Source organism: Hypanus sabinus, chromosome 7 (genome assembly GCF_030144855.1).
Source record: "Hypanus sabinus isolate sHypSab1 chromosome 7, sHypSab1.hap1, whole genome shotgun sequence".
In the NCBI taxonomy this organism is placed as follows: domain Eukaryota; kingdom Metazoa; phylum Chordata; class Chondrichthyes; order Myliobatiformes; family Dasyatidae; genus Hypanus; species Hypanus sabinus.
In genome coordinates, this window is record NC_082712.1 from 129,736,644 (window position 1) to 130,001,168 (window position 264,525).

The 264,525-nt window shown below is 38.9% G+C and overlaps 3 protein-coding genes and 1 pseudogene across 3 annotated transcripts; 2 read left to right on the top strand and 2 right to left on the bottom strand.

Annotated features, from left to right (window-relative positions):
- Positions 1–2,914: 2,914 nt before the first annotated feature.
- LOC132397545 (low-affinity Na(+)/H(+) antiporter NhaS1-like) lies at positions 2,915–125,203 on the bottom strand. Its single transcript, XM_059976371.1, has 19 exons — positions 125,131–125,203; positions 120,737–120,837; positions 118,956–119,084; positions 113,593–113,758; positions 101,346–101,462; positions 98,633–98,794; positions 94,615–94,714; positions 92,128–92,271; positions 90,463–90,634; positions 83,680–83,761; positions 62,847–62,952; positions 61,061–61,188; positions 56,646–56,827; positions 44,251–44,391; positions 43,457–43,551; positions 18,855–19,050; positions 5,874–6,053; positions 4,280–4,429; positions 2,915–2,932 (listed from the first exon to the last, which is right to left on the bottom strand). The coding sequence occupies exons 1-19, from the start codon at positions 125,201–125,203 to the stop codon at positions 2,915–2,917; spliced, it is 2,442 nt and encodes an 813-aa protein (XP_059832354.1).
- A 17,408-nt stretch (positions 125,204–142,611) lies between these two features.
- On the top strand, positions 142,612–151,656 carry LOC132396402 (galanin peptides-like). Its single transcript, XM_059973938.1, has 5 exons — positions 142,612–142,744; positions 142,842–142,922; positions 144,012–144,069; positions 147,883–147,969; positions 151,440–151,656. Exons 1-5 carry the CDS (start codon positions 142,739–142,741, stop codon positions 151,496–151,498), a joined length of 291 nt encoding a protein of 96 aa, XP_059829921.1. The 5' UTR covers positions 142,612–142,738; the 3' UTR covers positions 151,499–151,656.
- A 32,775-nt stretch (positions 151,657–184,431) lies between these two features.
- On the bottom strand, positions 184,432–191,175 carry LOC132397546 (uncharacterized; annotated as a pseudogene).
- A 32,477-nt stretch (positions 191,176–223,652) lies between these two features.
- Positions 223,653–238,215, top strand: LOC132396403 (galanin peptides-like). The gene is made up of 6 exons (XM_059973939.1): positions 223,653–223,785; positions 223,898–223,978; positions 225,063–225,117; positions 228,931–229,017; positions 229,960–230,037; positions 238,157–238,215. The coding sequence occupies exons 1-6, from the start codon at positions 223,780–223,782 to the stop codon at positions 238,213–238,215; spliced, it is 366 nt and encodes a 121-aa protein (XP_059829922.1). The 5' UTR covers positions 223,653–223,779.
- The last annotated feature ends 26,310 nt before the right edge of the window (positions 238,216–264,525 follow it).

A 264,525-nucleotide genomic window follows, 5' to 3' on the forward strand; every position in this document is an offset into this window, starting at 1 on the left:
TCTCCATCCTTACCTCCAATGTTCTCACTTCTTGATCAGTTTAGCCAGTTTTCTGGCTATAAACTTAATTTATATAAGAGTGAACTTTTCCCAATTAATAAAGAAGCCTTAGAATTCACATTTTGTGACCTCCCTTTTAAAGTAGTTCATAATCAATTTACTTATCTTGGGATTACAGTTACAAGGAAGTTTAAAGATCGTTTTCGTGAAAATTTTGCCAATCTTTTATATACTACAAAACAGAGTCTGTCACAATGGTCACCTCTATCTATGTCTTTGGTAGGTCGTATTAATGTTATTAAAATGTATGTTCTCCCTAAATTTTTATATTTATTTCAATCAATCCCAATTTTTATTCCTAGAACTTTTTTTGATTCCTTAGACTCTATTATTTTGTCATATCTGTGGAAGAATAAGCATTCCAGAATTAATAAAGTTTATCTCCAAAAATCTAAAAAAGAGGGTGGCATGGCCTTACCCAACTTTCATTTATATTATTGGGCAGCCAATATACGTTGTGCTACCTTTTGGTCTTTTTTCCATAGCCAACCCAAGTGCCCTAATTGGGTGGCAATGGAGTTGAGTTCCACTAAAGATTTATCTATTTCTGCACTTCTTGGCTCTGTACTCCCTAGTAGTTTGTCTAGATTAATTGTTAATCCTCTTGTTAGACGCACTTTGCAAATATGGGCTCAGCTTAGGAAATTTTATGGTTTCTATGGTTTTTCCTCGTCTAGTCCTATCTTACATAATCACCTTTTTTTACCTACTATGTATGATTCAACATTCCATGATTGATATAGGAAGAGCATTAGACATTTTGAAGATCTTTTTATTAATAATCGCTTCGCATCTTTTCAACAGCTCTCTGCTAAGTTCAATCTGCCTAATGCCCATTTTTTTTAGATATCTCCGAATTAGACACTTTATTAATCCTTTAATTCCTAACTTCCCTGAAATGCCTGAGAAAAATGTTATGGATTTATTTCTCTCTATTAATCCACTGGCTAAAGGTTTAATATCATTTATTCATGTTAAATTAGCATTCTTACGGCGTGCTCCTGTGGATAAAATTAGAATGGCTTGGGAGCATGATTTAAATATCTCTTTATCTGATGAAACTTGGGACTCGATTCTCAAATCGGTTAATTCAACCTCTCTTTGTGCTCGCCATTGCCTTTTACAGTTTAAGATTGTTCATAGAGCCCGTATGTCTAAATCTAAATTATCTTGATTTTACCCTAATATTAGTCCTCTTTGTGATAAATGCAAATGGGGCGAGGCCTCTCTTATTCAAATGTACTGGTCCTGTCCTAGCTTAGAGAAATTTTGGAAATATGTCTTCATAACTTTATCCTATATTCTGAATCACCACTTAGAACCTAACCCTTTAATTGCTTTGTTTGGTTTTTTGGGTGAGACAGATATACGTTTGAGTTCGACTAAGTGTCTTTTGCTTCTTTCCTGGCTAGACGTTTAATCCTCCTTGGAGAAATGTTGCCCCACCCACACATGCTCAATGGCTTAATGATATTATGTCAGGCTTAGACCTTGAAAAAATTCATTATTCAGTTCTTAATTCGGATATAAAGTTCCATAAGGTCTGGGGACCTTTTATTGAGTACTTTCATAACCTTCCTCTTAATTAAGGTTTTTTTTCAGTCCCTTGCTTTCAGCTCTTTTTTTTTGGTAATAGGCATTATTATCTTCTGTTTTCAAGTGTATTTACAGTTTTGGGGGTTTGAATGTCCTGATTTATATTCTCTATATTGTGTTGTGGTTGGTCTGGAGTTTTTTTTGTTGCGGGGCTTGGGGCGGATACTAACTTTACATGACTTCAATTTGGGTGCTTTCTCAATTATCTTTTTTGTATTATATTATTATTGTATGTTTATTTTTGCACTGTATTAATTTTCTTCATTTTGGTTTGGGGTTTTTTCCTATCTGTAGTGATGTAGAAAATGCATAAAAAAACCAATTAAAAAAAATACTCATGAAGGATCACTGCACCTACAGCTCCTGAGTGGTATAATGTTAACCCCAAAGAATGCCGTGGATTCATGGTACGATACTCCTTGGCCTTTAAGTTACAGCCATCTAAGCACCTATTGGAATACAGTAAGATAGCCTATATCATCTTGCTCCTTACTAGAAAACCCCTTGCCTTGGCCACCACACTCAGGCAGAAGGGCTCATCCATCTGTGCCACTGCAGACCTTTCTTTCAGAGACTTTAAGGAGGATGTTCTATCATGGATTGTGGTCGAGGTAAAATAATATCATATTAGGAGCTATGGTGTAGAAGATATCATTGTCAAAATCCTCACAGTGACCTCTATCATTTCATCTCAAATATTCCAAAAAGCAGTGTAAACTTGAGGAAGATTATCTCAAATCCTGATTACTACATTGCAGCCTCTATACTGAATTCAAAAAATTCAAATAACTTACATGCTGTATGGAAACATCAATGTTCCGGAACTAAAAAGTCTACAGAAAGTGGTGAATAGAGCCCAGTGCACCACAGGCAAAGCCCTCCCAACATTGAGCATATTTACATGGTGTGCTGCCACAAGAAAGCAGCATCCATCATCAAGGACCCCCCATCATCCAGGCAATGTTCTCTTCTTACCACTACAATCGGGGAGGAAGTGCAGGAGCCTTGGGTCCCACATTATCTGGTTCAGGAAGAGCTATTATCCTACAACCATCGGGCTTCCGAAGTGACATGGATAACCTCATTCACCAAAACTCTGAGCTAATTTGACAACCAACAGACTGACTTGCAAGGACTCTACAGCTCATGTTCTCGGTATTATTTAATTATTTTATTTGCACAGTACATCTTCTTTTGCACATTGGTAGTTTGTCAGTATTTGTTATGTATAGTTTTTCATGAATTCTATTGTATTTCTTTATTTTCCTGTAAATGCCTGCAAGGTAGTGCAAATAAAAGTCAAGGTAGTATACGATAATGTACACATACAAGGAGATATTGATAAGTTCATAGCCTAAGGTAGAAGGAGTCAATTTTAGAAAACTTAGCACATTTATTTTTCAACATAGTCCCTTCCTACATTTACACACTTAGTCCAGCAGTCGTGAAGCATACGGTTCTTGTACCTCCAGGAAGTGTCCACAGCAGGGGTGAGTGATAATTTTGTGGCCTAAGGTAGAAGGAGATGAGTCATACAGCTCTCGTTACATGCACACGCAGTTCAACTCTTTTAGTGATTATGCAGAAAGTTTGAAGTTAATAACTCATCAGGGGTGATTGATACATTTGTGGTCTAAGGTAGAAGGAGATGAGCTATTAACTTCAAACTTTCTGCATAATCACTCAAAGAGTTGACCTGCATGTGCATGCAAGGAGAGCTGTATAATTCAACTCTTTCTACCCTAGGCCATGAACTTATCAATCACCCATCTGTGGACACTTTCTGGAGGACCAAGAACAGTATGGTCCAAAACCACTGAACTAAGTGTGTAAATATAGGAGGGGACTATGTTGAAAAATAAATGTGCTAGGTTTTCTAAAATTGACTTCTTTTAACTTGGGCCATGAACTTTTCAATCCCCCCTCGTACTTTGATAATAAATTTACTTCAACTTTGTATCACATATTATTTTTTTCTTGCTTCTGGTACTTCAGATTTCAGAATCTTAGTCACATCCCCTCGGAATGAACAATTTGTTATTGAGTAACCTTAACCTTCCTCTTTCAGTTGGCAGTATCATTACTAGCTGAGAGTCATTCACTCTTTCCTAATTCTTGCCCATAGCTACTACCTCTTGGTCTGCAACTTTTAATGTGTTTCATTTTTAACTTTACCCCATTCTGATGAAAGTCAGCAATCTGAAACACTAATTCTATTTCTCTTCTCACAAATTCCGACTCCTGATGAATATTTCCAGTGGTTTCCTTTCTTTCCAGAATTCTAGCATCTATAGCATTTTCATTTTGTTTTATAAGCACAAACCACCTCTAAGAATCTATCAGTTCTTTATCATAATACTACAGTGTGTAGCATAATACTAAATCATGAAGTCAAGACCCTAGTTTCATGTTGATTTCTAAATGCAAAATAACCTCAATATTTTCAGTGTCTTGTCCATTTCATTTCCCCACTTAATCTTCCAATAAGAGGCACTATTCATTCAGAAAATCTTAGTTATATAGGATAATAAATCACAGATTGAAACTGAAAAATTACTTCACTCTGATTATTAATCTATCCAACCAGTCTCAAATTCTCACAATCTTTTCCCTATTGTATTACCTGAGAGATCACTTTTTGGTCTGAAATGTGATCAATAAGATTACTAACATCTTCTTCTCCTACAACATATCCTTTTCCAATGTCATATCCAAAGCAGAGTTGTTTGATGATCTTTTTGTTGAGAAGATGTATGAAGGATGGTAACATAATCTGAAAAATGACACATGATATGCGGGATTAATGGATTGTTGGACTAATAATATTAATTTCACAGTCCAATGAGGAATGAGTTGATTTTTCTCTCCCACTGCCCATATCAGCTTGATAGAAATGTGTAGGCAGAATTCCACAAATGTTCAGTGAAATCTGGTAAAGCTGGAGCTTTTATCAAATCTGTCAAAGTAACTAACAAGTCAATACATAAAAGTATTTAAAAACTATTAAAATTGATATAAACAAGTAAAATCCTGATACTATTTTTGACAATCTAGAGTTTCTGCATCTCACTGAAAAACTAAATTCCTACCTATAGTTCATACATAGCATATCCCTGCATGCTGAAATGGGGCTTTCCCCTCATGTCTCACTCCTCAAACCCTATTAGTTAGCGCTTTCACCAGGAGCAAGCAAATGTTAAATATATTTAAATTCCATTTTGCAGGGGTGGAAGAAAATTGTGCTATTTTATGGATAGATGGGAAAACAAGAACATCAAGTTTCATATTTGGATATCTGCTACTCATGTTAAGAGTACAGTTGAGGCTCTTATCTGAGTTGGGATTTATCTTCCTCATAAATGATTCACCTCTTAAGAAAACTTTTCATGTATAGAAAGAAAAAAAATAAGAATCCACCAATGATCATCAAGAAATATATTCAAATTCAGAGAATGGTGAAAGTCTTAAGCACAAATAGTGGCTGAGCAAACTGCACTATATACTTCTAACTTGAAGCTAAATAAATCTTCATGAACAGAATAGTGATTAGTACTGGATATTGAGAGTGTCAAATCAAACATTAATACCATCTTGACCTCATTTGCCCAAATGACCAAATTTGTGAAGTTTGTTTGCTGTATTCCTATGCAAGTATGCTTTACCTGTAAAGGAAGTGTTTATTCATGTTGTTAGGTAGTCCATGTTAATATCCCCACCTTAAAGCATTCAGAGAAAACTCAAAATAATCAAGTTGACACTTCAACAAATCAGTAAAGTCTTACAAACCTATAAAGAGATTAATTGTGTTTCTTTAATGTAGAACAAGCATGACTGATTGCAGTTCAAATTTTGTTGCATGTCAACTAATTCTTACTACAAGCTCTGTGTCATTGGTTAGTATGTATTACTTACAGATAAAAGTAGCCTGTAATTAAAGCTTCTAATCTGCATGTTTTTAAATCAGTGGGGATTTCCCCTGAATGTCTTTAGAGCAGTAAACTTTAGTCCAATGATAAAACTAAATCATTGTATCCTAATAAATAAGTCCCCAAATGAGGCTTCTTGGGCTACTTAAACAAAAAACATTTTACCTTATTTATAACTATTCCAAAGTTATCAAATGTCAAATCCAAAATCATACTCCTTTGACATTCATAGCCTCTAACTGTAGTATCTAATCTTGCAAAATCTGTGATCATCTTTACAACAGAACTCACCTTTAAAAGCCGAAGAATCCTGGCAAGGCGTATCAATCTGAAAATTCGAACTATACGAACCTTGTACTCACTACGATCAAAGACCTGATCAACTATGATATCAGCTGCTGCTAATGTGATGATGAATAAGTCAAACTGATTCCAATGACCAAGGAAATAGGATTTACGCACAGCGAGAATCTGAAATACATTCAAATACTTATTATTATCCAGATGTCCACAATCTGCTTGCATGAGAACCACAGTGATACTCAACTTACTTTTTCCCCCCAGGATGAAATGTGATTGCAAATATATCAGTAGAATTATACCACTCCAGAAACAATGAGGCACGTCCATAAATAACTGTCATAAATAACTCTTTGACCGACGATGCAATTTCTGTATCAACCGCACACTGAATAATGTCTCCTTTGCAATGGTACCAGAGGAACCAAGTTACACTGTAGTGGCACCTATCTGCAAGAAACTCCTAGAAACTGGAATGCTATTCAACTATGTTACTTAAAGGGTGTGTTCTGGAGTAGGTCACATACTGGTCAAGGTCCATCCGTTTCAAATCAGTCCTTTTTTTGGGCCTCCTGCTTACCTCTTCTTTATTGTGCCAGCCTTAGCCCCCAAAATCCCACTGACCATGATTCTGATTCTGACTGATTTTGTCATCCACACCTACTTCCTATCTACCAAGGTCGGGATATTACATTTAACTTCTCATAGGGCACTATCAACAGGCATCACAAATCCGTGCCATGATCTCTGGGCAACCTCCCTGATCCAATTAAAAGTTACCATCCTACCCACACGCCCCAAAGACATAGTGGTCAGTAGGTTCATAGGTCATTGCTGTAATTAGGCTAGTATTAACTTGGGAGATAACTGGGCAGCATGGCCTATTCTGTGCTGCATCTCAATAAATAAAAAAATTGTCAATTTATTTCACAATCTAATAGGGCGTCAGTATTCTAAAAGAGGAGGGTGAGCAGCCAGGAGTCATGCACACATTGGTACCAACAATATGCGTAGGAAAAGGGATGACGTCCTGAAGAGACAATATAGTGAGTTAGGTAGAAACCTGAAAAGTAGGACCTCAAGGGCAGTAATCTCTCGACTGCTGCCTGAGCAACACACTAGTGAGGGTAAGAGTCAGATGATTTGGTAGACAGAGGCATAGCTGAGGAACTGGTGCAGGGAGATGGTTTCAGATATCTATATCATTGAGATTTGTTCTGGGGAAGGTATGACCTGTACAAAATGGATGGGTTACACTTGAACTTGAAGGTGACTGATGTCTTTGCAGGCAGGTTTGCTTGAGCTGTTGGCGAGGGTTCAAACTACTTTGGAAGGGGTACGGGAACTGGAGTAATAGGGCAGAAGATGGGCCACTTGGTATAAAGTAGATGCAGCATGTAGTCTAGAAATGGATAAGAATTTAATTTCCGGTAACACGCGGGTGAAGATTGAAAAGAGTGACAAATGCAGAACTAAAGTTGATATATTGGGGTGCACAGAGTATATGGAATAAGGTAGATGATCTTGTAGCGCAATTGGTAAGTATAATGTTATAGACATATGAGTCATGGCTGAAAAAGATCATAGTTGGGAGTTTAACATCCATGTATACATATTAACTTAAAAAGACAAGAAGGTAGGAAGAGGTGGTGGGGTAGCCCTTTTGGTAAAAAAAAATGAAATCAAATCCAAAGAGTGACATTGGATGGGAAAATAGAGTGCTTGTGAGTAGAGTAAAAGACCCTGATGGGAGATATATACAGACCTCCCTTCGAACAGTAATCAGGATGTGAGGTACAAATTACAACAGGTGATGGAAAGGCATGTTAAAAGAGAAATGTTACAATAGTCATAGGGGATTTCAATGTACAGGTCAAAATCAGGTTGCTGCTGGATCCCAAGAGAGGGGATTCTATAAATCTATAAACGTATATATATATATATATATATATATATAATAAAGAGATGGCTTTTTAGAACAGATTGTGCTTGAGCCCATGGGGGAAAGGCAATTCTGGATTGGATGTTGTGTAATGAACCAGATTTGATGGGGGAGCTTGAAATGAAGGAATTTTTAGGAGGCAATAATAATAAATAATAATAATAATAATATGCTAGAATTCACCCTGCAGTTTAAGAGGGGGAACTAAAATCTGATGTTTCAGTATTACAGTGGAGTAAAGAGAATTATAGAGGCATGAGAGAGAGCAGCTGGCCAGAGCTGATTGGAAGAAACTAGCAGCGATGATGGCAGAACAGCAATGGCTTGAGTTTCTGGGAGCAATTTGTAAGGTGCAGGATAGATACATCCCAAAGAGAAAAAAAATACTCAACCAGATGGATGAGGCAAAAATGGCTGACAAACGATATCAAAGACAGCATAAAAACAAAACAGAAGGCATACAATATAGCAAAGGTTAGTGGGGGGTTAAAGAATTGGGAACCTTTTAAAAGGTAAGAAGACAACTTTAAAACAGAAGACAACTAAAAAGCAGTCAGGAGAGAAAAGATGAAAATGAAGGTAAGCTAGATAATATAAAAGTTGACACAAAAAGATTTTTCGTATATAATGAGTGAAAGAGAGGTGAGGAAGTTTCGGACCACTGGAAAATAATGTTGGCGAGGTAGTAATGGAGGACACAGAAATGGCAGATGAACTCAATAAGTGTTTTGCATCAGTCTTTACTGTGGAAAACTGCAGCAGCATATCAGAAATACAACAGTGTTGGGGCCGAAGTAAGTGTAGTTGCTATTACTAGGGGAAGGTGCGTGGGAAGCACAAAGGTTCTGAAGGTAGATAAATCACCTGGATTCAATAGACTGCACCCCAGGGTTCTGAAAGAGGTAGCTAAAGGCAATAGTAACAATCCTTTAAGAATCACAAAATTCCGGAATGATTCCAGAGTACCGGAAAATTACAAGTGTCACTCCACTCTTTAAAGAAAAGGGATGGATGGAGGCAGAAACAAGGAAATTGTAGGCCAGTTAGCCTTACCTCTGTGTTTGAGAAGATGTTGCAGTCCAATTTCAAGGATGAGACTTTGAGGCACTTAGAAGCATCAGATAAAATAGGCCAAAATCACCATAGCTTTCTTAATAGCTTGCCAAAGCTTTATAAGGCATTAGTCAGAGCGCACATGAGGTATAGTGATCAATGTTTTTATTGATTTTTTTTACAGAGAGAGACACGGAGAGAGACAGAGAAAGAGACAGAGAGAGTCAGACTACACACATATAGATATGGAAGAGCAAAAAGAGGGAAAAATAATGAGGTAGTGTTCATGGGTTCATCATCTATTCAGAAATCTGATGGTGGATGGGAAGAAGCTGTTGCTGAAATATTGAGCGCATGTATCTCCTCCTTGATGGTAGCAATGAGATCAGTGCATGTAACAGGGGTTGTTAATGAAGGATGCCACTTTCTTGATGCATCGCCTTTTGAAGGTATATTGGTTGCTAGGGAGGCTCGTGACAATGACTGAGCTGGCACAGTTTACAACTTCCTGCCGCTTTTTCTTACCTTATGCAGTGATCCATCCATACCAGATGGTGATATATACCAGTTTGAATGCTCTCCGCAGTAAATAAGTAGAAATTTGCCAGTATCATTGATGATGAACCAATTCTTCTCAAACTCCGAATGAAATATAGCTGATGTCGTGTCACCTTTGTAATTGCATCAGCACATTGAGCCCAGGATAGGTCTTCAGAGATGTTGACACTCAGTAACTTGAAACTACTCACACTTTCCACTGGTGATCCGTCAATGAGGACTGGTGTCTGTTCCCTCAATTTCCCCTTCCTGAAGTCCACAATCAATTTCTTAGTCTTACTGACATTGATACAAGGGTGTTCTTGTGACACCACTCAACCAGCTGCTTAATCTTGCTCCTGTACGCTTCCTCATCATCATCTGAAATTCTGCCAGCAATATTGAGTCACTGGCAAATTTATAGATGCTGCTTACCTGTGCCTAACTACACAGTCGTGAGTGTAGAGAGAGTAGAGCAGTGGGCTAAGCATGCATCCTTGAGGTGTGGTAGTTTTGATTGCCATTGAGGAGGAGATTTTAATTCTGGTCCACATTGACTGTGGCCTTCTCATGAGGAAGTCAAGGATCCAGTTGTAGAGGGAGGAACAGAGGCCCAGGTTTTGGAGCTTAATAGTGTTGAATGCTGAGTTGTAATCAATAAAAAGTACCCTGACATAGGTATTACTTTTGTCTAGATAATCCAAGGCCAAGTAGAGAACCAGTGAGTTTGCATCCGCTGTAGATGCATGTGGCAATTAGGCAAATTTCAGCAGACCCAGATTCTTGCTTGGGCAGGTGTTGAGGCCATGACCAACCACTCAAAGCACTTCATCACAGCAGATGTGAGTGCCTCTAGGTAACAGTCACTGAGGCAGTTCACCCTTCTCATCTTGGGCACTGCCAGGACTGTTGCCCTTTTGAAGTAGGTGGGAACCTCTGACTGCAGCATTGAAAGACAGATGTTCTTAAATACTCCTGCCAGTTGGTTGGCACAGGTTTTCAGAGCCAGCCAGTGTCTGACACCTTGCAAAGGTTCACCCTCTTGAAAGATGTTTTCTGACGTTGGCCTCTGAGACAGTGATCACAAGATCACCAGATCTGCAGCGATTCACACAGCTATAGTTTTATTCTCCATTTCAAAGTGTGCATAAAAGGCACTGAGTTCATGTGGGATTGAAGCAACCCAGCCATCGTGATGTTATGTTTCACTTTGTAGGAAGTAATAGCCTGTAAACCTTGCTAGAGCTGATGTGCATCCAATTCCGTATATAACCTTAATCAGAATTGCTTTTTTGCTCTTAAAATAACATTCTATAGGTCCTATCTGGACTTCTTGTATATTTCTGGATCACAAGCCTTGAATGCCAGACCTAGCCCTCAGCAGACTATGAATCTCCTTGTCTATCCATGGCTTTTGTTTTAGGTATGTCTGGTATGTTCTGAGGCAAATATTCATCCACACTGCTCTTCACGAATTCGGTGACAACTGTGGCATAATCATTTAAATTTGAAGATGATTTCCTGAATATTGAGTAGTCCACTGATAGTTATGTAAGCACAAGTATCCCTCCCTTGAACATAGCTGCTTGTCCTCACCACTGGTGCTGCAGTCATTAGTCTCAGCCTATACCTGTGCCAAAACCAAACTACTGGAGGAAATGAGCAGTTCAAGTAGAATAAGTGGGCTAAGGAACTGTCACCATTTTGTGTGAAGACCCTGCATCAGGTCTAAGTGGAGAGGGATGGGTTGAGAGGTATCACACCGTGATTGGTGGACTGAGGTGGGGTGATGGATAATGGGCAGAAGGAGCCAAATGAGGAAGGGATGTGGAGTTGGAGGAGGAAGCAGGTGAATGATAGAAAGAAGTTGGCAGATTGAGCCAGGTTGTGGAAGGTAAGGGTATAGGGGGACATGTGGCTAGAAGGAGTTAAGTGAGATGAATTGACTAGTTTGAAGGGATGGGTGAAAGTTGGACAAGCCTGAGCAGTCAGGATTAGAGGACAGGATATAGAGTTAAATTGTATATACTGTTAATGAATTCAAGACAATATAAAAACTGAGATTATCCTTCTTTGTGTGTTTCTAATTTCCCACTTCTATCATTGAAAGCTTTGTTCTTAAAATTAAAGATATACTATCTTTAGCTATGAAAATTAACAGGATTGCTTGTTTCAGCAAATATTGATGCACTTTACTTATCTAATATCAGGTCATTGCTGGTCTGATCACAAATATATACTGCATATTATACTGAGATTATATCCATCTATCAATTATGTCCATATCAAACCCAATATATCAGTCACAGAAAAGTACAGCACAGAAACAGGCCCTTAGGTCCATCTAGTCTGTGCTAAACCATTTAAACTGCCTAATCCCATCGACCTGCACTGGGACCATAGCCACCCATACTATTCATGTACCTGTCCAAATTTCTCAAACGTTGAAATCAATCTCACATGCACCACTTGCACTGGCAGCTCATTCCACACTTTCACATCGCTCTGAGTGATGAAGTTTCCCCTCATGTCCCCCTAAAACATTTCATCTTTCACCCTTAACCCATGATCACTAGTTTTAATCCCACCCAACCTCAGTGGAAAAATCCTGCTTACATTTACCCTATCTATTCCTTCATAGATTTGTATACCACTCAAATCTCACCTTAATCTTCTACATTCCAAGGAATAAAATTTTAACTTATTCAATCTTTCCTTATAACTCAAGTCCTCCAGTACAAGCTATTTACAGCTTTCCTGTAGGCAGGTGACAAAAACTGCACACAATCCTCACCAACATCTTATACAACTTGAACGTAACATCCCATCTCTTTCATTGAATACCTTGATTTATGAAGGCCAATGTGCCAAAGGATTTTTTACGATCCTGTTTACTGGTGATGCCTCTTTCAATGTATTATGGACCTGCATTCCTAGATCCTTTTATTCTACCTCCTTACTGCCTTACCATTATTCTACAGTCCTTACTGCCCTACCATTCACTGTGTAAGAGCAACCCTGGTTCATCCTACTGAAGGCACTTGTCTGCATAAAATTCTGTCATTTTTCCAGCTGGTCCAGATTCCCCTTGAAGTTCTGAAAGTCTTCCTTGCTGTCCACCACACCCGCAAATCTGCTGATCCAGTTAACCACATTATCATCCATTGATATAGATGAGAAGCTCTAACAGACCCAGCACTGATCCCTGCGGCACTCCACTAGTCAAGGGTCTCCAGTCAGAAAGGCAACCATCTATTACCGCTTTCTGGCTTATCCCACAAAGCCAATGTATAAAACACTTCACTACCTCATCTTGAATGCCAAATGACAGAACCTTCTCAACCAACCTTCCATGTGGGATGTTGTCAAATGCCTTGCTGACTGTCCAAACACACTTAAATCCAGTCCCTTAAAATTCCTTCAAATAACTTTCACAAATCTGATGCAGCCTATAATTTCCTGGTTTATTCTTAAAGACTTTCTTAAACAGCGGAATAACATTAACTGACTTCCAAACATCTAGTACCTCACCTGTCACTGAAGGTGATTTAAATATCTCTGTTAGGGCCCCTGCAATTAATTGGACCATAGGTTCTGAGGGAACAAATTATCAGGTCCTGGGAATTTAATCACCCTAATTTGCTTCAAGACAGCAAACACCTCCTCCTCTAATCTGTATAAGGTCCTTGAACTCTGTTGTTTTGCCTCACTTCTACTGACTGTGTCCATCACCCAAGTAAATACAGATGCAAAAAAATCATTTTAAGATCTCCCCCATCTCTTTTGGCTCCACACATAGATTACCATTTTCATCTTCCAGAGGACCAATTTTATCCCTTTCAATCCTTTGGCTCTTAACACATCTGTCAAATCCTTAGGGGCAACCTCATGTCTTCTTTTAGCCCTCCTGATTTCTTTCTTAGGTATTCTCTTGCATTTCTTATACTCAGGTCCTTCATTTGCTCCTTACATGCCTATATGTGCTATGCACCTTTTATTCCCTCAATATCTCTTCAAAACCTAGGTTCCCTCAACCTGTTATCTTTCCCTATTATCCTGACAGTCACATTCAGGCTTTGTACTCTCAAAATTTCATTTTTGAGGAGTGCCCACTTACTAAGTACACCGTTGCCAGAAAACAGCCTGTCTAAATCCACACTTGTAGATGCTTTCCAATACCATCAAAATTGGCCTTTCTCCAATTTAGAATCTCAATCTACCGACCAGGTCTATCTTTTTCCATACTTACTGTAAAACTAATGGAATTATGATCTCTAATTGTGAGATGTTCCCCTTCACAAACTTCTGTCACCTGTCATCTCATTCTCTAATAGGAGATCAAATACTGCACACTCTCTCATTGGGACTTCTACATACTGATTAAAGAAACATTCCTGAACACATTTAACAAACTCTATCCTAACAAGTCCCAGTCATAGATTAAAAGTCAGCGACTATAACAACCTTATGTTTCCTGCAACAGTCTGCGATCTCTCCACAGATTTGTTCCTCTAAAACCCATGGACTGTTGGGTGGTCTCTAACAGAACCCCATTAACATCATCACATATTTCGCCCTCCTCCAGTTCACCCATAAAACCTCACTGGATGAGTTCTTCAGTCTGTCCTGACTGAGCACTGCTGTGACGCCACCTGAATAGTAACGCCACCCCCTTTAATCTCTGCCAAGTTTAAAATTTTGGAACCCCGGAATATCGAGCTGCCTGACCTGCTCCTCTTGCAACCAAGATGATCTATGGCCACAATATCATAATTCTGTATATTGATCAATGCGATGAGCTCATCTACCTTTCCTACAATACTCCTTGCATGGAAATATAAACAGCTCAGAACATTAGCCCACCATGCTCAAATTTTTGATTCCTGACTTTGGGTAGGGTCTTAACATCTGTCTCTATAACCTCTTCACTATCTGCTATCTGTTCAGGCACTCTGGTTCCTATCACTCTGCAATTCTAGATTAAACCATTCCTCTCCCCACCCCCAACATCCCCCACCCTGGCAGCATCAGCAAACTTCCCACTTGGATATTAGTTGTCCTCCAGTTCAGGTGCAAACAGTCTCTTCTGTATAGGTCCCACCTTCCCTGGACGAGAGCCCAATGATCCAAAAAAATCTGACACCCTCCCTCCTACACCAACTCCTTGACCACATGTTAAAAGCACTAGCAGTAGGCATAGGCAGCAATCCTGAGATCACAACCCTGGTGGTCTTGACCTTTAACTTAGTACCTAACTCCCTGAACTCACTTTGCAGAACCTCATCATTCTTCCTATCTGTGGTACCTACATGGACAATGACCACTAGCTGCTCACCCTCCCATTTCAGAATATTCAGGGCTCAATCCGAAACGTCCTGGATCTCACCACCCAGGATGCAACATACCACTCTTGAATCTCATTCGCATCAACAGAACCTCCACTCTATCCGCAACTTAATGAATCCCCTATCACCAAGAATCACCTCTTCTGAGTCAAAGGTACACTCAGTGCCAGAGACCTGCCACTATGACTTTTCTCTGCTAGGTCACCCCTCCCTCCTAACAGTATGCAAAGTGGTATACTTATAGCTGAGGGGGAAGGATCACAGAGGTACTCTGCACTGGCTTTTTAACCCCCGTCTCCTTCTTGTTACCCAGACTCCTGTGTCCTGAACCTTGGTGTAATTATCTCTCTATAGGTCCTATTCGGGAACCTTTCAGCCCCACAAATGATTGGGAGTTCAATAGGTACATTTAATGTCAGAGAAATGTATACAATATACATCCTAAACTTCTTTTTCATCTAGTTCCAGCTCCAATCCCTAAACACAGAGAATTAGAAGCTGCAGCTAGATGCATGTCTTACAGGTGAAGTTGTCAGAGATACTGAAGGTCTCCTTGCCTTCCCACATCCTGCACAAGAAGCATTGAATTATCCTGCCTGGCATCCCTACTGTAATAACTGTGCAAAGATATAAAAGCAAACAATAAACCTACAGCTTTTTTTTACTTTCTCTCACACGTGTCTCCCCGGTGAAGCCTCAAATAATCACTCTGACACTGTCCACTCCAATGTATTGAACAGCCAAGAACCCAAAGTACAATGTTGTGTTATTTTCCATGAAGCTTTGAGTATGTTCTTTCATCTTATGCTCTGCCTGATCATCTCTTGTGACAGAGATAAAAATAGATTTCCTGCCGCTGTCTCTAAGGAGTTTGTACATTCTCCCTGTGGCTGTGTGGGTTTCCTCTGGGTGCTCTGGTTTCCTCCCACGTTCCAAAATATTACAGGTTAAGGCATTAATTGGTCAAATGGGGGTAACTGGGCAGCGCGGGCTCATTGGGTCAAAAGAGCTATATCTCTTTAATGTTAATCATGCTATATCTCAAAATAAATAAATAAAAATAAAATGCCTGTTTCAGGAATCTGGTCTCAGTCATGTGTGAGCTATGGCCAGCCCATCATAACCATCTGAGTGCAATAAGGTCCTCAGTACTGGTGATGTTAGTCTGGCTTCATTTATCTTTGAAATGAATTTAGAGAAGTTTTCACACTTAACATTGGTACTATTTTTCCCTGACTTATGATATGATTCTCACTGAAACTGGTCAGAATCACTGCAGGAATCTCTCATTTATGGTCAGGTCATGACAATGAACAGCTAATCTGCACTTGAGCTGCAAGATTTGAACCAAAAAGGGCACCTCTTCATGAAACAACTGCGATGCTGGAAGTGGATTTCCAGCAGAGCCAAACCTCCATGACGATTTTCTACACTGTGTGATGAACTGAGGCTGAAACTGTGGCCATGCTTCAGCTGCTCCAGGCTTCATGTCCATGAACTCACTTTTGTTCTGAGTGTTGAAACTCACTTTTATTGTTTGCATAATTTGTGTTTTTTTAATCTCTGTGCATTGGGTGATTGTTTTTTTTTTAAATAGGTTCTTTCAGGTTTCTTGTAAGGAGACAAATCTCAAGGTTGTATAATTTACACATGCTTTTATAATTAATATGCTTTGAACTTAAGTTGTTCTCCACTATTTACCAATAGACAGTTCCAGGAAAGAGTATGCACTATGATTTATATCATGTTTTATGCTCCAGATTCCAGCATCTCTTAACTTTTTTGTGTTTATGCTTTGTACTAGCTTTGGATTAGAACCTGAACAACTCAAACATTCTCAAGGATTACGTTCACAAAAGACAATGTTTTAAATTCACAGAATTCATCATGCATCCATACAGTCATTGATAAAATTACAGAACTCATTTATGCACACTGGGGGGGGGGGGTAATGAACAAGATTACTTGATCTCAAAGTAATTATTTGAGGAACAAAAACTGAAAGAAATGTTAACTAGAAATTGCATCACTCCTAAATATGAGTTTTAAAAACTATGAACGTCCTCCCACCCATGCTGTCTTGTGTTGGTGCAGATTGGCAATTTTGTAAAAATTTACAGACAATGTTTAGCTGAAGTAAAAGTAGAAAATGCTGAAGAGGAAGAAAAAGAGTAATTGTTTCAAGTCATTAATATTTTAATCAGAACTTATTTATTTGTAAATACTTTAAGGATGTTTATATGCTACAATTTCTTTCCCTTGTTAATGTTCAATCTATGATGCTTAGAACCCTACCTATGTATTTGCTGACCCAACTATGCATTAGCTTTCAGAATTCCAAACTTAAAGGGACAACCCTGCAGGAAATGGATTTTATTTCCTGTCTGGAAGTAGAAAGTGCTTGCCTCTCCTGACTTTTCATATATGGACCTCATGTACTTGCAGATGAGGTTGTAAAAACAGAGGCTTGACCTCAGCAACTCTGGTTTCGGTAAGGCCTCAGAACAGATGTAAAGAGGAAATGGGAGGAAATAACTGCTGAAATCACTGCCAGGTGTGATTTACCTCAGATCTGGGAACAATGCAGGTAGCTTCAAAATCGTTGCACCTGCATTTTCACTTAGATCTGTATCCACAAATATTTCACCATGGAAACAAGTTTGCTGGCTGTTTGTGTATCCTCCTCAATGCCTTAGCCATACTCAACAACTTACACAGCTCAAAGTACACATCACATGCACAGTCTTAACAATGAATTATGACATCATAGTATTTTGATATTAATTTGTTCTTTTCAAATACAGAACTGGTGCCAATTCAAGCAAAGCAAATAGGGACCTTCTGGACCTAATGAGTTAGGACAAAAAAGGCAACATTCCTTTAAAAACTGGATTAATAGAGACCATCAACTGTCCTGAAGCCAAAAGTCACAGATTTAGAAAGTACAATAGTTCAGTAACTTCACTACCTTAAACATGACTCAAAACCTGACACAAAAGTCTATCAGTTTAACTTCGCTTAACTCCATATATGCACAGAACTTGTGCATATGTGTATTCACTATCAATGTTTCAAGAATAGCTTCTTTCCCTACACCTTCAGATTTCTGAATGGATAATGAACCCATAAAGTGAGTGTGCGTGTGCGTGTGTGTGTGTATTTTTATATATATTCTCTTTTTCTGCACTACTTATTTAATGTAATTTTTATATATACTGTTATGAATGTACCACAGCTCTGAGGGGCCGAAGGGTGCAGGGTAGCCCCCTCCTTTGTGAGAATCGCAAGAGCATTATTGGGTTGGGTCAGAGGACCCAGGAAATGAGAGAGAGACATGGCCATTGTCTCCTGGAGACAACGTTTGTGGATTGGGGACTATGCTATGTGCAAGCCCTCAGGCAAAGTGGGCTGGTTGGGAGAGAGATTGCATCACCCCAACCTGATTGACATCTACTACCCTGCGAGTTAAGATAAAAGAGGGGCTGTAGGAACAACCCCTCAGACGCACCAGAGGAAACGCTAGCGATCCCGTAATAGCGGGAAGCCATTTGAAGGAAGCCACGTGCGTTCGGTTCCCTTGCCTGGGGGCTGGTGGCTGGTACCACGGAAAATGACTTGGAACTAACAACAGGGAACCAACTCCCCCAACTCACCAGATTGGCCTCATAAAAGATCCGGGCAAGTTTAAAACTGTCTCTCTTAAACCCAAAGAGCTGCAGCATGAAAGGACAGTGACTTTTATCTTTCCATCGGACAATACAATATCCCCTAGACAAACGATAGAGCTATTGCTTAATTGATTATTATTATTATTATACCCGCATTTTTAGATTGAGTATTGACGACGTATATTATCTGAATGTCTGTATTAATCTTTATAAATAAAGACTTTTAAAAATAGTACCATCAGGCTTCGAGCTTTGCTGGTAAGTGACCCAGTTACGGGGTTCGTAACAATACATATTGTAAGTTATAGTTTTCATTATGTATTGCATTGTGCTGCTGCAAAACAACAAATTTCATGATGTCCCAATGATATCAAAACCAGATTCTGATTCTAATTAATCACTGTAGGTAAAGCATAGTTTAACTAACCTTCATAAGTGCTTCTGTTACATATATTATGAAGAAAACATAATTGACTATTTGTAGTTCCATATCGTATTGTATATTCATTATGGGTATGCATTCCAGGATTATTGGGAAGATATTAATTAGGATTACCAGGTAAATGAAACATTCAAATGCACTGTTGTATACCATACGATGACAATATTTTGAAATTCTGCCTCTGTAAAAAACAATACATATACACTTTCAGAATTGGGAAATGTTCAGGTTAAAACTACAATTAAGTACATTTTTGTAATGAAATTCTTTCTGAGCAATTGCACAAACCAAGTCTGTAACATTCCCAACAATTTCAATAGATGAAAATCATAGTTTGGCTGTACAATTTCCATACATGAATTTGTATTGGCAGCAATCAAAATACTTACGTAATATATATGGGTGATTGATGAAATATTTAAAAACCCTATTATTATTGGCATTCATGAAAATAAGTGACTGAAATTTTTCAGATCAAATCACAACACTCTAAGGGAACAATTTTGTGTGAAAAAAACTCATGAGTAATGCTTTTACTATCCCTTCTAAATTAGGCCTTCAGTTCGAAAGTGGCTATAATTTCTATCATGTTAGCATTAGATATTGTAATAATAATCACAATACAGCAACTATAAAGAATCTAAATTTTAATATGTAAAGGAGATTCACATAATGTATGGTGGTAGCTTTACACATTGTAAAATTACATTGTTACAAAGAAACTTGAGGAGTCAGTGGTTATGAATAGAAAACTGGGGGGTGGAGTTTCAAGATGGCGACGTAAGCATCTGCCTTTTAGGCGCTCTTTATTTTTTTAACTATAATCACCCTTTAATTAGACCTTTTCGAACTTAATCATATGAGTTGCTACCTTTGATTGACCCTTTTTTCCTAAAATAATAGTTGATCTAATCTTGTCAAACCTAAAATGGCTACAAGTAAGAAATCGGCTAAGGATCCTTTATCCATCGACGCAATTGTTGGTCTTTTGGACACTAAACTGGATGTTAAATTTGCGGTTATGGAAAGTAAATTGGACAATAAACTGGATGCTAAATTTGCGGCTCTGGAAGGCAGACTAGAAGGTAAATTGGACAGTAAACTGTTAAGTTTGGAAAGGAGGATTACTTCGAAAATATCCGATCTTGAAGGAGTTGTTAAATCGCTTGAAACTAAGTTTCAGTCGCAGGCGTTAGAGGTTCAACAGCATGGAAATAAGATCACGACTCTTGAACAATCAATTTGTGAAAAAGCACGTACAATTGAAGTGTTAGAGAAGAAGATAGAGTCGACTGCTAAAACTTTAGATCAGTACAAGTTTAAAATTACTGATCTTGAAAATCGTTCTCGCAGACAGAATTTGCGCATCATCGGAATTCCCGAAAAAGTTGAGTCCGGTGATTTAACTGAATTTTTCTCTAAATTACTGTGGGAAATTTTCGGTGGTGAAGGTTTGAAAAATGAACCTGTTATTGACCGCGCTCATAGAGTTGCGAGGCTTTCGCCTGTGTCTGATAAACCACGAGCGGTGATTGTTCGCCTTCATTATCCTCGTGAGAAAGAGCTTCTAATTCGATTAGCTCGTAAAAAAGGTATGATCTCCTACAGAAATTATTCATTTCGAATAGTTGAAGACTATTCGTATGAAGTTATGAAAGCCAGGATCGCTTTTAAACCAGTGATGGCAGAGATTCATTCGTTTGGTTTTAAACAAGCCTTAATGTATCCAGCGAAGCTTAGAATGGTGCTGCCCGACAACAGTCTACACTTTTTTATCACTCCTGAAGAAGCGAAGAAATTTGTTGAAGAATATCGATCCTCTAGTGCAACTTGAACTATGAGTTACATTGAAGATTTTTTTTTGGAGAGAGGATGTTATTTCATTTTAAGTTTTAACCCTGGAAGTTGGGTTATAACTTCTTATTTTGAACTATGGGTCTGGGTCTTTTTTTTACTATTATTATTGCTTATAGATGCTGTTTTAATCTTTATAATATCCTTTTTTTATATACGTTTGTATTTTGTAATAATGAATTATTTTTTTCAAAATGTCGTTTCTTCTTCCCATAAGTCTTTACTTTTTATAAGCGTTTATTTGCTTGCCTGTATTTAGAAATGGAACAAAGGTTTTGAATTCTTTTTCTTTAGTTTTTTTTTAAATATGTTGTAGTGTCTATTAAATCTTTTTTTTTTATAAAAATATTCTATTTTGATAACTTTTTTTTTACTATATTTTCTCATTAGATTGCTGAATTTATATTCATATTTTGTAATATGGCTTTCTCAAAATGTCGTTTCTTCTTTCCATAAGTCTTGGCTTGTGAAACGTCATCTTTGTATCTGAATATGGAATTTCTTTTTTAAAGGTGTATCACATTTTTAAACTTTAATGTGCATTTTTTTTTATTAATGATCTTTCTGGTTTTACTATTTTAGTTTTTTTTTTTGATTTGTCTGATATGGGTGTGTATGTGTATGTGTATGTATATATATATATATATGTAGGTATATATATATATATATATATTTTTTTTTGCAACTCTATATTTTAATTGGGGTGTTATATAGTTTTTTCTTAAAAAATTTTCTTATGGAGCTGCCATCTTGAAATGGGGGTAATATTAGTATTAGTTTATGCGCCTGCCGCTTGGCTTTCTTTCAAAGGGTGGGGGGAGGGGGGAGGGATCTTTTTTCATGCTTTTGCTTTTTATTTTTTTGCTTTTAGTTTATGGGCTGACTTTAAATTGTTAATATTGTTGAGGTGTCAGGATCTCCGGTTGCTCCTGAATCAATTTTCCTTCTTCCTAAATTGTGGGTTATGTGTCTTTTTAACCTTTTATGATACACACAATTAATATTGGTATGATGGATAAATCTATTAACTTTATCTCGTGGAATACTAATGGTTTAAATCATCCGATTAAACGTAAAAAAATATTTAAAGTATTCCATAGATTGAACGCTAATATTATTTTTGCACAGGAGACCCACATTAGGAGGGAGGATAATCAACGTTTTTTTAGGTTCTGGAAAGGTCAACAATTTCACTCAAATTGTACCGCTAAAATTAGGGGTGTGTCTATTTTTATAGACGCCTCAATTTCGTTTACACATTATGAAATTATTTCTGATCCACAGGGTAGATTTTTGTTGATAACTGGTTCACTTTTTAATCGGAAAGTTGTTTTAGTTAATATTTATGCTCCAAACTTTGATTGTCCTGAATTTTTTAAACGTTTATTTACTTCTCTTCCTAATTTGAATGAATATATGTTGATTATGGGTGGAGACTTTAATTGTTGTTTGAATCCTTCGATGGATAGATCTAAACCTATTCGAACTCTTCCGAATAGATCAGCTTTACTTATTAATTCTTTTATGGTTGATTCTGGAATTACTGAAATATGGCGGTTTTTGAACCCTAAAGGTAAAGAATTTTCATTTTTTTCACATGTATATCATAGTTATTCTAGAATTGATTACTTTCTTATTGATCATCGTTTATTAACAGATGTTATTGATTGTAAATACGATTCTATTGCTATTTCGGATCATGCGCCTTTGAAGTTATCTATCAAGATTTCGGATTCTTCTATCAATACTAGATCTTGGAGACTTAATGCTACTTTACTTCAAGATCCAGAATTTATTACCTTCATAAAACAACAAATTGACTTATTTTTTTCAACAAACTATAATGAAGAGATTGATAAAGGAATACTTTGGGACTCTTTCAAGGCTTTTATTCGTGGACAAATTATTTCATATTCCGCTGGTAAAAGAAAACAAAGATATTCAGATATAGCTTTATTGGTGGATAAAATTAAAGAAATTGATAAGATTTATTCCGTTACTCCTACCAAAGAACTTTATAAGAAGAGAGTTGAGCTTCAAATGGAACATAGTTTATTATTATCTTCTTCAATTGAGAATCAATTAATTAAGACTAGGGCTCAATTTTATATTCATAGTGATCGAACTGGTAAATTGTTAGCTAATCAATTAAAAGCTATTTCGACTAAGCGACAAATTATTAAAATTCGTAAACAAGACGGTAATTTAACTACTGATTATAAAGAAATCAATAACACTTTTCAAGATTTTTATAAATCTTTATATCAATCAGAATTTGACGGTGACCGGTTTACGATGGATAATTTTTTTAATAATTTGAATATTTCTAAACTGATAGATGAAGATTGTAGCTTGCTTGATGCTCCTATTTCTATGGATGAAATAAGAGAGGCTATCTCATCAATGAATTCAGGGAAAGCTCCTGGTCCTGATGGTTTTATTGTAGAATTTTTTAAAACTTTTTCTTTATTGCTTTCTCCTTGGCTATGTGAAATCTTTAATGATGCGTTTGTTAAGAAGAGATTACCTCAATCGTTTTATGAAGCTACTATCTCTTTAATTCTTAAAAAAGATAAAGATCCTACCTTATGTGCATCTTATCGCCCTATATCATTATTAAATGTAGACTCTAAGATTCTTACAAAAATTTTAGCCATTAGATTAGAAAAGGTATTACCACAGATTATTTCAGAAGATCAAACTGGTTTTATTAGGAATCGATATTCCTTTTTTAATATTAGAAAATTGATTAACATAATTTATACTTCATCACCTACAACCCCAGAATGTGTTATCTCATTAGATGCTGAAAAAGCCTTTGATAGAGTTGAATGGACATATTTATTTAATGCATTGAGAAACTTTAATTTTAGTCCTAATTTTATATCATGGATTAAATTAATATATTATAAACCTGTTGCTTCTGTTCTTACAAATAATTATAGATCCTCTTTTTTTCAATTATCTCGTGGTACGAGACAAGGTTGTCCTTTAAGTCCTTTATTATTTAATATTGCATTAGAACCTTTAGCTATTGCTATTCGTGAGTCTCCTAATATTTTTGGTATTACCCGTAATGAGAAGTTATACAAATTATCGCTTTATGCTGATGATTTGTTGTTATATATTTCTAATCCTAGTAGGTCTATTCCTGCTATTTTATCCTTGTTGGCTCAATTTGGTAGTTTTTCTGGTTATAAGTTAAACTTAGATAAGAGTGAGTTATTCCCTTTAAACGCGCAAACTTTATTGAGTGATAGGATGCCATTTAAAGTTGTTACTGATAACTTTATCTATTTAGGTATAAAAATCACCAAGAAATATAAAGATTTATTTGGACTGAATTTTTTACCTATGCTTCATCAAATTCAGCAACTTACTACTAGATGGTCTCCCTTATTTTTATCATTAGTTGGTCGGATTAATGCTATTAAAATGATGATTTTACCGAAATTTTTATATTTATTCCAAGCTTTACCAATTTTTATTCCTAAATCTTTTTTTGATAATATTGATTCAAAGATTTCCTCATTTGTTTGGCAAAATAAAAATCCTAGGTTAAGCAAAAGGCAATTACAAAAGTCTAAAAAAGATGGTGGTCTAGCTTTACCTAACTTTAGATTTTATTATTGGGCGAATAATATTCGTAACCTAATGTACTGGAAACTAGATTTGGATTCACCTGTGTGCCCACAGTGGGTAAATTTGGAATGTAGTGAGGTTAAGGGATATTCTATATTTTCCGTTCTTGGTTCTTTTCTTCCTATTGATTTAGCCAAATTCAATAAACAGATATCTAACCCTGTTGTTAAACATACACTACGAATTTGGTTTCAATTTCGCAAATTCTTTAATCTGAAAAACTTTGCTTTGGACAGCCCTATTTTATGTAATTTTTTTTTTAAACCTTCATTGACAGATCAAGCTTTTAGTATATGGAAAAGGAAAGGTATAAAATGTTTTCGTGATCTTTTTTTTGAAGGTACTTTGATGTCTTTTGATCAACTATCCAACAAATTTGAATTACCTAAATCTAATTTTTTTAGATACTTACAAATTAGAAATTTCTTATATAAAATTCTTCCATCTTTTCCTAATTCAACTCCATCGGATTTTTCAGATTTGATTTTTACTTTTAATCCTTGTCAGAAGGGATTAGTAGCTTTTATTTATAACATGATTATGAAGATACAGCCAGAAATATCGGATAGAATTAGACAAGAATGGGAAAAAGAACTTCGATGTAATATATCAACAGATAAATGGGAAAAAATTTTACAAATGGTTAATTCCTCCTCTATTTGTGCTAAACATGCTTTAATACAATTTAAAATTGTACATAGAGCTTATATGTCTAAAGATAAACTTGCCCGATTTTATTCGCATATCAATCCTCAATGTGACAGATGTCACTTAGAAGTGGCTTCATTGACTCACATGTTTTGGACATGTCCCACTTTACATAACTATTGGAAGGACATTTTTGATGTCATTTCCTCAGTATGGAATATCGATTTACAACCCCATTTTATTACTGCAATTTTCGGTATACCAAATGAAGATGGCAATCAACTTTCCCCTTCAATCAGACGAATGATTGCCTTTGTAACATTAATTGCCAGAAGGTCTATATTACAAAACTGGAAAGAAGTAAATCCTCCTACTACATTTCAGTGGTTCTCCCAAACTATTTCTTATTTGAGTTTGGAAAAAATCAGAAGCACTATCTTTGATTCTTCAATTAAATTTGAAGAAACCTGGGGACCATTTATTCGACACTTTCATATGAATTAATTTGGCTTATTTCAGATCCTTTTCTCTACTTATACTTGTTCAGGTATGGAGTTCTGGAGTTCTTTTCTTGACACCTTTATATATTTATAAAGTGTTATTATTGCCCATGTTAGTGTTAGTTTAGTATTTTTTTTCATTATATATTTTTTCTCATATATAATTTCAATTTTTTTTTTCTTTTTTCGACGATTATTTTTGTTTTTCATATATATTTACATAGACTTGATTGATTTATGCACCTTTTGTTGATGGATGTTTTAATAGGATATTATTATCCTATTACTAATGTAATCTCAAGTTTATTGAATCTGTAATCTATTCATTATTTTGTGTTGTTTTTTTTTTATATATGAAATTTAATAAAAAGATTGAAAAAGAAAGAAAGAAAGAAAGAAGAAAACTGATGTGAGTATGACTGAAATTTTGAAGAGTTGTCAGATGAGCCTACATTTATATACAGTAGCATATTTAACACCACGTGTTGAAATAAAGAAAAACGGCAGCAAATCTCTGCAAAGTAAGATCCCAAAATATAGCTGAGATAAGGCCTGACCACTTTAATTTAAGAGATAATGTTTGACCATTAAGTATTGTAGTGGGTTTTCGGTATACCTCCCCTGCTCTTCTTTGAAATAGAATGAGATTTTTTGCATCCAGCTGAGATGAGAATTAGGACTTCAGTTAACCATATAACCAGGGAGGGTGTAGCACTCCCAAAGAACACCAGAAGAATGTTAACTTGATTTTCTTGTTCAAGTTTCTATGATCTGACTGATATCCAGACAAAAATAAAATAACAAAATCAGCGAAGCATTGAGCATAGAAACAGGGCCTTCAGTGCAACTTGTCCACTCTTACTGTCAAATACCTATCTATGCTACTCCCCTTTATCAACAATTATGTCTTCAAGGCCTTGGCATTCAAGTGTTCATCTAGATCAGGGTTTCCCCACCTGAGGTTCACAGACCCCTCTGTTCATGGAAGGGTTCGAAGGCATAAAAAGAGTGGGAACCCCTGATCTAGATACCTAAATGTTTTAAGACTCTCTGCTTCCAACACCTTTTCAAACAATCCATTCCAAACTCCAATTGCCCTGTGGATGAAATAAAACATCCTTACAGCCCACTAAAACCCTTCCTCCCTACTTTAAAACTATACCCTCTGGTTACAGACATCTGTGCCAGTGATTTAATTCTCAACCTCTTATAATTTTGTATTTCTTCACCTGACCCCCTCCTTGCTACTAAATGATTTATGATTGATAATTAAATCACAAAGCTACAAAATAATATGGAGTGAAGTCTGGACCTGACCATTAGTTAAGTACTCACAGAAGTTACAAATATTAACCACTTTATTGAAACTGAACAAAATCACCAAATCCACTTGCTAATCTCAGGAGTATGGATCAAGGAGAAACTACTGTAAATTGGTTTATTAATAAAAAATACAAAGAAATAAGAGCAGCAGTAGACCATCTGCCCCCTTCCCAGATTGTCCATGATTATATTGAATGATAGACAATCTACACTCTTCTCAATTCCTCTTTGAGCACAATTTCCTGATTTTTCAAGAATGTATCTACACCCCATCTAAATACTTCTAAAATGATCTAGCCTCCACAATCCCCTGGAGTATTGAATTTCAGAGATTCACCACTCTCTGCATCTGCTTCAAATGAATAGCCTCTTACCTTGTAACTGTACACCCTCTTTCAAGGTTTCCCCCAATAAAAATATTTCAACATTCATTTTAATACATATTGTGTTACTCAAACAGCAGTTTGTCTTTTTTTAAGTACTTTAAAAAAACTATTTCCATGAAACAATGGATAATAGGGCAGCTGCTTCATTGAGCCAAAAATGTACTGGTCCCAATATGTCTTAATTAATCAAAATCTACTATATTGAATAGAATCAGAAAGTCACGTAAGCACTCAGCATGTCGGGCAGTATCTGTGAAGACACTAACAAAAGCTAACATTTCAGGTCAATGATCTTTGATAGTAAATTGATTAAAAGTTGTTGAACAGAAAAATCTTCCCCCACCCCCCTTCAAACCCACTGCCTAACCGGCTGAGTAGTTCTAGCAATCTTCTGTTATTATTTCAGATTTCTAACATGTTATTTAGCTATTGTATTATGGTTAGAAAGTGGAATTTGCTATTACAAGGAGTGGTTGAAATTAACCATAAAGTTAGATTTAAGGAACTGTGAAGTAGTAAGTAGAAGAAAAAAGCTATCGGATTAGATAAATAGGTACGGGCAATGTAATATAAATATAAGAATGGAATAGATGGGCTCAGTTGCTTGCTTCTATGCAATTAATTTATTACAGTATTTGGAAAACATCCAAAGTACCAGCTATACTCAAATATTCATGTTGTGTGGAAATATAGCTTACACTGAAGATCATGGCAATTCTAAAAGCAAAAAGGTCCAGAGATGCTTCAAAATGAAATGAATGCATTATTTTTCTTAATATATTAAAAGTTCTAAACTTCTCTAAAGATTACAGAGCTGGCTCCAAACAACAGCACTGTAGCATGGTTTCCCAGTTCAAAAGATGAACCAAATTGCAGCTAGCACCGTTTCAAATAAATGCAGTCATATTTAAATTTAGCTATTGCCACTTTGCTGCTCAGCATTCGAAAAAAGGCAATGATCCTCAAACAGTCAGCTAGCTTCAATACACATTATGATAGCCAGTAAGGATAAAGGCAAGAGAGATTACTTTACTGAGAACCATATACTGTTGGAGTTTACTGAAATACATGCCAGGGGTCCAGAGTCAACTAAGAAAAAATTGACAGCAATGGGCTGAGATCATATACACAAGGTTATCATGCTCTTCTACCCATTCCCCTACACCAACATCTTCTCCAATATCTAGCAATACCAATCAATCCAATAAATATTTACCTCCCACAACACTTTGCAAGTTGATAAGCCTTTGATAATGGAAATATTATTCATCCTACACCTCTTCTTGTCCATAATGATAAAAATAAGAGAGATCACCTGCACAAGAGGAAGGCTGTCTCAGAATGCCTCACTGGGTTCTCCTCTTCCTTGTGATAAAGAGACAATTAAGACGCAAATGCAATCAAGAGATTGGCAGGCAATAAACGCAAACTACTGGAGGAACTCAGCAAATCAGGCATCATATACCAAGAGGAATAACAGTCAATGCTTCAGACCTAGACTCTTCATCAAATATGGAAAGGGAGCAGAAGCCATAAGACAATGGCAATATTTAAATCCGTTCTCATATACCATCCTGCAATAGCAAATCGCATTCGTATATCAGCTTTTAATCCTAGTGCGTACACTGCAATTCCACACCTAGAAAGATAGCTAATCACACGTCATTTTACTCTGCCAGAGCTTTGTTTGTATGGAAAGCACATTTTTTGTTTGGCACATCACAGTTGACCCTATCAATTTTTATTGACACACCATGAAAAGTGACCTATCTGGGTGCATAATAGCTTGGCACAGCAACTGCTCTGTACATGACTGCAAAAGAACTACAGAGATCAGCACATCATGGAAACCAGCCTCCCCTGTACTGACTCTGTCAGTACTTCTCGCTGCCTCTATAAAGCAGCCAACATAATCAAAGACGCCCCCCCACCTCAAACATTCTATTCTCTCTTTGATCAGGCAAGAAGATACACATGGTTGAAAGCATTTACAACTAGGGTCAAGAACAGCTTTAAAAAGCTACTGATAGTTCACTTGCATGTTAAGATGATCTATTGACTTCATAATCTACCATCATAATCTGCTTCCTTATAGTTTACCTGTGTTGCACTTTCCCTGTAACTGTTATAAGCCATTCTGCATTCTGTTATTATTCTACCTCAATGCATTGTATAATATTGTATAAGGCCTTGGTGAGACTGCACCTAGAATATTGTGTGCAGTTTTGGTCCCCTAATCTGAGGAAAGACATTCTTGCCATAGAGGGAGTACAGAGAAGGTTCACCAGATTGATTCCTGGGATGGCAGGACTTTCATATGAAGAAAGACTGGATCGACTAGGCTTATACTCACTGGAATTTAGAAGATTGAGGGGGGATCTTATTGAAACGTATAAAATTCTAAGGAGATTGGACAGGCTAGATGCAGGAAGATTGTTTCCGATGTTGGGGAAGTCCAGAACGAGGGGTCACAGTTTAAGGATAAAGGGGAAGCCTTTTAGGACCGAGATGAGGAAAAACTTCTTCACACAGAGAGTGGTGAATCTGTGGAATTCTCTGCCACAGGAAACAGCTGAGGCCAGTTCATTGGCTATATTTAAGAGGAAGTTAGATATGGCCCTTGTGGCTAAAGGGATCAGGGGGTATGGAGAGAAAGCAGGTAGAGGGTTCTGAGTTGGATATCAGCCATGATCATACTGAATGGCGGTGCAGGCTCGAAGGGCCGAATGGTCTACTCCTGCACCTATTTTCTATGTTTCTATGTGATCTGTATGAACAGTATGCTCAACAAACTTTTCATTGTACTGTATGTGACAATAAACCAATTCCAATTTTCAGTACATGTGACAGTATAGATAAATAGTCTGAGAGATATAAACAAAGTCACATGGTGAAATTATACTATGTTATAGAAATATTAAAATTGACATGTAGAAAGGTTATTGATCTTCCATTGGAACTACAAAAAGTTAGAAAACAAGCATATTATCAGTTGTGAAAAAGGGACAGGGTGGAAAGAATAAAGCAAATGTCTCTTCGGTGAAGTCAAAGGGAAACTAGCAGTATATGAGTGAGGCAATGGTGCCTGCTAAAAGGTGGTGGCAAAAGTTCATTACTCACAACTAATTAGAAGAGAGAACTGACACTGCAGCCCTTTGAAATCTGATGCAGATATTAATAGAAATGCTCAGCGATCAGCCAGCCTCCGAGGGGGGAGAAAAACTGAATTAACATTACAGATTGATTAACTATTTTTAAAAATCAGAACTGGCCAGTTCCAACACAAAATGGAAAAGCTAAATTCAACTACTTCAGATAACCACTGTCATATCCTGACAGCTATAATGCATTTAATCAGACAATGAGTGATCTTGGGCTTCCTTTGGAACAGTGTAACAGGTCAAAAACATATCAGAGTGAACGTTGGATGGAGATTTAAAGTAACTGGCAACTGGAAGCACTATTTTTAATATGGTGCATTGATTTGAACTGCACACTTAACCAAGTGACTTAACCCGTGTTTGATTTCTCTATTTGTGAGAACCAAACACCATATATTACAAGTGGCACAAATGAATCTTTTATAACACTTGTAATTTAATATATGGCATTCAGCTGAAAGACTATCTGTTAAGAAGTAGTAAAATAGCAGGTGATGCAATGCCAGTAATTACATCGGAGAGTACTACGAGAGGTGGATAATGATGGAGATGATAGAGTAAGTCAGGGAAAAAATAGCGCAATCAACAGGGCTGAAAGGGAAGCGTCTCCATCTGTTGGGAGCATCACAATGAAAGCGATGCAAATTATAGAAGTTTATTTAAAGGTTAATGCAGTAAAAGCTAAGGACAAGGAAATACTATCATAACTCTTTGTGGGAGGAGATGTGAGATAGAAGAAATGAGAAATGAGGAGATATAATAGATCCATCAAAGATGATGGAGGGAAAATGAAAGACATCTTGAAAGCACTACTGTGGAAGTTGTCATCATCAGAACAAATATGGAGCCAGAGAAATTAGAATAGCAGAATGCAATTGTCACAGGAACCAGAGTGGGAGGAGTTGTAATCAAAATAGCTATATAAGTCTGCAGTGGATATAGTACTGATTTGGAGAACATCCTCTAAAATTTTGAGCGAAGGATGAGAGAGACAGACAACAGGAAAGTGAGAACAGGGTGGATACATGCAATATTTTCAGATAACCTACTTTCCAGTTTTGATGGAAGGTCAATCCGTGTCCAAGAGCAGGGTGAGCTTCCTCAATGACCATCACCCTGTAGCAGTCACATTTAATGTGATAAAGTGTTTTGAGAGATTGGTGATGTTCAGAATTATCTCCTATCTGAGCAAGGAAATGGATCCACTGTAATACCACCACAACAGATCTACCGTGGATGCAATTTCACTGGCTCTCCAATGAATCTGATGTTGCAGCAATCCACTTAAATAACTGGCAAATTGATAAATTGGTTTATTATTGTCATACTTACTGAGGTAAGGTGGAAAAACTTGTCACGCATATCATCCATATAGATCAGTTTGTCACAAAATTGCTTTGAGATAGAACAATAAAAGTGCAGAATAATGTATTACAGTATAAAGTGCAGACAGGCTGTAAGGTACAAGGTCAAAGGTAGATTGTGAGGTTGATATTCAACCTTATCATATTAGGAAAACATTCAATAGTCTTACGACAGTGGGATAGAACCTGTCCTTGAACCTGGTGTCACACACTTTCAGGTTTTTGTATCTTCTGCCCCATGGAAGGAGGGAGAAGAGAGGATGTCTATTGTGGATGGGATCTTCAACTGTGCTAGCTGCCTTATATATAAAGTCCATATAAAGTCATGGACATGTAAAGTCCATGGTGGGAAGACTGCTATGCCCACAAATCTATAGTGTCTTCTGAACACGCGCAGAGCAGTTGCCTTACCAAGTTGTGATGCATCCAGAGAGGATGCTTTCTATGGTGCATCAATTAAAAAAAAATGCAGGGAGCCAAAGGGGACATGACAAATGTCTTTAGCCTTCCAAGGAAGTAGAGATGCAAGTGAACTCTCTGGGCTCACTCATGTTTTTACCAGCAAGTCAAGAATGCTTGTACCAGAAAAGGCTATTTGGGCTGTTCTCTCCTAGGAAGTTGAAATTCTCAACCCTCATGACCTCAGCACTATTGATGTGAAAAGGAGCACTGTCCCACTTCCCAAAGTCAATGACCAAGCTCTTTTATTTAGCTGACATCAAGGGAAAGGCTATTGTCATAACACCATGCCACTAGGCTCTCTAGCTCCTTCCTGTACTCCAAATAATCATCTTTAAGATACAGCACACTCTGGTGATATCATCTGTAAACCTGTGTAGATGGTGTCAAGGCAGAATCTGGCCATGCAGTCATTAGTCCATAGGCAGTAGAGGTCAGAGGATGCAGCCTTGTGGAGCATTAATTTTGAGAATAACCCAGCGCACATGATGCTGCCTATCTTTACTGTTAGTGGTCTGTTTCAGGAAATCAAGGATTCAGTTACAGATCTAAGTGTTGAGTTCCAGGTTTAGGAGTTTGGAGATAAATTTGCATGGAATTCTAGGATTAAAGGTGGAGCTCTAGTCAATAAACCTTTGTCTAACATAGGTGTCATTACTGTCCAGATGCTACAGAGATTACTGTAGAGCCATAGAGATAGCGTCTAACATAGACCAGTCTTGGGGGTAGGCATATTGCAGTAGGTTGAGATTGCCTGGGAGGCTGGAGTTGATCCATGCCATAGCCAGCCTGTTGGAGAACTTCATGATACCGGATCTCAGAGCCACTGGGCAGGAGATATGAAAGTACATTACCTTGTTTTTCTTCACTGCTAGGATGATAATAATCATCTTAAAGCAATAGGGAATCTTAGACTGAAGCAGGGAGAGGTTAAAAATTGGGGGTCGGGGTTTCATTCATTGATGTGTTATACAGTGCAGATAGACCTTCAAAGCAAGGCATGGGAGACATGTCTGTCTTTTAAAGATAGTCCCTAATAGGAAATAAAGATGTTAATGTTAGGCAGGAATTTCATCTTCCTACTCATTTTGTTCTTGCTGGCTTTAATGCCTTCCTCAATGACTCAGGAACAGCTTCTCCCCTCTGCCATCCAATCTCTGGATGGACATTGAACCCATGAATACTACCTCACTACTTTTTAAATTTTTATTTTTGCATTATTTATTTAATTGTACATTGTTGTTGAGTGCTGTCAAGTCATCTCCAGCTCATGGCGATCCTATGGATAGTGTGGCTTTCGTGGCAAGATATGGAAGTAGATTGCCAGGTCTTTCTTCCAGATAGATACTGCTGCTGCCCAGGTTGGGACCAGCCCGGAATCAATTTCAGGGCCATCTGCCTCAAAGTCCAGAGCTAATGCCAATGCACCACTGGCCAGCCCAATATGTATTACTGTGGCGACCCATTTCCTGGCGCATCTGAACCGACTCACAATTAGATAGCCTACGGGGGTTTGCGAGCACAGAGCTTTGGAGCCTCTGCGCCATGGGGAGGCGGTTGAGGGAGGCTTAAAAGTGAGGCTGAAGTTTTCGAATAAAGTTTTTTCCTTCGACTGCAGTTACCGACTCCGTGTCGTAATTTTAGCGCTGCGTGTAGCACACTGCTACAATTGGTGACCCCGACGGTCCAAACGATTTTTGGACCAGAAATGACCGACGCCGCCTCTGTTCATGCGGTTTCGTTGAAACTGCCGGGTTTCTGGACACAGCGCCCGGACCTATGGTTCCAGCAAGCCGAAGCCCAATTCCACGTTCGCCAGATCACCTCAGAAGACACCCGCTACTACTACGTGGTGAGCTCCCTCGACCAGGACACAGCGGCCCAGGTCGCGGAGTTCGTACAGTCGCCCCCGGCAGACGGCAAGTACACGGAATTCAAAACCCTGCTCCTCAGGACTTTCGGACTCTCACGGCGCGAGCGGGCTGCCCGTTTACTGCACCTGGATGGCTTGGGCGACAGACCTCCATCGGCTTTAATGAATGAGATGTTGTCTCTCGCCGACGGACACACATGCCTCATGTTTGAGCAGGCATTCCTGGAGCAGCTGCCCGAGGACATACGCCTGCTGCTATCGGACGCGGATTTCAGTGACCCCCGGAAGGTGGCAGCCCGGGCGGACTTGCTGTGGAACGCCAAAAAGGTGAGCGGGGCGTCCATCGCACAGATCTCCCAGCCACGCTCCCGGCAGCAAACCAGTCCAGGACCGGCCGCAGAGCCCGCCAACCCTCGGCCCAATGAACACTGGTGCTTCTACCACCAGCGGTGGGGCGCAGAAGCCCGCCATTGTCGCCCGCCCTGCAAGTTCCCGGGAAACGCCAGGGCCAGCCGCCGCTAATGGCTACGGCGGCTGGCCATCGGGAGAGCCTCCTGTATGTGTGGGATAGAAGGTCGGGATGCCGGTTTTTGGTCGATACTGGTGCCGAGATCAGCGTTTTACCTCCGACGAGTTACGACACCCGCAGCAGGGCACCGGGTCCCCCCCTGAGGGCCGTGAATGGCAGCACAGTAAGGTCCTATGGCACCCGTCAGGTGCAGCTACAGTTCGGCTCCAGCCAGTTCACGTGGGACTTCACACTGGCCGCCGTAGCCCAACCGCTTCTGGGTGCGGATTTTTTGCGGGCTCACAGCCTACTGGTCGACCTGCCCAGGAAGAGACTGGTACACGGCAAGACCTTTCAGATGTTCTCCCTGGGTGCAGCCCAGTTGCCAGCCCCTCACCTCGGCTCCATCACGCTGTCCGACAACGACTTCACCGGGGTCCTGGCGGAGTTCCCATCGGTTCTGGCACCGCAGTTCACAGCGGCCATGCCCAGGCACGGCGTACAGCACCACATCCCGACCCAGGGACCACCCCTCCACGCTCGGCGGCTTCCCCCGGACAAGCTCCGACTGGCGAAGGAGGAGTTCCAGAGGATGGAGGAATTGGGGATCATCCGGCGGTCCGACAGCCCATGGGCCTCCCCCCTGCACATGGTGCCCAAAGCGACAGGAGGCTGGAGACCGTGCGGCGAATACCGCAGGCTGAACGAGGCTACCACACCGGACCGCTACCCTGTGCCGCACATTCAGGACTTTGCAGCAAACCTGCTCGGCGCACGGATCTTCTCCAAGGTAGACCTCGTCCGAGGGTACCATCAAATCCCGATGCATCCTGACGACGTCCCCAAAACGGCTCTCATCACCCCTTTCGGCCTTTTCGAGTTCCTCCACATGCCGTTCGGCCTGAAGAATGCCGCACAGACGTTCCAGCGGTTAATGGACGCGGTGGGACGGGACCTGGACTTCGCATTCATCTATTTGGATGACATCCTCATAGCCAGCAGCAGTCGTCAGGAGCATCTGTCCCACCTCCGTCAACTCTGCGCCCGACTGAGTGAGTACGGTCTTACAATCAACCCTGCCAAATGCCAGTTCGGACTCGATACCATTGACTTCCTGGGCCACAGGATTACTAAAGACAGGGCAACCCCTCTGCCCGCTAAGGTAGATGCGGTCCGCCTCTTTCCCTGACCCACCACGATCAAAGGCCTTCAGGAATTCGTAGGTATGGTCAATTTCTACCGCCGCTTCCTCCCTTCAGCTGCTCGGATCATGCGCCCCCTGTTCGCCCTGATGTCGGGTCCGAGCAAGGACATTACCTGGGACGAGGAGTCCGCCGCCGCTTTCGTTCAAACGAAGGAAGCTTTGGCGGACGCCGCAATGCTAGTACATCCCAGAATGGACGCCCCTACCGCCCTCACAGTGGACGCATCAAACATGGCAGTCGGTGGGGTGCTGGAGCAACTCATCGCAGGTCGCTGGCAACCCCTGGCGTTTTTCAGCAAACACCTGCGACCACCCGAGCTCAAATACAGTGCTTTCGACCGGGAACTGTTGGCGCTCTACCTGGCAATCTGGCATTTCAGGTACTTCCTAGAGGGTCGGCCCTTCACCGCGTTCACGGACCACAAACCGCTTACCTTTGCGTTTACGAAAGCGTCCGACCCCTGGTCGTCCTGCCAGCAACGCCACCTGTCCTACATCTCTGAATACACGACGGATGTCCGGCACGTCTCCGGTAAGGACAATGTCGTGGCGGATGCGCTCTCTCGCCCTACCGTTCATGCCCTTTCCCAAGGGGTAGACTTTGAGGCACTGGCAGAGGCGCAGCAGGTGGATGAGGAGATTCCGAGTTACAGAACCGCAGTCTCCGGTTTGCAGCTCCAGGACTTCCCCGTAGGCCCAGGTGAGAGGACCCTACTCTGTGACGTCGCCACCGGCCAGCCTCGTCCAGTCCTCCCGACAGCATGGCGGCGCCGCGTTTTCGACTCCATTCATAACTTGGCGCATCCCTCCATCCGGACAACTGTCCGGATGGTTTCCAGCAGGTTCGTTTGGCACGGACTCCGCAAACAGGTCACTGAATGGGCCAAAACGTGCATGCACTGCCAGACGGCCAAGGTGCAGCGGCACACCAAAGCCCCACCGCAGCAGTTCCATCCCGCCCACCGGCGTTTCAACCACATTCATGTGGATATCGTGGGCCCCCTGCCAGTGTCGCGCGGAGCGCGGCACCTCCTATCGTGGACCGGTTCACAAGATGGCCAGAGGCGTCCCGCTCACCGACACCACCTCCGAATCTTGCGCCCGAGCCCTGATCGCCACCTGGATATCTCGCTTTGGTGTACCAGCCCACATTACCTCCGACAGAGGCGCCCAGTTCACCTCCAGCCTGTGGTCAGCTATGGCTAGCCTTTTGGGGACTCAGCTGCACCACACAACTGCCTACCACCCACAGTCGAACGGGCTAGTGGAGCGTTTCCACCGTCACCTGAAGTCGGCCCTCATGGCCCGCCTGCGAGGAGCCAACTGGGCGGACAAGCTTCCCTGGGTCCTACTCGGCATCCACACAGCGCCCAAGGACGACCTGCACGCCTCGTCGGCCGAGTTGGTATACGGCGCGCCCCTGGTCGTCCCCGGGGAGTTCCTACCAGCCCCAAGGGGGCAAGAGGAAGAACCCGCAGCAGTCCTGGGCAGACTACGCGAGAGGCTCGGTAACCTGGCCCCCATACCCACTTCACAGCACGGGCGGCACCCGACCTGCGTACCCAAAGACCTACAGAACTGTAAGTTTGTGTTTGTACGAAGGGGCGGGCATCGGCCGCCGCTGCAGCGGCCATACGAGGGGCTGTTTATGGTGCTCCGGAATAACGGGTCCACGTTCGTGCTGGACGTTGGGGGGAAAGAGGAGGTTTTCACGGTGGACCGACTCAAACCGGCCCATGTGGACCTGGCGCAACCGGCCGAGTTTCCGGCGCCTCGGCGCAGAGGCCGACCTCCCAAGCAGGTTCTGGCCCAGACTGTGGACATTGGGGGGTGTATCGCCGGTTCTGGGGGGGGAGTTATGTGGCAACCCATTTCCTGGCGCATCCGAACCGACTCACAATTAGATAGCCTACGGGGGTTTGCGAGCACAGAGCTTTGGAGCCTCTGCACCATGGGGGGCCGGTTGAGGGAGGCTTAAAAGTGAGGCTGAAGTTTTCAAATAAAGTTTTTTCCTTCGACTGCAGTTACCGACTCCGTGTCGTAATTTTAGCGCTGCGTGTAGCACACCGCTACATTACTGTAATTCATGTTTTCCCTTATTATTATATATTCCATTGTATTGCTACTGCAAAGACAACAAATTTCACAACAAAAACCAGTGATATTAAACCTGATTCTAATAAATAGTTTTCATGTCTCCTTGCTTCTTTTCCTCTGACACAGTCTACTATCTAAATTTTCCAAGTTTGTGTAGCAGGCAGCAATTACAATGAAGTCATTGCACCTTATTGGCATAGACCACAAGGGTCCATCCAATTAATTGTTGCTTACAATAAAGTCTCAACTCATCCACTGGCACTTTCCACTCCAATCCTTATCTTGCTGGTTCTTACTACATTTGCTGATTAACTAATATGGCTGACATGTAATCTAATGTGATCAGCGACTGGAATAATAAGTATCCCATATTCCCCCCAGGAGGTTTTCCTCAAGATGAAGACATTTCAGGAGCTGCTATAAAGCATGATATTATCTCTCAAGAAATTCTTCTCATAATCTGCACTTAAGGAGTGGACTGCCTCTGTTCACAAACACTGGAACAGAAGCATAGTAAATTGTTATCTATCCATACCCAAAATATCACAAAAAAGCAGATCTCCGATCAGTCTGAATTGGCATTAGTGGGAGGCCAAGGTCAACTGTAAGAGAAGTGAAGCTTTGCTCTTCAGCAACTGGCCCAGACATTTCTACATGCACTTCATCATCATGTCTGACCATCTGAAGATGCTTGAGAGCTGGTTCGGAGGGACCAAGTCATGCAACAAGATTTACCTGAATGGAAAGGCAAGAATAAGCAAAAATTGGCACTGCAGGATGGACCCTCAGAAATATTGCTCATACTACCAATGGAGAGAATCAACAATACTAAATATACAGACTGAATGACATCACAAGTGTAAAGAACCATAAACTTCTTTCTTTTGTACAATGTATACTTACTATGTTGAATAAACTTTAAGTATTAAGGAAAATACTTCATGAGCAGTTCCTGATGCTGCAGTGAACAAATCGAGAAAAATAGCACAGATCTGCAGTGAGTCATTATGCCATTTTTCAGGATATTCCAAAGAGACTTGATAACTGACAGTCGCCATAACTTGGATTTTAGGGACATAATATCAAGGAATGAGAATAAGATCATAGGTCCCCAAAGAATTTCACATATCTCTGGTTAGCGATGTTGAAAACCTAAGCCTAAGTTTAAGCTTGACCTGCCTACTCATCAAACATCAAGAATGGAAGAAGGTGTAGGAGCAGTTTCTTTGTAAACAGGCATGCCCTGAGGTCTAGAATTTACCCAAGTGGCCTATCACACCCATCCCAAAGCACCCAGGTCAGGGAATGCACTCAGTGGTGCCACCACTGCGGTACCCATGAATGAGCAGCACAGCAGCTAAAGGCTGGGGAGAGAAAAAAAAATCCTTCAAGCCACAGCACACCCTGTAGACTCTGAACAATGTTCATTCATTTCTGAAGTTGTCCAGATCTCTTGAGGTCACTAAATAGCAAGGGAAGAACACAGCACTCAATTCTCTTGGTTTAAATAAGAGTGTTCCACTATATTTCTCTGAGATGCTTCCATAATGACTGCTGTGGACCTTTGAGCTGCAAGTCTTATGCAGGTAGAAATATATATTGTGAAAGGTTTAATGTCAATGAGTACTTGCCTGATGCCAGGAAAATGTGAAATTATACCCAGAATTGCCTGGTTCAATTTCACAATTACCTTGATTTAAGTTGAACAATTGCATTGGCAGCATCACTGAGGCCAATTTTACTTTTAATTTATTCAAAGGATATATGCTCTGCAGGTTTAGCCAGTATTTAATTGCCCAACACTAACTGCCCTTGAAAAGTTGACGGTGAGTCGCCTTGTTCAGTTGTTGCAGTCTTTAAGAAGAGGTATACCTATAATTCTGTAAGGAATTAGAATCAGATTTATTATCACTGACATATGTTGTGAAATTTGTAGTTTTGTGGCAGCAGTACAGTGAGTGCAAAGCAAAGAAAATATTATAACAAGAAATACAAAAAGTGAGGTACTACTCATAGGTTCATGGTCCAAAGATAAATCTGATGATGCAGAGGAAGAAATTGTTCCTAAAACGTTGAGTGTGTTTTCAGGCTCCTGTACCCCCTCCCTGGTGTTAGTTATGAGAAGAGGGGGCACATCCTGTGTGGTGAAGGTCCTTCATGATAGATGCCACATTTTTTGAAGCATTCTCTTCTGAAGATATCCTCAATAGTGGGGAGGCAAATGACTGAGTTTACAGCCCTCTGCAGCTTTCTCAGATCCTGTCCCCTCCATAACAGATGATGATGCGACCAGTTAAAATGATCTCTACGGCACATCTATAGAAATTTGCAAGAGTCTTTGATGACGTACCAAATTTCCTCAAACTCCTAATGAAATATAGCCACTGGTGTGTCTTCTTTGCAATTGCATCAATATGTTGGCCTGAGCATCGATCTTCAGAGTCCTGATACCCAGGAACCCTTTCCACTGAGGAACCTTCAACAAGGACTGGTGTGTGTTCCCTCAACTTTCCCTTCCTGATGTCCACAATTAATTCCTTGGTCTAAATGATGCTGAGTGCAAGGTTGCTGTTGTGATACCACTCAACCAGCTGATCTACATATCTCACTCCTGTTCTTACGACAATAGCTGTGTCACTGGCAAATGCTTAAACGATGTTTGCGCTATGACTGGCCCACAGTCATGAGTGTAGAGAGTAGAGCAGCAGGCTAAGATGTATCCTTGAGAGCACCTGTGTTAATTGTCAGTGAGGAGGAGATGTTATTTTCAATCCACACTTATTGTGGTTTCCTGGTAAGGAAGATGAGGATCCAAATCCAGGCACAGTTAAAATCAGCAATATACAGTACTTCCAAGTCAGAATGGTGTAATCCCATGCTTTTGCTGTCCTTATCCTTCCAGATAGTAAATACTGTGGATTGGACGGTGCCATTCTGGAGTTGCTGAGTTGTTGTAGTGCAACCTCTCTATGATACAAACCCCTGCTACTGTGAATTGGTGATGAAGCAACTAAATGGTTATGAATAGGGTGCCTATAAAGTGGGCTACTAGATGGTTCTGACTTTCTGGAATGCTGTTGAAGCTGCACTCTTCCAAGCAAGTAAAGAGGACTCAAACACATTCCTGACTTCAGGCTTGTGAACTTAATAGTCAGTTACTGGGATACTTCAGTTTAATTTCTGGTTAATGGTAATCCCTGAATATTAATTTTTAAAAAAGGATTCAGTTACATTTCATCTTTGCTGATTTTGAACATAAGTGTGTCAATGTTTACTACTTATAGTTGGTCAATAGGCTAAGTAGGCAACTATTATCATTAATAAAAAGACCATGCCCATGATATATAACAAGGTTAAATATTGACTACTCGTTAAAGAAAGCACATTATTTTAAAATATTCTACTTGCTTGTATGGCTTATATTTGTCCCCTTTGACATTATATATCCAGTCTTCCAGCTTTTTCCTGATGGTAATATAAATTCCTTTGAGTTCCCAATGTTTCTTCACATCTATTACTGTCATAAATCTAAAACAAAGACAGAACTATCAAAATCAAACAAGAACCAGTCTTCAGTTCTTAATGGAAATTGCAAACAGTAATCAATCTGAAATTTAAAGAACAGCTTTTCAAACAATCAGCACTGTCTACTGAGCATGGCTGGCTCACAGCACGGGGATGGCTGCTAGGAGAAATGCTTTGGAAAGTGAAGTAACTATGAGATGCTCTTGTATGCTTCAGCAAACATAAAACAATGCCATCACGTTAATTGACCTGATCAAATTAGGCAGCTATGGGCTAAGTTATTTGCACCACTGTAATAGGATTCAAGGAGAGGGCAGACTATCTTGCTTTCCTAATATTTTATCACAGAAACCAGCAAGTTTGAGTAAGTGCAAATGTAGGTGTTAGATGCATAGACAGAAATCTTTCTCAATTTTGCCAACATGACCAATGGGTCAAATAGTTTCAACTTGAAAAAAAAAACAAGTTTACTGAACCCATCTTTGTAGCCAATATGTAATCTGACATGGTCAATATTCATGATTTCCACTGCAAATTCCAATCAGTTGTGCCAGGGCATCAGTGGAAACTCTCATATTAGAGAATTTTCACTCCTAGTGCATTTTAACTTGATAGCCACTGTTCACTTGAGTGTTCAATAGGTCTCTTGTCAGAGAATTAGCAAGAAACTGGTAGAACTCACGAAAGTAAAACTAGTCAAGAATTACAGAGTTCATTAAAATGAGACATCCCAATCAGTGGTAAATTTCACTTACAGCTCAATGGAACAGGAGATCAAACAGTTTGAGATGATTCTTAATTTATCATTTTCTCCCTCTAATCAAAACTCTTTGGATTTTATTGAATCCAATAAAGACATGGAAAGCTTTAACAAGTACACTTTTTACAAAGTTGTGGAGGGCCTTATTTGCAAGACCTTTTTCAAGAAACTTTTTAATAATATTTGGAAAAGGCAGTAACTAGGAATTCATGAGATTTTGATACCAGCAATACTTATCACTGAACTAATCATTAAGAAATCTGACATCTAGTTATACAAATCCAAGGTTATTCTGTAAAACTGTGCACCCTTCAAACAAGTACAAAATCAAATCATCCAAACTTAAAACCTCCATATACACAAGAACCTTAAATATTTCCATATATTATTTTGACTTATGGTCTCCATAGCCATTCACAGAACAACCCATCGTCCACAAATTTCCTCTGTAACCTATTGCCCCCAAATTCCCATCAACTTATGCCCCTTCCCACATTCTACCACTCAGCAAATAACCTAGCAATTCACACATCCTAGGGATGTGGAAAGAAACTAGAGTACTCAGGGTAAACCCGTACTGTCACAAGAAGAGCATGCAAGTATTTCCAAAATTTTCCTGTTTCCAATCTCCAGCATTTGCAGCACTTTGTTTTTGTATTATTTATTAACATATTTCAGATTTCATTAATCTGAAAATTTCAAGTTTCTTCACAGATACTACCCAACTTGCCAAGTATTTTCAGTATATATTTAATTTTTAACATCTAAAGGACCTTGCTTTATTGCCTGGCTGGAGTTACACTGGTTTGCCATGGACACCTAAATGACCCAGTGGGATAAAAGATGACTGTAGTCCATGTACTGGAAATCACAGTTCTGAATATCAGCACCTTTTATTATGAAAAGGAAAAATAGCATGAAATGAAAGAAATATAACAAATACCAGAAGGATTCCCATAATGTTTCCCACCTGCATGAATAACAAAGATGTTTCTGGAGTCTCTAGTCTCAAATATTCCATACTTCTACCCGTTTTACTTGATTCTGGCCAGTCATATTTCTTAATTATAGCATCTTATGTCTCTAAAATTATAAGATCCCAATATCGATGGATTCCATCTGAATTATTGGTATTGCAAATCTTTGACAGAAAAACTGAAAACAGTAAAATAGTTTTTCCCTGGTCATTTTGTATTTATGCAATCAAACTTGTGTATTAATTCATGGTGCAAAGTCGAAAAGGTATAAACTAGTACCTAGAATTTTGAGTACTATGTTCCTACCTTCCGGAATCGATCATGTTCTCAGTGATGCTAATCAGTGTACGTGCAGCTTGACGGTTTAGCATACCAGTACTATATTGCCGCCAGTAACTTGTCTAAATGCAATTGCAAAAGAATAGAAAATAGTGTTAAAGTATTTAAAATAATATTGGTAACAGAAAATCAGATATTCAATGGCCACTTTATTAGGTACCACCTGTGGCCACCTAATAAAGTGGCAACTGAATGTATGTGGTCTTCTGCTGCTGCAGCTGATCTACTTCAAGGTTCGACATTTTGCGCATTCTGAGAATCTCTTCAGTACACCACTGTTGTAACACATGGATATTTGAGTTACTGTCACCTACCTGTCAGGTTCAACCAGTCTAGCCATTCCCCTCTGAACTTTTTCATTAACAAGGCATTTTTGCCCACAGAACTGCCGCTCAATAGATTTTTTTTTTTTGTTTTTCCACACCATTTTCTGTAAACTTTAGAAACTGTTGTGCAAATCCCAGGAGGTGAGCAGTTTCTGAGATACTCAAACTACCCCATCTGCATCAACGGCAATCATTCTGTGGTCAGTCACTTGGATCACATTTCTTCCCCATTTGAAATTTGGTCTGAACAAAGGAACCTCGTGACCATGTCTGCATGCTTTTATGTATTGTGTTGCTGCTATATGATTGGCTGATTAGTCATTTGCATTAATGAACAGGTGTACAGGTATACCTAATAAAGTGGCCAGTGAGTGTATTTCCAGGTAGACAATCACAAGAAAGATCTAAGTAATGTGATGATCTGTATAATTTAACCTTTTGAGCCTTTAAAAGGCGTACTCTGGCTTCTTCCATCATGTCATCTATCTCACGAGGGGAAGGTTCCCATGGAATATTTTTTTCACAGTCAGGGCAACGAAATGCTTTAGCACTTGGCAAAATTTCATCAACATGAACCTGTAAGACAAAAAGAGCACATTAATTTTGATAATATCTAACTGTGGATTATATACTACATTTTGAATGATAATTATGAAAGTGTTTGAATCAGTATGCAATGGAAAGAGGAATCCCTTCATCTCCACTTTCAAACACTTCGGCAATATCATCCAATAGAGAAAGTTTTGAAATGTTGTTTTAATACACTATGTATGATTGAGCTCACCTTCTCTACAATGCATCAAATTTGTTCGCACTGAAGGTACTTCGTGCACACATGACATAAGGGGCTGGGCCTGTATTGTTACCTTACAGATAACATTTTTTGTACCTGCAGCTTTTAAGTAAGAGGAATCGTATTCCATAATTGAAAATGACCATGAAAACTACTGTAATTATTAATCAGATATGAATGTCCAGTTCCACCAATGAAGGGTGACTCCGAGTGGAGTACAACAAGTAAAAAATGAAAAGAACTATCACCAGAGAAGCACAATGGATATTTAAGTGGGAGGAGGAGGATTCAGCTGTCATGATTCACATGGGTATCAAGAACATAGGAAGAATGAGGAAAGAGGTTCTGCTGACAGAATTTGGGAGCTAGGGAATAAATTGAAGAGCAGAACCAAAAAAGTAATAATCTCTGGATTGATTGCTGAGGTTAATAACATCAGATATGTAAGTAAATACACGACTCAAAGATTGTTGTGGGAGAAGAGGGTTTGAAATTGTGGAAAATTGGCACCAGATTTAGCTGTTCCAATGAGTAATTCCACTTGAATTACGCTGCGACCAAGGTCGTGGTATACTAGGGATGTGGATAGGTCTTTAAACTAAATAGTAGGGAGAGCAGAGGGGTTCAAAGCCTGTAAAAGTATGGATAAAGTAAAAGGGAAGGAGAGTGCAGAAGTTACAGAAATCTCCAGAATAAAGAATAAGATAAAAAAGTTCAGAATGGGATAAGAATTTAACTTCAGGCAGCCTGGAAACAAAATTGAATAATTGGGTGGTCAATACAGGACTAAACATCTTATATTTGAATGCATGCAGTTTATAAAATAAGGCAGATGATATTGTGGCACAGTTAGAAACTGGCAGGAATGAAATTCAGGGCATCACAGGCTGATTTAAAGAAAATGACAGCTAGGAGCTTAACATCCAAAGATGCACATCGTATCAAAAGAAAAGGCAGGTGGGTGGTTATGTTGATTAAAAAAAGATGTGAAAACTGTCACGGACCCTGTGACCAGGTAAAGAACCAGCAGAAAATTGAAAACACTTTGGAGTCTGGTATTGCTAATAACTAATAGTGTTTATTAGTAAAATATGTAATACAGTACTATAAATGCAAATATATCAATCAGGTTAGCAATGATATATACACACATAAGTGTGGAAATAGGAACAAAACTAGGCTGTTTCAAACCTAGGGGTAAATGGGTAGAGTCTTACGATGATGAAGAGAGTTCAGTTCAGTTCGAGATAGTTAGTTGAGGAGGAGGAGGGGAGGGGGAGGGAGAGACGTTGATCTTCCCGCTGTCTTCCGAAGTCCTGTTGTGGTCACCGACTACATGATACCTACAACCGTTCTTCAGTGGTGGAATTATCACCCAGGCAAGGATGGACACACAAATAGTTCCTCACCAGTCACACCTTTTCACACTGTGAACCACAGATCAATTTTCCCGAATTGATCCTCCAAAACCCCACCTTCTTGTGGGTGCAACAAAGCTTGGTCAGGTGTCTGAACTGTGTTTCTCATGGTGTGTCTCCGGGTCCAGCAGCTGACCTGGTATTTATTTCAGCATGCTGAACACCAGCTGTCCATCAAACTGCTCCACCCTCCTCTCTCTGTAAGACTGTTTTTTACAAGCAGGCAAGTGTCCTTGTGGAAAGGTAAACAAACTGCTGAGAAACCATAACATATATCCCTCTCTCTCCCTCTCTAACAGCTCAAACAGTGTCAAAAGCCAGTCTCATTCTCCCGACATTGTAAAGTGATTGTCTACAGAGAATATGAACCCAAGGGGTACATAACAAAACAAATCCTTAGAAAGAAGTTACTCAAGATCAAAAGAAACCTTGTGGCTGAGGTAAAAAGACCCTTACAGAAGTTATAGGTACGCTGCCAAACAGTGGTCAGGATGTGGGATACAAGTAACATTGGAAGATAGAAAAGACATGTAAAAGGAACGATGTTACAATGGTCACAAGGATTACAATATGCAGGTGGATTGGGAAAATCAAGTTGGTGCTGGAATTAGTAGAATGCTTATGAGATAACTTTTTGGATCAGCTTGTGGCTGACCCACTAGGGAAAAGGCAATTCTGGATTGGATGTTGTATAATGAAGCAGATGAGATTAGGGAGATTAATGTAAAGGAACCCTTAGGAGATGGTGATCATAATATGATAGCATTAACCATGCAGTTTGAGAGGGAGAAGCTAAAATCATATGCATCAGTACTTCAGATGAGTAAAGGTAATTAGAGGCACTAGAAAGAAACTGGCCAAAGCAGACTACAGGGGAGACTGGCAGGGCTGACAGCAGATCAACAATGGCTGGAATTTCCGAGATTAATTCGAAAGACACATGATTGCTTCGTCCTAAAGGAGAAGCAGCATTCTAAAGGGAGGAGAAGCAACTGTGGATGACGTGAAGCTGAAAACAGCATAAAAGCCAAAGAGAGGGGAAATAAAAGCTATGAGAGAAAAGATGAAATACAAAATTTCATATTTCAATAATCTAAAACATAGCTAGCCAATTGTATATAAGTGGGTGCCAGAGGCTTTTTCAGCTATATAAAGAGTAAAATAGAGGAAAGTGTGGATACCGGACCACTGGAAAATGACACAGGAAAGGAAGCAATAGGGAACAGAGAATGGTGGGTTAACTCAGTAAATATTTTGTGTCTCTCTCTATACTGTGGAAGACACCAGTAGCATTACAGAAATTTGACTGTGCCAGGGCAGAAGTATGGTGTTATTTTTAAGGAGAATGTGCCTAGGAAGCTGAAAATTTAGAGGTAGATAAATCACCTGGACCAGATGGACTACATTCCAGTATTCTGAAAAATGTAGCTGAAATGATTGTAGAGGCAAGAATCAGTTGATTCTGGGATGGTTTTAGAGGAATAAAAAGCTGCAAATGTCCAGTGAGTACTGGCCCAGAGTCATCAAACACTCCTCATATGATAAGCCTTTCATTCCTGGAATAATTCTCATAAACTCCCTCTGGAATCTCTCCAATGCCAGGGCACCTCTTCTCAGATAAGGGTGCCAAAACTGCTCACAGTACTTCAAGAACAGTCTGATCAATACCTTACAAACCTTCAGTATTGCTTCTTTGCTCTTATATTCTAAGGCTCTAGAAATGAATGCAAACATTTCATTTGCCTTCCTTACGACCAACTCAACCTACAAGTTCTGCACAAGAACTCCCAAGCTCTTTGCACATCTGATTTTTGAATTCTCTCCCCTTTAGAAAATAGTCTATGCCTTTATTCCTTCTGGCAAAATGCATGACCATATACTTCCCTGCACTATATTCCATCTGCCACTTCTTCACCCATTCTCCCTATCTGTCCAAGTCCTTCTACAGACTCCCTTCTTCCTCAGTATTACCTGCCCCTCCACCTATCTTGGTAACATCCACAAACTTGACCATAAAGGTATTAATTCCATCATCCAAATCATTCATATGTAACATAAAAAGTAGTACCAACATCAACCCCTGCAAGAGCACCACTAGACTCCAGCAGCCAACTAAAGAGAGTCCCCATTACTGCTATCTTTGCCTCCTGTCAGTCAGCCAAATCTGCTATCTATGCTGTATCTTTCTTATAATACCATGGGCTCTTATCTTGTTTAGTAGCCTTGTGCATGGCACCTTGTCAGAGGCCTTCTGAAAATCCAAGTAAACATCATCTGGCACTGCTTTGTTTATCCTGCCTGTTATTTCCTAAAAGGATTCTAACAGATTTGTCAGACAAGGTTTCCCCTTAAGAAAACGATGCTGACTTTGGCATATTTTGTTGCATACTGTATCTAACTAAGTACCTTGAAACCTCATCCCTGACAACTGAAAACGTCTTCCCAACCATTAAGGCCTATAATTTCTTTTATCCTGCCTTTCTCCTTTCTTGAAGAGTGGAGTGACATTTGCAATTTCCCAGTTCTCCAGAACCATTCTAGAATCTAGTGATCCTTGAAAAATCACTACCAATGCTTCCACAATCTCTTCAGCTGTGTCTTTCAGGACCCCAGGGTGTAGTCCATTTGGTCCAGGTGACTTACTCACCTTCAGACCTTCCAGTTTCCCAAGCACCTTCTTTTTACTGATAGCCACTGCATTCACTCCTCCCCTGATACTATTGAACTTCCAGCATACTGCTCGTATCTTCCACGGTGAAGACTGACACAAAATACTTAAGTTCATTTGCCATTTCCTTGTTCTCATTATAACCTCTCCAGCATCATTTTCCAGCAGTCTGATATCCAGTCTTTTACTCTTTATATATTGGAAAAAACTTTTAGCATCTTCTTTTGCCTAACTTTACTTCATATTTCAAATATAGATACACAAATTAGAGGAGGGGCGGGTAATATTTATAAAGCAGGGAGTCTGCAGAAAGACCTGAAGAATGGCAAAAGAAGAAGTGCACAGTCATGCACTTTGGTAGAAGGCATAAAGGCGTAGACTATTTTTTAAACCAGGGAGTGAATTCAAAAATTGGAAATGCAAAACAAGAATTCATGCTGAAACTTTATAAGGCATTATTTTTTACATATCAGGACTGATTCCAGATATGTGGCAGGTGCACATGCAGCAGTCTGATAGCTAAGTGAAGCTATTGGGCTTCCTATGCACAAAGAGTTCCCTCTTTTTACACAGGCTTTCAAGTGCACATTTTCATCTCGGCAGGCCTGTTTTGTCGGATCCACACAGTAAAGTTGTGTTACTAACTTGACTCACTTCAAAGTAAATTTATTATCAAAGCACATATATCACCATATACAACCTTGAGATTAATTTACTTGCAGGCATACTCAATAAACCCATTATAGAATAATAACCATAATAGAATAAATGAAAGACCGTCTAACTTGGGTGTTCAACCAGTGTGCAGAGAACAACAAACTGTACAAATATAAAAAGAAATGATAATGATTAATTAATAAGCAACAAATACTGAGAACATGAGATGAAGCATCCTTGAAAGCGAGTCTATAGGTTGAGGAACATTTCAATGATGGGGTAAGAGAAATTAAGTGAAGTTATCCCCTCTAGTTCAAGTGCCTGATGGTTGAAGGGTAATAACTGTTCCTGAACCTGATGGCAAGAGTTATGAGGCTCTTATATCTTCTTCCTGATGGCAGCAGTAAGCAGAGACCATGTACTGGATGGTGGGGGTCATGACGATTGATGTTGTTTTCCTGCTAGAACATTTCATGTAGATGTGCTCAATGGTGGGGACAGCTTTCCCCATGACGGACTGGGCCACAGCCATTCCTTTTTGTAGGATTTTCCATTAAAGAGTTTTGGTGTTTCCATACCAGGCTGTGACGCAGCCAGTCAATATACTCTCCACTACAAATTTATATAAGTTCTGTAAGTTTTAGATGACATGCCGAATCTTACCCTTTTCTTCCACGTAATTGGTATTGTTCCTCTCCATGCCTTGTGCCACATCAGGTGGCAACATGTCTGTTTCTTCAGTATTTGCCTGTTATTGGTGGGTTTTTTTTAAACAAGGCCAAGTCGATAGCTCAATGCTCAACCCAGCACAGATGGAAATTATGCAAGGAGCCACCAGATTCAAATCCGGGACCACTTGACTCAAAGTCTAGTGCGGATGCCACTACACCAACTGGCCAGTCCGCACACTTGGAGGACCTTACCTTTACTTCCCTACTCTCAAAGTAAATGAGATATTTCAGAAGATAGTTTTACATCAATTTTATTCCCATTTTTACAGTGTTGCAAGAGTTGCAGAGACTAAAAAAGTTACTGCAGCTTTAGAAAGGGTAAGCAACGACACAGCTACTACCTTGGGAAAAGTAACAAAAGAAATGACATGAGTAAAATAGTTCTACAAAATTGCATGGCATTAGATCTTCTCCTTGCAGCTGGGGGTGGGAGGGTGCAGCAACGCACAGTTATAGGTAAGGAGTTTTATATTCACGTACCTGGGTCTGAAGGCACAGTTAGTTCTGCTGATCATATTTATAAAGAAGCAGCTAAAATACATCAATCTGATGGATGGAATTGCTTTGACTGGATTCACTTCAGTCTCAGAAGCTGTGTTATTTAATATTACAAATCATATTATTCATACTAATATGCCTTGTCATAACTTACTTGCTTAAAGTCAATTATTAATAGAATTTCAAACCTGCATAAGCATGCCTACTAATCTGCCTAAACATGACATGATTCTATGAATATTTTGAAGAATATATACCCTTTCATATTTCATAAATTTAGTGTTTTGATTATTTTATATTTAACATAGATGTCACAAGATTTTCTGCCTCCGAATTTTCAGATGTCATGCCTCTAAATATGTGATTTAGAATCAAAGGGGGAAATTGTTGGAAATGACTTTAATTTTTAGATTGAACTATTTATTTTCTTTTCAGTTTAACAACTAATGCTCTGTTTGTATTTTAAGTAATTCTTATATGTATGTAACACTTTGATATGCTTCCTAGTGGTCACAATATGTATATGCAATTGTTCAATGTGTCCCCTAGTGGCTATATTGGTATAACACAGGTATGATTCTGGAAGCTTCTCATGGTGCTGCATTATTTGATTAAGAGTTTTCTCATTGGTTGACTCTTATCTAAAAACTTGAATGGAATTTCCCTTATCTGTAGGAATAAAAAATCTGCACTACAATTGACTGCTATCTTAGCTTTTTGGATCTTTGTCTCTCCCTTCACTTAGGAGGCCTCTATAGTCATTTGCTTTCAATTTTCCTTTGTTTTATCAACGCTTAATAAAAAGGATAATAAAGCAACACGTTTTGTGCATTTTTCCTGACTTCTGAAAGAACCTTGGAGTAAAACTCCAGATTCCAACACATTAATACAAATGAGTAGCAGTCTTGAGGAAAAGATATTCTAAGGTACTAAGGTCATTTCTTCAGCAGTTTGAACGGGGCACGACTGCGCAAGCATGTGAAAGTCAGCACGTGAGGCAGCGGGAGAATTTTAAAAAGTGAGCAGATTAATGGAGTGGGCAACGTAGTAGAGGGAGACAGAGTAGGAAGGCTTTGGCTTGAGGGGCTTCAGTGAGCAGACGCTGAGGATGAGCTTGCTCCCAGTGAGGTAAGGACAGGTAAGCTCCTTACTTGATCTAATTAGCTTAGGAGTAGGTAATGGAGGCAGCAGTTAGGGCAGTCGAGTGTTCCATCTGCAGTATGTGGGAAGTCAGCGTGAGCACAATTGTCCCTGATGACTACACCTGCAAAAGGTGCATCCAGCTGCAGCTCCTGACAAACCATGTTAGGGAACTGGAGCTGGAGCTGGATGAACTGCGGATCATTCGGGAGGCAGAGGCAGAAATAGACAGGAGTTTCAGGGAGATAGTCACCCCTAGGAGTCAGGAGACAGGTAGCTGGGTGAGTGTCAGGAGAGGGAAGGGGAATAGACAGGAAGAGCAGAGCACCCCTGTGGCCATTCCCACCAATAATAAGTATATCATTTTGGACACTGTTGATGGGGATGACCTACCAGGGACAAGTTGCAGTGGTTGCACCTCTGGCACCAAGACTGGACCCTCAGCTCAGAAGGGAAGGAGAGAAAAGAGGAGAGCAGTAGCGATAGGGGATTCAATAGTTACGGGGACAGATAAGCGGTTCTGTGGAAGAGATCGAGAATCCCAGATGGACTGTTGACTCCCTGGTGCCAGGGTCCGAGATATCTCGGATCGAGTTCTCAGTATTCTCAGGAGGGAGGGTGAGCAGCCGGATATCGTGGTCCATGTAGGGACCAATGACGTGGGTAGGAAGAGTGAGGAGGTCCTGAAAGGTGAATTTAGGGAGTTAGGCGCCAAGTTAAAAGGTCAGAACCTCCAGGATAGCAATCTCAATCCAGGATTGCTACCAGTGCCATGTGCAGGCAGGTTTAGAAATAGTAAGAAAGCACAGATCAACATGTGGCTGAAGACATGGTGCAGGAGGGAGGGCTTCAGATTTATAGATAATTGGGCAGTTTTCCAGGGAAGGTGGGACTGTTCCAGGACGGTTTACATCTGAACTGGAGGGGGACAAATATTCTTGCAGGTAGGTTTGCTAGACATGCTCCGGTGGATTTAAACTAGATACAAGGGGGGGAGGAGAACCAGTGTGTAGGAACAGATGTATGGAAGAAGGAAGAAACAGAAGATAGTAAAGTTGTTGGCACCGTCAGTGATAAACAGAGAGTAAGAGGTGGAGAATTACTTAATGCATTTATTTTAATACTAGGAGCATTATAAGAAAGGTGGATGAGATTAGGGCATGGATTAATACCTGGAAATATGTTGTAGCTATTAGTGAAACATGGTTGCAGGACGGGTATGATTGGCAACTAAATATTCCTGGATTTCGTTGCTTCAAGTGTGATAGAATCAGAGGGACAAGAGGGGTGGTGTTGCATTGCTTGTCAGAGAAAATATTACAGTGGTGCTCTGGCAGGTTAGATTAGAAGGTTCATCTAGGGAGGCTATTTGGATGGAATTGAGGAATAGGCAAGGTGTAGTAACACTTATAGACCACCTAATGGGGAGTGAGAATTGGAGGAGCAAATTTGTAAGAAGATAGCAGATATTTGTGGTAAGCACAGGGTTGTGATTGTGGGAGATTTTAATTTTCCCACACATAGACTGGGAAGCCCATACTGTAAAAGGGTCAGATGGTTTGAAGTTTGTAATGTGTGTAGGATAGTTTTTTTGCAGCAATACATAGAGGTACCAACTAGATCTCCTGTTAGGGAATGAGATAGGTTAGGTGATGGAGGTATGTGTTGGGGAGCACTTTGGGTCCAGTGATCACAATGCCATTAGTTTCAATATAATTATGGAGAAGGATAGGACTGGACCCAGGGTTGAGATTTTTGATTGGAGAAAGGCTAACTTTGAGGAGGTGTGAAAGAATTTAGAAGGACTGGATTGGGACAACTTGTTTTATGGGAAGGATATAATAGAGAAATGGAGGTGATTTAAAGGTGAAATTTTGAGGGGACAGAATTTTTATGTTCCTGTTAGCTTGAAAGGAAAGGTTAAAAGTTTGAGAGAGCCATGGTTTTCAAGGGATATTGGAAACTTGGTTAGGAAAAAGAGAGATATCTACAATAAATATAGGCAGCATGGAGTAAATGAGGTGCTAGAGAAATATAAAGAATGTAAAAAGAATCTTAAGAAAGAAATTAGAAAAGCTAAAAGAAGATACAAGGTTGCTTTGGGAAATAAGGTGAAAATAAATCCGAAGGGTTTCTACAGTTATATTAATAGCAAAAAGATAGTGAGGGATAAAATTGGTCCCTTAGAGAACCAGAGTGGACAGCTATGTGTGGAGCCAAAAAAGATGGGGGAGATTTTCTTCAGTATTCGCTAAGGAGAAGGATATTGAATTGTGTAAGGTAAGGGAAACAAGTAGGGAAGTTATGGAAACTATGATGATTAAAGAAAAGGAAGTCCTGGCACTTTTAAGGAATACAAAAGTAGATTAGTCTCCAGGTCCTGACAGGATATTCCCTAGGACCTTGAGGGAAGTTAGTGTGGAAATAGCAGGGGCTCTGACAGAAATATTTCAAATGTCATTAGAAACCAGGATGGTGCCGGAGGATTGGCTTATTGCTGATATGGTTCCATCGTTTATAAAGGGTTCTAAGAGTAAACCTAGCAATTATCGGCCTGTAAGTTTGACATCAATGGTGGGTAAATTAATAGAAAGTATTCTTAGAGATGGTATATATAATTATCTGGATAGACAGGGTCTGATTAGGAACAGTCAACATGGATTTGTGCGTGGAAGGTCATGTTTGTCAAATCTTATTGAATTTTTTGAAGAGATTACTAGGAAAGTTGACAAGGGTAAAGCAGTCTATATGGACTTCAGTAAGGCTTTTGACAAAGTTCCATATGGAAGGTTAGTTAGGAAGGTTCAATCGTTAGGTATTAATATTGAAGTAGTAAAATGGATTCAACAGTGGCTGGATGGGAGATACCAGAGAGTAGTGGTGGATAACCGTTTATCAAGTTGGAGGCCGGTGACTAGTGATGTGCCTCAGGGATCTGTACTGGGTCCAATGTTGTTTGTCATATGCATTAATGATCTGGATGATGGGATGATACTAAGATAGGTGGCGGTGTGGATAATGAAGTAGGTTTTCAAAGCTTGCAGACAGATTTAGGCCAGTTAGAAGAGTGGGCTGAAAGATGGCAGATGAAGTTTAATGCTGATAAGTCTGAGGTGCTACGTTTTGGTAGGACTAATCAAAATAAGACGTACATGCTAAATGGTAGGGCATTGAAGAATGCAGTAGAACAAAGTGATCTAGGAATAATGGTGCATAGTTCCCTGAAGGTGGAATCTCATGAGATAGGGTGGTGAAGAAAGATTTTGGTATGCTGGCCTTTATAAATCAGAGCATTGAGTATAGGAGTTGGGATGTAATGTTGAAATTGTACAAGGCATTGGTGAGGCCAAATTTGAAGTATTGTGTACAGTTCTGGTCACCGAATTATAGGAAAGATATCAACAAAATAGAGAGAGAACAGATAAGATTTACTAGAATGTTACCTGTGTTTCAGCACCTAAGTTACAGAGAAAGGTTGAACAAGTTAGGCCTTTATTCTTTGGAGCATAGAAGGTTGAGGGGGGACTTGATAGAGGGATTTAAAATTATGAGGGGGTTAGTTAGAGTTGACATTGATAGGCTTTTCCCATTGAGAGGAGGGGAGATTCAGACAAGAGAACATGAGTTGAGAGCTAAGGGGCAAAAGTAACATGAGGGGGAACATGAGGGGGAATTTCTTTACTCAGAGAGTGAGTGTGTGGAACGAGCTTCCAGTAGAAGTGGTAGAGGCAGGTTTGATATTGTCATTTAAAGTAAAATTGGACAGAAATATAGACAGGAAAAGAATGGAGGGTTATGAGCTGAGTGCAGATCGTGGGACTAGGTGAGAGTAAGCGTTCAGAATGGACTAGAAGGGCTGAGATGGCCTCTTTCCATGCTGTAGCTGTTGTATGGTTATAACATTTCAAGTAGTAATCAGTTTGAAATTAAAATGACAACTTTATTAATAAATGGTGCTATCTGCAGACCATTGGCCCACACAACAGGAGGCTGCCCAAAAGATATGGTTTGTATGGTCAACTAAACACAAGACAATGGGACTATGTTAATTGGCCTACGTCAAACCATCACAGCACACAAAGCATAGATGCTACCTGACTTTCTGAGCACCTCCACAATTTTGTGTTTGTTACACCAAACATGATCTTAAGCACATTTATTCTGATACAAATAATTGGGATATTTGTGTATTCCAAATGGGCCTCACAAACTGAGTTTGGGTAGCTGAGTAAGCTTTCAGACAATGCACACAAATACCTTTTGAGCTGGTTGCTAATGGTATGAACAAAATGTGAAATGAGGTCATCTGTTTGGAATTTGAAATTTTGGTACCTTCCCTAGTGTAGCACTGAACTGCAAACAGAGATAAAAAGTGACAGCAGCAGATTGGAATGATTCTGAGACTAGCAAATGACTGCAACTTTGACCTTAACCACTAGAATAGCCATGGAAAGCACTGTCATGGAGATAAAAGTAGGTCACAGATCAAATAAGCATAAAGAATACAACCTAAGGGTTCGCATGTTTACAAAATTGTTCGTCAAATCTAGCTGTTCTGCAAACAAATGTAAACTGAATTTTAAAACCATTCCAGAGATGAATTTTCAATGTTAAGCAACTAACATACTTGGGGGAATTTCATGTCATAAAAAGATTTGTGCAAAGAGGAGAATTTTGAACAAATTTCTTAGCTGACTTAGCCAAGGCATTCAGGACTGGGCACAACATTGCTCCACTCTAGATTCATACCAACTTTCATTTGTACAGCACTGCTTTTTGGAGTTCAAAGGAATTTCTAAGCCAGTTAGCAAACACTCATCAAAATGTAGTGATGTTTACAAGATTTCAATCACATTATGCAGTTAGCCGTGCTGATGTTATAACAAAAACCTTAAAGGATTTTTATTCATTTAAAACATACTCACATTTTTGTTGTGACTTTTGTAGGGGTCATCAATTTGCACTAATTTTTCTGCCATTACCCAGTTTGCATCTGCCAGGAATCTATCCATTTTCAATAAAGAAAACGTGTTGGCCTGACTTTCTCTGATACGCTGAATTGCACCGTACATAGCCATCCGTTTAGGGGCTGGAATATCTCGAAGGCCTTAAAAATACACAAACACAATACAAATCATTTCAAATCACAGAAACTTGCAGCACACCCTAATACCATGGGCTTGCCATGCTAGTGTTAGGTCTTTGAATTACTAACTAGCCGTAATAAAATTCCTGCTGCTCTTAACTAATCAAATAACTCCACAATTAACCATGAATAAATCCTAATCAAATATTTCATTTAGTTGAGTACAAATGGAATAAATCAGCACAGAAAACAAAGTAACAAAGTTGCTCTGTGAGTTTTAACTAGTATAGTATGATTCTCACTTCATTCAACCACCAAAACTGATTCCAAGACTTTGGAAGGCTGCACTGCAACACACACCTAAACCACTGTTTTTAAAATATTAAGAAGATGCTTTATAATCAATCTGATGACACATTTAAGATAACTTTATTTTAATATGTACATAACAAACTCTACAAAAAAAGGGGGGAATATCTGATTTGTCTTGAGGAATAATGTTAGACAAATGGAAAAAGAATCAACTGAACAGCAATCACAACTCAGTTCAGTTTAGTATTGCCTAAAGCATAAAGATGACTGAATAAAAACTCTTATTTGGAGAAAAGACAACTTTATTAAGTCAAATGCAGGAAGCTTTTGCTGGGAAAGAATTTTTTGGGGCAAAACTTGTGGAAGATACTGAAGAAGGAATTCATGAAGATTTGTGGCGATATGTTAATATGATTAAAAATGAAAAACTACTAACTAAATCTAGAGTTCATGGATATTAAGGTAGTAGGATAAGACAAAACAAATTGTATGTTAAATACTGAGTTCAAGAAAACATATCCCAGAGTACAAAAGATGCCTGGGCGAAAATAAACAGGAAATAAGGGAAGCAAATATGATCAGAAAATTATAGCTAAGGTTCTGGGCTTGTCATAAACCTAAAAAACAAAGTTTATGTGGAGGCTATTAACTATATTTCTTAGATGAATATTTTAAAATGGGGCACATTGCAGAAATACTTGAGGAAGATAGAATTTTTTGAAAATCATAAATAGCGCAAAAGAGGAAGGGATTTAGCATCTTTGAAATAAAGAATAGAAATAGAAGCAGGAACAAGTCTTATAGCTCTCCTGCCAATAAATCAATTAAAGCCAAGAAATGAAACCAGAACAACAAAACCAGAAATGCCTTGCAGATCAGGAAGTGTCTGCGGAGAAGCTGAATTAATCTTACAGAAGGATAAGAGCAGAACCAGTCAGTTCTGATTTAAACATGAAATGCACATGATATGAAGCTACTTAATTCAATAGTCTCAGTGGTTTCAACGTACCTAGGTGGATGATAATATGTACTTTGCCTGCCTGCATTCTCTAAATTGCACTCATTAATTTATTAACTAGTTACTTCCAAAATAAAAACATGGGGTTTACCTGAGCAACCCTATTAGGGGACTATCCTTCATCCTTTCAATCTCTCCTCTACCATTTTTATCCCTCATTTTCCCAGTTCTGATGAAAAGTCATCAATTAGAAACATCACCACGTTTCTCTTTCCATATATATATTGCTTAACTTGCAAAGCATCTCCAGCATTTTCTGTTTTTATTTTAGATTTCCTAAATCTCCTTAAGGTGTGACCAATGAATCACTTTTTCTTATTACAAACACAAGAAAATCTGCAGATGCTGGAAATCCAAGCAACACACACAAAATGCTGGAGGAACTCAGCAGGCTAGGCAACATCCATGGAAAAGACTAAACAGTTGACATTTCAGGCTGAGACCCTCCATCAGGACTCAGAGTATGCGGATCCTGCACAAGCTTGTGAGAAACTCCAAATGACAAAATCCTGCAAACAGAATCAGCTGATCACCAAAGGGACTCCAAAACAGACTAATGGTGTTCAAACTGTAGCGACAAAAAATTGATCCAAAAACCAAAACAAAACAATTGCCACCAGCCTGAAACCTCAGATGGAGTTATTATACTTGCATGTCTCACCCTCAGCTCTAATAAAATGGTTGTTCCAAAGAGTCAAATTTTTAATTCCAATCCTTTATAAGGAATTAGCAAACATATAAGCTTGAAGTAATAGTAAATGATATTGTGGACAGCAAAGACATGACCTCTGTGGTCACAAGCTACAAATTGCCATGAAATAACATGAAACTTTTTCCCTCTATTCCCTATTGACATGGCTAGTTACCAGAATAAACATGCAACACAGAATATAAAGCAAATAGAGAACAGATACATGGCTTCTAAAGCCCCTTGATTATTATAATATTACACCTACATGCTACTAAGACACAGGAGACATGAAATCTCAATGTTACTCAAATGTACTGTTTTGGTAAGCAGTCTATCCTGGATTATGACCTTCTCCTGCTAAACCAGGTTGTCTCTCTTGACTGCATTCAGGAAAATATGTCTTGAAAGGCTGCTACCAAAGCTCATCCAAGTGCAAAACTGCAGTCCCATTAACTGTCGGCTCTGGCTGAGTGTAGTCTCTTCTACCATCACAGTGTCCTTTTAATGGTCCATTAACAGTCCAACCCAGCATTCTTCTGGTTGCACAAGGTCCATCATTAACAGTGAATCACTTGCAACAGCTCAAATGTCTTGGGTACATTCATCCTATCAACAGCTCAATTTCTAAATTACTTTCAAGCAAACAAATATGGTTCAAATAAGACTATTCTTGAATTATCCCTTTGTAGATAGGCATACATTCCTGTGTACAGATGTCAGACAGTTCACAATAATTTTCACTATCCAAGCCAGCCACATTCAATCCTGAAGCAAGATAGCTACTCACAATGTTCTCTTGATCCATGTGTTACGTTGGTATCTTCAAAACATTAAATTAATTCAAAGAAAGACACAAGAACTTGGGAATGCAGGCCCAGTTTTGACTTTACCTTCTAATAGAGGTGCACATCTCTCATTGGTACCATAATGATGTATTCAATTAAAATATTTTAACCTATAACCCAACTAAACAATAACGCTTAATCAAACAATATGTATACGAGATTACTCAAATATTACAGAATTATTAAATACACAGCACTGCTCCCTGCTCAGCTATAAACACCAACTCAATAGAGAATGCATCTCAACTATATACACCATATACTATATAACAGAACTACTATTTGCAGACATCCACAGCATAGTATTTTTTTTAATTGTCCCATTCAGTCTTAAAGATTTAATCACTGCAGAGGATTCCTTACTCTGGTCGGATAACATCTTTCCTGACAAGGGAGAGCACTGTGCTTGGCAGGTGAAACTTGTGGCTGTGAGACAATCTCAGTTTCTGGAACCTCCTCCATGGTTGTTGCAGGAGTTGATTGAGACTGCAGGAAGTGGATCCCTTTCTTTTTCTTTCTCATGTTCCTTCTCTCGCTCACACACCGTTTTTTCTCTCCATCTCGTCCCTCCTGTTTCTTCTTCTAGTTTGTGCACCTTGATCTTGGGAATATCCATTTAGTTCACTGGAGTATCCTCTTATTAGTCCTTCTATTGCTCCCTTTACAATTTAATCTCTCCTCTTGGTTGCCTCATCCACAACATCATGTGACAAATCCTCTGTTTTCACATCTCCATTGACTCCTTTTGTTTTGGTTTTCCATTCATCCAGCTGGGCTTTCATCTTTGCATCTACTTTTACAAGCAGCCATTTGTCTGCCACTTGAAGTTCATGCAATAACCTTAATGCATGCATATTCTGGGCCTTCGTACTCAAAAAAAGCTGAATGCTTGAAACTTTCCCCAAGTTCCTTGAATTCTTGCAGCTTAAAAACCAAGCTACATTTCACAAGTAACTGCCTGATTAATATACCTGAAGCTTTCTGATATGTTGCCTACAAAAATCATTGCTGTTGGACCACTGCTTTCCTCACTTTCATGCTTCCTCTGAGCAGCATGGTCATTCCTTGGTCCAATATGCTTTCCAACCAGAGCCACAGAGATTGGTATCAATGTATGTTTTTATACTGTAAATCTCAAGGCAACACAATCCTGTGTCACTCTTGAAATGAAATATCTTTATTGTCATTGCATAGTACAATTAAAGTATTATTTAAAGTAGCAATATAACAAATTTATGGATGATGCTTGATCGATTGGTTCAAAGCAATTATAGCTCTGGGGAAAAAGCTATTTTTCAGTTTGGAAGTGCAAGCATAGAAAATCTTATAACGTCTGCCAGATGGAAGAAGTTCAAACAGATGATTGCATGGGTGTGTATTGTCCTTACAGACGCTTGTAGCTTTCCTTAGGCAGCGTGAGCTGTAGGTGTTCTCCAGGGCTGGGAGCTGTGTCCTGATGATCTTCTGTGCGCTAGAGACGACCCGCTGAAGTGCTTTCTTATCAGCTGCTGTACAACTGAGATACCACACAGAGATACAATATGTTAAAATACAAAAATACAACTGCAGATGCTGTGGATCAAAGAATACGTACACAACGCTGGAAGAACTCAGCAGGTCAGGCAGCATCCGTGAGAAAAGTGTAGCCAACATTTCGGGCCAAGACACTTCATCATGAATGGGGGGGGGGGGGGGGGGGAGGGAGGGCTGAAGCCTTATAGTGGATAGTGACTTTAATGTGGGAGAGGACCAATCTCTCAAAGCACTTCATTATTGTTAGTGTGAGGGCAACCAGACGGTAGTCATTCAAATTGTTGATGTTTGTTTTCTTCGAGACAAGCACAATGATGGCTGACTTCAGGCACTTGGGGACAGTTGCCCGAGATAGAGACGGATTGAAAATTCTCGGAAATGCATCAGCCAGTTGTTCAGCACAGTCTTTAAGTACCCATCCTGGAACACCATCTGGGCCTGCAGCTTTTTGTGGATTGACAAACTGCAGCGCGCGCTGTACATCATGTGTGCTCAGTGTAAGATCCTGTTCATCCTCTATAGTCTAGATTCTTGCACTCCACACATTGTTGTCAATTTCAAACCGGCCAAAGAAGGTATTGAGTTCATTGGCTAGTGTGACATCACTGTGGGGGCAGACAGGGTTACTCTTGTGGTCAGTAATAGCCCTGATGCCTTGCCACATCCTCCGATTGTTAGCATTGTTTCAGTGGTCCTCTACCTGTTGCCTGTGGATGTCTTTGACTTTTTTTATGCCTTCTTTCAGGTTTGACCTGGCAACACTATATGCTGAGGCATCACCAGATTTAAAAGCATTATTGTGTGCTTTTAAAAGATTTTGTACCTCTTTATTCATCCACAGTTTCTGGTCTGGAAATATCCTTATTTTCTTGTCTTCTGTTACACTGTCTACACAACTGTTTGTGTAAAAACGCACAGTGGATGTGTACTCCTCCAAATTCACCTCTGTGCCGTGGGTAGCCTGTTGTGCAAACAGGCCCTAGTGGATTTTTTTTTATCAACAGCATGCAGATTAGTGCACTTTTTGAAACTGCAACTTGACATTTTCGTATACTTTTATGCTTGTCTATTTGATATGCTCTTTGTACCTACATTGTTGTATTTTCTGCCATTGTCAGTTTTAAACATGCAATGATCTTGTGTACATAAGCTCTGCCACAGCAGTAACACAATTTGTTCAGCCAGGCTGGTTTCTGTTTGGATGCTGCAACTTTGCTCATGCTTTTATTGTTAACTACAACTCTGTGGCATCTGTCTGCTGTTTCCATTGAAACAGCGATTTCCATGGCTCGTTTGAACGCAAACAGTGTTTCAGTTAGAAGCTATTTTTGAATGCTTTCTTTTAAGATTCCACAAGCTAAACAATCTCTTAAATTTATCAACAAGCCCATTACCAAACTGACAACACTCAGACAATCTCTTCAATTCAGCCACATACACTGAAAGCGACTCCCCTTCTTTTTGATTCTGCTTATGAAACAAAAAATTTTCTGAAATCAACAATGGCTTTGGTTCTAAGTGTTCCTGCATTACCTGTGCAATAGCAACAAAGCTCATTTCTGATGGTTTGGTTGGAGCAGTCAAACTCTGAAGCAAATTGTATGCCTTTAAACTAATGAACTCAGCAAAATTGGCACTCACTTCTCATTGGCTAGTTCATTTGCATCAAAATACTTCTCCAATAGTTCAGTATACATGAGCCAATTATCCATTGTGCAAACAAACTCAATCTTTCCAAGGTATCCAGCTATTTCAGATTTTTTTTAATGATTAGTATCATCCAGTACTCACACTTTATGAACCCTGAATTCTTCTGTTTACTGACTTTTTAAAAAAAGTTGATCATGTCTTAAATACACAACATGGTGTGCAATGCGTTCCTTTCCTATCGGCTTGAGCTTGTTCATGAGGCGCTGTGCAAAACACTGCTGTACTTTTTTGATCTAGAAAAGCACAAGTAACCACTATTTTGTTATCCTTCTGAGACTTCACATGAATTGGAATTACAGGAAGTTTACAATAATGATCACCAACCCCAGCAAGACCAATAGATACTAGGGCAGTACTTGCAACTGTGTTTGTTTCTTTCATGGTTTATTTTGAATCTGCACCCTTTTCATCAGCTCCAGGCTCAGTTTCAGTTTCACTGTCCATAGTAGCCACAGTAGTAGCAAAGCTGCTTCCTTTAGCTTGAGAACAAAATTGTGATGCAGTTTTGTTCACACTTTTTTTTACTGTTGGTAATGTACCATTGTATTTCTTTCTAAACACTAGATGTGCAGCAGTCTCCTCTTGCATTTCAATAAAGTCAATATCAGTAAAAAAAACCTTAAGATCATGCCTTTCTTACAGTTCATACACCACTGATCTGCATTCTTTCAAATTTTCATCGAGCAATTTATTTACGACACATTAGCAGGCATCTTCAACTCATTCATGTCCTAATATGAAGACTGCCGTAAATAATTTACCCGATGAAAATTGGAAAGAATGCAGATCGGCAAATTCCATAGCACTACAACAACTTCTAAGAAAAAGATTGTGATCTTGAAGATCTTTTACGTCTTATAATTTGATACACTGTCAAGAAAGAGCCTTTCCAATGTAGGCCGCAGCAATTACATATTTGTCATTAAAGCATTTCTATAGTAAAGCTTTGGCCCTCAGATATCTTCCTCCAGGACAGCTTGAATACAATTTTTGACAAGCTCAAAGGTAACTTCCAGTGTACTCTGAGAAAATAGAGATGGTCACCACAATCTTCAGTCTTGCCTTCAATGCTATTCTTGAAAGCCCTCATAAATGAATGATACAGCAATGGATCACCATCAAAGATTTGAATCTCTTAGGGCAGAAATGTAATGCATTGTTGTTGCAACACCGTGCTTATTATTTCTTTTCGTGTCCTTATGGTCTCCAGTGCAGCATTTAGAACTCTGTCATCTGAAACACGAGTGCCATCATACGATAAATCAATGATTTCAGAAGTATCTTGTGCCAATGGATATGCTCTAGGTTCAGAATACCTCCCTCGTGCAGGCTGAGAGTGAACTACACCTTAGGGTTCAAACTCGTGGCTCATAGACCTTTGATTGCCAAATGTATCCACCTAGACATCAAGTATGCTGGGTTTCCTATGTCCATGCGAACACAGGAACTCTCACCAGAGAACTGCTCTGCTGGAGCACATTTAGTACCCATAACATTTGCAGCCCTTTGCACTTTGACTCTGGCCATCTTGGCTACAATTTTTTCCTGTAACTTAAACTCCTCCATTTTCCTTCAAAACTGTTCAACCTTTTCCTCCAAGACAGGCTTATCCCACAATATTTGTTGTCTTGCATATAACTCAGCTAAATCAGCCTCCATTCCACTGCATACCAATGCGCTATTAGACAAACAGGGCATTTTGCTAACAAGAGAACTTGCTTCGTGCATATTAGATACACTCTCTTCAATGTGTACACCATCCTGTAATTCATCACCTTTATTAGTAGTCACAGCTTGCTTGACTTTGTAAATATTTTCATTTGCCCCAGGAAACTGACCTTCAATATTGCAAGCAACACACACAAAATGCTGGGTCAGCTGGAGATGCTCATGGAGTGAGTACTGTTTTGGATTCACTCCATAACCTTTACTTTTTTTTAACCTTTGATCACCCTTATTCAGCTTATTTTTACCTATACCGAAAGTTACTTTGTTAATTTTTTTTTGAACTTACTGCCAAGAGTTTGTTGTGAACTTTTGAAGATATGCAAACAGAAATGTCTCTCAGGTCTAAGGGATGAGAACCCGGACGCAATCCGAACGGTAACGGAAAGAAGCAGGCTCCGCCACAACAAACTCAATTAACTTGTTTATGGAGGTTTTGGATAAAAAATTTGATGAACTACAACAATTTTTTAAATAAGATATAAAGGCTTTTCAAGAGTACATGGTTAAGACGGGTTCAGTAATTAAACAGCAACAAGCTCTTATCGCGTCTCTGCAAGAAGATGCTCGGAAGCGAGATTTGACTATTGAAAAATTGCAACAGGATTTAACTTCGACCATTAAGCTGATGGAAGCCCTTAAAGCCAAGAGTGACGATTTTGAGAATCGGTCCAGAAGACAGAACCTACGTATACTTGGTCTTCCAGACGGCATAGAAAAAGATGACCCTTCGAAATATTTTGCTCAACTATTAAAAGAAGCGTTTCCAACGATTTTCCCGAATAACCCTCCTTTATTGGATCGGGTACATAGAATTCGGCGCCGATCACCGAGTGCTACAGACAAACCTTCGGTGGTAATTGTCCGGTTCCATTATGTACATGACAAAGAACAACTTATACGTGCAGCTCGTCGGGCAGGAATGATTAAATTCAAAGAATACTGCTTCCGCCTGGTCGAAGACTTTAGCCCTGACCTTTTAAAAAGAAGGCTTCTTTTTAAACCGTTGATGGCTGAATGTTATGAGAAAAATCTGAAACCTGCGCTTCTATACCCTGCGAAGCTTCGAATATCTCCGTCGAATGCTCCACGACAGGTTTTACTTTCAACTTCAGAAGTGAGAAAATATCTGGAGGAGAACTTCCCTACTGCTACAGACACCAGTCTCTAATAAATGAACGATTCTGATCATGTAAGATGGTTCTCGATCTCTTAAACCAGAATTAACATCTGGTTATTGGTGTAGGTTCATCCTATACTTTATACTTAAGTTAAAGCATGTTTTTGTCATATTAATTGTTCTGCCTTATACACTTTAACCATTATACTACATTCTTGTCCATTAACTTTGTTCCTTCGAAGGTATATTTTTAATTCTTTGAAGGTGAATTTTTCTTTGATTAAGATGGTGGTTTTTTGAAAAAGATTTTTAGTTTTGCTTAAGATGGCGTTTTTTTTTTCTTTCTTTTATCTTCTTCCTACAATGCATCGCTTATCATAGCTTAAATATTTTTTGTTTTGTCTGGGCTAGAGCCCGATTTATAATTTTTTTTAGTGACTATATTCTTTTTTTTTACAACTAACTATACTTAGAAATATGTTTTTTATTATAGCGATTTTAATTTTTAAAGTTGGGGTGATTCTTTTATATATATCCTTTATATATGGAGTGTTCTTCAGCTGACATGGGGGTAGAATTAGTCTTACTTTTTCCTTTTTTAAGTCATATTTTGGCTTTTTCTCTTTTTCTTGGGGGTGGGGGGGATGGTCTGTTTTCTAATTCTATTTTTTTTGCATCAGTTTGTGTTAGTTTTTTTTATTTGGGCTGTTTTTGAACTTCAAATATGTCTGTGTTGTCATCACTTCTGGGTCTTCTCTTTACTTTTGTTCCTCTTCTGGGTGCATGAGTTTATAAGTTGGTTAACCCTTTCTATACCAAAGGGTTGATTTTAGAATTATGGCTCAGACCATCAATTTTGTGTCTTGGAATACTAATGGTTGAATCATCCAATTAAACGAAAGAAGATTTTCAAAGTATTCCAAAGACTTAATGCTCATATCATTTTTGTACAAGAAACTCATGTGAGGAAGGAGGACAAATTTCGTTTTTTTAGATTTTGGCGAGGTCAACAGTATCATGCAAATTCGAATGCTAAAGTAAAAGGAGTTTCAATTTTTATTGACTCCTCTATTCCATTTGTTCAACATGATATTTTTTCGGATCCGAATGGTAGATTTTTGTTAATTATGGGTTTACTTTGTAATAAAAAGGCTGCTTTGGTTAATGTTTATGCTCCAAATGTGGATTGTCCTGACTTTTTTAAGTCCTTATTTACCTCTTTACCCAATCTAAATGAATATAAGTTAATAATGGGTGGTGACTTTAATTGCTGTTTAAATCCTTTGATGGATAAATCTTTATCTATTCAGACTTTACCTAATAAGTCGGCCACTTGTATTAACTCTTTTTTGACTGACAATGGAGTTTTTGATATTTGGAGATTTCAGCATCCTAAAGACAAACAGTTTTCTTTTTTCTCACATGTTTATCACTCTTATTCGAGAATTGTTTATTTTTTTGTAGACTCTTGTTTTATTCCATTGGTAATCGGTTGTAACTATGATATTACAGCTATCTCTGATCATGCTCCATTATTACTTTCTATGAAATTTACGGATACAGCTTCTAATGCCAGACAATGGCGATTTGACTCTACCTTATTGCAAGACTCTGACTTTATAAAATTTATGGAGGAGCAGATCGACTTCTTCTTCTCAACTAATTCTACAGATGATATCTCTTGCGGAACACTTTGGGACACTTTTAAAGCGTATATACGTGGACAGATTATTTCTTATTCTGTTGGTTTGAGGAAACGTACTAAGATGGAAACTCTTTTATTGGTTGATAAAATTAAAGAGATTGATAAGAAATATTCGATTGCTCCTAGTAAGGAGCTTTACAAACAAAGGGTTGAACTTCAATTGGAACATAGTTTATTACTTACATCCTCGATTGAAAATCAATTAATGAAAACTAGATCTGATTTTTATATACATAGTGATAAATCTGGTAAACTGTTAGCTAGTCAATTGAAGAATGCTTTGGTTAAACGTCAAATCACTAAGATTTGTCAGCAGAATGGGAATCTGACAGTTAACCATGATGAGATAAATAAGGCATTTCAAGACTTCTATACCTCCCTGTATCAATCTGAATTTCCTCAAGATCATAATACCATGTCTGATTTTCTTGGGAAATTAAATTTTCCAAGATTATCATCTGATGATCTTTTAATATTGGATACTCCTATTACGGATGTAGAAATTAAAGGGGCTATTTCCTCAATGAATTCTGGGAAAGCACCAGGTCCAGATGGTTATACAGTTGAATTTTTAAAAATTTTTTCCGCTACTCTTTCCCCTTGGTTAGGTAAGGTTTTTGAGGAAGCCATTAGATTGGGGAATTTGCCACAATCTTTTTATAGAGCTTCCATTTCTCTAATATTGAAGAAAGATAAAGACCCTACTAACTGTGCTTCCTATAGACCAATATCTTTATTGAATGTAGACTCCAAGATTTTTTCCAAGTTACTAGCATCTAGATTGGAGAAGGTATTACCCAAAATTATTTCAGATGATCAAACTGGTTTTATTAAAAATCGCTATTCTTTTTTTAACATTAGGAGATTGTTGAATATTGTTTATACTCCCTCACATGACACTTCAGAATGCGTGATTTCATTAGACGCGGAGAAAGCATTTGATAGAGTTGAATGGCCTTATTTATTTAATGTGTTGGAGAAGTTTAATTTTAGTCCGATATTTATATCATGGATTAAATTGATTTATCATACTCCAGTAGCCTCAGTGTTTACCAATAATCAAAGAAATCCCTCTTATCGCCTATTTCGGGGCACTAGACAAGGATGTCCTCTTAGTCCATTACTATTTAACATTGCCTTAGAACCTTTGGCAATTGCCATCAGACAATCACAGGATATTTTGGGTATTAATCGTGGGACAGACATTCATAAGTTATCTTTGTATGCAGATGATTTATTACTATTCATTTCTAACCCGGAGAAATCCATCCCAGCAGTTTTATCATTATTGGCTCAATTTAGTGAGTTTTCTGGGTATAATTTAAATCTTAATAAAAGTGAATTGTTTCCTTTGAATAAACAGGTCCCAATTTATGGAAATTTACCTTTTAAATTAGTTAATGATTCTTTTACTTATTTAGGGATCAAAATCACAAAAAACCATAAAGATTTATTTAGATTTAATTTTTTACCCTTAATTGATCAGATTAAAGGTTTGTTCACCATTATCTTTATCCCTAATAGGTAGGATTAATGCTATTAAGATGGTTATTTTACCTGTTTTTATATATTTTTCAAGCGATACCAATTTTTGTCCCGAAATCTTTTTTTACTAATGTTGACTCAAAAATTTCTTCATATATATGGCAGAATAAAAATCCCAGGTTAGGTAAAATATATTTACAGAAGACAAAAAAGGAAGGCGGTTTAGCATTACCTAATTTCAGATTTTATTATTGGGCAGTTAATATTAGATACTTGTTATGCTGGTTGAAAGATGGGGGTGGATCTTTCGGCCCTTGTTGGGTGAGTTTAGAAATTAAATCTGTATCAGCTTATGCTCTGGATTCTATTTTAGGGACTTCTCTCCCTTTTGCTCTTTCTAAATTGCCAAAACGAATTGACAACCCGATAGTTAAACATACTTTGCGTATATGGTTTCAATTTCGGAGATTTTTTGGGTTGACTCAATTCGTTTTAAATAGTCCTATTGTATCTAATTGTTTTTTCCACCCTTCCATTATAGATCAAGCTTATTCGGCTTGGAAAACTAAGGGATTACTAAGATTTTCTGATTTATTTTTGGACAATTGTTTCATGTCTTTTGAGCAATTATCCAACAAATATAACTTGCCTAGATTTCATTTTTTTAGATATTTACAGATTAGACATTTTTTAAGTTCTGTACTCCCTACGTTTCCAAATTTTGTGCCTTCAGATATTTTGGAGAGTTTATTTGAATTAGACCCTTTTCAAAAAGGGCTTATTTCAAAACTTTATAATATAATTATGAAGATACGTTCAGAGCCTCTTTATAAGACTAAAAAGGATTGGGAAAGAGAGCTTAGCCTTATTATTTCTAGTGAGAATTGGGATAGAATTCTTCAATTAGTTAATACATCATCGTTATGTGCCAAACATTCATTAATACAATTTAAGGTCGTACATAGGGCCCATATGTCCAAGGATAAATTAGCTCATTTTTACTCTCATATTAGTCCTATTTGTGATAGATGTCAATCTGAAATTGCGTCTTTAACTCATATGTTTTGGTCTTGTTCATTTCTGGAGAAATATTGGAAAGATATTTTTGATATTATTTCTGCGGTTTTGAATATTGATTTACAACCTCATCCTATTACCGCAATTTTTGGTTTACCAATGTTAGACTGACTGCATTTATCTTCTTCTGCCCGTCGAATGATTGCATTTCTAACTCTGATGGCTAGAAGATCTATATTGTTGAATTGGAAAGAAATTAATCCTCCCACTGTATTTAATTGGTTCTCTTAAACTATGTTATGTTTAAATTTAGAAAAAATTAGAAGTGGTGTTTTTGAGACTTCTATTAAATTTGAAAAGTTATGGAGACCATTTATTCAACAATTTCATATGATGTAATATGACCCTGTGCCAAGTTCATTTGATTTCCCAGCTTTTAGCTTATGTATGTTGAGAGGATCGGAAGTGACGGCATTGATGAATACTTATTCTTGTGAGATATTATAAACAGCCCCCTTTTTTTCTCTCTCTTTTTTTTGCTTCTTTTTTCTTCTATATTAGTTATTAGTTATTAGATTAGTAGATTAGCTAGTTTTGCATTATATATATATTTTTTTTTCTTTTTTCTGTTTTTTTATATCATATATTATGAAATATTTAGACTTACCATGTTCATACATATATTTTATGACTTATGTCTTGGTAAACTCATTTATATTGTAACTATTATGTATGTTTTTTTTCATATGTAATGGAATTTGTATGTTTGTAATTTCTTTATCAATATATCATTTGTATTCTGTCCATATTACTAATAATAATAAAAAAATTTAGAAAGAAAAGAAAGACAAAATGCTGGTGGAATGCAGCAGGCTAGGCAGCATCTACAGGAAGAAGTACAGACGATGTTTCGGGTCGAGACCCTTTGTCAGGACTAACAGAAAAAAGAGGTAGTAAGAGATTTGAAAGTGGGAGGGGGAGGGGGAGGCCCAAAATAATAGGAAAAGACAGAGGGGGAGGGGTGAAGCTAAGAGCTGGAAAGTTGATTGGCAAAAGGGATACAAGGCTGGTGAAGGGGGAGTATCATAGGACAGAAGGCCTTGGAAGAAAGAAAGGGGGAAGGGAACACCAGAGAAAGAAGGAGAACAGGCAAGGAGTTATTGTGAGAGGGAAAGAGAGAAAAAAAATTAAAAATTAGGGATGGGGTAAGAAGGGGAGGAGGGGCATTAACAGAAATTAGAGAAATTGATGTTCATGCCACCAGGTTGGAGGCTACCCAGACAGAATATAAGGTGTTGTTCCTCCAACCTGAGTGTGACTTCACCTCGACAGTAGAGGAGGCCACGGATTGACATATATATACACACACACACACACACAATGCTGGTGGAACACAGCAGGCCAAGCAGCATGGTCATTTAATCATTCTCTCAGCTTCAAGGTCACTGTTTCTAGCTGAACTGATTTTGTCTTCCAAGTGTGGAAATGAGACAAAACAATGGAAGTTTTAGCTCAGCTTTTCAACCGATAGAAGCAATTATTTCAGGTCTTCAGCATTTCAACAGAACCAACTTTAGGTAAACGCCACTATACAACTTTTCAGTTCAACTCAGTTGGACACAGTAATGGTTGACCACTTCAGAATTGTTTTAAATCCAAGCACAGCATGATCATACTTGCCACAAGCTGCTCCAGGCTGATGCTTTCAATTTCTCAGACACATCCTAGTGGTGATATGTCCGAGAAATTGGTTTCACTGTCAAAATTTTTGCTGACAAAATGTAGTGGCAAAAAATTGATCCAACATCAAAACAGTTACCACCAGCCTGCAACTTCAGAAGGCATTGTTATACTTGAGTGACTCACCCTCAGCTTCAATGAATTGATTGTTATAGAAAAGAATTTTTTATTCCAATCCTTTATCGGCAATTAGCACACATACAATTTTAAAGCAATATTAAATATTAAGTGGTCAGCAAAGATACAACCCCTGCCGTCATAAGCTACACACTGCCGTAAACCCCCACTAATGCAAATGGTTACCACAATAAATGCGCAACACTACAAATAGAAAACAGATACATGGATCCTACACAAGCTTATACTTGGAATTGGCCTTGTACTTACACCAAATTCCCAATGGCCACAAATGTGAAAGGAGAATGGGGATTGTAATTTATTTTTAAAGAGTGCATTAAGTAAAATTAACTATTTCCTACTGATTTTGTATTTTATGCATTTGATCATTTTAAGAGGTCTTAAATCTTAGATAGTTCTAACAACCAGTGAACATTGCTATTGGTGGAGTTTGCTATTTACAATCAGAAGTTGCTGAAGTTAGAGACAGCTACCTTGAAGTTCTTGTAAGGGGGATTTGCTCTCCATAGGAACAGGATAATTGCTTAGATGATCCAATCTGAATAGATGCTGGATGTTCTGTACTTCAACTGCTTTTACTCACCTTGGAAGTATATTCCTTTGGAAACAGAAGAATCACCATCTCTAATTACCTAAGTACATTAAAAGCAAGCAACCTCCAGCAGCATATTATTGTTGCAAACAACACACACAAAATGCTGGTGGAACACAACAGGCCAGGCAGCATCTATAAGGAGAAGCACTGTCGACATTTCGGGCAGAGACCCTTCGTCAGGACTAACTGAAAGAAGAGATACTAAGAGATTTGAAAGTAGTGGGGGGAGGGGGAAATGCGAAATGATAGGAGAAGACCGGAGGGGGTGGAATGAAGCAAAGGGCTGGAAAGGTGATTGGCAAAAGTGATACAGAGCTGGAGAAGGGATCATGGGACAGGAGGCCTCGGGAGAAAGAAAGGGGAAGGGGGGAGCACTAGAGGAAGATGGAGAACAGGCAGGGTGATGGGCAGAGAGAGAGAAAAAAAAACAACTAAATATGACAGGGATGGGGTAAGGGGAGAAGGGGCATTAATGTAAGTTAGAGAAGTCAATGTTCATGCCATCAGGTTGGAGGCTACCCAGCCGGTATATAAGGTATTGTTCCTCCAACCTGAGTTTGGATTCATTTTGACAGTAGAGGAGACCATGGATAGACATATCAGAATGGGAATGGGACGTGGAATTAAAATGTGTGGCTACTGGGAGATCCTGCTTTCTCTGGCGGACCGAGCGTAGGTGTTCAACAAAACGGTCTCCCAGTCTGCGTCGGGTCTCACCAATATATAAAAGGCCATACTGGGAGCACCAGATGCAGTATACCACACCAGCCAACTCACAGGTAAAGCGTCGCCTCACAGGTGAAGAATTAATTCTCCATAACTTCTGCCACCTCCAACAGGATCCCACAACCAAGCACATCTTTCCCTCCCCCCCCCCCCACTTTCTGCATTCCACAGTGATCGTTCCCTACGCATCTCCCTTGTCCACTCATCCCCCCCATCCCTTCCCACCGATCTCCCTCCTGGCACTTATCCTTGTAAGCAGAACAAGTGCTACACCTGCCCTTACACTTCCTCCCTCACCACCATTCAGGGCCCCAGACAGTCCTTCCAGGTGAGGTGACACTTCACCTGTGAGTCGGCTGGTGTGGTATACTGCGTCCGGTGCTCCGGGTGCAGCCTTTTATATATTGGTGAGACCCGACGCAGACTGGGAGACCGTTTCGCTGAACACCTACGCTCGGTCCGCCAGAGAAAGCAGGAACTCCCAGTGGCCACACATTTTAATTCCACGTCCCATTCCCATATGTCTATCCATGGCCTCCTCTACTGTCAAAATGAATCCAAACTCAGGTTGAAGGGACAACACCTTATATACCAGCTGGGTAGCCTCCAACCTGATGGCATGAACATTGACTTCTCTAACTTCCGTCAATGCCCCTCCTCCTCTTCTTACCCCATCCGACATATTTAGTTGTTTGTTTTTTTTCTCTCTCTCTGCCCATCACCCTGCCTGTTCTCCATCTCCCTCTGGTGCTCCCCCCTCCCACTTTCTTTCTCCCGAGGCCTCCTGTCCCATGATCCTTTCCCTTCTCCAGCTCTGTATCACTTTTGCCAATCACCTTTCCAGCTCTTTGCTTCATTCCACCCCCTCCGGTCTTCTCCTATCATTTCGCATTTCCCCCTCCCCCCACTACTTTCAAATCTCTTAGTATCTCTCCTTTCAGTTAGTCCTGACGAAGGGGCTCGGCCCGAAACGTCGACAGTGCTTCTCCTTATAGATGCTGCCTGGCCTGCTGTGTTCCACCAGCATTTTGTGTGTTTTGTTTGAATTTCCAACATTTGCAGATTTCCTCGTGTTTGCATATTATTGTTGGTCTGGATAAACCTGCTTTCACCTCTGCAATCTGCAAAAAGCATAACAAGCAACAACCACACCATGTGGGAGTCATACCTCAGAAGATGGTTGTAGTTGCAAGTTAATCATTCTACCCCTGGATATTAATGCAGGAGTACATCATACATCTCTTTGGTACAATCATCCTCATCCATGACTTTCCTTCCATCTTAAGATCTGAATTGGGTATGATCATTGAACATTACGCAATATTGAATTCTATTTACAGCTCAGTGAATGAAGCATGCAGCAAGCCCAAGAGCAAGTCATGAGCTGCTAAGAGGCAAGTAGCAAAAGTATCAAGCAATACCGGTCGGCCGTACAAAAGTACAAAGGGTGAGAACCCAAGGATGCTTGAGATACTTCCCGATATGGAAAAAAAAAAGTAATGGTAGCCACTTGTCCTAATCTTTCCCCACATCAGACACAAATTTTATTAATAAGCACTCCAACATTTGATTGATTTTCTCAACCAGACCGTTCATCTCTAGTTGGTTTGGAGTGGTCTTCAAGGCTATGGTCCCCCAGCTTCTTATGCAGACAAGCCATCAGTCATAAGGGGACATTTGTTCTTTGGTCAATAAGGAACTCCTCAGGAATACTCACATAGAAACATAGAAAACCTACAGCACAATACAGGCCCTTCAGCCCACAATGCTGTGCCAAATATGTACTTACTTTAGAAATTACCTAGGGTTACCCATAGGCCTTTATTTTTTCTAAACTCCATGTACCTATCCAAAAGTCTCTTTCCACCTCCAACACTGTCACTGGCAGCCCATTCCACACACTCACCACTCTGTGTAAAATGCTTACCCCTGACATTTCCTCTGTACCTATTTCCAAGCACCTTAAAATTGTGCCTTCTCATGCTAGCCATTTCAGCCCTAGGAAAAAAGCCTCTGACTATCCACACGATCAATTCCTCTCATCATGTTATACACCTCTATCAGGTCACCTCTCATCCTCCCTCTCTCCAAGGAGAAAAGGCCAAGTTCACTCAACCTATTCTCATAAGGCATGCTCCCCAATCCAGGCAACATCCTTGTAAATCTCCTCTGCACCCTTTCTACAGTTTCCATATCATTCCTGTAGTGAGGTGACCAGAACTGACCACAGTACTCCAAGTGGGGTCTGACCGGGTCCTATATAGCTGTAATATTACTTCTAGAGTCTTAAATTCAATCCCACAGTTGATGAAGGCCAAAGCACCATTTGCTTTCTTAACCACAGAGTCAACCTGCACAGCAGCTTTGAGCATCCTATGGACTCGGACCCCAAGATCCCTCTGATTCTCCACACTGCCAAGAGTCTTACCATTAATACTATATTCTGCCATCATATTTGACCTACCAAAATGAAGCACCTCACACTTTTGAGTTAAACTCCATCTGCCACTTCTCAGCCCAGTTTTGCATCCTATCGATACCTGCTGTAACCTCTGACAGCCCTCCACACTATTCATAACCCAAAATCTCTGAAGCCATCTCTGAAGCCATCTCTGAATGCTAAAATGAATACCATCAAGTTCAGAGGACAATTCAACTTTAGCCATCTGTTACAACAGTTTGTCTTGTAATATTTTAAGTTATATTAATTGTTTAAAGTTCCTCACCTATCCGCATGAATTTAAACTACTACTTCTCAAAATTCCATATTCCAGACTAATCAATAAAGAAAAATTCTTTGCAATCCAAGACAAAGTGACGAGATAAATCAGTGATTGGCCGAGTGGAAGAAAGTAGAGAGCAAATGTCAACATAGATTTTAAGAGGCTGAAGAGTTCTGTGTATTCCTTCTGCACAATTGGTAGGTCACTTACTTTTCAGTATATACTTTAGTGATAAAACTGTAGAGATCATAACTAAGAGGTTTTCAAATAAAACCAAAACTGACAATGTAATTTATAGTGAGGAAGAATAGTCAATGTTGCAGGAAAATATCAATGGACCTATTGGAAGAGCAAAGTAACGGATGACTTCAATCCAGGGATGTATTATTTTATGTATGTCAAGCAAAAAATGGAAAGATTGTTATCAAGAAATGTAGATAGACACAGAAATCTTAGAATATCTACCTATCTCCAAAGGCAGCAGCTTATGAAGAACGGTGGTTAAGTTGAGCTTAAAGATGAGCTCTTTGCTTCCTAATCTGTAGCAAAGTTCATGTTGCTGTGCAATTAGAAAAATGTATATAGTTTTGGTTACCATCTAACTGGAAGAATGCAGTAGCACCAGAGAAAATGGAAAAAAATTATAAGTACATTTCCAGAGAAAACATTTGGCACAGCACTGTGGGCCAAAGGGCCTGTATTGTGCTGTAGGTTTATGTTTCTACATTTCCAGAGATAGAGGATAATAATTGTAAGGATAGGTTTTCTGGGGAAGAACAAATTCTTTGAATCAAATGAGATTGTGGGGAAATTTAAATACATTGTGCAAAATTGTAAGTGTTGTAAATAAATGAAAAGAGCACCTGCTTCCTTTGGGGGAGTAATGGTTTTCTAGGGGACATAAGTTTTCTGGAGGTCACATTAAGGCCATTTAACAAACTGTTTCAAGATTAAGAAAGGAGTACAACAGGCTGCATTGGGTTACCCTACTTATTTAATCTACATTTAATCATCATGAGGAATGCTGGTATAGAGGACTCAAATGTTAGAATCAAAATTGCTGGATGAAATATTAACAACCTTAGATATGCAGATGATACTACTCTAATGACTCAGAGCGAGGAGGATCTGAGGAAGCTTCCGATCAAAATGCAAAAGTTGACTTCTTGCTCAATATTAGGAAAACCAAGATAATGTCATCTAGCACTGACGGATTTCGTCTTCCTGGGCTCAAAGGTTTCTACAGATGATAACTGCAGCCACAAAATTTAATAACGCTTTTTTCTGGGGAGGGCAGCAATAGCAAATTTAGATAAAATACTGAAGAGCAGAGACATAACATTGTCTACCAATATCCCTATAGTCAAGTCTATGGTATTTCTAGTTGTGATGTATAGCTGTGAGAGCTTGACTATTAGTAAAGGCTGATTTATACTTGTGCATACAGGCTATGCCGTAACCCTGAATTTCATTTCTGCATTGCTCTACTCCATAGCGAGCATGCGTTGGTGTGCGCCAAAACACTAGTTGGCTGTGGGGTTTCAATGCCACTGTGTTGCGTTTCTTCATGGAAGAGGAAATGCATTTCAAATATTTTCACATGTCGACAGGCAGATTTGACGATTTGGTTCATCTACTTTGCATTGGCATACAGACATGGCAGAGAAGCAGCAACCAGAAATGCGATGCTACCAAGCAGACAGTTGTTGCAGTCTGCGTCGCTGCAACATGTGAGTAACTTTTCTGGGGACATGCACGTCACCCTATGGCACAAGTATAAATCAGCCTTAAGGCTGAATACAAAAGAATTAACGCCCTTGAACTTGGATGCTGGAGGAAAGTGCTAAAAGTTCAATGGACAGCAAGAAGATCCAACAAGTCAATACTTGAAGAAAGCCAGGCTGTTTACTAGGAGGATTATGAGAGAAAAGCTCAAATATTTTGGCCACATCATGAGAAGACAGGATTCCTTGGAGAAGACTCTCATGTTAGGTAAAACAGAAGGTAAAGGAAGGAAAGGATGACAAAGGCTATGATGGAAAAGATAATATTACTCAGACATTGACCTTGGGGGATCTTAGAGACAGCTTCCAACAAGAAGGCTTACTGTGCAGGAGTGCATGAGGTCACAAAGAGTCAGACTCGACTTAACGACTGAACAACAAACTATTTAACTATGATCCCATTTTGGTATAATTTTAGAGGCGCCTTTTGTGAATCTGGTCTCAAACATCTGTTTTGTATCTCCACCAGTTACTTATTTTCCTAGCAACACACACAAAATCCTGGAGAAACTCAGCAGGCCTGGCAGCATCTATGGGAAAAAGTACAGTCGATGTTTTGGGCCGAGGCCCTTCGGCAGGACTGAAGAAAAAAAAGTTGAGTAGGTTTAAAAGGTGGGGGAGGGGAGAGAGAAACACAACACAAGAGGGAGAAACCAGGAAGGGGAGGGATGAAGTAAAGAGCTGGGAAGTTGATGAAAGATATACAGGGCTGGAGAAGGGGGAATCCGAAAGGAGAGAAAAGACCATAGAAGAAAGAAAAGGGGTAGGAACACAAAAAGCAGCAATGGGCAGGCAAGGAGAAAAGGTTAGAGAGGGAAAAGGGGATGTGCAAGCATTACTGGAAGTAATAGCCATTATTTTCCTATCTCATCTTCCAAAGAATATTTACACTTGTACTACCTTCAAATGTACAAGGAGAAACATGTAAAACCTTTCCACTCTGCCAACTGACTAAAAAAAAATCAGGTTTTGCTGCTTTGTAAAATTCTCTCAACACTCAGGATTACAGCTAATCTTCAAAGTTGATAAGCCTTTACTTTCAATTTTGTACCCTTCTTAACTTCATTTGTTGGCCGCAAATAAATAATTTCCACAATTACTTAACGGAATACATTTTTGCTGAGACTATTAGAAATTTCTTGAAATTTGACAGCAGCTACAATTAACTCTCATACCTTTTTGATCTCGTTTTCCAATCTACAATACTATGCTTTCTGATCATTCATTTGCCATAGTCGTTAATAAAAATTTAAGATTCACTTCTATAAAAAAAATTGCAGATGCTGGAAATTTAAATGAAGAACAATGGTGAAAACACTCGACAGATCAGACAGCATCTGTGCAGAAACAGTAGGTATTTTAATTTCAAATATTGTCTGTCTCTCTTTTCACAGACAGTACCTGATCTAATTGTTTTCAGTGTTTTCTACTTTCAGTTTGAACAAATTTGTCACTCTCAAAATGAATGCAAATCTGCTTTACACAAGAAATAACAGCAAAAGTTGATCATCAGGCCCATCCAGCCTGTTCTGGATTCAAATAGATCATGGCTGATCTGACTGTGGACTCAACTCCATCTACTTGCCTTTTCCCTGTAACCCTTAATTCCTATGCCGAACTCCTGATCTCCATCCTAAATCTATTCCCCCAAACCAAGGGGGCTTTGTATCCTAGTTCTAGTTTCACTCAACAATAGAAACAACATACCTTCCTCTGTATTACTGCCTCTTTCATAATTTTATGTTTCTACAAGATCCCCTCTTATTTTTATCAATTTCATCAAGTACATTTCCAGGCATTTCAATCGCTCTTCTAATATTTAACCCTCTCAACTCCAGAATCAACCTGGCAAACTTCCATTGCACTGTTTCCAAAGCCGGTCTAACTTTCCTCAGGTAAGGAGGCGAGAATGTGCACACTGGCCTCCCCAGCACCCTGTACAATTACAGTATAAACTCCCTGTACTTAAATTCAATCCCTTTAGCAATGAAGGCTAACATTCCATTTGTCCTCTTGATTATCTGTTGCACACGCAAATCAAGCTGTTGTAAATTATGCAGAAGGTATTCCCAAGTCCCACTGCACTTCAGTTTGCTGCAATCTTTCATCATTTAAATATCTATTATTCTATTTTATCTTCTATTTTTCCTTCCAAACTGGATAACCTTGCATTTGCCAATATTGTATGCCATCTGCCAGACACATGTTCTCTCACTTAACCTATCTATATCTCACTTAAGACCTCTCCAGATTCTCTGCGCAACTGGCTACTTGACTCAATTTATTGTCATCAGCAAACTTATATGTTACTGCATTAGTTGTGTGCCCAGCATCAACCCCTTCACCATTCTGCTCACTGCTAACCACCAACTAGAAAAACATTCACTTATCCCAACTCTCAGCTTTCTATTGGTTAACCAATCCTCTATTATACCAATTCATTACCCCCAATGCATCCTTATCTTATGAATAAGCCTTTTATGCAGCAACTTATTGAACATCCTCTGAAAACCAAAGTTTACCTGTTCCCCTCCATACACTGGGCTCATTACACCCTCAAAGAGCTCCAGCAAGTTTGTTAAACAGAACCTGCCTTTCATGAATCTAAGCCATGTCTGCCTGATGGATGCACATCTATCCAGATTTCTCACTATGTTTTCCTTAATGATAGCATCAAATATTTTTTCCAGCTGAAGACTTCTGCTTTTAAAACCCATTCTTGGTTGGTCCAACAGAATATTGGAGTCATAGAGTCATATAGCACAGAAACAGAATCCTCAACTCAACTGCTGCATCCTGACCAAGACAATCATCCGTGCTAATCCCATTTGCCTATATTTAACTGTCCTTCTGAATCTTTCCTATCTATAGACCCACCCAACTATCATACCCAAATCAAATACTTCATCTACCAGCACATTGCATATACATTCATGCTCTAGCCTTTTCTATCACACTCTGCTCATCAAGCACACATGCTCAGGGCCACCATCAAATTGTTGAATGAGAATGTTTCCAGAAAGCACTTCTCCAGAATTTTCAAACATTAAGGTTCTTTGTACTGATTCAGTTTGCAAAGTGCCAGTTTTTGTGTCCCTTCCCATTAGTTACTCTATATTCAGATTTATATTTTAAAAAAAGAAAATTTAATATAAATAATTAAGCTAAAATATAATCTTAAAATTGCTCATCAACTAGAACTTCCTTTGTGTCAGAACTTAGATGGGGCAGAAGTTGTTAAGTCAATCCAGAAGCATTTCTTGACACAGTACGTATATAATTCAAACAGGAAAAGGGCAATACTTGACCTTGAATTCGGAAATTAGCCTGGCAGGGTGACCATGGTTTTAGTAGAAGTGCATTTTGGGAACAGTGATCATAACTGCAAGTTTTCAGATAGTTACAGATGAGGATAAGACTTGAATTCAGGGCATAATGCTAAAATGGGAAAATACTAATTACAGCAGGAGCTGGTGAGAGTAAATAATATGAAGGTAGGCTGGCTAATAATATAAAAGAGGATACCAGAAGTTCTTTTCAGATATATAAAGAACAAAAGAGAGGTGAGAGTGGATATCATATTGCTGGAAAATGACACAGGAGAGGTAGTACTGTAATTGGGGAATAAAGAAATGGACGATGAACTTAATAAGTATTTTGCCATAACTTAATAAGTATTTTGAAACTAAAATTAGCGATACAACTAAATAAACAGTCTTAGCATACTTATGCCAAGGATTCTTAAATGTAGTCAAGAAAAGTCAACTGCATTTAAGCAATTTTAAGCATATTTAAGCTGTCTTAAATGTTTACCAAAATGATACAATTCCTGGTTGCCTCTCTCTAGCTCAACCCAAGCTGACTAAAGGCAAAATATGAAGATGTAACAACACTCTTTGCATCTACCACACCCCAACCCACATGACTAACTAGCCATAATCAACACACACAAAATACAATACAGATAGAAAACAGATATATGGGTCCTACAGCAAATGTCACTCCACCCTTTAAGTGGGTGGAGGGGGCAGAAAAAAGGAAATTATAGACCAGTAGGTCTAAATACAGCGGTTGGGAAGATGTTGTAGTCCATTATTAAGGATGAGGTTTTAGGGTTCTCGGAGGCACATGATAAAATAAGCCAAAGTCAGCATGGCTTCCTTAATTGTTTGGAATTCTTTGAGGAAGTAACAGGTAGGACAGACAAAGTAGAGTCAGTAGATGTTGTTTATTTGGATTTTCAGAAGGTTTTTGACAAGGTACCACACAGGAGGCTCCTCAGCAAGGTAAGAGTCTATGGTATTACTTGGAAAATACTAGCATGGATAGAAGATTGGCTGATTGGCAGGAACCAAAGAGTGGGAATAAAGTTGCTAGCTGCCGGTGATTGGTGGTGTTCAGCAGCAGATGGTTTTGGGACTGCTTCTTTTCACATTATAGGTCAATGATTTGATGATGGCGTTGATGGTTTTGTGTTCAAGTTCTCAGACGATACGAAGATAGGTGGAGGGCCAGGTAGTACTGAAGAAGAAGAAGGGAGTCTGCAGAAGAACATAGATAGATGGGAAGAATGAGCAAAGAAGTGGCAGATGGAATATGATGTAGGGAGGTTTATAGTCAAAGCACATTGGTAGAAGGAGTAAAGGCATAAACTATTTTCTAAACATGGAGAAAATTCAAAAATCAAGTTGCAAAGAGACTTGGGAGTTCTCAAGCAGGATTCCCTAAAGGTCAGCTTGCAGGTTGAGTCTGTAGTGAGGAAGTCAAATACAAAGCAAGGATGTAACGTTGAGACTTTATAAAGCAGTGGTGATGCCTCACTTTAAGTATTGAGAGCAGTTTTGGACCCCTTTTCTAAGAAAGGATGTGTTGACATTGGAGAGGGTTCAAAGGGGGGTGGGTCACAAAAATGATTCCGGGTTTGAAAGGTTTATCATATGAAGAGTGTTTGATGGCTCTGGGCCTGTACTCACTGGACTTTAGAAGTATGAGGGGAGACCTCAATGAAACCTATTGAATGTTTAAAGACCTCAATAGAGTGGATGTGGAGAGGATGCTTCCTATGATGGGAGAACCTAAGACCAGAGGACACAGCCTCAGAATAGAGGGGTGTCCTTTTAGAACGGAGATATTTCTTTAGCCAATGGTGAATCTGTGGAATTCGATGCCTCAGGCGGCTGTGGAAGCAAAGTCATTGGGTATATTTAAGACAGAGGTTTCCAGATTCTTGATTACTCAAGGCATGAAGGTAGGAGATTGGGGTTACAAGCAAAAAAGAAAATCAATCATCCATGATGAAATAATGGAGCAGACTGACTGGGCCAAATGGCCTAATTCTGCTCCTATATTTTATGGTCTTATGAAAAAGTTAATGTATGAGGAGCTTTTGATGGTTCTGAGCCTGTACTCGCTAGTGTCTAGAAAAATTATGTTTCCTCTCATGAACTTCAATGAGATTTTTTGAACAGATGCCAAAGGTGATTTATTGAGGTAGAGTGGGGTGTGCTGTGTACTGGATTTTAATAAAGCATTTAACAAGGTCACTCATGGGAGGTTCATACAGGGGGTTATGCATGGTATCCAAGGTGATTTGGACATTTGGATTCGGAATTGGCTGTCTAAAGAAGACAGAAGGTAGTGGTTGATGGGACTTATTTGTGACCAGCGGTGTTCTGCAGGGATTTATATTGATACATACAGATAGATTTTTATTATACATTGGTAGTGTTGTGAATAGCATTGAAAACTGGCAAAGGATAGAGAGCAGATGCAAATATGGACAGAGAAATGGTAAATGGTGTTTAACCCAGTCAAATTGAAGTGTTGCAATTTGAATAATCAAATGTAGAGGGACAGTAAACCATTAACAACAATACTGTTAGTATTGACGTGCAGAAGGATCCTGTGGTCCAAGTCCATTGCTCCCTAAAAGTGGCTGGTATAAGTTCAATTTTTATCTGTACTCTGTAGATTACCATGCCAAAACTTAATACACAGTTTGTTTACCCAAGGTATCGATGATCCATTCCATTGTGGTACCATTGATTAGCAGTGTCAATAATACAGTCCCCGTTACATGCAGCAATATCTGAAAACAGAAATGACATTTAACAAGTGCAATAAAATTAAAAACACTTTATAACTTTTCCAATATAAGGGACCATTACTTTTCCAGTAAGAGCAGAATGAGGCCGCAGGATCAAGGAACATGAAAGGTTACAGCCATCAAATGTTCCCAACAAGAGCTTAAATTATAGCTCATTTTGAAGCTCTTCACCTAAACTATCACTTATACCCCTAATGCAAAATCCCACATTTATTATTATTTCAGGTCATGTAGTCCCACTGCCTACCTTGTCTCTCCACGGGTGAGCTAGAATGAACTAAATTAAATAACTATTAGATTCTAGCTCCAAGTCACAACTAAACAGACCTGCTAGAAGTATCTAGGTACAATTCATTGAAAAGTCTAAATATGTTGGTGATTGGTCTTGCTCATGGCACTCATATTTGGAATGGGGTACAACCTGAAAAAAATATCCTTGTTGAAGTCTCCACAGGGTCCTTATGCAATGTGCACCTTTTGTAGTAAACCCCACTTACGTCCAACTGTGCTGGCTATTTTAAGTATTCAAATTTCCTTAGGTGACACTACTTTAGTTTACTTTAGAAAAAATTAGTGTTACTCCAGTTCTTTCACCTTTTTAATAGGAAGGGTCTTGAGAATAAGAATTGGGGTGAAGATTTGTATTGTACAAGTAGCTCTGATAGAGATTTTGACATTTTAACCATCTTAAAATATTAGATTGAGAGCTTAAATGTTTATCTATAAAGAAAGTATATTTTAAGTTGCCTTTAAAACTTAAGGTTAGTGCAACTACTTCCATTACAAGAAGAGAAATTATGATTACTTATCTCACTGGGGGAATCTATCTTCTATACAGTGCAACAAGGAATTTATGTTTAATACCTTTTTGTAAACACTATGACAAGTATCCCCATCTGTTAATTAGTGTTAAGTGTGCTAGGTCCAAAGGATCAAGCAATATCACATGCATATGGAACAAGCATCATACATATCATAATGAAACAGCATACATGGAGGAGGTAGTGCAACTTGAGGTCTGTTGTAAGCAGAATAACTTGGGTCTCAACATGGACAAGACTATACGGATGATTGTGGACTTAAGAAAGATGCAGGCTAACCACTCCCTTCTGCACATCAACTGCTTCTCCATGGAGAGAGTCAGGAGCACTAAGATTCTTGACATGCACATTACTGAAATCTCTTCTGGTCCCTCATCGCCAACTCTTTAACCAGGACAGCTCAGCAGCGCTGCCACTTCCTGAGAAGACTAAAGAAAGTGAGGCTCCCCTCTCCCCATCATTCTCACACATTCTATGACAGCACAATCATGAGTGTCCTGATCAGTTGCATCACCCTCTAGTATGGGAACTACAATGCATCAGACCACAAGACTCTGCAACGGATAGCGAGGACTGCTGAAAATATCATCAGGGCCTCTCTCATCCCCATTCAGGACATACATTAGAAGTGCTGCATACTCAGTGCTTCCAGCATTGTCAAAGATCCTTCCCATAATCTCTCTGATCTCCTGCCATGGGGCAGAAGGTATTGCTGCACAAAAACCAGAACAAACAGCTTCTTCCCCAAGGCTATTAGACTTCTTAGCACCCTGCCACCACATAGCACACATGTGCCCCCTGCCTGAATTCCTTGCTGCACAGTCCCCTCCTCAAGTCACAGACACAGTCTCATCCTGCACTAGTCACTTTTCATCTTTTATTGCTGCTTTTTCACACATTTATACCACTGCTTGGTTTATTATAATAGTGCCAATAGCATTATACTGCCCTACGTAAATATTCTCCTCATACTTTATGTCAACCTGTCAATCTTCAGGCTGTGCTACTCAAGGACTTGTGCTAATATTATTTTGTGACTGTATATGCTGGACCATAATTATTGATGCTATGTGTGACTATATTACTGTGTTTTGCACCTTGGCCCTATTCAGCTATAAACATGTATATGGTTGAATGATAATAAACTTGAACAGGAAAGAGCCAGGTCTCTCCATCATTTTAAGACGATAAAATATAGGAGCACAATTAGGCCATTTGGCCCATCAAGTCTGCTTCACTATTTCATCATGGCTGATCCATTTTGCTCTCAGCCCCAACCTCCTACCTTATCCTTGTAACCCTTCATGCCCTAATCTTTTACCACATCAACAACCAGTTTACATCACATACTTTATAATTGTTTATTGCTTATTGAGATACAGCGTGGAATAAGCCCCTCCGACCCCTCGAGCTGAGCCGCCCAGCAATCCCCAGCCCAATCACGGGACAATCCACAATAACCAACCAACTGTTCCTTGTGTGGCATGAATATTTCCTTAATTTGTTTAGGCCAGCACAAGTGGTACAGACACCCACATACACACAAATCTACATGACTTAGCAGAGTTATTGGCAGCCTTAAAGCACATTAAAGTGGATAAATCCTAAGGCTTGAGCAAGTGCAACTTCAGACCATATAGGAAGCTGGGAAGGCAACTACAGAGGCCATAGCAGAAATATTTGTTTTGACTTTATTCACAGATGAAGTTCTGGATGACAAGGTAGTGACAAATGTATTATTATTTAAGAAGGGCAATAAAGACAAGCCAGCAAACTACAGTTTGGTGAGCCTTATATCAGTAGTAGGCAAGTTACTTGGGTGGATTCTGAGAGCCAGGATCAACTTTTGGATAGACAATGTCCAATTAGGGAGAGTCAGCTCAGCTTTTTGCAAAAGAAATCACATCTGACTAATCTGTTGGTGTATTTCAGAGAGGTAACATAATAGGATAGATGGCACCAGAGTGATGCACATTGTCTACAGGAAATTTAGCAAAACCTTTGACAAAGGTTCAATTGCATGGTATCCAGGGAGAGCAAGCTAACTGGATCCATGACTGGCTTGATGGTAGAAAGCAGAGGGTGATGGTGGTGTACCATCAGGATCTGTGCTGGGAATTTTATTTTTTATTTATAAAAATGATATGAAAGAGTGTACTGTTATGAGTGTACCACAGCTCTGAGGGGCCGAAGGGTGCAGGGTAGCCTCCTCCTTTGTGAGAATCGCAAGATCACTATTGCGTCAGTTCAGGGGGCCCAGGAAATGAGAAAGAGACGTGCGGAATGTCTTGTTTCCCCGGCGATGTAAAGCTACAGGACATGGCCATTGTCTCCGGAAGGCGAATTTGTGGATTGGAGACTATGCCACGTGAACGCCCTCAGGCAAAGTGGGGTGGTTGAGGGAGAGATTGCATCACCCCCAACCTGATTGACATCTATGACCCTGCGAGTCAGGATAAAAGAGGGTCTGTAGGAACAGCCCCTCAGGCGCACCAGAAGAAACGTTAAACGGCCAAGTAATAGCAGGAAGTCATCTGAAGGAGGCCACGTGCGTTCAGTTCCGTTGCTGGAACTGGTGGCTGGAACCACGGAAAACGGCTTTTACCTAACAACGGGGAAACCCACTCCCCTGACTCAACGGATTGGCATCATAAAAGACCTGGGCAAGTTTAAACCACCTCTCTCCTAAACCCAAAACACTGCAGCTTGAACAAACTTACAGTGACTGTTATATTTCCATCGGACAATACATTATCCCCTAGACAATGACAGAGCTATTTCTTATTGGTTATTATTATACCCGCGCTTTAGATTTAGTATTGACGACGTATATTATCTGTATGTTTGCATTAATCTTATTTTTGTGCCCCTTTATCAATAAATACTTTTAAAAATAGTACCATCAGACTTCAACGGACCTCTCTATCTTTGCTGGTAAGTGACCCAGTTACAGGGTTTCGTAACAGTACAAACCATAGCTACAGGTGATACTAAAATAGTTGATCTCATGGACAGTGGGGAAAGTTATAAAAAATTTACAGGGATCTTGACCAGCTCCAAAAGTGAGCCTAGAACTGGCAAATGGATTTCAATTCAGCTTAGTCTGAAATATTGCATTTTGGCAAGTTAAGCCAGTGTAGGTCTTGTATAGCGAATGGTAGGGCTTTGTGAAATGTGGAACACAGAGACATGTTATGAAGGATGAACAACTCTGATGGGCAGAAGGGTACAGAGCTGCCTATGTTCCCCCGCCCCCCCCCCCCAGGAGAATCACAAACTGTTACTGTTACCACACTGCTAAACAGAGACAAAGGGAAAACATACTGGGACTGGAACATCTGCTTCAGATAAGGGAGAGATAACACCAAGAGAGAGAGACTTGTTGACCCACCATATTATGACTCCTGAAAGACTTATGGCTCCAGAGAGGGCTGTTTACCTGGTACCATTCTGTTCATTAAAATTCCTCAGAGGACAGCCGGAGTGGGCTGGTTTGATGGACTAAGCCATTCAAAACTGATTGACACCTGAGACCCTGTAAGTGGGGATAAAAGTGAGGCCTGGGGAGACACCCCTCAGACACACCAGTGAGCACTGCTTGAGTGTTGGAACCCACGAGAAGGTGTGGGGCATCGGAGACCGAACAAAGGATCGGTCAGTTTAACTCACAGTGTTATTAGCAGGGCCGGTGGGTGTTTTTTCTCTCTCTCTCTCTCTCTCTCTCTCTCTCTCTCTCTCTCTCTCTGAACCAACAACTACCTCAGCACGTATGAACTGAACTGAACTTTATATTCACATATGACAATTCATTAACCCCTAGACATCGATAGAGCTTGTTTATTTTTGATTATTATACCCACACTTTTAGGTTTAGTATTGTTAATGTGTATTATCTATATATTTGCATTGTTGATATTGATTTGTATATTTTACTAATAAACACTATTTAAAAATAGTACCACCAGACTCTTCTATCTTTGCTGGTAAGACACCCAGTTACGGGGTACGTAACAGACATAAGAGTACAGGTACAGAGCTGGCTGAAAATGGCATTACAGCTAGGTAGTGTGGGTGAAGAATGTATTTGATACGCTAGCCTTTATCAGTCAGGACACTGAGAAGAGGAATTAGGATGTTGCACTGCAGTTGTACAAGATGTCAGTGAGACCACATTTGGAATAATGTGTACCATTTTGGTCAAAGGAGCTTTAAGTTCCCAGGAGTGAACATCAGTTAGACTGTCCTGGTTCGACCAGGAAGACACTATAGTCAAGAAAGTACACCAGTGCTTCTACTTCCTCCATAGGCTAAAGAAATTTGATATGTCTGCATTGACCCTCAGTAGTTTTTTATCAAGATACTATTGAAAACATCATATCCAGATGCAAATGACCTACTCCAGCTCCTAATTTATATACTCATATGCAGAGGTTAATGAATAATGTTTAGAGAAATCTGCATGTCCATACAATATTACTGCACAGTACAGGTCCTTCAGCCCATGATGTTGTACCAACCTTTTAATATTGAGGAAACAGTTTCTATAGATGGCAAAAATACATTTTTGTTTGTTTTTTTAAATTGGTTGATCATTTGTTATAAGAGTCACAGATTTGGAATCAGATGTACTTAGATGAAGACACTGATTGGTATGGCTCCTAAACCTGATGACACAAACTAAGGACAAAAAGAAGCTGCAAAGATATACAGGTTGGGTAAGAGAACTGCAAACATCTGACAAATGGAGACTAAAGCAGAAAAATGTGAAATTGATATTTCGACAGAAAAAATAGACAAGAATATAATCTAATTGCAGAGAGACTGCAAAGTTCTGAGATACAGGAATCTGGGTGTCCTAGTACGTATTTTGAAACAAGACTAATGTCCAGGATTAGGAAAGTAATTTGGAAAATGAACAATAATATGTTTTAGTTAGAAGTGAATGCAAAAGTTGGAGATAATATTTTGATTATATGGAACACTGCTGAGACCTTACCTGCATTACAATATACATTATTGGTCACTTTCTTAAGTGTGTTAATGAATTGGAAGGACTAACCAGACTAATATCTAGAATATGTGCCTGTTTCATTGCCCAGGTTTATATCCAGTGAAGTTTAGAAGAGTAAGAGGGGATTTGATTGAAGCATACAAGATTATGGAGTCTAACAGTTTTGATATAGCAGCACATTTCCTCTTGAGAGAAAACTTGAAATTGAAACAAGGAGAGGGCACTGCTTAAAATAAGGGGTAACAAAATTAAAAAAGATGGAGGTGAAATATTGTCTTCAATGATGGATTCACTTTGGAATTCGCTTTCATAAAGAATAAAATAAGCAGAGACATTGAATACCTTTAAGGCATAGGGAGATGGATTCTTGATAAGGGTATGAAAATTTACTGGATAGGCAGAACTGCAGTTACAGTGAAATCAGGCTCAACCTCACTAATAGTGGAGCACACTTGTCTGCTTGAGTAGCCCATCCTAATTTATATAACTCTATGTTTTCTATGGAACTAGGCTCTGTAGAACTTCCGGGACAAGCACAACAATCCTGGTGCACTTTGCTTATTTAGTATCTGGGTCCGGAATAGAAAGCAAGTTCAAAACATAAGCAAATTTACACATTATCAAGCTTTGATAAAGTAAACAATTTCTTATAGTTTTCAACAACTTGCATTTTTTTTTGCTCATGTCCATTAGAGGTCTAAGGAAACATTTCTAGCAACTATACAAGTGTTCTGCTGCTCCATATTGTATCACCACATCAGTTAAATTTACTACCACCCAGCAGGTGCATAAAAACTAAAACATTTAATCATTAACAAAAAATATTCACTGTTTCATAACTATCCCCTTACCTTGTTTCTGACATTCACTTCATCAAGTCCTTCCAAATGATATGCCGTAAGAGCTAAACTTAGAGTGAAAGCACCTTTTGTACCACTCCAGATGCAAACAGCTCCCCAACGCCAATTGAAACCATAGCCCAAACGTTTTAACAATGGTGCCAAACCCATGATAATCATCAAGCTACAAAAACAAAGTCAAAATATTAATCACTCTACATTTCTGATTAACTATAAAAAAAAATCAGTGTTTAATATCAAACCAAACACTTAAATAACCCATATTGAACAAGATTATTTCTCAATGGAACTCTATAAACACTCAATAGAAAGACATCTATTTATACATTTTATTCTGTACAGTAAAACTGATGATCAAGCAGTCTCAAACTGGCACATTATCAAACTGGCATTTTTTGCATTAATAAATAAAATACTGTTTATATTAATAACACATTTAACTCAATTTTAACATGTTATCCAGTAATAAAATTCCTCCCAGAAAGGCTTAAGGGAACACAGAAAACAGAACCATGAGCCAGGTGCCAAAACATCAGGATTTTTGAATATAAAAGTTGATTATCAGAGTTTTATTATACTAACAATAAACCTCATCTAATCAAAATCAGCAAGCTTTCTTCCAAATACTTGACTAATAGAAATGTAGAAAACCCTTAAATGTTTTATAGTAATTGTAACCCCACATTAAAGGTCAATGTCACTTTATTCAGTTTGGATATAAAATTAAATATTACAATTCAGTATTCAAAGTTCCTGTGAAAAAGAAATATATTTGTGCAGATATTAGCTTGTCACCCATAATATTGGCTGAATTAGCAAGGAATCTTTGACTTATCCCCCTCCATTGAAAAACTGACATCAGCTTTTACTCAAAAAAATTAAGAGGTGGAGGTGCAAATTGTCACCAAAAAAGATTTCACTAAATCCAACTCTGCTGGTGAAATACCAAATTACATCTTAAGTTAGTTCTAGGCAACAACAGAAAATGAATACTGCGATCTGACCCATCTTCAGGACTGTCACTATTTAGGCCTAGCATTGACAGAGTCAAGTTGCAGAATACACTAAGTAGCACTGGGGTAATAGCCATTATAAAACTGACAGAAATGCTCTCAGCATTGAATGATGACAGAACTGTAATTAAGGCTATCTTTTTTGCACAATGTGTGAACAAATTGAATGAACACATAATAAAAAATGCTGAAAATATCAACTAGCACCAGAATAGAGTTCTGAAGGGTCATCAATGCAAAAGAATTAACTTCAGGCTGATGATCCTTCAATTTTTTTCCCTAATATTGATGCTGCCAAGTACACTGATCTGAAACATCTGCAGTTTATCCATTTTTATATTGGTTAGACCTTGGATATCAAAACATTTTAAAGCTGAAAGCATTTTTTATGTTTCCCAATGCTAAACTACATCAGATGATCATGAAAAAGAAAATAATGATGAAAATAAAAGCTCAGATGAATGTGCTCCAATGGCAGCAATTTCATTGATTTTACTGCATGAATAAGGACATGAAGAAAATAAAACCATGAAAGAGCTGTAGTTGGACAGTTTGTGATGAATGACATGAAACTTTATAGTGACAATCCCTTGATTCAAAGTCATATCTCTTATTTATTTAAAAGGCAGGAATACAAGCTCACCGTACAGTATTTATTCCAAAGTAAAGTACAATGACGAAAAAGCCATCAGTGATGGACATATGTTTCAATGCTTTTTGTGATATGACAACTCCAACAATCATGAAGATGAGAGAATTTCCTAGATATGTTAGCATTTCCCAAAAGCTGTAAAAAGATTTTAAAATCAGTGTTTACATTATAATCACAAAGCTAAAGAAATTACTTAAAGGCAGGATCTAGAAGTCTAAACAAGTTTCTGCTGTTTTAGAAATATTTAATTTAATGGTAGGTGTGAATCATATTGATTAAAAACCACTGACATACCAAGCTGAGCAAATGTATTTAATATACTAATTTCAACTTCTGAATTAGCTTTGTATTCTTAGAGGAAACAATAGTTCAAGTGCTTGTGACAGAATAATGCAAAGCAAAACTTGGAATCTTGAATGCAGATTCTTTGACCCTTGCTTCCAAGAAATGCACAATGATGAATACTATTGCCTCTTATACTATCAAAATATTCAGATACTTAATAGAAATGAATGAAACTTTGTAAATAAATAATTAAGTAACAACTAAACCTACATAACCAAATAAATTCTAGTAGAATCACAAACATGAGAAAATCTGCAGATACTGAAAATCCAAAGCAACACACACAAAATGCTGAGGAACTCAACAGGTCAGGCAGTATCTATGGAAGAGAGTATACTGTCAATGTTTCAAGTTGAGACCCTTCATCAGGACTGGGGGGAAAAGTCATCAGAGGAAGAAGATGGGGGAAAGGGGAGAAAGATGATGGGTGAAACCAGGAGAGGGGGAGCGGTGAAGTAAAGAGCTGGGAAGTTAATTGGTCAAAGAGAAAAGGCTGGAGGAGGGGGGGATCTGATAACATAGGGTAAAAAGATCATGGAAGAAAGAAGAGGTGGTGGTCAGGTGAGGAGAAAAAGGAGAGACAGGGAAACAGGAATGGAGAATGGTGAGGGGGTGGGGGGTAAGAGGCAATCACCAGAAACCTAGAAATCATGCCATCGGTTGGAGGAACAAATTCTAGGTAAAGTTGTTCAGAGAAGCATAGTTTTGGCATACCAAAGTGCTATCACCAAGTACATTAATATTCTAGGAATTAGGATTTCCATTAGAGTGCCTACCACATCAGACCATAAACTGCAGTATCTCATCACCTCACTCTCAAAAGTGAAAAGTACAAGATAATGTTCTTCCACTGCTTGATGGAATACAGTTGCAACAAGCTGTCAAGAGACTGGCAGTTCTCCAGCAGTACCCCCTACATTAAATACATATTCTCTCCACTACCATCATACTTGAATGCTTTGTCTAATAAAGATACACTTCAACAATCTATTGTTTTCTTTGACTTGTATCCCAAACTTCTAGGTTCAGGTTTATTTATATATCACATATACATTGAAACAGAGTGAAGTGTATCATTTTCTTTAACAACCAACACAACCTATGGATGTGCTGAGGGCAGCACAATCAAAGGACGTGCTCGCCGGTCTCCAGACCTCGGCCTGACTCCAGACGTTGACTTACAAGTACAGGAACACAGCTTTACTTTCAAGCCACACAGTACCCTCACAGGAGCCTATTGCTGAATCAAATTTTAAAATCCTGTCTTGCAGCATCATTACAGAATCTCTGTTATAATAGAGGTTCATGGTCATTTTTAATCCAAGAAAGGATTTACAAATAGTTGATTTTTAGAGTGCAGAATAATTTCCAAAATGTATTTATTCAAAATATACCGAAATTTATCACTTGTCTTTTGCATTGTGTCAGCATTCTATTCCTAGATCAGATAAACGATGTCCTCAACTTCCCTCTTTCAATACAACTTGTTGTTTTAAGAAAAATGATTCAATATCTTTTCCTCAGTAAAGCACTATGTAGAAAAACTGTTTTCTTAAGAATGCATCAATGGCAGTCTCTTGTGTCTCTCTAATATCTGAAATAAAGTGATCAGTGGAAAATTAAGATAATCAAAGTTGCATTTCTAGTATAAGATATCTTCATTTTGGAATACACAAACAACAAAAAGCTCAAAAATGTGGACACAGAAATTAGCCTAATTTAGTTAATGGAGCACAAATCGTGGTAAGGCTAGAGTTCCACTCATCAATTTTAAGTAACTTCTAAAAATCTAAATCTCTACACAACCAAATGTAAACTGCCAGCAGATTTTAATTTTAAATCTCTAAAATTAATTCTCCAATAGAACCAATATACTATACCCTGCTATATATACTACACTGTTGCTAATAAACAACGGAAAAATGTTTTATTATCCCAAACATGAATAAATAAAAAGTAAGCTCTCCAAGACTCATACCCATTTCCTTATTTGCCCATTTCTATTATAATTTACAAGTGCGTTCAGTAACCACCCCCCCAAAAAAGATAGATACTTCACAAAATTATAAAATGTGACTAATTTAATAAAAGGAATCAATGTGCAAAGTAAACCAAATTAGTGCCAATACTCACCGCAATAAGAACACCTCAATCTCTGGACTGAAGCTCACTGTATCCATAAAGAGCCCCATAAATGTAACAGATATTACACCCGATATACCAACCCATTCACCTGAAAATGTAATTAAAAACATACAGTAAAAAAATGACATTTTTAGAAGCAGTCAGCACCTTACAAAGTTCATGGTGACTTTGCATGCAAAATTTATCACTTACAAAGTAAACACAAGGTAAGGAAATAGCTGAATCTCATCTATATGATATCAGAAACTAACAAAAACTTCCCAAGACTGGATATCCTTTGTAAGAATGCAACTCATCTATAAATTTTCCAGACTAGATATGGTGATTCAGAGGATACGGAAATATGGGAAGAATATAAGATGACATCATTAAAAATGAATGGGACAGACAATTTGGAGATACATGCTGTCTCCTTCTATTTGTATTATGTGTGCACCAAGATAGAATTTATAATCAGGTTCAAATCACATGGTTGTCCAGAAAAAAGCAATATGGAAACCTTCGCATCACAATCTTAGAAAATCAACTTAATTCACTGTGGGCCATCAAATACAGGACATATCTGTAGGAGTTAAAAGACTGCATATACCACTGAGCAAAAGTTCAATACAGTACTCTGCTGACTATTCAGAAATCCCAGTGGTTTAGTATCTGGTTCAATGGGTGGCAATTTATGTGATTCCTAGACTGCACCTGAGCTCTGGTTCCCACGCTCCCTTTTAGCTCCCTAACACCTTGTTTCATGTGCTCCCCTTAAGATATATCAAGTTACTTGTAAACTTTATTATTCTACTTTATAACACACAAAACAAAAAAGGACATTAATACTCAAAACACTTTTCTTTTTTTCTTTTTCAATCTTTTTATTGATTTTCACATATACACAAAAAAATAACATAGTAATAAGTAAATTATAAATACAATAGACTTGAAATCACATTGATAATAAGATAATAATATCCTACTAAACATCAACAAAAGAAAATACCTTAATCAAGTCCACATGAATATATGAAAAAAAAAAACAAAAATAACCATTAAAAAAGAAAAAAAATATTAAAAAATATGAGAGAAAAAAAATATATATATTAAAAAAAAATAAAACACTAAACTAAACTAACATAGGCAATAATAACAGTTTACAAGTATAAGATAGTGTCAAAGAACTCCGGAACTCCATACCTGAACATGAATAAGCAGAAAGGTCTGGAAAAGGCCAAATTAATTCATATGAAAATGTCGAATAAATGGTCTCCAAGTTTCTTCAAATTTAATTGATGAGTCAAAAATAGTGCTTCTAATTTTTTCCAAACTCAGATAAGAAATAGTTTGAGAAAGCCATTGAAATGTAGTAGGAGGATTTACTTCTTTCCAATTTTGTAGTATAGACCTTCTGGCCATTAATGTTACAAAAGCAATCATTCGTCTGATTGAGGGGGAAAACTGATTACCATCTTCATTTGGTATGCCAAAAATTGCAGTAATAAAATGAGGTTGTAAATCTATATTCCAAATTGAGGAAATAGTAGTAAATATATCCTTCCAATAATTATGTAAAGTGGGACATGACCAAAACATATGGGTCAATGAGGCCACTTCTGAATGACATCTGTCACATAGAGGGTTAATATGAGAATAGAATCGAGCAAGTTTATCTTTAGACATATGAGCTCTATGTACAATTTTAAATTGTATTAAAGCATGTTTAGCACATATAGAAGAAGAATTAACCATTTGCAAAATTTTTTCCCATTTATCTGTTGATATGTTGTATTGAAGTTCTTTTTCCCATTCTTGTTTAATTCTAACTGATATTTCTGGTTGTATCTTCATAATCATATTATAAATAAAAGCTACTAATCCCTTCTGACAAGGATTTAAGGTAAAAATCAAATCTGTAGTGTCCACCAAAGTTGAATTAGGAAAAGATGGTAAAACTTTATGTAAAAAATTTCTAATTTGTAAATATCTGAAAAAATTAGATTTAGGTAATTCAAATTTATTAGAAAGTTGATCAAATGACATCAAAGTATCTTCAAAAAAGAGATCACGAAAACATTTTATACCTTTCCTTTTCCATATGTTAAAAGCTTGATCTGTCCAGGAGGGTTTGAAAAAGAAATTAAATAAGATAGGGCTATCAAGAACAAAGTTTTTCAAAATAAAAAACTTAAGAAATTGAAACCAATCAAAACACTTTTAATAGATGTAATATCCAAGAATCCAGAAAATCTGTTCACCCACTATCTGACATCTTCTAGATTGATGGAGTTTTATTCTTCAACTCATTCAGATTAACATCAGAGATAGTGGAACTAGCATGACCTCCTTCATTTGACAACAAAAGGAAACATGACACAATCAACGATTTTCTCAGTCCCAAAGTTATCCAAGTTTGACTGGCAAAATAAGCTAAGAGATTGATCAGTAGGTGAAGTGCGGCAGATAATCAAAAAACTGAACCATTACTCTCAGTAGGAATTTATCCCAATTAGAATAAGGTAAAATCTACCGTTAATAAAGGAGGTCAAGAATAACATGGAATTGAAAAGTGAGGCATATGAACAAAAGGTGAGGAGCGGAGAAGAACTTCTTCCCAGCTATTTTTGTTTTAATTCTTATTTTCTTCCCTTGTCTTTCATTCCCCACTTGGCCTCTTGCCTTTTCCCCTCTGCTGCCCATCACCTCCCCCTAGAACCACTCTTCTTTCCTTTCACTAATGGTTCACTGTCCTCTCCTATCAGATTCCTTCTTCTCCAGCCCTTTACCTTTCCCACCCACTTGACTTCACCTATCACATTCTAGCTTGTCCCTGACCCACTGAATTCCTCCAGCATTTTGAGTGTTTCATATGAACAACAATTGCTAGCCTTTTCAATGGCATTTACAAAACACAAAATGATAAAGAAGATTCTCAGAACATAATACAGATTTAAAAGATTTTGTGGGTATCAGTAATCCAACATATACTGTGTGTGTAGTCAAAGTTCTCTAGGAGTAAAAATAATTTAACAAATAACATAGTAAAAATTGCAAGACACAGAAAATGCTGGAGGAACTCAGCAGCCCAGGCAGCATCTATGGAAAAGAATAACCTGTCTACATTTTGGGCCGAGACCCTTAATCAGAACTGGAGAAATAGAGATGAGAAATCAGAATAAAAGGTGTGGGGTGGGGGCAGAAAGAGAGGAGAAAGAACTACAAAGTATAGGCAAGGTATAAGTGATAGATGAAACCAGTAGAGGGGGAGGGTTGAAGTAAAGAGCTGGGAAGTCAATTGGTGAAAGATACAAAGGACTGAAGGTGGTGAAATCTGATAGGATTGGACAAAACACCATGGGGGAGAAAAGGGAAGGAGGAGGAGCACCAGAGGGAGGTGGTGGGCAGGTAAAGATATAAGGTGAGAGGGGGAAATGGGAATGGGGAATGTTGAAGTGGGGAGCAATTACCGTAAGTTTGAGAAATCAATGTTTTGCCTAACCTACGAACATCGATTTCTCAAACTCCCAGTAATTCTTCCCCTGCCCCCACCACTGCCCTTCACCATTCCCATCACGTCGTTGGTGCTCCTCCCCTTCCCCTTCTTCCACTGTCTTCTGTCCTCTCCTATCAGATTACTTATTCTTCACCCCTTTATCTCTTTCACCAATTGATTTCCCAACTCTTTACTTCCCCTTCTCCCGGTTTAACCTATCACCTGCTACCTTGAACTTCTTCCTCCCCTCTTTCCTCCTCCCCCCCACCCCACCTTCTTACTCCGTTTTCTCATCTCTTTTTTCTAGTCCTAATGAAGGGTCTCAGCCTGAAACATTGACTGTTTACTCTTTTCCATAGATGCTGCCTGGTTCGCTGAGTTCCTCCAGCATTTTATGTACATTACTTTGATTTCCAGCATCTGCAGATTTTCTCATTTGTAATAAAAAATGCAAATTTCTCAACAAGTATTTTAATAAATGATACAAAAAAGATCAAGAAACTTTATTTAAATAAGTCAAAACATCCTTACCGACATAGAATGCTATGTAAGTATTTGCCAAACTGATCGTTATCTCCGTTACCCCATCATTAAAGACATATGTTAGGCAAAACATGGTGATTTTGGCCATTATATATCCAAATACTGGGCTTACAAACACCTTTAGCATCAATCTTACAGCAAGTTCAACAACTGTACAAAAACAGAAAACATTTGTTTAAACAATTCTTGGTCTGAACATCATTTTCCCTCCATTTTCCCCATAATCTTAATATATTCAACAAATCTACCTCCACAGCGTTAGGAAAGCAAATTCCAAAAGATTTATGATCTCAAAATTAATTTCTCCTTATCTAAATCTTATTCTCAAATATACACTGGAGCTCTAGATTTCTCTCTGTGTTCACCCTGTCAATTCCTCTCAAATGTATATGTTTCAGTATAATAATTTTTTACTCTTTTGAACACCATCTGTTCAATCTCAGGATGGAGCCTGGCTGAACCTTCCTTGTGCTTTCAGTGCAAATGTATCTTTCTTTAAATATGGAAAGCAAAAATCCAGAATTTTTCCAGAGACAAACTCACCAGCACGCTGATAAACTGCAACAAAAAAAAACTTGCCAGGTTGTATACTCCAAACCTCTTGCAATAAAAGGGTCAACATTCTCTCAGTCTTCCAAGTTACTTGCTGTACTAGCATACAAATCTTTCATATTGCATGTATTAAGATTCCACATCCATTTATACAACAATTTATAGTTTCATTACTTAAATTCACAATTTGGTTTTTCATCCTACTTACCACAGTGGATAATCTCATATTTTTCAACATTAAACAGCAGCTGCCAACATCCTGCACAATTGTTTAAACTAACTACATCTCTTAACTGGCTCTTTGTGCCCTCCTTGCTAATCCAAGTTAAGGCATTGGTCTAGTGATCTGAAGGTCGCTAATTCAGCCTCAGCTAAGGCAGCATGTTGTATACTTGAGCAAGGCACTTAACCGCACATTGCTCTGTGACAACACTGGTGCCAAGCTGTATCGGCCCTTGCCCTTCCCTTGGACAACGTCGGTGGCATGGAGAGGAGAGACTTGCAGCATGGGCAACTGCCAGTCTCTCATACAACCCTGCCCAGGCCTGCACCCTGGAAACTTTCCAAGGCGCAAATCCATGGTCTTCAAGACTAACGGATGCCTATTATTTATTTCTAATTCAGCAATTTTTATTATCAGTTCATTCATCAAACTTATAATAAGTTGATTAAGGTCCCAGCACCGACCACTGTGGTACACCGCAAGTTGCTGATGGCCTAAAATGATCCACGTAATCAAATTTTCTGTATCTGAGATATTCTATCCATACCAATCTATTTCCCCCAACTTTATGTCCTCTTTTCTTATGCAAATACACTGTAGCACATAAAATTCAAAGTAACTTTATTACCTCAGTACATATGTCACCATATACAACCCCAATTCATTTTCTTGCAGGTATTCTCAATAAATCCATAATAGAATAATAACCATAATAGAATCAATAAAAGACCACATTCAACCAGTATGCAAAAATCAAAAAATTGGGCAGATATAAAAAGGAAAATAATAATAAATAAACAAACAAGCAATAAATAGAGAACATGAGATGAAGAGTCCTTGGAAGTGAGTCCATAGGTTGTGGAAACATTTCGATGATGGGGGAAGTGAAGTTGAGTGAAGTTATCCACTTTGGTTTAAGAGCATGATGGTTGAAAGGTAATAACTGTTCCTGAACCTGGAATACACTAATTAAACTTCCTCTGTTTTCTGACATTAAAAAATAGGGATTGAAACTTGCTAAGCAACAACTGAAAATCAATAATGTGTATGAAGTGAAATCTACAACACTTGATGAAAGAAAAAAACTAAGGGGGTCAGTGTTCCTGTTCAGGGGAGTTATGTTCATTTTTTGTTTCATGACTACCTGGAGAAACCAAGTTTCAGAGTCATATAGGGAAACGTGCTTTGATAATAAATGAATCTTTGAGCATTTGAAACAAATTCAGCATTCAAAATATCTAGCATTATTCTTTGAATACAATACTGCTCGACAATTCTGGAAACTGAATCACTAATGAAGCTCTAAATTCACCATCAGGACCATTATTCTTCCATTCCCCACCAACCCCACTCTAAATACTAGTTTATTACTTGCAACAGGCACTATGGGAGAAAGTACAGAAACTGGACTGCAGGGAAATGGAAATTAGACTGTTTTTCAAAAGAATCACAGAAGTTCTTGGTCCACAAGATTTCACATTCCATACTGAATCATTTAATTTTATGCAAGATTTTTGCCTTTAAAATGTAAATATGTTGTTATCAAGGAAGGGTCACTTGGAAATTACCCAAATTTGGCACAATATGAAGGGGTTAGAATATTGAGAAACAATATTTTTAAATCAATTTCGGCATACCATGCTGATCTGCTCCAATAGGTAAGCGTGTTAAACACAGAGTAGCAGGTGGCAAAAATTGAATATTAATTTCAAAGAGGTCTATATTTCCATATTCTGTAATTGTTTGACAAGCTCATTCACCACTTCCTAAGACTGCTCCTTTACAAAATGTTGCAGACAAGTCCTCAACTGATACACATCCAACTACAACATACAAAAGAGTAAAATTAAAGCTGAATTACAGACATAAGCTGACTCCTCTGGTAAAATTAACACACAAGACATTTGTTTTAAAAATAATTTTTACCTTCAACATCATGTGGTTTAAGAGCAAGTTCTCGAAAGACTTCAAACATGACAATAGCAGTCCCATCATTCAGCAATGATTCCCCTTCAATCAATAGAGTAAGCGCTTTGGATGCACCTATATTGAATGTAAATTACCAAATTTTCAGTATAGAATGTATCAGTACATTTTAAAATCCACTTTAATATAGGATGTGGCTTTCTTTTCCAAAACATCGGAGGTGTGCTCCTCCTTCAAAGAACGGGGTTTCCCTTCCTCCACCATTGATACTGCCCTCCCCCCGTATCTCCTCCATTTTCTAAACATCTTCACTCACCCCATCTTCCTGTCAAATTCACGGTGAGAGCTCCACTTGTCTTTACCCACCACCCAATGAACCTCCGCATCATTCTCTGCAACTTCTGCCATCTGCAAAGAGATCCTAATACCAAATACATCTTAACCTTCACCCAACCTGCTTTCCACAGGGAAAGGGGGGCATTTCTCTTGCCCTTTAATAGGGAGAGAAAGAACCAGTGGTATGTCAAATTGTCAAGCAAAGGATCAGTTTTTGTTATACTGCAGATCATGGTCTTTCTTGGGGTTTTGCTATTGTTTCCTTAGTGGGTGATGGGTGGACATTTTTACCGTCATTCACTCCTTGGGGCACTCTTCTGATTTCGTAGAGGACTGTGAAAAACAATTTCAGGATGTATATTTCATATATTCTTCTGATATTAAATGTAACTACTGAATCACTCTATCTGTGATTTCCTTGTCCATTCATCTCCCTCCCAGCAGTTACCCCTGCAAGCAGCCAACCTGACCATTCACCTCTTCCCTCACCCCCATTCAAGGCCCCAAACACTGCTTCCAGGTGAGGCAGCACTTCGTCTACAAATCTGCCAAGTTTGTTTACTGTGTCCAGTGCTCCCGATGTGGCCTTCTCTACATTAGTGAGACCATCATAAATTGGATGACCGCTTTGAGAGCATCTCTGCTCCATCTGCCAAAAGTGGAACTTCAGAGTGACTAAATATTTTAATTCCAATTCCCATTCTGACATGTCAGTCCATGGCCTCCTCTTGTGCAATGATGAGGTGGAGGAGCAACAGCTTACATATATTAGACCATAAGGCATAGGAGCAGAATTAAGCCATTTGGCCCATCAAGTCTGCTTCGCCATTCAATCATGGCTGATCCTTTTTTGTTCCTCCTCCTCAACCCCATTTCCCGGCCTTCTCCCCATAACCTTTGATGCCATATCCAATCAAAAATCTGTCAATCTCTGTCTTAAATACACCCAACGACCTGGCCTCCACAGCTGCATGTGGCCACAAATTCACCACCCTCTGGCAAAAGACATTTGTCCACATCTTTGTTTTGAATGGAGGCCCATCTATCCTGAGGCTATGTCCTCTTGTCCTAGACTGTCCCACCATGGGAAATATCTTTTCCATGTCTAATCTGTCTAGGCCTTTCAACATTCGAAATTCCATCTGTGTAGCCTCCAAGCTGATGGTATGGATATCAATTTTTCCTTCTGGTGAAAAAAATGTCTCCCTCCCCCCTCCCTTCTCCTATTCCCCATTCTGGCCTCTTACCTCTTCTTATTGACTTATCACTTCCCCATGGGTGCCCTCCTCCTTCCCTTTCTCCTATGGTCCACTCTCCTCGCCCATCAGATTCCTTCCTCTCCAGCTCTTTACCTCTCCTACACACCAGTGTCATCTATCACCTTTTAACTATCTTCCCTCTCTTCTGCCCACCTTTTTATTCTGATGTCTTGCCCCTTCTTTTCAAGTCCTGAAGGAGGATCTTGGCCCAAAACCTTAGATAATATTGGTGGGCTGGGGGGCGACAGAGGAATAGAGATGAGGTTCCTGGATGGTATGCTGCCTCCCAGGTGCCAGAATCAGGGAGGTCTTTGTTCAGCACGGACTAGGAGGGCCAAGATGGCCTGTTTCCATGCTGTAATTGTTATATGGTTATATGGTCTTGGATCTGATCCATAGCATTCTCAAGGGTGAGGATGAGCAGCCAGAAGTCTTGGAGCATATTGGCACCAATGACATAGGTAAACAAGATAAAGAGGTCCTGAAGAAAGATGTTAGGAAGCTAGTTAGAAAGCTCAGTAACAGACTTCCAGGGTTGTAATCTCTGAATTGCTGCCTGTGCCAGATGCCAGTGAGGGTAAGAATAGGATGATTTGGCAGGTGAATGCATAGCTGAGGAACAGGAGGCAGGGATTTAGATTTATGGATCATTGGGATCTCTTCTAGGGAAGGTGCAACCTGTACAGAAGGAACACGTTACACCTGATCAAGAGGGTTCCAATATCCTTACGGGCAGGTTAGCTAGAGTTGTTCGGGAGGTTTAAACTATTTTGGCACGGGATGGGAACCAGAATGATATTGCTGAAGATGAGGTAGCTGGTTTACAAACAAAGGCAATGTGTAGTGAAGAGAGGTTGTTGATAGGGGAAAATTGTAGTCAACAGGACTGTAGAATACAGGACTGAAGGCATTATATTTGAATGCATGAAGTGTACCAAATAAGGTTGATGAACTTGTAGCACAGTTACAGATTGGCAAGTATGATGTTGTAGGTGTCAGTGGATCATCGCTGAAGGATTATAGTTCTGACCTTAATATCCAAGGATACACATTGTATTGAAAGGACAAGCAGGTAAGTAGAGTGGGTGGGATGGCTCTATTAGTAAAAAAAAAATTACATTAGAAAGAGGTGACATAGGATCGGAAGATGTACAGTCCTTGGGAGTAGAGTTAAGAAACTGCAAAGGTAAAAAGACCCTGATGGAATTAAATACAGGCCCCAAATCAGTAGACAGCGTAGGAACTACAAATTACAACTGGAATAGAAAAGGCATGCAAAAAGAGCAATGTTGCGATAATCGGGGGGATTTCAATGTACATCCAGATTGGGAAAATCAGGTTGATGCTGGATCCCAAGAGAGGGAATTTGTAGAATGCCTAAAAGATGGTTTTCTAGAGCAGCTTGTGGTTGAGCCCACTAGGGGAATGGCTACTCTGGATTGGGTGTTATATAAAGGCCCAGGTTTGATTAGGGAGCTCAAAGTAAAAGAACCCCTAGGAGGCAGTGTCATAATATGACATAATTCACCCTGCAGCTTGAGAAGGAGAAGCAAAAAAATCAGAAGTACCAGTAGTACAGTGCAGTAAAGGGAATTACAGAGGCATGAGAGAGGACTTGGCCAGAATTGATTCGAAAAGAACACTGGCAGGAATGATAGCAGAGCAGCAATGGCTGGAATTTCAGGAAGCAATTCAGAAGACAGAATATATACATCCCAAACAGAAAGAAGTATTCTAAAGGAAGTATGACACAACCATGGCTAACAAGGGAAGTCAAAACCAACATAAAAGCTAAAGATGGGGCATATAATAGAGCAAAGCTTAGTGGGAATTTGGAGGATTGGGAAGCTTTAAAAAAAAGCAACAGAATGCAACTAAAAAGTCATTAAGGTAAAGATGGAATACAAAAGTAAGCTAGCCAATACTATTAAAGAGGACACCAAAAGTTTCTTCAGATACATAAAGTGTAAAAGAGAGATTAATGTGGATATTGGACTGCTGGAGAGGTAGTAATAAGGGACTACAAAATGGTGGTAAACTGAATAAGTATTTTGAATCAGTCTTCACTGTGGAAGACAGTAACAGTATGGTGGAAGTTCCAGGTGTCAGAAAATGTGTGAAGTTACCATAACTAGATAGAAGGTACTTGGGAAACTGAAAAATCTGAAGGTAGATAAGTCACATGGACCAGATAGTGTACACCCTAAGGTTCTGAAAGAGTTGGCTGAAGAGATTGTGGAGGCATTAGTAATAATCTTTCTAGAATTACTAGATTCTGAAATGGCTCCAGAAGACTGGAAAACTGTAAATGTCACTCCATTCTTCAAAAAGGGGAGAGCAGAAAGTAAATTATATGCCAGTTAGTCTGACCTCAGTGGTTGGGAAAATGTTGGAATCAATCATTAAGGATAAAACCTCAAGGTACTTAGAGGCACATGACAAAATAGGCCACAGGGGTCTGTGCTGGGACTGATTCTTTTACATTATATGATTTGGATGATGAAATTGATAGCTTTATTGCAAAGTTTGAAAACGATATGAAGATAGGTGGAGGGAGGTAGTTTTGAGGAAGTAGAGAGGCTACAGAAAGACTTGGATTGGGAGAATGGGCAAAGTGTCAGGAAGTTGCATGGCCATGCACTTTGGTAGAAGAAATGAAGGGGTTGACTATTTTCTAAATGGAGAGAAAATACAAAAATCTGAGGCACAAAGGGACTTGGGAGTCCTTGAGCAGGACTCCCTAAAGACCCTCTGAGATATTGACAATGAAGAATTTAAAGTTGCTGACCCTCTCTATCTCTGATCCTCCAATGAATACTGGCTCATGGATCCCTGGTTTCCCTCTCCTGAAGTCTACAATCAGTTCCTTGTTGACATTGAGTGAGAGGTTGTTGTTCAGACACCACTCCACCAAATTTTCAATCTCCCTCAATCTGATTTATCGCCACAGTTGATATGGCCCACAACAGTGGTGCCATCATCAATTGACAAAGAGCATCCTGATGTATGCATCTTTGCTGTCCAGATATTCCAGGGTTGTGTGAAGAGTCAATCAGATGGCATCTGCTGTGGATTTGTTGGACTGATAGGCAAGCTGCAGCAGATACAAGTCATAACTCAAACAGGAGCCTCTCAAAACACTTCATCACTGTGGATGCGAGAGCCACTGGGTGATAGTCATTGAGGCAGGTTACCATGTTCTTCTCAGGCACCAGTATGATTGAAGCCTGCTTGAAGCAGGTAGGTACCACACATGGCTGAAGTGAGAGTTTGAAGATATTCGTGAGTACACCAGCTACTGGCACAGGTCTTTGATACTCAGCCATGTACTCTATCCAGACCAGATGCTTTCCTAGGATTCACCTTCCTGAAGGCACCCCACACATCACCTTCAGGTAGTGAGATCCTGAAATCTCCTCAAATTCTTAATGAAGCATCATGCCTTCTTTGTAATTGCACCAATATGTTGGGTCCAGGATAGATCCTCAAATGTTGACACCCAAAAACTTGAAATTGATCACTCTTTCCACTTCTGATCTCTCTAAGAGGACTGGTTTGTGTTCCCTTGTCTTACCCTTTCTGAAGTCCACAATCAGTTTTTTGGTCTTACTGATACTGACTGCAAGGTTGTTGCTGCAACACCACTCAACTAACTGATTTATCTCTCTCTCCTGTATGCCTTCTTGTCACCATCTGAAATTCTGCCAGCAATAGTTGTGTTGTCAGAAAATTTATAGATGACATTTGAACTGTCCCTAGCCACACACTCATAAGTGTAGAGAAAGTAGAGCAGTGAGCTAAGCACACATCATTGAGGTTGATTGTCAGTGAAGTGGAGATGCTTTTTCTGATCCGCACATGTCTTCCAGTGAGGAAGTAAAGGATCCAGTTGCAGAAGGAAATACAAAGGCCCAGGTTTTGGAGCTTTTCAATCAGAACCATCAGATTGATTGTGTTCAATGATGAGCTGTAGTCAATAGACAACATCTTGATATAAACATTGGTATTGTCCAGGTGATACAAATCCACATTAAGAGCCAATGAGATCGCTCCACTGTAGACCTATTATGGTGATAGGCAAGTTTCAGTAGGTCCAGATCTTTACTGAGAGAGGAGTTGATTCTAGCCATAACCAATCTCTCAAAGCACTATCATCGTAGATGAGAGTGCTACTAGATGACAGTTGTTAAGGCAGCTCATTCTACTCTTCTTGGGTACTGGTATGATTGTTGCCTTTTTGAAGAAGGTGGGAACTTCTGACTGTAGAGATTAAAAACATCTTTGAACACACCCATCAGTTGGTTGGCACCCTACCAGATATTCCATTGAGGCCTGTTGCCTTGCGAGGGTTCACCCTCTTGAAAGAGGATCTGACATTGGCCTCTGAGATAGAGATCACAAGGCCATCTGATTCTGCAGGGATCCTTACAGCTGTAGCTTTATTCTCCCTTTCAAAATATTCATAAAAAGCATTAAGCTCATCCGGGAGTGAAGCATCACAGCCATTCATGATGTTAGGTTTCAATTTGTAGGATACAATGGCCTGAAAACCCTGCCTGAGTTGATGTGCATCCAATTTGACCACTAACCTCATTCGGAATAGTTCCTTTGCTCGAGATAGCCCTTTGTATGTTGTACCTGGTCTTCTTGTATAGTCCTAGGTCACCAGACTGAAAGCCACAGATCGAGCACTCAGCAGACTATGAACCTTCAGGATCATTCACAGTTTTTGATTTGGATATGTACAGTGTGTACCCATAAGCACACACTCATTCACTCAGATTTTAATGAAGTGACAATGGGATACTATGGGATACTGATTCAGATTTGAAGATGAATCCCTGAATACAGTCCAGTCCATTGACTCAAAGCAATCCTGTAAGCACACCTGTGCCTCCCTTGTCCATACCTTCTTGGGCCTCACCGCCTGTGCTGCAGTTTTCAGTCTCTGCCTACACTTAGAGCAGAAGTACAGCCAGGTGATCAGACTTTCCAAAGTGTGGCAGCGGGATGGCACAGTAAGCGCTCTTGATGGAAGAATAAGAATTATCCAGCACATTGGCTCCTCTGGTTCCACAAGTGATATGGGAGGAATGCTGGCTGATCTGCTGAGCACCTTCACCCCATTGTGAGTATTTTGGTAATAATTAGAGTGGAGTGTTGCACCCTGGGAGGTCAAATGCAAAGAGACAATACACTTTAAGATAAAGCCCTTAACAGTATTAATGAACAGGGGGATCTTGAGGTCCAAATTCATAGCCCCCTGAAAGTGGTTATGCAGTTTGGAAGGGTGGTTAAGTTGGCATAAGTCACGCTTGCCTTTATTAGCTGAGGCATTGAGTTCAAAAGTCAGAAAGTTATGTTACAGCTCTAGTTAGGCCACAAGTGGAATATTACACACAGTTCTGGTCACCTCAATATTAGAAGGATGTCGAGGCTTTGGACAGGGCGTAGAAGAGGTTTACCAGGATGCTGCCTGGGTTAGAGTCATATGATATAACGAGAGGTTAGACAAATTTAGGTTGTTTTCTCTGGAGTGGCAGAGGCTGAGGGTAAATCTTACAGAGGTTTATAAGATTATGAGATTTATAAATAGAGAAGATAGACAGTATTTTTTTCTCCACTGTTCAAGTGTCTAACTAGAGAACATGCATTTAAGATGAGAGGGGGTAGGTGATGTTAAAGGAGATGTTAGAGGCAAGTTATTTTTTTAAAGTAAAGAGAGTGGTGGATGCCTGGAATGTGCTTCCTCGGCCTGGTAGTAGAGGGAGATACATTAGGGACTCTTAGATTGGTGCATGAATGAGGAAAACGGAGGGATATGGACATTGTGTAGGCATAAGGGATTAGATTAGGTGCCCATTTGATTACTAATTAATCTGGTCCAGCACACCACTGTGGTTTGAAAGACGTGTTTCTGTACTGTTCTATTTATTTTTTTACATTCTGTGTTTTATGGTCTACTCATTTGTTCCTTGGCGTCTATACCTGTTATCCACCTACTTTTCTTAAAATCTTTCAAAAACCATGGTTCCCTCAACCTGTTGGCCTTGCGTTTTACAGACAGACATACTTTATTGATCCTGAGTGAAATTGGGTTTTGTTACAGTCGCACCAACCAAGAATAGTGAAGAAATATAGCAATGTAAAACCATAAATAATTAAATAATAATAAGTAAATTATGCCACGTGGAAATTAGTCCAGGACCAGCCTATTGGCTCAGGGTGTCTGACACTCCGAGGGAGGAGTTGTAAAGTTTGATGGCCACAGGCAGGAATGACTTCCTATGACACTCAGTGTTGCATCTCGGTGGAATGAGTCTCTGGCTGAATGTACTGCTGTGCCTCACCAGTACATTATGGAGTGGATGGGAGACATTGTCCAAGGTGGCATGCAACTTGGACAGCATCCTCTTTTCAGACACCACCATCAGAGAGTCCAGTTCCACCCCCACAACATCAGTGGCCTTACAAATGAGTTTATTGATTCTGTTAGTGTCTGCTACCCTCAGCCTGCTGCCCCAGCACACAACAGCAAACATGATAGCACTGGCCACAACCGACTCGTAGAACATCCTCAGCATTGTCCGGCATATGTTGAAGGACCTCAGTCCTATTCTGACACATTCAAACATTCAAACTCTGTACTCTCAAAATGTCATGTTTAAAGGCCCCCCAATATCCAAGCACACTTTTTGTTAGAATACAACCTGTCCCAATCCACACTTGCCATATCCTTTCTGATGCTATCAACATTGATAGCAACCATCCACCCATTGCCTTTCAGCTCCTGCTTCGCCCCTCCCCCCTCACCTCTTTATGTTAGAAATCTCACTTCTACACTCTCAGTCTTGATACAGGGTCTCAAATCAAAACATCAACTATCCCCCTGCAATTAAATTTTTAATGGAAATTAATGAGAGTACTCTAGTTTACTAAGACTTCCAGCAAAATATTAGGGTACATGGGATCCAGGGAAAATTGGATTCAAAGGTGATTTCACAATAGGGGACAAAGGAGGATGGTAAAGAGTTGTCCTGGCAAATGGAATTGGTTTACTACTGTCACCTGTACAGAGGTACAGTGAAAATAGTGTCTTGCATACTGTTCATATAGATCAAATCATTACACCATGCATTTGAGGTAATAAAACAATATTGAGTCATCCAAGATGGCACTGGTGAATCATGGCGACATGTTGCAGGCTACTTACAAACATTCTAAATATACTTCTGCATTACTCTCACTGCAATCTACAGTCTATAATTTCCTTTAAGTTTCATATTTTTGAACCACCTTAATTCCCCATCATTAAGCACATCTACTCAGAGTGCTGTTGCAGGAAAGCAGCATGCATTATCGAGTACCCCCATCATCCAGGCCATACTCTTTTCTTACTGTAGAAGCCTCAGGACCCACACCACCGGTTTCAGGAGCAGTTATTATCCCTACCCATCAGGTTCTTGAACCAGAGGGGAGGATAACTTCACACACCCCATCAACCAACTGTTCCCACTGAACTGGACTCACTTTCGATGACTCTTCATCTCATGTTCTTGATATTTTTCCTCCTTGCATTTTAACAGTTTACCGTTTTTGGCTTGCACGTTGGTTGTTGTCCACCCTGTTGAGCATGGTGTTTCATTTATTCTATTGTGTTTCTTGTAATTACTGTGATTGCTCGAAAGAAACTGAATCTCAGGGCAGTATATGATGACATACATGTACTTGGATAATAAATTAACTTTAAACAATAATAGAATACAGGATAAAGTGCAACAGGTACAGAAAAAGTGCAGTGCATGTAGACAATAAAGCACAAGGTCAATACAAGGTAGATTGTGAAGGTAATAGTTTATCTTATCATGCTAAGAACCATTCATTAACATTGGGGTAGAAGCTATTCTTGAGCCTGGTGTACATAGTATCAGGTTTTTGTATCTTCTGCCCATTTGAAGACAGGAGAAGAATATCCAGGGTGTGGATAATAAAAGTATACAGGGAGTAAAGTAGGGTGAGGACGCAACCTTGTGGCACATCAGTATTGAGAATGACAGTGGAGAAGGTGTTGCTGCTGATCCTTATTGATTGCAGATGGCCTGTGACTACTTGCATTCCTCAAGAATTGGTGCTGGGACCCTTGCTGATTTAGATGTGGATGTAGGAAACAATCAGTAAGGCCATGGATAACAACTAAATTGGTGGAATCATTAACAGTGCATCTTGGGATATAGGGTGACATTTGTGTGTTGGTGAAATTTATGGAGAAATTGCAGACAAATTTTATTCTGATAAATATGAAATGATGATTTTTGGGAGTACTAGTGAGACTAGATCATAAATATGAATGGTTACATTCTAGGAACACTAAGGAACTTACTGTGCAAGTTCAAAGATCCTGGATGGTGACAACGTAGGTAGATAATGTGATCGGCATACGAGATACTGGCCTTCATTAGTAGGACATTGAATACAAGAGCATGGAGGTTTGTTCCAACTTTAGACAACATTGGTCAGACCTCAGCTGGCATTCTGCGTGCATTCTGGTCATCACACTATAGGAAAAATGTGTTGATGATGGAGAGGGTGCTGAGGACATTCATCAGGATGTTGCCTTGATGGGACAGTTCACTAATGAGGAGAGACTGAAGGGACTAAATCTGTTATTCCTGGAGCAGAAGTTAAGAGGAGATATGATTGCAGAATGCAAAATTAGACAGGGAAAAGTGCAGGAATCTTTTTGCATTAACAGAGGTGAATAAAGATAGATGAACTAGATTTAGGGCAAGGGATAAAAGATCTTTGGGGAACAGAGGGAACCTTGTTCACCCCAAGAGTTTAGAATCTACACAGCACTGCCAGAGAATAATGAAAGCAGAGGCAATAAACAAGTACTGGACGATGGGATTAATATGGATGGACGCCATTAACCAGAATGGACACGGAGGGCCAAATGGCAGACGGTAGTTTAATGACCTTTTATTATGTGCACACCTCTGCAGATTCACTCCAACTATCATCTATTTCTATAATCTCTACCCACAAAACTTAATTGCATTGCCAGTTTCATACCATCCTGTGAATAGAAAGTTCTTTTACATTGCTTCCAGTGGCTTGTCCGTCCATTCTGAACATTCAACACATCTGAGAAGATGTTGACATTGTTGTTCAAAACATCACTTGCCACTCCCCTGATTTAAACTGCAAAACCAAATCTCCTGCCATAATGGATTCAACAGTGGCTAGATGGGAGATGCCAGAGAGTAGTGGTGGAGAATTGTTTATCAGGATGGAGGCCGGTGACTAGCGGGGTGCCTCAGGGATCTGTTTTGGGCCCAATGTTGTTTGTAATATACATAAATGATCTGGATGATGGGGTGGTAAATTGGATTAGTAAGTATGCCGATGATACTAAGGTAGGAGGTGTTGTGGATAATGAGGTGGATTTTCAAAGCTTGCAGGGAGATTTATGGCGGTTAGAAGAATGGGCTGAACGTTGGCAGATGGAGTTTAATGCTGAGAAGTGTGAGGTTCTACATTTTGGCAGGAATAATTGAAATAGAACATACAGAGTAAATGGTAGGGCATTGAGGAATGCAGAGGAACAGAGAGATCTAGGAATAACTGTGCATAGTTCCCTGAAAGTGGAGTCTCATGTAGATAGGGTGGTGAAGAGGGCTTTTGGAACGCTGGCCTTTATAAATCAAAGCATTGAGTACAGAAGTTGGGATGTAATGCTAAAGTTGTACAAGGCATTGGTAAGGCCAAATTTGGAATATTGTGTGCAGTTCTGGTCACCGAATTATAGGAAAGATATCAATAAATTAGAGAGAGTGCAGAGACGATTTACTAGGATGTTACCTGGGTTTCAGCAATTAAGTTACAGAGAAAGGTTGAACAAGTTAGGTCTCTTTTCATTGGAGTGTAGAAGGTTGAGGGGGGATTTGATCGAGGTATTTAAAATTTTGAGAGGGATAGATAGAGTTGACGTGAACAGGCTGTTTCCATTGAGAGAAGGGGAGATACAAACTAGAGGACATGATTTGAGAGTTAGGGAGCAGAAGTTTAAGGGAAACACGAGGGGGTATTTCTTGACTCAAAGAGTGATAGCTGTGTGGAATGAGCTTCCTGTAGAAGTAGTAGAGGCCAGTTCAGCTGTGTCATTTAAGGTAAAATTGGATAGGTATATGGACAGGAAAGGAGTGGAGGGTTATGGGCTGAGTGCGGGTAGGTGGGACTAGGTGAGATTAAGGGTTCAGCACGGACTAGGAGGGCCAAGATGGCCTGTTTCCGTGCTGTGATTGTTATATGGTTATATGGTTAAGAAGGTAATTTTATAGATGAGTAAAGGACAATGGAAAAACAGGAAACTGTTTGATATCCCATTTAAAGGGTTCTCATAGCTACAAAGCAATCACTTTCTTTCATACTGTACGAGTCTGTAATCACTACTCCCCTTTGGAAAAGCCCTCTCATGCAAGTGTAATCTTCATTTTTAAATACCCTGCATTTTGCAGCTATGCATTGTTGCAATGGGATAATAAAATTCAGCAGCAGCCTGTATTCCAGCAATTTTACCAGAAACTAAAAATAAAGTAGTAAGTAGTTCTTATCTCAAACAGATTCAAAACTAATGAAATTCTTAACCATACCTAGGTTTCTAAGCAGAGCGACAGTTGTAATTGGGTCAGTGCAGGCAAGAATTGACCCAAACATCACGCCAACATACCAATCCCAGTTGAATGAGTAAACCTTGACAGCCAAAACAGCAATCATTGCAGCGCTCAGGACCAAACCGGGACCAGCCAAAAGCACCACCTGTCAGAAATTCAGCCAGTAGGAGATTAAACATTAGAGACTATTTTGAAACACATTTTCGATCTCAAAATATTGCAACTCTTTATTTTAAATTAAATACAGTGAAATCCAATTTATTCCGGTACCAGTACATTTTGGCCCAATTAAGCACCTGTCTCAATTAACTGAAGTTTCAAAGAAATTTAAAAAGGTATTAAAAAAGACAAATTACCATTTAACTTAGTAACAAATTACGTATTTAAATGAAATACAGAACAAATTGGAACATTATCAATACTATGACAGTCCTATAAATCTGTGTATTAGTTCCTAATTGTTGTCGATGGAGGAATTCATCCAGGGTACACTGACATGCTCTTTTGATTGATTGTAAATGAACAAAATCTGTGCAGCCACCTAGAATAGACAATGGATTGTCTCCATACAATGCTGTTGACAATTGCATTCTCCAAATCTTTATTTTATTTAAACATTCAGGATGATTGCCATTATCTTCAAATTCCATGTGGTTCTTATAACTTGAAGTAGTGAAATCACTCATGGTTATTCCTGGCATCTCCAAGCTTGAATGCTTGAAAAACAGTCAGCAAAACAGTTCTGAATTGTCTTGCTGCTTATTTCTCACCAGTTATCAGTGGCAAAAACCATTCTTTTTTTAAAAAAAACACACAAACACACACATCTGATGCTATTTAAAATCTGTTCAATCTAAGCATGGTGTAGTATCTAAAATCCACACATAAGTTCACGCGACTGAGAGTAGGTAGAAACTGTTTAGCAACAGTCTCCTGTCACAATTAAGTTGCATAGTGTCCCAAATAAATGAAGGGAATCCTGGTTAATTTCTCGATTGACAGTTTAGATAATGAAGATCACCAAGCCCTAAAATTCCTCCATTGATTCTTACTCCAATTAACCATCCTCTTTACTGAATCAGATAATGGAGAACATCTCCTTCCCTGATAAACCAGGAACTTAGCAAGATAACTGATATAAATACATTTCAAATTCGTAACTTCTTAATTTATTTACACTATTACAATCACAGTCTAGAGTAAATATAATCCTTCATTAACACGACTCTATACTTCTTACTTAGCAAATTTCTTGTCTATGTAATCGAACAGCTTCTTCAGCTGTATGTATATAATACGAGCTTGAGTTAGAGGACACCAGTATTGCAAGAAGTGAATACTTCAGTGAGTGGAATGCCAGTCAAATTGCATTGATCTAGGAATCAATGGCACTCAATGAACATTTTCATCAATTTTAATTGTCATATACCCAGGGGCAAAAATAATAGGCACATAATAGATAATGTTGCAGAAATAGAATACTACAATTAGAAAACATATAGCAGAGCTGAATATGATATGCAAAGTTATCAACTTCTGCACTGGGGACAAATAAACTTTATTATTTCCTTATATAATGAGAATTTAAGAGCTTTTGCAAAGAAATAAAAGTTATTCAAAATGAATAAACAAATGGGATGTTGGGAGCACTAAGTTTATTGGCCATGCAAGGGGTTCGGATCCTACTCAATGGAATTATCCTAGGACTTAAAAGGCGTCAATTAAAGTTGTACTTCATTAAATTAGGTCATGTGGGAATCTAAGCAACATGCAGTCTTGAGTCAATATCCCATCCGTAAAAGTATTTGCAGAGGTATACAAAATAAAAATTGGCTCTTCATTCCAAATGATTTAGAAATTAGATATTTTATAACAAAAGTTATCAAGACTATGTGACGGGAAATAACAGTTTTGCAGAGCTCTCCAAAAAAATTCAATCTAAAATATATTTCAAATAACAACCATTACTTTTCACAAGCATTAACTGATCCCTAATACAGCAGACCAGAATCACATTCACCACAAAATCCAGTCTGCCATTTGCCTGCTGACCAAAATATCAATACGCACTATCCCGACATGAAGCAGGTATTTAGCACTGACAAAAAGATGACTGGCAGAAGGATCTGCAAACAAAATTTATTGATTATGCATTGTGATATCAATATTAAGTAATAATTGTTAAGCAGGTTATGATGTAGACAACCAAACGCTGGCAAGTGCTAAGCTATGAAGCATAATCTGAGAGCCTGATCATTCAGACTGTGAAAGTAAATTGGACATTTCAATTATACATTTGGCAAAAAGGACCTTTAGTGCTTTAACAATCTAACAGTCAAAAGTCTAAAAAAAAGCTTACTAAATATTTTAATGATAATTGTAAGGCAAGGTCTAAGGAATGTCTCAGATGAATAGAACCATGACTGTACTTATGAATGGTAGCCAGAAGAGGACTTGCACAGAATGAGTGAACTACAAGTAGTGTCAAGAAATCAACCATATATCTAATGTGATGACATGTAAAGGAACTGCTCAGGAATGAATCTCTGTGAACAAGTAGTGACAAAACCAACTGAGAGCACAGAAGGTAGCATAAGTCTATCATGTAACCATGAACCCAGCTTAACCCTGTGCTCTCTCACCCTTGTTCACTCGATTAGAAAGTGATGCAAGATTCCTTGCTTTATAATAATTCACCATTGAACAGGCCTTCTGCCCAACCAGTCAATGCTGACCACAGCATCCTTCCTGCTAGTTCTAGTTACCCATTAGCCTCCAAGCCCTTCCCCTCCATTTAACTATCCAAATACCCCTTACATGTTGCAATTGTACTCACCCCACCTCTCTAACAGCTCATTTCAGGTACTCACTACCTTATGTGTAAAGAAGTTAGCTCTCACATTTCCTAAATCTCTCCGCTTCTCATCTTGTATCTGTGCCATCTAGTTTTAGACTATGACTATCACCTTATCCATAACCTTAATGATCTTATAAACTTTTGTAGGATCACCCCTCATTCTCCTACACTCTAGGGAATAAAGATCTAGTGTGGCCAATCTCTCCCTAAACTACTGGCTCTCTGGTCCAGGCAGTATATTTATAAATCTTTTCTGCACCCTCTCCAGCTTAGCTTTTTTTCCTATGGCAGGATGATCAAAGCTGTACACAATACTCCAAATGCAGCCTCATCAACAACTTACACTCAGTGGCCACTTTATTGCGTACACCAGTACACCTACTCATTAATCCCAGTTACACCTCCTCTAGTCAGTCAATCACGTGGCAGCAACACACACAACAGTCCTTAGGGTTTACAGAGAATGGTGCAAAAAACAAAACTACATCCAATGTATGGTAGATCTGTGGGCGAAAACACCTTGTTAGTGAAAGAGGTCAGAAGAGAATGGCCAGGCTGGTCAAGCTAACGGGAAGGTGGCATTAACTTAAATAACCATGTGTTGCAACAGTGGTATGCAGAAGAGCATCTCAGAACACACAATACATCAAACCTTTAAGTGAATGGGCTACAGCAGCAGAAAACCATGGGTATGCACTCAGGGCCACTTTATTCGGTACAGGAGACAACTTTGTGCCCCTATTCCTAACCTGATACCTTGACTGATGAAAGCCAAATACTTTCTTTACCACTCTGTCTACTTGCAATAATCTGAACTTGTACTCCCGGGTTCCTCTATTCTACAACACTTACAACACTTGATATTTACTACTTTGGGTTGATTGCCCACATGCACTAGCTTACACTTATCCAAGTTGAAATCCATTTGCCATTACTCAGCCCGTGTCCCTAACTGAACAAGATCTCTTTGCAATTCTTTGTAGCCTGCTTCACTATCGATAGGATCCCCCAATTTAGTATCAGCAGCAAACTTGTTAATCATGCCTTGTATTTCACATCTAAATCATTTACATTAAAAAATCTGCACTATCAAGACTACCACAGTCTACAACAATTGGGAGGTTCTGCTAATATCTGCTGTAGTCAGAATGAAGAACACTGCAAAACGTTTAATTGCCATGGTGACCTTGACAACTCCAGAAAGTACAATTGACATCTTAATTTAAGATCCTAGTTGTGGTTATAGCAAGTGATATAGCTCTATGACAGCCTCCTTGATATGCAATTCAAGGAAACTTGTCATACTCTTAAAAGGAAGAGTAGCTAAGATTTATTGAACATTCTTTAAATATTTTGTGCCAGCATCCCTGCAGGTCAGGCATAGCAATCCAGGCAGTTTTAGTAAAGACTGTGTTACATGGTGCCCTGCATATTAGCATGGTAGCATAGAGGTTAATGTAACACTCTTATAGCACCAGCAACCCAGGTTCAGCTTTGCTGCTGTCTCTAAGGAGTTTGTACTTTCTCCCCATGATTGTATGGGTTTCCTCCAGGTGCTCTGGTTTCATTCCACATTCCAAGGGTATGCAGGTTAGTAGGTTAATTGATCACATGGAGGTAACTGGGCAGCACAGGCTCATTGGGCCAGAAAGACCAGTTACCATGCTGCACCTCTGAACAAAAATAAAACATTTATCTATAGGCCACCAATTTACATTGTAAATCAGTGAAAGCACAATTAAACTCCAGGCACAAATTCCATGATCATTCCCTGAAAACTTAAAACACAAGAATGTTTTTTTGTTATTTATATTCCTTTGGAGCCAAGATGGTGGGCTCTGTATAGTATGGCTGTTTCGCTTCACTGGGGCCATCCTTGGTTCAGTGACTGTATCCTTAACACTGAATTAGAACATATGGGGTTTCCAAGGCCAAATCCTGAGGCCAATATGATATGATAATATAAATCCCAGAGAGATCATTGAAGTACTTTGAGAGCTTGGTCATGGTTATAATTAACTCCTGCCATGGTCATTATTTCCTATATTAGTTTTTATTTAAGTTCAAGTTTAATTGCTTAATTTGAATCCCACAACTGCCACCAATGTTATCGAATTCTAATCCTTTTTTTTTAAAAACACAGTTTGAGTTCTCCTTCACACCAGCGTCACTTGGATCCTTCCAATTTATTCCCAGCACTGTGAAGTGGATATTAGAGTAGAGCTGATGATCACATGTTAAGTATCCCAAAGTGAGGTCATCCAGTTGTTTAAAGCCAATAGTATTCTAATATCCCGAACAAATTAATAGAAAGTTAAAAAAAAATCTATTCAAATATAGATCAATACTCAATTTCAAATCTGCAATATCTATAAATACATAAATACTTGTAATTTCTATGCAGTTTTAATTTCAACAAATTAAAGAGGAACTACAACATTTATACCTAAGGTGTGAGAAAATAAAAGGAAGTTTAAAAACAGACCTGGGAAAGTGACTTCAAAAATACGTGAGATTCAATTTCAAATGCACTGCTGAATATCAAAACTGGCATAAAGGTATGAATAAGCAGCAATGGATCAATTTTTGCAATGGTTTCACTGTACATTTGGACCTATAAAAATACAGATTGAAGAATTATATTTCTATAACAATATATATTAAATGGAATTGCATGACATACACAACCTCATATACTCATTCTATGCTAAAATTATAATATTTTAGGTCATGTTTTGAAGTCCGTCTACTTACCTAATTTATCCTTTAAAATCACCAATTTTTTTTTCTATACAACAATTCCCTGATAATCGTTACCCCCTTCTTAAATTGGAAATTCATTCAGACCTTATGGAAATCTATCACGATTTTCTGATTTACTACACTATTAATAATCAACTGAATAATTTTATAGTATATGATGAAACAAAGTAGTTTAAATTTACTATTTTCCTTTATCTCTATTAACGTAATTACATCACTCAATTCTCAAATCTTATCCCTCGCCTTTCTACCTAAACACAAATCATTCACATTATTTACAGTATTTGAACAACTTTTTGAACTGCATTATGACTATACAGCACACCTTCAAAACACAGTTCTATCTTAACCAATACCCAAATCCTCTAATAATTTTTATCCATTGCTGGTAATATCTACTACCTCTCCTCATCTGTAAGTGTTAAGTTCAAAAAGTATTATGCTTGCATATCAAGTTTTTCTCTGGTTTCACAATACCCTTCCCTCTGCAAACCCACAACAACTTCTTCCTCTAATATATGTTGCACATCAGCTCCTAGTTCTCCCATCCTAACACAACCGTCTGGTACTGATAACATGAATACCATGCTTTCAATGCATCATTAAAATAATTGAACTCGCCAATCACATCTGGAGACTGCTATTAAGCGACAATGATCAATTTTAATAAGAAAAATGTTCTTCTCAAATTGCATTTCGCTATATTAGTATCAGTTTGCATTTTGTGGGAAGCCTCCATTCAATTCAATTGCTGTTGTAATGTTCCTGTTGTTCCAATTGTCAGATACAAGGCTACTATGGTTTATAGCTTCTGTTTAAGATGTATGCCATACTCTGCTGCACCGAGATAGTTTAAGCAGATGTATTGTCAAAAAGATTTTGTTCTCAAACAAAAAAACTGCCGGAGGGAAATAGGCTGTCAACGTTTTGGATTGAGACCCTTCAACAGGACTTATCCATTTTTTTGCTTCAGGTTCTATCTACAGTCTCTTGTATCTCAATCTGTTCTCACATACAACTTGCTGCATCATAATCCCAATGCTTACAGGAGTACTCAACTAACAAATGCATAAATTGTAATCCAAAAATTCCCCAGACTACTACATTACTCCACCGTTTAAAAAGCAGCTTGGTGTTTAAATTAATGCTACTTAAAAAAAACAGCAATTGTCAAAACATCTAATGTTAACTGTATTGTAATTCTTATTCATGTTTGATAACATGAAGATGTTATCAGTGTCCTTGTCAAGAACCTTTACACATTTTGTTCAGACAAAAGGCCATGTTGAAGTATACTACCATATCGCTGATTCTGTAAGGGGATTGGTTTCTGATTCTCAGATTTTATTCAGTGAAGGGATATACAAGATGCCAAAGTTCCAGAATCTTAGATTAGCAAAATGTCAAAATACAACTGAGTGATACTCAAACAACCACATTACCTTTAATAATTTTTAAGATTAAAAAATAGATATTACATTACAAAAAGAATAAGATTCATACCAATGTATACTTAGTACTTAATGTTCCAAAACCAATACCGATTATGCAGACAATTACAGTGTACGGAATTTTTACTCCCTTTAGCAGAGTTCTGATCACAGCTGAAAAACAGACCATATCAAATATTTATAAGCTACATGGAAATACTTTACATTGATACAAAATCAACACAACTTCAAAGGATTTCAAGTTTAAGTTCAGTTTATTGTCTTCCAACCGTACACATGGACATGGCCAAAAGAAACAACATTCCTCCAGGCCAAGTTGCACAACACAGCATACAAAACACACACACACACACACACTCCACAAATAAATTAATAATAAGATGCATATACTATACAAGTTAAAAAGTAAACAGTACAACTATAAAACATTTTATATATTATAAATATTGCAGTCATTTCATTTTGCCTAAGAATATTTTGATTAGCTCCATTCAAGAGACAATGCTAAAATATTAAGTATACCAATGTATTAATCCATAATAAAAATAAAATAAATATATCATTGTTTCTCACAAAAACATGAGACAAAAAGCAAACATACTGCATATGATTACCAAAATTTTAGAAAATGAAAAAATGTAAAGGCCACAAAAACAACTTAATGCATAATATTCAATATAATGTTTGAAATTATAAAATTTATATTAAATGTTGGATTCAGGCACTCATGCAACAACTCCTACGTAACAAAAGCTTTCACAATTGCAGTCTGAAATTGGGAAATGGAAATACAGAAAACGAGATACAGAGCTTAGTAACATGGTGTCACAACAACAATCTTTCCCTCAGTGCCAACAAAATAAAAGGGCTGGTCATTGACTTCAGGAAGAGGGGCTGTGTACATGCTGCTCTCTACATCAAAAGTGTGTGAGGGGAGGTGTGATGAGAGCTTCATTTTCCTAGGAGTAAACATCACTAATAATCTGTTCTGGTCAACCACATAGATATTATGATCAGGAAAGCTCATCAATGCCTCTACCACTTCAGAACACTAAACAAATTTGGCATTTTCCCATCAACCCTCACCAATTGTTATCTATGCACATAGAAAACATTCTCTCTGGGTGCATAACAGCTCGGCATGGCAACTGCTCGGCACATGATTGCAAGAAACTGCATGGAGTTAATTGGGAGGCAGCTCAACACATCATGGAAACCAACCTCTCCTCTACTGACTATATATACTTCTTGCTGCCTCAATAAAGCAGCCAGAAGAATAAAAAATCCCATCCCCACCCCCAGACATTCGTTCTTTCCCCTCTTCTATTGAGGAGAAGATATAAAGGCTTAAAGACACCCATCACCAGGCTCAAGGACAGCTTCTACCTCACTGATATAAGAATATTAATGGTTCCTTAGTACAATAAGATGGAGACTTGGCCTTATCTTCTACCCTGTTATGAATTTGCACTGAACCTTCTCTGTAGATGTTACACTTTATTCTGCATTGATATTTTATCTTGTTCTATCTCACTCTGTAAGGTAGTAAGTTTCTACTGGTGCTGTAATCATTTGATCTATATGAACAATCTGCAAGACCAGCTTTTCACTACATCTCAGTACATGTGACAACAATAAACCAATTCCAATGTAGAAAGAAAATTCTGCACCAAGAGGCCAAAGCAGACCAGTGGTGTTGGGAGAGGGCAATAGCCAAGGATTAGTGGAGGAAAATCCAGAATTAAGTGACTGAAATGAAATCCTAATACTAGAATTATTTCAGCACACTGAATTGCCTTTTGTGCCTTTAAATTTGTTCAATGTGCCTCATCCGAAATCCTTGACATGGATTTTTTTTTAGCCAGAGCTATTATAGTGGGCTAATTTTGTGCTGAACAGTTTAGGTGCATCTAATCCTAAGCAAGTACTTTTCCACCATTTATTTGAGAAGAACCGCTGAAAAGGCCAACTTCTGAAAAAGCAAAATAACAAATTTTAAAAGAATAAAGAGGTATCCTTAAGAGAAATTACATTGTTTGATTATACACTAATGCTTTAGAAAAACTTCAGAAAAGATATTAAGCTCATTGAGATTTTCCAAGTTTCAAGAAAGAAATAATTAATTTTATAAAGGAAGATAAATATTGAAGCCACCTGCATTCCACTTATTGTACCATCAAAAATGCAGACAGCTATAGCATCCAGAAATAGAAAGGCAATGGCCTACTTATTTATTAACTACTTCCTTGCCCTCTAATTCTGAAAACATGCACTTAACAGTATGGTAGCAAATATAATTAAGACTATCAATATCCTTTGCCACATTCCAGTTGTCTACCTCATTTCTCAATGCCCTTCATTTCTTCCAAGACCATCACCAAAAGTCCCATCCCTTTGTCTGTACTTCTTTAATCCTCCCATTTCATCTTGTCAAAAAATGTCAGGGACATCCATCGCATCTTCACCCTGCTCCTTTCCCACTAGATTCCACTCCCCCCCCCCCAAAAAAGAAATAATTATCCTTTTTGGCCCTCATACAAATATTGTAAATTATAAACGTATAATATTGGAATAAACCATTCAGCATAACCAGTACCATCATCATCTTTATACAAGTTTCTTCCAACTTGGAACCCTATCAACATCTCATTCCTCTTCCTTTGTACTGTTCTAGTTTTCCTATGATGACAATTCCAAATTCTTCTTTTCTCCAAGATGCTTGCCTCAAGTCAATTTTTCTAATTATTATTTCTGACATAGGTTGTGTATTATCCCACAAATGGAAGTTTGGTGACTTTTTTTTAAAGCAGTCTGCTTAAAACTTTAAGCTTCTGCCAATTACCCTATAAACTTCAAATTCTTACACAGACACAGCACTCCATGAAATTATTTTCAATCAGCTGCCATCATCTTTACAGATAGAGTACTTTAGATTCCAGCAAATATTAATTAAAGTATCTCTTCATAGTACAGGGACTATCTGGATTACAGAAGGCCTAACTAAATTCTTCCATAATTTTTCTTCTAAACACTTCTTCAAGACAGGAAAGTAATTTACAAAACTACAATTTTTTATTTTTTTTTAGGAGTTGTGCAATAGAGGTATGAGCTAATTAATTAAAAAGACAACCATTCTTTAGGCAACATGAGTGAATCTGCAGTTGCTGGAAATAAATAAAAATACAAAATGCTGGCAGAACTCAGCAGGCCAGACAGCATCTATGGGAGGAGGTAGTGACGACGTTTCGGGCCGAAACCCTTCATCAGGAGTGAAGACTTCTTATCCCCCCTTGACCATCCCATGTTACTACCGAAACGTCGTCACTACCTCCTCCCATAGATGCTGTCTGGCCTGCTGAGTTCTGCCAGCATTTTGTGTTTTTACAAACATTCTTTAAATGTTTACATGTAACCTCCTCTTTTAAGAAAACAAGGTTGCCAGTTCATAGTGGGATGACACTTGATAAACTTGCTTTGGAAAATGATGGCCAATCTTGACACTTGTAGAATGCTTTATCAAACAGTATAAAATCCACTGTTTGAGGTCATTGAAACCAGCCACTGGATGTAGGACATTCTCATTCTGTTCCATTATAACTAAACATGGAAGACAAATGTTCATGTCCGACTTTTGAGGAAAAAGAACAATTTTACAGACAGTTCTCAAGAACAAAGCCCAAGAACTACTTGTACTCATCTGGTTCCAATTCCAATGAGCTGAGAATTTATGGCCTTTGTTATTAGCCCACTTGCCAAAAGAAAGAGTTTTTCCCTCAGTCAAAACCAACCATCTTTAAAACTTCCATTAGATAACTTAATCTTCTAGAGTTCCAAGCTGTGTAATTTTAACTCTTACAACTACTTCTCACAGCTGAAGTCTTTTGTTCCCATTTAATATTCATGACAAGCTCCTTTACCTTTTCAAAAATTTGCTAAAAGTTGGTGTCAATTATGAACAATATTCTAAATGAGGCTTAATCAGTGATACAAAAAAATTCTGCAACAATCTCCACTGACAAATTCCATTCCTTTGAATTATAAAGCAAGCAAAAAGCAATTTTAAACATTTCACAAATTTTCCATGACACCTTTGAAGTTTCAGCTCTAAATAGCAAACTAACCAAAAACATAATTTGCAATAACTTTGATTATAGCCATTTTACACTACCCTGCTTCAATCTTCTTGCTCTCAAACAGCCTTTAACAGTCAGGCACTTCTTCAACTGTCATGATGACTAGTACTTATCTGGTCCATTTGGAACTATTGAAATATCTCCAACATGGGCTTTCTACTTCTGCTATTTTATACTAGAGTTTTTTCATTATCCTTTGTCTTTATCAATACGCTATCTTTCAGCAGCATAATTTGACACTGTATCAGGTATCAAGCGTAAATTAGCATCCAGTTCTACGCCTCTAATGCCTTATCACTGCCAATTTACTTACAGGTAACCTCAATGTCCAACTCTATGTCGCATAGGTTGTACATATTCAATTGTTCCACTCCTGACCACTGCATCCCGTCTGAGCCTAACTGGACTTCCAATGGAAATGGGGGAGGGGGATTGATAAGTTCGTGGCCTAAGGTAGAAGGAGATGAGTTATACAGCTCACGTTACATGTACATGCAGATCAACTCTTTGAGTGATTATGCAGAAAGTTTGAAGTTAATAACTCATCTCCTTCTACCTTGGGCCACGAACTTATCAATCACCCGGGTATATTGCAGTACACCTCTGAATGAAACCGTAGCAAGGACATGCCTTGTTTACCAAAGCAGCTCGAACTGTACACACGAGTTTATCTCTTATCCACTTTGTCCACCCTATTTACAGTCCTTACATTTTCAAAGCGAGTTTACCTCCCAATAGAAAAGTTCCAAAGATGAAGAGAATGACGTGCGGCACATCTTGAGCGATGATTCTGAAGTGCCCCACTTGCGTCATTCTTTTATTTCCTTTCAGATGCCTCAACGACCAGGTCGGCTATATTCACTTGATCAATATCTACAGTCACAGTACGCCACGACGAGCGTTAAACTGAGCAACGTGTTCACTCACGACTCCCGCTCTTGAAACGGTGGCCTAACCGGCAGTTGATCAACAGCCACGCAGTTCGTTTAAATCCCAGCAGAGAACGCGCTCGCTTGGTCCGCGAATGGGACTCGGGGGCACGTGATTCCCAAAGCCCTTGGTACTGTAGTTGTATCTTCGTGCAGCTTTGCCGGGTCAGTTTCTTCCTTGAAAAGCCCGCTATGTTATTTTATCTGTTCGTTCTTCCTTCTGCACGCTTTTCAACCCTGAAGGGGAAAGCAGCTCCTTCAAAAATATTGCATCATGAATAAGGTCATACCACTACTATGTTGAAACGAATCCATCGTTCTGCTTTACACCACCAATTTTCCAGGAACCTGTCTTGTTTCTGTGTGGGTACTCTCTTTTGGAGTTTTGTTATTCTGTACCTCATTGAAATACTACCAATTTCATTTCTTTACTTTTAACATTGCAACTATAACCCAAGTTGCTTGCGAGAAAAATTGACAAAGAAATTGCATAGAGAAGACGAGGACAAGATGACTGAAATCTTGGTCAAGGTAATTTTTAGGGAATGTGTTTAAAGAAGGAAGAGGGTAGAAGCCGTGAGTAGATTTATGCAGGAGATTCCAGTTAATACACTCTTGACACTAAAATCAAGGCCCAATGATGAAGTAGCAACTAAACTCAAGAGGCTGAAGTTTAAGAAGTGCAGACTTTAGAGAAGGTAATAGAGCTGGAGGAAATTACAGGGATAGGAATGTGAGAAAGCATTGTAGGATTTGAAGTCAGATGTTATATTTAAATTGTCATGTTAATTAACCAGGAGCTCTATAACTGCCCAGAAATGTGCATTCCTAAAATTCTGGCATTTTGGCCATTCCTAAGCTTAATTGCTACACCATCAGTGGGACTTTTTTTTTGGAGAATTTGACACAAGCAGCATTTATGCAAGATCTCAAACGATGTAGAACTGCTTAAGGAAGACAACCTGTGAATGCATTGATGTGGTCAAATCTAAAGGAAACAAAAGTAGGAGTATTTTGGAAACAAATAAATGGTAGCAGAGACTGTGGATACAAGAGCAAAGGTTCTTTCAAAATTCACTAAATCTGGAAAAGTCCCATCATAAGTAAGAGCAGATGGAGTAAAGAAGTGCTGTAGACCAGTTAAATAGCTAACAAAATACGGGATATTTTTCCAGCATATGGACATCACTGGCAATGCCAGCATTTTTTACCCATCCCTTGTATTCTCATAATTCTATTGGACAAAAGTTCAAAGGTTTAGAGGCCAAAATATGTTGCATGGATGGCTCAAAGATAAACCTGCAAATGGTGGTGTTTCAAGTTGTCTCTGTTATAGGTTATAGGGATAATTTTTGGAAAGTAATGTCAAAGTACCTGAAGGAAGTAACAGCTCTGCATTTTGTAGGTTGTATGCTGCAGCCATGGTGTGCTGATGGTGGGAGAGGAATGTCTGGGATATAATTCAAGTGGCTTCTTTGTCTTAAATAGGCTTAAATCTTTTGTTGTTATTGGAATGTACCCATCATGATCCTGACTTGTGCTTGCTAGATTGGAGAAAGCCCTGGGTATCAGAAGCTGAGGATGATCGTGCTCTGCTCTTGTAGGAAAGGATTTATTGGCTGGTTTATTTGAGCTGGCCAATGCAAACTTCCAGGAGTTTGATAGAAGACCTAGCAATGTTTTTTTTGTGTGTGCCATACTCTGCCAGAGCCTCGACGACCACTTATTTCTTCAAGTGGTTGTCTTGGAGGAAAGATTCTGTGAGTGGTTCCCCACATCCTTCTCACAGCGCAGTGTTTTTTTTTACGAGGCCGAGTTGCGAGCTCGACACTCAACCCAGCACAGATGGAAAGTGTGTCCGGGAGCAGCCCGACTGGGGAACCTTCGCTCCTGAGTCCAGCACTGATGTCACTGTGCTACCAGCCGGCCCTAACAATGGTACTTTTCGTGATCATTATTAAAACCTGAATGTGGGGGTAGGAGGGTGGGTTGGCAAGTTTGCAAATGACGCAAATGTTGGTGGTGTTGTGGATTGTGTTGAGGATTGTCGAAGATTGCAGAGAGACATTGATAGGATGCAGAAGTGGGCTGAGAAGTGGCAGATGGAGTTCAACCTGGAGAAGTGTGAGGTGGTACACTTTAGAAGGACAAACTCCAAGGCAGAGTACAAAGTAAATGACAGAATACTTGGAACTGTCGAGGAGCAGAGGGATCTGGGGGTACATGTCCACAGATCCCTGAAAGTTGCCTCACAGGTAGATAGGGTAGTTAAGAAGGCTTATGGAGTGTTAGCTTTCATAAGTCGAGGGATAGAGTTTAAGGATCGCAGGGTAATGATGTAGCTCTATAAAACTCTGGTTAGGCCACACTTGGAATACTGTGTCCAGTTCTGGTCACCTCACTATAGGAAGGATATGGAAGCATTGGAAAGGGTACAGAGGAGATTTACCAGGATGCTGCTTGGTTTAGAGAGTATGGATTACGATCAGAGATTAAGGGAGCTAGGCCTTTACTCTCTGGAGTGAAGGAGGATGAGAGGAGACATGACAGAGGTGTACAAAATATTAAGAGGGATAGACAGAGGGGACAGCCAGCGCCTCTTCCCCAGGGCACCACTGCTCAGTACAAGAGGACATGACTTTAAGGTAAGGGGAGGGAAGTTCAAGGGGGATATTAGAGGAAGATTTTATATTCAGAGAGTGGTTGGTGCGTGGAATGCACTGCCTGAGTCAGCGGTGGAGGTAGATACACTAGTGAAATTTAACAGACAGGTGTATGGAGGAATTTAAGGTGGAGGGTTATACGAGAGGCAGGGTTTAAGGGTCGGCACAACATTGTGGGCCGAATGGCCTGTACTGTGCTGTATTATTCTATGTTCTATGTTCTCTGGTATTAGCATTAAATACCATGGGCGCTTGGTTATTGTTTCTTGTCGGACAATACCTGGCATTTGTGGCATTAATGTTACTTGCCAGTTATCAGTCAACACAATTTTATTTCTGCAAACAGGCATGGATTGCTTCTTATTGCAAAGAGTTGAAGATTGAAATTTATGCATTTACCAGCAATTATCTCTACTTCAATCAGAATGAAGGAATATGATTCGTGAAGATGAATGAACCTAGGATGTTAAATGGCCATTAACAATCATGTCACAGAAATATCAGAAAATGTCCAATAATAAACTCTGAACAACTACCTGTTGTACTCAATGCTATTTCCATTGCCAGCTCTCCCATCAACATCCTTTGAGATTTCATTGACCAGAATTAGGGATGAGTTGATTGATCTCCAGTGACCGCAACTATCTTCCTTTGTTTAAAGAACAACTCCACATACTAGGGTGTTTTCACTTGATACCCATTGACCTTAGTTTACCAGTGCTCCTTAATGTCATAATTGGTTTAAAGATGCCTTGATGTCAAGAAAGCCCATTCTCAAATCACTTTTGGAATTCATTTCTTTTGCCTTTGTTTGAATGAAGTTTGTGAAGGGGTCTGAATCAGCCTGTTATAATAAGCTAGATCATATGCCCCTACACCTGAGCTAATGTTAGACATGGTATCTGCAGACTTTTTTAGCCTCTACCTGCTTCAGTCTGATGTTTCCACCTGTTTTAAAAAGACCACGATCATCCCAGTACTTAAGATAAACCAGGTCTTAATGATTTTGCCTCATAGCTGTGATATTCACCATCATGAAATGCTTTAAGCCTTGGCATGCACTTACTCTGACCTACTGGCAATTTTGACCCACTGCAGTCTGTCTACCACCATTTTCCTCACCCTACCCTCATCTCTGGAGCACGTGGACAATAAAGGCATCTATGTTACACTATTGTCTGTTGACCACAGCTCTGTCTTCAATACTATAGTTCCAAGCAAATTCATCTCCAAACTTCTGAACCTGAAATTTAACACTTCCACTTGAAACTGGATCCTTGACCTCCTGAGCAAAATATTGCAATCAGTAAGAATAGGCAGCAAGACCTCTGCCGCAATTATTCTCATCCCTGGTACCCCACAAGACTGAGTCCTCAGCCCACAACTCTCCATGACTCAACTCTACTCTGACTCCATCCAAATGTTAATATTGATGAGTTGGAGTACAGGAAGGAGACAGAGAGCCTGTAACATGGTATAGTGACAACAGCTTTTCCCTCAGTGTCAGCAAAATAAATAAAAAGCTGGTCATTGACTTCAAGAAGAGGGGTGGTGCAAATGTGCTGAAGCTGAGAAGGTTGAAAGTTTCAAGTTTCTCTAAGTGGACATTGCCAATAGCCTGTCCTAGTCCAACCATATTGATGTCATGGCCAGGGAAGCTTAGCAGTATTTCTACTTCCTTAGGAGGCCAAAAAAACACTTGGCATATTCCCTTTGACCCTCACCACTTTTTATCGATACACCAGAGAGAGCATCCTATCTGGATGTGTCACGGCTTGGTATGGCTACTGCTCTGCCCAACACCTCAAGAAACTGCAGAAAGTTGTGGACAGAACTCAACACATCATGGAAACCACTCTCCCCTCATGAACTCTGTCGACATTTCTCACTGCCATAGTAAAACAGAAAAATATCCCACCCACTCTGGACATTCTCTCTTCTCCTCCCTACCTTTGGGCAAAAGATACAAAAGAATGTAAGCACGAATCACCAGGGTCAAAGGCAACTTCTGTCCCTCTGTTGTCCAGACTATTTTTTTTTTGAAAACTTTTTTATTGCATTTTTAAGTAGTTACAAAATGAAGTATGAAAAAAAATGTATATAACCCTTCCCCCTCCCCTTAACCCCTCCCCCCCTAACTGCCCTATAGAAAAAAAAGAGAAAGAGAAAAAAAAAGAAGAAAGATTGCCTGGTTGTTGGAAGATCTCCACATGCTCCATGGAATTCGTAATAACTTTAATATGTATATTTATTTCTTTCCCCAAATAACCAATTGTTTCATCTTCAGAGCATCTATAGATTTAATCCTGTCTTTTGTAAATAAGGGCTCCAAATTTTCAGAAATGTTTCATATTTATCTCTTAAATTATAAGTAATTTTTTCTAATGGAATACAACCATAGATTTCTTTCTTCCAAGAGTCTATACTTAAATATGTATCCGATTTCCAAGTAACTGCAATAGCTTTTTTGGCTACTGCCAGTGCAATTTTTATAAATTCTTTCTGATACTTATTTAGTTTGAGTTTCGGTTTTATCCCTTCAATATCACCTAATAAGAGTAATATTGGATTATGAGGAAATTGTGTTCCTGTAATTTGTTCCAGTAAATGTCTTAAATTTGTCCAAAAAGGTTGAATTTTAGAACAAGACCATGTAGAATGTAAAAAAGTACCAGTTTCCTGGTTACATCGGAAACACTGATCCGATAAGTTTGGATTTAATTTATTTATTTTTTGTGGTGTAATATATAATTGATGTAGAAAATTATACTGCACTAATCTTAACCAAACATTTATTGTATTTGTCATACTATCAAGACATAGTCTTGACCAATTTGTTTCTTCAATTTTAATATTCAAATCACTTTCCCATTTTTGTCTTGACTTATGGACTCCTTGTTTAATTGCCTGTTTTTGAATCAAATTATACATACAAGATATAAATTTTTTAATATTTCCTTTTTGAATTAAAATTTCTATTTCATTAGGTTTCGGCAATAACATTGTTTGACCTAATTTTTCTCTTAAATAAGCCCTTAATTGAAAGTAACAAAATAAAGTGTTATTTGATACTTTATATTTATTCTTTAATTGATCAAATGACATTAATATACCTCCTTCAAAACAATTCCCTATATATCTAATCCCTTTTTGAATCCAATTATATAAAAGTTGATTGTCCATTGTGAAAGGAATAAGTCTATTTTGATTTAAAGATCTCTTTGCTAATAAAGATTTTTTTGTCTCATCATCAACATTTATCTTATTCCATAAGTCAATCAAATGTTTTAATATAGGAGATTCTTTCTTTTCCCGTATCCATTTAGATTCCCATTTGTATATAAAATCTTCTGGTACGTTTTCTCCTATTTTATCTAGTTCTATTCTAACCCATGCCGGTTTATCTTTCTCGAAAAAAGGTGCAATAAATCTAAGTTGATTTGCTTTATAATAATTCTTAAAATTTGGAAGTTGTAATCCTCCTAGATCAAACTTCCATGTCAATTTTTCCAACGATATTCTTGACATCTTACCTTTCCAGAGAAATGTCCTCACATATTTGTTTAACTCTTCAAAAAACTTCTGGGGTAATTGTATTGGTAATGATTGAAATAAATATTGTGTCTAGGGAATATATTCATTTTTATAGTATTTACTCTACCTACTAATGTTATTGGTAATGCCATCCATTTATCAAGATCTTCCTGAATTTTTTTCAAAAGTGGTAAATAATATAATTTGTATAAGTTTTTTATGTCATTATCAACTCTTATACCTAAATATTTTATACCATTTGCTGGCCATCTAAATTGAGTTATTAATCGACATTGATTATAATCTCCTTTAGTAAGAGGTAAAATTTCACTTTTATCCCAATTTATTTTATAACCCGTTATTTTCCCATATTCTTCTAATCTATAAGATAATTTGCGTAGTGAATGTAATGGATCTGTTAAATAAAGTAGAACATCATCAGCAAATAAGTTAATCTTGTATTCTTCCTGATTAACTCTGAAACCCTTAATATCTGGGTCTATTCTAATTAATTCAGCTCCTGGTTCTATTGCCAACACAAACAAAGCAGGTGATAATGGGCAACCTTGCCTAGTTGATCTTGTTAACTGAAATGATGTTGAAATTTGACCATTTGTCACTACTTTAGCTTTGGGATTAGTATTTAAGGTTTTAATCCATTTTATAAATGATGTTCCTAATCCATATTTTTCCAATACCTTAAATAAAAAATCCCATTCCAATCTATCAAATGCTTTTTCTGCATCTAAAGCAACTGCCACACTCATTTCCTCCCCCTTTTGCGCTAAATGGATTATACTAAATAACCGGGTTACATTATCTGCCGATTGTCTATTTTTGATAAATCCTGTTTGATCCATATGCACTAATTTTGGTAAGCATTTAGATAATCTATTAGATAAGATTTTTGCTATTATTTTATAATCAGTGTTTAATAAAGAAATAGGTCTATATGATGCTGGTTTTAAAAGGTCTCTATCTTTTTTTGGCAATACTATTAAAATAGCTGTTGAAAAAGATTCTGGAAGTTTATGCATTCTTTCCGCTTGATATATTAACTCCATAAAAGGAGGAATTAATAAATCTTTAAACTTTTTATAAAATTCAGGTGGAAAACCATCTTCTCCTGGAGATTTATTACTTTGAAGTGATCCCAAAGCTTCTTCAACTTCCTTCAATGTAAAAGGCGTATCTAATCCCTTCTGTTCTTCTGTATTTAATTTTGGAAGAGTTATTTGTGATAAAAATTCTTCTATCTTAACGTCATCATTCTTTGATTCTGATTTATACAACTCAGAATAAAAATTCTTAAAAGCCTCATTAATTTCTAGAGGCTTATAAGTAATTTCATTCACTTTTGTTCGAATTGCATTTATTGTTTTGGAAATCTGATCTGTTTTTAACTGCCATGCAAGAACTTTACGTCATCTTTCACCTAGTTCATAATATCTCTATTTAGTGCTCATAATTGCTTTTTCTGTTCGATATGTCTGGAGTGTATTATATTTTAACTTCTTATTAATAAGTTGTCTTCGTTTTTCTTCTGTCGTATTTCTTTGAGATTCTTTTTCTAATTTTATAATCTCTTTTTCCAATTGATCTATTTCTATCATATATTCCTTCTTAATTTTAGAGGTATAACTTATTATCTGGCCTCTCAAATATGCTTTCATTGCTTCCCACAATATAAATTTATCATCAACTGAATGTAAATTTGTACCTAAAAAGAACTGAATCTGCTTTTTCATAACATCACAAAAATCTTGACGTTTTAGTAGAATTGAATTAAATCTCCATCTATAAATTGATTCATCTTTATCTATCATTATCATTGTCATTATTAAAGGAGAGTGATCAGACAATATTCTTGCTTTATATTCCACATTTTTCACTCTATCTTGAGTATTTGTTGATAATAGGAAAAAATCTATCCTTGAGTATGTTTTATGTCTATTTGAATAAAATGAATAATCCCTTTCTTTTGGATTGGTTCTTCTCCATATATCAATCAAATTTAAATCTTTCATCAATGATAGAGTTAATTTTGCTACTTTTGATTTTGTAATAGCCTTTGTTGATCTATCTAAAACTGGATCTAAACAAAAATTAAAATCTCCACCTATTAATATTTTATCATGTGCGTTAGCCAAATTCAAAAAGACCTCCTGTATAAATTTTACATCATTTTCATTTGGTGCATAAATATTCATAAGAGTCCATAGTTCTGAAAAAATTTGACAATGTATAATTACATATCTTCCTGCCGAATCAGTTAATACATTTTGTATTTTAATTGGTAAATTTTTATTAACCAAAATTGCAACTCCTCTCGCCTTTGAGTTAAATGAAGCTGCAATAACATTTCCAACCCAGTCTCTTTTTAATTTCTGATGTTCTATATCCGTTAAATGAGTTTCTTGTAAAAAAGCTATATCTATTTTCATTTTTCTAATATATGTTAAAATTCTTTTTCTTTTTATTGGTCCATTAAGCCCATTAACATTAAAACTTAAAAAATTCAATAGATTAGTCATTATTTTTAATTATGTTACTCCAATCTATAATAATACCTAATCTTTCAACTTTCATTGTATCCTGGGAAATCTTTTTAGAGGTCTCCATGTTGCTATGTGTGTCCCCACCAATCATCCAGGCAAAAGAATAGAAGAAAAATAGAAAATGAAGAAAAAAACAAAATACCCCCCCACTAATGTTGTGAAAGAAAAAAAACACAACATTACCCCCCTCTATTGTACGGGTCATGGCAATCGCCATGATTACACACGTGAATCCCGTAGTAACCGATTCAAAGCTCCCCAGCCCCCCCGCAACATAAAAAGTATATATATATATATAAAAAAAACATACTATTCTCAGTTATTTCTAAAATTTTACTTTTCTCCCTTATATCATTCTTAAATGTCCATCAGTTCCATTTGCTATCTCTGTCTTTGTCTTTAACCATTACATTTAGAAGTCTCTACGTTTAATTAGCAAAGGGATGGGAGTTTTTGTGCAAACACCTCCGCTTCTCGATAATCAGGAAAAAATCTTTTTCCCTCCTCCAAAAAAATTATCAGTGTTGCTGGGTGATGCATTAAAAACTTATAACCTTTTCTCCATAAAACATTTTTAGCTGGATTGAACTTTCTTTCTCTTCAAAAAGGTTATAACTTATATCAGGATTAAAAAGAACTGGTTTCTCTGCTATCATCAATGGACCTTTTCTTCTTTTAGCACCTTGGGCAGCCACCCTCAAAATCTTTTCTTTATCCTGATATCTTAAACATCTTATCAAAATTGATCGCGGATTTTGATCATCTTGAGATCTTGGTCTTAAGGCTCTGTGCACCCTTTCAATCTCAATTGAAGTTTCTTCTCCCATTTCCAATTTTTCAGGAATCCATTTTTGAAAAAAAATTATTGGGTCTTCTCCTTCGGTACCTTCTTTAAGTCCAACAATTTTAATATTGTTACGTCTACTAAAATTTTCGAGCTTATCAATTTTTCCCACGAGTTGTTTTCTTTCTGATGTCCAGGCATCATTATCATCTTCCATCTTCTTCATTCTTCCATCCATTTCTTCCACTTTGACTTCCAAATCTGTAATTTTCTTTTCCATTTTTTCCTGTTTCTTTGTCATTTTATCAAACATAGCCTCCATTTTTGTTATTTTTTCTTTAATTACTTTTAATGCATTTAATTTTTCTAATTTATGCATTATTTGCCTCAAAGACTTTTTTGTATTTTCAGCGGAACTTTCATCTCCATCTTCGTCTGATTTTTCCAGAGAGTCCGGCTCTCTCTCAGACTCACTTTCACTGTCGGTTTCAGTCGTTGCTGGGTTTTCTAGTTCTGGTTGTACTCGTTTGCGCATGCTCGTTTCTTTACGCATGCGCAGTTCTCGTTGATCTTTCCCTTTAGAAATGGTCGATGCTGCCGCAGTTTCCTCTTCTGTTTCACCGGTGGTGTGTTGTACCTGAGTCCGCGGTTCTTCGGTAGAAGTGTTCCAACTTGAGCGGTCTTCGCGGGAGTAGTTTTCTTCGTCCTCTGTTTATGAGGCATAGCTTAAAACAATCCAGAGTAATTTATGAATAACCTTAAAAAAGTATTGATTGATTTTTCTTCACTTAAACATTAATTTATTAACTTCACGTGGCGTCCCCTTGTCCAGACTATTGAAACTGAATGTTTCTATTTTATGCTAAGATGGACATTTGACCTTAATCTGTCTAGTTGTGGCTTTACACCTTACCATCTACCACTGAGCTTTCTCTGTAGTGTAACAATTCATTCTCAAGCTGTTATTGTTTAATGTTGTACTACCTCAATGCCAGCATCAAGACGAAATGATCTGTATGGATGGTATGCAAGACAAATTATTTTTACTGGACTCAGTATATAATAAACCAACTTACCAATTTTAGATATATGCCATATAATCCTAAGGAAGTTCCAGTTTCCAGCACTGATATCCATCTAAGTCGACGATGGTAGTTTTTGTTCTACCCCTGAACTGTTGCCAGTCTCCACAGTGCTTCAGTGGACTCTTCCACAGATTTCACTACTCCCAATTGAAATCATTGGGACACAGTTGTTCACAGGAGTGAGTTAAGAGGTTATCAGTGGAACACATTAGTTTGCAGGGTCGAGTCAAGTGGTTATGATTTTATTATTTATTAAAGCTAGCTTTAATTATTTTAATGAACTTGTAGGTTTGCTTTTGGGCTTTATAAATGTAAAGAAAAAATTGATATTGATAATAATGCAATGTCAGTGCCAAAGATGTGAGATATTTACTTGGATTTCTGTGAACATAGCTGTGAGCTGCTTTCAGACAGCCCTCATGCTGTACTTTGCCATGCCAAAGTACTAGGAGCCTGGCTCCTATTAGAAGACTGCTCCAGACGCCACTCTGGAACAGGGACAGGCAAGCATTGATTCTGGGACAACTGAAGATCTGCCTCAATTGGATTAGGTAGAGTCAACATGGCTTTATGAAGTAAAAATCTCATCTGACATGTCTAATAGCTTTATCATGATGCAATTTGCAAAGTAAAGACAGGAGGACCAGTGATTATACTATTTGTGAATTTCCAAGGACATGATAAAGTAATATATGGAAACCTGTTACATTAAATTAGGACTTAGTCACGTGGTTGGTTTTACATATTAGCATAATTGAAGAATTGCTGAAGGAAAACGCAGAGTAGAAATCAATTCAGGTCAATAGATTTAATACTTTGGTGCATTAAGTAGTAAAGAGAATAAAGTGGATTTCAAGAGAACTTTTATACATACAGTAAGTGGAATAGGATGTCAAGTGGTCGAGAATTTTAATGCAGACCAATATGAATTGATATATTTGGCAGCAAAAAGACTGTAGATAAAGTTCTAAAGGGGATGCAGCAACAAAGAATTCGAGATGCATATCTAGATAATTCTTTAAAGATGACGAGATATGTTGTCAAAGTGGTTGAAACTGCACTCTTCAAGAAGGGAGGACTGCAGAAGAATGGAAATTATAGGCCAGTTCGCCTGATCTCAGTGGCTGGGAAGATGTTGGAGTCGATTATTAAGGATGAGGTCTCAGGCTACTTGGAGGCACATTATAAAATAGGCCAAAGTCAGCATTTTGCCTGACAAATCTGTTGGATTCTTTGAAGAAATAACAAGCAGAATAAACAAAGGAGAATCAGTGGATGTTGTGTACTTGGATTTTCCGAAGGTCTTTGACAAGGAGCCACACATGAGGCTACTTAACAAGATAAGAGCCCGTGGTATTACAGGAAAGATACTTGCATGGATAGATAATAGGCTAATTGGCAGGAGGCAAACAGTGGGAATAAAAGCCTTTTCTGGTTGGCTGCCAGTGACTAGTGGTGTTCCACAGGGGTCGATGTTAAGACCAATTCTTTTTATGTTATAAGTCAATGATTTCCATGACAGAATTGATGGCTTTGTGGCCAACTTTGCAGACAATACGATGGCAGGTGGCAGGGCAGGTGGTGTTGAGAAAGCAGGGAGGCTGAAGAAGGACTTAAGTTAAGAGAATGGACAAAAGGCGTGGCTGATGTAATACAGTGTTGATACCTCATACACTTTGGTAGAAGGAACAAAAGTGTAGACTATTTTTTGAAAATCCAAGGTGTAAAAGGACTTTGGTGGCCTCGTACAGGATTCCGTAAAGGTTATCTTGCAGGTTGAGTTGGTGATGAATCTGTAGAATTCATTACCACAAGCAGCAGTGGAGGCTGGGTCTGTGGGTATATTTAAGGCAGAGGATGATAGGTTCTTGATTAATCAGGGCATGAATGGTTATGGGGAGAAGGCAAAAGAATGGGTCGAAAGGGAAAATGAATCAGTCATGATGAAATGATGGAGCAGACTCGATGGGCCAAATGGCCTAATTCTTCTCATATTTCTTACAGTCTTACGAGGGGTGATTGATAAGTTTGTGACCTAAGGTAGAAGGAGTCAATTTTAGAAAACCCAGCACATTTATTTTTCCTACATTTACACACCTAGTTCAGGGCTCATGGAGCATACGGATCCCTTCTTTGTAGAAATCAGTGTCTTGGATCTCCAGAAGTGGTTCACAGCATGGGGTGATTGATAAGTTTGTGGCCTAAGGTAGAAGGAGATGAGTTATTAACTTCAAACTTTCTGCATAATCACTCAAAGAGTTGAACTGCATGTGCATGTAACGAGAGCTGTATGACTCATCTCCTTCTACCTTAGGCCACGAACTTATCAATCACCCCTGCTGTGGACCACTTTCACAAAGAAGGGATCCATATGCTCCACAACTGCTGGACTAAGTATGGACATGTAGGAGGGGACTATGTTGAAAAATAAATGTACTAGGTTTTCTAAAATTGACTCTTTCTACCTTAGGCCACAAACTTATCAATCACCCCTTGTATATCATCCTAGGGTTTTTAAATGGAGGCATTGAATACAAAAGCAAGGCCTCTAATTCTGGTTACTGTACTCATGAATCTGAAACCTATAGAAAAGGTGCAAAAAGAATTATGAGAATGATTTCAGAATTTAATTTGCCAGAATAGCCTAGAAAATTGGGGTGGAGTAGGGTTAAAGGATTTTTTTTTAAATTATAAAAATTTCCTTGTTTCAGATAAGGTAAATAGAGGCAAACAGTTGTCATTGGCATGGCTTCAAGGACCAGACCTCACAGGTTTCATGTAATTGTCATTATCCAAGGACGATGCAAGGAACCAATTGGTTCATGCAAAGAGAATGTTTATGATCTAAAAAACACTACTGAAAACATGATATATGCAAATTCTAAGTAACACCCACAAATTGCTGGAGGAACTCAGCAGGTCAGGCAGCAAAAATGGAAAGGGTCTCGGCCCAAAACATCAACTGTTTACTCTTTTCCACAGATGCTGCCTGACCTGCTGTGTTCCTCCAGCAGTTTGGGTGTGTTGCTTTGGATTTCCAGTATCTGCAGACTTTCTAGTGTTTATGCAAATTCTAATGTGATTTTATAAAGAGAACGAGAATAGTTATATATAAAAATTAGCAAGATGATAGGGAGAAGTGAGAAGTAGACTGTTCTAAAAGCAGTTAGCAGAGTAGGTTGTAACAATTACAGATTTCTAGAGACGCATCAGGGATTGGCACCAGATTCTCAACCATTCAGTTTAAATTATGACATGAAAAACATGCCATAAAACATGTATCAAGGTAACAAATTTAGATGGGAAAGTAAAGGATGCCAACAAGTTAGTAAGTAAAAAGGTGACAGATGAAAAAAGATGGTAAAAATACAGGGTTATTTGGTAAAGAGAATATGTCAGTGTTTATTTAATGGTGTGAAACTATTTCTGAAGAATTTTGTGTGTGATGGTTCATTAAATGCAAAATAAACAAGCAATTGGGAAGACAGATGATAGACAAATGGCAGAACAAAGGCAAGTAAGTCTTTCTCAGAATACATGATGAAATCGTGTGAGTTTTGTATGGACAAAAATGGACATACTTGCTTAAATTTCTGTATGAAGCTGAATTCACTAGCAACAAACGATCTGCTGGAGGAACTCAGTGGGTCGAGCAGCATCAGTGAGAAAAAAGGAATTATTGACATTTCAGATGAAAACCCTATGTCAGAACCGAGGTATAATGGCCAATATAAAGAGAGGAAAAGGAGTGGTAAAAAAAGTGAGTCCAAAGTGGTTGGTAGACTGAGGCAGGTTGTGCCAGGTAGAGGAAGGAGTTGGCATTATAGTAACAAACGAATCATAGAGACAGACAAACAGAGGGAAAAATTTGAGAGGCAGATGGAGCAAGATGAATGGACAGGAGTGTGAACTTTCTCAAGGGAGCTAACCAGAAATACAAAGGGCTACCATGTTGGATAAGTAAGCTAGTGACGATGGGAACCATTAGAGGAGAGGTGAAAGGCAGTTGGAACCAGAACTGGAAAGGTTGAGGGGATGGAGGTGAGAAACCTGGGGATGAACCGTGTGTATGCAGTGGGTGGTAGAACCAAGTAGGAGTGCGGAATGAAGATGGGTAATTGAAAGCTGGGGAAGAGGTATGAGGGAAAGGGGACAAAATAGGAGGATTCAAAGTTCAAAGTAAATTTTTATTATCAAAGTACAAATATGTCACCATATACAACCCTAAGATTCGTTTTCCTGTGGGCATACTCAACAAATCTACAGAATAGTGACTATAACAGGATCAATGGCAAATCAACCTGGGTGCAGAAGACAACAAGCTGTGGAAATGCAAATATAAATAAATAGCAATAAATAACAAGAACATGAGATAACAAGGTAAAAAGTCCTAAAAGTAAGATTATTGGTTGTAGAACATCTCAATGGATGGGTAAGTGAATGTAGTTATCCTCTTTGGTTCAAGAGCCTGAGGGCTGAGTGGTAGTAACTATTATTGAACCTGGTGGTGAGAAACCTGAGGCTCTTGTGCCTTTGCCTGGTGGCAGCAGTAAGAAAAGAGCAGGACCTGAGTGGTGGCGATCTCTGATGATGGATGCTACTTTCCTACAGCAGCATTTCATGTAGATGTGCTCAACGGTTGGGAGGGCTTTACCCATGACGTACTGGGCTGAATCTACTACCCTTTGTAGGATTTTCCATTCACCGGCATCAGTGTTTCCATGCCAGGCCATGATGCAGCCTTCAATACACTCTCCACTACACACCTATACAAGTTTGTCAATGTCTGAGCTGTCATGGCTACTCTCCACAGACTCCTAAGGAAGTAGAGGCGCCTCCATGCTTTCTTCACAAATGCACTTATAGTATGTGCTGGGTCCAGGCAGGTCCTCTGAAATACATAGTAACACTCAGGAATTTAAAGTTGCTAACCTTCTCCACCTGGGATCCTCCAATGAGACCTAGTTCAATGACGTCTAGTTTCTCTCTCCTGAAATCTGCAATCAGTTCCTTGGGCTTGCTGGAAATGACTGAAAGATTATTGTTATGTCACCACTCAGACAAATTTTCATTCTCCCTCCTATATGTTGATTCATTGCCACATTTGATTCAGCCCACAATAGTAGTGTCATCAGCAAACTTGAATATGGTACTGGAGCTGTGCTCAGCCACGCAGTCATAAGTGAAAAACAAGTAGAGCAGGAGGCTAAGCACACAGCTTTGTGGTGCACCTGCACTGATGGAGATTGTGGAGATGTTGTTGCCAATCCAAACTGACTGGGGTCTGACTGAGGAAAAATCCAGGCTCCAATTACACAAGGAGACATTGAGGCCAGGGGTTTGGAAATTATTGATTAGTTTTGAGGGGATGATGATGTTAAATGCTGAGCTATAGTCCCTGAAGAGCATCCTGATGTATGCATCTTTGCTGTCCAGATGTTTCAGGATTGAGTGAAGAGCCAACGAGCTGGCATCTGCTATGGATCTATTCGTCCAGTAGGCAAGCTGGAGCAAACCCAAGTTGCCTGTCAGGCAGGAGCTGATATGTTCCAACACTGGCCTCTCAAAACACTTCATCTCTGTAGATGTAAGTGTAACTGGGATCCCTCCAAATTTTTTGCATCTCTTGCATTTTAGTAAAAGGAAGGGTAATATAAAAGGGGCAAACAATCCACCAGAGGGGACGGTTACCTAATATTGGAAAATTCAATCGTTATGCCTTTGGGCTGTGGACTACCTAAGCGGAATATGAAAAAGGAAAGGACTGGTAACAATGACCTGGATCTTCCAAGAATTTAGCTGGAGGAATTTTTGTTCACCTGACGTCTTTCTGTCAAACAGATATTATTAAGTTCATAATGTGTAATTTTGGACTCGATACGTTGTTTTTAAAGTGCCTGCCATCAAGTGAAAATATTCTGAATTCAAAAAACCGTATGTGGATCAGCACACTGTAACCCATTTAATCTAGCGGATAGCGTTTCCTCTTTGAAAATGATTTGCAACAAAAATCCATCTGGTTTTAAATTGTTCTTTTTGCATGAAGTCGACAGGGGATTACTGATTTATTAGTCCGGGGGTGGGAAGTAAAGATATATTTTGATACCTAATCCTGACATAGGTATGTGTTCGCAATTTATTAACTTATAATTTAAAATACAACTCGTGACGCGGACGAGGGCTTGATGATGCTTTTTGCTTCCCGTATAAAGTACGCCGTTAACTCCAATCTTTCTGAGAACTTCGGTGTTTAGGGAGTTACTATTCCAATCGAAAGCCAACGGTGTTAGTTTGGTAACTCTCGGGGTTCAATCACTGAAAGGATTCAAATCACTGAGTTCGGAAGGAAACAAACATACGACGACCAAATGAAGGTAAGATCACAACAGTCAAAAAATAATCATTTTCAGTTTAGTTCTCTCGAATCTTTGCTGAGGAATCTTGATCTTTTAATCCACTCTCCGCTTTCAGATGCCGAGCTCCGCCAGCTTTCTGTGCGCATCCCTCGTTCTGTGCGTCGCCGTCTCTCATTCGCTTGGGCTTGTTCTCTCTGTGAGTTCTTTACATTTCTAGTTCCTACTTTCAGTGCTCCCCAATTTCAGTGCATTTCGCCAGGTATGGAGAGGAATAAATAGTTGGTGTTTCAACCAAGACCCTTCTTAAGGACTACCCCCCCCCCCCCCCCCCCCAACCTCTCACACCACCAATTTTAACTGTTGGTGGAATAAAGGTAAAACCTATGCAATAGCCACCCAAATAGGTGAAATTGCCAGCGGGCCAGTAACCTGGAACAGAGGTCCAGGTAGGTGTGAACCACATTCAAACATTAAAAGATGGCTTGCTGGCAATGTGGTTGTTTCTGGTAAAATACTGGAACAGGCATGAACAAGGATGCTCAAAGCACATCTCAGCATCTGGGGAAGCATTCTTGCTCCTTCTACCATAATGTAGTAGTAAAAGTTAATCATAAGATATTTGCTTCTGTTTTCAAATCCTTCTCTTATTGTATTCATTTGGCAAGAAAAGTCAAGAATCTTCTTTATTTTCATTTAAATGACAGCAACAACATCAAACCATTATGTCTATTTATTTCTAATCATCTGATCAAAAGAATGGACGCAAATCGGGATTGTCTGAAATAACTGCGTAAATCAGCATGAAATTCTGAAGACACTCAGGTCAAGCAGATTCTGTGGAAAGAGAAAAGAGCTAACATTTTTGAGAAAAACAATTACATCATTTGCTTTAGATGCGATATTTATCCTGCAAATATCAGAAACATTTAAATTACAAAGCTTGTTAGTGATTTCTGGAGCGAAGAACTTTGCACTAATGGGTTTTCCTTACTGTCTTTTCTGGAGGCAGTGAATTAGCTCTGTTGGTTCTCAGCAATTGGCCTAATTATCTGCAGGCAAGGTTAGATGTTGAGCTGAAAATGCTGGCTGATCCCAAGAATTCAGCCTTGTATTCTTCCTTTGCAGCAAGTTTGATTCTGTATTGGACTTTGCCTTCAGTTTTTAAAGCATTATTAGCTTTCTTGTTTTCCACAGCTGATGCTTAATTTTGTAAATAGCAGTATATTTGGTATTATTTAGGTGCACTAAAAACCACTGTGAAGATAATATCTAAATATTTCTTCAGGAGGCAAAAGAAAGAAGGAATTGGACATTAAACAGTGTAGGATACCTACTAGGAGCACGTGAGTATGCTATGCAAATAGTACAAACACTCATCAATTACTACTTAATTGAGAAATGTCTCCCTGAGGACACCATGTGTATAAATGTCTGTCTCCTGCAGACTTCATCATGATCATCATGACTCCAGTATTTCTACTATTTTTAAATGTTTCTTAATTGTACCTATGATTTTTTTAAATGTTCTATTGCTGAGCAGCAGTGAATCATCTGATTGGCCTATCAAAGTTCTCTTATCAGCATTTCTGATCTGGCTATTGCTCACGATTGCACTTAATATATTAAAAAAATGTCAGTTGTTGTACTCTCTCCCGAGTAGTAATGTACTCGGTCAATGAAATATCTTGGTAATTTTGCCTTCAGCTAATTCTTGCAAACTACAGTTCTACCTATCTGAGTTTCTGGAGAAGCCAACTAAGGCAGGTCGATGACAGCAGTTTACTTCAAGTAATCTGCATGGATATTAGCAAGTCTTCTGACATGGTCACACATTAACAAGCTGGTCAGAAAGGGAGTCAAGGAAGTAGCTTGTTGGGTTGAAGCAAATGGTAACGGATACTGATGAGTGTTTTGTGCTGGGAAAGCTGCTGCCAATCAGGTTTCATAAACCTCAGTCCTCAGCTGTTTATAACTTATGCTATATTATATGGGAATCAACCTTTTTCAAGTATGTATCCAAGTACATTCATAAGTGTTGAAGTTTAGTAATTCTTCCACTCTTTCAGGCAAAGAGTTCTAATACCTTATTCACTTGGGTGGATGTAGTTTCCTTCTGCACCATATTTACTGTGAACCTGTTTCCAAAACAAGAATGTCTGTCCTTGGGCATAGAGACCAAAACTTCAAATGAAGTTTGTTTCCTTATTTTTGTGCCAATCGCCTTATAGTGAAAATAAAGACTCCACTTGGCTTCTTGATAGTTTGGTGTCCCTCCATACTTACTTTCTAAACCAGCACACCAATATCTACCATTTCCCATTATTTAAGAAATACTCTATCTATTCTTCCTACAAAACCAAAATCTCACATTTCTCTTGTTTTCTCCTTGCACCTTACATTCACACCTACCTTGAAACCCCTCAACTAAATAAATAAGAATCTCAGACCAATTCACTTTGAAACATTCGGCCAGCCTGAAACTGTCTTCAACTGAAACCTACCACCAAACACATCTTTACCTCTCCACCCACTCCGTTTTCCACAAAGGTTGCTCCCTCTGTGATTCCCTTGTATATTTGTCCCTCTCCAGCAATCTCCCTCCTGGCACTGACCTCTGCAAGCATAAAAAGTGCTACAACTCCCCATTCATATCCTCCCTCACCTCTATTCGGGACCTTTCCAGGTGAGGCAACATTTCACCTGCAAATCTGTTGTGGTCATTTGCTGTGTTAGTGCTCCTCATGCCCCCTCCTCTATATTGATGAGACCTAATGCAGATTGTGGGACCGCTTTGCTGAGCACCTTCACTCCATTCGCAAAAGGCAGGATTTCTTGGTGGCCAACCATTTTAATTCCAAATTCTTTTCTTATTTCAACATGTTGGCCCATGGGCTCCCCTGCTGCTGTGATGAAGCCACTTGCAGGTTGGAGTAACATCTCATATTCCATCTGGGTAGCCTCCAACCTCCTGGCATGAACATTGTTGTCTCTAATTTCTGATATTTACCCCCTCCCCCTTCCCCTTTTCTTCAATTTCCCACTCTGTGCTCCTTTTCTCTTCTCCTTACCTATTTCCTCCCCTCACACCCCCCCCCCAGTCCACTCTCCTCTCCTGTCAGATTCCTTCTACTCAAACTCTTTACCTTTTCCACCAATCATCTTCTAGCTTCTGACTTCAGTCCTCCACCCCCACCCCACCACATAACTGGCGTCACATTTCACTCCTCCCCCAACCTTATTCTAACTTCTTTACACTTCCTGGTGAAAGGTCTCAGCTCAAAATGTCAACTATTTATTAATTTCCATAGATGCTGTCTGACCTTGCTGAGTTCCTTCAACATTTTGTTTGTGCCGCTCTGGCATCTGCAAAATCTCGTATTTATGATCTGCCAAACTGAAACCTACTTATTTGTTCATACGCTGTTTTCTGTCCTTCATCCCTGACATTGTGAACCCTAATGTAGCAACCTATTGTGCTACCTCTTGCAGAAATAGAAAACCCGGAAGAGTTCAGCCAGACAAGCAGCATCATGAGCTTGCTGTTACATGCCACTTTAATTCTCAATCCCAGTCCTATTCCAACTCAACATCAACTTCTTGTGTCAAGGCACTTTGCAACCCTCTGGAATGAATACTGATTGTTCCAACTTCTAAGAGTTGGATGAGACTGCTTCCTCATCTATTCCCATTATCATCTTTCTACCACTTTCTTGCCTTATTTCGTTCAGTCTTGCTAATGGTTAGTCATCATGTTCCTCATAATTTGATCTGCCTTAACCTTCTCTAGGTTTTTATCTTGTACCTCGCTCTTGCCACCCTCACCTTCACCCTCAACTCTGTTCTGGAAACTGTAAACCTTCCGCTTTCACCTATGGATGGGTTGCTGATGCTATGCATTGACTGATTTCCCCTTCTACAGATGCTGCTTATCTGGCTGAATTCTTCCAGCATTTTGGCTTTTGCTTCAGGTTCCAGCATCTGCAATTTTATTTGTTTTCCATTTTGTTGTACCTTGTCAGTTAATCTGGAGCTATTCTATCCACAAGTTCACCTTAACCATGTTAATTACATCTCAAAATCTTAACCAGATTTGCCAAACATTACTTTCTCTTTTATGAAACCAATTTTTCCTTATCCTAATCATATTTGTAAATGACTTTTTTAGCATTCTACTTAATCTGCAAATCTGACTCCAGGTTAGATATAAAAACAGGAAATGCTAGACACACTTAGTTGGTCAAGCAAAATCTGTGGAAAGAGAAGCTGTTTAATCTACTTAAAATAGATCTGTGTTGCGAACAATTATTTTTTGGTCTGATCTGAACATCAAAAAAGAAATAATGCTCACATCGGTCCAAAAGCACTACACAAAGTTTTAGAAACCTGGAAGCTTTCACAAACTATCGAAACTAGAGTTTGGGAAAGAGCAGGGTGCTGGCAGAGGATTAAGGGGTTGTGTGTGGCCAGGGGATTGGAGTCAAGTTTTATGGAAATGGGTGTTACAGTTTCAAGAGGAGACTGGATGGGGTTGAGAAGAGTCAGGGAGAGATCTATGAGATTATGGGGATTTTGGTATGAAGGGGCTGGGTGATTACTAATATAAGTAGGAAAATAACTGCTTACTTTGAGGAAGATTGGTGATTTAGTTAGACTTGCTATTAACTACAGTTAGCAGGCAGATCTGGGACCTTGAACCAACATTTGAAGAGAGCTCAGCTACAGATTAAGTCTGTTTCAACAAATGAAAGGCTGTGCTATATAATGAGTGATTTCACAGATATGTTTGATGGCCTCCATACATTTCCCTTCTTCTGGACTGAATATCTGGAAGTACACTTTGCACGTACCAAATATTCAATCACATTTTGGATTAAATTCACTTCCACATACATAAAATCCTGAGCATTACTTAAAAATACACAAGTATTTTTAGGTAACACCTTCAATGAAAGAAAGTGGGAAGCTGTACGGTAAAATGTCTTCATGAGTAATTATCTGGTTTAATGTGGCTTGCTTACATTTTAGAAAATAAGCACCATAATTTCAGAAAATTCAATAGCTATGAAAATTTAGACTTTATTGATATTTTGTAGTTGTAGGGGGACAATTTGAAGAATATATTTTCTGTTTCACATGATAAATTTTTTTGCTTACAGAGGCCATGCTTAATTATCCACACTTAAATAAAAAGCTCAACCCTATTGGCAAACGTGACCTGCAATTCGAAGACAACGTTAAACCTGGTACGAAATTAGATTTCTTAATTGATCTTACTGATCTTAACATGTTCATATTCCATTATACCTGGTGGAGGTAATGGAATAAATGGTAGCAGGTAAGTTGTCTGAAATACAAGCAATGTTTTCAATATTTCAGCAATTCCTAACATTTTTATTAAACTGAGGTTAATCTATTACAATATTTGTTTTTGAATCATGACCCTTAGCAAACAAATATTTTTTTTTAATCAGTGGAAAGGACTGCATTTAAAGTGTTAAAGTGCCAAACACATAATTGATGATTGCCTATTAAATTGATAATCAACAATGATATGCCGATGTTGTTGTTTTAAAGCTGGATATATTGGGGTTATCTACATTGCAGCTGACTAATTGTTCTAATTTAGGACCATTTGTTCTGATAAAATATGCTTCATATCTGGAATACAGTTTTACAATCTCAGCTCCATATTTAATGATAACCTTGGAATCGGTACACCTTATGTTTAAAAGATTGGGTCCTGAGTAAAGGGAATTGTCCTTTTATGGGGGAATGAATAAAATTGACCTGTGCTCACTCACTGAGAAGCATGAGGTACTTTCTGTGATAAATTCTGGGAGAGATTAACAGAGTAAATTCTGAGCAGCTGTTTCTTTATTAGTTGTTGGAACAGGGGTCAAAATTTTCCTTGATTCTCTACAAAGATAGTCAATCCTTTGAGTTTTCTGACAAGAGTTTTGAATACTCTGTGGTTGAATGTATTCAAGGTGAGATTGGTAGCCTTCCAGAAGATAAGAAATATCAAAAGATTATGGGGATTGTAGACAAAAGTGGATGAGTATCAGGGACGCGCCCTTACTCAGGGCACTCATGTCTTTAATTATTTTATGTTCTATTTCTCATTTTGCTGAAAAATTATGAAAGAATATTTATAGACTAAACAAATCCTCACAAACGTTTTCCAGGTAGCTTACTACAAACTGTCACTGATGAAACTGCTGCTCATCTAGCCATTGAATTTCTTATGTACTTGCACCTAAAAGGAAAAATATTTTATATTGTAAGTATAGTTAATTTAGAAATATATAAAAGAAAGGTAGGGGAAACAATATGTCATGATTTCATTGACTGAAGAAACTATTTGGTGAATTGTCACCACCTTATTCAGAGATAGTGCCACAAGAGATCAAACCAGTTGACCCTTTGGGTGATATACAATTACTGTATAGAATAAAAAGAAATTCCTAGTTAACTCTTAGATACTTACTAGATTTGTTATTTTCACCTGGCAAATTATTTAATTTTATTTAATCCGATAAAAGAGCAATTCAGCAAAAGTGAACGTCAACATGTTGCAGAAAATATCTGAATCAAAAGATGGTGAACGTGATTTACAATTCCAGGAACTGTTCAAGCAAGTTAAGTTATTAGGTAATGAATTAGAGATCAGTTAAAATGAAGATTTACTTCACCATTGGTGAATACAGAGTTTGAATGGATAAGTTCTGGGGAGAAATTGCAGATAAACATGTGGATCTTAAGTAGAACTAACTGTAATTGATAACTGCAAATCTCATTGATTGTAGGTGTATAAGCAAGTGAGCCAGGTCTCAGATCAGAAGCTTATCATGATTATTTATGTCAAAAGACAGAGGTTCATATTTCTTTCTTATTTTGTGAATTAATGCAAACTGCTAGAAGCTAAATAGCACATATTATTTAAAAGCATTCTCGTCTCAAAAAATGGAAGGGCCCAATGTATGATTGCTAAAGCATTTTTAACTATACTCAGTAGCCACTTTATTAATTATGATAGTGGTGTGGTGTCTGCTGCTGTAGCTATTCACTTTAAAGTTCAACATGTTGTGCATTCAGAAATGCTCTTCTGCACACCACTGTTGGAATGCATGGTTATTTGAGTTACTGTCACCTTCCTATCAACTTAAACCAGTCTGGCCATTCTCCTGTGATCTCTCATGAATGAGTTTTGTCCACGGAACTGCTGCTCTCTGGATGTTTTCTTTACTAGAGATTGTTATGCATGAAAATCCCAGCAGATTAGCAGTTCCTAAAATACTCAAACTACCCTGTCTGGCACCAACATCATACCACGGTAAAAGTGGTAAAAGTCATTTAGATCACATTTCTTCATCATCCTGATGTTTCATCTGAGCAACAACTGAACCTCTTGACGATGTCTGCATGCTTATACATATTTAGTTGCTGCCATGTGATTGGCTGATTAGCTAGCATACGATTCCATATCAAGCAGGTGACCCAGTGTTCCTAATAAAGTGGCCACTGATTGTATGTTGAGCCAGAGGTGCTGAATGGATGATCCATCTTGCTTCCCTCCTGATTTTTCCATCTGAGAAGCACTATTCAGCCAATTCAGCTCATGTCACTGATGTCAAGAAATTACCAAACAGCAACACTAGATATATAGAAGGTCACAATATCATACAGATTCTGAGCGCTAGTTCTGAAGACATTTTCCAGAACAGGCCACATGGATAATGAAACTATTCCACTACTGCTATAATACTATCATCTGATGAAAAATGTGGGAAATTGTCCAAGTATGTTCTATTCCAAAAGGAAAAACTGAAACCAATTAATTACCCAATCACCTCTCAATTCCACTGAAAACTGGAAAATGTACTATCAAGCATTATTACCTGTCTGCCAAAGGATGACAATTTGTTTTGCTGAGACCAATCAGCTCCAAAATTGAAAAAAAGTACTTGTTTGTGTTTTTTTTTTGTTGAAAACCTGGAGGACTGATTTAGGATATCAACTGAGTTAAAACAAGAGGCTGAATTTGAGTCAGTGGCAAGAGAAAAATATTGGCCTGGTCTGTTGTTATTGGATTCTTCTGCACAATTGATTAGTTACATTCAAACCAGCTGCATTAGTTAAAGATGAACAGTTTAATAAAAAGCAAACACGAGGAAATCTGCAGATTCTGGAAATTCAAACAACAACACACACAAAATGCTGGTGGAACACAGCAGGCCAGGCAGCATCTATAAGGAGAAGCACTGTCGACGTCTCGGGCCGAGACCCAAAACGTCGACAATGCTTCTCCTTATAGATGCAGCCTGGCCTGCTGTGTTCCACCAGCATTTTGTGTCAGTTTAATAAAAATATCAGTTCAACAGAGGAGAGAATAATTTGTTTATTTCAGTCAGAAGAAAGTAATATCTGATTTGGATGATGCTTTTTTAATATTGCAACATGTGAAGGGAACATTACTCTGAAAAATTAAATTACCACAAATCCTGTAATTGAACTTGTAATTACACTGGACACTAGAATTTTAAAATGTTCGATTGTTCTATGATGAACAAGTCAGATGAGTTTAAAAAAGCAGGAAAATTGGTGTAAAGAACTGAAGTCAATGTATGTCGCTTGGGAGTAACTGCAATGAACACAGCTTCCAAACATTAGTTCATTGTGTGAGCTTGACCTATGAACATATTATTTATTTCAGAAATGGGTGTACTTGACGAATTGCTGTCACTGTCTTCACCTGAACTCGGCCAGTCATAATCCATTAGGGCCGACTTTCTCGAAAGTGACAGCGTGGGATTATCAACTGCAACTTGAATAAATCCAATGGTATTCATGACAATTTAAGATAAACTATAATTAGATGTTTGGAAATATTAATTTGTATTACTTTTGTTGCTTTGATCTCAATACCAATACTTTTTTGTGCAATTGTTTGTTTCCTCACTGGGGAAATCTGTAGACAAATAAAATTAGCAACTGCAACTTCTGAATAGCTTGGGATTTTTTTTTCCACATGACACAAATCTTGCTGTGCTACAACAGTACTGAAGTAACAGTAACCAATGACATTGATTCAAGAATGCATTCCAGCCCTAAGAAAAATTAGCAACTCACAAACAAGAGAAAATCTGCAGATGCTGGAAATCCAAGCAACACACACAAAATGCTGGAGGAACTCAGCAGGTTGGGCAGCATCTATGGAAAAAAAGGTACACTCAGCACTTCGGGGCATAGATGTTGCCTAGCCTGCTCAGTTCCTCCAGCAATTTTGAGTGTGTTGCAAGAATTAGCAACTAGCCATTTTTTCATATTTCTCTTCCTAATACCCTACTAAACTAAATAATACTAATGCATACTTTACATTACAGTAGGTATATAATTTTTAACAGAAGTTACAGAGCGATAAACATCAAAGTGATTAGAATAGTATTAAAATTGTAGCAATCAAATCACATTGATTCTGTCAGTTTGTTCAGGAATAACATAGAATATATAATATATTATACACTATATATATAAAATGCAAGCTTCATAATCTGAATGGCAATATATCTCTGCTAGAAACACAAAAAACGTAAAGTGGGCAGCTGTCCTGTGGGCTAAAATGCCTTGTTAATGAGAGAGCCTGGGGAGAATGACTAGGCTGGGCACATATTACAACACTGGTATGCAAAAAAGCATCTCTGAACGTGCAACACGTCGAACATTGAAGTTGATGGGCTACAGCAGCAGAAGACTACACTGGGTTCACCTCCTGTACCTAACGAAGTGGCCACTGAATGTTAAGAATAAGTTAAATATTAGTCTAAGTTCAAAGTACATTTATTATTAAAGTATGTCTACTATATACAACCTTGAGATTCATCTTCTTATGGAATTTGTATGTTTGTAATTTCTTTATCAATATATCATTTGTATTCTGTCCATATTATTAATAATAATAAAAAGATTTAGAAAGAAAGAAGGAGATTCATCTTCTTGCAGGCAGCCACAAATCTTAAACTAAAACGCCCAGATATTTCCAGCTCTTTGATCTTAATAGGCTATGTGATATACCAGGAAGGCTTACGGGCTTCTAATAATGCCTCCTGAAATTAAAGTTGTCATTAATGGTAGATATTGGTGTCCTGACTTAATATCCACAAAGAAAATTCCATCCCAAATTATTATGCTCAGAGAATTTAGACGGAAAAATCACAAAATGGGGGAACATGTCTTCACTGACAAAGCTGGACCATCAGTAATCCATGTTTTTGAACTGATCCAAGGTATAAAGCCTTAGTTTCATAAGCAATCTTATCTTATTTTGAGTGGAATGTGAGTAAGTTTTGTAGATTGGAAATAGCTAGTTTTAGGTTGCAATTTAGTAGGAGTCAACATTTTAAGATTGCTAACATTTGTAATAAAATAAGAACAAGTACACCAGGAAATTTAACCAATTTAACTTAACTCAATTTAACTTCTGGAATTGAAACCTGTCAAATGGTGAATGGCCTTGATTAAGTGAGTGTGGAGAGGATGTATCCTATGGTGGGAGTGTCTAAGACCAGAGGTCACAGCCTCAGAATAGAGAACAGAGAAGAGGGGGAATTTCTTTAGCTAGAAATTCGTTGCCACCGGCAGTTGTGTGAGGCCAAGTCTTATATTTAAGGTAGAGGTTGAGAGATTCTTGATTGGTCAGGGCATGAAGGGATATGGGGTAAAGGCAGGAAATTGGGACCGAGAGGAAAATTGGATCAGCCATGATGAAATGGTGGAGTAGACTAGATGGGCCAAATGGCCTAATTCTGCTCCCATATATTATGGTTTTAATAAATCAAGATAAATAAATGTGTATGTAAGGCTGCTGTCATAAATGCTATTAAATCATATCATAATCAGTTTATTTAGAGCCATCATATGACAGATTCTGCAGTTAGCCAGACAACCTTGTTGATTTAACAGTAACTGGTATGTTAGAAGCTGGTGAATCAACCTAAGCACATATCTTCTATTCAGTAGTATGGGAAACAAGTGGAAAGTTATGCAACGTGCTAATTCAAGAAATATGAAAAGAGTCACAGACTCTCAAAAAGAGGCAATGAATCATATCTATTTTCTGCCATTGATATTTTCATTGTGTCAATCAGTACAATAAATGGGAGGCAAATGAACAATCAATAGTTACTTCAGCTGATTGTTTAGCTAATTACTTGTTACAAAACAGTTTATAATTCTGGGGCATTGGAACTGGAGCACTGAAGCCATGGTCAGGCACTTGAAAGCCTTCTTGGGGTGCTTTGTGTGGCACAACACTTCATTTTAAAAATAGGAAAGCAAAGCCCTCATTTTGATAGAATAAAAACAAAGCAATACAATTTGATACTAAATATTATTAATGCAGATACATTGTATATTTTGGATATTATGGCATAGTTTTAGTGGAGCTTCACAAAGTATTTGTGTTTATATCTTTCTGACTTTGCTTCCAGATATTACTCTCTCCCCTTCTATATAACACTTTTTGAATTGCTGTTCTTTGAAGCCCCACCAACTAAGTTTTCAAAGTTTTCTCCCATCACTGATTCCCTCTTCCATTCAGTTTATTCCTCTTCCATTCTCTCATTTTCCATCTTTCTGTTTCATCTATACCAAATCTGCATATTTGCACTCACCGCCTCTTCCTTGATACTGTACTCTTCTGTGTCCCATGATTTCTTCTCCCAATACTCCTCAATCTGATGAATTCTAATTCATTCTTTATCTGCCTATGCTTTCTCTTTATTTTACCCGTTTATAAGCTATCTATCTATCATTTATGAAATAAAATCTGAAATGCAGGCAAGTGACACAATTGATTAGTTGCATCACAGTACCTCCCGTTGGGGTTCGAGCCTGACCCCAGGTGCCATGTGTGAATTTTATGTGTGTCTCCCTGTGGCTCCGGGTGCAACATTCTTCTCCCACAACTCAATGACATGCATGGCCACTGCACGTTGACCCTACTGTGTAGCGTGACTGGAGAAAGTCAGTGGTCAAAGGTTGAGTTGGTTTCTGATCGAGGACTCTTCACAGAATAATTCCCTTATAAGACCCAGCTGATGTTGCCTTCGATATAATTTCGGTTCAGGATGGCTCAAGCATTTGGAATGTGCGGCTGGAGGATCGGCAGGACAGTGGCGGCAGCTAGTCGGGTACGGGAAAACCAAGGAACGGGTAAAATGAATGCAAGCAGCATCCAGCGAACAACAATGTTACTAAAAATGAAATTATTTCAATTACTTCGACTAGGAACAGTCGACGAGGAGCTTTGAACATTTTTATCTTTGGTGGTTCATGCTGCAGCGGCACGCCAAGATGTCAATTAAACCGTCGCTTCTGGAGAGTGGGAACACAGTGGAAGCTTTAAAATCGCACCCAATGCAGGTCCTTATGAACACGCTGATTCCTTCTCCAGTTTCGTTTGAATGAGAATGTGGGGTGTATCTAGCCATTGAAAATAACTGAACTTTTTGTCTGAGCCCAGAATTACCAGGCAAAATGATCAGACACACAATATAGAAATGCAGAAAATGAGCATAAATTCAGACAAATTAATTTATCGCATTATGTATATTCATCATGAATTCTTGATTCATGTCCACGCCAAAATTGAGTACATTACGACTTTGTCATAATTTCCATAAGACAAATAGGAGCAGAATTAGGTCATTTGGCCCAGGAGTCTAATCTGTCATTTCATCATGGCTGATCTATTTCCCTTTCAACCCCAATCTCCTGCCTTCTTCCTGTAACTTTTCATGCCCTGGCTTATCAAGAATCTAAATTCCACAGTTTCACCACCCTCTGGCTAAAGAAATTCTTCATCTCAATGGCAGAATATAGATTTAATGGTAAGGATCTTGGCAGTGTGGAGGATCCGAGGGATCTTAGGGTCCGAGTCCATAGGATGCTCAAAGCTGCTGCGTAGGTTGACTCTGTGGTTAAGAAAGCATATGGTGCATTGGCCTTCATCAATCATGGGATTGAGTTTAAGAGCAGAGAGGTAATGTTGCAGCTATATAGGATCCTGGTCAGACCCCACTTGGAGTACTGTGCTCAGTCCTAGTCGCCTCACTACAGGAAGGATGTGGAAACTATAGAAAGGGCGCAGAGGAGATCTACAAGGATGTTGCCTGGATTGGGGAACATGCCTTATGAGAATAGGTTGAGTGAACTCAGCCTTTTTTCCTTGGAGCGACAGAGGATGAGAGGTGACCCGATAGATGTGTATAAGATGATGAGAGGCATTGATCATGTGGATAGTCAGAGGCTTTTTCCCAGGGCTGAAATGACTAACACGAGAGGGCAGTTTTAAGGTGCTTGGAAGCAGGTACAGAGGAGATGTAAGGGCTAAGATTTTTATGTAGAAAGTGGTGAGTGCGTGGAATAGGCTGCCAGTGACAGTGGACAGTGCACAAAGGCACACAAGTAAGTTTAGAATTTTCTTCCCATTCAGAAAATAGTCTGTGCTTTTGTTCCTTCTACCAAAGTGCATGGCCATAAATTTCCCAACACCATATTCCATCTGCCACGTCTTTGCACATTCTCCTAATCCAAGTCCTTCTGCAGCCTCTTTACTTCCTAAGCACTACCTGTCCTTCCACCTACCTTTGAATCATCCACAAACTAGGCCACAAAGCTGTCAATTCCATCATCCAAATTATTGACATATAATGTAAAAGGAAGCGGTCCCATTCCTTGTCTCCTGCCAATCAGCCAATGCTCAATCCATGCTGGTATCCTTCCTGTAATACCATGGGTTCTTATTTTGCTAAGCAGCCTCACGTGCAGCACCTTGTCAAAGGCCTTCTGAAAATCCAAGTACACAAAACCCATCAATTCCCCTTTGTCTATCTCACTTGTTATTTCTTAAAGAATTCCGACAGATTTGGCAGGCAAAAATTTCCCTTAAGGAAACCATGCTGACTCTGGCCTATTTTACCATGTGTCTCAAAGTATCGTTAATAATCTACTTCAACATCTTCCTAACCACTGAGGTCAGGCTAGCTGGTCAATAATATACTTTCTTCCGCCTTGCTCTCTTCCTGAAGAGTGGAGTGACAATTGCAATTTTCCAGTCTTCTGGAACCATGCCAGAGTCTAGTAATTCTTGAAAGATCATTATTAATATCTCCAAATACCTCCACTATCTCTTCAGCTACCTCTTTCAGAACACTGATCCAGATAACTTTACTACCTTCAGATCTTTTTAGTTTCCCAAGCACTTTCTCCTAAGTAATAGCAACTGCACTCACTTCTGCCACCTGTTACTCTCAAACTTCCAGCATACTGATAGTCTCTTCCACAGTGAAGTCTGATGAAAAATACTTACAGTATTCAGTTTTCCCACAATTTCCATCTCCACTCCAGTATCATTTTACAATGATCTAATATCTAATCCTGCTGACCTTTTACTCTTTACTTATCTGAAGAAACTTGTGGTATCTTCTTTGACGTTATTGGCTAGCTTACCTTAAAATTCCATTTTTCGCCGCCTAATGGCTTTTTAATTGCCTTGTTCATTTTTTAAAACTTCCTAATCCCCTAACTTCCCATTAATTTTGCTCTATTATATACATCTCTCTTGTGCTTATGTTGACTTTGACTTCCCTTGGAAACATAGAAAACCCACAGCACAATACAGTCCCTTCAGCTCACAATGCTGTGTCCAACATGTACTTACTTAGAAATTACCTAGGGTTACCCATAACACTCTATTTTTCTAAGCTCCTTGTACCTATCCAGGAGTGTCTTAAAAGACCCTATCATATCCACCTCCACCACCATTGCCAGCAGCCCATTCCACGCACTCACCACTCTCTGCGTAAAAAACTTACCCCTGACATCTCCTCTGTACCTACTTCCAAGCACCTTAAAACTGTGCCCTTTCGTGTTAGCCTTGTCAGTCACGGTTGCGTCACCCTGCCTTTAGAATACTTCTTTGGGATTATCATCCTGCACCTTCCGAAACTCCAGCTATTGCTGCTCTATCGCCATCACTGTTAGTTTCACATGGGAATTAAAGCAGAAAGCAGCCGGACGTTGAGACATAAAAATGCATGAGCGCTCAGCAAGTTGGGTAGCATCATGAGGCAACATTTTGAGCTGAGACCATTCATCAGCACTTAACAATGAAGGATCTGGGCCCCAAACAACTGCTTATTTCCTGCTATGAATACTGCCTGTCTTGCGAAGTATCTCTGGCATTTTGTGTGTGATAGCAATATGGTCCCTGGAGGAATAAACTTTTCTCGGGCTTCCAGCTGGACACAGGTATTGATTTTAACCGACTTTTCGATGACAAAGCTCTGCTATCTTCATCAGAGACAGTGCCTAGGCATGTCGAGTCTGTTGGTATTGTCCATCCCTCCCGATTGCTTAGTCCTCATCCACTCAGGTTTCCGCTATCTTACCTTGTTAACAATTGAATTCCAGTTCTTACTTAGAGCAAGACCTTGACTTTGTTAAAATTCTTCTTCTCTCGTTTTATTTCAATGGCTTCTTTCCCCAGACGGTAGTTTTGTTCCATCGAAGTCATTGCTAATGCATTGTTCTGCTGCTGCCAATTTCTCTGGGTAACCCAAACAGATACAGCCCCAGTGTTCCTTGATACCGATTTCCACCGTGCGTCCTGCCTAGCTGATATACGCTGCTCCACATCCACAGGGAATCCTGCAAACACCAGCTGTCCTGGGTGCCAGGACCCACATAAACTGGGATTTGAGCTTCCTTATAGGTTTGCGGATGCTATTAATTCGGTATTTCTTCAGGATCCTGGCGATTCTTCCAGAAACCATGGAAATATAGGGAAGACAGGCGGTAGCGACGGGTTCCTCCTCCTCGTTAGGTTTCCTGATTTCCTTCACCTTGTAGCCATTCTGTATGAACGCCATGCGTTATCATTTTATCTCCTCGTGGAGACTCTCCAGGTCTGAAGTAGTTTTCACACTGTTAGTCAAAGTAGAAATATCTACTCTACTCTGGGAGGCGCGGTGGTGGCTGTTACTGTTGAGGCAAAAGTCCCTATGAGTGGGTTTCTGAGTGATGCCATGGCTGAGGTTGCCATCCGGTTTCCATCATATTAGAATGCCAAGAATGGGAGGCAACCATTCAGTCAGTTTACGATGAAGATGGAAAAGAATAGTTGCCTCCTGTTCCTGGACTTTCTAAAGCTGCGAGGACTGTCGCCTCAGTAATGGCGTCGTTCGGAAATTCGTTCACACGGACTTGTACCTCAATAATAACAGCCACCATCGCGCCTCCTAACGTAGAGCGGTTCTTTCCACTTTAATTAACAGTGCAAAAACTACTTTGGACCTGGAGAGTCTCCGCGAGGAAATAAGACGATCATGCACAACGTTCCTACAGAATGACTACAAGGTGAAGGAAATCAATCAGGCCCTTAAAGGGCCAACGGAAAAACCAGGAAACCTGACAACGAGGAGGAACCCATCGCTACCTCCTGAATTCCCTGTACTTACACGATTTCCCAAAGGATCGCCACGATCCGGAACAAACACTGGATTAATACCATCCACAAACTCATGAGGAAGCTCAAAGCCCAGCTATGTGGGTCAAAGATGACCTGGGACTCTAGACGGCTGGCACTTACAAGATTCCCTGTGAATGCGGAGAAACATTTATCGGACAGATGGGACGCACTGTGGGGAAGTTTACCACTGTGGGTTACCCTGAGAAATCTGCGGTTGCAGAACATTGCATCCGCAATGGCCATAGGATTGACTTCGATGGAACAAAACTACAATGCCGTGCCCATGGCTTTTGGGACCACCTGGTGAACGAAGCCATTGAAATAAAACCAGAGGATAAGAATTTTAACTAAGACGAAGGTCTTATTTTAAGTAAGAACTGGAATTCAATTATAAACAGGTTGGGACAATGGAAACCTGATTGGATGAGGACTAATCAATCAGGAGGGACGTATGACGGGGGTATAACTACCACCGGACTACACATGCCCAGGCATCATCTCTAATGAAGATGGCAAAGTTTGTCATTGAAACGTAGGTTAAAATCAATACCTGTACCCGGCTGCAATCCCAAGAAGAGTTTATTTGTTATATATGCCAGGAAAGCACTAGATCCTTTCTCATGGCACCTGGAGTTTTCTATACAATTCAGTATCTACTGCAATTCCACTATTCAGCTTCATTCCATTTTTCCTGAAATCCCTTTGTCCCAAACAATATCCAGAACTGTCTTCAGCGACTGATCACTAATAACACTGGACAACAAATTGTTTTCAAAAGTGTTGCTTCCACAGAATTTTTTTGTTTATGATAGACTGCTTGAAGATGAACACAAATATAATTTCAGAATACTTGTATCATGGGAATTTGGAGAAACAACAAATTATCTATTGAATATAATGTGTTTAATTGCATAATGGTGCTGATGCTTTGAAATAGTTCAACTACGTTAAAAATATTTTGTTAAATATTTTCATTTGTACTCAGTGTCTTAAGCTTCTCTCTTAAATGTCCAACAATAATTTGCCAGCGTTGATGGATTCCAGTTGCCCTGGTATCTTTTCTCCAGGATGGCAATGTCCTGGTGAAACCTTTCACCATGCTCGTCACCCACAGCACCAGGATTTGCAGGGAAGAAGTCTAAATGGGAATGCAGAAAATTAATCTTAAGCAACATGTTGCATTTCATGGTTTTATGTACTTGAAGCATGCTTTCAACCAGCTGCATGTAGTTTGGTGTGCTGTAGATGCCAAGAAAAATTTCAACAACTTCCTTGAATGCCTTCCATGTGATTTTCTCCAGTCCCACTAGAAATTCTTCAAATTGCCTGTTATTGATGACCTATTTGATTTGTGGACCAACAAAAATGCTTTCCTTAATCTTGGCATTAGTCATTCTGGGAAACATCTGTCTCAAATATCAAAATCCTTCATAGAAGTTTTTGTGCCTGGTGATAGCAAATTCCACCCTTACAGTCCTGAACCCAATAATTATTACTAAAACCTGTCCTGCCATGCAGCAGCCACGCAGCCCAAGCATGCCAGGACAAGATCGGAAACTTTCCAGCTTACATTGTAGGCAAGATTTTAATTGACTGGAATTATGAATTGAAATAATAAACATAAATTTATTAAAAACGGTGCATGTTAGGGAAATTTCATGGCGATTTTCATGATCAGTAGCCCAAAATTCATAAGATACACTTAAAGGTATTGAAGAAGCAAAATCTTTGTTGTCCAGTGTAACCTCTGGAATAAGAACTTATAAAAATCCAAAATCTGTATGAGTGTTGTATTGCTGTGGGGTTATTTGGAACAAGAAAAATAGCAGATTGAGTACCCATAATCCAGTTAAAAAGTTAAATATTTTTCATCAGTGTTTATGACAGGAAATATTTTGAACATCCCTCAATACAGAGCAATTGTAGAGAGGAAGCAAATGTCATTTTTAATCACGATCATGTTCATCATCGCTGGCATATGTCCTGGAATTTTGTTGTTTTGTGGCATCAGTATGTTTTAATTCATCATAAAAATAACTATAAATTACAATATGCATATAAAAATTAAATAAATAGTGCAAAACAAGAGGGAAAAATAATGAGGTAGTGCCCATTCTGAAATCTGATGACAAAAGGAAGAAAGGTCGTTGCTGAAACATTGAGTGTGTGTTCTCAGGCCACTGTACCTTCTCGATGATAGCAATGAGAAGAGGGAATGTCCTTGGATGATGGACATCACGTTTTGAAGGTGTCCTCGATACTGGAGAGGCTGTTGCCCATGATGGAGCTGCCCGAGTTTACAACTTTCTGCAGCTTTTTCCAATCCTGTACAGTGGCTTCTCCATACCTGACAGTGACACAGCCAAGTAGAATGCTATCTACAGTACCTCTACAGAAATTTGCAAGTGTCTTTGGTGACACACCAAATCTTCTCAAACTCCTAATGACATATAGCCACCATTGTGCCTTCTTTATAATTGCATCAATATGTTGGACCCAGCACAGATTTTCAGAGATATTGACACCCAGGAACTTGAAACTATTCACACTTTCCATTTTTGATCCTCTATGAGGACTGGTGTGTGTTCCTTTGACTTCCCTTCCTGAAGTCCACAATCAATTCCTTGGTTTTACTGTCATTAAGTGCAAGGCTGTTATTGTGAAACCACTCAACCAGCTGATTTATCTCGCTCCTGTGTGCCTCGTCACCGTCTGAAATTCTGCCAACAATTCAGACAAATTTATAGATGGTGTTTGAGCTCTGCCAAACCACACTGTTGTGGGTGAAGAGAGAGTAGAGATGTGGCATCCTTGAAATGTGCCAGTTTTGATTGTCACTGAGGAGGAGATGGTACTTCTGATCCTCACCGTAGTCTCCCAGTGAGGAAGTCAAGGATCCAGTTGCAGAGAGATGTACAGAGGGCCAGGTTTTGGAGCTTGTTGTTTAGAAGTGAGGGTATAATTTTGTTGCACCCTAAGCTGTAATCAATAACAGTATCCTGAATAGTGGGCAAACTAAAGAGGTTAGAGGTATATGATTGCCTTGGCCTGAGTGGCTTAAATGAAAAAGAAGTGGCTACTGAATTAATGAATACAATGGCTGTGATCTTCCAAAAGTCCTTAGATTCTAGAGAAGGATCAGAATATTGGAAAACTGTCTGTAAGTCACCCCAATTCAAAATGAAAGTGAAAATTCAGCCATTAATCCTCACATTTATTGCAGGAAAAAATTGAAATCTGCACTAGGGAAAGAACAGCTGCACATATGTATAATCTAACGAAACCATGTCAGAGTGAAGAGAAATTATACATGATAAATTTCTTTGAGTTTGTTTTAAGAATTGATAAAGCAGAAGCTGAAGAAGTGTGACAAAGTGTCACATAAAACATTAGCACACAAGATAAGAGCACTTGGTGTCAGGGTTAACACGTTGTCCTTGTTTACACTGCTAACACATGACTGTGCAGCCAGATTCAAGGGCAACCTGATCATTAAATTTGCTGATGATACCACAGTGGTGGGGCTCATCAGCAAAAATGATGAAACAATGTACAGGGAGGAGGTCAGACACCTGGAGAGCTGGTGCAGTGACAACAACTTGATGCTTAATGTCACCAAAACCAAGGAGATGATCGTCGGTTTCAGACGGTCTCAGCCTGAGCACACACTCCTCAGCATCAGCAGCTCCACAGTGGAAAGAGTGGAAAGCATCAAGTTCCTTGCGGTGCAGATCTCGGACAATCTCACCTGGTCCGGGAACACCACTGGGATTGTGAAACGGGCCCAGCAGAGACTGCACTTTCTGAGGAAGCTTAAACAAGCATCACTCCCCACTAACATCTTAACTACATTCTACAGAGGCGTGGTTGAGAGTGTGCTGACCTTCTGCATCACAACTTGATACTCCAGCTGCAGTGCTGCCGACAAAAAAGCCTTGTAGAGGGTGGTTAGGGGAGCAGAGAAGGTTATTGGGGTCTCCCTACCTTCTGTCCAAGACCTCTTTCAGAGTCGATGCCTCCAGAAGACATGGTACATCATTAAAGACCCCTCACACCCTCTCCATGCACTGTTTGTTCTTCTGCCATCAGGTAAACGTTACAGGAGCATCAAAACTAAAACCACAAGGCTATTAAATAGCTTCCTCCCACAGGCAGTCAGACTGCTAAATAGCTGCTCTACCTGACTCTGTTTTGGACACTTTCAACTTGCACTGGACACTTGTAACTTGTTTTTAACTGACATGTGGCTGCTGTGTTTTACTATTTATTGTTATGTTTATTATTAGTGTTGCATTTGTTATGTTACGATTGCACTTGCTCCTGGGAAACGCTGACTCATTCTGCCCTGCAGAGCTGATGTACGGTTAGAATGACAATAAAGTTTTTGAATCTTGAATCTTAATCTAATTAATGAAAGAACAGGCTCATGTCCTTAACCATTTATGGTCCTCACCATTTAACTTTCTATCAGCTGCTGGTGCCCATTTTTCATATGCAAATTGTGTCTAATTAAGTTTTATGCTTCCCGTGTTTTCTTGGCATCTAAAGGGTCATCGGTGGCATCTGAAATAGAAACTGTTAAATATACTCAGCAAGTCAGGCAGCATCCATGACATTAAACTTCAGCCTACTTTCTGAGTTTGTGCTCCCAAAGCAGAATCAAAATTACCATAAGTCTCAGAAGGTACTCATGAGTCATTTTGTAAATTGCGTTTTCTGAGAATACATTACATTTCAAGTTCAGGTTTAAATTTAATTGTCATTCAACCATTAACATGAATACAGCCAAACAAAACAGCTTTCCTCAGGGGCCAAGTTGAAAAACGCAGTACCAACAGCCACACAGACAATCTATGGAGAGGAATAAACAATCAACATTTCAGACCAAAACCCTTCTCTCCATAGATGTTGTCTGACCTGCTGAGTTCCTCTAACATTTTGTGTATGTTGACAAAGCTAAGTTATTCCAGAACCAATAGAAGGATCAAATCCCTGTAATCCTACCAAAAGTAAGTATTTGGTTCAGTAATAGACACTGCACCAATAATATTGTACCTTGACCACTGAAGCCTTTACATTTCAGTACTTTAGTCAAGTGGTCAAAAGTAGTAAAAACAGAGGTGTCCGGCCATATATGTGAATATTTGCTATGTTTATGCTGAAAATGCAGGGCAAATCCAGTTTGTTTAATTACTACTCTACTATTCTACTCCAAATCATCAGGTAGGAGGAACATGTTAAAGAATTTACTATTAATCTGTTTATTTATGTTCAGTCAGTTTCATCAAGATCATTCAGCTCCAATTTTCAGTAAAGTCTTGGCTTAATGATCTGAATTTCAAACCTGGTGTGAAATGCCCAGATAAGAGTGGACATGGAGAGGTTCTTTCCAGTCTTGGGAGAGCTAAGGATCAGAGGGCATAGCCTCAGAATAGGAGGTCCCTTTTGAATAGATGAGGAGGATTTTTTATAGCCAGAGGGTGGTGAATCTGTGGAATTCTTTGCCATAAACAGCTGTGGAGACTAAGTCTTTGTGTATATTTGAGACAAAAGGTTGATATGTTCTTGATTAGTAAAAGGCATCAAATGTTCTGGGGAGAACACAGAAGAATGGGGTTGAGAGGGAAAATAAATCAACAATGGTCAAATGGCCGGGCAGACTTGATGGGCCAAATAGCCTAATTCTGGTCCCAAGTCTTATGGTCAAATACTGTCTTTGAACTTCTTCCACAATGTCAACAAGATAAAGGAGATGGCTATCAACTTCAGCTCATACCCCTTTTACACCGGCAGAACAGCAGTGGAAATGGTGAGCAGTTTTAAACTCCTATGAGTGCACATCTCGCACAACTTCTCATGGTCCCAGAGCAAATTTTACACAATCAGGAAAGCTCACCAACACCTCTCATTTCTGAGAGGGCTGAAGAGAGTTGGATCATGCACATCTGTGCTCATGCCATTCCACAGATGTGCAATAGAGAGCATCCTAATGAGCTGCATCACTGCTTGGACCAGAAACTGCACTGCGGCGGACAACGGGTAGACAAAACTGCCCAACGCATCACGAACCCCAGCCTACCCATAATCAAGGACGCATATACAGAAAGTTGCCAGAAAAGAGCCAGTAACATAATGAAGGATCCTACCTACTGTGCTCATGGACTGTTTATTCCACTCCCATCAGGGAGGAGGCTATGAGGCATCCACACCAGGACCACAGATTGAAACCAGTTACTTTCCCCAATCAGCAAGGCCGATTAACACTTCCACCCAGTAACCCACCCCTCCACACTCCAACCATCACTACTTTATCATTTCCATTCAGTCACCTATGTACAGACACTCCTGTGCCTAGCATCACTTCATGGACATACAATCAATATATACAAGATATCTTTTGTATTTATATTTATTGTGTTCTTTGTTCTTTTTGTGCTGAATCTGTTGTGAATAAAATCTCAGGAGCAGCAGACAGAATAGATCAAGCTGACTCAGAGAACTGGTTCAGACTATAGAAATTTATTTCAGATATCATGGAGAGCCTCTATACCTAAAAGCAGTGCATAGGGGCTCTGCTTATCTTACAGACCCGCTTCATTATATAGGCACAGTGTGCATGACTAAAAGCACTTAGCTTGTAAGTACAACATTCCTGCCCTACCAAGGCACATGTCTCTTTCGGCTAAGAGCAGGTCCAGGGCGATACTATTCTGCAAGGTTACCATCCTACGGCCAACTACCTCTATTGTTAGGTCTTTCACCTGCATCTGCACGACAATTAGGGCATTGGCAGTGTCATTGGCTGATTTCTCTAGAGCAGCTGCCATATTAATAATTTCTCACAAATTTCGGGCCACACCATATGAGGGAAATGCTATCATCCAAAACCTTTCACTTCCGCTTACACCACCTTAAATAAGGGGGTTGCAATATATCTTTTATAGGATGCACAGAGGGCACTATATAGGCCAGATAACAGCCGCCCATCCAATTTCCTGGAGAGAGCTGTAGTGGAGGATTGCTTCTCTGAGTGGAGGCCTGTGACTAGTGGTGTGCCACAGGGATCAGTGCTGGGTCCATTGTTATTTGTCATCTATATCAATGATCTGGATGATAATGTGGTAAATTGGATCAGCAATTTTGCTGATGATACAAAGATTGGAAGTGTAGTGGACAGTGAGGAAGGTTTTCAAAGCTTGCAGAGGGATCTGGACCAGCTGGAAAAGTGGGCTGAAAAATGGCAGATGGAGTTTAATACAGACAAGTGTGAGGAATTGAACTTTGGAAGGAAAAACCAAGGTAGAATATACAAGGTAAATGGTAGGGCACTGAGGAGTGCAGCAGAACAGAGGGATCTAGGAATACAGATACAAAATTCCCTAAAAGTGGAATCGTAGGTAGATAGGGTGGAAAAGAGAGCTTTTGGTACATTGGCCTTTATAAATCAAAGTATTGAGTATAACAGTTGGAATGTTATGGTTCTATGGTAAGGAACGATGGACCGGACCATGAACCGGAATGCGGACTTCATGGACCAGACCGTGACACCTTTACACTTATGTACTGGAAATGACATTAACAATCTGGAAATTTAACGGAATATGACAGGCAGTCAGTTAAAACTGTTCTCTAATTATCCAGCGGTTTGAAATTAAACAATTCTTGTATTTATTATCTGAGAATTTCAACATCAAGTGCAAGGTCAAAAGCTTTAAGTTCCTCAGTGTGAATATCACAAATGACCTGACTTGGTCTAACCAAGCAGAGCCCACTGCCAAGAAGGCCCACCAGTGCCTTTACTTCCTGAGAAAGCTGAAGAAATTTGGCCTGTCCCCTAAAACCCTCACTAATTTTTATAGGTGCACCGTAGAAAGCATTCTTCTAGGGTGCATCACAACCTGGTATGGAAGTTGTCCTGTCCAAGACCGGAAGAAGCTGCAGAAGATCGTGAACCTAACCCAGCACATCACACAAACCAATCTTCCATCCTTGAACTCACTTTACACCGCACACTGTCAGAGCAGTGCTGCCAGGATAGTCAAGGACATGACCCACCCAGCCAGCACACTTTTTGTCCCTCTTCCCTCCAGGAGAAGTTTCAGGAGCTTGAAGATTCATACGGCTAGATATGGGAACTGCTTCTTTCCAACCGTGATAAGACTGCTGAACGGATCCTGACCCGGATCTGGGCCATAGCTTCCAAATATCTGGACCTGACTTGCACTACCTCACTTTCCCTTTTCTATTTTCTAATTATGATTTGTAACTTAAATTTTTATTATATTTAATTCAATTTGTACTCCAGGGAGCACGAAGAGCAGAATCAAATATCGCTGTGATGATCGTATGCTCTAGTATAAATTGTTTGGTGACAATAAAGTAAAGATGTGCTAGGGTAAATTCTATTCCACTTTGCCAACTTGCAGGTTTCTTTTTCTCTCCCTCTTCATTCTTCAGCTCATGTCCAGAAGTTACTAAGCGTCATCATTGCTCTGCCCGGAGTCGGTGTCTGTATGCTGAATGCTTTTCCAAAGAAATCTAGCAAACCTCCAGAATTTGTGCCTTACACTCACCTCCATATCCATAGCAAGGTATGAACCAGAAAGTCATTTATTGTTTTTTGAAAGAAAATTGCAAAATAAGTACATAGGTTTTAATATTTCATAATGTATACACATCAACCCTTAGCAGAATAAAAGTACCACAGCCTCTACTTCCAAAATTTATATCAATTATAGAAATAAATGATGAAGAGTGTTCGGCCATTTGGGATTAAACTGAGTTCGTTGTTTCTATATGACAGTTATCATAATGTATACATTCTTCACAGAAGAACTATTTAGCCCAAACAGTCTCTTTTCCAAATTATTGCTGTTTTTTTATCTATTCTTGGGAGGATAGATGAATTTGATGAGTCATTTTTATTATGTATTTGCAGTGGAAGTTACGGCAATAAAAAACAACGTTAAGTGTTCTGTAGTCACCATAACCTACTGTTACTAAGTTTATTCTCTTCACTACTTTTTGAAGAATAGCAAGATTCAACTACCTAATTCCTAAGAAGAACACTACCTGTTGTAATCAGGTTGATGCAGTTATTTCTAGTTATTTTGTTTAGATGTTCAATTTAAAGATTTGTAGCTTTATCCAGTAACATCTGCTGCAAGATTGTGGTTATATGTTGAGTTAAACCGAGCTCAGTAAAGACACAGGCAAAAGCACTTTCACTTGAAATAAAGTCTATGTGTCAAAGATATGTCTTTTGTGATCTTATCAGGTTAAGGATCACAATCTCAATAAACAGAACATATTTTTAAAGCATTCCTGCCACCAATAACCAATGACAGCTATTATATTTATATGTACAGTGTGTTTTTATTATTACTGCGTTCTTTATCGTATTCTGTTTTCTTTTGTGCTAATTAGGATCCAGAGAAACAAATTATTGTTCTCCTTTACACTTGTGTATTGGAAATTAAACAGTCTTGAATCTTGAATGCAGGACAAATGGATAGAGTAAAGTTTCTGTTAGATCCTGTTTCACAAGTTGAACATAGAACACTGCTCAAGTGTGCAACAAATCATTGCTAACAAATCCAATGTGCAATTTTAAAGCCCATAGATTGAATGTAGATTTTACTCCAAAAACTGAACAAAAATTTAACAGATTTTTTCTCAATAAATTGACACAGTTACTAGCCTTCACTGGAGGTAGTATATCCTGCTTCTGGAACTTAAGCAATGAACTATAAATTGGGACCCCTCCACAAGTAAGTTTGGTTAAGTCACACAATTTCATAATTTTCCCTGATACCATTGTTTCCCTTTTTCTGCAGTTCCAATTGTTACTGCTCTACGATTAACAGCTGAGCTTTCCTGTGGCAAAGTTCCTCCTGAATCTCTCCACCTCTCATCCCTCCTCTAGAAATACTCCATAATGCACACCTTATTTGACCAAGACTTTCACCATCTGTCCTAATATTTTAAATGTCTTACTATCAAATTATATGTCATTACTTTATTGGATATTTTGCACTGTTAAATGAACACAAAGGAGTTCATGAATGGCTGAAAGATCTGCCTCGACTCCTGTTTTTTTATGAGCCAAATATTCCTCATGTTCTAAACTATTCTATGAAATTCGTACTGTTACGAACCCTGTAACTGGGTCACTGACCAGCAAAGATAGGGAGGTCCGTTGAAGTCTGATGGTACTATTTTTAACAGTATTTATTGATAAAGGGGCACAAAAATAAGATCAATGCAAGCATACAGATAATATACGTCATCAATACTAAATCTAAAAGCGCGGGTATAATAAAAATCAATAAGAAATAGCTCTATCGTTGTCTAGGGGATAATGTATTGTCCAATGAAAATATAAAAGTCGCTGTTAGTTCGTTCAAGCTGCAGCGTTTTGGGTTTGAGAGAGAGACGGGTTAAACTTGCCCAGTTCTCGGATGATGCCAATCCTTCGAGACTTTTGGGAGTTGGTTTCCCCGTTGTTAGCTAAAAGCCGTTTTTCCATGGTAAAGGGCACCGGTTTCCGGGGCACATGGGAACCGAACGCACGTGGCCTCCACACCGGCTTCCGCTATTACGGGATCGCTAGCGTTTCTTCTGGTGCGTCTGAGGGGCTGTTCCCACAGACCCTCTTTTATCCTGACTCACAGGGTCTCAGATGTCAATCAGGTTGGGGTGATGCAATCCCTCCACCAACCAGCCCACTTTGCCTGAGGGCTTCCAAGTAGCACAGTATTGTAATACACAAGTTCATCTTCAAGAGACAATGGCCGTGTCCCATTGCTTTATATCGCCGGGGAACGAGACATTCCGCACGTCTCTCTCTCTCATTTCCTGGGTCCCCTGACCCAAATCAATAGTGATCTTGCGATTCTCACAAAGGAGGGGGCTACCCCGCACCCTTCGGCCCCTCAGAGCTGTGGTACATTCATAACACCCCCTTTCTTCAAAGCGTTTTCACCAGCGGTGAAACGAAGTAGTACAGAGTCTTACAGGATTTTAGAATCTAACACGGGGGTCGGCAACCTGCGGCTCCCGAGCCATTTGTGGCTCTTTCACCTCTGTGCTGCGGCTCCCTGTGGCTTTGGGAAATAATTGGTCAGTATTTAATTAAAATGTATTTTATGTTAGTTTGTTAGCTTTTGAAATGTAATTATGGTGATCTTGTACAACCTAAGTGTAGCGACACATTTCCTGCCACATCCGAAACGGCTCACAATTAGCCAGCATTCCGGCTAAGGGAGATAGCCTACGGGGGTTTGTGAGTACGCGTCTTTTGCAGCATCTGCGTCCATGGGGGCTGGGTTGAGGGAGGCTTAAAAGCAAGGCTGTTTAGTTCGAATAAAGCTATCTTTGACTGCAGTTTACTGACACCGCTACAACGTGTTTTTATCGCTGGCTGTCCAGACGGAAGGTGCTGAAACGCTTTGTCGCGTGTCTGGAAGAAGTGAAAACTTTCCTGGGCAGCAAAGGGCTCACCTTTCCTGAGCTGGAACAGCCAGAGTGGCTGGAAAAGCTACACTTCATGGTAGACATGACAGCGCACCTGAACACGCTGAACACAGCTCTTCAGGGGAAAGGACGTACAGCCCTGCACATGTTGGAGGATGTTTTGGCATTCGAGCGCAAGTTGACAGTGCTTGCCAGAGATTTACAGAAAGGCACTTTGTCTCACTTCCCCAATTTGAGAGAGTTCAAACAAGGTCACGACATGATAATTTCGGAGTATTTACATTCTGCAATCATCGCAATGCAAACATCGTTTGGGAAACGCTTCTGTGAGTTCAGAGAGGAAAAAAACACATTATCCTTCCCGGTCACTCCCTTAAGCATCGATCCTTCCCTACTGAATACGACTGCATTGGCAGGTGTGAGTCAACCTGATCTTGAGATGGAACTGGCCGACATAGCCGACAAAGACATATGGGTGTCCAAGTTTAGACGCTTGACAGCAGACCTTGAAGATGTTGCCCGTCAGAAGGCCGTTCTTGCTCAGAAACACAAATGGAGTGATATTGAAAACCTCACAGATGACAGCTTGCGATCCTGTGTAAAGATGAAGGTGACATCATACAGCCCTGATGTGCAGACGCTGTGCGCTGAGGTCCAGGAGCAGAAATCCCATTAACCAAGTATGATAAATATTTTAATTGCCTATTATTTTACTTATATTCATATTTTTTCATTGTTCAGTGAAATAGTCCTTTCATTTTTCAGGATGACAGCTGGCTGACGTTATTTTTGGTTTGCTGCTGGCGGAAAATTTAAGTTCGGCGTTTTTCATAAATACAAGAAGGACTCAAATAGACATTGAATATTTTACTTAAAAGTAACTTTCAACCCAACGTCTTTTTTTCGGAGTTCAAAATGTTTTTGTTGCATGCAGAAATGTAATTTCGTTTTCTCTGCAGGAGTTCATCAATTTCATAAATGCAACACATTATAGTTTGTTTATACATAGCATAAAGGCAAAAAAAACGTTGTATGCAGTGTTATTTCATTTTAAATGTCAAACGGGTTTTGCGGCTCCCAGTGTTTTCTTTTCTGTGGGAAACGGGTCCAAGTGGCTCTTTCAGTGGTAAAGGTTGCTGACCCCTGATCTAACACAATACAAAAGCTTTTCCTTTTCACTACAGAGTAATACAGTTATACATTCAATTCAACATCTAAACAGTTAACGATTACAGTGTCACTTCCTTTAATATCTTAACATCTTGTACCTTACTAAAGTCTTGTAGCATCAGACTTCAATTGAATAACCACCTATTTTTATTTCTTTCCTTCAGCAAACAAAAACTAAGGAGTTGTGATGTTAGCTTACGTGTATCTACAAAAGTTCATGCAAATACTAATCTTTCTGTTGCTTTCAAACTTAACAGGCAGGCTTCCATGGGGTTGTCTTTAATATTCACATGCGTTGTCGAAATCCCGTAAAACTGGCTTTTGCTATTTAAAAATCGCGTCCCCATTAACCGTCGCCTCTTTTCCAGTTAGTTCCCACGTGGGGAGCTTGGGTACCCTGGCAAAATAGGCTTTCGCCGGCTTCTTTCATAGGAGTTATTTTATCAACACCGTGTCCCAAACTTAGACCATCTTCTGAATTTCCACCCAATTCTTTAATTTCCAGGGTCCCTCTCTTCAGGACCCTTCAGGCAATTTGTTTTCAGTTCGCACTCTTTGTTCAAGCAGCATTTCAAATTCTGCCTTTTCACACCACACTCTGGAATAACAATAGCACAGCCCCCCCCCCACCCCCCCACCCCCGTCATCTTCCGACTTAATCTGTAAGCGATCCGCAGGTCTTAAATTTTCTTCATTCGATTTGGGAACGACATATTTCCCGTTTCCTTCAATAATAATATTTATCTCTCCACTTTTGATTTCCACATTAACTTTTAACACACCGTCGAGCACAAACACCTGGGAACTCTCACTTCCCACTATTACCAAGGTTAACCCTTTCTTCACTGAACCAAATCTATCTGACCCACAAGGACAGCCATCCCTTTCAACTGAATCAAATACCTCAGACTTTTTCTGAGCTCCGTTACTAGGTTCAGTGCCATGTGCATCCCCATCTTGGACACACTCAAATGGGACATTGGCCTCTTTCAGGCTTTCAATACCCGTACCCGGTCCAAATTCTAACTTCCCCTGATTCTCCCAGCTACTCTCTGGCAACTCCCTTCCGGAGTAAACTCAACCCCGCGGGCTGAAACAACCTCATCTCCCAACCCAGCAGACTTCTTCAAGGTAATGGCATCCTTTTCATCTAGGACTGCCCTCAGTTCATTATCGGGAACACCTCTAGCATTTTCAACATCTTCAAACAGTTCTGCCAAACCAGACAGATCATCCAGGTCCAACCCTGGACCTTTTAACAGCTCTAGCTGTTTTTCATCTTTATCTTCTGCCTCTAAAACTTTTCTCCTTGCTAAGGGAAGGTCTACCTCCTCTCCCTTACCCTCTTTCACTTTACTACTCTTCGTTTTACCACCCTCTAAACCCTCGTGGCACAGGGTCAGTAAAAACATCTCGGCCAAATCGAAACTGGCCAGATTTAAACTGCTCCCTTTCTCAGCTGCCTCTCTCGACTTGCTGCGAGTGATCGCGCATGCGGGATAGATCTTGGAATCTAGGGGCGGGGCCGCAACACTCACCGGCCGGCTTGTCAGCATCATTGCTGACCAAACCTTACCACCTGCTAAATCGTTACCGAGAAGGACATCCGCATCAGTTCTCGGGAAGTCTGATCGCACCCCTATTTCAACTGGACCAGACACCAGCTCACAATCCATAATGACCTTATGTAAGAAAACCATTTCTGTCCCTTTACTTATTCCTTTCACAGCTACCATTCTCGTCTTGCGACCAAACTCTAGTACCTTACTGCTGATCAATGACAGCTCAGCCCCCGTGTCTCTCTAGATCCATACTGGAACTGGTGTGTCTCCCTCCCTCACAGACACAGTTCCCTGTGACAGACAAGCCTCAGACCCTTCTCGTACTCTGTCTACCCGGGGCTCTCTTGTTGATTTACTGATTACCATGGCACATTCAATAGGGACTGCTGATTTCCCTTTTCCTGTCTCTTTCCTTGGAGCAAAGCACTATGCTCCCCCTTTCTACAATTAAAACAGGTCAAGCCTGGCAATCTCTGACCGTCTGGCCTTTCCCCCGCAACCTTACCACTAGCTCCCAGCGGGGCCTCTGCCTCAGCTGGCGGGCTTTCTCGATCGTTCCCACGGTCTCTCTGGGAACTTTTATTTGAGGAGAACTTTGTCTTGTGGGTTAGGGCATATTCATCTGCGAACCTAGCAAATTCTGAGATGGACTTATTCGGCTTCACATTCAAATACATCCGGATATCCTCCGAAACACAACCTTTAAATTCCTCAATCAGAATTAACTCCCTGAGACACCAATAATCCTCCTCCACTATCTCTGCTGTGCACCAACGGTCCAAGAGCACACCCTTCTCATAGGCCAGGGCTCGGCAACCTTTACCACTGAAAGAGCCATTTGGACCCGTTTCCCACAGAAAAGAAAACACTGGGAGCCACAAAACCCGTTTGACATTTAAAATGAAATAACACTGCATACAACGTTTTTTTGCCTTTATGCTATGTATAAACAAACTATAATGTGTTGCATTTATGAAATCGATGAACTCCTGAAGAGAAAACAAAATTACATTTCTGCATGCAACAAAAACATTTTGAACTCCGATGTTTGTTTTTAATAAAGTTCATGTTGGAGAACACCTGCTCACATACATATGTGGATCCAAAGATCGACAGGACTCCAAGCGCATACTTTTTAATGTTTACATAAATGTCGGGGATAGCATTCCATGTTTCGAACACAAGTTTGTCCGGTGTGGGGAGGTTTTCAATATCACTCCATCTGAGCAAGAACGGCCTTCTGACGGGCAACATCTTCAAGGTCTGCTGTCAAGCGTCTAAACTTGGACACCCATATGTCTTTGTCGGCTACGTCGGCCATTTCCATCTCAAGATCAGGTTGACTCACACCTGCCAATGCAGTCGTATTCAGTAGGGATGGATCGATGCTTAGGGGAGTGACCGGGAAGGGTAATGTATTTTTTACATCTCTGAACACACAAAAGTATTTCTGAAATGATGTTTGCATTGCGATGATTGCAGAATGTAAATACTCCAAATTTATCATGTCGTGAGCTTGTTTGAACTCTCTCAAATTGGGGAAGTGAGACAATGTGCCTTTCTGTAAATCTCTGGAAAGCACTGTCAACTTGCGCTCGAATGCCAAAACATCCTCCAACATGTGCAGGGCTGTGCGTCCTTTCCCCTGAAGAGCTGTGTTCAGCATGTCATGTCTACCATGAAGTGTAGCTTTTACAGGCACTCTGGCTGTTCCAGCTCAAGAAAGGTGAGACCTTTGCTGCCCAGGAAATTTTTCACTTCTTCCAGACACGCAACAAAGCGTTTCAGCACCTCCCCTCTTGACAGCCACCGGACTTTGTTGTGCAGCAGGAGATCAGAATATGTGCTTTCCAGCTCGTCCAGTAACAAACGGAATTGATGGTGATGTAAACTTTTTGCCATTATTTTATTGACAATCTGAATGACAACATCCATTACTTCTGTGCATTCCGGAGGAAGTGTTTGAGCGCACAGTGCCTCTTGGTGCAAGATGCAGTGAAAAGTCAGCACCTTTCTGTCCAGTGACTTCTGCAATAAAGCCACAAATCCCTTGTGCACTCCTCTCATACTTGGTGCCCCATCAGTAGCTACTGACACCAGGTGGGTGGTCTTTATTACTTTAGCTCTTAAACAATTCAAGACAGCCTCACAGATGTCCTCCTCCCGTGTTTGGCCTTTTATAAGTATCAACTCGATCATTTCTTCCTGTGGCCCGGCAGAGTTTACATACTGGCAGAACAGCGCTATTTGTTCAATATCACCTTTGTCTTTAGAATCGTCACAGGCAATCGAGTAGGCCACAGCTTAATTGATGTCTTTAATTTACTGTCTCGTGATGTCTTCTGCCATTTTTATGGTTCTGTCTTTGACAGTCTTTGCAGAGAGGGGCATATCCCTGATTTTCTGCACAATTTCACTCTTGTTTTTAAAGTCCGTGAATAGATGTTCTGAAATCTTAATGAAAGATTCTTTCATGTATTCACCATCTGTAAACTGCTTCCCGTGCCTGACTATTTCCTGAGCGGCAACAAAACTAGCATACGTAGTTGATTTTCCAGACTTCATCCACTTCTTGAAATGATTTTTGCTCAGATCAACCTTCCGCATCAGTTCCGAAACGGCTTTTTTTCTCTCATCTCCATCCGGATATTTTTGAGCAAAGGCTGCGTGTTTATTCTGGAAATGTCTTGCGACTTTTGACATTTTGTTGTTTGCTAGTTTCTCATTGCCTATTAAGCATACCGGTAAACCAGTCTCGTCAGCAGTGAAAGCAAATGAATCGGCCCACGTATCATTAAATGTTCTGTTTTCTTCAGTCACTTTTCTTTTTTTAGAATTCTCCATAGTTAGCCGACCTTGGATCGAAAAATTAAAGAAATTGCGCACTGGCGGGTGTCAGGCATTGGCAGTGGTGACGTATATTAATAGCGACAAAAAACACGTTTTATTTAGATTGTACAAGATCACCATAATCTTCAAATTTAGAATTACATTTCAAAAACTAACAAACTAACATAAAATACATTTTAATTAAATACTCATCATTTATTTTCCAAAGCCGCGGGTTGCCGACCCCTGTCATAGGCAAACTCAGTATACGTCTGATTCCCCCCTTTCTTTAAAGTTCTGAACTTTTGTCTATACGCCTCTGGTACTAGCTCATAATTCTGGAGAATGGCTGCCTTTACTTTGTCGTAACTCTCCTCCTCTTCCTCCTCCACGGCCAAAGCTGTATATACCCGCTGTGCCTTCCCTTTTAACACAATTTGTAACAGCGCCACCCACTGATCTCTGGGCCACTTCTGATTCACTGCCACCTTTTCAAAAAGCAAGAAATAACTATCAACATTCGTCTCCTCGAACGGAGGTACTAACCTCAACTCTCTACTAGCTTTGAACCACTCCTCTCGGACTGACCTCTGAACTCATGGTTCTTGCCATAACTTCTCCATCTCCAAGTCATGTTTCCTCCCCATACTCTCTTTCTTTCTCGGCTCGCTCTTTCTCTTTCTCAGCTGCTTCCAGCCGTTTTAACTGAATTTCATGCTCTTTGTTTCTCAGCTCTTTCTTGCTCCTGTTTCACATCTAACTCCTTTAGCTGGAGTGCATGCTCCCGCTCTCTCTTGGCCCTTTCATTCTCTTTCTCAGCTGCTTCCAGCTGCTTTACCTTAATTGCATGTTCCAACCTTCATTTCTCCAACTCTAACTGAGCCGTCCCACTAGCTGGTACCTTTTCAGGGATATTTTCCAATACCTCAGCTGCAAACACATTCTTCCCAATATAATGCTGAGTTATTGCCCTTCGCATCTCCCGCTTTTTCATGGACAACCTCACCTCTGCGAGGTTTAACCCCTTCGCCAAATTTATCAAGTCTGATTTGGTGGCCGCCTCTAGCGCCTCCAGAGTCGGGTTTTCTATAAATTCACCCACGTCCATCTTTGCTGGTTTCCCGTCTGGCTACCCGCGTAGCCAGATCCAAGTTTTTGGACTTACAAGCCCGATTCACTGGCCTCCCAATTTGGTGTCAAATCCCAAGACAAGAACCGCAATTTTGTTACGAACCCCGTAACTGGGTCACTTATCAGCAAAGATAGAGAGGTCCGTTGAAGTCTGATGGTGCTATTTTTAACAGTATTTATTGATAAAGGGGCACAAAAATAAGATTAATGCAAGCATACAGATAATATACGTCGTCAATACTAAATCTAAAAGCATGGGTATAATAATAATCAATAAGAAATAGCTCTATCGTTGTCTAGGGGATAATGTATTGTCCGATGGAAATATAAAAGTCGCTGTTAGTTCGTTCAAGCTGCAGCGTTTTGGGTTTGAGAGAGAGACGGGTTAAACTTGCCCAGGTCTTTGATGATGCCAATCCTTCCAGACTTTTGGGAGTTGGTTTCCCCGTTGTTAGCTAAAAGCCGTTTTTGCGTGGTAAAGTGCACCGGTTTCCGGGGCACATGGGAACCGAATGCACGAGGCCTCCCCACCGGCTTCCGCTATTATGGGATCGCTAGCGTTTCTTCTGGTGCGTCTGAGGGGCTGTTCCCACAGACCCTCTTTTATCCTGTCTCACAGGGTCTCAGATGTCAATCAGGTTGGGGGTGATGCAATCCCTCCCTCAACCAGCCCACTTTGCCTGAGGGCTTCCACGAAGCACAGTATTGTAATACACAAATTTGTCTTCAAGAGACAATACCCCTTGCTTTATATCGCTGGGGAACGAGACATTCCACATGTCTCTCTCTCTCATTTCCTGGGTCTCCTGACCCAAATCAATAGTGATCTTGCGATTCTCACAAAGGAGGGGGCTACCCCGCAACCTTCGGCCCCTCAGAGCTGTGGTACATTCATAACAGTACTAAATCTACATTGGTGTCCTTCACATGAAGCGACTGAGAGTACGAGACTCCCTTCCCCCCCACCCCGATCCCCAGATAGGATGCCAGTCTATTGCGACTGGTTAACCCCCAGCATTTTGCCAGCACCCATTTTCAGCTGGGAGGACTGAAGCAATGTGTGCTCAAGACACAACATGCTGCTTCGACTGGGGCTCGAACTCACAACCTTCAGATCACTAGTCCAACATCTTAACCACTTGGCCATGCACCACACTACATTTTGAAGGCTGAGAAGCAATGCTAACCTACAGTCTGTTGCATTTCAGAATAGGTAGAAAAGAGATTTTCACAAAAATTTGTAGAAGGTTGGTGGGGTGAGTAAGGTCAAATACTTTGCACTTGCAAAGAGCTGGCACAGATTCCAAAGGACTCAGTAGTCTCCTTTGTTGCTACTATTCTGTGCTTCTATGAACCTGAAGTACAAGTAACAAAAAATCTTAAGCAATGCAAAGACACTGTTTAGACAGGTATGTCAGCACGACTTGAAAGTCACAGCCAATAGTAACTGTTTAAACAATCCTGAAATTTCCTTTGGGATTGTTTGAATTATTTATTTTGTTATCAAAACCACTGCCATAAAGGACAATGATGCACAGAAAAGACTTTACCTTCAAAATCAACCTGCTAAAATTTATTCAGCAATGTAAATCATCAAATGAAGAGTGATGCTTCCTGAGACTCCATTGTACGTTGCATTGAGTCAAAAAAGCCAACTGAAATTAGTAAATTATATAAGATGAATATAAATACATAAATGAAAGCTGACTCATAACAGCATCTCATGATAGTGTGAAATCAGATATAATTTGTATAATTTCTATTTTGAAAAATGATTCCAAAAAAACTGAAAGAGAAACATTATAATTAGAGAAAACATTTAATTGTTAGAACAATGTGAAATCCTGACGATACAACTATTGTTGGCAGAATTTCAGATGGTGACGAGAGGGCTTACAGGAGTGAGACGGTTGAGTGGTGTTGCTGCAATAACCCTGCACTCAATATCAGTAAGACCAAAGAACTGATTGTGGACTTCAGACAGGGTAAAGCGAAGGAACACATGCCGGTCCTCATAGAGGGATCAAAAGTGGAAAGAGTGAGCAATTTCAAGTTCCTGTGTGTCAATATCTCTGAAGATTAAACCCGGAACCAACATATCGACGCAATTAAAAATGCGGCATGACGGTGGTTATACTTCATTAGGCTTGCAAAATCCACATCTCTTAAATGGATAAAGATTACAATGACTGTAATTCATGATCCACTGAAGTGTGAGTTTGCTTTGACAACTCCAGCAGAACTGCATAAAATGTCAAATACTTCCTTATTCACAAACCAGTGCACAAACATCATATAACTGCTGGTGCCGGACGATTAATTTCTATGTTGTAACAATTCAGTATATTTTAATTCTATTGAAACATAATTTTCTGACTATTTCTGTTATGTTGCTTTTTAAAATTTTATTAAGATAATAGTGCGTAACGGCCTTTTCTGACTCTTTGAGCCGCCCCACCAGCAACTCTAGCCTAATCAAGGGACAATCTACAATGACCATTTAACCTTCCAACTAGCATGTCCAGTACTAGTATGGAGCACTTTAGTTTAATATGAGGTTGTGTGAGTATTAATCACAAGAGGAATACAAGCATTATAGTATCAATGATCTCAGTGAAATCAGAATGTATTGTCAACCTAATGGCTATTTTACGTTCAAGTAGAAAGTGAATTTTAGGTTGTAAATTAATTTTCAAAGCTTTAGAGATTGTAGAAAATAAAGATTTCCAGAACAATTTTAATGAAGAACGTGGCCAGAATATGTGTGACAAGTTAGCTACTTCAGTTTTACATCTATCGCAATAGTTATCTATACTGGGAAATATTTTAGATAGTCTCTCCTTTGTTAAGTAATAACAGTGTACAATTTTAAATTGAATTAAACAATGGTTGGCACACACAGAAGAAGAATTTACGGTTTTCAAAACTCGAAGCCAATCTTCATTAACAAGGGTCATGTTAAGTTCTCTCTGCCAATCTCGTTTAAACTTTAGTGATAGGTTCCCTTTTTTGTAACAAAAATAAATTATAAATTCTACTAATGGAACCTTTCACGAGGGATTCAATTTCAAAATGGTATCCAACAAATCAGATTCTTGTAAATATGGAAACTTAGGTAAATATTGTTGTAAAAAATGTCTAACCTGAAAATATTGCAAAAAATGTGTATCAGTGAGAGAATGTTTGTTAATTAACTCCTCAAAAGTCATCAATTGTCCATCACAGAATAAATTTGTAAAAGAATGAATTTCTTTATTTTTTCATAGAAGAAAAATGGGGTCAGTTGTTGAAGGTTTAAATGAAAAGTTTTGAAATAAGAAGCTCGATAAAAGCTTTGAAAATTAATTTACAATCTAATAGATTGACTGTCCTATTTGGAATAGTTCCCCATCATATTCAGGGTATCTCATTTTCAGATCAACATGTAATTGCATTTGTTACACTACTGGCAAGAAGGGCTATTTTATTAAAATGGAAAGATATTTCTTCCCCTACATTAATTGAATGGTTTTCTCAAGTGATGTTTTGTCTTAGCTTGGAAAAAATTAGAAGCAGAACTTTTGATCCTCGATTTGATTTTGAGAGAAGATGGGGTTCTTTTGCCAAATACTATCATTTAATTTGAATTAAGTTATATGGCATCCTTCCAATCTTATTTTTTTTATAAATATGAAATGGCGGTTGATGACTTTTTTTTGTATATTTAGATGATGGTCAAATATATTGCTCCTGGGGGTTGATTCCTAATGGGGTTTTTTTTCCTAGTTCGGTGGGGTTATTTTTTTCCCTTCTTTTTCCTATATATTTAAAAAAATTCCATATTTATATTTTAAGGTAAGTATTTTTTCTTCAGCTTTATTAATTGTATACATATTAATCTGTTGAAGTTTTGTATCATTTTATAGCTGTTGAAGATTTATATATCAATAAAAAGATTCTAAAAATGAAATGAGAAAGTGAATTTTACACAACTTTGACCTTAACTGAAAGTTTTTGTTTTTTGGGGTGGTAGCTGTAAGGGTGCAACTTCTTTCTAACTCTAGGGAAGAAAGCAAGTGTTTCTCACTTTCCCTGTCCGTTAATACCAGTCCTTTAAAAATAACATCTGAAGATCTGTCAGAAAAAAAAGCCTATTACAAGTGAAGGCCAACTTTCCCTTCAAGTAAAGAATATTCTTAAAACACCTAGAGTTATGCAATTATACAAATTCAGCATTTGTTTCAGATGAATTGAAAAAGCATTAAACCAAGTCAAATGAATATTTTGCACAATTATGATCGCTTGTTTTAACACTGTGGCATGTAATTAATAGTTAAATTCATCAAGATTATTTATATTCTTGAAAAGTTGGGATCACCTTAGTTCTCATATGTCTTAATGCACTGCTCAATATTTTTATGGCAAAGCTATAAGTCTGATGGAGATGAATTTCCTTCATGTCTGTTTGACCCATTCTTGTCAAGGAAAGGACTTTGTTTACCTGAACATGTTTCTTCAAACCTGCTATGCTTTTATATCCTGCTTAACCAAATGTGACAATCCTTTAAGTTTCTCCTTGTGCCAGATATTGCTGGTATTGTGAGGGGCTGGAAAACAGAGGTAGAGGAAGTGTTAATAGCAACTTCTGTCATGCTCTGGTCCGTGAAGTCCGTGTTCCAGTTCACAGTCCGGTCCGTGGTCTCCAGACTCCGGGTCTTCCGGCTGTCTCTTGTTTCAGTTGGGCTAAATCATAGGCACCTGATGCTCGTCTTGGGGCTGAGAATATAAGTGGCCCTGGGGTCAAGTGTGGGGGCTGGTTTGTCTTGTCAGTATCTCGTCCTTGCCTCTGTGGGGTAAGTCAGGCTGTCTTTGCCATTACCCTGTGGTTGGATTTATCCCTTCCTGTCCTTGCCTCTGTTGGGTAAGCCAGGTCATCTTTGCCATTAGCCTGAGGCTGGACTGTTCTCTTCCCTTCTTTTTGCTGTAGTCCTTGGCTGAAGCCTTCAACCGTTCAATGTATGAGTCCTGGCCCTACATCCTGTTCCCAAGGAGGGGTCCCAGCTCTGTGTTCCGCATTCCTGTCTCCCAAGACCAAGGCTCTGTGTTCCAGTCTCCCAAGTCTGAGTCTGAGCTTCATGCCCTCATCCAGCCCTGGAGTCCCACGTCCTGCCCCCACGTCCAGTCCTGTTGCCTTGCCACGTCTTGTCCTCTCCTAGACCTGGAGTCCGAGCCCGAGTCAAGACCCAGGTTCCGGGTCCCTGTCCAATCTCTGGCTCAGAGTCCTTGTCCAGTTTCCAAGTCCCTAGTTCCTAGTCCAGGTCCCACTTCCCTGGTCTAGTCCTAGCCCAGGCCCTGTATCCTAGTCTCCTCCAGGGCCTGTGTCCTGTCCAGAGTCATTTCTTCCCCACTTCCCTGCTTTCTTGACACACCTAGTCCTGTCCCTAGGACTTCAGTGTCTGTGTCTTGCATTTGGGTCTGCTCTCAATGCCCACTTTATGACAACTTCCTGCTAATTGACCTTTTTTTTTCAGTTTCTAGAATGTGTTTTCAGTGTCTTAATCATCATATTATGTTCATCTTTGCCTCCCTACCTTCATTTCACTGGAGACTCAGTATATCACAATTAGTGCCTTACATCTTCCATCACAAGAAGTTTGAGCAGCACCAATTATCCCTGGAATTTATCCTCTTGCGCTGCTGGGTGACCTATTATAAGCACACAATTTTCAACCAGTTAAGCAGCAAAATTACTTGCCTACGGATGTACTCAATTATACCAGGAGGCACATTCAGTGAAGCTGTTTATGTCTTTGACATTAACATTCCCATGAAAAGACTGAAATGCTTATAGAGCTCCTTTTTACCCATAAATTATAAATTCTGACTAGTTCCAATCCATTAAGCCAAATGGGATCTTGTATCAAATCTGTTTTAAAATGGATCTCATCAGTTGAAACAAGTGAATATTTTGTCACCTGCATTTAAAAAGGATCACGCTACATCAACTGATGTTAATGGGGCACAAAGCTATTGACCTTATTTTATAACTCTTGCCGAGCAGTAAAAATTACCATTCCCGTCATAGCGTATTGATTCCCAGGTATATACTGTGACATGCAAAAGGTGATCCAGATGATAGAATAAGTTGCTTTTATAAAAATGTGCAATAACTAAAATCTTAGTCTGTCATCTTTGAATTTAGAACTCCAGGTTTCTTTTGATGCACAAACGATGTATGTGGTATAACAGAAATACAGTTTTTCCATTTACTATACCAGTCTAAGAACAATACATATTAATGCTGATGTGTTATTTCTGTTGTTGAATAAATGTGATTAGTGCTAGATTAATTTCAGCATCTTCAGAAGAAAAACTATCATTCTTTCCATCCAAGAAAGAAGACCTTTTCTTCTTAAAGTTAAGGTATAAGTACATCTGTTATCAAAAGAAGTTTGTTAACAGGAACAAATAAGATGCATTTCACATATCAATACTTATACTCCCAAGAGGTACTTTCACCTATTGAGCCACTTTATCAATAGTATTTCCCCGCTCCTCCAACCCCAGATAATACATCATATCAGGAGTGAAATGAACACCTGCAACTTATATACTGAAATACGTGAAGTATATAATAATTTAACAAAATATTATTACTTGATATTTTATAGCAAACACGGCAGCTACTTGGCAATAAAAACATTAGTCAAAACAGGGAAATAAAATGTTAATAACTTATTGTTAGCCAGGGATAATTTAAACAATTCCAGAAACAACATAAAAAGGAAGCAGCCAATAATGGCTGAGATTACAAAATGAAATGAGGAAAATACAAATTGGCTCTATACTATCTATTTCCCAGAATATTTAATGAAGTACCAGAACTACCAGGATGCCAAAACAAATGGCATTTAAAAACACAGAAATAGGAGTCCATGCTGTCTGGCCTCTCATTCTTCTTCTTCCTCTTCTGCCTTTCAACTCACAGGTGAGCATTGGACATCAACAACATCTTTCCAGATCAACCTGTCTTATGCATGCCTCTCCAGCTGTGACCATGTCATTCCCACTCTCCTGGCATCGGTTAATACTTCCCTCCTCCATGTGGACTTAGCCCTACCTCAATTTTCCTTGCCCTGAGGATTCCATGTTTGGTGATACTGTTTGGGGGCTTCCTCAGCATGTGGCCTATCCAACACCACTTCCTTCTCTTGACCTCTGCCTCAATTGGTGTCTGGTTGGTCCTTTGCCATAATTCTGTATTGTTCACATAGTCTGTCCATCTTAGCCCCAAAATCTAACGTCGGCATTTGTTGATGAAAGTCTGGGTTTTTCTGATTGCTTCTGATGTCAGTCTCCAAGTTTCAGAGCCATAAAGGAGGACAGATTTGACATTTGAGTTAAAGATTCTCATTTTGGTGCTTAACCTTAGTTATTTTGCCATCCAAACTGGACATAGTATTATAAAGACTCCTCTGGCTTTTTGAATCCTGGTCTTTACATCGTCGTCAGTACCTCCTTTCTTGTTGACAATGCTTCCCAGATAGACAAATGACTCAACTTCTAGAGCAGCATTTCTCAGGGTAACTGTGTTGTTTCCTGCATTTACTTTTAGTAACTTTGTTTTCCCTACATGGATGTGTAGCCCTATTTTCTGCGATGTGGAGTCTTGAAAATCTGTTTTCTCTTGCATCTGAGCATGGCTGTGTGACAGTAGTGACGAATCATCGGCAAAGTCAAGATCATCCAGCTGTCTGAACAATGTTCACTGAATTCCATTCTTCTTGCCATCTGCTGTTTGCTTCATAATCCAGTCCACCGCTAGCAGGAAGAGAAAAAGGGACAGTAAGCATCTCTGTCATACCCTGGTGTTGACCTTGAAAGTATCTGACAATTGACCTACATGGATTACTCTGCATTCCATATCTTCATCGATCTTCTTTACCAAGTTAGTTAACTTCTCTGGAATCCCAAAGTGCCTCATTAGTTTCCACAATGTCTCTCTGTCCAAGCTGTCAAATGCTTTTTCATAATCTACAAAATTAATGTACAGAGATGTGTTCCATTCCAACGATTGTTCAGTGATGATCCTCAGAGTTGCAATCTGATCAGTCCAAGACCTGTTTTGTCGAAATCCTGCTTGTTCATCCACTGCATTTTTCAATCTCTCTAAAATAATTGTACTCAAAACTTTACCTGGCACTGAAAGCAACATTATCCCTCTGTAGTTTTTGCATTCCTGGAGATCTCCTTCCTTAGGGATTTTAACTAGATGTTCTATTCTCCAGTTTTTGGGTACTTCTGCTTCCCAGACCCTTTTTATGATGTAGTGCATCATTTCAGTAGATATGTCTATACTGCTCGAGCGCCTCTGGAGGTATACCATCAGGTCCTGCAGCTTTACCATCCTTCAGGAGCTTGATTGTCATTCCGATCTCCTCTTTGGTAGGAGTGCCACAGTCTATCTCTAGATTGTTCTCTGCTTGTGGGAAGACAGGTGGTTCTGGTGGTGATGGTCTGTTTAGAAGCTATTCAAAGTGTTCAGCCCATCTTTGGGTCTGGTCCTCAACTCCTGACAGAACTGGTCCATTTCTGACACCTCCCTCCCCTCTCTTGATCTTTCTGTCTCCATCTCTGGAGACGGCCTATCTACTGATATCTGCTATGAGCCTACAGTCTCTCACAGCTACCTGGACTATTCCTCTTCCCACCCTGTCTCTTGCAAAAAGGCTATCCCCTTCTCACAATTCCTCCGTCTCCACCGCATCTGCTCCCAGGATGAGGCTTATCATTCCAGGGCGAAGGAGATGTCTTCCTTTCTTAAACAAAGGGGCTTCCCTTCGTCCACCATCAACTCTGCTCTCAAACACATCTCTCCCATTTCCCACACATCTGCCCTCTCCCCATCCACCCGCCACTCCACTCAGGATAGGGTTCCCCTTGTCCTCACTTACCACCCCACCAGTCTCCAGATCCAACATATAATTCTCCGTAACTTCCGCCACCTCCAACGGGTTCCCACTACCAAACACATTTTTGCCTCCCCCCCTCTTTCTACTTTCCACAGGGATCGCTCCCTACGTGACTCCCTTGTCCACTCGTCCCTCCCATTCCTTCCCACCGATCTCCCTCCTGGCACTTATTCCTTGTAAACAGAACAAGTGCTACACCTGCCCTTACACTTCCTCCCTCACCACCATTCAGGGCCCCAGACAGTCCTTCCAGGTGAGGAGACACTTCACCTGTGAGTCGGCTGGTGCGGTATACTGCGTCCGGTGCTCCCGGTGTGGCCTTTTATATATTGGTGAGACCCGACGCAGACTGGGAGACCGTTTCGCTGAACACCTACGCTCGGTCCACCAGAAAAAGCAGGATCTCCCAGTGGCCACACATTTTAATTCCATTCCCATTCTGATATGTCTATCCATGGCCTCCTCTACTGTCCAAATGAATCCAAACTCAGGTTGGAGGAACAACACCTTATATACCGGCTGGGTAGCCTCCAACCTGATGGCATGAACATTGACTTCTCTAACTTCCGTTAATGCCCCTCCTCCCCTTCTTACCCCATCTCTGACATATTTAGTTGTTTGCCTGTTCTCCATCTCCCTATGGTGCTCCCTCCACCTCCTTTCTTTCTCCTGAGGCCTCCCGTCCCATGACCCTTTCCCTTCTCCAGCTCTGTATCACTTTCGCCAATCACCTTTCCAGCTCTTAGCTTCATCCCACCCCCTCCGGTCTTTTCCTATCATTTTGCATTTCCCCCTCCTCCCACTACTTTCAAATCTCTTACTATCTTTCCTTTCGGTTAGTCCTGACGAAGGGTCTCAGCCCGAAACGTCGACAGCGCTTCTCCCTATAGATGCTGCCTGGCCTGCTGTGTTCCACCAGCATTTTGTGTGAGTTGTTGTTTGAATTTCCAGCATCTGCAGATTTCCTCGTGTTTGCTCTTTATCCTTATTTGGTCTTTCCACTGGTCGAAATTTGCCAGAGAGTTTCTTGGTTGTGTCGAACAGTCCTTTCATGGTCCCTTTTGATGCTTCCTGCTCTGCTTTTGCTAGGTCTTCAATAAAGTTTCTTTTGTCCATTTTGATGTTTGCTTTCACTTCCTTATTTGCTTCTGTGGAGTTTATCTGTGCAACAGTCTTGGATGCTCTTGTTTTGCTTTTGTTAAGTGCTATTTTTCTGAGTGCTTCAGCAGAAATCCATGGTTTGTGTTGGCAGTCTTTTTTACCTAGAACTTCTTCACATATGCTGATCCAGACATCTTTGGCTTGTTCCCAGATCCCCTGCACACTTGTTTCTTCATTTAAGTTCTCCAAGGCTTGAAATCTGTTCTTCAATTCTAAATTGAACTGTTGTCTTTTCCCCTGGTCCTTCAGAAATTATGTTGCCTAGCTTTTCGTTTTGCTTGTTGCAGCATAGTTCCTTTTAAGTTTGAGCTGAAGCTCAACAATAACAAGATGATGATCTGATGCCACGTCCACACCTCAAAGGACTCTGATGTCCTGCATGGATCTTCTGAACTTCTTACCGATATAGATTTGGTCGGTCTGGTTTTCTGTTCGATGATCTGGTGAAATCCATGTTGCCTTGTGGGGGAATATGCTGCCACAGATTACCATTTCGTTGACTGCACAAAAGTCTACAAATAGCTCTCCATTTTTATTTTTGCCTCCAAGTCCATGCTGCCCCATTATTTCTTTAAATCCTGCGTTGTCACTTCCAATTATAGCATTGAAATCTCCCATGAGGAATGTGATGTCTCTTCTTTTCAGCTTCTCCAGGAGTACTTGCTGTCTGTTGTAGAAATCTTCTTTGACAATGGTGCCCTTGTCATTTGTAGGGGCATAGGCCAACACAATGTTTGGATTTATTCTCCTATTACTCATGCAGAAGGTTGCAGACATGATCCTGATGGTTCCCAAGCCAAAAGTGATCCCTTTGCTTGTTTTAATAATATTAATCCTACTCCCTCAGTGTGTGGTGCATTATCTGCCATGTGTCCTGAATAGATGATAGTTTCCCCTGAAGTGAGTTGTACTTGCCCTGAATTTGTCCATCTAGTTTCACAGAGTCCCAAAATATCTAATGTATTGTTCCGAAATCCCTTTGCAACTTGCAGGGTTTTCCCAGCTTCATACATGGTCCTCACATTCCAGATGCCAATTCTGGAATCTTCTTGGTTGACAGCAGGTATTTCGGTGAAGGAGCTTCCTTTTGGCTTTCGTTTCTCCACATCATATGACTCTCCAAAAGAGGCCCTACCTCTCCCAAGACTGGCTGGCTTGGTTTTGATGCTGCTGATGTTTCTGTAGCAATAATTATTTTTACAGGATAGGGCTGCTAACCCTATGCCCAACCCTCCTTAGTCGCCTTTTACGGCATGCATGGCAGGGGACAGCCGTTCTATTCTTTGAAAGACCCAGAAACCGCACGGGTGCTGGTCTCTCATGCTGAGTGCTATTTAGTAAGATTATGGTAAATCTTTCAGGTCAGTACTATTTTCCTGCAGTGTCCTTATATCCTTCAGTTCTCTTAATGTTAAAAAGATATTAATTACTGCCTTCAATATACTCAGTAATTGACTGAACCTTTTGGTGAAAATAATTATTTTTATCTCTGTCCTGAATGGCTGATCTGTTATTTTGAGACCGTGATCCCTGGTTCTAAATTCCCCAAGCTGGGAGAAAGATCAACTCTGTGTCTACTCTGTCACCCTGCTTAGAATACTCATTTTAAATCACCAATTTCCCTGAATACTCCGAGGTAGAACTTCTACCTACTACTTACAGAATTGAAGACTTTGAAATGACATTCTTGAGCTTGGAACAGGACCCAGTGTATTAGTGTTACATTAATTTGCAAAAGGCTCAAATAAGCTATTAATTTTAGAGTTTGATAGCAGCCATGAAGTTAGCCAGTATATGTTATATAAATGGGAAGTTTGGAAAAAGACAGATTCTCTAAGTGTTGCTTGTGGAAGTTTTGCTCAGCAGTACTATTAATTTCCTTTTTCATTTTGGACTGTGTTGCTATTCACCAACAAACAAATGAATTTGACATTTTACTGTCATTTAAACAATATTCAATATTCGTTCCCTTTCTCCAAAATAAACTCAAATGTAATGGCTAACTGCAAAGTTCCATTGTAAAAGTTACTGTTCCTTGTAAAAGCTACTGCTCTCGAAACAGGAGATGCTTTGTTTCATTGTAATATTTTAATAAATCCCTCAGTTTATACACATTTTTATCTCAGTTGGTTTTAATTAGAATATAGAACAGTAGAGCACAGGAACAGGTCTTTTGACCGAAACTTGTGCCGAACCAAATGGATTTGTGATCAAATGACCAGCTAAACTAATCTCTTATGCGAAAAAGGATCTAGTGCTTTCCCAGCATATATGATGAATAAACTCTTCTTGGGCTTCCAGCCAAGTACAAATATCAATTATAACCAATGTTTCATTGACAAACTCCTTTAGGGATTGATACCTGTACCCGGCTGGAAGCATAAGAGTTTATTAATTCCTTATAGACAATAGACAGTAGGTGCAGGAGTAGGCCATTCAGCCCTTCTAGCCAGCACCGCCATTCACTGTGATCATGACTGATCATACACAATCAGTACCCCGTTCCTGCCTTCTCACCATTATTCCTTGACCCCGCTATCTATAAGAGCTCTATCTAACTCTCTCATGTTATGTTATCTCAACGTTATGCCTACACATTGTCCATATCCTTACATTTTTGTCACATTCATGTGCCTATCTAAACGTCTCTTAGAAGTCCCTAATGTATCTACCTCTACCACCTCTCCAGGCAGCTCATTCCAGACACACATTACTCTCTGTGTAAAAAAAAATGTGGCCCTCACATCACCTTTAAAATTACTCCTTCTCGCCTGAAATGCATGCCCTCTGGTATTGGATATTTCAACACTAGGAAAATGTTTACTCAATTGATGCCTCTCATAATCTTATAAACCATAATTAAATCTCCCCTCAATCTTCACCACTCCAGAGAAAACAACCAAACTTTGTCCGACCTCATTACAGCACATGCTCTCTAATCCAGGCAGCTTCCTAATAAACCACTTCTACTCCCTCTCCAAAGCCTTGACACCCTTCCTAAAATGGGGTGACCAGAACTTTATGCAATACTCCAGATGCAGCCAAACCAGAGCTTTATAAAGCTGCAACAATATCACTTCCTGATTTTTAAACTCAATGTCTCAACTAATAAAGGCAGGCATACCATATATGCCTTCTTAACCACCCTATCAACCTGTGTAGCCAATCTCAGGAAGCTCTGAACTTGGATTCCAAGATCCACCTGAATGCTCTTTAAAATACTCAACACTACTTCCTTTACTTTGAAATGCCCTAGCACCCTGGGCACTGATCTCCCTGTTCTCCATGTCCTTCTCCTTGGTAAATAGTGATGTAAAGTATTCACCAAGGACCTCACCCACATCCTTCACGTTGAAGCCAATGTTCCTCCCTTTAACCTTGAGTGGTCTCACCCTCCCCCTGATTATCCTCTTGTTGCTGATGTATGTATAGAAGACCTTTGGATTCTTTTTAATCCTACTGACCAAGGGCTTTTCATGGCCCCTCCTGGCTTTCCAATTCCCTCAAGTTCTTTTCTGGCTTCATTACAATCCTCACGAGCTCTGTTTGATTCTAGCTTCCTAAGCTTTACATACTTTACTTTTTCCTTCTTGATTAAAATTGTCACCTCCCTCAACATCCAAGGTTCTCTTACCTTACCATCCTTGTTCTTCCTCCTGATTGGAACACATCTGTCCTATATTCTGTACATGTCAGATGTGGATTTACCCAAAACAGCTGTTCCCAGTTAACTCTCCCTAGTTCCTGACTAATGCTCTTGTAATTTGCCCTGCTCTAGTTTAATACTCTCTGGTGCAGTCAATACTTATCCTCCTCTATAGCTACCTTAAAATTTAAGGAACTGTTCTCACTGATCCCTAACTGCTCATCCACAGAAAGGTCGGTCACCTGGCCAGGCTCACTACCCAACACCAGATCCAGCACAGCCTCTCCTCTTGTTGGGACTATCCACATATTGATTTAAGAAACCCTCCTGGATGCACTCAAGAAACTCTGCCCCATCTAAACCATTTGCACTAAGAAGGTCGCAGTTTACATTAGGAAATTTGAAGACACCCATGACAACCACCCTGTTGTATTTATACCTTTCCTTAATCTGCTTGCATATCTGTTCCTCAATGTCCCGGTGGCTCTCGAGGTCTGTAGTACAATCCCATCAGTGATTACTTCCTTCCTGTTTTTGAGATGTCCCCATATATGCCCAGTGAACAAGCTTTCCATTTTGTTCCCTCTGAGCACAGCTGTGATATTGTCCCTGATCAGACATGCAACTTCCCTCCTCATTTACCTCACTCTTCATCTTCTCTAAAACATCAAAATCCTGTGGCATTAAGCCCTATTCCTGTCCCTCTTTCAACCATGTTTCTGGAATGGCTACATCATGGTTCCATGAAGAAGATATGTGGAAGATAGCCCTTTAGTTATGCTTAATCCTAATTCAGACTTCAAAATAAAATTAGGTCCTTATTCTAATCTCACCAAACATCTTGTTGTGTATTCACCAAGTACAAATCTTTTCCAAAGAGAACCAAAGTTGATGACTTTCTTTTTTCCTTTAGACTTATTAACTTTGTATTTAAAATTGCTCTTTACACATACAGGATACACTCTGCAAAATTTCTCTAATTAAAATTAGTATGATTATTAAATGTTAATTATGAAACTGAATTGCATTAAATCATTTAATTACATGAAACACTAACAGAATTCATAGAAATTCATCATGCATGCAATATGGCACCAGCTAATGGCAACGTCCTGCAGTCAGATCATGAAACTACTACTTCTTCTTTTAAATATACTTCTACTACTAATCTGTGTGCAACTGGGGCCTGTAAGTTAGAGGTTTGAAAATTTGGCTGAGTGGTGTAATAGCAACGACCTCTCACTCAATGTCAATGAGATTGAGGAACTGAGTAGACTACAGGAGAGGGAACCCAGGGATCCATAAGCCAGTAATCATTGGAGGATCAGAGGTGGACAGGGTCAGTAACACTCTACTTCCTCAGGAGCCTGTGGAGATTCGGCATATCATCAAAAACCTTGGTAAACTTCTATAGATGCATGTTGGAAAATGTGCTCACTGGCTGCATTATGGCCTTGTATGGGAACACCAATGCCTTTGAGCAGAAAATCCTTCAAAAGGTTGTGGGTTCAGCCCAGTACATCAGAGGTAAAACCTTCCCAACCATTGAGCATAGCTACATGAAAAGCAGCATCCATTATCAAAGATCCTCATCACCCAGGCCTCACTCTTTTCTCCATGCTGCCATCAGGTAGAAGGTGCAAAAGCCTCAGGACTCCCACCCACCAGGTTCAAGAACAGTTACTACCCCTCAACCATCTGGCTCTTGACCAAAAGGGGTTAACTACACTTATATAAGGACTCTTGTTATGTCATGCTCGTTATTTATTGCTATTATTTATTATCTGCATATGCACAGTTTGTTCACTGTTTGCAGGTTCTGTTTAGTTATTGTTCTATATATTTGCTAAGTATGCCTGCAGATAAAGAATCTCAGGGTTGGAAGTGGTGACATGTATGTACTTTCATAATAAATTTACTTTGAACTTTGAGCTAAGGCAATTTCAGATCCCATTTGCACAGGAATTTGCTGATATTTCCCATCAAGAATTGTCCATGAATCTCTTGCACCAGAACATCAAAAATTGATACTAGTTTAAGCTAACTTTGAGCTGCAGACTACAATGGACAATTCAATTTTAAACCCTAATAACAAGCAGAATTTGCTTGTTTAGAGATTAAAAGCATGCCTGTGCCTTTGCCTGTACTGGAACTTTTGCCATAATTTTGCCTGTTCATTTAAGTATTATCTCTGTAATTTAGCATGTTCACTTATTTTGCTTTCCATGCTATTTTTATTTCATCAAAGATAAGCAATCTTTCATCCCATTACCTCTGTAATTTTCATGCCTGTCCTGGGGTAGGTCACCATTTACTAGAAACTTATCAGGATGGAGCATGTAAATACAAGATCAGAGACTAGGCACCCTGCTGGGACTGACCCCAGGTAGTTTTGTAAATGTGAAGGTGCAATCCGGCTCATTGGATTATGCCTCAATTGCGTGGATGAGTTCTGCCCAACACTTATGAATCTGAACACCACTGAAGACAAAATAGTTCAATTGAATGGTTTCCAGTCCTCTGTCAGTGGAACAATGTGAGAGTCTATACCATTTAAAAGACTCACTAAAGAAATTACCATGTCTTTTCTGATAGTAATACACAAAATCTTTTATCTCTACTAATTAGAACAAGAACAGCAAGTGCACGGGAATGAAACAAGTGCAAGCCCCAATGTCAATCACTATTCTGACTTCTATTATCATCTTTGCTGATGAGTCCTGGTGAACAGCTGACATAGACTGTTTATTTCCTTCCACAGATGCTCCCTGGCCAGCTGAGCACCTCCAGCACTTTTGTGTGAATTGCTCTGGATTTTCAGCATCTGCAGAATCACTTGCGTTTATCATCTTTTATGTTCACATGGTCCAAATATCTACGATCTACAACAGGTGATATCTCACCACTAAATAAATCATCACTTTACCAAGTAGCTCCTGTACCTAATAAAGTGGACAGAGTGCATGTTCAGTCTTCTGCTGCAGTAGCCCATCCACTTCAAGGTTTGAAGTGTTGTGCATTGAGAGATGCTCTTCTGCACACCACCATCATGATGCATGCTTATTTGAGTTACTGTCACTATCCTGTCATGCGACAGGACTGTGAGGACAGCTGAGAGGATCATAGGGATCTCGCTACCATCCATCAAGAACATTTATCAGGAGTGCTGCATATGCAGGGCCCTTAGTATTAAGGATTCCACCCATTCATCCAGCATCCTCTTTGACTTTCTGCCATCAACAAGAGCGGTCAGGATGAGAAACAAATTCTTCCTTAGGCCATTAGGCTTCTGAACTCCTGGCCACATTGTATTCAAGTGTCACTGGTTAAACTGCTCTGTACAGCAGAATACTTAGAATTAATGCACTTTAATTTTTTATTTATATGTGATTCATCTGTAGATTTTACCCTTACCTTCCTAAGTTATTGTGTTATGTGCTATACATTCTGATTCAAAGAAACACTATCTCATTTCTATATACAAGGTGTGATTGATAAGTTCATGGCCTAAGGTATTAAAAAGGTATTAAAAAAGACAAATTACCATTTAACTTAGTAACAAATTATGTATTTAAATGAAATACAGAACAAATTGGAACATTATCAATACTATGACAGTCCTATAAATCTGTGTATTAGTTCCTAATTGTTGTCGATGGAGGAATTCATCCAGGGTACACTGACATGCTCTTTTGATTGATTGTAAATGAACAAAATCTGTGCAGCCACCTAGAATAGACAATGGATTGTCTCCATACAATGCTGTTGACAATTGCATTCTCCAAGTCTTTATTTTATTTAAACATTCAGGATGATTGCCATTATCTTCAAATTCCATGTGGTTCTTATAACTTGAAGTAGTGAAATCACTCATGGTTATTCCTGGCATCTCCAAGCTTGAATGCTTGAAAAACAGTCAGCAAAACAGTTCTGAATTGTCTTGCTGCTTATTTCTCACCAGTTATCAGTGGCAAAAACCATTCTTTTTTTAAAAAAAACACACAAACACACACATCTGATGCTATTTAAAATCTGTTCAATCTAAGCATGGTGTAATATCTAAAATCCACACATAAGTTCACGCGACTGAGAGTAGGTAGAAACTGTTTAGCAACAGTCTCCTGTCATAATTAAGTTGCATAGTGTCCCAAATAAATGAAGGGAATCCTGGTTAATTTCTCGATTGTCAGTTTAGATAATGAAGATCACCAAGCCCTAAAATTCCTCCATTGATTCTTACTCCAATTAACCATCCTCTTTACTGAATCAGATAATGGAGAACATCTCCTTCCCTGATAAACCAGGAACTTAGCAAGATAACTGATATAAATACATTTCAAATTCTTAACTTCTTAATTTATTTACACTATTACAATCACAGTCTAGAGTAAATATAATCCTTCATTAACACAACTCTATACTTCTTACTTAGCAAATTTCTTGTCTATGTAATCGAACAGCTTCTTCAGCTGTATGTATATAATACGAGCTTGAGTTAGAGGACACCAGTATTGCAAGAAGTGAATACTTCAGTGAGTGGAATGCCAGTCAAATTGCATTGATCTAGGAATCAATGGCACTCAATGAACATTTTCATCAATTTTAATTGTCATATACCCAGGGGCAAAAATAATAGGCACATAATAGATAATGTTGCAGAAATAGAATACTACAATTAGAAAACATATAGCAGAGCTGAATATGATATGCAAAGTTATCAACTTCTGCACTGGGGACAAATAAACTTTATTATTTCCTTATATAATGAGAATTTAAGAGCTTTTGCAAAGAAATAAAAGTTATTCAAAATGAATAAACAAATGGGATGTTGGGAGCACTAAGTTTATTGGCCATGCAAGGGGTTCGGATCCTACTCAATGGAATTATCCTAGGACTTAAAAGGAGTCAATTAAAGTTGTACTTCATTAAATTAGGTCACGTGGGAATCTAAGCAACATGCAGTCTTGAGTCAATATCCCATCTGTAAAAGTATTTGCAGAGGTATACAAAATAAAAATTGGCTCTTCATTCCAAATGATTTAGAAATTAGATATTTTATAACAAAAGTTATCAAGACTATGTGACGGGAAATAACAGTTTTGCAGAGCTCTCCAAAAAAATTCAATCTAAAATATATTTCAAATAACAACCATTACTTTTCACAAGCATTAACTGATCCCTAATACAGCAGACCAGAATCACATTCACCACAAGATCCAGTCTGCCATTTGCCTGCTGACCAAAATATCAATACGCACTATCCCGACATGAAGCAGGTATTTAGCACCGACAAAAAGATGACTGGCAGAAGGATCTGCAAACAAAATTTATTGATTATGCATTGTGATATCAATATTAAGTAATAATTGTTAAGCAGGTTATGATGTAGACAACCAAACGCTGGCAAGTGCTAAGCTATGAAGCATAATCTGAGAGCCTGATCATTCAGACTGTGAAAGTAAATTGGACATTTCAATTATACATTTGGCAAAAAGGACCTTTAGTGCTTTAACAATCTAACAGTCAAAAGTCTAAAAAAAAGCTTACTAAATATTTTAATGATAATTGTAAGGCAAGGTCTAAGGAATGTCTCAGATGAATAGAACCATGACTGTACTTATGAATGGTAGCCAGAAGAGGACTTGCACAGAATGAGTGAACTACAAGTAGTGTCAAGAAATCAACCATATATCTAATGTGATGACATGTAAAGGAACTGCTCAGGAATGAATCTCTGTGAACAAGTAGTGACAAAACCAACTGAGAGCACAGAAGGTAGCATAAGTCTATCATGTAACCATGAACCCAGCTTAACCCTGTGCTCTCTCACCCTTGTTCACTCGATTAGAAAGTGATGCAAGATTCCTTGCTTTATAATAATTCACCATTAAACAGGCCTTCTGCCCAACCAGTCAATGCTGACCACAGCATCCTTCCTGCTAGTTCTAGTTACCCATTAGCCTCCAAGCCCTTCCCCTCCATTTAACTATCCAAATACCCCTTACATGTTGCAATTGTACCCACCCCACCTCTCTAACAGCTCATTTCAGGTACTCACTACCTTATGTGTAAAGAAGTTAGCTCTCACATTTCCTAAATCTCTCCGCTTCTCATCTTGTATCTGTGCCATCTAGTTTTAGACTATGACTATCACCTTATCCATAACCTTAATGATCTTATAAACTTTTGTAGGATCACCCCTCATTCTCCTACACTCTAGGGAATAAAGATCTAGTGTGGCCAATCTCTCCCTAAACTACTGGCTCTCTGGTCCAGGCAGTATATTTATAAATCTTTTCTGCACCCTCTCCAGCTTAGCTTTTTTTCCTATGGCAGGATGATCAAAGCTGTACACAATACTCCAAATGCAGCCTCATCAACAACTTACACTCAGTGGCCACTTTATTGCGTACACCAGTACACCTACTCATTAATCCCAGTTACACCTCCTCTAGTCAGTCAATCACGTGGCAGCAACACACACAACAGTCCTTAGGGTTTACAGAGAATGGTGCAAAAAACAAAACTACATCCAATGTATGGTAGATCTGTGGGCGAAAACACCTTGTTAGTGAAAGAGGTCAGAAGAGAATGGCCAGGCTGGTCAAGCTAACGGGAAGGTGGCATTAACTTAAATAACCATGTGTTGCAACAGTGGTATGCAGAAGAGCATCTCAGAACACACAATACATCAAACCTTTAAGTGAATGGGCTACAGCAGCAGAAAACCATGGGTATGCACTCAGGGCCACTTTATTCGGTACAGGAGACAACTTTGTGCCCCTATTCCTAACCTGATACCTTGACTGATGAAAGCCAAATACTTTCTTTACCACTCTGTCTACTTGCAATAATCTGAACTTGTACTCCCGGGTTCCTCTATTCTACAACACTTACAACACTTGATATTTACTACTTTGGGTTGATTGCCCACATGCACTAGCTTACACTTATCCAAGTTGAAATCCATTTGCCATTACTCAGCCCGTGTCCCTAACTGAACAAGATCTCTTTGCAATTCTTTGTAGCCTGCTTCACTATCGATAGGATCCCCCAATTTAGTATCAGCAGCAAACTTGTTAATCATGCCTTGTATTTCACATCTAAATCATTTACATTAAAAAATCTGCACTATCAAGACTACCACAGTCTACAACAATTGGGAGGTTCTGCTAATATCTGCTGTAGTCAGAATGAAGAACACTGCAAAACGTTTAATTGCCATGGTGACCTTGACAACTCCAGAAAGTACAATTGACATCTTAATTTAAGATCCTAGTTGTGGTTATAGCAAGTGATATAGCTCTATGACAGCCTCCTTGATATGCAATTCAAGGAAACTTGTCATACTCTTAAAAGGAAGAGTAGCTAAGATTTATTGAACATTCTTTAAATATTTTGTGCCAGCATCCCTGCAGGTCAGGCATAGCAATCCAGGCAGTTTTAGTAAAGACTGTGTTACATGGTGCCCTGCATATTAGCATGGTAGCATAGAGGTTAATGTAACACTCTTATAGCACCAGCAACCCAGGTTCAGCTTTGCTGCTGTCTCTAAGGAGTTTGTACTTTCTCCCCATGATTGTATGGGTTTCCTCCAGGTGCTCTGGTTTCATTCCACATTCCAAGGGTATGCAGGTTAGTAGGTTAATTGATCACATGGAGGTAACTGGGCAGCACAGGCTCATTGGGCCAGAAAGACCAGTTACCATGCTGCACCTCTGAACAAAAATAAAACATTGATCTATAGGCCACCAATTTACATTGTAAATCAGTGAAAGCACAATTAAACTCCAGGCACAAATTCCATGATCATTCCCTGAAAACTTAAAACACAAGAATGTTTTTTTGTTATTTATATTCCTTTGGAGCCAAGATGGTGGGCTCTGTATAGTATGGCTGTTTCGCTTCACTGGGGCCATCCTTGGTTCAGTGACTGTATCCTTAACACTGAATTAGAACATATGGGGTTTCCAAGGCCAAATCCTGAGGCCAATATGATATGATAATATAAATCCCAGAGAGATCATTGAAGTACTTTGAGAGCTTGGTCATGGTTATAATTAACTCCTGCCATGGTCATTATTTCCTATATTAGTTTTTATTTAAGTTCAAGTTTAATTGCTTAATTTGAATCCCACAACTGCCACCAATGTTATCGAATTCTAATCCTTTTTTTTTAAAAACACAGTTTGAGTTCTCCTTCACACCAGCGTCACTTGGATCCTTCCAATTTATTCCCAGCACTGTGAAGTGGATATTAGAGTAGAGCTGATGATCACATGTTAAGTATCCCAAAGTGAGGTCATCCAGTTGTTTAAAGCCAATAGTATTCTAATATCCCGAACAAATTAATAGAAAGTTAAAAAAAAATCTATTCAAATATAGATCAATACTCAATTTCAAATCTGCAATATCTATAAATACATATATACTTGTAATTTCTATGCAGTTTTAATTTCAACAAATTAAAGAGGAACTACAACATTTATACCTAAGGTGTGAGAAAATAAAAGGAAGTTTAAAAACAGACCTGGGAAAGTGACTTCAAAAATACGTGAGATTCAATTTCAAATGCACTGCTGAATATCAAAACTGGCATAAAGGTATGAATAAGCAGCAATGGATCAATTTTTGCAATGGTTTCACTGTACATTTGGACCTATAAAAATACAGATTGAAGAATTATATTTCTATAACAATATATATTAAATGGAATTGCATGACATACACAACCTCATATACTCATTCTATGCTAAAATTATAATATTTTAGGTCATGTTTTGAAGTCCGTCTACTTACCTAATTTATCCTTTAAAATCACCAATTTTTTTTTCTATACAACAATTCCCTGATAATCCTTACCCCCTTCTTAAATTGGAAATTCATTCAGACCTTATGGAAATCTATCACGATTTTCTGATTTACTACACTATTAATAATCAACTGAATAATTTTATAGTATATGATGAAACAAAGTAGTTTAAATTTACTATTTTCCTTTATCTCTATTAACGTAATTACATCACTCAATTCTCAAATCTTATCCCTCGCCTTTCTACCTAAACACAAATCATTCACATTATTTACAGTATTTGAACAACTTTTTGAACTGCATTATGACTATACAGCACACCTTCAAAACACAGTTCTATCTTAACCAATACCCAAATCCTCTAATAATTTTTATCCATTGCTGGTAATATCTACTACCTCTCCTCATCTGTAAGTGTTAAGTTCAAAAAGTATTATGCTTGCATATCAAGTTTTTCTCTGGTTTCACAATACCCTTCCCTCTGCAAACCCACAACAACTTCTTCCTCTAATATATGTTGCACATCAGCTCCTAGTTCTCCCATCCTAACACAACCGTCTGGTACTGATAACATGAATACCATGCTTTCAATGCATCATTAAAATAATTGAACTCGCCAATCACATCTGGAGACTGCTATTAAGCGACAATGATCAATTTTAATAAGAAAAATGTTCTTCTCAAATTGCATTTCGCTATATTAGTATCAGTTTGCATTTTGTGGGAAGCCTCCATTCAATTCAATTGCTGTTGTAATGTTCCTGTTGTTCCAATTGTCAGATACAAGGCTACTATGGTTTATAGCTTCTGTTTAAGATGTATGCCATACTCTGCTGCACCGAGATAGTTTAAGCAGATGTATTGTCAAAAAGATTTTGTTCTCAAACAAAAAAACTGCCGGAGGGAAATAGGCTGTCAACGTTTTGGATTGAGACCCTTCAACAGGACTTATCCATTTTTTTGCTTCAGGTTCTATCTACAGTCTCTTGTATCTCAATCTGTTCTCACATACAACTTGCTGCATCATAATCCCAATGCTTACAGGAGTACTCAACTAACAAATGCATAAATTGTAATCCAAAAATTCCCCAGACTACTACATTACTCCACCGTTTAAAAAGCAGCTTGGTGTTTAAATTAATGCTACTTAAAAAAAACAGCAATTGTCAAAACATCTAATGTTAACTGTATTGTAATTCTTATTCATGTTTGATAACATGAAGATGTTATCAGTGTCCTTGTCAAGAACCTTTACACATTTTGTTCAGACAAAAGGCCATGTTGAAGTATACTACCATATCGCTGATTCTGTAAGGGGATTGGTTTCTGATTCTCAGATTTTATTCAGTGAAGGGATATACAAGATGCCAAAGTTCCAGAATCTTAGATTAGCAAAATGTCAAAATACAACTGAGTGATACTCAAACAACCACATTACCTTTAATAATTTTTAAGATTAAAAAATAGATATTACATTACAAAAAGAATAAGATTCATACCAATGTATACTTAGTACTTAATGTTCCAAAACCAATACCGATTATGCAGACAATTACAGTGTACGGAATTTTTACTCCCTTTAGCAGAGTTCTGATCACAGCTGAAAAACAGACCATATCAAATATTTATAAGCTACATGGAAATACTTTACATTGATACAAAATCAACACAACTTCAAAGGATTTCAAGTTTAAGTTCAGTTTATTGTCTTCCAACCGTACACATGGACATGGCCAAAAGAAACAACATTCCTCCAGGCCAAGTTGCACAACACAGCATACAAAACACACACACACACACACACTCCACAAATAAATTAATAATAAGATGCATATACTATACAAGTTAAAAAGTAAACAGTACAACTATAAAACATTTTATATATTATAAATATTGCAGTCATTTCATTTTGCCTAAGAATATTTTGATTAGCTCCATTCAAGAGACAATGCTAAAATATTAAGTATACCAATGTATTAATCCATAATAAAAATAAAATAAATATATCATTGTTTCTCACAAAAACATGAGACAAAAAGCAAACATACTGCATATGATTACCAAAATTTTAGAAAATGAAAAAATGTAAAGGCCACAAAAACAACTTAATGCATAATATTCAATATAATGTTTGAAATTATAAAATTTATATTAAATGTTGGATTCAGGCACTCATGCAACAACTCCTACGTAACAAAAGCTTTCACAATTGCAGTCTGAAATTGGGAAATGGAAATACAGAAAACGAGATACAGAGCTTAGTAACATGGTGTCACAACAACAATCTTTCCCTCAGTGCCAACAAAATAAAAGGGCTGGTCATTGACTTCAGGAAGAGGGGCTGTGTACATGCTGCTCTCTACATCAAAAGTGTGTGAGGGGAGGTGTGATGAGAGCTTCATTTTCCTAGGAGTAAACATCACTAATAATCTGTTCTGGTCAACCACATAGATATTATGATCAGGAAAGCTCATCAATGCCTCTACCACTTCAGAACACTAAACAAATTTGGCATTTTCCCATCAACCCTCACCAATTGTTATCTATGCACATAGAAAACATTCTCTCTGGGTGCATAACAGCTCGGCATGGCAACTGCTCGGCACATGATTGCAAGAAACTGCATGGAGTTAATTGGGAGGCAGCTCAACACATCATGGAAACCAACCTCTCCTCTACTGACTATATATACTTCTTGCTGCCTCAATAAAGCAGCCAGAAGAATAAAAAATCCCATCCCCACCCCCAGACATTCGTTCTTTCCCCTCTTCTATTGAGGAGAAGATATAAAGGCTTAAAGACACCCATCACCAGGCTCAAGGACAGCTTCTACCTCACTGATATAAGAATATTAATGGTTCCTTAGTACAATAAGATGGAGACTTGGCCTTATCTTCTACCCTGTTATGAATTTGCACTGAACCTTCTCTGTAGATGTTACACTTTATTCTGCATTGATATTTTATCTTGTTCTATCTCACTCTGTAAGGTAGTAAGTTTCTACTGGTGCTGTAATCATTTGATCTATATGAACAATCTGCAAGACCAGCTTTTCACTACATCTCAGTACATGTGACAACAATAAACCAATTCCAATGTAGAAAGAAAATTCTGCACCAAGAGGCCAAAGCAGACCAGTGGTGTTGGGAGAGGGCAATAGCCAAGGATTAGTGGAGGAAAATCCAGAATTAAGTGACTGAAATGAAATCCTAATACTAGAATTATTTCAGCACACTGAATTGCCTTTTGTGCCTTTAAATTTGTTCAATGTGCCTCATCCGAAATCCTTGACATGGATTTTTTTTTAGCCAGAGCTATTATAGTGGGCTAATTTTGTGCTGAACAGTTTAGGTGCATCTAATCCTAAGCAAGTACTTTTCCACCATTTATTTGAGAAGAACCGCTGAAAAGGCCAACTTCTGAAAAAGCAAAATAACAAATTTTAAAAGAATAAAGAGGTATCCTTAAGAGAAATTACATTGTTTGATTATACACTAATGCTTTAGAAAAACTTCAGAAAAGATATTAAGCTCATTGAGATTTTCCAAGTTTCAAGAAAGAAATAATTAATTTTATAAAGGAAGATAAATATTGAAGCCACCTGCATTCCACTTATTGTACCATCAAAAATGCAGACAGCTATAGCATCCAGAAATAGAAAGGCAATGGCCTACTTATTTATTAACTACTTCCTTGCCCTCTAATTCTGAAAACATGCACTTAACAGTATGGTAGCAAATATAATTAAGACTATCAATATCCTTTGCCACATTCCAGTTGTCTACCTCATTTCTCAATGCCCTTCATTTCTTCCAAGACCATCACCAAAAGTCCCATCCCTTTGTCTGTACTTCTTTAATCCTCCCATTTCATCTTGTCAAAAAATGTCAGGGACATCCATCGCATCTTCACCCTGCTCCTTTCCCACTAGATTCCACTCCCCCCCCCCCCAAAAAAGAAATAATTATCCTTTTTGGCCCTCATACAAATATTGTAAATTATAAACGTATAATATTGGAATAAACCATTCAGCATAACCAGTACCATCATCATCTTTATACAAGTTTCTTCCAACTTGGAACCCTATCAACATCTCATTCCTCTTCCTTTGTACTGTTCTAGTTTTCCTATGATGACAATTCCAAATTCTTCTTTTCTCCAAGATGCTTGCCTCAAGTCAATTTTTCTAATTATTATTTCTGACATAGGTTGTGTATTATCCCACAAATGGAAGTTTGGTGACTTTTTTTTTTAAAGCAGTCTGCTTAAAACTTTAAGCTTCTGCCAATTACCCTATAAACTTCAAATTCTTACACAGACACAGCACTCCATGAAATTATTTTCAATCAGCTGCCATCATCTTTACAGATAGAGTACTTTAGATTCCAGCAAATATTAATTAAAGTATCTCTTCATAGTACAGGGACTATCTGGATTACAGAAGGCCTAACTAAATTCTTCCATAATTTTTCTTCTAAACACTTCTTCAAGACAGGAAAGTAATTTACAAAACTACAATTTTTTAATTTTTTTTAGGAGTTGTGCAATAGAGGTATGAGCTAATTAATTAAAAAGACAACCATTCTTTAGGCAACATGAGTGAATCTGCAGTTGCTGGAAATAAATAAAAATACAAAATGCTGGCAGAACTCAGCAGGCCAGACAGCATCTATGGGAGGAGGTAGTGACGACGTTTCGGGCCGAAACCCTTCATCAGGAGTGAAGTAACATGGGATGGTCAAGGGGGGATAAGAAGCCTTATCCCCCCTTGACCATCCCATGTTACTACCGAAACGTCGTCACTACCTCCTCCCATAGATGCTGTCTGGCCTGCTGAGTTCTGCCAGCATTTTGTGTTTTTACAAACATTCTTTAAATGTTTACATGTAACCTCCTCTTTTAAGAAAACAAGGTTGCCAGTTCATAGTGGGATGACACTTGATAAACTTGCTTTGGAAAATGATGGCCAATCTTGACACTTGTAGAATGCTTTATCAAACAGTATAAAATCCACTGTTTGAGGTCATTGAAACCAGCCACTGGATGTAGGACATTCTCATTCTGTTCCATTATAACTAAACATGGAAGACAAATGTTCATGTCCGACTTTTGAGGAAAAAGAACAATTTTACAGACAGTTCTCAAGAACAAAGCCCAAGAACTACTTGTACTCATCTGGTTCCAATTCCAATGAGCTGAGAATTTATGGCCTTTGTTATTAGCCCACTTGCCAAAAGAAAGAGTTTTTCCCTCAGTCAAAACCAACCATCTTTAAAACTTCCATTAGATAACTTAATCTTCTAGAGTTCCAAGCTGTGTAATTTTAACTCTTACAACTACTTCTCACAGCTGAAGTCTTTTGTTCCCATTTAATATTCATGACAAGCTCCTTTACCTTTTCAAAAATTTGCTAAAAGTTGGTGTCAATTATGAACAATATTCTAAATGAGGCTTAATCAGTGATACAAAAAAATTCTGCAACAATCTCCACTGACAAATTCCATTCCTTTGAATTATAAAGCAAGCAAAAAGCAATTTTAAACATTTCACAAATTTTCCATGACACCTTTGAAGTTTCAGCTCTAAATAGCAAACTAACCAAAAACATAATTTGCAATAACTTTGATTATAGCCATTTTACACTACCCTGCTTCAATCTTCTTGCTCTCAAACAGCCTTTAACAGTCAGGCACTTCTTCAACTGTCATGATGACTAGTACTTATCTGGTCCATTTGGAACTATTGAAATATCTCCAACATGGGCTTTCTACTTCTGCTATTTTATACTAGAGTTTTTTCATTATCCTTTGTCTTTATCAATACGCTATCTTTCAGCAGCATAATTTGACACTGTATCAGGTATCAAGCGTAAATTAGCATCCAGTTCTACGCCTCTAATGCCTTATCACTGCCAATTTACTTACAGGTAACCTCAATGTCCAACTCTATGTCGCATAGGTTGTACATATTCAATTGTTCCACTCCTGACCACTGCATCCCGTCTGAGCCTAACTGGACTTCCAATGGAAATGGGGGAGGGGGATTGATAAGTTCGTGGCCTAAGGTAGAAGGAGGTGAGTTATACAGCTCACGTTACATGTACATGCAGATCAACTCTTTGAGTGATTATGCAGAAAGTTTGAAGTTAATAACTCATCTCCTTCTACCTTGGGCCACGAACTTATCAATCACCCGGGTATATTGCAGTACACCTCTGAATGAAACCGTAGCAAGGACATGCCTTGTTTACCAAAGCAGCTCGAACTGTACACACGAGTTTATCTCTTATCCACTTTGTCCACCCTATTTACAGTCCTTACATTTTCAAAGCGAGTTTACCTCCCAATAGAAAAGTTCCAAAGATGAAGAGAATGACGTGCGGCACATCTTGAGCGATGATTCTGAAGTGCCCCACTTGCGTCATTCTTTTATTTCCTTTCAGATGCCTCAACGACCAGGTCGGCTATATTCACTTGATCAATATCTACAGTCACAGTACGCCACGACGAGCGTTAAACTGAGCAACGTGTTCACTCACGACTCCCGCTCTTGAAACGGTGGCCTAACCGGCAGTTGATCAACAGCCACGCAGTTCGTTTAAATCCCAGCAGAGAACGCGCTCGCTTGGTCCGCGAATGGGACTCGGGGGCACGTGATTCCCAAAGCCCTTGGTACTGTAGTTGTATCTTCGTGCAGCTTTGCCGGGTCAGTTTCTTCCTTGAAAAGCCCGCTATGTTATTTTATCTGTTCGTTCTTCCTTCTGCACGCTTTTCAACCCTGAAGGGGAAAGCAGCTCCTTCAAAAATATTGCATCATGAATAAGGTCATACCACTACTATGTTGAAACGAATCCATCGTTCTGCTTTACACCACCAATTTTCCAGGAACCTGTCTTGTTTCTGTGTGGGTACTCTCTTTTGGAGTTTTGTTATTCTGTACCTCATTGAAATACTACCAATTTCATTTCTTTACTTTTAACATTGCAACTATAACCCAAGTTGCTTGCGAGAAAAATTGACAAAGAAATTGCATAGAGAAGACGAGGACAAGATGACTGAAATCTTGGTCAAGGTAATTTTTAGGGAATGTGTTTAAAGAAGGAAGAGGGTAGAAGCCGTGAGTAGATTTATGCAGGAGATTCCAGTTAATACACTCTTGACACTAAAATCAAGGCCCAATGATGAAGTAGCAACTAAACTCAAGAGGCTGAAGTTTAAGAAGTGCAGACTTTAGAGAAGGTAATAGAGCTGGAGGAAATTACAGGGATAGGAATGTGAGAAAGCATTGTAGGATTTGAAGTCAGATGTTATATTTAAATTGTCATGTTAATTAACCAGGAGCTCTATAACTGCCCAGAAATGTGCATTCCTAAAATTCTGGCATTTTGGCCATTCCTAAGCTTAATTGCTACACCATCAGTGGGACTTTTTTTTTGGAGAATTTGACACAAGCAGCATTTATGCAAGATCTCAAACGATGTAGAACTGCTTAAGGAAGACAACCTGTGAATGCATTGATGTGGTCAAATCTAAAGGAAACAAAAGTAGGAGTATTTTGGAAACAAATAAATGGTAGCAGAGACTGTGGATACAAGAGCAAAGGTTCTTTCAAAATTCACTAAATCTGGAAAAGTCCCATCATAAGTAAGAGCAGATGGAGTAAAGAAGTGCTGTAGACCAGTTAAATAGCTAACAAAATACGGGATATTTTTCCAGCATATGGACATCACTGGCAATGCCAGCATTTTTTACCCATCCCTTGTATTCTCATAATTCTATTGGACAAAAGTTCAAAGGTTTAGAGGCCAAAATATGTTGCATGGATGGCTCAAAGATAAACCTGCAAATGGTGGTGTTTCAAGTTGTCTCTGTTATAGGTTATAGGGATAATTTTTGGAAAGTAATGTCAAAGTACCTGAAGGAAGTAACAGCTCTGCATTTTGTAGGTTGTACGCTGCAGCCATGGTGTGCTGATGGTGGGAGAGGAATGTCTGGGATATAATTCAAGTGGCTTCTTTGTCTTAAATAGGCTTAAATCTTTTGTTGTTATTGGAATGTACCCATCATGATCCTGACTTGTGCTTGCTAGATTAGAGAAAGCCCTGGGTATCAGAAGCTGAGGATGATCGTGCTCTGCTCTTGTAGGAAAGGATTTATTGGCTGGTTTATTTGAGCTGGCCAATGCAAACTTCCAGGAGTTTGATAGAAGACCTAGCAATGTTTTTTTTGTGTGTGCCATACTCTGCCAGAGCCTCGACGACCACTTATTTCTTCAAGTGGTTGTCTTGGAGGAAAGATTCTGTGAGTGGTTCCCCACATCCTTCTCACAGCGCAGTGTTTTTTTTTACGAGGCCGAGTTGCGAGCTCGACACTCAACCCAGCACAGATGGAAAGTGTGTCCGGGAGCAGCCCGACTGGGGAACCTTCGCTCCTGAGTCCAGCACTGATGTCACTGTGCTACCAGCCGGCCCTAACAATGGTACTTTTCGTGATCATTATTAAAACCTGAATGTGGGGGTAGGAGGGTGGGTTGGCAAGTTTGCAAATGACGCAAATGTTGGTGGTGTTGTGGATTGTGTTGAGGATTGTCGAAGATTGCAGAGAGACATTGATAGGATGCAGAAGTGGGCTGAGAAGTGGCAGATGGAGTTCAACCTGGAGAAGTGTGAGGTGGTACACTTTAGAAGGACAAACTCCAAGGCAGAGTACAAAGTAAATGACAGAATACTTGGAACTGTCGAGGAGCAGAGGGATCTGGGGGTACATGTCCACAGATCCCTGAAAGTTGCCTCACAGGTAGATAGGGTAGTTAAGAAGGCTTATGGAGTGTTAGCTTTCATAAGTCGAGGGATAGAGTTTAAGGATCGCAGGGTAATGATGTAGCTCTATAAAACTCTGGTTAGGCCACACTTGGAATACTGTGTCCAGTTCTGGTCACCTCACTATAGGAAGGATATGGAAGCATTGGAAAGGGTACAGAGGAGATTTACCAGGATGCTGCTTGGTTTAGAGAGTATGGATTACGATCAGAGATTAAGGGAGCTAGGCCTTTACTCTCTGGAGTGAAGGAGGATGAGAGGAGACATGACAGAGGTGTACAAAATATTAAGAGGGATAGACAGAGGGGACAGCCAGCGCCTCTTCCCCAGGGCACCACTGCTCAGTACAAGAGGACATGACTTTAAGGTAAGGGGAGGGAAGTTCAAGGGGGATATTAGAGGAAGATTTTATATTCAGAGAGTGGTTGGTGCGTGGAATGCACTGCCTGAGTCAGCGGTGGAGGTAGATACACTAGTGAAATTTAACAGACAGGTGTATGGAGGAATTTAAGGTGGAGGGTTATACGAGAGGCAGGGTTTAAGGGTCGGCACAACATTGTGGGCCGAATGGCCTGTACTGTGCTGTATTATTCTATGTTCTATGTTCTCTGGTATTAGCATTAAATACCATGGGCGCTTGGTTATTGTTTCTTGTCGGACAATACCTGGCATTTGTGGCATTAATGTTACTTGCCAGTTATCAGTCAACACAATTTTATTTCTGCAAACAGGCATGGATTGCTTCTTATTGCAAAGAGTTGAAGATTGAAATTTATGCATTTACCAGCAATTATCTCTACTTCAATCAGAATGAAGGAATATGATTCGTGAAGATGAATGAACCTAGGATGTTAAATGGCCATTAACAATCATGTCACAGAAATATCAGAAAATGTCCAATAATAAACTCTGAACAACTACCTGTTGTACTCAATGCTATTTCCATTGCCAGCTCTCCCATCAACATCCTTTGAGATTTCATTGACCAGAATTAGGGATGAGTTGATTGATCTCCAGTGACCGCAACTATCTTCCTTTGTTTAAAGAACAACTCCACATACTAGGGTGTTTTCACTTGATACCCATTGACCTTAGTTTACCAGTGCTCCTTAATGTCATAATTGGTTTAAAGATGCCTTGATGTCAAGAAAGCCCATTCTCAAATCACTTTTGGAATTCATTTCTTTTGCCTTTGTTTGAATGAAGTTTGTGAAGGGGTCTGAATCAGCCTGTTATAATAAGCTAGATCATATGCCCCTACACCTGAGCTAATGTTAGACATGGTATCTGCAGACTTTTTTAGCCTCTACCTGCTTCAGTCTGATGTTTCCACCTGTTTTAAAAAGACCACGATCATCCCAGTACCTAAGATAAACCAGGTCTTAATGATTTTGCCTCATAGCTGTGATATTCACCATCATGAAATGCTTTAAGCCTTGGCATGCACTTACTCTGACCTACTGGCAATTTTGACCCACTGCAGTCTGTCTACCACCATTTTCCTCACCCTACCCTCATCTCTGGAGCACGTGGACAATAAAGGCATCTATGTTACACTATTGTCTGTTGACCACAGCTCTGTCTTCAATACTATAGTTCCAAGCAAATTCATCTCCAAACTTCTGAACCTGAAATTTAACACTTCCACTTGAAACTGGATCCTTGACCTCCTGAGCAAAATATTGCAATCAGTAAGAATAGGCAGCAAGACCTCTGCCGCAATTATTCTCATCCCTGGTACCCCACAAGACTGAGTCCTCAGCCCACAACTCTCCATGACTCAACTCTACTCTGACTCCATCCAAATGTTAATATTGATGAGTTGGAGTACAGGAAGGAGACAGAGAGCCTGTAACATGGTATAGTGACAACAGCTTTTCCCTCAGTGTCAGCAAAATAAATAAAAAGCTGGTCATTGACTTCAAGAAGAGGGGTGGTGCAAATGTGCTGAAGCTGAGAAGGTTGAAAGTTTCAAGTTTCTCTAAGTGGACATTGCCAATAGCCTGTCCTAGTCCAACCATATTGATGTCATGGCCAGGGAAGCTTAGCAGTATTTCTACTTCCTTAGGAGGCCAAAAAAACACTTGGCATATTCCCTTTGACCCTCACCACTTTTTATCGATACACCAGAGAGAGCATCCTATCTGGATGTGTCACGGCTTGGTATGGCTACTGCTCTGCCCAACACCTCAAGAAACTGCAGAAAGTTGTGGACAGAACTCAACACATCATGGAAACCACTCTCCCCTCATGAACTCTGTCAACATTTCTCACTGCCATAGTAAAACAGAAAAATATCCCACCCACTCTGGACATTCTCTCTTCTCCTCCCTACCTTTGGGCAAAAGATACAAAAGAATGTAAGCACGAATCACCAGGGTCAAAGGCAACTTCTGTCCCTCTGTTGTCCAGACTATTTTTTTTTTGAAAACTTTTTTATTGCATTTTTAAGTAGTTACAAAATGAAGTATGAAAAAAAATGTATATAACCCTTCCCCCTCCCCTTAACCCCTCCCCCCCTAACTGCCCTATAGAAAAAAAAGAGAAAGAGAAAAAAAAAGAAGAAAGATTGCCTGGTTGTTGGAAGATCTCCACATGCTCCATGGAATTCGTAATAACTTTAATATGTATATTTATTTCTTTCCCCAAATAACCAATTGTTTCATCTTCAGAGCATCTATAGATTTAATCCTGTCTTTTGTAAATAAGGGCTCCAAATTTTCAGAAATGTTTCATATTTATCTCTTAAATTATAAGTAATTTTTTCTAATGGAATACAACCATAGATTTCTTTCTTCCAAGAGTCTATACTTAAATATGTATCCGATTTCCAAGTAACTGCAATAGCTTTTTTGGCTACTGCCAGTGCAATTTTTATAAATTCTTTCTGATACTTATTTAGTTTGAGTTTCGGTTTTATCCCTTCAATATCACCTAATAAGAGTAATATTGGATTATGAGGAAATTGTGTTCCTGTAATTTGTTCCAGTAAATGTCTTAAATTTGTCCAAAAAGGTTGAATTTTAGAACAAGACCATGTAGAATGTAAAAAAGTACCAGTTTCCTGGTTACATCGGAAACACTGATCCGATAAGTTTGGATTTAATTTATTTATTTTTTGTGGTGTAATATATAATTGATGTAGAAAATTATACTGCACTAATCTTAACCAAACATTTATTGTATTTGTCATACTATCAAGACATAGTCTTGACCAATTTGTTTCTTCAATTTTAATATTCAAATCACTTTCCCATTTTTGTCTTGACTTATGGACTCCTTGTTTAATTGCCTGTTTTTGAATCAAATTATACATACAAGATATAAATTTTTTAATATTTCCTTTTTGAATTAAAATTTCTATTTCATTAGGTTTCGGCAATAACATTGTTTGACCTAATTTTTCTCTTAAATAAGCCCTTAATTGAAAGTAACAAAATAAAGTGTTATTTGATACTTTATATTTATTCTTTAATTGATCAAATGACATTAATATACCTCCTTCAAAACAATTCCCTATATATCTAATCCCTTTTTGAATCCAATTATATAAAAGTTGATTGTCCATTGTGAAAGGAATAAGTCTATTTTGATTTAAAGATCTCTTTGCTAATAAAGATTTTTTTGTCTCATCATCAACATTTATCTTATTCCATAAGTCAATCAAATGTTTTAATATAGGAGATTCTTTCTTTTCCCGTATCCATTTAGATTCCCATTTGTATATAAAATCTTCTGGTACGTTTTCTCCTATTTTATCTAGTTCTATTCTAACCCATGCCGGTTTATCTTTCTCGAAAAAAGGTGCAATAAATCTAAGTTGATTTGCTTTATAATAATTCTTAAAATTTGGAAGTTGTAATCCTCCTAGATCAAACTTCCATGTCAATTTTTCCAACGATATTCTTGACATCTTACCTTTCCAGAGAAATGTCCTCACATATTTGTTTAACTCTTCAAAAAACTTCTGGGGTAATTGTATTGGTAATGATTGAAATAAATATTGTGTCTAGGGAATATATTCATTTTTATAGTATTTACTCTACCTACTAATGTTATTGGTAATGCCATCCATTTATCAAGATCTTCCTGAATTTTTTTCAAAAGTGGTAAATAATATAATTTGTATAAGTTTTTTATGTCATTATCAACTCTTATACCTAAATATTTTATACCATTTGCTGGCCATCTAAATTGAGTTATTAATCGACATTGATTATAATCTCCTTTAGTAAGAGGTAAAATTTCACTTTTATCCCAATTTATTTTATAACCCGTTATTTTCCCATATTCTTCTAATCTATAAGATAATTTGCGTAGTGAATGTAATGGATCTGTTAAATAAAGTAGAACATCATCAGCAAATAAGTTAATCTTGTATTCTTCCTGATTAACTCTGAAACCCTTAATATCTGGGTCTATTCTAATTAATTCAGCTCCTGGTTCTATTGCCAACACAAACAAAGCAGGTGATAATGGGCAACCTTGCCTAGTTGATCTTGTTAACTGAAATGATGTTGAAATTTGACCATTTGTCACTACTTTAGCTTTGGGATTAGTATTTAAGGTTTTAATCCATTTTATAAATGATGTTCCTAATCCATATTTTTCCAATACCTTAAATAAAAAATCCCATTCCAATCTATCAAATGCTTTTTCTGCATCTAAAGCAACTGCCACACTCATTTCCTCCCCCTTTTGCGCTAAATGGATTATACTAAATAACCGGGTTACATTATCTGCCGATTGTCTATTTTTGATAAATCCTGTTTGATCCATATGCACTAATTTTGGTAAGCATTTAGATAATCTATTAGATAAGATTTTTGCTATTATTTTATAATCAGTGTTTAATAAAGAAATAGGTCTATATGATGCTGGTTTTAAAAGGTCTCTATCTTTTTTTGGCAATACTATTAAAATAGCTGTTGAAAAAGATTCTGGAAGTTTATGCATTCTTTCCGCTTGATATATTAACTCCATAAAAGGAGGAATTAATAAATCTTTAAACTTTTTATAAAATTCAGGTGGAAAACCATCTTCTCCTGGAGATTTATTACTTTGAAGTGATCCCAAAGCTTCTTCAACTTCCTTCAATGTAAAAGGCGTATCTAATCCCTTCTGTTCTTCTGTATTTAATTTTGGAAGAGTTATTTGTGATAAAAATTCTTCTATCTTAACGTCATCATTCTTTGATTCTGATTTATACAACTCAGAATAAAAATTCTTAAAAGCCTCATTAATTTCTAGAGGCTTATAAGTAATTTCATTCACTTTTGTTCGAATTGCATTTATTGTTTTGGAAATCTGATCTGTTTTTAACTGCCATGCAAGAACTTTACGTCATCTTTCACCTAGTTCATAATATCTCTATTTAGTGCTCATAATTGCTTTTTCTGTTCGATATGTCTGGAGTGTATTATATTTTAACTTCTTATTAATAAGTTGTCTTCGTTTTTCTTCTGTCGTATTTCTTTGAGATTCTTTTTCTAATTTTATAATCTCTTTTTCCAATTGATCTATTTCTATCATATATTCCTTCTTAATTTTAGAGGTATAACTTATTATCTGGCCTCTCAAATATGCTTTCATTGCTTCCCACAATATAAATTTATCATCAACTGAATGTAAATTTGTACCTAAAAAGAACTGAATCTGCTTTTTCATAACATCACAAAAATCTTGACGTTTTAGTAGAATTGAATTAAATCTCCATCTATAAATTGATTCATCTTTATCTATCATTATCATTGTCATTATTAAAGGAGAGTGATCAGACAATATTCTTGCTTTATATTCCACATTTTTCACTCTATCTTGAGTATTTGTTGATAATAGGAAAAAATCTATCCTTGAGTATGTTTTATGTCTATTTGAATAAAATGAATAATCCCTTTCTTTTGGATTGGTTCTTCTCCATATATCAATCAAATTTAAATCTTTCATCAATGATAGAGTTAATTTTGCTACTTTTGATTTTGTAATAGCCTTTGTTGATCTATCTAAAACTGGATCTAAACAAAAATTAAAATCTCCACCTATTAATATTTTATCATGTGCGTTAGCCAAATTCAAAAAGACCTCCTGTATAAATTTTACATCATTTTCATTTGGTGCATAAATATTCATAAGAGTCCATAGTTCTGAAAAAATTTGACAATGTATAATTACATATCTTCCTGCCGAATCAGTTAATACATTTTGTATTTTAATTGGTAAATTTTTATTAACCAAAATTGCAACTCCTCTCGCCTTTGAGTTAAATGAAGCTGCAATAACATTTCCAACCCAGTCTCTTTTTAATTTCTGATGTTCTATATCCGTTAAATGAGTTTCTTGTAAAAAAGCTATATCTATTTTCATTTTTCTAATATATGTTAAAATTCTTTTTCTTTTTATTGGTCCATTAAGCCCATTAACATTAAAACTTAAAAAATTCAATAGATTAGTCATTATTTTTAATTATGTTACTCCAATCTATAATAATACCTAATCTTTCAACTTTCATTGTATCCTGGGAAATCTTTTTAGAGGTCTCCATGTTGCTATGTGTGTCCCCACCAATCATCCAGGCAAAAGAATAGAAGAAAAATAGAAAATGAAGAAAAAAACAAAATACCCCCCCACTAATGTTGTGAAAGAAAAAAAACACAACATTACCCCCCTCTATTGTACGGGTCATGGCAATCGCCATGATTACACACGTGAATCCCGTAGTAACCGATTCAAAGCTCCCCAGCCCCCCCGCAACATAAAAAGTATATATATATATATAAAAAAAACATACTATTCTCAGTTATTTCTAAAATTTTACTTTTCTCCCTTATATCATTCTTAAATGTCCATCAGTTCCATTTGCTATCTCTGTCTTTGTCTTTAACCATTACATTTAGAAGTCTCTACGTTTAATTAGCAAAGGGATGGGAGTTTTTGTGCAAACACCTCCGCTTCTCGATAATCAGGAAAAAATCTTTTTCCCTCCTCCAAAAAAATTATCAGTGTTGCTGGGTGATGCATTAAAAACTTATAACCTTTTCTCCATAAAACATTTTTAGCTGGATTGAACTTTCTTTCTCTTCAAAAAGGTTATAACTTATATCAGGATTAAAAAGAACTGGTTTCTCTGCTATCATCAATGGACCTTTTCTTCTTTTAGCACCTTGGGCAGCCGCCCTCAAAATCTTTTCTTTATCCTGATATCTTAAACATCTTATCAAAATTGATCGCGGATTTTGATCATCTTGAGATCTTGGTCTTAAGGCTCTGTGCACCCTTTCAATCTCAATTGAAGTTTCTTCTCCCATTTCCAATTTTTCAGGAATCCATTTTTGAAAAAAAATTATTGGGTCTTCTCCTTCGGTACCTTCTTTAAGTCCAACAATTTTAATATTGTTACGTCTACTAAAATTTTCGAGCTTATCAATTTTTCCCACGAGTTGTTTTCTTTCTGATGTCCAGGCATCATTATCATCTTCCATCTTCTTCATTCTTCCATCCATTTCTTCCACTTTGACTTCCAAATCTGTAATTTTCTTTTCCATTTTTTCCTGTTTCTTTGTCATTTTATCAAACATAGCCTCCATTTTTGTTATTTTTTCTTTAATTACTTTTAATGCATTTAATTTTTCTAATTTATGCATTATTTGCCTCAAAGACTTTTTTGTATTTTCAGCGGAACTTTCATCTCCATCTTCGTCTGATTTTTCCAGAGAGTCCGGCTCTCTCTCAGACTCACTTTCACTGTCGGTTTCAGTCGTTGCTGGGTTTTCTAGTTCTGGTTGTACTCGTTTGCGCATGCTCGTTTCTTTACGCATGCGCAGTTCTCGTTGATCTTTCCCTTTAGAAATGGTCGATGCTGCCGCAGTTTCCTCTTCTGTTTCACCGGTGGTGTGTTGTACCTGAGTCCGCGGTTCTTCGGTAGAAGTGTTCCAACTTGAGCGGTCTTCGCGGGAGTAGTTTTCTTCGTCCTCTGTTTATGAGGCATAGCTTAAAACAATCCAGAGTAATTTATGAATAACCTTAAAAAAGTATTGATTGATTTTTCTTCACTTAAACATTAATTTATTAACTTCACGTGGCGTCCCCTTGTCCAGACTATTGAAACTGAATGTTTCTATTTTATGCTAAGATGGACATTTGACCTTAATCTGTCTAGTTGTGGCTTTACACCTTACCATCTACCACTGAGCTTTCTCTGTAGTGTAACAATTCATTCTCAAGCTGTTATTGTTTAATGTTGTACTACCTCAATGCCAGCATCAAGACGAAATGATCTGTATGGATGGTATGCAAGACAAATTATTTTTACTGGACTCAGTATATAATAAACCAACTTACCAATTTTAGATATATGCCATATAATCCTAAGGAAGTTCCAGTTTCCAGCACTGATATCCATCTAAGTCGACGATGGTAGTTTTTGTTCTACCCCTGAACTGTTGCCAGTCTCCACAGTGCTTCAGTGGACTCTTCCACAGATTTCACTACTCCCAATTGAAATCATTGGGACACAGTTGTTCACAGGAGTGAGTTAAGAGGTTATCAGTGGAACACATTAGTTTGCAGGGTCGAGTCAAGTGGTTATGATTTTATTATTTATTAAAGCTAGCTTTAATTATTTTAATGAACTTGTAGGTTTGCTTTTGGGCTTTATAAATGTAAAGAAAAAATTGATATTGATAATAATGCAATGTCAGTGCCAAAGATGTGAGATATTTACTTGGATTTCTGTGAACATAGCTGTGAGCTGCTTTCAGACAGCCCTCATGCTGTACTTTGCCATGCCAAAGTACTAGGAGCCTGGCTCCTATTAGAAGACTGCTCCAGACGCCACTCTGGAACAGGGACAGGCAAGCATTGATTCTGGGACAACTGAAGATCTGCCTCAATTGGATTAGGTAGAGTCAACATGGCTTTATGAAGTAAAAATCTCATCTGACATGTCTAATAGCTTTATCATGATGCAATTTGCAAAGTAAAGACAGGAGGACCAGTGATTATACTATTTGTGAATTTCCAAGGACATGATAAAGTAATATATGGAAACCTGTTACATTAAATTAGGACTTAGTCACGTGGTTGGTTTTACATATTAGCATAATTGAAGAATTGCTGAAGGAAAACGCAGAGTAGAAATCAATTCAGGTCAATAGATTTAATACTTTGGTGCATTAAGTAGTAAAGAGAATAAAGTGGATTTCAAGAGAACTTTTATACATACAGTAAGTGGAATAGGATGTCAAGTGGTCGAGAATTTTAATGCAGACCAATATGAATTGATATATTTGGCAGCAAAAAGACTGTAGATAAAGTTCTAAAGGGGATGCAGCAACAAAGAATTCGAGATGCATATCTAGATAATTCTTTAAAGATGACGAGATATGTTGTCAAAGTGGTTGAAACTGCACTCTTCAAGAAGGGAGGACTGCAGAAGAATGGAAATTATAGGCCAGTTCGCCTGATCTCAGTGGCTGGGAAGATGTTGGAGTCGATTATTAAGGATGAGGTCTCAGGCTACTTGGAGGCACATTATAAAATAGGCCAAAGTCAGCATTTTGCCTGACAAATCTGTTGGATTCTTTGAAGAAATAACAAGCAGAATAAACAAAGGAGAATCAGTGGATGTTGTGTACTTGGATTTTCCGAAGGTCTTTGACAAGGAGCCACACATGAGGCTACTTAACAAGATAAGAGCCCGTGGTATTACAGGAAAGATACTTGCATGGATAGATAATAGGCTAATTGGCAGGAGGCAAACAGTGGGAATAAAAGCCTTTTCTGGTTGGCTGCCAGTGACTAGTGGTGTTCCACAGGGGTCGATGTTAAGACCAATTCTTTTTATGTTATAAGTCAATGATTTCCATGACAGAATTGATGGCTTTGTGGCCAACTTTGCAGACAATACGATGGCAGGTGGCAGGGCAGGTGGTGTTGAGAAAGCAGGGAGGCTGAAGAAGGACTTAAGTTAAGAGAATGGACAAAAGGCGTGGCTGATGTAATACAGTGTTGATACCTCATACACTTTGGTAGAAGGAACAAAAGTGTAGACTATTTTTTGAAAATCCAAGGTGTAAAAGGACTTTGGTGGCCTCGTACAGGATTCCGTAAAGGTTATCTTGCAGGTTGAGTTGGTGATGAATCTGTAGAATTCATTACCACAAGCAGCAGTGGAGGCTGGGTCTGTGGGTATATTTAAGGCAGAGGATGATAGGTTCTTGATTAATCAGGGCATGAATGGTTATGGGGAGAAGGCAAAAGAATGGGTCGAAAGGGAAAATGAATCAGTCATGATGAAATGATGGAGCAGACTCGATGGGCCAAATGGCCTAATTCTTCTCATATTTCTTACAGTCTTACGAGGGGTGATTGATAAGTTTGTGACCTAAGGTAGAAGGAGTCAATTTTAGAAAACCCAGCACATTTATTTTTCCTACATTTACACACCTAGTTCAGGGCTCATGGAGCATACGGATCCCTTCTTTGTAGAAATCAGTGTCTTGGATCTCCAGAAGTGGTTCACAGCATGGGGTGATTGATAAGTTTGTGGCCTAAGGTAGAAGGAGATGAGTTATTAACTTCAAACTTTCTGCATAATCACTCAAAGAGTTGAACTGCGTGTGCATGTAACGAGAGCTGTATAACTCATCTCCTTCTACCTTAGGCCACGAACTTATCAATCACACCTGCTGTGGACCACTTTCACAAAGAAGGGATCCATATGCTCCACAACTGCTGCACTAAGTATGGACATGTAGGAGGGGACTATGTTGAAAAATAAATGTACTAGGTTTTCTAAAATTGACTCTTTCTACCTTAGGCCACAAACTTATCAATCACCCCTTGTATATCATCCTAGGGTTTTTAAATGGAGGCATTGAATACAAAAGCAAGGCCTCTAATTCTGGTTACTGTACTCATGAATCTGAAACCTATAGAAAAGGTGCAAAAAGAATTATGAGAATGATTTCAGAATTTAATTTGCCAGAATAGCCTAGAAAATTGGGGTGGAGTAGGGTTAAAGGATTTTTTTTTAAATTATAAAAATTTCCTTGTTTCAGATAAGGTAAATAGAGGCAAACAGTTGTCATTGGCATGGCTTCAAGGACCAGACCTCACAGGTTTCATGTAATTGTCATTATCCAAGGACGATGCAAGGAACCAATTGGTTCATGCAAAGAGAATGTTTATGATCTAAAAAACACTACTGAAAACATGATATATGCAAATTCTAAGTAACACCCACAAATTGCTGGAGGAACTCAGCAGGTCAGGCAGCAAAAATGGAAAGGGTCTCGGCCCAAAACATCAACTGTTTACTCTTTTCCACAGATGCTGCCTGACCTGCTGTGTTCCTCCAGCAGTTTGGGTGTGTTGCTTTGGATTTCCAGTATCTGCAGACTTTCTAGTGTTTATGCAAATTCTAATTGATTTTATAAAGAGAACGAGAATAGTTATATATAAAAATTAGCAAGATGATAGGGAGAAGTGAGAAGTAGACTGTTCTAAAAGCAGTTAGCAGAGTAGGTTGTAACAATTACAGATTTCTAGAGACGCATCAGGGATTGGCACCAGATTCTCAACCATTCAGTTTAAATTATGACATGAAAAACATGCCATAAAACATGTATCAAGGTAACAAATTTAGATGGGAAAGTAAAGGATGCCAACAAGTTAGTAAGTAAAAAGGTGACAGATGAAAAAAGATGGTAAAAATACAGGGTTATTTGGTAAAGAGAATATGTCAGTGTTTATTTAATGGTGTGAAACTATTTCTGAAGAATTTTGTGTGTGATGGTTCATTAAATGCAAAATAAACAAGCAATTGGGAAGACAGATGATAGACAAATGGCAGAACAAAGGCAAGTAAGTCTTTCTCAGAATACATGATGAAATCGTGTGAGTTTTGTATGGACAAAAATGGACATACTTGCTTAAATTTCTGTATGAAGCTGAATTCACTAGCAACAAACGATCTGCTGGAGGAACTCAGTGGGTCGAGCAGCATCAGTGAGAAAAAAGGAATTATTGACATTTCAGATGAAAACCCTATGTCAGAACCGAGGTATAATGGCCAATATAAAGAGAGGAAAAGGAGTGGTAAAAAAAGTGAGTCCAAAGTGGTTGGTAGACTGAGGCAGGTTGTGCCAGGTAGAGGAAGGAGTTGGCATTATAGTAACAAACGAATCATAGAGACAGACAAACAGAGGGAAAAATTTGAGAGGCAGATGGAGCAAGATGAATGGACAGGAGTGTGAACTTTCTCAAGGGAGCTAACCAGAAATACAAAGGGCTACCATGTTGGATAAGTAAGCTAGTGACGATGGGAACCATTAGAGGAGAGGTGAAAGGCAGTTGGAACCAGAACTGGAAAGGTTGAGGGGATGGAGGTGAGAAACCTGGGGATGAACCGTGTGTATGCAGTGGGTGGTAGAACCAAGTAGGAGTGCGGAATGAAGATGGGTAATTGAAAGCTGGGGAAGAGGTATGAGGGAAAGGGGACAAAATAGGATTCAAAGTTCAAAGTAAATTTTTATTATCAAAGTACAAATATGTCACCATATACAACCCTAAGATTCGTTTTCCTGTGGGCATACTCAACAAATCTACAGAATAGTGACTATAACAGGATCAATGGCAAATCAACCTGGGTGCAGAAGACAACAAGCTGTGGAAATGCAAATATAAATAAATAGCAATAAATAACAAGAACATGAGATAACAAGGTAAAAAGTCCTAAAAGTAAGATTATTGGTTATAGAACATCTCAATGGATGGGTAAGTGAATGTAGTTATCCTCTTTGGTTCAAGAGCCTGAGGGCTGAGTGGTAGTAACTATTATTGAACCTGGTGGTGAGAAACCTGAGGCTCTTGTGCCTTTGCCTGGTGGCAGCAGTAAGAAAAGAGCAGGACCTGAGTGGTGGCGATCTCTGATGATGGATGCTACTTTCCTACAGCAGCATTTCATGTAGATGTGCTCAACGGTTGGGAGGGCTTTACCCATGACGTACTGGGCTGAATCTACTACCCTTTGTAGGATTTTCCATTCACCGGCATCAGTGTTTCCATGCCAGGCCATGATGCAGCCTTCAATACACTCTCCACTACACATCTATACAAGTTTGTCAATGTCTGAGCTGTCATGGCTACTCTCCACAGACTCCTAAGGAAGTAGAGGCGCCTCCATGCTTTCTTCACAAATGCACTTATAGTATGTGCTGGGTCCAGGCAGGTCCTCTGAAATACATAGTAACACTCAGGAATTTAAAGTTGCTAACCTTCTCCACCTGGGATCCTCCAATGAGACCTAGTTCAATGACGTCCAGTTTCTCTCTCCTGAAGTCTGCAATCAGTTCCTTGGGCTTGCTGGAAATGACTGAGAGATTATTGTTATGTCACCACTCAGACAAATTTTCATTCTCCCTCCTATATGTTGATTCATTGCCACATTTGATTCAGCCCACAATAGTAGTGTCATCAGCAAACTTGAATATGGTACTGGAGCTGTGCTCAGCCACGCAGTCATAAGTGAAAAACAAGTAGAGCAGGAGGCTAAGCACACAGCTTTGTGGTGCACCTGCACTGATGGAGATTGTGGAGATGTTGTTGCCAATCCAAACTGACTGGGGTCTGACTGAGGAAAAATCCAGGCTCCAATTACACAAGGAGACATTGAGGCCAGGGGTTTGGAAATTATTGATTAGTTTTGAGGGGATGATGATGTTAAATGCTGAGCTATAGTCCCTGAAGAGCATCCTGATGTATGCATCTTTGCTGTCCAGATGTTTCAGGATTGAGTGAAGAGCCAACGAGCTGGCATCTGCTATGGATCTATTCGTCCAGTAGGCAAGCTGGAGCAAACCCAAGTTGCCTGTCAGGCAGGAGCTGATATGTTCCAACACTGGCCTCTCAAAACACTTCATCTCTGTAGATGTAAGTGTAACTGGGATCCCTCCAAATTTTTTGCATCTCTTGCATTTTAGTAAAAGGAAGGGTAATATAAAAGGGGCAAACAATCCACCAGAGGGGACGGTTACCTAATATTGGAAAATTCAATCGTTATGCCTTTGGGCTGTGGACTACCTAAGCGGAATATGAAAAAGGAAAGGACTGGTAACAATGACCTGGATCTTCCAAGAATTTAGCTGGAGGAATTTTTGTTCACCTGACGTCTTTCTGTCAAACAGATATTATTAAGTTCATAATGTGTAATTTTGGACTCGATACGTTGTTTTTAAAGTGCCTGCCATCAAGTGAAAATATTCTGAATTCAAAAAACCGTATGTGGATCAGCACACTGTAACCCATTTAATCTAGCGGATAGCGTTTCCTCTTTGAAAATGATTTGCAACAAAAATCCATCTGGTTTTAAATTGTTCTTTTTGCATGAAGTCGACAGGGGATTACTGATTTATTAGTCCGGGGGTGGGAAGTAAAGATATATTTTGATACCTAATCCTGACATAGGTATGTGTTCGCAATTTATTAACTTATAATTTAGAAAGTAATCCTGTCAGGCACGAAAAACATAAAAACTTCGGGAAATCAAAAAATATCTAAATACATGTTCTTCTGTTTGATTTGACCCATGGTTCGTTGTCAATGCAGGGTCGGCAATTTGGGCTTTGTGCAATCAGCCTTCGAGACAGTGTGCTCATCAAATGTAATTATGTGATTCGTGTCTATCTACAGAAAATTACCTAAAAGTATACTTAATTTAATAGGTGTAATTTTGGTTCTAATGGGATGACATACAGAGTAAATACAACTCGTGACGCGGACGAGGGCTTGATGATGCTTTTTGCTTCCCGTATAAAGTACGCCGTTAACTCCAATCTTTCTGAGAACTTCGGTGTTTAGGGAGTTACTATTCCAATCGAAAGCCAACGGTGTTAGTTTGGTAACTCTCGGGGTTCAATCACTGAAAGGATTCAAATCACTGAGTTCGGAAGGAAACAAACATACGACGACCAAATGAAGGTAAGATCACAACAGTCAAAAAATAATCATTTTCAGTTTAGTTCGGTTTCTGTTACCTCTCTCGAATCTTTGCTGAGGAATCTTGATCTTTTAATCCACTCTCCGCTTTCAGATGCCGAGCTCCGCCAGCTTTCTGTGCGCATCCCTCGTTCTGTGCGTCGCCGTCTCTCATTCGCTTGGGCTTGTTCTCTCTGTGAGTTCTTTACATTTCTAGTTCCTACTTTCAGTGCTCCCCAATTTCAGTGCATTTCGCCAGGTATGGAGAGGAATAAATAGTTGGTGTTTCAACCAAGACCCTTCTTAAGGACTACCCCCCCCCCCCAACCTCTCACACCACCAATTTTAACTGTTGGTGGAATAAAGGTAAAACCTATGCAATAGCCACCCAAATAGGTGAAATTGCCAGCGGGCCAGTAACCTGGAACAGAGGTCCAGGTAGGTGTGAACCACATTCAAACATTAAAAGATGGCTTGCTGGCAATGTGGTTGTTTCTGGTAAAATACTGGAACAGGCATGAACAAGGATGCTCAAAGCACATCTCAGCATCTGGGGAAGCATTCTTGCTCCTTCTACCATAATGTAGTAGTAAAAGTTAATCATAAGATATTTGCTTCTGTTTTCAAATCCTTCTCTTATTGTATTCATTTGGCAAGAAAAGTCAAGAATCTTCTTTATTTTCATTTAAATGACAGCAACATCATCAAACCATTATGTCTATTTATTTCTAATCATCTGATCAAAAGAATGGACGCAAATCGGGATTGTCTGAAATAACTGCGTAAATCAGCATGAAATTCTGAAGACACTCAGGTCAAGCAGATTCTGTGGAAAGAGAAAAGAGCTAACATTTTTGAGAAAAACAATTACATCATTTGCTTTAGATGCGATATTTATCCTGCAAATATCAGAAACATTTAAACTACAAAGCTTGTTAGTGATTTCTGGAGCGAAGAACTTTGCACTAATGGGTTTTCCTTACTGTCTTTTCTGGAGGCAGTGAATTAGCTCTGTTGGTTCTCAGCAATTGGCCTAATTATCTGCAGGCAAGTTTAGATGTTGAGCTGAAAATGCTGGCTGATCCCAAGAATTCAGCCTTGTATTCTTCCTTTGCAGCAAGTTTGATTCTGTATTGGACTTTGCCTTCAGTTTTTAAAGCATTATTAGCTTTCTTGTTTTCCACAGCTGATGCTTAATTTTGTAAATAGCAGTATATTTGGTATTATTTAGGTGCACTAAAAACCACTGTGAAGATAATATCTAAATATTTCTTCAGGAGGCAAAAGAAAGAAGGGGTTGGACATTAAACAGTGCAGGATACCTACTAGGACCACGTGAGTATGCTATGCAAATAGTACAAACACTCATCAATTACTACTTAATTGAGAAATGTCTCCCTGAGGACACCATGTGTATAAATGTCTGTCTCCTGCAGACTTCATCATGATCATCATGACTCCAGTATTTCTACTATTTTTAAATGTTTCTTAATTGTACCTATGATTTTTTTAAATGTTCTATTGCTGAGCAGCAGTGAATCATCTGATTGGCCTATCAAAGTTCTCTTATCAGCATTTCTGATCTGGCTATTGCTCACGATTGCACTTAATATATTAAAAAAATGTCAGTTGTTGTACTCTCTCCCGAGTAGTAATGTACTCGGTCAATGAAATATCTTGGTAATTTTGCCTTCAGCTAATTCTTGCAAACTACAGTTCTACCTATCTGAGTTTCTGGAGAAGCCAACTAAGGCAGGTCGATGACAGCAGTTTACTTCAAGTAATCTGCATGGATATTAGCAAGTCTTCTGACATGGTCACACATTAACAAGCTGGTCAGAAAGGGAGTCAAGGAAGTAGCTTGTTGGGTTGAAGCAAATAGTAACGGATACTGATGAGTGTTTTGTGCCGGGAAAGCTGCTGCCAATCAGGTTTCATAAACCTCAGTCCTCAGCTGTTTATAACTTATGCTATATTATATGGGGATCAACCTTTTTCAAGTATGTATCCAAGTACATTCATAAGTGTTGAAGTTTAGTAATTCTTCCACTCTTTCAGGCAAAGAGTTCTAATACCTTATTCACTTGGGTGGATGTAGTTTCCTTCTGCACCATATTTACTGTGAACCTGTTTCCAAAACAAGAATGTCTGTCCTTGGGCATAGAGACCAAAACTTCAAATGAAGTTTGTTTCCTTATTTTTGTGCCAATCGCCTTATAGTGAAAATAAAGACTCCACTTGGCTTCTTGATAGTTTGGTGTCCCTCCATACTTACTTTCTAAACCAGCACACCAATATCTACCATTTCCCATTATTTAAGAAATACTCTATCTATTCTTCCTACAAAACCAAAATCTCACATTTCTCTTGTTTTCTCCTTGCACCTTACATTCACACCTACCTTGAAACCCCTCAACTAAATAAATAAGAATCTCAGACCAATTCACTTTGAAACATTCGGCCAGCCTGAAACTGTCTTCAACTGAAACCTACCACCAAACACATCTTTACCTCTCCACCCACTCCGTTTTCCACAAAGGTTGCTCCCTCTGTGATTCCCTTGTATATTTGTCCCTCTCCAGCAATCTCCCTCCTGGCACTGACCTCTGCAAGCATAAAAAGTGCTACAACTCCCCATTCATATCCTCCCTCACCTCTATTCGGGACCTTTCCAGGTGAGGCAACATTTCACCTGCAAATCTGTTGTGGTCATTTGCTGTGTTAGTGTTCCTCATGCCCCCTCCTCTATATTGATGAGACCTAATGCAGATTGTGGGACCGCTTTGCTGAGCACCTTCACTCCATTCGCAAAAGGCAGGATTTCTTGGTGGCCAACCATTTTAATTCCAAATTCTTTTCTTATTTCAACATGTTGGCCCATGGGCTCCCCTGCTGCTGTGATGAAGCCACTTGCAGGTTGGAGTAACATCTCATATTCCATCTGGGTAGCCTCCAACCTCCTGGCATGAACATTGTTGTCTCTAATTTCTGATATTTACCCCCTCCCCCTTCCCCTTTTCTTCAATTTCCCACTCTGTGCTCCTTTTCTCTTCTCCTTACCTATTTCCTCCCCTCACACCCCCCCCCCAGTCCACTCTCCTCTCCTGTCAGATTCCTTCTACTCAAACTCTTTACCTTTTCCACCAATCATCTTCTAGCTTCTGACTTCAGTCCTCCACCCCCACCCCACCACATAATTGGCGTCACATTTCACTCCTCCCCCAACCTTATTCTAACTTCTTTACACTTCCTGGTGAAAGGTCTCAGCTCAAAATGTCAACTATTTATTAATTTCCATAGATGCTGTCTGACCTTGCTGAGTTCCTTCAACATTTTGTTTGTGCCGCTCTGGCATCTGCAAAATCTCGTATTTATGATCTGCCAAACTGAAACCTACTTATTTGTTCATACGCTGTTTTCTGTCCTTCATCCCTGACATTGTGAACCCTAATGTAGCAACCTATTGTGCTACCTCTTGCAGAAATAGAAAACCCGGAAGAGTTCAGCCAGACAAGCAGCATCATGAGCTTGCTGTTACATGCCACTTTAATTCTCAATCCCAGTCCTATTCCAACTCAACATCAACTTCTTGTGTCAAGGCACTTTGCAACCCTCTGGAATGAATACTGATTGTTCCAACTTCTAAGAGTTGGATGAGACTGCTTCCTCATCTATTCCCATTATCATCTTTCTACCACTTTCTTGCCTTATTTCGTTCAGTCTTGCTAATGGTTAGTCATCATGTTCCTCATAATTTGATCTGCCTTAACCTTCTCTAGGTTTTTATCTTGTACCTCGCTCTTGCCACCCTCACCTTCACCCTCAACTCTGTTCTGGAAACTGTAAACCTTCCGCTTTCACCTATGGATGGGTTGCTGATGCTATGCATTGACTGATTTCCCCTTCTACAGATGCTGCTTATCTGGCTGAATTCTTCCAGCATTTTGGCTTTTGCTTCAGGTTCCAGCATCTGCAATTTTATTTGTTTTCCATTTTGTTGTACCTTGTCAGTTAATCTGGAGCTATTCTATCCACAAGTTCACCTTAACCATGTTAATTACATCTCAAAATCTTAACCAGATTTGCCAAACATTACTTTCTCTTTTATGAAACCAATTTTTCCTTATCCTAATCATATTTGTAAATGACTTTTTTAGCATTCTACTTAATCTGCAAATCTGACTCCAGGTTAGATATAAAAACAGGAAATGCTAGACACACTTAGTTGGTCAAGCAAAATCTGTGGAAAGAGAAGCTGTTTAATCTACTTAAAATAGATCTGTGTTGCGAACAATTATTTTTTGGTCTGATCTGAACATCAAAAAAGAAATAATGCTCACATCGGTCCAAAAGCACTACACAAAGTTTTAGAAACCTGGAAGCTTTCACAAACTATCGAAACTAGAGTTTGGGAAAGAGCAGGGTGCTGGCAGAGGATTAAGGGGTTGTGTGTGGCCAGGGGATTGGAGTCAAGTTTTATGGAAATGGGTGTTACAGTTTCAAGAGGAGACTGGATGGGGTTGAGAAGAGTCAGGGAGAGATCTATGAGATTATGGGGATTTTGGTATGAAGGGGCTGGGTGATTACTAATATAAGTAGGAAAATAACTGCTTACTTTGAGGAAGATTGGTGATTTAGTTAGACTTGCTATTAACTACAGTTAGCAGGCAGATCTGGGACCTTGAACCAACATTTGAAGAGAGCTCAGCTACAGATTAAGTCTGTTTCAACAAATGAAAGGCTGTGCTATATAATGAGTGATTTCACAGATATGTTTGATGGCCTCCATACATTTCCCTTCTTCTGGACTGAATATCTGGAAGTACACTTTGCACGTACCAAATATTCAATCACATTTTGGATTAAATTCACTTCCACATACATAAAATCCTGAGCATTACTTAAAAATACACAAGTATTTTTAGGTAACACCTTCAATGAAAGAAAGTGGGAAGCTGTACGGTAAAATGTCTTCATGAGTAATTATCTGGTTTAATGTGGCTTGCTTACATTTTAGAAAATAAGCACCATAATTTCAGAAAATTCAATAGCTATGAAAATTTAGACTTTATTGATATTTTGTAGTTGTAGGGGGACAATTTGAAGAATATATTTTCTGTTTCACATGATAAATTTTTTTGCTTACAGAGGCCATGCGTAATTATCCACGCTTAAATAAAAAGCTCAACCCTATTGGCAAACGTGACCTGCAATTCGAAGACAACGTTAAACCTGGTACGAAATTAGATTTCTTAATTGATCTTACTGATCTTAACATGTTCATATTCCATTATACCTGGTGGAGGTAATGGAATAAATGGTAGCAGGTAAGTTGTCTGAAATACAAGCAATGTTTTCAATATTTCAGCAATTCCTAACATTTTTATTAAACTGAGGTTAATCTATTACAATATTTGTTTTTGAATCATGACCCTTAGCAAACAAATATTTTTTTTTAATCAGTGGAAAGGACTGCATTTAAAGTGTTAAAGTGCCAAACACATAATTGATGATTGCGTATTAAATTGATAATCAACAATGATATGCCGATGTTGTTGTTTTAAAGCTGGATATATTGGGGTTATCTACATTGCAGCTGACTAATTATTCTAATTTAGGACCATTTGTTCTGATAAAATATGCTTCATATCTGGAATACAGTTTTACAATTTCAGCTCCATATTTAATGATAACCTTGGAATCGGTACACCTTATGTTTAAAAGATTGGGTCCTGAGTAAAGGGAATTGTCCTTTTATGGGGGAATGAATAAAATTGACCTGTGCTCACTCACTGAGAAGCATGAGGTACTTTCTGTGATAAATTCTGGGAGAGATTAACAGAGTAAATTCTGAGCAGCTGTTTCTTTATTAGTTGTTGGAACAGGGGTCAAAATTTTCCTTGATTCTCTACAAAGATAGTCAATCCTTTGAGTTTTCTGACAAGAGTTTTGAATACTCTGTGGTTGAATGTATTCAAGGTGAGATTGGTAGCCTTCCAGAAGATAAGAAATATCAAAAGATTATGGGGATTGTAGACAAAAGTGGATGAGTATCAGGGACGCGCCCTTACTCAGGGCACTCATGTCTTTAATTATTTTATGTTCTATTTCTCATTTTGCTGAAAAATTATGAAAGAATATTTATAGACTAAACAAATCCTCACAAACGTTTTCCAGGAAGCTTACTACAAACTGTCACTGATGAAACTGCTGCTCATCTAGCCATTGAATTTCTTATGTACTTGCACCTAAAAGGTAAGATATTTTATATTGTAAGTATAGTTAATTTAGAAATATATAAAAGAAAGGTAGGGGAAACAATATGTCATGATTTCATTGACTGAAGAATCTATTTGGTGAATTGTCACCACCTTATTCAGAGATAGTGCCACAAGAGATCAAACCAGTTGACCCTTTGGGTGATATACAATTACTGTATAGAATAAAAAGAAATTCCTAGTTAACTCTTAGATACTTACTAGATTTGTTATTTTCACCTGGCAAATTATTTAATTTTATTTAATCCGATAAAAGAGCAATTCAGCAAAAGTGAACGTCAACATGTTGCAGAAAATATCTGAATCAAAAGATGGTGAACGTGATTTACAATTCCAGGAACTGTTCAAGCAAGTTAAGTTATTAGGTAATGAATTAGAGATCAGTTAAAATGAAGATTTACTTCACCATTGGTGAATACAGAGTTTGAATGGATAAGTTCTGGGGAGAAATTGCAGATAAACATGTGGATCTTAAGTAGAACTAACTGTAATTGATAACTGCAAATCTCATTGATTGTAGGTGTATAAGCAAGTGAGCCAGGTCTCAGATCAGAAGCTTATCATGATTATTTATGTCAAAAGACAGAGGTTCATATTTCTTTCTTATTTTGTGAATTAATGCAAACTGCTAGAAGCTAAATAGCACATATTATTTAAAAGCATTCTCGTCTCAAAAAATGGAAGGGCCCAATGTATGATTGCTAAAGCATTTTTAACTATACTCAGTAGCCACTTTATTAATTATGATAGTGGTGTGGTGTCTGCTGCTGTAGCTATTCACTTTAAAGTTCAACATGTTGTGCATTCAGAAATGCTCTTCTGCACACCACTGTTGGAATGCATGGTTATTTGAGTTACTGTCACCTTCCTATCAACTTAAACCAGTCTGGCCATTCTCCTGTGATCTCTCATGAATGAGTTTTGTCCACGGAACTGCTGCTCTCTGGATGTTTTCTTTACTAGAGATTGTTGTTTTTTTTTTTAATAATTTTTTATTGCATTTTTAAATGATTACAAAGTATGAAAAAACAATGTATATAACCCATACCCCCTCCCCTTAACCCCTCCCCCCTAACTGCCCCATAGAAAAAAAAGAAAGAAAGAAAGAAAGAAAGAATGCCTGGTGGTTGGAAGATCTCCACATGCTCCATGGAGTTCGTAATAATTTTAATATGTATATTTATTTCTTTCCCCTAATAACCAATTGTTTCATCTTAAAAGCATCTATATATTTAATCCTATCTTTTGTAAATAAGGGCTCCAAATTTTCAAAAATGTTTCATATTTATCTCTTAAATTATAAGTAATTTTTTCTAATGGAATACAACCATAGATTTCTTTCTTCCAAGAATCTATACTTAAATGTGTATCCGATTTCCAAGTAACTGCAATAGCTTTTTTGGCTACTGCCAGTGCAATTTTTATAAATTCTTTCTGATACTTATTTAGTTTGAGTTTCGGTTTTATCCCTTCAATATCACCTAGTAAAAATAATATTGGATTATGAGGAAATTGTGTTCCTGTAATTTGTTCCAGTAAAAGTCTTAAATTTGTCCAAAATGGTTGAATTTTAGAGCAAGACCATGTCGAATGTAAAAAAGTACCAGTTTCCTGGTTACATCGGAAACACTGATCCGATAAATTTGGATTAAATTTTTTTATTTTTTGTGGTGTAATATATAATTGATGTAGAAAATTATACTGCACTAATCTTAACCGAACATTTATTGTATTTGTCATACTGTCAAGACATAGTCTTGACCAATTTGTTTCTTCAATTTTAATATTCAAATCACTTTCCCATTTTTGTCTTGACTTATGGACTCCTTGCTTAATTACCTGTCTTTGAATCAAATTATACATGCAAGATATAAATTTTTTGATATTTCCTTTTTGAATTAAAATTTCTATTTCATTAGATTTCGGCAATAACATTGTTTGACCTAATTTTTCTCTTAAATAAGCCCTTAATTGAAAGTAACAAAATAAAGTGTTGTTTGATATTTTATATTTATTCTTTAATTGTTCAAATGACATTAATATACCTCCTTCAAAACAATTCCCTATATATCTAATCCCATTTTGAATCCAATTATATAAAAGTTGATTGTCCATTGTAAAAGGAATAAGTCTATTTTGAATTAAAGATCTCTTTGCTAATAAAGATTTTTTTATCTCATCATCAACATTTATCTTATTCCATAAATCAATCAAATGTTTTAATATAGGAGATTCTTTCTTTTCCCGTATCCATTTAGATTCCCATTTGTATATAAAATCTTCTGGTACATTTTCTCCTATTTTATCTAATTCTATTCTAATCCATGCCGGTTTATCTTTCTCGAAAAAAGATGCAATAAATCTAAGTTGATTTGCTTTATAATAATTCTTAAAATTTGGAAGTTGTAATCCTCCTAGATCAAATTTCCATGTCAATTTTTCCAACGATATTCTGGACATCTTACCTTTCCAGAGGAATTTCCTCATATTTATTTAACTCTTGAAAAAACTTCTGGGGTAATTGTATTGGTAATGATTGAAATAAATATTGTAATCTAGGGAATATATTCATTTTTATAGTATTTACTCTACCTACTAATGTTATTGGTAATGCCATCCATTTTTCAAGATCTTCCTGAATTTTTTTCAAAAGTGGTAAGTAATTTAATTTGTATAAGTTTTTTATATCATTATCAACTCTTATACCTAAATATTTTATACCATTTGCTGGCCATCTAAATTGAGTTATTAATCGACATTGATTATAATCTCCTTTAGTAAGAGGCAAAATTTCACTTTTATCCCAATTTATTTTATAACCCGATATTTTCCCATATTCTTCTAGTCTATAAGATAATTTGCATAGTGAATGTAATGGATCTGTTAAATAAATTAGAACATCATCAGCAAATAAGTTAATCTTGTATTCTTCCTGATTAACTCTGAAACCCTTAATATCTGGGTCCATTCTAATTAATTCAGCTAGTGGTTCTATTGCCAACACAAACAAAGCAGGTGATAGTGGGCAACCTTGCCGAGTTGATCTTGTTAACTGAAATGATGTTGAAATTTGACCATTTGTCACTACTTTAGCTTTGGGATTAGTATTTAAGGTTTTAATCCATTTTATAAATGATGTTCCTAATCCATATTTTTCCAATACCTTAAATAAAAAATCCCATTCCAATCTATCAAATGCTTTCTCTGCATCTAAAGCAACCGCCACACTCTTTTCCTCCCTCTTTTGTGCTAAATGGATTATACTAAATAACCGAGTTACATTATCTGCCGATTGTCTATTTTTGATAAATCCTGTTTGATCCATATGCACTAATTTTGGTAAGCATTTAGATAATCTATTAGATAAGATTTTTGCTATTATTTTATAATCAGTGTTTAATAAAGAAATAGGTCTATATGATGCTGGTTTTAAAAGGTCTCAGTCTTTTTTTGGCAATACTATTAAAATAGCTGTTGAAAAAGATTCTGGAAGTTTATGCGTTCTTTCCGCCTGATATATTAACTCCATAAAAGGAGGAATTAATAAATCTTTAAACTTTTTATAAAATTCAGGTGGAAAACCATCTTCTCCTGGAGATTTATTACTTTGAAGTGATCCCAAAGCTTCTTCAACTTCTTTCAATGTAAAAGACATACCTAATCCCTTCTGTTCTTCTGTATTTAATTTTGGAAGAGTTATTTGTGATAAAAATTCTTCTATCTTAACATCGTCATTCTTTGATTCTGATTTATACAACTCAGAATAAAAATTCTTAAAAGCCTCATTAATTTCTAGAGGTTTATAAGTAATTTCATTCACTTTTGTTCGAATTGCATTTATTGTTTTAGAAATCTGATCTGTTTTTAACTGCCATGCAAGAACTTTATGTGATCTTTCACCTAATTCATAATATCTCTGTTTAGTTCTCATAATTGCTTTTTCTGTTCGATATGTCTGAAGTGTATTATATTTTAACTTCTTATTAATAAGTTGTCTTCGTTTTTCTTCTGTCATATTTCTTTGAGATTCTTTTTCTAATTTTATAATCTCCTTTTCCAATTGATCTATTTCTATCATATATTCCTTCTTAATTTTAGAAGTATAACTTATTATCTGACCTCTCAAATATGCTTTCATTGCTTCCCACAATATAAATTTATCATCAACTGAATGTAAATTTGTATCTAAAAAGAACTGAATCTGTTTTTTCATAAAATCACAAAAATCTTGACGTTTTAGTAAAATTGAATTAAATCTCCATCTATAAATTGATTCCTCTTTATCTGTCATTATCATTGTCATGATTAAAGGAGAGTGATCAGACAATATTCTTGCTTTATATTCCATGTTTTTCACTCTATCTTGAATATTTGTTGATAACAGGAAAAAATCTATCCTTGAATATGTTTTATGTCTATTTGAATAAAATGAATAATCCCTTTCTTTTGGATTGATTCTTCTCCATATATCAATCAAATTTAGATCTTTCATCAATGATAGAGTTAATTTTGCTACTTTTGATTTTGTAATAGCCTTTGTTGATCTATCTAAAACGGGATCTAAACAAAAATTAAAATCTCCACCTATTAATATTTTATCATGTGCATTAGCCAAATTCAAAAAAACCTCCTGTATAAATTTTACATCATTTTCATTTGGTGCATAAATATTCATAAGAGTCCATAGTTCTGAAAAAATTTGACATTGTATAATTAAATATCTTCCTGCCGAATCAATTAATACATTTTGTATTTTAATTGGTAAATTTTTATTAACCAAAATTGCAACTCCTCTTGCCTTTGAGTTAAATGAAGCTGCAATAACATTTCCAACCCAGTCTCTTTTTAATTTCTGATGTTCTATATCCATTAAATGAGTTTCTTGTAAGAAAGCTATATCTATTTTCATTTTTTTAATGTATGTTAAAATTCTTTTTCTTTTTATTGGTCCATTAAGCCCATTAACATTAAAACTTAAAAAATTCAATAAATTAGTCATTATTTTTATTTATGTTACTCCAATCTATAATAATACCTAATCTTTCAACTCTCATTATATCCTGGGAAATCTTTTTAGAAGTCTCCATGTTGCTATGTGTGTCCCCACCAATCATCCAGGCAAAAGAATAGAAGAAAAATAGAAAATAAAGAAAAAAACAAAATACCCCCCTACTAATGTTGTGAAAAAAAAGAAACACAACATTACCCCCCTCTATTGTACGGGTCATGGCAATCGCCATGATTACACACGTGAATCCCGTAGTAACCGATTCAAAGCTCCCCAGCCCCCCCGCAACATGAAAAATATATATATATAAAAAAAAACATACTATTCTCAATTAATATTTCTAAAATATTACTTTTCTCCCTTATATCGTCCTTAAATGTCCATCAGTTCCATTTACTTTCTCTGTCTTCGTCTTTAACCATTACATTTAGAAATCTCCGCTTTTAATCAACGAATAGATGGAAGTCTTTGTGCAAACACCTCCGCATCTTGATAATCAGAAAAAAATCTTTTTCCTTCCTCCAAAAAAATTATCAGTGTTGCTGGGTGACGCATTGAAAACTTATAACCTTTTTCCCACAAAACCTTTTTAGCTGGGTTAAATTCTTTCTTTCTCTTCAAAAGGTTATAACTTATATCAGGATAAAAAAGAACTGGTTTCTCAGCTATCATCAACGGACCTTGTCTTCTTTTAGCACCCTGGGCAGCCGCCCTCAAAATCTTTTCTTTATCCTGGTATCTTAAACATCTTATCAAAATTGATCGCGGATTTTGATCATCTTGAGATCTTGGTCTTAAAGCTCTGTGCACCCTTTCAATCTCAATTAAAGCTTCTTCTCCCATTTCCAATTTTTCAGGAATCCATTTTTGAAAAAAATTTATTGGGTCTTCTCCTTCGGTACCTTCTTTAAGTCCAACAATTTTAATATTGTTGCGTCTACTAAAATTTTCAAGTTTATCAATTTTTCCCACGAGTTGTTTTCTTTCTGATGTCCAGGCGTCATTATCATCTTCCATCCTCTTCATTCTTCCCTCCATTTCTTCCATTCTGACGTCCAAATCTATAATTTTCTTTTCCATTTTTTCCTGTTTCTTTGTCATTTTATCAAACATAGCCTCCATATTTGTTATTTTTTCTGTCATTACTTTTTGGTTACTTTTAATTACTTTTAATGCCTTTAATTTATGCATTATTTGCCTCAAAGTCTTTTTTGTACTTTCAGAGGAACTTTCGTCTTCTCCATCTTCATCTGATTTTTCCAGAGAATCCGTCTCTCTCTCAGACTCACTTTCACTGTCGGTTTCAGTCGTTGCTGGGATTTGTAGTTCTGGTTGTTCTCTTTTGCGCATGCTCGTTCCTTTACGCTTGCGCAGTTCTCGTTGATCTTTCCCTTTAGAAATGGCCGATGCTGCCACAGTCTCCTTTTCTGTTTCACCGATGGTGTGTTGTACCTGAGTCCGCGGTTCTTCGGTAGAAGTAGGCCTTGATTCTGTTCCAACTTGAGCGGTCTTCGCGGTAGCAGTTTTCTTCGTCCTCTGTTTATGAGGCATAGTTTTTTACGGGAGGGCTGGATTCCAGCGTCTCGATCCTACGTCATCACGTGACGTCCCCCACTAGAGATTGTTATGCATGAAAATCCCAGCAGATTAGCAGTTCCTAAAATACTCAAACTACCCTGTCTGGCACCAACATCATACCACGGTAAAAGTGGTAAAAGTCATTTAGATCACATTTCTTCATCATCCTGATGTTTCATCTGAGCAACAACTGAACCTCTTGACGATGTCTGCATGCTTATACATATTTAGTTGCTGCCATGTGATTGGCTGATTAGCTAGCATACGATTCCATATCAAGCAGGTGACCCAGTGTTCCTAATAAAGTGGCCACTGATTGTATGTTGAGCCAGAGGTGCTGAATGGATGATCCATCTTGCTTCCCTCCTGATTTTTCCATCTGAGAAGCACTATTCAGCCAATTCAGCTCATGTCACTGATGTCAAGAAATTACCAAACAGCAACACTAGATATATAGAAGGTCACAATATCATACAGATTCTGAGCGCTAGTTCTGAAGACATTTTCCAGAACAGGCCACATGGATAATGAAACTATTCCACTACTGCTATAATACTATCATCTGATGAAAAATGTGGGAAATTGTCCAAGTATGTTCTATTCCAAAAGGAAAAACTTAAACCAATTAATTACCCAATCACCTCTCAATTCCACTGAAAACTGGAAAATGTACTATCAAGCATTATTACCTGTCTGCCAAAGGATGACAATTTGTTTTGCTGAGACCAATCAGCTCCAAAATTGAAAAAAAACTGATAAAAGTACTTGTTTGTGTCTTTTTTTGAAAACCTGGAGGACTGATTTAGGATATCAACTGAGTTAAAACAAGAGGCTGAATTTGAGTCAGTGGCAAGAGAAAAATATTGGCCTGGTCTGTTGTTATTGGATTCTTCTGCACAATTGATTAGTTACATTCAAACCAGCTGCATTAGTTAAAGATGAACAGTTTAATAAAAAGCAAACACGAGGAAATCTGCAGATTCTGGAAATTCAAACAACAACACACACAAAATGCTGGTGGAACACAGCAGGCCAGGCAGCATCTATAAGGAGAAGCACTGTCGACGTCTCGGGCCGAGACCCAAAACGTCGACAATGCTTCTCCTTATAGATGCAGCCTGGCCTGCTGTGTTCCACCAGCATTTTGTGTCAGTTTAATAAAAATATCAGTTCAACAGAGGAGAGAATAATTTGTTTATTTCAGTCAGAAGAAAGTAATATCTGATTTGGATGATGCTTTTTTAATATTGCAACATGTGAAGGGAACATTACTCTGAAAAATTAAATTACCACAAATCCTGTAATTGAACTTGTAATTACACTGGACACTAGAATTTTAAAATGTTCGATTGTTCTATGATGAACAACTCAGATGAGTTTAAAAAAGCAGGAAAATTGGTGTAAAGAACTGAAGTCAATGTATGTCGCTTGGGAGTAACTGCAATGAACACAGCTTCCAAACATTAGTTCATTGTGTGAGCTTGACCTATGAACATATTATTTATTTCAGAAATGGGTGTACTTGACGAATTGCTGTCACTGTCTTCACCTGAACTCGGCCAGTCATAATCCATTAGGGCCGACTTTCTCGAAAGTGACAGCGTGGGATTATCAACTGCAACTTGAATAAATCCAATGGTATTCATGACAATTTAAGATAAACTATAATTAGATGTTTGGAAATATTAATTTGTATTACTTTTGTTGCTTTGATCTCAATACCAATACTTTTTTGTGCAATTGTTTGTTTCCTCACTGGGGAAATCTGTAGACAAATAAAATTAGCAACTGCAACTTCTGAATAGCTTGGGATTTTTTTTTCCACATGACACAAATCTTGCTGTGCTACAACAGTACTGAAGTAACAGTAACCAATGACATTGATTCAAGAATGCATTCCAGCCCTAAGAAAAATTAGCAACTCACAAACAAGAGAAAATCTGCAGATGCTGGAAATCCAAGCAACACACACAAAATGCTGGAGGAACTCAGCAGGTTGGGCAGCATCTATGGAAAAAAAGGTACACTCAGCACTTCGGGGCATAGATGTTGCCTAGCCTGCTCAGTTCCTCCAGCAATTTTGAGTGTGTTGCAAGAATTAGCAACTAGCCATTTTTTCATATTTCTCTTCCTAATACCCTACTAAACTAAATAATACTAATGCATACTTTACATTACAGTAGGTATATAATTTTTAACAGAAGTTACAGAGCGATAAACATCAAAGTGATTAGAATAGTATTAAAATTGTAGCAATCAAATCACATTGATTCTGTCAGTTTGTTCAGGAATAACATAGAATATATAATATATTATACACTATATATATAAAATGCAAGCTTCATAATCTGAATGGCAATATATCTCTGCTAGAAACACAAAAAACGTAAAGTGGGCAGCTGTCCTGTGGGCTAAAATGCCTTGTTAATGAGAGAGCCTGGGGAGAATGACTAGGCTGGGCACATATTACAACACTGGTATGCAAAAAAGCATCTCTGAACGTGCAACACGTCGAACATTGAAGTTGATGGGCTACAGCAGCAGAAGACTACACTGGGTTCACCTCCTGTACCTAACGAAGTGGCCACTGAATGTTAAGAATAAGTTAAATATTAGTCTAAGTTCAAAGTACATTTATTATTAAAGTATGTCTACTATATACAACCTTGAGATTCATCTTCTTATGGAATTTGTATGTTTGTAATTTCTTTATCAATATATCATTTGTATTCTGTCCATATTATTAATAATAATAAAAAGATTTAGAAAGAAAGAAGGAGATTCATCTTCTTGCAGGCAGCCACAAATCTTAAACTAAAACGCCCAGATATTTCCAGCTCTTTGATCTTAATAGGCTATGTGATATACCAGGAAGGCTTACGGGCTTCTAATAATGCCTCCTGAAATTAAAGTTGTCATTAATGGTAGATATTGGTGTCCTGACTTAATATCCACAAAGAAAATTCCATCCCAAATTATTATGCTCAGAGAATTTAGACGGAAAAATCACAAAATGGGGGAACATGTCTTCACTGACAAAGCTGGACCATCAGTAATCCATGTTTTTGAACTGATCCAAGGTATAAAGCCTTAGTTTCATAAGCAATCTTATCTTATTTTGAGTGGAATGTGAGTAAGTTTTGTAGATTGGAAATAGCTAGTTTTAGGTTGCAATTTAGTAGGAGTCAACATTTTAAGATTGCTAACATTTGTAATAAAATAAGAACAAGTACACCAGGAAATTTAACCAATTTAACTTAACTCAATTTAACTTCTGGAATTGAAACCTGTCAAATGATGAATGGCCTTGATTAAGTGAGTGTGGAGAGGATGTATCCTATGGTGGGAGTGTCTAAGACCAGAGGTCACAGCCTCAGAATAGAGAACAGAGAAGAGGGGGAATTTCTTTAGCTAGAAATTCGTTGCCACCGGCAGTTGTGTGAGGCCAAGTCTTATATTTAAGGTAGAGGTTGAGAGATTCTTGATTGGTCAGGGCATGAAGGGATATGGGGTAAAGGCAGGAAATTGGGACCGAGAGGAAAATTGGATCAGCCATGATGAAATGGTGGAGTAGACTAGATGGGCCAAATGGCCTAATTCTGCTCCCATATATTATGGTTTTAATAAATCAAGATAAATAAATGTGTATGTAAGGCTGCTGTCATAAATGCTATTAAATCATATCATAATCAGTTTATTTAGAGCCATCATATGACAGATTCTGCAGTTAGCCAGACAACCTTGTTGATTTAACAGTAACTGGTATGTTAGAAGCTGGTGAATCAACCTAAGCACATATCTTCTATTCAGTAGTATGGGAAACAAGTGGAAAGTTATGCAACGTGCTAATTCAAGAAATATGAAAAGAGTCACAGACTCTCAAAAAGAGGCAATGAATCATATCTATTTTCTGCCATTGATATTTTCATTGTGTCAATCAGTACAATAAATGGGAGGCAAATGAACAATCAATAGTTACTTCAGCTGATTGTTTAGCTAATTACTTGTTACAAAACAGTTTATAATTCTGGGGCATTGGAACTGGAGCACTGAAGCCATGGTCAGGCACTTGAAAGCCTTCTTGGGGTGCTTTGTGTGGCACAACACTTCATTTTAAAAATAGGAAAGCAAAGCCCTCATTTTGATAGAATAAAAACAAAGCAATACAATTTGATACTAAATATTATTAATGCAGATACATTGTATATTTTGGATATTATGGCATAGTTTTAGTGGAGCTTCACAAAGTATTTGTGTTTATATCTTTCTGACTTTGCTTCCAGATATTACTCTCTCCCCTTCTATATAACACTTTTTGAATTGCTGTTCTTTGAAGCCCCACCAACTGTTTTCAAAGTTTTCTCCCATCACTGATTCCCTCTTCCATTCAGTTTATTCCTCTTCCATTCTCTCATTTTCCATCTTTCTGTTTCATCTATACCAAATCTGCATATTTGCACTCACCGCCTCTTCCTTGATACTGTACTCTTCTGTGTCCCATGATTTCTTCTCCCAATACTCCTCAATCTGATGAATTCTAATTCATTCTTTATCTGCCTATGCTTTCTCTTTATTTTACCCGTTTATAAGCTATCTATCTATCATTTATGAAATAAAATCTGAAATGCAGGCAAGTGACACAATTGATTAGTTGCATCACAGTACCTCCCGTTGGGGTTCGAGCCTGACCCCAGGTGCCATGTGTGAATTTTATGTGTGTCTCCCTGTGGCTCCGGGTGCAACATTCTTCTCCCACAACTCAATGACATGCATGGCCACTGCACGTTGACCCTACTGTGTAGCGTGACTGGAGAAAGTCAGTGGTCAAAGGTTGAGTTGGTTTCTGATCGAGGACTCTTCACAGAATAATTCCCTTATAAGACCCAGCTGATGTTGCCTTCGATATAATTTCGGTTCAGGATGGCTCAAGCATTTGGAATGTGCGGCTGGAGGATCGGCAGGACAGTGGCGGCAGCTAGTCGGGTACGGGAAAACCAAGGAACGGGTAAAATGAATGCAAGCAGCATCCAGCGAACAACAATGTTACTAAAAATGAAATTATTTCAATTACTTCGACTAGGAACAGTCGACGAGGAGCTTTGAACATTTTTATCTTTGGTGGTTCATGCTGCAGCGGCACGCCAAGATGTCAATTAAACCGTCGCTTCTGGAGAGTGGGAACACAGTGGAAGCTTTAAAATCGCACCCAATGCAGGTCCTTATGAACACGCTGATTCCTTCTCCAGTTTCGTTTGAATGAGAATGTGGGGTGTATCTAGCCATTGAAAATAACTGAACTTTTTGTCTGAGCCCAGAATTACCAGGCAAAATGATCAGACACACAATATAGAAATGCAGAAAATGAGCATAAATTCAGACAAATTAATTTATCGCATTATGTATATTCATCATGAATTCTTGATTCATGTCCACGCCAAAATTGAGTACATTACGACTTTGTCATAATTTCCATAAGACAAATAGGAGCAGAATTAGGTCATTTGGCCCAGGAGTCTAATCTGTCATTTCATCATGGCTGATCTATTTCCCTTTCAACCCCAATCTCCTGCCTTCTTCCTGTAACTTTTCATGCCCTGGCTTATCAAGAATCTAAATTCCACAGTTTCACCACCCTCTGGCTAAAGAAATTCTTCATCTCAATGGCAGAATATAGATTTAATGGTAAGGATCTTGGCAGTGTGGAGGATCCGAGGGATCTTAGGGTCCGAGTCCATAGGATGCTCAAAGCTGCTGCGTAGGTTGACTCTGTGGTTAAGAAAGCATATGGTGCATTGGCCTTCATCAATCATGGGATTGAGTTTAAGAGCAGAGAGGTAATGTTGCAGCTATATAGGATCCTGGTCAGACCCCACTTGGAGTACTGTGCTCAGTCCTAGTCGCCTCACTACAGGAAGGATGTGGAAACTATAGAAAGGGCGCAGAGGAGATCTACAAGGATGTTGCCTGGATTGGGGAACATGCCTTATGAGAATAGGTTGAGTGAACTCAGCCTTTTTTCCTTGGAGCGACAGAGGATGAGAGGTGACCCGATAGATGTGTATAAGATGATGAGAGGCATTGATCATGTGGATAGTCAGAGGCTTTTTCCCAGGGCTGAAATGACTAACACGAGAGGGCAGTTTTAAGGTGCTTGGAAGCAGGTACAGAGGAGATGTAAGGGCTAAGATTTTTATGTAGAAAGTGGTGAGTGCGTGGAATAGGCTGCCAGTGACAGTGGACAGTGCACAAAGGCACACAAGTAAGTTTAGAATTTTCTTCCCATTCAGAAAATAGTCTGTGCTTTTGTTCCTTCTACCAAAGTGCATGGCCATAAATTTCCCAACACCATATTCCATCTGCCACGTCTTTGCACATTCTCCTAATCCAAGTCCTTCTGCAGCCTCTTTACTTCCTAAGCACTACCTGTCCTTCCACCTACCTTTGAATCATCCACAAACTAGGCCACAAAGCTGTCAATTCCATCATCCAAATTATTGACATATAATGTAAAAGGAAGCGGTCCCATTCCTTGTCTCCTGCCAATCAGCCAATGCTCAATCCATGCTGGTATCCTTCCTGTAATACCATGGGTTCTTATTTTGCTAAGCAGCCTCACGTGCAGCACCTTGTCAAAGGCCTTCTGAAAATCCAAGTACACAAAACCCATCAATTCCCCTTTGTCTATCTCACTTGTTATTTCTTAAAGAATTCCGACAGATTTGGCAGGCAAAAATTTCCCTTAAGGAAACCATGCTGACTCTGGCCTATTTTACCATGTGTCTCAAAGTATCGTTAATAATCTACTTCAACATCTTCCTAACCACTGAGGTCAGGCTAGCTGGTCAATAATATACTTTCTTCCGCCTTGCTCTCTTCCTGAAGAGTGGAGTGACAATTGCAATTTTCCAGTCTTCTGGAACCATGCCAGAGTCTAGTAATTCTTGAAAGATCATTATTAATATCTCCAAATACCTCCACTATCTCTTCAGCTACCTCTTTCAGAACACTGATCCAGATAACTTTACTACCTTCAGATCTTTTTAGTTTCCCAAGCACTTTCTCCTAAGTAATAGCAACTGCACTCACTTCTGCCACCTGTTACTCTCAAACTTCCAGCATACTGATAGTCTCTTCCACAGTGAAGTCTGATGAAAAATACTTACAGTATTCAGTTTTCCCACAATTTCCATCTCCACTCCAGTATCATTTTACAATGATCTAATATCTAATCCTGCTGACCTTTTACTCTTTACTTATCTGAAGAAACTTGTGGTATCTTCTTTGACGTTATTGGCTAGCTTACCTTAAAATTCCATTTTTCGCCGCCTAATGGCTTTTTAATTGCCTTGTTCATTTTTTAAAACTTCCTAATCCCCTAACTTCCCATTAATTTTGCTCTATTATATACATCTCTCTTGTGCTTATGTTGACTTTGACTTCCCTTGGAAACATAGAAAACCCACAGCACAATACAGTCCCTTCAGCTCACAATGCTGTGTCCAACATGTACTTACTTAGAAATTACCTAGGGTTACCCATAACACTCTATTTTTCTAAGCTCCTTGTACCTATCCAGGAGTGTCTTAAAAGACCCTATCATATCCACCTCCACCACCATTGCCAGCAGCCCATTCCACGCACTCACCACTCTCTGCGTAAAAAACTTACCCCTGACATCTCCTCTGTACCTACTTCCAAGCACCTTAAAACTGTGCCCTTTCGTGTTAGCCTTGTCAGTCACGGTTGCGTCACCCTGCCTTTAGAATACTTCTTTGGGATTATCATCCTGCACCTTCCGAAACTCCAGCTATTGCTGCTCTATCGCCATCACTGTTAGTTTCACATGGGAATTAAAGCAGAAAGCAGCCGGACGTTGAGACATAAAAATGCATGAGCGCTCAGCAAGTTGGGTAGCATCATGAGGCAACATTTTGAGCTGAGACCATTCATCAGCACTTAACAATGAAGGATCTGGGCCCCAAACAACTGCTTATTTCCTGCTATGAATACTGCCTGTCTTGCGAAGTATCTCTGGCATTTTGTGTGTGATAGCAATATGGTCCCTGGAGGAATAAACTTTTCTCGGGCTTCTAGCTGGACACAGGTATTGATTTTAACCGACTTTTCGATGACAAAGCTCTGCTATCTTCATCAGAGACAGTGCCTAGGCATGTCGAGTCTGTTGGTATTGTCCATCCCTCCCGATTGCTTAGTCCTCATCCACTCAGGTTTCCGCTATCTTACCTTGTTAACAATTGAATTCCAGTTCTTACTTAGAGCAAGACCTTGACTTTGTTAAAATTCTTCTTCTCTCGTTTTATTTCAATGGCTTCTTTCCCCAGACGGTAGTTTTGTTCCATCGAAGTCATTGCTAATGCATTGTTCTGCTGCTGCCAATTTCTCTGGGTAACCCAAACAGATACAGCCCCAGTGTTCCTTGATACTGATTTCCACCGTGCGTCCTGCCTAGCTGATATACGCTGCTCCACATCCACAGGGAATCCTGCAAACACCAGCTGTCCTGGGTGCCAGGACCCACATAAACTGGGATTTGAGCTTCCTTATAGGTTTGCGGATGCTATTAATTCGGTATTTCTTCAGGATCCTGGCGATTCTTCCAGAAACCATGGAAATATAGGGAAGACAGGCGGTAGCGACGGGTTCCTCCTCCTCGTTAGGTTTCCTGATTTCCTTCACCTTGTAGCCATTCTGTATGAACGCCATGCGTTATCATTTTATCTCCTCGTGGAGACTCTCCAGGTCTGAAGTAGTTTTCACACTGTTAGTCAAAGTAGAAATATCTACTCTACTCTGGGAGGCGCGGTGGTGGCTGTTACTGTTGAGGCAAAAGTCCCTATGAGTGGGTTTCTGAGTGATGCCATGGCTGAGGTTGCCATCCGGTTTCCATCATATTAGAATGCCAAGAATGGGAGGCAACCATTCAGTCAGTTTACGATGAAGATGGAAAAGAATAGTTGCCTCCTGTTCCTGGACTTTCTAAAGCGGTGAGGACTGTCGCCTCAGTAATGGCGTCGTTCGGAAATTCGTTCACACGGACTTGTACCTCAATAATAACAGCCACCATCGCGCCTCCTAACGTAGAGCGGTTCTTTCCACTTTAATTAACAGTGCAAAAACTACTTTGGACCTGGAGAGTCTCCGCGAGGAAATAAGACGATCATGCACAACGTTCCTACAGAATGACTACAAGGTGAAGGAAATCAATCAGGCCCTTAAAGGGCCAACGGAAAAACCAGGAAACCTGACAACGAGGAGGAACCCATCGCTACCACCTGAATTCCCTGTACTTACACGATTTCCCAAAGGATCGCCAGGATCCGGAACAAACACTGGATTAGTACCATCCACAAACTCATGAGGAAGCTCAAAGCCCAGCTATGTGGGTCAAAGATGACCTGGGACTCTAGACGGCTGGCATTTACAAGATTCCCTGTGAATGCGGAGAAACATTTATCGGACAGATGGGACGCACTGTGGGGAAGTTTACCACTGTGGGTTACCCTGAGAAATCTGCGGTTGCAGAACATTGCATCCGCAATGGCCATAGGATTGACTTCGACGGAACAAAACTACAGTGCCGTGCCCATGGCTTTTGGGACCACCTGGTGAACGAAGCCATTGAAATAAAACCAGAGAATAAGAATTTTAACTAAGACGAAGGTCTTATTTTAAGTAAGAACTGGAATTCAATTATAAACAGGTTGGGACAATGGAAACCTGATTGGATGAGGACTAATCAATCAGGAGGGACGTATGACGGGGGTATAACTACCACCGGACTACACATGCCCAGGCATCATCTCTAATGAAGATGGCAAAGTTTGTCATTGAAACGTAGGTTAAAATCAATACCTGTACCCGGCTGCAATCCCAAGAAGAGTTTATTTGTTATATATGCCAGGAAAGCACTAGATCCTTTCTCATGGCACCTGGAGTTTTCTATACAATTCAGTATCTACTGCAATTCCACTATTCAGCTTCATTCCATTTTTCCTGAAATCCCTTTGTCCCAAACAATATCCAGAACTGTCTTCAGCGACTGATCACTAATAACACTGGACAACAAATTGTTTTCAAAAGTGTTGCTTCCACAGAATTTTTTTGTTTATGATAGACTGCTTGAAGATGAACACAAATATAATTTCAGAATACTTGTATTATGGGAATTTGGAGAAACAACAAATTATCTATTGAATATAATGTGTTTAATTGCATAATGGTGCTGATGCTTTGAAATAGTTCAACTACGTTAAAAATATTTTGTTAAATATTTTCATTTGTACTCAGTGTCTTAAGCTTCTCTCTTAAGTGTCCAACAATAATTTGCCAGCGTTGATGGATTCCAGTTGCCCTGGTATCTTTTCTCCAGGATGGCAATGTCCTGGTGAAACCTTTCACCATGCTCGTCACCCACAGCACCAGGATTTGCAGGGAAGAAGTCTAAATGGGAATGCAGAAAATTAATCTTAAGCAACATGTTGCATTTCATGGTTTTATGTACTTGAAGCATGCTTTCAACCAGCTGCATGTAGTTTGGTGTGCTGTAGATGCCGAGAAAAATTTCAACAACTTCCTTGAATGCCTTCCATGTGATTTTCTCCAGTCCCACTAGAAATTCTTCAAATTGCCTATTATTGATGACCTATTTGATTTGTGGACCAACAAAAATGCTTTCCTTAATCTTGGCATTAGTCATTCTGGGAAACATCTGTCTCAAATATCAAAATCCTTCATAGAAGTTTTTGTGCCTGGTGATAGCAAATTCCACCCTTACAGTCCTGAACCCAATAATTATTACTAAAACCTGTCCTGCCATGCAGCAGCCACGCAGCCCAAGCATGCCAGGACAAGATCGGAAACTTTCCAGCTTACATTGTAGGCAAGATTTTAATTGACTGGAATTATGAATTGAAATAATAAACATAAATTTATTAAAAACGGTGCATGTTAGGGAAATTTCATGGCGATTTTCATGATCAGTAGCCCAAAATTCATAAGATACACTTAAAGGTATTGAAGAAGCAAAATCTTTGTTGTCCAGTGTAACCTCTGGAATAAGAACTTATAAAAATCCAAAATCTGTATGAGTGTTGTATTGCTGTGGGGTTATTTGGAACAAGAAAAATAGCAGATTGAGTACCCATAATCCAGTTAAAAAGTTAAATATTTTTCATCAGTGTTTATGACAGGAAATATTTTGAACATCCCTCAATACAGAGCAATTGTAGAGAGGAAGCAAATGTCATTTTTAATCACGATCATGTTCATCATCGCTGGCATATGTCCTGGAATTTTGTTGTTTTGTGGCATCAGTATGTTTTAATTCATCATAAAAATAACTATAAATTACAATATGCATATAAAAATTAAATAAATAGTGCAAAACAAGAGGGAAAAATAATGAGGTAGTGCCCATTCTGAAATCTGATGACAAAAGGAAGAAAGGTCGTTGCTGAAACATTGAGTGTGTGTTCTCAGGCCACTGTACCTTCTCGATGATAGCAATGAGAAGAGGGAATGTCCTTGGATGATGGACACCACGTTTTGAAGGTGTCCTCGATACTGGAGAGGCTGTTGCCCATGATGGAGCTGCCCGAGTTTACAACTTTCTGCAGCTTTTTCCAATCCTGTACAGTGGCTTCTCCATACCTGACAGTGACACAGCCAAGTAGAATGCTATCTACAGTACCTCTACAGAAATTTGCAAGTGTCTTTGGTGACACACCAAATCTTCTCAAACTCCTAATGACATATAGCCACCATTGTGCCTTCTTTATAATTGCATCAATATGTTGGACCCAGCACAGATTTTCAGAGATATTGACACCCAGGAACTTGAAACTATTCACACTTTCCATTTTTGATCCTCTATGAGGACTGGTGTGTGTTCCTTTGACTTCCCTTCCTGAAGTCCACAATCAATTCCTTGGTTTTACTGTCATTAAGTGCAAGGCTGTTATTGTGAAACCACTCAACCAGCTGATTTATCTCGCTCCTGTGCGCCTCGTCACCGTCTGAAATTCTGCCAACAATTCAGACAAATTTATAGATGGTGTTTGAGCTCTGCCAAACCACACTGTTGTGGGTGAAGAGAGAGTAGAGATGTGGCATCCTTGAAATGTGCCAGTTTTGATTGTCACTGAGGAGGAGATGGTGCTTCTGATCCTCACCGTAGTCTCCCAGTGAGGAAGTCAAGGATCCAGTTGCAGAGAGATGTACAGAGGGCCAGGTTTTGGAGCTTGTTGTTTAGAAGTGAGGGTATAATTTTGTTGCACCCTAAGCTGTAATCAATAACAGTATCCTGAATAGTGGGCAAACTAAAGAGGTTAGAGGTATATGATTGCCTTGGCCTGAGTGGCTTAAATGAAAAAGAAGTGGCTACTGAATTAATGAATACAATGGCTGTGATCTTCCAAAAGTCCTTAGATTCTAGAGAAGGATCAGAATATTGGAAAACTGTCTGTAAGTCACCCCAATTCAAAATGAAAGTGAAAATTCAGCCATTAATCCTCACATTTATTGCAGGAAAAAATTGAAATCTGCACTAGGGAAAGAACAGCTGCACATATGTATAATCTAACGAAACCATGTCAGAGTGAAGAGAAATTATACATGATAAATTTCTTTGAGTTTGTTTTAAGAATTGATAAAGCAGAAGCTGAAGAAGTGTGACAAAGTGTCACATAAAACATTAGCACACAAGATAAGAGCACTTGGTGTCAGGGTTAACACGTTGTCCTTGTTTACACTGCTAACACATGACTGTGCAGCCAGATTCAAGGAGAACCTGATCATTAAATTTGCTGATGATACCACAGTGGTGGGGCTCATCAGCAAAAATGATGAAACAATGTACAGGGAGGAGGTCAGACACCTGGAGAGCTGGTGCAGTGACAACAACTTGATGCTTAATGTCACCAAAACCAAGGAGATGATCGTCGGTTTCAGACGGTCTCAGCCTGAGCACACACTCCTCAGCATCAGCGGCTCAACAGTGGAGAGAGTGGAAAGCATCAAGTTCCTTGCGGTGCAGATCTCGGACAATCTCACCTGGTCCGGGAACACCACTGGGATTGTGAAACGGGCCCAGCAGAGACTGCACTTTCTGAGGAAGCTTAAACAAGCATCACTCCCCACTAACATCTTAACTACATTCTACAGAGGCGTGGTTGAGAGTGTGCTGACCTTCTGCATCACAACTTGATACTCCAGCTGCAGTGCTGCCGACAAAAAAGCCTTGCAGAGGGTGGTTAGCGGAGCAGAGAAGGTTATTGGGGTCTCCCTACCTTCTGTCCAAGACCTCTTTCAGAGTCGATGCCTCCAGAAGACATGGTACATCATTAAAGACCCCTCACACCCTCTCCATGCACTGTTTGTTCTTCTGCCATCAGGTAAACGTTACAGGAGCATCAAAACTAAAACCACAAGGCTATTAAATAGCTTCCTCCCACAGGCAGTCAGACTGCTAAATAGCTGCTCTACCTGACTCTGTTTTGGACACTTTCAACTTGCACTGGACACTTGTAACTTGTTTTTAACTGACATGTGGCTGCTGTGTTTTACTATTTATTGTTATGTTTATTATTAGTGTTGCATTTGTTATGTTACGATTGCACTTGCTCCTGGGAAACGCTGACTCATTCTGCCCTGCAGAGCTGATGTACGGTTAGAATGACAATAAAGTTTTTGAATCTTGAATCTTAATCTAATTAATGAAAGAACAGGCTCATGTCCTTAACCATTTATGGTCCTCACCATTTAACTTTCTATCAGCTGCTGGTGCCCATTTTTCATATGCAAATTGTGTCTAATTAAGTTTTATGCTTCCCGTGTTTTCTTGGCATCTAAAGGGTCATCGGTGGCATCTGAAATAGAAACTGTTAAATATACTCAGCAAGTCAGGCAGCATCCATGACATTAAACTTCAGCCTACTTTCTGAGTTTGTGCTCCCAAAGCAGAATCAAAATTACCATAAGTCTCAGAAGGTACTCATGAGTCATTTTGTAAATTGCGTTTTCTGAGAATACATTACATTTCAAGTTCAGGTTTAAATTTAATTGTCATTCAACCATTAACATGAATACAGCCAAACAAAACAGCTTTCCTCAGGGGCCAAGTTGAAAAACGCAGTACCAACAGCCACACAGACAATCTATGGAGAGGAATAAACAATCAACATTTCAGACCAAAACCCTTCTCTCCATAGATGTTGTCTGACCTGCTGAGTTCCTCTAACATTTTGTGTATGTTGACAAAGCTAAGTTATTCCAGAACCAATAGAAGGATCAAATCCCTGTAATCCTACCAAAAGTAAGTATTTGGTTCAGTAATAGACACTGCACCAATAATATTGTACCTTGACCACTGAAGCCTTTACATTTCAGTACTTTAGTCAAGTGGTCAAAAGTAGTAAAAACAGAGGTGTCCGGCCATATATGTGAATATTTGCTATGTTTATGCTGAAAATGCAGGGCAAATCCAGTTTGTTTAATTACTACTCTACTATTCTACTCCAAATCATCAGGTAGGAGGAACATGTTAAAGAATTTACTATTAATCTGTTTATTTATGTTCAGTCAGTTTCATCAAGATCATTCAGCTCCAATTTTCAGTAAAGTCTTGGCTTAATGATCTGAATTTCAAACCTGGTGTGAAATGCCCAGATAAGAGTGGACATGGAGAGGTTCTTTCCAGTCTTGGGAGAGCTAAGGATCAGAGGGCATAGCCTCAGAATAGGAGGTCCCTTTTGAATAGATGAGGAGGATTTTTTATAGCCAGAGGGTGGTGAATCTGTGGAATTCTTTGCCATAAACAGCTGTGGAGACTAAGTCTTTGTGTATATTTGAGACAAAAGGTTGATATGTTCTTGATTAGTAAAAGGCATCAAATGTTCTGGGGAGAACACAGAAGAATGGGGTTGAGAGGGAAAATAAATCAACAATGGTCAAATGGCCGGGCAGACTTGATGGGCCAAATAGCCTAATTCTGGTCCCAAGTCTTATGGTCAAATACTGTCTTTGAACTTCTTCCACAATGTCAACAAGATAAAGGAGATGGCTATCAACTTCAGCTCATACCCCTTTTACACCGGCAGAACAGCAGTGGAAATGGTGAGCAGTTTTAAACTCCTATGAGTGCACATCTCGCACAACTTCTCATGGTCCCAGAGCAAATTTTACACAATCAGGAAAGCTCACCAACACCTCTCATTTCTGAGAGGGCTGAAGAGAGTTGGATCATGCACATCTGTGCTCATGCCATTCCACAGATGTGCAATAGAGAGCATCCTAATGAGCTGCATCACTGCTTGGACCAGAAACTGCACTGCGGCGGACAACGGGTAGACAAAACTGCCCAACGCATCACGAACCCCAGCCTACCCATAATCAAGGACGCATATACAGAAAGTTGCCAGAAAAGAGCCAGTAACATAATGAAGGATCCTACCTACTGTGCTCATGGACTGTTTATTCCACTCCCATCAGGGAGGAGGCTATGAGGCATCCACACCAGGACCACAGATTGAAACCAGTTACTTTCCCCAATCAGCAAGGCCGATTAACACTTCCACCCAGTAACCCACCCCTCCACACTCCAACCATCACTACTTTATCATTTCCATTCAGTCACCTATGTACAGACACTCCTGTGCCTAGCATCACTTCATGGACATACAATCAATATATACAAGATATCTTTTGTATTTATATTTATTGTGTTCTTTGTTCTTTTTGTGCTGAATCTGTTGTGAATAAAATCTCAGGAGCAGCAGACAGAATAGATCAAGCTGACTCAGAGAACTGGTTCAGACTATAGAAATTTATTTCAGATATCATGGAGAGCCTCTATACCTAAAAGCAGTGCATAGGGGCTCTGCTTATCTTACAGACCCACTTCATTATATAGGCACAGTGTGCATGACTAAAAGCACTTAGCTTGTAAGTACAACATTCCTGCCCTACCAAGGCACATGTCTCTTTCGGCTAAGAGCAGGTCCAGGGCGATACTATTCTGCAAGGTTACCATCCTACGGCCAACTACCTCTATTGTTAGGTCTTTCACCTGCATCTGCACGACAATTAGGGCATTGGCAGTGTCATTGGCTGATTTCTCTAGAGCAGCTGCCATATTAATAATTTCTCACAAATTTCGGGCCACACCATATGAGGGAAATGCTATCATCCAAAACCTTTCACTTCCTCTTACACCACCTTAAATAAGGGGGTTGCAATATATCTTTTATAGGATGCACAGAGGGCACTATATAGGCCAGATAACAGCCGCCCATCCAATTTCCTGGAGAGAGCTGTAGTGGAGGATTGCTTCTCTGAGTGGAGGCCTGTGACTAGTGGTGTGCCACAGGGATCAGTGCTGGGTCCATTGTTATTTGTCATCTATATCAATGATCTGGTTGATAATGTGGTAAATTGGATCAGCAATTTTGCTGATGATACAAAGATTGGAAGTGTAGTGGACAGTGAGGAAGGTTTTCAAAGCTTGCAGAGGGATCTGGACCAGCTGGAAAAGTGGGCTGAAAAATGGCAGATGGAGTTTAATACAGACAAGTGTGAGGAATTGAACTTTGGAAGGAAAAACCAAGGTAGAATATACAAGGTAAATGGTAGGGCACTGAGGAGTGCAGCAGAACAGAGGGATCTAGGAATACAGATACAAAATTCCCTAAAAGTGGAATCGTAGGTAGATAGGGTGGAAAAGAGAGCTTTTGGTACATTGGCCTTTATAAATCAAAGTATTGAGTATAACAGTTGGAATGTTATGGTTCTATGGTAAGGAACGATGGACCGGACCATGAACCGGAATGTGGACTTCATGGACCAGACCGTGACACCTTTACACTTATGTACTGGAAATGACATTAACAATCTGGAAATTTAACGGAATATGACAGGCAGTCAGTTAAAACTGTTCTCTAATTATCCAGTGGTTTGAAATTAAACAATTCTTGTATTTATTATCTGAGAATTTCAACATCAAGTGCAAGGTCAAAAGCTTTAAGTTCCTCAGTGTGAATATCACAAATGACCTGTCTTGGTCTAACCAAGCAGAGCCCACTGCCAAGAAGGCCCACCAGTGCCTTTACTTCCTGAGAAAGCTGAAGAAATTTGGCCTGTCCCCTAAAACCCTCACTATATTTTCATAGGTGCACTGTAGAAAGCATTCTTCTAGGGTGCATCACAACCTGGTATGGAAGTTGTCCTGTCCAAGACCGGAAGAAGCTGCAGAAGATCGTGAACCTAACCCAGCACATCACACAAACCAATCTTCCATCCTTGAACTCACTTTACACCACACGCTGTCGGAGCAGTGCTGCCAGGATAGTCAAGGACATGACCCACCCAGCCAGCACACTTTTTGTCCCTCTTCCCTCCAGGAGAAGTTTCAGGAGCTTGAAGATTCATACGGCTAGATATGGGAACTGCTTCTTTCCAACCGTGATAAGACTGCTGAACGGATCCTGACCCGGATCTGGGCCGTAGCTTCCAAATATCTGGACCTGACTTGCACTACCTCACTTTCCCTTTTCTATTTTCTAATTATGATTTGTAACTTAAATTTTTATTATATTTAATTCAATTTGTACTCCAGGGAGCACGAAGAGCAGAATCAAATATCGCTGTGATGATCGTATGCTCTAGTATAAATTGTTTGGTGACAATAAAGTAAAGATGTGCTAGGGTAAATTCTATTCCACTTTGCCAACTTGCAGGTTTCTTTTTCTCTCCCTCTTCATTCTTCAGCTCATGTCCGGAAGTTACTAAGCGTCATCATTGCTCTGCCCGGAGTCGGTGTCTGTATGCTGAATGCTTTTCCAAAGAAATCTAGCAAACCTCCAGAATTTGTGCCTTACACTCACCTCCATATCCATAGCAAGGTATGAACCAGAAAGTCATTTATTGTTTTTTGAAAGAAAATTGCAAAATAAGTACATAGGTTTTAATATTTCATAATGTATACACATCAACCCTTAGCAGAATAAAAGTACCACAGCCTCTACTTCCAAAATTTATATCAATTATAGAAATAAATGATGAAGAGTGTTCGGCCATTTGGGATTAAACTGAGTCCGTTGTTTCTATATGACAGTTATCATAATGTATACATTCTTCACAGAAGAACTATTTAGCCCAAACAGTCTCTTTTCCAAATTATTGCTGTTTTTTTATCTATTCTTGGGAGGATAGATGAATTTGATGAGTCATTTTTATTATGTATTTGCAGTGGAAGTTACGGCAATAAAAAACAACGTTAAGTGTTCTGTAGTCACCATAACCTACTGTTACTAAGTTTATTCTCTTCACTACTTTTTGAAGAATAGCAAGATTCAACTAACTAATTCCTAAGAAGAACACTACCTGTTGTAATCAGGTTGATGCAGTTATTTCTAGTTATTTTGTTTAGATGTTCAATTTAAAGATTTGTAGCTTTATCCAGTAACATCTGCTGCAAGATTGTGGTTATATGTTGAGTTAAACCGAGCTCAGTAAAGACACAGGCAAAAGCACTTTCACTTGAAATAAAGTCTATGTGTCAAAGATATGTCTTTTGTGATCTTATCAGGTTAAGGATCACAATCTCAATAAACAGAACATATTTTTGAAGCATTCCTGCCACCAATAACCAATGACAGCTATTATATTTATATGTACAGTGTGTTTTTATTATTACTGCGTTCTTTATCGTATTCTGTTTTCTTTTGTGCTAATTAGGATCCAGAGAAACAAATTATTGTTCTCCTTTACACTTGTGTATTGGAAATTAAACAGTCTTGAATCTTGAATGCAGGACAAATGGATAGAGTAAAGTTTCTGTTAGATCCTGTTTCACAATTTGAACATAGAACACTGCTCAAGTGTGCAACAAATCATTGCTAACAAATCCAATGTGCAATTTTAAAGCCCATAGATTGAATGTAGATTTTACTCCAAAAACTGAACAAAAATTTAACAGATTTTTTCTCAATAAATTGACACAGTTACTAGCCTTCACTGGAGGTAGTATATCCTGCTTCTGGAACTTAAGCAATGAACTATAAATTGGGACCCCTCCACAAGTAAGTTTGGTTAAGTCACACAATTTCATAATTTTCCCTGATACCATTGTTTCCCTTTTTCTGCAGTTCCAATTGTTACTGCTCTACGATTAACAGCTGAGCTTTCCTGTGGCAAAGTTCCTCCTGAATCTCTCCACCTCTCATCCCTCCTCTAGAAATACTCCATAATGCACACCTTATTTGACCAAGACTTTCACCATCTGTCCTAATATTTTAAATGTCTTACTATCAAATTATATGTCATTACTTTATTGGATATTTTGCACTGTTAAATGAACACAAAGGAGTTCATGAATGGCTGAAAGATCTGCCTCGACTCCTGTTTTTTTATGAGCCAAATATTCCTCATGTTCTAAACTATTCTATGAAATTCGTACTGTTACGAACCCTGTAACTGGGTCACTGACCAGCAAAGATAGGGAGGTCCGTTGAAGTCTGATGGTACTATTTTTAACAGTATTTATTGATAAAGGGGCACAAAAATAAGATCAATGCAAGCATACAGATAATATACGTCATCAATACTAAATCTAAAAGCGCGGGTATAATAAAAATCAATAAGAAATAGCTCTATCGTTGTCTAGGGGATAATGTATTGTCCAATGAAAATATAAAAGTCGCTGTTAGTTCGTTCAAGCTGCAGCGTTTTGGGTTTGAGAGAGAGACGGGTTAAACTTGCCCAGTTCTCGGATGATGCCAATCCTTCGAGACTTTTGGGAGTTGGTTTCCCTGTTGTTAGCTAAAAGCCGTTTTTCCATGGTAAAGGGCACCGGTTTCCGGGGCACATGGGAACCGAACGCACGTGGCCTCCACACCGGCTTCCGCTATTACGGGATCGCTAGCGTTTCTTCTGGTGCGTCTGAGGGGCTGTTCCCACAGACCCTCTTTTATCCTGACTCACAGGGTCTCAGATGTCAATCAGGTTGGGGTGATGCAATCCCTCCACCAACCAGCCCACTTTGCCTGAGGGCTTCCAAGTAGCACAGTATTGTAATACACAAGTTCATCTTCAAGAGACAATGGCCGTGTCCCATTGCTTTATATCGCCGGGGAACGAGACATTCCGCACGTCTCTCTCTCTCATTTCCAGGGTCCCCTGACCCAAATCAATAGTGATCTTGTGATTCTCACAAAGGAGGGGGCTACCCCGCACCCTTCGGCCCCTCAGAGCTGTGGTACATTCATAACACCCCCTTTCTTCAAAGCGTTTTCACCAGCGGTGAAACGAAGTAGTACAGAGTCTTACAGGATTTTAGAATCTAACACAATACAAAAGCTTTTCCTTTTCACTACAGAGTAATACAGTTATACATTCAATTCAACATCTAAACAGTTAAAGATTACAGTGTCACTTCCTTTAATATCTTAACATCTTGTACCTTACTAAAGTCTTGTAGCATCAGACTTCAATTGAATAACCACCTATTTTTATTTCTTTCCTTCAGCAAACAAAAACTAAGGAGTTGTGATGTTAGCTTACGTGTATCTACAAAAGTTCATGCAAATACTAATCTTTCTGTTGCTTTCAAACTTAACAGGCAGGCTTCCATGGGGTTGTCTTTAATATTCACATGCGTTGTCGAAATCCCGTAAAACTGGCTTTTGCTATTTAAAAATCGCGTCCCCATTAACTGTCGCCTCTTTTCCAGTTAGTTCCCACGTGGGGAGCTTGGGTACCCTGGCAAAATAGGCTTTCGCTGGCTTCTTTCATAGGAGTTATTTTATCAACACCGTGTCCCAAACTTAGACCATCTTCTGAATTTCCACCCAATTCTTTAATTTCCAGGGTCCCTCTCTTCAGGACCCTTCAGGCTATTTGTTTTCAGTTCGCACTCTTTGTTCAAGCAGCATTTCAAATTCTGCCTTTTCACACCACACTCTGGAATAACAATAGCACAGCCCCCCCCCCCACCCCCGTCATCTTCCGACTTAATCTGTAAGCGATCCGCAGGTCTTAAATTTTCTTCATTCGATTTGGGAACTACATATTTCCCGTTTCCTTCAATAATAATATTTATCTCTCCACTTTTGATTTCCACATTAACTTTTAACACACCGTCGAGCACAAACACCTGGGAACTCTCACTTCCCACTATTACCAAGGTTAACCCTTTCTTCACTGAACCAAATCTATCTGACCCACAAGGACAGCCATCCCTTTCAACTGAATCAAATACCTCAGACTTTTTCTGAGCTCCGTTACTAGGTTCAGTGCCATGTGCATCCCCATCTTGGACACACTCAAATGGGACATTGGCCTCTTTCAGGCTTTCAATACCCGTACCCGGTCCAAATTCTAACTTCCCCTGATTCTCCCAGCTACTCTCTGGCAACTCCCTTCCGGAGTAAACTCAACCCCGCGGGCTGAAACAACCTCATCTGCCAACCCAGCAGACTTCTTCAAGGTAATGGCATCCTTTTCATCTAGGACTGCCCTCAGTTCATTATCGGGAACACCTCTAGCATTTTCAACATCTTCAAACAGTTCTGCCAAACCAGACAGATCATCCAGGTTCAACCCTGGACCTTTTAACAGCTCTAGCTGTTTTTCATCTTTATCTTCTGCCTCTAAAACTTTTCTCCTTGCTAAGGGAAGGTCTACCTCCTCTCCCTTACCCTCTTTCACTTTACTACTCTTCGTTTTACCACCCTCTAAACCCTTGTGGCACAGGGTCAGTAAAAACATCTCGGCCAAATCGAAACTGGCCAGATTTAAACTGCTCCCTTTCTCAGCTGCCTCTCTCGACTTGCTGCGAGTGATCGCGCATGCGGGATAGATCTTGGAATCTAGGGGCGGGTCCGCAACACTCACCGGCCGGCTTGTCAGCATCATTGCTGACCAAACCTTACCACCTGCTAAATCGTTACCGAGAAGGACATCCGCGTCAGTTCTCGGGAAGTCTGATCGCACCCCTATTTCAACTGGTCCAGACACCAGCTCACAATCCATAATGACCTTATGTAAGAAAACCATTTCTGTCCCTTTACTTATTCCTTTCACAGCTACCATTCTCGTCTTGCGACCAAACTCTAGTACCTTACTGCTGATCAATGACAGCTCAGCCCCCGTGTCTCTCTAGATCCATACTGGAACTGGTGTGTCTCCCTCCCTCACAGACACAGTTCCCTGTGACAGACAAGCCTCAGACCCTTCTCGTACTCTGTCTACCCGGGGCCCTCTTGTTGATTTACTGATTACCATGGCACATTCAATAGGGACTGCTGATTTCCCTTTTCCTGTCTCTTTCCTTGGAGCAAAGCACTATGCTCCCCCTTTCTACAATTAAAACAGGTCAAGCCTGGCAATCTCTGGCCATCTGGCCTTTCCCCCGCAACCTTACCACTAGCTCCCAGCGGGGTCTCTGCCTCAGCTGGCGGGCTTTCTCGATCGTTCCCACGGTCTCTCTGGGAACTTTTATTTGAGGAGAACTTTGTCTTGTGGGTTAGGGCATATTCATCTGCGAACCTAGCAAATTCTGAGATGGACTTATTCGGCTTCTCATTCAAATACATCCGGATATCCTCCGAAACACAACCTTTAAATTCCTCAATCAGAATTAACTCCCTGAGACACCAATAATCCTCCTCCACTATCTCTGCTGTGCACCAACGGTCCAAGAGCACACCCTTCTCATAGGCCAGGGCTCGGCAACCTTTACCACTGAAAGAGCCATTTGGACCCGTTTCCCACAGAAAAGAAAACACTGGGAGCCACAAAACCCGTTTGACATTTAAAATGAAATAACACTGCATACAACGTTTTTTTGCCTTTATGCTATGTATAAACAAACTATAATGTGTTGCATTTATGAAATCGATGAACTCCTGAAGAGAAAACAAAATTACATTTCTGCATGCAACAAAAACATTTTGAACTCCGATGTTTGTTTTTAATAAAGTTCATGTTGGAGAACACCTGCTCACATACATATGTGGATCCAAAGATCGACAGGACTCCAAGCGCATACTTTTTAATGTTTACATAAATGTCGGGGATAGCATTCCATGTTTCGAACACAAGTTTGTCCGGTGTGGGGAGGTTTTCAATATCACTCCATCTGAGCAAGAACGGCCTTCTGACGGGCAACATCTTCAAGGTCTGCTGTCAAGCGTCTAAACTTGGACACCCATATGTCTTTGTCGGCTACGTCGGCCATTTCCATCTCAAGATCAGGTTGACTCACACCTGCCAATGCAGTCGTATTCAGTAGGGATGGATCGATGCTTAGGGGAGTGACCGGGAAGGGTAATGTATTTTTTACATCTCTGAACACACAAAAGTATTTCTGAAATGATGTTTGCATTGCGATGATTGCAGAATGTAAATACTCCAAATTTATCATGTCGTGAGCTTGTTTGAACTCTCTCAAATTGGGGAAGTGAGACAATGTGCCTTTCTGTAAATCTCTGGAAAGCACTGTCAACTTGCGCTCGAATGCCAAAACATCCTCCAACATGTGCAGGGCTGTGCGTCCTTTCCCCTGAAGAGCTGTGTTCACTGTGTTCAGCGTGTCATGTCTACCATGAAGTGTAGCTTTTACAGGCACTCTGGCTGTTCCAGCTCAAGAAAGGTGAGACCTTTGCTGCCCAGGAAATTTTTCACTTCTTCCAGACATGCGACAAAGCGTTTCAGCACCTCCCCTCTTGACAGCCACCGGACTTTGTTGTGCAGCAGGAGATCAGAATATGTGCTTTCCAGCTCGTCCAGTAACAAACGGAATTGATGGTGATGTAAACTTTTTGCCATTATTTTATTGACAATCTGAATGACAACATCCATTACTTCTGTGCATTCCGGAGGAAGTGTTTGAGCACACAGTGCCTCTTGGTGCAAGATGCAGTGAAAAGTCAGCACCTTTCTGTCCAGTGACTTCTGCAATAAAGCCACAAATCCCTTGTGCACTCCTGTCAAACTTGGTGCCCCATCAGTAGCTACTGACACCAGGTGGGTGGTCTTTATTACTTTAGCTCTTAAACAATTCAAGACAGCCTCACAGATGTCCTCCTCCCGTGTTTGGCCTTTTATAAGTATCAACTCAATCATTTCTTCCTGTGGCCCGGCAGAGTTTACATACCAGCAGAACAGCGCTATTTGTTCAATATCACCTTTGTCTTTAGAATCGTCACAGGCAATCGAGTAGGCCACAGCTTAATTGATGTCTTTAATTTACTGTCTCGTGATGTCTTCTGCCATTTTTATGGTTCTGTCTTTGACAGTCTTTGCAGAGAGGGGCATATCCCTGATTTTCTGCACAATTTCACTCTTGTTTTTAAAGTCCGTGAATAGATGTTCTGAAATCTTAATGAAAGATTCTTTCATATATTCACCATCTGTAAACTGCTTCCCGTGCCTGACTATTTCCTGAGCGGCAACAGAACTAGCATACGTAGTTGATTTTCCAGACTTCATCCACTTCTTGAAATGATTTTTGCTCAGATCAACCTTCCGCATCAGTTCTGAAACGGCTTTTTTTCTCTCATCTCCATCCAGATATTTTTGAGCAAAGGCTGCGTGTTTATTCTGGAAATGTCTTGCGATTTTGACTTTTTGTTGTTTGCTAGTTTCTCATTGCCTATTAAGCATACCGGTAAACCAGTCTCGTCAACAGTGAAAGCAAATGAATCGGCCCACGTATCATTAAATGTTCTGTTTTCTTCAGTCACTTTTCTTTTTTTAGAATTCTCCATAGTTAGCCGACCTTGGATCGAAAAATTAAAGAAATTGCGCATTGGCGGGTGTCAGGCATTGGCAGTGGTGACGTATATTAATAGCGACAAAAAACACGTTTTATTTAGATTGTACAAGATCACCATAATCTTCAAATTTAGAATTACATTTCAAAAACTAACAAACTAACATAAAATACATTTTAATTAAATACTCATCATTTATTTTCCAAAGCCGCGGGTTGCCGACCCCTGTCATAGGCAAACTCAGTATACGTCTGATTCCCCCCTTTCTTTAAAGTTCTGAACTTTTGTCTATACGCCTCTGGTACTAGCTCATAATTCCGGAGAATGGCTGCCTTTACTTTGTCGTAACTCTCCTCCTCTTCCTCCTCCACGGCCAAAGCTGTATATACCCGCTGTGCCTTCCCTTTTAACACAATTTGTAACAGCGGCACCCACTGATCTCTGGGCCACTTCTGATTCACTGCCACCTTTTCAAAAAGCAAGAAATAACTATCAACATTCGTCTCCTCGAACGGAGGTACTAACCTCAACTCTCTACTAGCTTTGAACCACTCCTCTCGGACTGACCTCTGAACTCATGGTTCTTGCCGTAACTTCTCCATCTCCAAGTCATGTTTCCTCCCCATACTCTCTTTCTTTCTCGGCTCGCTCTTTCTCTTTCTCAGCTGCTTCCAGCCGTTTTAACTGAATTTCATGCTCTTTGTTTCTCAGCTCTTTCTTGCTCCTGTTTCACATCTAACTCCTTTAGCTGGAGTGCATGCTCCCGCTCTCTCTTGGCCCTTTCATTCTCTTTCTCAGCTGCTTCCAGCTGCTTTACCTTAATTGCATGTTCCAACCTTCATTTCTCCAACTCTAACTGAGCCGTCCCACTAGCTGGTACCTTTTCAGGGATATTTTCCAATACCTCAGCTGCAAACACATTCTTCCCAATATAATGCTGAGTTATTGCCCTTCGCATCTCCCGCTTTTTCATGGACAACCTCACCTCTGCGAGGTTTAACCCCTTCGCCAAATTTATCAAGTCTGATTTGGTGGCCGCCTCTAGCGCCTCCAGAGTCGGGTTTTCTATAAATTCACCCACGTCCATCTTTGCTGGTTTCCCGTCTGGCTACCCGCGTAGCCAGATCCAAGTTTTTGGACTTACAAGCCCGATTCACTGGCCTCCCAATTTGGTGTCAAATCCCAAGACAAGAACCGCAATTTTGTTACGAACCCCGTAACTGGGTCACTTATCAGCAAAGATAGAGAGGTCCGTTGAAGTCTGATGGTGCTATTTTTAACAGTATTTATTGATAAAGGGGCACAAAAATAAGATTAATGCAAGCATACAGATAATATACGTCGTCAATACTAAATCTAAAAGCATGGGTATAATAATAATCAATAAGAAATAGCTCTATCGTTGTCTAGGGGATAATGTATTGTCCGATGGAAATATAAAAGTCGCTGTTAGTTCGTTCAAGCTGCAGCGTTTTGGGTTTGAGAGAGAGACGGGTTAAACTTGCCCAGGTCTTTGATGATGCCAATCCTTCCAGACTTTTGGGAGTTGGTTTCCCCGTTGTTAGCTAAAAGCCGTTTTTGCGTGGTAAAGTGCACCGGTTTCCGGGGCACATGGGAACCGAATGCACGAGGCCTCCCCACCGGCTTCCGCTATTATGGGATCGCTAGCGTTTCTTCTGGTGCGTCTGAGGGGCTGTTCCCACAGACCCTCTTTTATCCTGTCTCACAGGGTCTCAGATGTCAATCAGGTTGGGGGTGATGCAATCCCTCCCTCAACCAGCCCACTTTGCCTGAGGGCTTCCACGAAGCACAGTATTGTAATACGCAAATTTGTCTTCAAGAGACAATACCCCTTGCTTTATATCGCTGGGGAACGAGACATTCCACATGTCTCTCTCTCTCATTTCCTGGGTCTCCTGACCCAAATCAATAGTGATCTTGCGATTCTCACAAAGGAGGGGGCTACCCCGCAACCTTCGGCCCCTCAGAGCTGTGGTACATTCATAACAGTACTAAATCTACATTGGTGTCCTTCACATGAAGCGACTGAGAGTACGAGACTCCCTTCCCCCCCCACCCCGATCCCCAGATAGGATGCCAGTCTATTGCGACTGGTTAACCCCCAGCATTTTGCCAGCACCCATTTTCAGCTGGGAGGACTGAAGCAATGTGTGCTCAAGACACAACATGCTGCTTCGACTGGGGCTCGAACTCACAACCTTCAGATCACTAGTCCAACATCTTAACCACTTGGCCATGCACCACACTACATTTTGAAGGCTGAGAAGCAATGCTAACCTACAGTCTGTTGCATTTCAGAATAGGTAGAAAAGAGATTTTCACAAAAATTTGTAGAAGGTTGGTGGGGTGAGTAAGGTCAAATACTTTGCACTTGCAAAGAGCTGGCACAGATTCCAAAGGACTCAGTAGTCTCCTTTGTTGCTACTATTCTGTGCTTCTATGAACCTGAAGTACAAGTAACAAAAAATCTTAAGCAATGCAAAGACACTGTTTAGACAGGTATGTCAGCACGACTTGAAAGTCACAGCCAATAGTAACTGTTTAAACAATCCTGAAATTTCCTTTGGGATTGTTTGAATTATTTATTTTGTTATCAAAACCACTGCCATAAAGGACAATGATGCACAGAAAAGACTTTACCTTCAAAATCAACCTGCTAAAATTTATTCAGCAATGTAAATCATCAAATGAAGAGTGATGCTTCCTGAGACTCCATTGTACGTTGCATTGAGTCAAAAAAGCCAACTGAAATTAGTAAATTATATAAGATGAATATAAATACATAAATGAAAGCTGACTCATAACAGCATCTCATGATAGTGTGAAATCAGATATAATTTGTATAATTTCTATTTTGAAAAATGATTCCAAAAAAACTGAAAGAGAAACATTATAATTAGAGAAAACATTTAATTGTTAGAACAATGTGAAATCCTGACGATACAACTATTGTTGGCAGAATTTCAGATGGTGACGAGAGGGCTTACAGGAGTGAGACGGTTGAGTGGTGTTGCTGCAATAACCCTGCACTCAATATCAGTAAGACCAAAGAACTGATTGTGGACTTCAG

What these genes read in the sequence shown, in the direction of transcription:
- LOC132397545 (XM_059976371.1), bottom strand. Translation starts at nt 125,203, where the DNA reads ATGCAGTGGTCAGGAGTGGAACAATTGAATATGTACAACCTATGCGAC. An exon ending in TTTTGAAGTCACTTTCCCAG is followed by an intron (nt 113,759 to 118,955) that starts GTCTGTTTTTAA and finishes AATTTCTGACAG; the next exon opens with GTGGTGCTTTTGGCTGGTCC. An exon ending in ATGGATCATCGATACCTTGG is followed by an intron (nt 62,953 to 83,679) that starts GTAAACAAACTG and finishes AATCTGAAATAG; the next exon opens with CTGGATACCTTGGAAAGATT.
- LOC132396403 (XM_059973939.1), top strand. An exon ending in CGCTTGGGCTTGTTCTCTCT is followed by an intron (nt 223,979 to 225,062) that starts GTGAGTTCTTTA and finishes TTTCTTCAGGAG; the next exon opens with GCAAAAGAAAGAAGGGGTTG. An exon ending in CGAAGACAACGTTAAACCTG is followed by an intron (nt 229,018 to 229,959) that starts GTACGAAATTAG and finishes AACGTTTTCCAG; the next exon opens with GAAGCTTACTACAAACTGTC.
- LOC132396402 (XM_059973938.1), top strand. An exon ending in CGCTTGGGCTTGTTCTCTCT is followed by an intron (nt 142,923 to 144,011) that starts GTGAGTTCTTTA and finishes ATATTTCTTCAG; the next exon opens with GAGGCAAAAGAAAGAAGGAA. An exon ending in CGAAGACAACGTTAAACCTG is followed by an intron (nt 147,970 to 151,439) that starts GTACGAAATTAG and finishes TATTTATTTCAG; the next exon opens with AAATGGGTGTACTTGACGAA.